This window comes from Zeugodacus cucurbitae, chromosome 5 (assembly GCF_028554725.1).
Source record: "Zeugodacus cucurbitae isolate PBARC_wt_2022May chromosome 5, idZeuCucr1.2, whole genome shotgun sequence".
Lineage (NCBI taxonomy): Eukaryota > Metazoa > Arthropoda > Insecta > Diptera > Tephritidae > Zeugodacus > Zeugodacus cucurbitae.
In genome coordinates, this window is record NC_071670.1 from 70633135 (window position 1) to 70902586 (window position 269452).

Below are 269452 nucleotides of genomic sequence, written 5' to 3' on the forward strand. Positions count from 1 at the left end.
AGTAATCGAGTTTTTATTTTATCATGTGACATATGGGTGGAGCTACAAACCATAGAACTATTAAAATATTACACTACAGCATAGTCATTCATTCAGTTTGAGAACATATTTGCGTCTTTAGATGTACTTAAGTTTTTGTTTTTGTTGAATTTTAGGGATAACAAAAATGTTTGTTGCACAAATTTTCAAAATCTTCTATTTCTTAATCCACTATAATGAGCCATATAACTGCCTCTCTTTTGTGAACTAATATGTTGGTAACTGAAATTATGAATTTATTTAATGAATTTAATGGCCAAGGAATCAAAAAAAATATTTGAATTTTTTACCCATTTCATAGATCATATTGACAAAATTAATATTTGACTTTGATAAAAATTTTTTTTAAACGAAAATTCCCGTTACAATACGTATATCGTATTCCATTCTTTATTATTATTATTCTGTGTAGGAAATCGCTTTTTCCTGTATCTCCGGAAATTGTATTTTCCATTAACCATAATTGGCACCTTTTAGCCAGTTGTATCCTTTGTGTGAACAAGGGTATGTCGACATTGTTGTGGAGGACATCATTATAAATGTTGCACCTGTGCTTTATTCAATTCAATTGTTACTTGAATATATAACATTTTTAGTTAAAAGGGCATTGTCAAGGTTGGAATATGACTATTGTGAATTACGGAGTTCATCGCTAAGGTGAGCGTAGCTTCTTCTAACAAAGAAACCAACAAATTAACGTTTAGTGGAATTTTCTTGATTATCAAACACCAATTTTTATATAATAAACCCTCATTAGCCGGTGACAGACATCAAATGCCAACATAAATTATAGAAAAGGTGTTCATTTAATTGTATATTTGGGTTAATGCACGTGTGTTATAAGGTTCCGCCTCTAATTTATGAAGAGCATATATCAACTTCATTTCAAACATGGCCTAATGTAAGGTAAATTTGTACCCCTAATACAACTTTTTTATTGATTCCATCCTCAGCTCACATAACCTCACACTAGCAATAACTACACAATAACATCAATATTGCTTCACTATTCTTCATTAGCATTTTAGTAATTGAATAGCTATGGAATTTTTTTATTAGAATTAATCCTATTGTCACTGAAATATTAAAAAAATATCCGCTTCAGGGGAATACAATATATTACATGTACACATAATAATTAATCAATAATGCGCTTGTACGTGAGTGTAGTGAGGGAATTCGTTCCTTTACTACGTATGTGTTGAATGCTCAGCTGTTGTACACGCATCGCCCATGTAAGTATTTTTCAATATACATTCATGTAAGTATTTAGAGTAGGAGCTCATATTTTATGCATTTAGAGGCTACAGCAATAAAGTGACAGGCAACACAGAAAGCGTTAAAGTGGGCGTGAAGGCGATTTTAGGGCGACCATTTGGACACGCTACGAAGTCTACGAAGAATGTGTAGGGAACATTTATGAACTGAATGAAAGTCAAGCAATGATTAATAGGTTCTAAAATTGTGAAGTTTTTGAACCGTTTATAAGTTTTGGAAATAATTGATTTTAAAATTATATATTTCTAATGTGAATCAAATACTACCGGAATGCCCATTTATCAAATTGTTAGTTAGCATCTCAGATTTTATTCTTACAGAAGGTTCCAAAATATTCCGGCCCCTTTTTCATTGATATTTTACATAATTAATTCCCTGTAACGGTTGTATTTCTTTATATGGAACTTTGGTTTGCCATTTCATAATGAACAGACTTACTCCAGAACAACGTTTGTTGCTGAAATACGGCCCCAATTGCTGCAAAAAGTGGAAGAAAATTTGGCCTCTCTGCTGAAATTTATTCGAACCAGCCACTGCAGTCACTTCGCCGAAATCATTTTAAAACATAACGGCAATTTATTTATTATCTATCTTATTTATTTTTGAAAACCACATGTCTAAAAAACACGATTTATTTCACTCACACCTTCATATATTCAACTGCAACAAAATTAATTTCCATTAGAACAACAGGCTGTTGTTTTTTAATACAGGAGTTCTGCTCTTACTCTCACAGGTAACAATACACGACGGAGATAGTCCCAGGGGTTTCCATGATGTTATAAGTGAGGTAAATTTACGCATACATACATACATACGCAATAAGAAATAAATTACATTCCCTCAAGATTCGTATTCTATGTATGTACATGTATGTACATGCATGTATATTATACATTGGATTCAAGATTTCGGCACTTCTACGACAGAAACAACTTTTGAAAACATCCTCTATTCTTTGAGCTTCTTTCGAGCTCTTAAAACCGCTTAAACTGTATATCTCATTGAGAGTTTTAAAGAGCTTAGCTCTGATTAGTTCGAAGAAGATTTTACTTTTCAATTGCCTACTTAATTCCAACTGCGAAAATGTTCTTTTGAAGAAAGCGAGCTTTTCGTAAGATAACACAAGGAATATTAAGCATAATTGCTATCGAGGGCGGTAAACCGATTATGGCAAACTTTCTACATTGCGATACAATTTTTGTAAAATTTCCTCTTCATTAGATTTACCAATCGACAAAACAGATAGAACTAGAAGGCAGCAGTTAGAACGACAGCACAGGTGCTAGTGAGCGCTGATTTCCAAATGTCCCGTATCAAACTCTAAACGGGATAGTAGTGCTCCTTCCAAGCCTAGCAAAGCTCTTCAGCCCATTAATTACCTGTGATTCCGCTGTGGCCAGGCACCCCAACTAGTATAATTGCGAAATAGCACGAAGCCACTAATGAGGACAGACAATCCTTTACTAGTCTCGAGAACACAGTCGGTGAGCTCAATTCAACTATCGCCGTTTTGATATAAGAGTGAATAAAAAACTCCTTCATCAGCCTTCCCCGCCAACATCGACCCATCCGTAAAGAAGCCTTTCCGCCAGCGACTCCAATCCATCCCTACTCTCTTTGAAGCCTCGGGATAAAGTCAAACCATGCGAACTAAATTAATCACTATTCATGAAGTACTTGCAATAAAAACAACATAATTTCCAGTTACATTTTCCTACATGGACAGTACCAAAACCCAAATGCAAAGTATCCCAACATTTCTGTGCATTTGCAGATACCATTTGCTGAAACCATTTACAGCGCAACATTACTCAGCAACATTTACCCATATACACCTTTAAACACAGATACACACACTCATACCCATACCTGCATACAGTTGTAAGTGCTCACACACACAGACATCCTCATTAGCAAGCAAAGCCGCTTGTTCTTACCGATGTTGTGTTTTGTTCGATGCGAACACGTTGTCACATCTCCAACACCGAACCAACCAACCAGGCGGGGGGCGATGACCAACACAACGACACAAACAACCTGTAAATTTCCAGTTTCGGTTGTGAGCCAACACACAAATACACACGCATGAGCGCCATCGAACGCGACGTCACACGCATGTGGCTGACCTGCGGCGCAGCGCTGGCGACAGCAGTGCGGCGAACAAAAATCGTTCCGTTGCTCAGTTGTGTTTTGTGCGGCGCGTGTGACGGTCTCCACGGTTCTCTTTGGCGCATCGACTCCACTCGAATTGACTCGAATTGACTTGGCTTGGCTTGACACGCCGATCTTGACACGCAAGCCAGAATGAAACGTGAATTGCTCGTAGACACAAATAAAAATGGAAAAAGATAAAGAAAAAAAACAAAATTTAAATAATTATTTATATACAATAGCAACAACAACAATAGAAGTAATGACAAATGAGTGGCTGAAATATAAGTTGAACTGCAGTGTTTAAGCTAAGTGATTGACGGCGGTGATTCTAGTAGAATTGTGTTTGGCCATCGATTTTTACTTTTTTTGATTTTTGTAAGCAACAATGTGGACCATGAAACTCGCCGGCTGCGCGGCTACGAGCATTTATAAACATACAAACGCGTTCTTGTTTTAGAGTGCAAATGTAAACAGTGTTTTTGGCGTGCAAAATTCGTGGCAAATGAATGCAGGTGTTGTTGTAATTGTTAAACTGTTAGATTTTGAAGTGAAAATAATTTACATAAAAACATACAAACAAGTATTTAAAAAGCAAAGGGTGAATATAGAAATTAGAAATAGTGAAATTACTGGTGAATTAAAATTAATTTAAGCGACCAAAAAATAATTTGGGTGAAAACAAAAAGTGAAAAACAACAACAAATACAACAAAACTAGCGTAAAATACCAACTTTAAACAGCAACAACAAGCATCAACTGTTTCGACTAAGTAAGTGAGTGCGAAGTATACTAGCGAGAGTGTGCATGTGTGTCTGTGTGTGTGAGTGACTAAATCTTTGTTGAAGCGTTTTTTTGTGTAGTCTTCAGATGCTGTCTGTCCGTCTGTCTGCTGTTGCCGCTGCGAATTCACTGAAAGAGTATGAGTATCTGTGAGATACATTTTCGCACACTTGCAGCGCAGCGCCGCAGCAGCGCCTAGGTAGCGCTAAATAAAATGAAAAAATCAACAAAAAGTATACAACAACAACAACAATAGCAGACAGTGAGCACATGCATTGCAGCAAGTTGTTGCCTTTTTATTTAACTGTCACCCGCTCTCTCTATCCTTCTCCGTGTTTGCGAATTTCGCTTTACTCTTTCCTTTGATTTTTCGCCTTTAAGCGCGGCTATAAAATGTAGCTGCACTTCTGTTTGCTTTCTGGTTTTACTTTGCCGTATGTTTGTTTACTTCTTTTTTAAGGGGTATTCCCCTGTGGCAGTCTTGAAGTTTAATGTATTTCGCAAGCACAAATGGATTTCTGTCATTTACTCTATAGCATGTCTATAGTGCATGTCTGTATGTATGTATCTCACTGTGTGCAGTTGCAGCGATTATAAAATTCACTTTTCCGCTTCTGCTGCTGCATTTAACTTCGAACTGTTTCTTTTTCGCCTTTTTGTTGCATTTTGTTTCACACAACTGTTTGTTTCTGTTGTTGTTGTTTTTGATTATCTCACATTGTTCGCTTGTCTGTCAGTCCAACTATCTGTAAATGTAGCGGTTTATTTGTTTGTTTCCCTCAGATTTTATCACTTTTCATGGTGCATTCTCTCAGTGTATCGCCTTTGTTGCAGCTTCTAATCGCCTGCTTATGGAAAAACACCGATGGTGGGGGGTGATTTGACACAAGACGCGCTACAGTATACTGATTTCCTATGTGTATTTAAACATTCATATCAGCATGAGAAGTGGAGTGTGCTTCGAAGTCTCACTTGAAAGTTAGAATGTGGCAAGACATCAGTGTTTTTGTAGAACTATAGCATTTCGCTCTGCTCAGTGCGAAGTTGCTGGAAATTTAAAAAACAATTTAAATGCTTTTTCATTTTATGGAATCACTTATAGTTGACGAACATTAGTCCAGTTTTAAAGGAAGTGATTTTCTACATTTTTCTTTCCTTTATTACAGAGTATGATGCAAGGGTCAATACTCTTTTGGATTATTTTATAGTTTTTAGAACACTGAATTGTACTCTGAATTTTTTAAATTTTTATTTATCATAAAATTTGTAAAGAAAGCTACGACAATTGAGTTTCGAAGATAAAAAATATCATAGTGTAATTGTGACAACCCAGTCATAAGTGATCATTGAGATGCCAGACCTCACAATAATACCTCTTCTTAAGAATGAAACAGAAAATCACAAGACATCTTATCTGTCCGAAATCCCGTTTAAAGTCAAAAACTCTTTATTTGGTGTCCAAGATAGTCATAGTAAGATTTACCAAATCTGAAGATATATCTTATAGGGAATCGTAATCCTTAATATTTTCTTCAAATGTTCAATTGAACTTTATGGATTTTGTTTGAAGTATATTTATTTCACTTGGTTCCTAAAATCATCAGAGACACCGTTTGAGTTAAGATTACCTATGTATATAGAATGTGTTGTTAGATCACAATCAGATTTTTGTTTGTTAACCACATAGTGTAACAAAATATGAGTTTAAAGTCTTTGAACTAAATTAATCAACCGCAGAAACCATTTGAATTTTTTTATGAGTCAAAGTGCAATTCAAACACTCACTGAATCTGCTGAATTTCTATTAAATTTAATTGTAGCTTCCCATCAGCTAATGTCTTCCAGCTGTACTAAGAAAGCTCCACTCAATACAATTCCATCCATTTCTTGGCGCTGTCTGCACATTGTTTTGGAAGAGTTAACATCTCCACTTCTACTCTGCTTTTGCGCGCTGAACGTCTATACCTTTTCACTCAATTTGGTGTTTCCTCGAGATGCTGCACGTGTTGCTTGCAGCCACTGCCATGGAGTGCTGTATACTATATTCATTTTATGTTTTGTTGCCGTTTTATGATGGCTTTATTGTTGTGATGTACTCAGCGCAGCTTTGTGGTTAGCCAGAGAGATTTTTCGTACAAATAATGTTTGTAAAAGTTTTGTCTTTCTTCTGTCGCCTTGGAATTTTATGTTTTCCTGGCTTGTGACACACAGTAAATACAAAAGCGCTTCTTTAAACTTAAAGCACAAGTATTATGGATATTAAATTGGGTTGATTTTTATAAATTTTGTATGAAGACACCGATTGATCATATAAATAGAGTCAAGTTAGACCAAAAATTGTTCAACATATGATTGATAAAACATAAGATAGATGTCGGGAAGAATTAATGTTACTATTGAATTTATTCTCTATTTTTGCAATAACAGTATTTTAATTCTATACCATATATAGGTTAACATCTAAGAAATTTATTTGATGTGCCGTTATCCCACTCTTCTCTCCAACAATTCAATTATAATTGTTGGTTTAGTTTTTATCAACCACCATATTTCCACCACTTGTAATATTGCCATCACATTAACTCCGCAGTCTACATTATTACATGAATAACAGTAACAATTGCGTGCTTTTATTCTAAGCTTAACTTTTACATACAATTACCCCCCCAACTCCCTCTTCCTCGTCGGTGCATTAAATATTAAAGAGCGAGTGCGCTATTACTCCCGCTTCAGCGTCAAGCGAAGTTATAATGTCAATTTGTAGGCCAATGAGAGTATATATATATGTAATTTGTATGTACCGTTGTCGCTTACATACATATATGTAAGTGTTTGTATGTATGTATTGTAAACACTATATAATGCAGGTACAACGCTTTTATTGTGGCCTTTATTGTGTATTTTACTGCAATTACATGACAACATTATGACTTCAACAACAAAAACAACAACAAAATACAGAAGCAACAAACAATGAAAAACGTAAACTGCGCTCAACTGAACAACAAAACAAAATGACAAAAAAGCAAAACAAATGAACTGCACACGAGTGTGGCGAATTGAAACAACGCGTTTTCTTACCATTTTCCCGCCACTTGTTGTGGCTCCAGCCAATATGTCACCACACATACACACACACACACATGTTTCGTATTGGTGTATGTACATTTGTGTGCGTGCATGAATGCAGTGCTGGCCGCGAGCTCCACAAAGCATTCCAACAATTTCATTAATTATGCATTTTATGCCATAACATTCGTTCAGCGATTGTATAACACTCGTACATGGCGATTTGTGTACAAACACGAACGAGTGGCTTTTTCGCTTTTCCACTGCAGCAGCGACACTGCAGCACTGCTTGTGTGAATTCCAGCGTCCGCCAACAACGGCCATATCAACTCTGTGTGTCAGTACGTATTTGCTGTTGTTGTTGCTGCAGCAATTTGGCTGCAAAAATTCTTTGAATGACGAATGACTGTAAAATGCAAACAAATGAATTAAATAGAAAAGAGAGGAAAGTTGAATTCTTGATTATTGCAAGAGTTATTAAGAATTAAATACAATACAAATATTAAATATTCACTTAAATATAAAAAAACAGTGTAACATGTTATTATTGAAAATCTTGTATTTAAATAATTTTATTATTATATTAAAAGTGTACATTTTCACAACATTAATTTTTTTAAATTAAAAATAACTAATTTATTTTTCATGCTTAAAATTGGTATTTCTTGAGATATTAAAATCTTATATTTTGTAAAGTCATTGTCTAAGTAACAAGATCCTCTTAGTAAATACATAACTTTCAAAATGCGCTAAACTGTTCTCAAGTAAGAAAATATGTAAGTAATTCCTCTCCGTATTCAGACTTAAGTCCAGATAATATTTGTTATCCACAACTTATAGTATAATAAAGCGGAATACATGACCATAACTCACATTGTGAAACACGCACCCTCTCCCACATGAATGCGATGCAACGCAGCAACGGCCTTTCTATGTCTTCCGGTCTTATTTAAAAGGCTTAAGGCTTTGCATGAGTGTACACTTATGAACCGGGAAACACTGTAGTGGTGGGTAAATAGCCCATTCACCGTCATGCGTGTGTGCCACCCAAAGTTAGTTGCCATTCTCAGCCATCGCGTGTTCGTTCACTGAGGGGTATATACACTTTCATACATATGCAATCGGAAAACATTCGGGTTATCCTAGAAAAAAAGGTATTCACTTCATTACTATAAAACCGTTATGCCCAAAACTTTAAGTAGTCCTAAGTTATGCTCTTAATACTTAATTAATTGAAGACAATTTCTGGGAATACGTACTTTCGGAAATTAAAAGTTGTCTCAAAAAGGATATGCGAGCTAACAATTTTCTCTCACAGACCAAAAAACGTTTTTCAACTCCATAAAAGTGAGCATTTGTCAAATTATTAACAACTTCATTTGGGTGGCAAGTAAACAGGACAGACAAACATTGAAAAGGCCGCTTTGGGGCGCTGTGTTCATCTTCGGCCTTCTTCTGCTGTATAATTCTCGATATAAATATTTGAGCAAAAGTGCTCGTGTTTTATTGTGCATCGTTGCTTTCAAACATTTACTTACATAAATTCCATCCCTGGTCTTAGGGAGGAACACGCATGCCACTCTATTAGTCTAAAAGGTATGGAAAACTTTTATATATATTATTTGCTGTTGTATGTGAGTGAGAAAAATTATAGACAAATTAGGAAAAAAAAGGCTCAAAGTCAGCTTGAGGTGTAACCAGCTTTTTTTTTTTTTGATTTTACACACTCCTCTGCCATTTACGTATCATTTCAACTGAATCATAATTATCAATTCTTATTTGGCAAAAGACATAATACCGAAAACTGACTCACAACACAATTATTCGAATTATTATTCTTCAATTACGACACAGAACACCACAAATGTTGCCAATAAAAAACATAAAAAGTGGAAATAAAATAAAAAAAACGCTGAATTGAGCTTGTGGATCATGCTTGTATGAGTGTGTATGTGAGAGTGTGTAAACCAAATGAAGCCATTTAGCGGCGCTGAAGCTCATTACCTCACACTCGACGTAGCTTATTTGGCGGGGAAGGTGTTAATTTTGGCAATACAACTCAACAGACTCATCAGAATTGCTCCGCACAAATTTCAATTTCAATTTCAATGCCTCGCTGTTGTTGTTATTGTCGCCGTATTTTCTATATTTTCATTGCAGCAAAATTATTTGAACTTTTATTGTTCAGCAATTTCGCTTTATGTACTAGTGCTGGCATATGCCGAAGACGCTTTGATGTCTGGCGCGATGAGCTTGAAAAGTCACATGCACACACATATACAAACAAATCGAATCAAATCGAATCGAATCGAATCGAAGAGACGCGAAAAATCTGAAATAAATTTTAAACCAACTTACGCTCAACTATTTTAATGCCTTTCCCCCATAAATGCTTTTGTAAATTGTTATTTTCCATAAAATTAAATTATTTATATTTTATTTTCGCTTTTTAAACGCAAATTAGCAATTTTTTTTTTTTTTGTGTTTGATTTTCTTTTGTACGCAAATCAAGCGTTTGTTTACGCTCGAGCGCCTTTTGATGTTGCCACTTAGAATGACATCATTTTCACCAATCATCCCACTGGCCACCCGGCAGAACATTCTAACTACGACCCGCTCGCCTTGTCTTCCCACCAGCTCCAACACATAGAAAATGCAATAAAAGTTTTTGAAAAAGTCTATTTTAGTTTACACTCTTTGAATGCCTCATAAATTATTGACACTAATTTGGAATTAATTTTCGCCGCTGATCGATGTGTTCAGCTGTCACTATTTCCTTTCATTTATCATATTTTATTCCACAATTTGTTTTTGAACGCAGTTCATCGACAGCTGACACCTTGATAAGGCCAATGCCATGTCTGACACATGAGTAATTATTATAGACATACATAAGTATGTTTGGCGGTGCAAGCGATCTCACTTAGACTGGGCACATAGTGGATGCCAGGGATTCGTTCAACAAGAAAACATTTAAAGAATATAAACATTCTTCGAATATTCTTTCTATTAGTTCATCAGCTTCCTTTTTCCTTTTTCAATTAACCGCAATAATTTGATTTTCGGTTATAATACATATTTGCGAATCCATAACTGATCGAGCTATTAGCTGTGAGGCAATTAGGCTTGACTTTAGCTGAAGCCACCGCCGACTTACTACAGATCAATATCTGTTTACATAGCACTTCGGAAGCCTTGTGAAGTTTTTATATTTTTTCAATATTTTCCTAAATCAGTAATTATTTTATGCTGTGTATGAGTGCTGATTGCATCATGAATTTCTTTAATTTTTTAAACTATATTCCATCCAAGTATGTAACTGAATACTTCATACTCCCCATATTTTATTAATGGACCACCGAAACTTTTAGTTGTATTTTGTTTGTATGTTTTTCTAACTCAACAGAAACGAAAAGGAAAACCAAAAACTTAGAAAAATACATATTTACATACTTTAATTGTGCAAAAGAACCGTAGAGCACCAAGAGCGCCACGCAGCTTCAGCACCTCTGAGTCAAGGTGACGTAATGCAAAGCCACGATCAGCTGTGAACACGCATGCCATGCATGCTTGTTGTTGTTGTTTGTATACTTTTGTATATTTATTTATTTTTGTTTTTTGTATAATATTATTGTGTGTGTGTGTGAGTCTGTGTTGCGGTTGCGGCTACTTTTCGCTATCCATTTCAATTTCGTTCTACTGAAATAGATACGCGGCACTTGGCCAACGCACGTAGCAACACATACACAAATATATAAACAAACGGCAAAGAACACATGTACATAAAAGAGTATAAAAAATACACAGAATATTGGCAAAATGAAGAAAAACGACGATTAAAAACAGTTAAAGCTGAAAAGCAGCGCAGAAGTCGCCGCTACAGATCGCGGCTTTAAGAGGCGTGCTGCCCCCTTTTGTTGCTGTTGTTGTTGTTCGTGGTTTTGAGACGGTCGGCGAGCGTAGCGACTACAAATGTTGGGCGGCATTCGCGTATACGCACACAAATATTCACACATACATGTTGAACTATGCTCCATAAATACATACAAACAAAACTAGAATCTCTTTGCTTTGAATGTTTGACCGAGTGGGTTTACAAGTGTGTGTCTGTGTGTAACTGGCTCCAATTCACTTTGCGTTATTTTTTACCGTTTTTTTATGTATTTTATTGTTTTATAACATTGATTTTTCTTCACTGGTTTTGGAATTTAAGACAGCTTTAATTGTTCTTTTTAAAATTGGCTTTCAATAAATATTATGCAGTCGCGCGTTTTCCTATGGCCTTTTTATATCTCCGCTTTTTGTTTAACTATTTTTATTTGTTTTCGTTTTTCTTTCATGCTTGAAGTTTATATTGTTGTTGTTATTTTTATTTTCATTTTTTTTTTTGCATTTAATTTCATTCGGCGCGTCGTCTTTGGCATAAATGATTACCAGCCGGCAGCTTTGCAATCAATCGAATTGATTTTAATTGTATATTGATACAACATGCAAACAATAACAACAACTATTAACAAAGAACCTCTCAAAAGGAGGCAAAAAAATGTTTTATTCAATTTTGACACATTTTTTTGATCGCCACTTCTATTGGCGCGCACATCGGCATTCTTTGTGCGCCTCACAAACCAGAAGTCAACCGGCAATTTGGTCAGCACTTCAATTGGCAGAGCATTCGATGCGCGCGCCCATATTTCGCCACTTAATTAAGGCAATTACGAGGCGGTCAGCTGCCGCACTGAAGGGGCGCTTGTTATTCATGTTTACATTCACTTAATCAACTTAATAATTGTAGAAATAAGTGGGTGTGTTTGTAGATATGTGCACACAAACATTTTAAAATCTTTCTCGTTTTGTCATACATATTTATTCGAAGGAACCTTTCTTATTTGAATCTGTTTAAATTGATGTTTTCTACCACAAAAGAGTATTCTCATGGCTTTAGTCTAATGAAAAGAAAACCTTTTAACTATTTTTAGCAACACAAATCCAAGCTATTAACACTCGAATAACCTTATTAAGCGTGTCGTTGCAGAGCACATCTAAAAAAACATCAAACAATTATGCGTGAAGAATTAGCAACAAATTAGCATTAAAATGTTGATACACATACACACGCATACACATATATTGCAGGTACATATTTATGTATGAAAGAAAGAGACACATATACATTAAACATTATGACGTCACACACACATATACGCATGTGTCACACTAAATGTTATGAAGCGCTGAAGCCAGTTGTCAAAGTCACTACCAACAAACAATAGCAACAATTAAAAGAAACAAGCGAACAAAAACAAATACAATACATTTCTGCCGACTGTGACAATGACATCTACGATGACAACTGCGTGTATTGATGGCACATAAACAATGGGACACGACAAGTAACTTTAAAGCGTTAAAGACGATAACGATAGTACATTGTTGGTATAAACATGAAATTAGATAAAATACATTTAAGGAAAAGTTCGCACCATGACCTTTGACCTTTGACATGCAGAACTCGTCTCTGTTTTGGTATTTAAACCATCTCAAAGTACATTAAATTTTCTATTGGGCCTGGGCAAACCTTTTGTTTGAACTACAGAAACATACTCATGGACAGAGAGAGTAAGATTCCAAAAGAAAATAATGATTATTATATCAAATTTTAATTATTTCAATCCAATAATTTTGAAGAAATGTAATTTCAAATTCTGTATCAGCAACAACAACAACTTAGTGAATTGATGTGTCTGTCTCTTTGTCGCGTTTCAATCGCAATTATATGGTCAATTTGTGGTTGGGGGTTCTACATGCCTTTCTTCAATTCACATAATTGTTGTTGTTGTTTTTTTTTCGTAGCACCAAAATAAATTAGACTATTTGACCAGACAAATTTGTATGTATGTGTATTTTTGAATATTTAAATGTTCAATGAATGTCATGCATAAGTAATTATCAGATTTTATAGCTATCAAAGTGATAATTTATAAATAAAAATGATTTATTAAGCTAATTAATTGTGAGAAATTTGATAAGAAAATATTTTCTCAGCTTTTATTATATATGAAATATTCAAAATTGAGGTTGTTAAAGCAGAATTATTTTTTTTTAAATATACTTTAAACTGAATTTAATTTAACGTAAAACGTGACTGAAATGGATTTGATAAAGGTTAACTAAGGTTTTAACGATTATTTTATATTTTGATTAACTTTATTCTAAGCTTAGCCTCCCCTAAGTACTAAGTAATATGGACATTCAAGGAAAAACAAACGTCTTGCAATGCTGATCTAAAATCCTATGCGGCTACCTTATTGAGTAAAAATTACAAAAATATAATATAGAATGATATAGAGACTGGCTACCCGATATACTTTAAAAATTATGTAATAATTTACAAGGTAGATTGGAGAAGTGGAGGAAATATAATAAAACCATCCTACAAAGAAAACCTAAAAGGTGGTTAACTGTTAACAATGAAACTAATTAAAAGAGATTTTGAACCGATTTGAATAAGATAGATAGATTTAGATAGCCGCGGTTCAAAATATTAAAATGACAAATAAATTATTTGTGAATAATCATGGTGATAAATAAATATTTATGTTTCCAATTATCTTCAATAGAAAATCACTTTTGTTTAACTTTTAAAATTCTTCCTTTAAATAGATTTCTGCAATAAAATTCTTAATAACTGCTGTCTGGCATATTTAAAAACTCACTGGAACAAAAAAATCGCTGTTAATTTTTGTTGTGACAGGAAACACATTTTCAAATTACTAAATTATATTTTGTATATTTTTCCGTTGCTTACAAATTATTTTATTTCAAAAATGTATTAGCACAAGAATACAGCTGCTTTCAGCATACGCTCGCAATTATTTACAGTTACAAATCATAAAAATACTTTCAGCTTTCAAAAAAGTAAATATTAAAGTTTACCCATTCAGTCGACCCTAATGGGTTTATGGCCCACTCTGCGGCAACAGGTGGCTGCTGGACGGCAAATAAGCGCATTTTCAATTATGCACAGGCGAGTGTATGGTGATATATGTATATGTATATATGTACGAGTACGTGTGCAATAAGCAAATAAACTGTAATTACTAGACAAATTGGTTAAGCTGTGTTTATTGCCAAGGTCAAGTCAATTAAAATTAAAGGGTGTTCAGCACTAAGTTATTGAGACCAGCCAGAAGCGCCGAGTATTTTTATTTTATATAATTCTTTTGTTAATATAAACATATGTTCTGAAATCATGTAAACTTAGTCTTACCGCATTCCCCAGCGAGATAATTCATTTTCTGGCATTCAATTCATCCCATCCTCATTGGTGATGTCTAAATTTTATTTATTTGTCTAGCGAAATTTCATTTCAATTAACCAAGATGTTCACCACGCAGCCACATTGGTATGGAATGCACTTGAACTTTAGCAATTTACAATTAATTGCAGTGTAAAAGCACTTAACTTCCGTAAATGTTGTTGGAAATTACGAGCTTAATGGATGCCGGGTGTGAAAATTTACATCAATTCGTATAGACACATTATCATATGTATATTTATGAGATTCCCATCAATTGCAGAGAGTGTGGTGTTGAAACGGACATTACTTTACAATTTATGTCTCTAACTTATTTCACACAAACCAAACGCAAATTGCGGCAGTTGGCAACACTCAACGGATAAAATTGTGAAATATTAATTTTATGATATTATAAAGTATTGAGATCGAAGCCTACTGGGAGGAGGAATGAGGAAGATCACATACATAACCTCAATAGTTGTTTAGGGTTCCAATGTTGTCTACTTTTGAGGCTCCAAAAGTATTCTATAGTTCTCGTCCCACTTCAAATGATTACATTTAAAATATTTTGTATTTCAAATATCTTGAATATTTGCACAATGTGTACTCGTATATGTACTGAGCATTGACGACAATTTACATAAGTGAATATTTATTTATTGAAAAGCATTTAACTCGGCTCGTTTGCTCGCTCCGTGCGTTCTAAATAAACAACAAAGGTGTAGGCAAAGGTTAAACGTATGGAAATGTTTGCACTTATTTACTTTCGAAACGCAGCCCATAGGTGATTCAGCGAAGCTATTAACCCAGCGGAGAAATCAATGCATCCCATATAGAACATTTATTAGTGGTTTCAGGAACGAAACTGGTTTTTATTTACGTTCTTTCATATATAGATCTGCTTCGGAAAAACGACAAAAATGTCAATAAATCGATTAAGAACGAGTAACTATGTAGTTCCTTAACACCGCACTCTCTTTTTGAGTGACTTGGTTTCCAGAGAAAATTAATATTTGATCCGGTATTGTTGACTTCAACGAAATTAGCCATTCTAACCTCAAAACGATCAAGAAGAAGTAGCCCAAAGCGTTGGAACACTCTAAACATTGATAAAAACAGGCACATTCCATGTTCATCTTCGGGATCCATTCTTCATACTGCAAATCATCCATAATTTATCATAATTATTTGTATCTTTGCTTACATCGATTTGATGATTGGTGATGGATTCGAGCCTGACTTCAGGGCTGCCGGCATTGCTTCCAGATTAGCAAAGGGGTACAAATCTGTTTAAGGGACTTAATTCTCTGAACCGAAAATAATTCAAATAGAATGTCTTGATGGTTATAAGTAGACTGTGCAAAGAGTTCTCAAGTGAATTCGTGTTTAAATATATTCGAATATTATTCAAGTGTGCAGATCGGTCCGATTGAGATTACAAGTGTAAATGAGTTTAATATGCCAAAAACACCATATGGAGCACCCTTTACTTGTTTCGTATAAGCATATAAAGTATAACATGCGTTTGCCATCGAAAACTAATGTTAGCATATTTTCATTGTAAATAAATTTTTTTTGTTTCCGAAATTGCACCATTTGTATTGTGAACACACAAGCACACATACACACACACGCATGGAACATATGCAAATTTGCTAACTTTTATTAGCGAAATTCACTTTCTCGTACACTTCTACACTCTCTCATGCGAATGTTTTTGTATTAAAATGTGATTTGAAATTTTGGTTTTGTTCAGCCGCCATGCGCCCTTGTTTCTCTTTGAAATTCAGCTCGCTAATCCGCCGCAACCCTTTGATTTATGCCCCAACAAACAGCTAACGGCACAATGCGTACGAAAATTTGGCGCCAAAAATGCGAAAATCAAGGGAACTATTGAGGCGCGGTTGGAACCTTGCTCTAGTTCGGCAGGAGAGAACAGAAACATAAATTTCTAAATTTGATGTTTCTGTTTTTGCAGTGTTTATTTCTGTAAAGTGCTCAAAACTGAAACTGAAAAACTTTCAAAGGCTGCGCGTAAATATTTGCATTTTCATTTGACTGATTGCGTTCAGCTCCGACAAAATTCGCCTCTAACCCTCTCGCACCCTCTCTGTGTAAATATGTGTGTACGAGTAGATCTATGTTTATTCCCTTTCCTTCAATGTTAGCTGGGTAATAATTTATAAGTACACATGTCATACACATGTTCATACAGATATATTCTGATCTTTCGTTGTTGTTATTGCAGTTGCTTAAAATTCCATTTTTCTTACTTGTTGTCTAGGAAATCCTAAAGACTGACAAAAAGTTTATTTTACGAGTGTTTACCGTTTCGCATATATGACTTGCTGCGCTACAGTTTTATGGACGCAGTTAATCTCTTAAGACGAATGTTTTGCGATAAATAAAGATAATTCGAGATCGTCAGAAAAAAGTTATGGTTTCTATATATTTTGCACTCAATCATTTTAGCCACCTGTTGTAACTCATACCTTTTTTGTGAAAGTTGTTTCAAAGTAGTTTATCCGAAGTAGAAATATTTATTGACAAAATGGCAGATGTGAACCGGTTGCTTTACTTAGCATATATTTTGGATCATTAAAACCAATTATTTGGAATTTATATCACACATTTATAATATTGGTGCGACTATAAGGAAAGTGGCTTTGGAGAGAATTTTTCTTATGGAGTGAACTGTGATTACTCGAGTAAGGTTAATTCTAAGAGAGAACTGAACTTTGCAAAACTTTAACCAGTAACATTTATTCTTTTTCCGCCTAAAGGTAGGCCGCAGTTTCTTATATCTTCAAATATATATCTGTCAATTGATCCAATATACTCCCGACAAACGTTGAAAGTATAATTTATCTTATTTAAAACTTCGAAAAATATTTACTACTTGAAAGAGAGTACAGCGGAACGATGACAATATGCTACTCGTATTATTGATCACGGTATCGATAGTATATTTTAAAGAGTTCGACTCACCTATTAATTACTGTAGTGCTTGTAACTGCTGCTGCAGTTTCATTCAATTTACTTTTACTTAATTACTCGTCATTCTCACACAATCACTGCATTCCACCATATTGCCATATTTGTCTGCGATTATTTAGTGAACACTCTGAGCTCGTAGAATTCATCAAAGTCAATGCGTTGCGCTCACATTTGCATAATAACGGAGACAAATGCACGAGTTTTAAATGAGCTGGGGACCAATAATGCATACAAAATATTGCGGCAATTGTTGTTGCTGGCGAGCATTAAATTGCTCACTAATCGCACGAAATTGCTCAATGGCTGCACAATTCCAGAGCATTCATAGTCGGCGGCCGTCAATTGTGGCTCTCAATAGTTGAGCTTAAAAAGTATAATAATTTTGTGAAAAAAAATGAATAATTTGAAAGTTGTATGGGATAATATTCATATTTTTTATGTAATCGAATGACTTTGTGATTTGGGGCCTATTCTAAATATAATTGATATAATTATAGTATAGCAGACAGTTGTTTAAATTTTTTTGTTTTTGATTTCATAAATGTCTATTTCATACATTTTTAGATAAATTCAAATGTCAATAAGCAGAAACAGGCTAAATTAGCGTGAGTAAATGTGGAAGTTTTCAATTAATTTTACCCAATTTTTTCGAGTATCGATGTTATATTTTATCCCAAGGTCATAGGCCAGGATACTAAAAGTAGAAATACCTAGTTTCGCTTAAGTCGACTTATGCTATTTTAATATATTGTCATTGATTAAATTTTTTCTTAAACAATTTTCATACCGTTACTGATTCTGGAAACAATTTTAATACTTGAAAGTGACGAAGAGAGCGATTATCTTTATTCTGTGACTGGACTGTGTCCTGGACATTTCCTCTCAGAAAGTAATTTGAAATCCGACAGCAGAGGATTCCTTTACTTCATATAATTTTCTACATGTACGTTCTAAGTTCTGAAACCATTTCCGAAAAAATGTATGTTCTTTCCGGTTACTTAAAATTGACTGACTCTCATGGGATCGTCTATGGACCTTAGTGTTGTCATCAAAGTACATTTGTTTGGGAATGGAGAATGGTTCACATTCGACGACTGTTCTAAGATAGGGTCGAAGCTCCAAAAGAAATACCTAATATTGGACACATCATCAAATAACTCACATATCTACCATTTTAACATCGAAACATCGTATGAATGCCGACCACAACGCCTTCCCCCGCCCTGAAACGCCCTCTGTATTAAGCTTATTATCACAACATTTGTCATTGTTGTTGGAATTTTCAGTAATTACAACTCAATAACAAGTGCATGGGAAAAAGTGAAAAAGGCGAACACACATACATACAAACACACGTGAATACTTATTTATTATTGGCGCTGCAGTTTCAAGCGCCGTTCAGCTGAGAGTGTTGCTTCGTGCTTTTTCAACCTTTTTAATATCATTTCGCAAATATTTGCTGTTGCTCAACGACAATTAATTGTTATTGTCTTAGACGCAAAATTACCGCGACAAATTACATATACATAAGTACAAATATACATATATATCTACTGATATACTCAGCCACGTGTGCAAGTGTGACTGCGTACGTGTTAATGTGCGATGTTTGTGAAAATATTGAAAATGGAATTAATTACGTGTATTTATTAATGCATTTTTATCAGTTAGCAATTGAGAACAACAATAAAAACACTACCACTTTGAACAACATACATACATACATCAGTATATAGTTAGATACTTTCATGTAGAATTGTATTTATGTATGTTTGTAAGGCTAATGTTGCACATTGAACGGGAAGAAGTCACTTCGATTCTTCTAAGAATAATAAAAATAATATCTTTTTCATTTACTACTCATTTCTCTTCCAGTAAAGTGTATTTATTCCCATATAATGACCAACGCAAAGACACCTTTTTAATGGTTTTTTTTTTTTTGATAATTTTGAAATATGTATATGTGCGTATGAATTGAATGTGAAAAATGTATTTTACAATATAATTTTTGTTTTTTCCCTTATATGGAATGGTTGCTTTGGAACCAGTTTCCGATCTCAGATACAGCAGGCTACCAGCTCATAAATTCTCTAATCGTCTGCTGCAGTTTTCTGTTTGCTTTAGAGATAATTTCTAGAAGAAAATAAGAATAATAGGATAGGATAGGATTTTAATTACATAATTTGATCACTGAAATGGATATTTTTCGAAATACATGCATCTGTTCCCTTGTCAAAGTTACAAAAATGCACGCATGCGCAAGAACACACGTTTTGATATGTTCGTTTTAAAGATGAAGTATTTTGTAAACGAGTACTGGAGCTATGTATCTGCAAATATGAATGGTTTTAACTTCACTTGAACTCAATTTCACTGATTTCTCTGGGTACTAATCAAAATAAAATCTTCGAAGTATTTAATTAAACTGACAACGTAAGTCTGAACAGACGCATTGTTCAATTTATCATATTGATTGCCTTAAAGGAAACCAAGAGAACATAACGAGAGAAAACAAAAAAAAATATTTTTTTTTTTTTTGGTATCACAAATACAGTTGCCATAAATATTATTGAATACAGACTGGGTGAAATGTATGGCGAAAGACGACACATGTATTCACCGTAAGTGGGATGCACATACCGTAAATCTTACAAAAACAACAGAAATAAAATGTCACTGCAACAAAAATATAACCGATCGATGGAAGCACATGTGGGTTAACTTTTCGCTTCAGAAAAAAGTATCTTTTTTCGTAGACATTTTTAGGATAGCCGGTTTTTGACGCGTCTTTTATCAGCTTTTGCTGAACAAAAAAGGCATATTTCTGAACTTTCAATGAACCTGAATTAATGTGTGCCCATTTCTTTAGCGCAACACAAAGGCACTTGCGACCAGCTGTTTGGCCAGCGCGACGCTTTTTTCTTCCGCATTATCACTTTTGGTTTTTTGAGGCTGACACCTTCGGTTGAGCTTCGTTGCAAATTGATGCTGAAATCTGTCACTAAAATTACTCTTTGACACTTTTGTTACACCTCTTTAGCATTCTGCGCTGCTTCTCCTTCTCCCTTTGTTATTCCTCTGCTGCTGCGCTCTGCCAGCGCTCGTGTTCCACTGCATGCGCACTCAACCTTTGGCTGCCAATTGCACACGAAAGTGATATTTAATCGAGAATCAAGCGGAGTTACTTCATCACTCACAGAGCATAACAACTGGCTTAACGCATCAGCTGTTGACGTCAGAACCCACATACCCACACACCGGTGGGGATCGCATAACCGGCTTTTGAGCTCTCACGGAGCCGTGCGTTTGTCATCGCTTCGTCGCCAACGCAATCGCCATAAAGCGAGCTGACGACGAGTTCGAGCGTTCCAATGCTTTTTGTCTCGACTTCGTTATTACTGTTGCGTTATGTCGTTAACATATGGTGTTGTATATGCACCTACATACGGACGTATATGATATGTAACTGTAGTTATTTATATATTCGCAGTGTGTTTGTTGGTGTCTCGCAATCGCCGGCTCAGTTTACATGAACTTGGCACTTTGATTGCTTCGCTTCATTTTTTGCTGTTTTTGCTTTAACCTTTATAAATGTTGTTGTTATTGTTGTCTTGAGCTTCTGTTTCACCGTTACATAGATATACATTGGCATTGCTCTCAGCTTGCAGTCGCAGCATCATTATGAATATTATAAGAAGATGATGAAGAACAAGAAGAGCGCAGCCAGCAGCTGTTTGGTCTGTTGGACTTCCTGCTGTCTTCTTTCATAAATTATTAATGTGTAAATATTCATAAAGTTGTTTACGTCAGTTATTTTTGTTTTCTGGACACTTTATAAAAAACAAAAAGTTGGTTTAAGAATATGTTCTCTGACAAATTTACTCAGTTCATATGATCCATTAGGAATCATCACGTTTACAAAACGAGTTTGATTTGTTATTTGTTGAGTTATACGTAAAGTAAAGGAGGTGTGGCATCGCTCCTCTAAAATTGGTCGAAATTGAATTATAAATTTTCTAGGCCCCTGATATCGAACATGAAGACCTCAGCGTCTTATCATCTAATAATATTATATATACGCTGACAAGACTAAGACGTTTCTACTCTACGATAAGCTCACAGAACAGGGGTAGATTTATAAATAAACTAGCTATCCTATCCTAGGGTAATATCCAAATTCAAATAAAATTTATTTGATTGGGACGATTGAGAGAGAATAATCAAAACTACAGTTTTAATTACTAAATACCTCAAATACTCACTTCAAAATTAAAAAATTAAAATTAATAAACGCAAAATCACTTCTCTCTGACTGCTATTTAACTTACGATTTCAATAAAATGTAATTCCAAAGCAATAATTAATTAAATTTAATAACGATGAATTACTCTTTTGAAAGAACATTGTAAAAAAGGCAGCCAAAAAGGCAATAAACCATATCAAATGTTAACACAGCAAATTAGCGAATGTAATCACACAAATTGCCATTGTTCTCTCTTGCTTTCTGTTTTTTTTTTTTTTTTTGGTTGTGGCATTTATTTAGACAGGCCTTCATTTCACTGAATTAACAAATGAAATTGGAGGTAAACGTGCAGCAGCAGGGGGCTGTCAAAACATTGGTGCATTCCAAACTGAATGGAATTTAAGAAATAAAAATTAAATATATGCAAAAAAGGTAAACTGAGTTCATTTAAGTATAAATAAAGAGGTCTTTTTAATGATTATTTTATATTCCGATTAACCGGCTGCTAAATTGAACTTAATAAGAAAGTCATCGTATCCTTTTGTCAGATCTAATGAAAGAGTCAAAAGCATATCCAGCAACTGGAGGGTTTATGTGTGATTTTAAGTTTAAATGGTGTGAAAGATTCTCACTCTAACACAGTAACTGCCTTCCCTAAATAAAAGCGTTGGCGGAACGTTTTTAACGCTCAGAGTTAACGTCGATGCGCCATCCCTAAATAAAAGCGGCAACTTGACGTCAAATATCAAAATGTTTACTTGAATTGTTGTTGTGAAATTTTATTGTACAGAGAAACTTCGTTTTTCGCAGCCAACTTTACTTCGGAACGCTCTGTCAAAATAGAAAATTTCAACCGCTCAGCGTCGCCGTCGCGTTATTTAGGTATGCCCCATACCAATTGTATGGGCATCAGAATTTTTTGACAGTCATTTGCCGCTGCCGCTTTTATTTAGGGAAAGCAGTAAAGGATTCATTGACGATGGAGAACTTTCGAGGGAAAAAGCTAGAGAACTTATAGAGAACCCAAAACATTGCGTAAGGTCTCCATTGAATAAGAAAATATATTTTTTTTTGGAAAATCCGCCATTAACTGTGGAATGCACCTTTGAAACATTTAATAAATATGTATATTTATCCATACTTCGATATATATGCAATGTCCATTTGTTGAACGCGTCGAGCTGCAATTTTTCGCTGTCGTTGACAAAATTCTATGTTTTTACATTGAGACACAGATATCGCCTTCTGCATTTGCGCTTTTTGTCTGACATTTTTTATTTATTTTTACCCATTTTTACTATTTTGTGTATTTTTATAGTGTTTGTTGTAGCATAGTTCATTTTACCAGCTTGTTTTACATGTTCGCTACATTTGTTAGTTTGTCCTTTGCAATTTTTTCAAGTACATGTGTACTGACGTGTCCACGTATGTTTGTGTGCGTATGAGTTGACAATTTATTTTATTTAATTTTTATTTTTGGAATTTTTTGCTGTGTCTGTAGCTCGGTGCTTGTGTTCACCGCTTGATTGGTGCAATGTTACAGACATTTGTTATTTGTCCCATCGGATTGCCTTTGTGCTGAACAAGGTTTAATCGCTTTTGTTCTTGTCTATTTGCTGACAAATTGTTTCATGTGCAGATTTTTTCGATTTCTTTTTTCGATTTTTTGGACAACGTGATGTGATACTCGGAGCATATTTACTGTAAATTAATTTGTATTTAAGTTTTGTGTTTTCCAGGCTTGAGAAGAAAATTCAGGTTCAAAATTTGAAAAAAAAAAAAATATAAATTTATAAAAAAAATAAAAATTTATATTTTTTTTTTTTAATTTTTTTATAAATTGAGTGACAAAAAAATTAAATATAATAGGGTTCGTAATTTTATGTTTATAAGTGATTCTTAATTTGAAGTAGCAGTTGTTCTAGCACTTCTGGAAGAGTACGCTATTCTTTTTGTTATAAAATTCAATTTCAAATACTGCTACTGAATGGTAGAAGTGCATGGAAATGTTCTTCATTATCATTATTCATAAATATTTTCACACAATCGCTTTCGACCACAAATTATTTGTAGGCCATTAAATAAACCAAATAATTATGAAAATTTCCATCGCTCAATTTGTCTGACATATTTTGCTTTTATCTTCAATTTACCACAGAAATTCCAGTGATGATTTTTGACAATTTTCACACTCGCATTTACAGGTTGTTCGCGTTGGCCGTTAATTAATTGCGCGACATGTAATGAGCTTAGCTGTCCAAAATGTATTAAATGCTTCAGTTTGCCCGAAATTTCATTTAAGCCTATTAAAATGTAAACTCAATTAAATTTTGGAAATTGTTAGTATGAGCTGAATGGCGGTATGAATACTTGCGGACTAATAGAGTTTGATTTTGGTGAGGAGTAATGAAATATTGTAGTGTCTTTTTTAATTTATTTGTAGAAATATTGCAAAATTACTTTATTTTTTATTTTCTTAGTATTATTGATGAACATTACATGGACTGAATTCTTATTACTTCGAAAATGAAGAGATCTCACTCAGATTAAGACCTGATATAAATCATCATAGATCTATTGATAAAAAAATCTGAAACGGAAAATTTATAAAAATACCTTAAAGTCCAAGGATTATACAGCTAATGACATCTATTGTATACTAACCCATCTAAAATGGCTTAACTAAAAACAGACTATCATGGGATATATTCTATATGAAATTAAGTGAAAAAAAATTTAAAAATTAAACTCAATTAAATCATTCGATATTTTATGGTACACATATGCCCGGTTTCACAGTCAATGCTTAGGTTGTGCTTAAGATAAAACAGAAATATTGCGTTTTACAGTTCATACTTAAGTTCTGCTTAAGTATTGAAAATGGGAGACTTAAGCAGTGCTTAAGTAACAGCTGATTTTTGTTTTGAATATTGACTTATTTGTCAAAAAAATAAAATAAAAATTATTTGCTGAAAAAATTTTTGGAATTTCTTGCATTCAATGACGGCTATATGCTTTCCTGCGAGTTGCAATAGGTGCCCCCACTCGCTTGCGGTGAAATTCGGTGTCCTTTTATTGTTTCCATCCATTTCCCAGATTCTAAATTTATTCGTCGCAAAGTTACTTTTCATCAACAATAATTTCAATTTGTCAGATGGTATTTGTAAACAAATCTTTATTTTTGTGCTGCCATATATCATAATAAAATTTTAAAGAAAATAAGCATTGACTGTGAAACGCAAATGACTACTCAGTCAACAACAATGCTTAGTTAAGATTTTTTTTGGGCACAACTTAAGTACGAACTGTGAAACCGGGCAATAGTATATGCATATGTATAATATATACTATACACAATTTAACAAACTTTTTGAAAGAAAAATATAACAAAATGTGCCTGTGAATAAGGTAAACATATGATATAATTGTGTTTTTATGCTGCCACGCGCTAAGCGTTTTTGCAAAAGATGAACTGCGTTTTAATGTTTTTCATTTATCTATACATCAGCATATGTATATATGTGGTTACATAAGTGAAAAATTGTTGTTCATAATATTTGACATTGCCAACATGGCGCCACTAAATTACAACTCCACGTCAATATTGCGCCGCAAACGAATTGTAACTGATTAAGCGCACGCAAGTATGCTTAGATGAATTCATATACATTGATATACATAAACATTTATGTTATATATAGTCACAGTTATGTACATACATATGTATATATTATTTGAGCAATTATTTGCTTGGTTTGAGATGAAGATGAGCTACAGAAGATACATAACTGTGTGTCTTAATTTACTATTACTACATCAAAGCTGCCAACACAATTATGCCTCGATAGGAGGGTGGCAATAGAGACAAAGGCCAAATTAAAATGGCGTTATAACTATAAGCATAACGAATATGACAACATCAGTTAGAAGTGAATTCTGGACCTACAATTTTTAGGCTAAATGAAAACAAAAAAATTTTTTATTTAAAAAATATTTTTCTACAAAAATTTTAAATTATTATTATTCTTTTCTTAATAAAATATTTTGATTTATTTTAATAATAATATTAACCGAATAAATCTTCATTATAATTTCAAATAAATATTATAAAAATATTTACTCTCAATTCAGGTATAAATAATCCCAAAGGAAGTAACAGCTTGCCAACATCTCCTCTTATTTTCATTTTTTTCTGCATAACTTTCTTGCGAAACTTGATTTGATCGAACGAAAAGTGTAAACAAAAGTAACTAACTTTTTATTTGGGAAAATTTATTTCTGTCCTCTTGTGTAAATAAACAAGCGAGTCTCCCGTTGGGCCGACACACACAAACTGCTAATTAAGCGTGACTTGCGAGTCACATGTGTCTTCTGACTGACTGATTGCCGCCTTTATTTGTGTTTCGCTTGTGGCTCATTTCTATATACATAAATTATTGTCCATATGTGCAAATTTTGTTGATCCCCCTTCCGCATTCGCGTTTATATTTGTTGGCAAACAAAAATATTATGATTTTGCGGCTTTGAATGAGTGGCAGCTTTGCAGTGTCAATATAATGAATTACGCTTAAATAAGCTGCTGGCACTTTCAGGCAAAAAAAGATCTGAAAAGTTTATTTTTATTTTTTTTTTGTTGTCTTTTCAGCATCAATAGTAGATTAGATAGATAGTGAGTCACCTTTTGTGTGTGGAAAAATATTTATTTTACTAAATGTTGTTAGATTTCTCATAAAACTCAATTAAGCCGTGTTTAACAGTTTGTTTTAACGCAAAAGCATAAATTCATCTAACAATTTTACTTAAGAAGCGATGAAAGTGTCTTTATTTCACATTTCACATTATATATTTATCTTAATCAAGAGTCACACTGTTTTAAAATTGCTAATAATTTTCTTTCTTCTTTCAGCAAACTGAAGTTGAGCTTTCAGCTGCTGTGAATTATCGGCATCAACAAAGCAACCACACCAAGTGTTAATCATGTTTACCGCATTCTGTGAAATATTCTACATAAAATCTCTATTGCAAAGAACTAAGCGCTACTAAAACCAAATTCAAACTGAAAAACGTAGCATTATTTATATGGGCTTTTAAAATTCAATGGAAATACAATTTGGAAAAAATAAATAAATAAAAAAATAAATAAACAAAAATAAAATATTCATGCAAATAGTTAATAAAATAAAGCCAATCTTGCGCATAAACTTAAAACTTACATTTGCGTGTGTGTGAGTGAGTCTTGGTGTTGGTGGCATAAAATTGATTATACGCCGTGTGCTCCATTGGGGCACACGCCAATCAACAATCAGCTGCCACAGCCACAGCACATAACGGACAAGTGTGATAACCTGAAGTGTCTACGCGTGGCGCGCTGAGATTTTCACACTTCAGGAAACTTACGATAAACACACGCGTACAAACACACGCGTGCGCGCTAATAAAGAGTTCCTCATACGCCGAGCTGGATGCGAAAGAATCGAAAAATGTCTGAGGTAAGTGCGAAGTCAGTCAGTCAGCTGCAAATAGTTTCACCTTGTTATTCTTGAGCGATTCAACTATTGCAATTGTGTGTGTATGTATGTTCAGCCATAATTTTAGAAACTTTGTTAGTCACTTTTTGTTAGTTGTCCACTAAACCACCGTCAAATGTCTCTTTCATAGTTTGGCATTTCACTTGTCATTGCCACACAGACACACACACACAGGCAAAGCCGTTCAAGTTCTTTAGAGTTATTGCTGATGTCGCTTTTTTGATGGCGTCTTTTATTCTCCGGCGTAAAAGAAACTGTGGAATATCATTTTTTTAGCGGCCGCTTGTTTGTGTTGTTATATTGGCGGCAGTGCAACTAAATGAAAGTGAGTGTGAGTCGTGAGTCCTGTTAGGTATATTTCAAGGCATATTTATGCAGGGTTGCCATGTTAAAAAAAATAAAATAGATTTTTTATAAAGTGTAATTTGTACATCAAGAGAATTTACTTCTCATTTCCCTACTTTATCAAGGATGGTAGCAATTGACGCTAAGAGTAATATATTCCGCATTGGATAACGAGACTGATATTGCTTCGATGATTAGGCTGGTGTTAAGTGGAACGTAATTGTCTATAACTTTGAGGGTATGGCACTCGAATATAATGTGATCCTTATTCACCACAAGACTCTTGCATTTCTAGTCTAGTCCTCTAAATTAACCACTTTATCACAATTGATTTTGTTCGTTAATCGATGAAAATTTAATGCTAAATTAGCATCCTCTCAATATACAATACTCCATTATCAGCTTTCTGCTTAATTACCTTCACAGGTTTTCAATTATGAATCGACAATGAAAAATTCGCGAAAAAGAGAGTAATAAACAAGTCAAATTAGGAAATAATGACCAACAACTAATTACCGCAATAACAAATATTAAAGTTCACAGAGGAAGAGGCAAAGTTTCGCTAGACAAACTTTAGTCCGGCACCAACAACACCAACAATTTGGCTTGAGTTGGGCAAATCAAGTGGACTTCTACACAGAATTACTGGGTGACGCAGGATGGCGGTGGTGTTGGACACGACTGTAAACATTAATTAAAAAGTAATTAAATAAAGTGGGGAGGTAGGAGGAAGTGGGCGGCTCAAATATTTGTTTCAGTCGTTGTGACATGCGCTGTAAATGAGTTAGTAATCAACCGTTAATTGCGTGTAACCACAACGAAAATTTGCATAAAATTAAGAAAGCGCAAACCAAACAACTTCAAAGAGTGACGGGCGAACAAATTTTTCACAAAATTTAAAGAATCTTTCAGTATTTTATAGTCAAATTTAAGACTCTTCTCAACCGGCGCAGCAAATAAACTGATTTTTCATTATAGCAGATCAAATTGAAAAGGTAAATATACAATAACAATTGATTCTCTCTTCGCTGGTTGTGTTGTGTTTAGCGCAGTTGGCGGCGCCGCGAAGTCAACGAACGACCTTACAAGTAAATTGTAAACACACGAAGCTGTGCAGCGTCAATCATTTCCGTTATTTTGATATATCGAAACAGTTAGTTTGCTTTAAGCGGTAATAGTTCATAGACATAATAGACGCTGTGAAGTGATTGCGGCGGAGAAAAGCGACGAGGCAGCGCTCGAGAGTTCAGTGACCGCCCCAGCTATATATTATATGTATGAATGTGTGAATGTGAGTCGCCTCTAATACGAACATCAACCTTTTCTTGCCGAAGTAAACAAGCATATTTTGCTGGCGGCCAAATTCATAGCTCATTTCCGTATAGAAATTACAATTTAATACCGATAGAGGGCAAGAAGGCAAATAAGCTCCTTTATCTCTGCTCCAATCTGTGGAATGGTTATCTATTCAAGAGTACTTTCGATGCCTAAATTTACTTCAAGCAGTCGTAGTAAAGCACATTCAAGGTGCTATTTATAGTTAGACTATTGCTTATTCAAATCACTATTAGACGAAATGTAAGTTTTCATAATATATTCTTGTAAACCATTTGAACTATGAAAATGTATGATAGATTACAATTTAAAATCATGTCTTTGATAATTTGTCTTATGATTATCCTAAACGTAGACAACATTTTCGCATGCTTTCAATTAAAGTAGTCTATTAGTAGAAGATTTAATTGAGAGTTATACGAACATACCAAATAGGACCAGAACCACAATTAAACAGGAAGAACAGATATGAGTAGCAGATATTAAGAAGATATTATTATCAAAATTCCTCTAATGCCAGTTATTTTTTCAGTATTCATATAACGGCGGGGTATATCCATTAGGTTTGGGTTTCATTTTCTACTTAAGGGCTATCTTCTCATATACGACAGTAAACCAAATCCGATAACCTTTCCTAATCATATTTTTAATACAAATGATAGGCTAAATAACAAAGAAAGACACCATAGCGCTTATTATAATACAGCCACTACTTGGCCGTCTCAGTTTACCAGCAAAGCAGCCCACAAAATGCTTTAAATTTCAGTTCAGTTTTTATACTGTAGACTGATTAATTATTCTGCCTAAGTAGCTCTTCCGAATACAAGTAACTTTATCACTTTATATCCATTTACATTTTTCGTCACGAGGCGTCTTATCCTATTTATAAACTCTCCGATTACACTTCCTTGTTAACTCAAATTTATTGAAATTCATATCATCAACTTCAAAGCCTCTCAGCCTCTCAACTACATGGCCGACCGTAAGCGTCAATGTTGACTTTATGGGGCCGCAGCAAACTCGCGTTTCCAGGGTATCAACAATGCCCTGTCTTTCTTTATGCTCAGTCGTTGCACTGCCCTCACCACATTTACACACAATTACACGCACATTCAGACACGTTTGAGGCCCCCAACTGCGCTTGTGGCATTTATATTTATTTCGTGGAATGAATGACTTCGTGAGTTTGACTTAAGAACGTGTGTATGTTTGTATGTGGGTCGGTGGCTTCAGCTGAAATATTCCACATTCTCTCTGTATTCCATTATGAGGGATAAATTCCATGACCTACTTTCTTACTAGAGGCGCATTATCATGATGTATTTACTCAGAGGAATATTCCACTTTTACTGCCGGTCTTTCTAACCTTTTAACTCACAGTTTGCTTTGTTTGACACACATCTGAGATGTGGCGGTTTGGCGATATTGGAAGCGTGCTTACAGATTCGCTTCCAATATCCATACTCACATGCACACTTGATATATTCAAGGTCATTTCGTCAGTGAATTGATTAATTGCCTGCTTTTGTAGATAAACCCGCATAAATAGACCGTATATTTGAAATCAATATTAGGAATATAGGTTAATCGTTCTATTTCATTTAGATATTCAATAAATACAAATTTATTTCCAATCAACTGCACAAATCCGTTTAACTGCTGTCATTGATTATTATCGTTCAAGCATTTGATATATTTGCTAAATTATTATTATTTGTATATAGAAGGGTCCCTTTTTTTGTTTTCAAATGTGAAAATATATGCAACCAATCGTAAGCCTGCCGATGCCTTAAGTAATTATTGCTATTTCCTTCATCTCCTCATTCGTAGTTATTTTTTTGAATCTCATTGACTTAATTCTCATTGAATTTGCAGCGCTCATGTGCGCGTTTAGTTCTGCTCACTTGAGGAAATTGCGTATTTAGGCGTTTGGCTCACCATCACTCATACGCACTGGAGCATCACATATGCAGTGTGTGTATGGATAAGTGTGTTATGAGCTGCGTAGCTTTTTATGGAATTTAATGATTTGTCTGAAATATTTAGAAATGAGAATTACTGCACAATGCGCACTGTAGGCGTATACTTCCGAAAATAATTTTTAAACATTTTTTTTTTATTTTAAGCTCTTTAAAACTGCTTCATTTTGTTGTACATTTGTTTAATAGGTTATATTGAATTAAAAAAATAGAACAGGTGGCAACCTTCCTACATTTTTTTTTCATATCAACCTGATGTTATGCCCATTATTTAAAAAATAATCAAAGTCCGTTTTCCAACGGCGGTGCACGTGACGTAATTTTGTTGCGTAACGCAATTTCGTTGCAGTGAAGCTATTGACTAGCTAAAACTAAAAACTCTATTTCAATAATTTGCAAAATACGCAACATAAACAATTTACCACACATATGCGAATATTACATGCTAATGAAGAACGAAAAAAATTAATCATTTCTCGAATGTAAAAATTAAGTGCAACCCCATAAGCTTTCTTACAAAGCCGTTACCATGCGTTATTTCCTAGGAAATAAATATGTCATTTGAATATTTCATAAGCCATTTTGCACGCAATAACAATGCGAATGAATGAAGCGAATATGGCAAAGGCAGAATTGGTGCAAACCGAAAGAAGTGGGCCAACATAAAAAGGGCGACACAAAATACTCATATATTAATCAACAACAACAAAGGTGGTTGCCATGTAAGCCAAAGCAAATGCCTTGTCTGCCGAGTAGCAGACGCCTGTTGCTTCTAACCCTTGAAGTCATACACACACAGACAGACAAACATCGCACTCTATTTCGAGTGGAGTACCGCAAGGATCAGTTTTAGGTCCCCTTCTATGGAACCTGATGTATGATGGAGTGCTAAAAATACAACAACCGAAATCAGTGAAATTAATCGCATATGCTGACGACCTTATAGTGGTAGCAGTGGCTAAGCACATAGATGACCTCCGCAGCAAATGCAATGAATGCGTAAATGGTCTGCGTCAATGGTTCTCTTCTATGAGTTTGAAATTGGCAGAGCACAAAACGGAGGTATTGCTCATAAGCACTAGAAAAATTGAAGAGAGAGTAACCATCACTATAGGGGACTGTGAGATTACTTCACAGCCACAGCTGACGTACCTAGGGGTGATATTGGACTCAAAACTCAAATTCAAAGAGCATTTAGCGTACACTTCAAGAAAAGCAAATAAGGTGCATAACGCCTTATCCAGAATGATGGCAAATAAAGGTTGTTTGCGTTCCAGCCGAAGATGTATAATTGCAAAAGCAATGAGCTCTGTAATCCTGTATGCGGCTCCAATATGGATCCAGGCGCTAGACATAAAAGCGTATGCCAAGTCGATAAACGCAGTGCACAGACTCTCAGCAATAAGAGTAACAAGTGCTTTCCGAACAATATCCAGCGAAGCAGCTGAAGTACTAGCTAGTATGCCGCCCATAGACATCCAGGGAAAAGAATTCGCGCGAATGCAAGAATTTCCAGCGCCCCACTCATATACAAGAAAGCTAGAAGAGAGAAACAGGAGCATCACAATGTGGCAGCAACGGTGGGAAACCTCAACCAAAGGACGGTGGACCCACAGACTAATACCCGACATCCATTCGTGGATAAATAGATTGCATGGGGACCTTGATTTCCACCTGACCCAAATATTAAGTGGTCACGGGTGCTTCAGAAGCTACCTGTACAAATTCCGTCATGACACTAGTCCGTATTGTCCGATGTGCACAGAGTCGTTAGAAGACTGTGAACATGTATTTTTTCATTGCCCTCGTTTTTTAAGTATACGGGATAAGCTGAGAATTACCTTAGGAGGTAGTTTACGGGTGGAAAATTTGACTGCACTTATGTGTCAGTCCTCCGATAAATGGCACGCTGTTAGCGAAGCAGCAGCTTTAATTATGACAGAACTGAGACATTTACAACAGGGTAGGCGTCAGTCCGTCCGTTTCTTAGAGGAGACTTAAAATGTCTAGGCACTCCCACGAAGTAATACTTAAACCGGTGGTTCCGTGGGAGTGTCCAGTGTTGGGAGTAGGTTAGGTTTAGCGGATTAAAGTTCCGCACTTCGGCTTTCGATGCTTCCTCCTACTATAAAAAAAAAAAAAAAAAAAAAAAGACAAACATCGCATATTCGAAATGCTGGTGCGCCTTTAACACGACTTTCTGTGTCAGCGAGTGCTCGGTTCGGTGCGGCACTTTAATATGCGCAAATTGACCTCAAAACCTGAAGGCCCGCTGTGCAAGAGAGAGAAGAACGCCAGTAGACCACACTGCAAAGCATATATAAACCCTTTTTACATGCATTTATAAAGAAATAAAATTCTACGCGATATTTGTATGTGTGTGACGCTGAATGTAAACAACAACTTATAGTTTTTTGTTAGTATTTGCTGTTGTATCCATGCATCCTTTATAATATTTCCCTTTTGATTCAGCGCCCCTTTGTCCTATTTCAGCATGCCATTGCGGGTCGACTGCCAATATCGACATATCGATTTTAATCAAATGTGCCGGGCATGACACACTGCTCGCATATAAATTTCATTTCAATTGTTGGCCTCTTGCATTTTTAATAAAAATGCGCTCGCACCGATAACCTGCACGATAATACGCAAATACATAATAACAGAGGTGTACATACTAGGGTGGGTGCGTTAATTTGGCGGTTTGGTGTTCCGTACTGGTATGGTAGATAATAATTATGTTTATTTCTGTTCAATGTTAAAAAAAAATATATAATAGAACCCTAAAACATATTAAATATTTTGAGGTTATGTCTATACATTTTTTGGTTTCCCATTTCATAAAAAATATGGACTTACTCCTGAAGAACGTTTACTGGCGACATGCGGCCCCAATTTTTGCAAAAAGTGGTGGAAAATTGGGTCTCTTGTCTGGAATTTATTTGAGCCAGCCCTTGTGTCCAGTGACCGCCGCACTTGTCCAAAATAATTTCTAAAACATAAAGGCAAATCCGTATCTTTATAATAAAACAAAATACATTGCCATAACGTTAAGTGATTTTTCCTAAAATGTCGTCAAAAAAACACCCTTTATGCATCAATTCATATATTGACCATATGTCGGTGTGTAGACGTATTTAATTCGCTTACGTTTTTATTGAAATTAATGTGGCGAACCACAGTTTACCTGTTCAATCATGTAAAGAGCGAAAGCAAACTCATGAATAAAATACTGACATTTCAACTAATGCGATTATTATTACAATATTTAGTGCCTGAAAATGCAATTGCGCACAACCACTGCGACGCCCATGAATAATAAATGCTCGGTTGCATTTGAGATGAGTTAGCAGATAAAATTAGTGCAAATGAATGTTGCAATTTCATTTTAAAATGTTTAATTATGGAAATTATAGCGTTCAGTTGCGCATAGATAAAAGCAAATAATGAGTTGCCTGAACTTGAGCGGGGATTATGGGGATCAATTTGTTGCGAAAAAGGCTGGCCTAATATTTTGGGAAACAGCGAAACAGTTTTTCTTAAAGAAAAGTAAAAGAGGATCATCATGCTTAGCTCAGTTTGTCTAATCATAATTTTCTTTATTTTTACTACTTTATTTCTAGCCAAAACAGAATTTAAATGAAATTACAATTTAATAAAAATTCAAAAATCATCGTGTTATGTTTACTGGTGCCTTTTTGACTTATTCTTCAGACGCTTCGCTTATATTTTTTATGGAAACTTTTCTTCCATATTCAAAGTGTTACATTTTTACATATATTGACAAAAGCTTCGTTTTAAATTTAGTCCGAACCAACTCACTGTGCACGGACAGCTCTAAGCATTAAAATTAACCTAATATTGCGTAATATAACAAAATAAATATATTTGTCCTTGGTTGCATATCATCTCACAGACAGTATGGGTTTCTCTAAGCCCATCACAGATTTTCATACTTATTCCAACATTTCGTCAGTGATTTAGAGAAAAGCGGATTTTGCTTCAGCGTCGCGAAAAAATCCACTTCACACCAATTTTCACTTTCACAGCTTTTCCACTCACCTATTTGCCGAATTACAAAGCGAAACAAGACTTACAGTGTTTCGAGTTTTCCCTTCTCTCCAAGCTGACGGCTGAAAATTGCGTTTAATGTTTTTCCAACAAAATTTGTAGCCATCGTCAGCGCAAACTCGTCTAAAGTAAATTCATGTAAAATGCCGATGGCGAGAACAACAAACACAAAGTGCACAAACGGGGACAATAAAAACCAACAACAACAACAAAGTTTACAAAGAATGGGGCAATAAAAATACATAAAATCACTGTCTAACTTTCGTTTCGGTGCTCCACTTTTATTCGCCGCCGGGTGGCAACGCAAACTGTACGGAATGGAGTAGAGCGCTTACTGAGGTGAAGCGCCCTTGTAAGTGTCAAATGTGTTGAAAAACTCTCGATATGCCGCAGCCATTGTTGTTTTTATTGTCGCCATTGTTGTTAGAATGTTTTGTTGTTTACTTAAAAAACACACGCACACACTGTAGCATACACACAGGCGCTCAAATGGTTTGTGTTATCAACGTTCATTGAATCATCGGGAATACAATTTATTTTGCGGTCTAAACCTATTATGGATATAGTAATTGAGGTAGTGCGCCTTAAAGTATGCAAATGTGCTGACAATTGCGTAAAGTGAAGATATCTTCCTGCCTTTAACACACTTATATACGCACATATATTACTGACTTTCACACTCTGATTTTAATTTTTTTGTTTTTCTGCAGCTCTCTTCTCTTCATTCGCCTTATAAATATTTAAATTTGTATGTCTGTTCGTATATACGATTGTAGATGTACGCATAAGTGAATAGTTTTGCATATTCAGTTTCATACACCCTCATTGAACCACATTGTTCGCCAAAGTGCAGCTGGTCGCCTTTAAAGCGCACAAGCAAGTAAATGCGTACATACAAATATGCATTGTAGTCGCCTCGAGCGTCTGTTTTTAATTGAAAAATATTTTTTATAAAAAGAAGAATTAATTTACTTACTTACTTCAGTTGCCACCACTATTATTTAACACAGTCCTGAACTGTTGTTGTAGTTGCAACACATAACATTTGGTCATAAAGTCTTATCTCCTGAACCAGCACTTTTGCTCGGTTAGCTTTCGAAATGTAACAAACGAGAAAACAATTTAACTTTCTGCCTTCACTTATGCCACTTATTACAATATCTGTCCATTTTATTCCCTAACAATTTCTTAAAATAACTCAGAATGTTTCTAAAATGTTTTTCATGTGAGTTTTGCATGTTGTGTTGGGTATTTGAATATAATAAAAACATTATGCGATTTAAATTTCTTTTGTGACAGTTAATTGAGTTTTGCTCAGAGTAAATGGAATGATATATGAGTATCCTAAAGTAATTAAAAGTTTTAAGAAACGCAGCCTTCGATATTAAAGTCAAAAAATATCCAAATTTACTGTTTTTGCAACCAATCCATCATATGTACGAGTTAGTAAAGCAAACGAATAAGAATCAGTTAAGTGAGCAAGAAGTAGTGAACCGATAGAGCAACTTTTTAGTAGTGATACAATTTTCTCAAAATAAAATATTCTCACCACGTTTTATTGAGATTCATATATGTTCAATATATGAGGCTTGAAGCAAGGTATGGTTCGATATAATCTTTGGCACCAAATTGCATTGTACTATGCGAAGCAGATCTTTACGAGTCAATTTCAATAAGCCTTCTCAAATATAGACCGATATACGAAGATGATTTCAATTCAGTATGTAGAACTCCATCGAGCCTTTTCATATCATATACCGTGTATTTGTTGAAGTTATACGCCTTTAATTTTTGAGTTATCCGAATTTTCCAAAGGAAAAAGGTTTCGAATAATACTGGTACAAATATAAATACATTCTGTAAACATTTTAAAAAGACATTTCTAAAGATATTGAACATAAAACAAGAGAAAATATCATGTTTTCGTTTTAACTTGAAACATTAAAATAAAATGGTAAATAAATATTCAATAGAATAGTAAATTAAATTGATAACAGAATTCCAATAGTGAAATTAATACTGTGCAACTTTCAACGGAATTTCTGAATACCTTTCTAAATTCAAACGAAAATTGCCACTCAAAGATCAAGCTCTCAGTAACACCCACTTTTGAATTTTCTCCAGTGTTGCCCTTGCATAATTCTCAATACTGGATGGCATTAAAAAAGCACAGACTTGGCGAAAAATTCCATTTAAAAAACGACACAGCTTGCTGTGCACTGTGTGAATTCGTATGAAATATTAAAAAAAAAGTAGTTTAAATTAAAAAAAAAATATATATTAAAAATTTATCACATGAGGAATGCGGGCATTCAAGCTTACTCGCCAAAGAATCTGTGTTGTTAACAGCTGTAAAAATACTTGGGTGGTAATGATGCCTCTCGGAGTGACTTTTTCAAAGTAATATCTTCAAAAGAAGACAATATTTTTAAATTTCTTTGCCATTTCATCAAATGAATCTGCAATTTCGACATATCAACATATAAAATCGAATTTTTCTTTAAGAATGCACAAAACGCATAGCTGCGATTTGCAAAAGACAGCCTTATACTACACAGGATATTTAATGCATATAATATTTCTCCACCGGATATATAATTCGATGCGCATTCAGTGAACTCGGTAAGCTTTTGATTACATTTATAAGTGGATATGACGAAATGAACGTCTGACTGATTCGTGCATCTGCAACAGCAGTTGACGCTGTCAACATGAATGGACTGCGTCAGCAACAGCAACAGCGTCAGCTTCTAGAGCAGCAGTGAGCTTATCTAGAACGTCAGCAGACGCTTGGCACATACACAACCAACGTCAACTGTCGCCCGTTTTCATATGCACATTTGTTGTTGTTGGAGTTAATGCATACGCATGCATTATCATTAACGTCAGCAACCGTATTTGAATGGCCGCGCATTTTCTTCTGCTTCTTGCAAGCCGACTACAGCGCACAATCTTAGTAAGCATCTTGGCTCTTCGCTGCGTTCTTTATATAGAACAGATTTACACACACACATACTAGGGTATGTATGAGTACAATGATAACTTGCGATGGTCATTGTCAGTGCCATTGTCAATCTTTTCAATACATATACATGTACATTAATACTTACATACACACATACATGCTTAAATGTTGCCCTGAGGATCCATGCTTTTGCTTTTGTGCAAACCTTAAATCCGACTGATCGCCTTATTTAACGAAATGCTCGCCTTCAACTCAATATTATGGCATGCTGTCTCGTCCTTTGCTCGAGTTGAACGTGATTTTTCAAAAGTGTTTGTGTGTTCACCAAGAGTGTGTTTGAATGTCTGTATGTATATGTAGGAGTATGCATATATGATTGTCAGTGCTCCATTTTGCTAATGTATTTCAATGAGCTCTAATGCCGCCATCGCTATCACCATCATTGTTGCTTCTGTTGTTGTTGGCGACACTCAAATTCAATGCGGCTGTTATTGACATTCGTTGCAGATTTTACTGCCAAAGCCACCATCAGCGCCACAGCTTTGTTCTGCTCTTTAAAGCTTAACTTTTTTTCTGTCAAGCGATTTGCATTTTATGGCGACGTCTGTCATTTGTTTCGCTTACAATTCGCTTTCACATTGATTTTATTGTTTGTGGTTTTTATTGTTGTTATTTTTGTGGTCATTAGCAGCAAAGCTGTCGGCAAAAGGCATTTAATGTGCTTAATTATTTGTTAATTTGTTCTTGTTTCATCTTTCTTTATTTTACAATTCAACTATGTTCAAATCAATTTTTAAAAAAATATTTGAATATTAAAAAATATAATATATTATGAAAATGCAAACAGATGGCAACTTCTGGTAATATATTTATTAAATTTTTTTTTTCTAATTTTTAAAGGTATTTACCAATTTACTTTATTAAGTCAATAATTTTATTTTATTTCAAACTTTAAACAGGTGGCAACACTCATAAAAATTATTTTCAACTGTACGCTGCTTTAGACCCCTTTCATTAGTGTAGTCAGTAGAACATTGTTTCTACATATTGTCAAAATAAGAGACTCAAGAAGTTCAGAGTAAATGAAGTTAGTAGTTCCTAACTTTATAAAAAAATATATATTTTAAATATGTATATATATATGTATATATTAAAATCAGAAATGTGGCAAACGAATTTGGGTTTAAGTTTATGATTAAATTATAGTATTTCATAAATATACAAAAACTACATGCCTTAAAATTCAAACAGGTGGCAACCTTCAAAATTGTTTTTGATTTTTTTTATTCAAATTAACTATTTTTTAAACAATTACCCTAAAGCATTTACTAACTGTCTGTTTTTTTCCTTCCAGGTATATTTAGTGTGTCAATCAATTGTAAATTCTTGGAAGGGTATGTTTCATATATCAGTATGCAAATCTTCATAAAAGCTTTAAATACTCTTATTGAGCATATACATAAACATTCTTTCATATATTTGAAGATATTTCCGTAAAACTTTCCTCCCGTTTTTTATCTAAATCTATCCCAGTTCTTACTCACAGAAATTTAACTACGTCAGTTAGCGATAATGGTTTAACAGCACATTAATCTACAAATATTTTGCTCAACTCAGAAGCAGAGAGAGCAAATATGTCAGCTTCGCAATCAAATTGTCAACACACTGCAGACACTATGGAGAATTCTACACACATACATATACATAACTAATTCTGGTCGGAATAAAATTGTATTATGATAAACAATAACAAATTAAATTGTGCTCAAACTAGTTGTCCAGCTTAAGTGACCAGATAATAGAGTGCAACTAAAGCTAACAACAACACACCAGCCACTTAAATACAGAATAGAACGCAATACTTGCTCCAGATTAAAGCAATTTCAAATTAAATTCTATCAAATCACTTCTAAATCCCACTTCGGTGCGAGACCACTTAATGTGTGAACTGAACACTTGCTTCGCATATGTACATACATACAAGTTGTGGTTTTAATGAAAACACTTCATTTCCCTCAACATTTCAAACACACACACACATGCAGTTGCTCACGATACTTATATATCGCCCATATATCAGTTGGATCCACTCGTCGTGTCAACACTTTGTAGAACAACAACACCAATAATAAGGATGAATTGCAAAAGTTCACACACTCTTTCTCTTCCTCTGGCACTGGAAGTGAGGAAAAAAAGGAAATCAAATAAATGAAGCAATTGAAGATCTAGCAAAAGTCAAGGAAGTGAAGCAGAATAGAACTAAATTAAGAGAAGTGTTTATGAGGAAATGAGCAAGAGTGTGAAGGACCTTCGCAGGACGAAGGCAGCCGTGATGATGAGTGCTGCTGGAAGTAAAGTCATCTACATTGAAGATTACCTCAATAGTAACAAACGCTGATGAACCCAACCAAAAGTCAACGAAAGTGACAAACTGACTTAAAATTACTTTAGGAGACACACAAGCACACTCACACGTGCCGAGGAATGCTTCGTATGTGTGTGTAACCGCAAGGAATGAGCAAGTGAAAGTAAATAAAACGCGCTGAGAAGAGACACTCTCACACAAGCCACAAGTGCGCAATTAAATTTTCAGCTTTCGCACGAGCCAATCAGGCACCAATGGAGCTTTCATACACCGGCTGCAGAGGAGTGAGATGGTTTGGGTAGAGTGTGTGTGGTTTTGGGAGAGTGGTGTGATTGCTGACAATTTGTATGTGTATTGCAATGGGAATTCGTGGCGAAGTTTGGCAGTTCGAAAGATGACAAGATTCTTATATTTTCTCATTTAGAGCTTACAAGTGTTAGTGTTTTGCCCGGAGACAAGTGTATTTTGTATCTGGTCAAAAGTGGTGTGTGAGGCGTTGTTCCCTCAGTCCCTTTAAGCAATTTAATTGTTTTCATAGAATTTTAAATTTATTTGCGCACAAATGAAAACTCAAAGGGCAAATGTACAGTTCTGTTGAAGCAAATGAAGATCAAGGGAAAGCAAACAATTTGGGTGATAATTGAATTGCTCTAGGGGAAGTGTACAGGAAATAGATGTGGCTTAGATAAGAAAAAGATAGAAATAAAATTTGGAAGCTTTTAAAAATAAGTTGAAAACAATCTTTGGAAATAAAAATTTTCAAAGCACAATTATTAAAAAAAAGTTGTGATAATACATATAAAAAAAAAATAATTTCTCTATCATATTATTTTATATTTATAATTCTCGTTTGTTTCAAATTATTACTGTCAATAGAAATTCATGTGTCTTATGCCACGACTAATGGCTTCTATATGAGGCATATACATAAATAGTTATGGACAAAGAGGCAAAAAAATAAAATTTGAAGCCATTATGGGTCTTCATAGAACAAACAGAGAAATTATAGAAGCACTAAGTTCAAATCAAAACTTTTTCACTTTGAGCAGCAAATACGTTTGAATAACTTTGTAGACCTGTCACAAGGGTGACTACAGACGCAAACAACAAACAAACTGAATGTGGCAGGTTCGCTGCGTGAATATACGCTCCATGAGAAAAAATAAGCTCCCAAATGGCTACTAAAGCATCCACAATCTAACAAAACCAAACCAAATAAAGGGTGTCATGCGTGATTTACATGCTTTAGGAACTCAAGACAGACACTCACCAATATATGCATGTTTCCTGCTGTTTCCTTTGGTTTACAATTCAAATATACTCGTATGCATAAGTATCCCAGGCGTTCAACTGCAATCAGGTGGTCACGTTGCTGATAACACAAATCACTTGTCTGCTCACAACTTCTCACTCATTTATCCATTCGTCCGTCCGTCGTTTTGTTTGTTTGTTTGCAGATTTGTTGGCAAAATACACACACGATATGTTTGCTGATCGCTTGTTGTTGTCGTACGTGCGTCTATCGCGATTCTCAAACATGTCACTTTATACTCACAAAAACAAAAGCAACTTATTATACGAGTATGCACTACAACAAATCACCATTTACCTTTCTCGGTTTTGCATGATAATTTCTGAGCGTTTGGCTTAAACGCGTTCACGACACACCCAAAAAGAATGGAGCCTTAGTCCATATTGAGTATCGAATAACTGTAAAAACACGAAAAACATTTAATAAATCTATTACATAACTGTAAACATTGGCGTGCTTATAGATTTAATTCGATAAAATTACAATAACAACTAATTGAAAAAAAATTGCAATAATTTATGAGTGGTTTGGACACACCTCTATTAGCAATTACTCTCGGGTTTTTGAGATTTATTAATTGAAGTAAGAATTATTTGGCATGTTATAGTTATTAGAAAAGCAGACGGCGATTAAGATGGCATTGTGCGACATGGTTAGGCATTTAGCGAAATCATTTGTTGTATCTAAATAAATACGCCTGAATAAGTATATTTAAATAAGGCTAACGGAATGTAGAAGGGAATCTCTCGAAATCAGTAGAACGGTCTAGTTGATTTGAAGTGCCTTATAAATTGGCTTCATGGAAATACATCGAACTTTGTAACGAAAAAAGATTCTAGAGGACCTATCCTCAATAGGTCAGCGGTCTCAAATAGGAGTTCATAACCTAAACAAATACTTAACAGTTTCATGTTTAAAATTGCTTCAAATACAAAGTAAAGTTGGACTTTGATTAGAGGTATTTGGTACTGCCATCGCCAGCTATACTATTTTTATACAAGTCCCCCAAAAGCAAGGCATAATGCCTTCAAAATGGTCGAACTTTTTGTTAGATATTTAAAAAAACCATAAAACATACACTCGTGGCAATTATTTTGATCAGAAATTATATGCAATCCAAGATTTCCAAAATTCAAAAATGTATATTCTCAAAGTGTTTAACTTGAAAATTCGCCCAGCGTTTTAGCATCATTCTCGACTATTAATATTAAAGCGACATTCTAAATAACGGGGTGGCGGCGGTGGTGTCAGTAGCAGTAGCAGTTGTTGAGCTGTTGAATGTCGACAGCAAAACCCACAAACAGAAGCAGCCGAACAAAACAAATCAAACAGAACACTCAACGGTGCTCCAAAGCTGTTGAGTTAACTAGAACAGACTGCCACTTATGGAATGCCGAATGGATTGTGTAATTAAAATTGTCATTATTACGAAATCGAAATGAGTGCAATTAACAAAATACGCGCATTTATAGACACACAAACACATACACACATACAGACGAACAGGCATGAGCGAGAATAACCGAATTGAATGATGTGACAATGGAATCATTGCATAAGCGGCGAGTATCTAATATTTGCTTAGCTAAAGGCGTGCATTCAGTGGCGGAATTTTATTGCAAATTTTGCGAATAATAAAAATATTTTCACGAGCTATTAGATATTAACTATTTGCGTAAACAAATTCATTGCTCTAAAGCTTTCAATACAACAAAAGAGTATGAGAAGTGGGGGCGGGACTGAAAGCTGAAGTGGCAGCACTTACTCGGTATTATTATGAAATATTGCCGTAATTGAAAAACTTTTGGATTTGTTGTTTTTGTTTTTTAATTAAATGATCGACAGTGTGAGTTATGACAGCGAGAAGTTTGCTCACGAAATGCACTTAAGTTTTGTCTTGCGCTCAATTTGATAAATTTCACTTTGGGCGAAACTTCTTTGTGCCTCTCTCGGGAATGAAGAGAGCTGCACGCGCATAAGTGCCGTTATGCATTTAAGCTCCCGTTGCAGCTCACTTATGCCAGTCATTTGACTAATTGCAGCTTCCAATCCATTTGCTGGCAACGGAAACGAGTTGGAAATGTCTTCTGTCACTCACTTTATTGTTGTCGCTTTTGTTGTTGCATGAAGTTTGTCTTCGTAGCCATTTGGCGAAGCATGTTTATCCCATCAATGTAGTCGGTAAGACTTTAATGATGCCATTCACAGTTGCCTCAAGTGCACAGAGAGTCAGTGTGTGTAAGAGCCAGTGTGAGCGTCGGAGTAGCCACACTGACAGCTGATAGACGGAAACTCAGTTATTGCATACTCGCATGTATTTGTGAAGTGATATTATAGCGTTATCGTGTTCGACAAACTTGTTCAATTATTGTCATAGAAGGGAACAATATTAATGAGAGGATTAATATATATTTGCATTGAAAAGCAAGGGTTAAGTTCGGCTAACCCAACATTTTATACTCCGGCAATTTATTTATGTAATTTTTTTAAGGTAACACACAATTCTGCATAAAATCTGTAGAATAAAGAATATCATTATATATATAAATAAAGTCCACCGGAAGTTTGAAATCCCTAATATTAGATATATGGGAGCTATTTGGCCCAGAGGCACTTTATTACAAGAAAAATATTATTTCTGGGTTTCTATAAAATATCTGAGAAGTTAATTGATATTTGAAAGTAAATTAGTCATAGGCACCGACTTTCTGACAAAATAAGGTACATTCTCAGTGAAATAAAGCTTTAAAAATACGTTGCCTACTTTTCGGCGCCAAAAGAGTTAAAAAAATAAAAAAATCTGAGAAGCCAATTTGGAATTGAAATCAGTAATATTGATGATTTTTAAGTTTTTAATGAAATATTCATACAAAAGTTATTTAAATATATTATTTCAGTCTTTCGGAGAGAAAATTAATTGACACCAATGTATATGTGTATGTTATTCAGTTTTGGCTTGTTGAATGCAATAAATTTATTATTTCGCTATGACAAATTGGGCGCAAATGAGACCCATATAACTGACAAATTGCTAAAAAAATCAGTATTAAACTGACTGAATCCAGAATGTTACAATTTACTGTTATTGAAAATTTTAAATCTATTTTCTACACTTCATATTCATCACTCAGCATTCACTAATTGCCACCGAAAACCGTCCTTTATTTATGTTATGCGGCAGTTTATGCATAATACACACATTAATTGGCAGCAATTTTCGCCATTTTGACAAGTCGCGTGAACTCACCAATTTGCCGCAGGCAAGTAACAGTATTTAACGGCACTCTCGTGACAGTTAGTGCCCGTTCAGCAACATATATTCCCATCGCACGGACATGCTTTGAGCTTGGGCTTGTGTCTTTGACCTCGTCCTTTCAGGGTCTTGGCGTTAGTTCTTTGTCAGCTAGTTATTGCTTGGCTTTGCTTTGTGCTTGTGTTGTGATTTTTGCGAGGAGAAAAAATGAAATAAAGCCAGTCGTCAGCACTTGCGCTTCATTCACATTCAAGGCAATGAACTCATATTTCTCGAGTGCAGAATCGTGGTTAAATAGTTTGCTTCCTCATTGCTTGGCTAACCTTTGACGACTTGGCAATTGTTCACGGATCACGCGATAGATATGTATGTGTGTTAGTTAGTGTGGAATGTGTTGACAACGATATTTCTATATATGTTGTGTATCGTGTGGTGTATATGAGCTTTTGGGGTTTCCTCAACTCTCTTGCTACCAACTGACCTTGTAGATTTCCCGTGAGCTCAATCCTAACTTCTCATTTGCTTTCTAATAGAAACTAACGGAATACTACATGGCGCCCTTCTTTGCCTACCTCCAGCACCTATTTCAACTCGCAATCTCTACAATCCGCGTCTCTCTCTCTTTTATGAATTTACATTTATTATTTTATTTATGAACAAATACTCGCCAACTAACTGCTTTCGCTGCTGCTTTCGTGCAAAATTTACATAACAGTTTTTATATCGCTCATGCTTCAGTTCCTAAACGCACGATTTTATGCAAATTTTGCGACAAATAAATGCAAAAAAGTGCGCGCTGATAGTTATCGCCTGAATAAATATAAAGAGAACTTAAGTTAAATAACCCGGAATATTCGAAAAAAGCTCACAATTATGCAATCCAAGGCACAAAGTATTATGTTAGAAGGGGATATTTGCACTGCAAATTTCGTTGGAATGAAATTCAAAGACAATCAAAGGTTCTTTCCAATGAGTGCATCAAAGAAGTATTTCTCTGAAGCAAACATTTATTCTCTGTCATTTATAAATACACTCTTATTAAATTTTTTCACTAAAAAATTTTAAAATTTGGAAATCTACATGTCCGATGCTCCACCCCACCACATATCAACAACGTCTATATAGAAATTGAATATCGATTGCGCTGCTGCATTGCAACTGCTAACCCAGCTAGCTACTTGGGATTGTCTTTGCCTTCGGTGCACTCATGGAGCTTCTGGCAAGCGCCAAAGCAGCACGCCAGTGGAGCCAAGTCGAAGGGTGCACACGGCGTATGAGTGACAATACTTAGAAAGCCTCTCCAAAGCCCATAGCTTAGCCTTTCTCTTCTAAGCTGTTGCTATACTGTAATGTATTGAAATCATTTATATACATTCTCACTGTTTAGCTGCTCTCTTTTGCTTTGCCAGTTTCTTCTTAATGTCAATGCCAAGGTTATTGGCGCTTGAGACTCTACATTGCTGCTAATTCCAAATGCTTTTATTTTGATGTTCTCATGTGTGTGCTGCTCCAGACTCAAAGGAGGCGCCGTTCGATTGTCAGCGAAATTCTCATATATATTTTGCACAAACACACACACGCAAATACACAGAAAGATATTCCAATCTTATTTCTAAATTCATTGTTAGCTGCAGAGCTGGAGTGTCACGAGGCATAGCTCCGCAAGTCTACGATATTTATGTAAAGTGTTTGAACAAGTACGAGATTTCGTTAGAAGTGAGAGATGTATTTTTCTTTAAAGAACAACCAAACTCACAAAGCTTCTTTAAGCAACCACTGAGCTACATCGAACCTCAATAAATATTAGAATTTAAATCATATTAACCGATTTCATAGTGTATATTTATACAGTGCTTGAAGAATCTCAAATTTTTCATAATTAACATCATTTGATTTGATTTAAATAGATTATTTGAACTATTTATGAAATAAAATATTAAAAGTGACATTTTCAGTTGAGAATAAGTTTGGAATGCAAACAGATCTCTACAAATATTTTGTTGGGTTAAGTTGACACAAATGTCCATGATCGATATGAAACGATTTAATCGACCAGTGCTTGACCCTAGAGACATCTATTGGAAAACGGCGGAAAGTTGTAGACCTAATAATATTGCCGAAAACTAAAATTAAAAATATTTCTGAAAATTTGTTCATAACCAAAAGAAAATCCTTCAACCATAAAGAAAGCTGTTTACACACATTATCTTATTAATTTGCAAAATAGTCTACAAAACACTGCTTAGTAGCTTATACTTAGGGTATATTCCACCTCAATGGTTTCTTGGAATAAAACCGACACACACATCCATGAGTTAATTACTTCGTGCACACATCAATGAAAACTACATAATTGAAACCACATTTTCAATTACTTTCGCATTAAAATTCAAGTATTTTCATTAAATAACCATAAGGGTAAAGCAATGCTGGCTGAGGTCGACTCACCTTGGCTCAGCAACCCAAAAGGCTCACACACACATACACATACAAAAAGAGGCGCTTGCAGAAGACTGCCTACTTAATTAAAAAGAAGCCAGTTCGGGCATTTAAACCGCCGAGCTGGACCACCACTCACCACCTCAGGTGAGTGTAAACAAACCAGAGACCAATAACTTTGTAAATACAGAACAAAAAAAACAAAGATGGAGGCAAAAAATGCCCAAAAATTTATACATTATATAGTCAGCTGCTGGCCATCGATCATATTAATCATATGACCTGGTGACCGCTTGCTACACTTTACGTGCCGGAACGTGTCGGCGCGCCATTCTACGTGCGATCACGTTTGCCACGTTAAGCACCAGCTCTGAGGCCAGCACCACATTACGAACGAATTAAAATTCTCATTTAAAAATATAATTTATTTTCGGTTGTTTATTTTCGTACTGGCGCCGAGGCATCGCACTGCTGTCAGAGTCGTTAGCTAGCATAGCGTCTAGCGCAGCTCCGTCCCGCATATGCATGTCCCCAGTGACAGCTGTCATGTTCGCGCACAGTTGCTGCTGCCGTTGATGCCTTTTTGATGTTGCGCCATCATCATTGGCAAAAAAATACGATTGTCATGCTGCCAGCAGCGCAGTGGGCTGGGCCGGGAAAAAATCACGAGCCATGTGTCCTTGCTGGCTTCAACGCCGGTTGTTTGGATATTGTTTTCGTTTATTTAGCGCTTAGTGTGTGCGCTCTTGTTGTTGTTGTGCTGTCATAACGGCATATGTCAATGTGTCACATGTGAGGTCAGTCGTCAAGCAAAATGGCGTTACTCAGCGTTAAAAGCGGCGCGCAAAAAAGTGGCAAACGAAGAGCAGTGAAAATCCCATGCGATAAGCTGTAATCGAATGTATGACAACAACAATAATATGTAAGGAAAAGGGTTCAAGGGCGGCGGCGGTCAAGCTCTCACTAAATGCACTTTAGTGTATAATTCGGAGAGAATGACGGTCATTCAGCATCATTGCAACTATTTTAAATGGTCCGTCAGAGACATGAGGAAAGTGATTTCATTAAGTCTTTATAAAAAGAGCCATAAAAGAGATTAAAAAGTTGTTGTGACTAAAAGTCGGCAGTTAAAAGCATTCTCTGGCAATTGATATGAATTAATTTAGAAATAAGTTTTAGTTTCAAACTCCGCTTAGTTTTTCAAATGATTTTATAATTAGTCCATGCAACTAAATGTTTTATTTTCTATAGATTAATTAATGAAAACAATAATAAAACACATGCTCGGATTAGAGTATTTCTTCTTCTTAGATGTATAAGTAAAAATTAGAAGTAATTCCCCTCCGTAATTGATATTTTTCCATAAGTTACTTCACAAATTTCGTGAATAATTTCGCCGCAAGTTAAAACTGGAAGTTTAAATTTAGCAGGAAATTTAATCTTAACAACCAACGTATGAAGATATAAATAAACGAGTATGTATGCATATAAGTAAGCCTACGTAACGCTGAAATATAAAATGCAACAATGCCAAAAGTCAAAAGTCAGTTTTAGCAAACAATTTAAAATAAGTTAAGTAAGCTTTAAATAAAATATCTGTTACACTTTGTTGCTTTTGTTGTATCGTGGTACACCATAAGTCACGTAAATAACATAACTGCTCTGCACTCATTTTCGGCGCAACAATTCAAAAATAAATTTACGGCATATTTCCAGGGAAAATATTTATTTATAGATTTTAACGAATTTATTTTCGAACAACAGAACACTGCACTCACTCTCTGTCTCTTTCACTCACCCGATCAACCCACATTGCCGGCGAAAGCCTTTGTTCCACGCGGATGATGAGCTTTTGTTGGGCGTTGAATTTGATGTAACCCCTACACATCAATTGGATGGCGAAATTTGCAAATTAATGCTGTTATAAGGTGAAGAGAAGGGGTTAGGTGAGCTTCAGAGGCTAAATATAATAGGATTTTTAATATTACTTCTAAATGAGTAGACAAAACTCAAGGAGTACTCTGAAGATGAACTGAAGGCTTTACATAATAGTTACGAATACTTTGAGTCAAAAATAATAACCACAAGAAGTATTTAAATTTGATATACATATTATATTAATTTTTGGTAATGAGTACTGAGTAGATACTGAACATTTAAAATCCATATAATCGGAGCACTTTTACACCTCTCTGCCAATATTAATCTACAGTGAGTACTTTATATTAAAAATAAGCATTTCGAATAGATATATGAATACTATAAATTGAGAACGAGTAGTTTAAATATTCACTTTATTTTAAGAAACTCTTAATGGAATTTGGGTACTTATTCAACAAAATTGCTTATTCGTAAGTGATTCGATATTAGAAAATATATATAAATGCTCACCATATCCATTTGATGAAATTATTTTTTTTCCAAAGGAATAAATATTATGAAGTCAAACTGAGTGTTATTCAGTTTTCGTTGCTCACAAATAAATTTTTTATTACTTTCCCTATATAGTACTAACTTCTAATTCCAAATCCTCTCCATGGAACAAAATATACGTATTTAGTTTGTTGTTTATTTTCCCTTCCTGAAGATTTGCTATGCAATGCCAACTAGATCCTCAGCGCTGTCAATCAATTGGGAAATTTGCATTCTTGTGGACTCTCCATTCATAAAATAATGAAATGTAAATATGTACATTATGCCCGGCAGCAAGCACTTATTCATAATGCTGTATATCTCCTAATGCTAAACACAAACACAGGCACACTCCCTCCTTGTGCCTTGTGCCGACACAAGTTACCAAACACATTTTCCAGTTTCCTTAGGACACTGCAAAAATTCCACACACTCACACATACTCATTCCGATTTCCTTTACAGTTACCAACAACGCATGCACAGTAATTGAAGAATGCATTTGTGGGTGGAATTAGATTGTCAATGCAAACATATAAATAGCGGACATGACATACATGAACTCATACTCATACATGGACATGATATCGACAGGCTGTATCTGGAAGACTACAAGGACTTACTTACATATAGGCGTACATATGCACGTAAGTGTATAACGGGTGTTTATCTGTCGCAAAATAATGGCTACTAATTCAGCTGCGAATGGCCTTCGTCAAGGCTTTAGGGTCGTCCGGCGCTGGTTGCCAACAGCGTTGCATTTGTACGACCATCTCTCTCTGTGTCTGTGTGTGTGTGCAGTGAATACAAATACATATTTATATATGCAAAAAGCATTTACTTGCGCATTTTACTAGGGTCTGCAATTCCACAACGTTAGGTGACACTGTCATTGGGGGACGCGTGCCGTATTAGGGGTGATGGGTTGGAGGAAGTGTGCAAATATTCATAATCCAGCGACGGCTTGCCTAGAAACGACCACGATTTGTAGGTTGCGCTTTTCCAGGAAGCCGACCCTCTAGCTCTTACTTGGAACTTTTTACTTGGCTGCACTCGCGCACACTTGCAAAGTACCGTTACTACTCAAACCACCTCTCTCCACAAAATGAGAATTTCTTATCTAGGCTTTTGTTTTCGTTAGCGCTCGCTCCCTCGCTTGCGTCCTATCTTTATCTGTTTGCTTATTCTTAGATTCTTATAATTGTTTTTGTTTTCTAAAATGGTTTTATTATTGTTGTTGTTGGTATTATTGTGTTTTTTATTAGATATTTCGCCTTAGTTTTGCCGCATCATCGTCAGCTGTTGCTCTCTTTTGGCCGGTTTTCACTTGAAATGTTGAATATGCAACACTAGGCGGGTTAGTGGCAGCACGTCGTGGTGGTGGCAGACAGTAATTTGTTGGCAGAAGCCACAGGAGAGCAGCGACGCGCTGCGGAGTTAATCTAGTTTTTCCATGCTCATATGGATGCGTGTTTCTCTGAGTGTTTATGTTTGGTTGTAATGCGTGTAATTCCGAATTATTGCCGCACCAGAAAGCACATCATCAAGTAAACAATGCCGCAGTATCTGTTTTTATTTGATTTCCGATAATTGCCGACACATTTAGCTCGCGCGTTCAATGGTTGCTTGCGCGTGGCAATTTCCATCTATTGGGTGTACTGCCATGTTTTCGGGGTTTCAAATAAATTTTGGAATTATTGTTTATTTTCAAATGCCAAATTTATTACCTCAATTGTGTTGCTGATACAATGTGGCTACATTTGTACGTGTGTTAACGATTTGGAAGAGCTTCTGCGAAAAGAAACAACAAACAAAAATACATACAAAAAATGTTTTGCTGAACATAACAAGAGAAGATTATGGTACAAGTGTGAATGAAAAAGGCCTTATAGAGCTCAACTCTCTTCTCAATGATTTTAGATGTGATATCACAATAATATTATCCACTCAAATTTAACATTAGAGTGTATAAGGCTAGAGATTAAAGTGGTATAAGCATTTGCTGCACCATATATATTAAAATATACAAGTCTCTTAACTTTATACCACTTTTTGTTTGTTCGATTCGATACTATTATCATCAGATTTGAAGGGAACCTCAAAAGCACATAGTATACCCGATTTCTAAAAACATTCTTCAATACATAATTTAAGTAAAAGTAACACGAACCACAATATTTATATTTAGATAAAGTAAGAATGTCATAAAAGACAGTTAAGCTCTCATAAATTAGATAAGCGAAAATATTTCATCAGATATTCGCAACGGAGATAAACCAAACATTCAGAAAATGTTGTTAGCAACATGTTGCGCAACATCAATATGTATACCAGTGTTTTAAGGAGCCATAAAACGAATGTTGCGAGGATTGAAAGTAAAAGTTCAGTTAAAGGAACTACGGAATAGTTAGTGGTAGCGAATTTCACTAACAAAAACAAATGCAAACACATAAATACGAGTGTGGTGTGTCCGCAGTCATTCTAATGTTTTTGTTTGGCTTTCGAGTTTTGATTAATGAGTGAAGTGTGATTAATGCGCAGTAACTGTATCACCGCTACATCAATTTTCAACGCAGTATGCACAGAAAGTGCAATAGATAAAGTGGAGACGAGGCATCTTGATGCTGAGTTGGTTTGAGGCAAATTGCAAAATGAGACTTTCAGTGGTGGTATGGTAAATTGGGACGCGATGCAAATTTAACAGTTAAATTCAAGGATGACTTCATAATTTTATGCAAATGTGGCAAATTGATAACTTTTTTCTTGTTTCTTGACATCGAGATAATAACCAGAAATGCCTTCCCACGTCACTGAAAGCAGGAATAAAATAGAATAACAAACACAATTAATAATTCACCGAAATTAAAAAAAATCTGAAAATACCTACAACCCTAATGTGCGTACTCACCTGCATTCATCGGAGCATTAGCTAATTTTTCATTGTAAAATCACACACATCAATTCCCACTGAGGTCGCTGCATACTAAAAGGCAAATTATTGACCACAACTCTGCTCTCCCTTCTCTTCTTGAAAGCGGGGCGTTGAAACACGTAGCACCTGTTGCCGGAAACCTCCACAAACTCACCACCCAATGACTTGCAACAGGCACCCACTTGCAATAGTAGGTGCCCAGTTGCAACATCCCACCGCCCACACGTGCATTTTAAAGTAGCAATTCTAGGCTGCTGTTGAATGCTAACAAGCGCGAATGTAAAACCGCTAATTGGTGTCATTTGAAGCGAATGCAACGCTGGCAGAACTGAGGCTCGGCACACACATATACAAACTGAGTCGAGAGAAGTATCAGTTAACACAAAAGAAGCGCGTACGTGCAGCAGCAGTTTGTGGCAGTGCAACAAGTTGCAAATTGACTTGATTAGATAGATCTCAATTTGTCTTGTGTTCCCTTCATTATTCTTCATTCTCTTGTTTTTTTAATCTCTGTTTGCGTTGCGATGGGATTTCATTTGCGAGCGCCACGATTTTTCACTCTCCCTTTTCTCTCCCTTGGGTGGCGCCTATTTAGGTGTGTACTGTCAGTGGGTGTTTGTAATTAGTTTTGCATGACATTCGAGTTGACAATTGAGGGAATAAAGTGTGCAAATTAGTCGAAGCTTCTTGTTTGACTTTGAAAACAATTTGCATTTTCAATGAAAAACTATAATTTGAGTCACGATTGAGCTTAGAAGAAGGTTTTAAATATTTCTTTAGTTTTTTTCATTTAATTTTACTTATAGTACATACACAACAACAGATAATTTTGATCCATACTAGACACATCATGTCTAACTTTATTAGACGTATGCCGTAAACCACGGCAGCAACCACATAAACAAATTTTGTTGTTATTGTATCATCAACATTACCATCACTCACTCCGGGGTGAGGGGCTTGCGCCATACATTTCTAAGAGCGTCTTGTTCCATGCGTGGCGGCAGAATCTGTTGGCCGTAATGGGCGTTCAAAACGCGAATGGCGCATTATGTTGGGCGCAATTACCGACAGATATAATAGACACAAATGCAAGTGTGTATATAATATTTACGGCTGTTTTAGACTTCATTAAAGCTGAGAACACCGTGTCTTGTCTTTTGTGTTGCGCGACGCAGGTTTTGATGGAGCGTCGCGCTGTTTGTATTCGGTTTATTGCGGTTTTACATTGACCCAGTTTGTTGGTTCGTGGCAGACGGTGGGTGGAACGACTGCTCTCTATATTTAGTTGGGAAATATTGCAATTTTATTGAATAGTACAAAGAGATAACCTTAAAGCGGAGGAGATTATTTACTCGGTTTTGTTTGGTTGACATATATGGTTAATATATATGTATAATCAAAGTTGTTGCGACATGTTATACAACAACAATAAATTTTTGTGAGATTATGAACTTTGTAATATGGAAGCATGATATTTTCTGAATATTTTAAAATAAATATTTATTCCCGATCACTAATCTTTGATTTATTTTCTTAAATTTTGTGCTTGGAAAGAAAATATTTAATAGGAATATGCCAAAATTGTGTGTGCTTTGAAAGTAAGATATTCGATTAATTTGTTTTTGTGGATAACATAATTGCTTCGAAATAATTCAAAATATTTATTTTAAACAGATTGCAACTTCTCTCAAAAATATTATGGACATACATTCCTTTTGAATTTATATAGTTGAATATCCATATTGGAATATTTTATTTGTTTACAAACAAAAATTGTACACAGGTGACAACAGGTTGTAATACTACTTGATTCTGATACCTTAATCCTTACAATTTAAGATTTCTTACTGAATAAGAATTCTTCAAAAAGGTGGCAACACTTCTTAAAAATATTACCAACTTAAGGTGTTGTAAAACGTCTAACAATATTCTTATGATTTCAAACATCTCATCAATAATACATTGAATTAAAACTCTTAAAATAGAGCAACTCTGCCGACTGCACTCTTGTCTGAAATGTAAATGTTATTAAGCTTCTTCAGTTTGTACGGATTCATTGCCGAAAAAAGTTTCACTTCAAATATCAGCAATTTTTATTAGAAAAAGCACAATACTAAAAAAAAATTACAACAAAAAATTTATGAAAAATATACCATTATGTACCACTATCAAATGCGGTTAGCCTAAGCTAAAAGCACTATGGACTTCCTCTGCTAATAGCTCATCCACATTTTCATGCTAAAATTTGCCATTTTTCATTTCTATTTCTTGCAACGCTGCAAGCGCTCTCACTTTCTTTTGCCCCTCAAACCACACTTGAGTGGCTGGCTGTTACTGTTAGTGACCTTTACCTCTATTGATGAGTGCAAAGCACGGCCACAACGCCACCAGCCAGTTTCGCAAGTTGCTCTTTAGCACGTGGCATACTTGAGCGCTTCCTTCCGTTCTTCCGGACTCTCTTTATTGCTGGAGTATAAAAACGTCTGCAAAAACGACAAGAAAAATGAACGGCAAACCATGTCGCGGTCCACTTCAGCAGAATTCACTTTCATTCGTGGCAGTTTAGCAAAGCCTCTAGTTTATATTTTTATGAATTTCTCTCTGCTCCTCACCTTCCTTCCTCACTTCCTTCGTGCTTTTTGTGGTGGCAGCAGCTTAATGGCTAAAAGCACATTGTAAACACTCACACTAATGAGTGGTTGCAGCAGTGCATATATCGTAGAATGCAGGTAAATGCATGCGATATTTTGAATTTATATACTTATACGCTTTCACCACTGTAATATCCTTTCAGGTCTTCGCCTCTTTCTCTGTCTTCGCCGCTGTCGTCGTCTTTTTAAGGACCTCTGCTTTTTAGCGCTTTAAACCTTTAAAGATTCTAACTTGTATTGTTTGCTGATGTTTCCGCTTCTCCTCGCACCCCTGGTCGGCCATCTTGCAACACCGTTTTGCCATTTTTAATGGCGGTAATTAATTTTCATTTACAACGCTGACTTGCATATTGTCCATTATTCCATCGTGGCATGTACTTTCCACACAAACACACATACATACATGGATTTGTTTATTAATGTGATTCTAAGCATTGTTCTTGTTGCTGTTGTGCTCGCATTCCTTTGTGTTTTGCGGCTGCAGTCGGAGTAAATTGTTTTGGATTAGAGCAGAAGAATTTAATTAAAGTTGCAATAGCACAATCACATATAATTATACCAATTCTATGCCGGCGTGTGTGTGTAGGTGCATTATTTATATCGCATGCGTTTGACGGACCTTTTTCTTATGTGAGGTAATGGTGACTTTGATGCTTGTTTTAATAATTTGTTGTATATTTCCATATATATTTAATATCGATACTTGATAACGAAACGAAATGAATTCGATTAAGTTTAGCAGCTTTTTAACTTTCTAAGAACCTATGTGATATGATTTTTTGACTTCAAGTTAAGAATTATGTACTCTTCTTCTTCGTTCCTTTCAATGACTTTCCTTCGGTATCACACATTAAATGAAATTTAAAAGGATTATTTAAATAGAAGAAATTCCTTAGCTTCAGTTACTCAAGAAAAAGTCAACATTTTGCAAGCTCTCAAATCTACTTCGAAGCGCTATTAGTGCAAGCATTTTCTTGCTTAATTTTTTTCTAACGGCTTAAGTTTACATATTCCCTTTCTTACATTGTTTTACAATAGAGTAGGAAAATTTTGCAATCTTCTTATGAAGAAATACACAAATATTAGCCAACTGCTCCAAAAATAAGTCTATTTTAGTCCATAGTTACATTTGTATACCGTTACTCAAGTGTATACTTTGCAGTTCTTCACATTACTTGCTTGTGTAACATTCAATAACTGTTTAAGCAACACCAGGCCATGAAATTGTGCCAGCAAGCCTTGTCCGCACTGATGTGGCCACACAGGCCCACACAATTAACCAGAAGGCAACTAGAGGTGGACGAGAAATATGAGCAGCCACACACTTACATACATACTCACCACATTTAGGAAGCCTTTGCATACCTGGTGCATTAGGCTTCGCTTATCCACCTCACTGCCTGACTCGCTGCCCGCACACCCAATTACCATGGCATTCAGCGAAAGCATGCGGCATATTCTGCAGAATCGCATTTCCAGCACGCTGCACAATTGAGTTTAATTAAAGTTTCGGTGCCAGCGAATTTCATTACAGAATGTTTTGTAATCAGCGGTTGCAGTGCTGCCACCGCCGCCGCCGTGCAGTGCAAGAACAATTTGAATTTTAACTACTTTCCACTTTTATGCATTTACAACTAAGGAGTGCTTGTAAATACGTGAATTATTTTCAATTTCATTGTTTACTAAGCCCACCCTCTCTCTCACTCATTCTCTTTTACACTTTGTCTCTTTGCAGTCACGTCGTCCTTCGGTCAGTTTCATCGCTATGCCTCCGGGCGTTCTAGTCAACGACAGCCGCAGCAATTCCACCGACGATATACAAATCGCATTAGCGCCACACATACAAACCTATCTAAGTCAAACGGGGCGACGGCATTCCTGCTGCAGCGTTATGGATCCAAAATTCGATTCACCCGTGCTGGAGGGCCAATTTCAGACGAGCGTATTCCCGCACGTACGCATGCGTTACAGGTGAGTCACTTCATGAGTACGTGGGTATATGAGTGAGTGTGCGAAATGTGATTGTGTTAGTGCCACACATTTGATTGTTTGTTGTAGTCAAAGTGATTATGCTTCAATAAATTAAATATGTGCATTCGTTTGGTAAGTGATTTTAGTCTTTGTAGCTGGGATAAAAGGAACAATGAATGTTAAATTCAGTTTTAATTATTTTTTGCACTTTTAAGCTTTTATATTTTTGGGCGTTAAAACAATTGCACTCCACGAAACACCATCCAGTATCTACTAGGTCACAGGTTCATATTGGCATAACAGACATAATGATATTTTCTACAAATGTACACTTATTAAACAAAACGTGGCAAACTGTGGTATTGCTTCATGTGATATGAAAGCAAACATTTATTAAATCACGCTCTTTGACTCAGAAAATGAAACTCTTTGCCAAGCAAATGATTCCAAGAAATAATCAAATAAATAGCTTACTCGTGCATAGTTGAAATGAGGTGTTTTCTGCATGTTGATTCATCACAATTATTTTATCAACATTAAACATTAGGATTTCCACTGAAAGTGAGATTGGTTTGCTATATCACCAATAAACATTAGTATATTCTGGTGTATGGCTTCTTTAGAATTATTGAATAAAAATATATATTTTAGTAATGAAAGGAACTGTAGCAAGTTCATTGCAAAAGTCATGATTTGACATGATCCACAGAATACATGCAATGCCAGAAAATGTGCGTGTATTGAAATATTCAACAACATGAAGTTTTGTAATCAAAAGTAATGAGAGAATGTGTATAATGCAGGTCAAAGCTCACACAACTTTAATTACTGTGCAACAGGGCGTATACGTGATATTAATGGCTAACAACAAGAATGTAGTATAAATGATGAAATATCGTGTTCTGTGTTTAGAACTGGAGCAGAGGGTCATAGCAGCAGTAGATAAATGCGCATATTTTGCATGGTTATATTAGATCGACGGATCGACTTCAATAACCTTTACTGAAATCAGAGATATTACTTCTATTGAGGTGCTTCAATGAACATCGGGCTGATATTTCAATATTGTTTACTTAAACAAAAAATATCAGGTTAATATAAATATACTCACATTATATATACATATGTTAACTGGAAATTATCTTAAACTTAACCCAATTTTTATAACTTTTAACCTTAAATTGCTACAGGCCATCTAAGCTTCTTTTCGTAGAATGGTTTTCCCACGTTTAATTTGCTTTTTCCATATATTAAGATTTAAAATAAAAATAACACGTTCTAGCTTTATTCGAATAACTTTTGAGTTTAACATCCTCCACATCCTACAAAAAAGCAAGTATTCATAGTTGAATAAGCACTGAGCCAGCATCACACAAGATAGAAAAACCATATACCCCATACCGAATGTACATTAATGTTTATTAAGTAATAATGAAGATGACTGACCCTTCTGGTTATCAACACAACGACAATGAGTCGCAAAACGAAATAGCGTAATGAAGCAAGCCAAGCGAGCGAGTGCGTTATCCTTTGCAGGTGAGTTCAGTAAACCTGCCAGTCAGTTAGCCAGGAGCAATGGCTCCAACATAAATTGCTTGTTGTTAATGTTAACAAACTTTAACTACAGCTAAGGTGAGCTGAAGTATGAATGTAGGCGCTAGTGGGAATACAATCTTTATGGGCAACACTGCGTATACGCAACATTGTTGAACAAATGTGGGATCACATACAATGAATGTGACTGCCGGTGTAAATTATGGTGTGTACTCAATTCACTTGATATATTTCCAACATGACACCGCTGTGTGTTTAATCACTTTTAAATTGACGCGTTAAAACTCCACGCCTATTAAACCCTCTGTCGCTCTCGCTGCTCAATCGAAGCCGCAAGTGTTGGAGTTTTAGGTTTGTAATAAACTTAATAAACTACTTTTGTCACGTCAACTTGGTCACTTTGGCAGCAGTTTGTTACGTTATTGTCAGCATCAATTGCTCCTGCCCCTAAAAGTGAGCTTAATCTTAACCCCGTTAAAATTGCAAATTAAACGTCAATTAACTGTCGTCCTTGATAAACTCGATGGCAGCGCTGACTGTTTGCTTGTGCTTATGTGAGCGTGTATGCGTGTTGATTAATGAATTGCGCTTTACAAAGTTTTTCCATTACGTTTTGTTGTTGTCTATTTACAAAGAAAGCGTTTAATATTTATTGCCCACCGGTGCCAGCAGCGCACAACTATTTGTATATGCGTGCTCAATGGAATAAATGCAAATTGCTTGCTCGTCTTTTTTAAATTCACCTCTGAAATATTGCGTGATCTTGCTTCATTAGTGCAAGCCAAAGTTCGTAATTATTGGGGACAAGTCAATTTCGGCCTCTCGAAAAATCAAAGATATAATTGTCTGGCATTCCAAAGGAGTGTGAAAGCTTCACGTGTTTAATTGATATGAAGGAAAGTGGAATAATTAATAATAAAGCTGTTTGTTAAGGATAATTATAGGAAATATATGATAAACGAATTGTAGGAATTGTAATCCAGGAATTATAACATATATGAAATAAAGAATATTAATTAATACTAAAATTTCATATTAAAGCAAATTCAAAATATAAATAATAAATTTAAAAAAATATATTAGGGTGGTACCAAATACCAAAGACATTTTTTACAAATTTTTTTCAGATATTTTCTGATACATATGTGATATACCACAATATTGCACTATTGATTTAAGGTATTGATGCCTAAAAATATCAAAAATAACCATTCAAGTGCGATTTAAGGGCCACCTTATATTTAAAATATAAAACGTTTTAGGTTGATAAGCTCCACGAAACCACTATAAGCCATATTTATCTAGCAATTATTATTTATAATTATTTTTGGCCGGAGAACCAATGTCATTCCCAAAAGAAATGTAGCCATCTATTTCAAAAGAAAGCAGCAATAAATCCTGCACATAATTAATCATTCAACAAATGAAGGTAAATTTGTCAATCCAGCTAGCACACGTGTCATGCCGCTACGTGCACTTGTTTGTTTATAAATAGTACATTACTCGGCATGCGGTCCAATCACAGCTGACACAGCGTTAACACATTATACTATACAAATTCAACAACCAAGGAAAACTTTGCGGTCCTAAACCCCACCCTAACATGAGTGAAAGCAAATTATACGAGATAAATCTGGCTCTGGTCGCTGGACAGTAAATAAAATTGGGCGCTCAACATGACAACTAAATCCGCGTTTCAACTTTTTCTTTAATATGTAATTTGGTGGGTCGCCCTCGCATGTGAATTGCTTTCATTGCTGACGCTTCCGGTGCGGCTAATGCCAGCTGATTTGTTCAGGTTTTTGTCATCGGCAGTATGTTTTCTCTGATATTTCTGGGTCCATTTGTATTCGGTTTGGCGTAGGTCGCACAACATGACAGCCATCACCGCATGAACTTCCGTCCTCCCCTCCAATCGGATTAGGCTGCTCTGAACTCGTGTGTATATAATTATTTGGCTGGGTGTATGTGGGTGTAGATTAGTAGGCCCGATACTAATGTAGCGCTATTTTTAGTAGCGATAATCGATGGTAAAGGCAATTAGTAGAGTGGAAGTGTGAGTGCAGGAAATGGTGTGCCAAGGCTAATTGAGGCGGACGTTGAAGGCCAGGACATTAAGGAGTTGGATATTATGTTAATCAAGCTTAAGACTTTGGGATTATTGTTGCAGAACTACGAGGAATTAATGGTTACTTCATGCAGATTGTTGTAATTATTTTTCCTTGCAGTGAATGTCGCTGAGCTCATGTCTGGGTTTGCTCTAGGTAATTAATTTAATTGTTTTCGATAATGAGGAAATGATCTGTGGGTCAAGGTTCCCAAATATACTTACTTTATGTGCAATTTAATTATTTGAAATTATTTCAGCAGCTCGTCGCCCTTACGATTTTATTATTGGCATACATAGCTGCTCAAAATAATATATATTTGAAGAACAAATTGTTTTAGATGAAAACTAGTTTCATAGATAATGGAAATTCCTAATTATGTTTCGTTGAATCGATTGATAATTAAAAAGATATGGCAATTTCATATACTGAAATCAAAAATTGTAGCATTCTTCTTTTCTTAAAACATGTCTATGGATATCAAGTTCTTCATCAGCTTCTTTCTATAAAACTTTTTTCATTTAATAGCTGGACCGATCTAAAATTCCATTTTTTCTAAATATTTATTTGGTGGTGAATTTTCGAAATGTACCTAAAGTGGACGGATGAACGCGAATCTCGGAGCTGTTCTTTAATCTAAAAGTCACTCCACATCACTTTATATCCTTAAGGTTCGCCACGTTTTTTCACTAGGTGCCTCATAAGCTTTTCGTTCCAAGTCAATACTTAACTAAAGCCAGACATAATTGGAAGTCCATTCACAACGACGACGGCAACAGAGAGAATCATTACAGCATTTATTTGAACCACGAGCACTTCAGTTTGTGTACGTGTCTCGCGTGTCCTCCGGCCGCACCGTTGGGGCCTTAGTTTCACGCTTCGCATCCGCATTAAATTCACTTTAATTATGTGACACGAAATTGTCATTAAGTCTGGAATAAATGCGATGCCAAATTGACACAAACACCTTAATTGACTCTGATGTCCTCTCATAACAAATACACAGCAGATATACTATGCTCTGTTCTCAGCCCACATAGATACAACTTCTCTTCCTTTTCGGGGCGGAGGGTTAGTTTGTCAGTCGTCTGTCGCATTTGCAAAATAATTCGACTTTGTGATATTGTCGGCATTTGGAATTGTCAGTTGGACGATTGAAGCGGCACATTTATAATATCTCTGTGGGTAGGGACACACATACAACTGTATTTTATGGACGTAGACTATGCAGATAGTGGCTCTCAACGGCAAACAAGAATGCTCGCAATGCAATATACAATTATGAGGCTTAATTACTCGTAAATATGTATGAGCTCACATTCATGATGGCAAATTGAGAAGCTTACGCTTAAATTGTTAAAGGTTTAAGCGATGTTATGAGCTCATTATTTCATAAACTCTCAGTACATAACCTAAGAAATTATGATTTTATGAACGATTTATAAGTTTCATATTCTAAAGAACTCGTTCTCTCTATCTCTTTTCAGAATTGCGGTCTCCTACATTTTGATTTACTCACTCTCATTGTTCCTGTATTTCTTGACCAATGGCGGCTCGGAGCTTTATTGGCGCCCTATTTCGGGGGCCTTCTCTATGCTCTCACTCATCACGGCCACCCCTTTGGGGTTCACGCACGGGGACATGTACCGCGCATATCGATCGATATTGACATCCGTCTATTCGCATTACCGATGCAACTCTGGCTGAGCGCCTTCATAGCAGTCGCCCATTCAGTGTTCTTTGAAGTCGCCTAGCACAACCGACGCATCTGAACAACGATAACAGCGACTGTGGCTGTTGTGAGACAAACATTGGAGGAAGTCGTCTGTTCATATTGATCCTGGTTGGTAGCTCCACCGTAAGATAATATGCAGACACAGCCACCAATACCTGGAGCCATGATGGTGTCCGGCATCATATCAAATATCACCCGTCCGTGGTGTAAACTCTGTCCTACATACTCAGTGATTTACTCAGGAGATTTAGAGCAGCAAGTCAGCTGAACCGTCAAATCGACGTCGGCGCCCTGGACCACCACTGCTACGTTCGGGTAAAATGGACGACAATCGCCGTCTTCGACGCAAGTCTGACGCGGATGTTATCGACAATGAGTCCTTTCAATATACAGAGCTTGGTCGCGATATAGCAGACAGTTTCTTAGCGCGCCAAGAGCAGACGAACAGCCAACCGAGCTCACGTGGACTACACATCTTCGTCGACGACGACCAGTAAGACAAATGGATACACGTTCCCGTTTATCGTCCAAAACGAAAATCGTTTGCCGCGATGTGGTGATGACTTGAGACGGTTTATACTGCATTGATGAACAATTATATGTACCTAACTATATTAACTTTATATTATAAACATATAGCCTTGCATATGGGCAAGCCGCACATTTTGTATGTTGTACAATAAATAAAGGTCTTGATATAAAAATAAATGTAAGCATGTATATGTATTGGAAAACAACAAGAAGTCGTTAGAGTCTCCATATTATTAGTCCCTTGACGGTTTATCCGTTGTACACTGCACGCCTATATATGCAACACCCTAGAAGGCTTTCCGATAGAATTTAGTCTAAGGGGTCTAACACATCGCGGATGTCAGGTTTGGGTCCCCTTGCTATTACATATTTCGCTGGAGATTCTACGCCATGTATGTACAAATAGTTCATCTATGGCAACATTGAATATTGAATGTTTCTGCAGCAAAAAATACTGGTACAACTTTTCACAACTCCCAACATGCGCTCTCTTTGTGTTGTCTAAAACTTAAATTTCCCCCTCAATGTTGTGTTTTGTTCGCCAGTCAACATGTTGCGATCGCCAACGAACCATTGGAGCACAGTCAGCGCCAGCGACGCGGTTGAATGGAGCCCCACCTTGGGTCTGTGGATCTCGCATTTGAAGTTGACGAGTGCGTGAGTGTCACACACGCTTGCAGTCGAAGTCGCGGTTGCTTCGGTTGCTTCGGATGATTCTGTTTTATTTAGTTTGTAGCGAAAAAGAATTCAGTAGAAATTGCTGTGGTGCTTGTGATTACTGTAAATATAGTAAGTGGGTAATGCTACTAGCATTTGCAAATAATTAAATACCTATGTAGCAATTTAATAAAATAAAATTGAATTAAATTTTAACAAAAAACTAAATCTTTTTAAAAATTAACAAAAAACAACAACAAATTTAAAGGAAAGAGATAAATAAATTTTAATTTTAATTAAATCAACGACAATGAATTATTATTTATTAAATTCACTGCAATCGCTACTACAGTGGAAATGCCATTGCTGTTGTTGCATTTTATTATCTCATTTATAGTCGGTTTTTGTTGAGTTTTAAACCCATACACACATATAAATGCAAGTACAGACATACACACAGTTATGCAGCCGTTGCTACTGTGGCTAGCAGCGAAGAGCACAAAAACTGCAGCGTAGTTTGTTGCCAACTGCATCGTGGGGAATTCATTTAATTTTATCTTTTTATTTTTATTTTTGTTTTTTGTTGTTGTTCGTGTTGTGGTGTATATTTGTTTGGTGAATGCATTGTGCTGCGGCGCACACCCTCACCGATGAATGGGCAAGCAACAGCTGTGGAGCTCGCCTGTAGTTGTTTATGCAAGTGGATTATGTTGTAACTTCTGTCTCATATTTTGCATTCGCCGGATAGTTCTCCACTCTCTGGGTAGCATTATTGTAGATATGTATGTATGTGTAGTTGGATAAGTGTATATGTATTTCCTTTTATTTGATTTTGTTTTGATTTTTACTTATTTAAGACTCTTTATGTGGCACGTGTTACTGCTGTTGTTGCTGCTCCATTTATCGTTCAATGTCAATGGAAAAAATAAAAATAACAACTGTATTGATTTCAGCGCCATTCTGCCACATTCATTTAGATTCCTTTGTGTCTTTGTAGAGTTGTTGGTGTTTTGGGGTAGTTCGAGATATTGTTCACTGGTGATTTTTAAAAAATAAAACAGTTACACTAAAAAAATTTGTGGTTTTTATAAATTTTTATACTTTTTTCTTGTTTTTAAAATGATTGCTTTTGAAACTCATTTGATCCATAATACTGGCTCCTGATCTTAATTAGCATCGTGAGAGACCTGACATTGGTGATAACTTTACAACACCATACTCTGAAAGCTGAAAATTAATTCTGGCAAAAATGGTTTCAGAATGAAACTGTCAACGGATTAGAAACAATCTTGAAATTTATTATTGAAAACGAAGATCTATGAGAAACTCCATTGAGAACCTTTAACTCCATTGAGAACCTTATACGAGAATATTTATGCCACACAAATCCTTCAGAACAGATTCAAATATGTGGCTTAAAGCAACAATTGAAAATTATTTCTTTTGATCTTCAAATCACACAGACTTTTCCACATAATTCATGGAAAATGAGCTACACAGAAATTAAGTCAAACAATTCTTAGCTAACGACTGAGAGGTGAACATTTAAGCAAATTGCCTTTTGTGAAGACAAAAACATTCATTAAAGCTGTATTTGTGTTTCTTTCAATTATTACCAACATAATATTTTCCTTTTGTAACCACGAACACCAACTATTTACTGCCACTGGCCCTAGGCATTTTCCACTGTCGTACTTCAAAAGCGTTGCTTCATAGAAAATAATTGCGTGCATATAACAGAACACGAATATGGCTCAGTACGATTAATGCTACCCTCATAGTGCAGCGAAGAATTTATCGTCTTATTTTTACATTCGAAGTATTTTAGTTTATACTTTACTTTAGCTTAATATTTTACAAACTGATATAACTCGTCGTCAATCTACTCAATGTAGTACTGTGTACCCACCCTGATTTCTCATCAACAATTTATTTCTCGAATAAAAGTTACTGATGTCACGGTATTTTACCCAAGTCGATCTTAGTTATCTTAAAACTGTTATCGATAATATTTGAAAGATACTCAGCGGTTGCCTGCAAAAAATAAACACGAACCTCTTCACATTTCGGATATATCTGTTTTAGCATGTTCAGCGGATAGGATAGGAATAAATATATTCCTATATCCTATCATGAGTAAATTTATGACCTCGAAATTTATTTAAAAAACTAAGAAGAATAATAGTTTTCTTATAACTTCACTACGACTGCTCTCTAACTTTATCTCTTGTGGCATTATAGATTTTTCGAGCGTTGACCTTTAACACATATTGCATGCTCCCACTTCCTTATTTTAACAGTTAAATATTTTATTTTTGTTTTTGTTATGTGTTGATGGTTACATGCAATTGTGGCACAGCAGGAGTCGACTGAGTAAACACTGGTGGCGAAGTTGTTGTGCTGGGAAGGAGAACACTATTTGTAGTGTAGCTAGCTTGTGTATTTACTTTCTGTTCGCAGTCACTTCAGGGATTATTACACAACTGTATATGGAACTCGAAGTAATATATAACTGTGAAATGCGTCTCAACTATAAAAACACATTTGCATAACTGTAATTGTGCAGATTTCACGCAACTGAAAGTTGCTTTAGAGTTATGCGATTTGTTTTGGTTACGTGACGAAGTGAGTTTAGTTAACAGACTGCCTTCTTCTTTTAAAACACCCTTAAAGGAGAAACTTTCAGAGGGTATTTTTCGTTAGGTTAATGTCAAATCTACACGATTTGAATGGTAATTCTTTCTTTCAGACAACGCTTACCTGTTTCCCAAATATTCCAGTAACATGCTTATAAATAATTATTTGCCTTAATTTACTAAAGTAACTTAAGTTGACTTATGCTATTACTGTAGCGGTACTGACGATTCGAGACTATAATCAATCGCTTCAAATAGCCATAAAATAAATATAAAGAGTGAACTGTGCGGCTGAGGCAAAAGGCGCAAATTATCTAACGCTTTTAATAAGTACAGTTAGAAATAGAAGTCAATAAAGAACTCTGAAATTTAATATCCGGAATTCTTGTATTTGTAAGTTTTCACTACGTTTGACTTGTTTCCTTGCGAACTTGTCGCTATCAAATGTCGAAGAGCATAGAAAATAAGCCGTGTCAGAAGTTATTGGCCTGAAGATAGGAAAAACATTTAAAATTTCCAACTAGTTTACCACACACTAATACACACACGTGCAGAGAGTTGCTATGCTTGTTATTACAGTTAACAATTGCCCAGTGATTCTACAAGAAGAAGGTCATAAAAATAACAGTTAAAATTGTGAACGTTTAAGTAAGAAGAACAACCGTCGAGAATAGGATAAAATGCCTGCGATTATTCTTTATGATAAACGTAGAATACTCGTATGTAATGATGACAAAAAATCAAAATTAAGGTAAGTAATTAGAAAACTTAATTTTCAACTGAAATTTTTCTTTTATTATTTTTGACGTCAAATTTTTATTTTTCCCCTCGTCACTTAATTTAATGATAATTACGCCTTCGTATTTGTAACTAAAGCCATCGTCGGTTGTCGTCAATTGTCCCACTCCTAGGAAATGGCTTGGTCACAGCTTGCTTGGTCACCCTTTGAGTCATACTCATCTTGATTGTCATTACGCCTTAGTGTAATCATTGTCTGCGAAATATATTTCATTTTTGTTCGTTTTTGTTATTGTTTGTGGGCGTTGTGGGCAAACAGCTTTCATAATAGCCATTGACATTGGACGCAACATATGTGACGCAGATACAGTTACACTCACACATACATAAGTTGTAAGCCATAAACTTTAGTGGCAGGCGAAGTACGCTTTAAGCAAGTGAGCCCATTTCTATAGATGTGTGTGTATGTATATGTGAGGCAGTGATTGCTTAAACGTGGTAATATTAACGCCTACTCATGCAATTATATCGAAAGATATGTGTTTCTTTAACGCCATAAAAATATGTCACGCTTGAGGAATTATGTATATATAGTACAATACGTAACGGTTTCTATTGTCGCCAAGTTTTTACGAATTCTTCGCTTTTGTATAAAATTTCATATTTTACAATTCTATTCTCTTCTGCTGTTGACTTGACACTTGACTATGCGCCCACCCATATTAATTTCACACACCAAAAGGAGAACAAAGAAAAACTCCTTTGATAAATAAAGACTCATTTGCATTCGGAGAATTAAGTGTCAGTTTACCAATCTCTGCGAATATGTGACGCATTTGGAGTGCATAATATGCTAAATAATTGCTATATCTCTTGCAATTAACGGACGATTTAATGAGACAACTAACTTGAGATACGAGTAGATTTATTACGTAGCAGCTCCTCGAGTGGTCGTTGGATGAACTACCGCCTCCAATGAATGTAAATTCTAATTCTAATATATAATTCTAAAATTCGTCTACTTTTTACGAGAGGGCGCTACTATTTAGAATTCATATGTTCTATAGTTAGACCTAACCTTCAAAAATTTCTTTAGAAAGCCTCTGCTGCTTAAAGCAAGCCTACTAACTATATTAGTATAATAAATACTACAGTAAATTGTGTGTTTATCTTTACTTACTTGTGTTTATGTTTCCAAATCGTGTTGATAACTAGTACGTGTCATAAAGATTTCGATTTATATATAGAACCTTATTTAACGTCTCCCATTGTTTCACACCTTTCGTTCATAATTGAGTAGGTAGTTAAACAACTTAATTTTAAACTGTTCTACATAAGCTATTTTACACCAGGGAACAATGAAAACATTAAGTGAGAAACACATTGGATAGAGTCTACATTCAATATAAAAAATTATTTAAGAATATTCTACGATGAAATATACATTTTGAATGCATTACTGCCAATCTGTAAATCTATTGTGTGAATTTCTCTTATTATAGTCGAAATCGACTGACAGCCACACCTATCTACCATATAACGGTATTTTTAAGTTGTCATGTCAATACATTTATGTTGAATATGGTGATTCATTGTTGAGATCTCTTAATATAATTTGAAATTTGAAAATATTTTCGATATAGAGCATCAACCTAAACGTGTATCCTTTTAAGCGACCAAGTGGTTAACAATACCAATTAGAAACTATAAATATCGTTTGCGCCCGCAGTTGGGCTGCCTTACTTGTGTGCGTTTATTACCTGACGCACACGTGAGTAGGTGCAAAGGCAATATTTATTTATAAATGGCTATTCGCCTGCTGTTAACACAACTTAATCTACTGTGCATATAAAACATTTCACGCCTGATGTTTGTCTGTCTGTACAAGTATGTTTGTATGTTTTAAGTTCACACACACATGCAATTATGCAAATATACGGTGAAGGTGCCGCTGAAGGTTAAGAAAAAATTTTTGTAGCACTCTGACAGTCAGCGCCAAGATGCAGCCACAAATGCGCCAGATATACATATGTATGTATGTCGAAATAGGGATATGTATATGTACATATAGCATTTAGCTTTGCAAACAAATAAACATTGTACAGTTATAAATTTGTATTCATGCGATAAGTTGTTGCTCTTGAACCCGGAAACTCTACAAGTTTCCTTTCCTTCGTCTGCAATGAGATGCAAACGCAATTGCCCTTGCAAAAGTAACTCCGAAGGGCATCAGCGCAATAAATATTTACATATTTGCAATTCGAATTTGCTCTAAATTAAATTAAATGCCTTGCAGAAAATATTGCTCATTCATTTGCATAGGAAATTTATATTCAAATGTGAATACATCCACTCCGCCTTGTGAGGACGAAGTACAAAGCGGCACTCTTCTTACTTCATAAGTGTGTATATGTTGGAAGAGAATATCAAAATATTATTTTTTTTTTTCAAATATCGTTTCTTTTGCCCAAGAATAGTTATAGTTACCTATACACACATACTAATTACCTAAGACTTTAAGGTTACATAATGGGATTTTATAATTATATCACCATTACACAATACTTAATCTGCTTATTTAAGAATTTACGTTTAATTTTCTAATCGCGAAAGGTCACCGCAGCTCGATTGCATTCAGATCTATGTCTAGTGACGTAATTGTAATATAAATTTAACTTCAAAGAACAACTTCAAAGAAGAACAAAAGACATGTCATACTATCGAACTTCCATTTGTAATCTGAGAAATTATTAGCAATACAACTCAGCTGGTTTCTTCTAACTAGCAACCAATTTTTACTAGCAATTAAACTTGAAAGAGACTATTTGCTAGCACAACTGTTTTCTTACAAAACTTGAATATTTTACAACAAATTTCGCAACTAATTTTCATTAAACAGGCTGTATGAGTAACTTAATTTTTCACAATTAATGCACACTTAATTAGTAAAATATTAAGGAGTTAATAGACCGAAAAATGTTTGAAAAAATTTTCGAAAACATATTTTGTAATAATACCACTCGATCTTCAAACCATTGAATAACTATGCAGCTTTGGTTTTTCGATAAATGGCATTTCTGATCGAAAAAGAAGAAGGTCGAAGTTCAATTTTCCCAAACACTTACAGAAACATTTCCTAAATAGCTATATATATGACACATGGTTTTTAATATTTTGTTCGGTTTTGTTTATTATTACTTTGAATACCTTCCATTATAATTTTTACTATTTTGGTTTCTTCGTTTCAAAATGTCCAATTTAACACTTCAGAAACCACTTATAAATTGTAAATACATAGATGTAAGCAGATATGGACAGAATTGTGGATGATTTGGAATATTGCCATCGGCGAAGAAACCCAATTTCAAGGAAGGTATCCAAAACACAAACGAATTTAAAACTAAGAGATATTAAACCACACTCTGACTTTAAAATAAAATTTCAATCACTAAATTATTACAATATCGATTATCTAGACTCTTTATTCAATTGTGTTAAGCGATTAAAATCAACAGACTAATATTTATTGTTTCCGCTTTGAAAGTCTTGGTAATATCAGATATTTACAATTTAAGAATTAATTCCAGTTTTTTTTTTTAATAAATAAGAACAATTTGTCTAAACGAAACTGGCTTAATTCTAAGTTTCCCACTTCTATGACCTCGAAAAAGGCAAATCGACAAGCCGAAGCAACATTTTTAGTAGAAGTGAATGGAATTGTGCGCAACAACAATGGTTTCAAATGAAAAGCGATTCAAATGGCTGTCTAATTATTTAGCTTACTTTGAAATGGTTAGATTTTTTGTTTAATGATACGTATGTATGTGTAAAAAACTCAGAACGTAAATGTGTAATTAGAAACGAAATCATAATTTAATTAATTTTCAATGAAACAAATTAAAAAAATACCAATACATAATATTAAAAATGAGTACACTAACTGATGATGAAAACGTCGGTTAACAGAGAAGAATGGACGAGAAACAAAACACGACTTCTAAGTGAGAATAAATGTTAGTATATAGAAAAGTTTTTAATACGGTTGTTCCATTTAATTTTATTTGGTCCCTTAGTTTACTCAATGTGCAGATGGTGGCAGATCAATTTACTAATTGACTAAATTAAACAGCACTCTGAAAAGCCCATTAAATTTCATAATTCATTACTCATATTATTCATCAATAGAAAATTCATTTGTATTTACATTTTGTTGAAAACGCACTAACCGACTCAAGATGACTTGCATGAAATGTCTCAAAGTGTGAAATTTCAATTAGAATTGGCTTCGCTTAGTAATTACTTAGACATTCAATGAAATGGGTGGATTTGTGCTGTGTTGTTGTTGCCGTTCAATTAGTTATTATTCACATGTCTGTGTGTGTGCGTGTGTGTTTGTCAGTATGCTCATTGATTAGCTTTGCATGAAATTACACATTAAAAGCGAGTTTACCTAATTAGAGCCCCCATAGCGCAGATATCCAGTATGTAAATGGTGTGCAGGTTGAAACAGTTTCAATTTACATTTGAAACACAATGCTAGAGCGCAGTTAAGACAATGCTAAAACAGTTTTTTTATTTGGAAAACTGCACTTGTGCTATTTAGATAGCACTAACATATTTTAAAATATAAAACTTATAGATGAGTTTGGAATATTCACCATAAATACGATTTAGTTTTAGAACATCATTATTCCATTAAACTAATTAAGTTTATTATTTATGAATCAAATTGAAGATAATTTCGAGCACCTGCAGTGCTAATTTGTTATAAATACAGTTACTTCCTCTGTTATCTCTTACCCTATACATACATCGAATGGCGCACGCGTTACTTCAGTCGATCAAAGAATAGCAAAAGAAGGGGCCCCTCGAAAAGATCAGCAGCAATCAGCTCGCGGCGAACAGAGAAGTGTTTTACTATATACACACATACAACCATACATACATAGTTACATAAGTAGACATTTACTTGCATGACGATAATTCCCCGCATTTGTGTGATAAAAAGGCAGCAAGCAGGAAGTTATGCAGACACCGGAGTAGTGCAACGAAACCGAGGAGAAGAAACGATGCTGGTTACATTATTAATGATGATGCAATTGTTGGATAATTTGTTGTAAAATGCTGTTGTTGTAACTGCTGGACATAATGGGGCATAAATGGGAAGAGAATAAGTGATGAATGTAGATTATTAAAGTGTCAAGTTCATGTAAACTGATCTGGTGGCAAGAAATTGTGCAGCGCACATACACACATCCATAATTATAAAAGCACGCATGTGTAAGATGGGAAGTAACTCTAAGACCATGCGAGATAGTGACAGAACCTGGATGTTGCAGAAACATAATTATGTAAAATCAACTGCATAGCACCAATCATATTGAATATCTCTACTTTATCAAAGGAAGAATAAAATAATCACATATCATGCTCATATAAAGGGTCACCACCCTCCTTTGTCTCTTTGAACACATCTAGAAAAACACCCAGAATTTGGGTTTGGAATGTAAGGGAAACATACTTGGTTGTGCTATGTGCAAACATTTGTTACGATTTAAAATCAACGAAGTTCATCTCGAAAAAGTTGCTTTTTTAACTTTAGAAATCTATGAATTTCACTTATGAAACTATGAAATTATTGTAGGTAATCACTTAATAACTTATAGAATTGTTGGCAACACGGAATTTATCTTTAACTTGTGGTGTAGTGTGTTTATTGATGATTAATTCGTGAAATATTAAAACAAATTTTATGTAAATCATCCCCCTCCTATAAAATGGAGAAACTTTATGTATGCCTCCCACATGCACACATACATATGTACATGGTAAATCCGCACACTCACACCTCACTGTTGTACCGTAGCATTGCAAAATCAGCGCTGAATTCACTCGAAACTTTACTTAATCTCTACTAAGACTCTTTCCACTAAACTAAATCTCCACTCGATGCTTGAAAGCACACACATTTCCAGCGCATGAAAACTTTTAGTTTAAATCTCTGGCGCGTTTCACTCTCGACTGCCTCTGAATGCCAATGCATAATTGAAGCAAGAGCAAAAAACTAATAAAAAACAAAAAATGCATCAAATGAAAGGTTAGCAAGCGGGTTGCAGCCGCAGAAAAAAAGCGACTAAAAGCAGCTCCCAACAAATAAACGCTTAAAACAACAACAAAACCATAAGTGGTACGGAATATATGTGGGAATGTGTTTGTTAATATGAAAATGCTATTTTACCTCGCAACACTGTAGCCATAAGGAAGCAACAAGCATGTAAGAAAGCAAGCAGGCGGCAACATAATAAAATTTAACATGAACACACATAACATGAAACTTAATGGCATTAAAGTTAAAAGCAAAAACTTCACGCACAGCCACACCTACAACCACACACTGCGGCCGCTTTGACACAATGAGTGACTGCTGCGGGCGATGTGACGTACATTTCATCAAAATGTGTGTGTTTGTGTATGTGTGAAGGAAGTTACGAAGCGCAGAATGATGTTGTAAAGTGGGAGTGACGAATGTAAAGTGACGTGAACCGGAAGCGTAAGTGTTTGTGGAAGTGCCGGCGCAAGTCGTGGTTGTCCACTGATGAGTTGCGTTTTAGCAACATTTAAATAATAAAAGTACACAACAGTAGCAATTAGCTTTTTTTGTTGTATAAAATTAATTTTTTTTATCTCTAGCAAGAAACTACAGAGAAATATATGATGAAATATATACTTATTTCTTAGCTGTTATTGCTTGACAACTTCAGCAGGGTGATAATTGCCAATCGGTGGAATTGGACCAATGCCACATCCACAAAACAGTTTTGAACTTTTTAAACTGTTAATCTTTGAATCTAAGAGGGTCACAAGGAAGAAAATAAAATGCGGTTGAAATTTTTCGATAAACTTATATAGAAACTGGCAATTGCTGCTCTTAGTTTAAAAAGAGCTAAAACCCTAAAATAACAGCTCCAAAGACCAGTCTAGGTAATGTAGAAGCAGTGGAATGGAAGGCATGATCTGAGGATTACGAAACGTTTGAGCTTTATATCTGCGAATAGTCATCAATCAGCTAATGGAGTTCAAAACCTAATGCTAAAGAAACACAAAATCTTTGTTAATGGGCTCATTAGGGCTACTGATTTCATTCAAATCAACAAAAAACCATTGAAAAACAGATTTGTAAAGCTTTAAAATGCGAAATATTCTCAATTAAAAACATTTTTTTATTTGTTTAATCGGATTTATTTTTTGTACATATTGAAATATAATATGTAAATCTTAACTCTCATTAGACATGATTCAATTATCTCACGGTTTTAATTTTATAATCAATTCATCGGATTGCTGCATAACTCAGTAATTTAAAATCACACATGCACACAACAATAACAACAACAACAACAACAACAACTGTCGGTGGACATGAATTGGCCTGCCAGCTAAGTGCACACGGTGAGTGGCAAAGATTGCCAATTGTTGTCAGACGCATCCGCTGTCTGTCCATCAAACGGCGCAGCAGCGAAATTAATTGGGATTAATTAAAATAAAGCCGAGTATATTATTGGTTGGCATATAATTTAATCGCTTCTGTGAGGCATCCAATCGGTGTATGAGAGGAGAGAAGGGTGAGAGTGGGATCAAAAACCTTCTCATTCACACAGTGGCTGTATGTTCACGTGTGTGAGGTGTGTAAGGCCGCATTTTGAACACTATTCGTTTATGACTTTCTTTTTAAAGGCGAAAATCGATTTTTTGTTTGCTCTCAACGCTCGGCTTCATTCATTAGCGTGATTTCATGATTTCCGCAGACACAATCAATGTGATTTGCGCGCGTGGAATGCAATCGTGTGGATTAAGTGATAATAAACCGACGCGTTGGCTTTGGCGCAGGCGTTGAGCCGAATTACCGTAAATGCATTTAAATCAAATTATTGTATCTGGGCGAAAACATAGTTTGCGTTGGAGCTGTCACAAACACACACATCACAAATGATTCAATAATGTGGAAAAGCAAATATTAATTGAAAATGCGTATAAAATGTCTCGGAGAGTGTGCTATTAATTACATAAAGCTGATTTTAAACTGTGGCACTCGCACGTTCGTGCTACGTGATTCGCACGTATCGCCTGAATTGACATGAATTACAGTAATTTTGTATTATAAAGAAGATTAATATTGTGGCTAGCGATAAACATATCCACTCAATTACCTCTATATTCGACAAATAAACATCAAGAATAACGAAAATTATTACTTTTAGTTTAATGTACGAACTTGGAGTAATTCATTTTTCCGAAACCCTAAATTGATCTGACGTGGTTATTAGTTTGACTCTCGCACGCCCCCTACCTTGACGTCACGTGAGCTCCAATATGACTTCCCCAAACTCCACACAATTAAAATAAATATGTTCTCCCTACTGATGACTACCAGTCTCCTCACTTGACTAGTCAAAATATAAACAAAACTCGGGTGAGGTTAATGAACTATGATAGGGCTCAATGATCTTTGTCAATGTAGGTGACAAAGGCAGATGTTTTTTCCCCGATTCCGATCAGATATCGCACTTTATGCAGAAGTATTTACAACCCCAATTTTACTCATATTAAATATTCAAAAATCATTAACCCAACTCTACTCTCAAATTCTGAATTCTTATGGCATTGCTGCTCTTTTGAGGTTTACTCTTATTTGAATATGGAGAAGTACTTAATACAAGTGTAATAAGTCACAATAAAAACATTCCTATTGCAAGACAAATTATTTAACGAAGGCTGCAACCGTGCTTGTCCCTCCCATATTTATATTATACATATATACGCGCTGCATGCATCTACCTCGACATTTTAATGATGACACGCGCTTTATGTTTTTGACATATTACCTCACGAAATGAGCTCATCGAGCTTATTTATACCCATATACCAACAAACATATTTACGGTGTTATGTATGCTGTTATAATTATAGCATCGCTTTGTAGCACAGCTTGACAATGAATGCGCGTGCAAGCGAATTGGCTGCATTTGAAAGCATCGAGCTCAGTCTGACAGTTACGCAGTTGAATTGCCACACACGTACTCTACTCCTACCCACAGAAGAAAATACGTGGAAATGTTATTGCATGTGTCTGTGCGTTGGTTTGTCTTGCGGTTGCTCTCTTGTTCTTCTTGGTTTTATGCACAAGCTAACAGATCACACACACATACACGCCACAATTTCGCGCCATGAACACAATTTGTAGACAAAGCAGTTAATAAAACTCGAAGCATGTCACCGCGTTGAGGTCGAAATTGGCATTGAAGCTGACTGTTGCGGTGGACCACAATGTGCAGTTATCGGTATGTGTGAATAAGATTCACAAATGGTCCATATGGAGGTTGTGATTGCACATTTCAACCTGAAAATTTTGACCGTCGATATTCTGAGTCCATGTTGAACCGGCAGTGTAGAAGAGAAACAGAGAACGCAGTTTATATAATATAAGAAGTCAATTAATGCAACTCAAGCAGAGAATTGAAAAGTATGCAATGTGAGTGAATGCGGGTGATAAGCGTTGAAATGCAAATTTCCACAATTCACGCACACTCACATTCAAACAAAGCCAAATGCTTGCATTTAATGCCTCTCATAGACACCTACACGGGCAATCAACAGCAGTCAAGTATTCCAACTTTTGCGAAGAATAATCTGCTGTTAAGGCTCTTAATTTGAACTTTTCTTCTGCAGCATAAGAAATTAATCGGTTTACTGCCTGAGAGTGTATGTATGTAGGTGTGTGGTTTGCTCTGCAAATTGAAGTGCGAAAATCTCGACGACCCATACGGAGCTGTTAGCGAATTCATTACAAAGCTGTTTGCGTTTCAATGCGCTCTGCGGTTTGCCGGCTGTGGGTGCGTGTTCATTTGTGAAGTCTTCTGCACAACAACAAATACAATTTGTTTATTACGCAATTCTCACGCAATACAAAGTACGGTGAAATGCGAGAGAGTGAGGATCTCCGAGAAATGCTGCCGCATACAATTGACGCGGTTATTGAAATTCCTTATTTGAGCTCAGACAACAGACAAAACTCTGCCAGTCTCTTGGGTTTTCAAATATGCTATTATGTGTTGCGCTTGCTTCAGCCGTGTGGTGAGACGTTGTGGAATTTCAATATTATTTATACATATATATTTTGGTGACATTTATTGTTCCGATGAAGAAAAAAAAAACACAACAACCACAACTGCTATGATACCACTTTTGCTTGTTCTCAATATATATTATATTTTTCTCTTATACCTTATAAATGCCACTTGATTTAGTTGTAGCTCCAATGAGAAAGAATATGCGGAGATGGAAAACATAAAGGATAACTATCTGTTTTGTTGTTGCGTTCCACGCACTGTAACTGTTTAATAGACGTTAAGTTCAATACCTTCTAACCTATGCACTTAATATTTAGAAAAGTTTGATAAATTGATTAATTATAATAGATAGACAAATTAATGCAGTAGTAATCTGTTTCGCACTTCTCACTTGCCGTTATATTCAGAATATTCATTAACTGAGCTGTCATAATGTAACAGAGTTCACTTGCCGAGGCGCGTTAAGTAGAAAAGCGTAAATTAACAAGAAGCAAACAAGTGTGTGGAGTTGGACAAATGACTCTGCTGCCTGCTCTGCCAAAAGCTAAGCGTAAACAAAAGTAAATAGTTCAACGGCCTTGACTCCTAAAGAACAACAACAACAGTAACATATGTCAACCCGCATGGTAATAAATATGCTCAACCAAAAATCGAACAAAGGCGAAGAACTGAGCCGCATGAAAAGTGGCTTGTGACCACGTACGAGTATTCGTTGGCATTCTCACTTTCTGATGCCCCGGGTGTAGTCAGTCGGAATGTATTACACACTGGTTTGATGACCTAGAGGTCATATGGGGAACATTTGTTGTTGTTGTTGTTAAGAAGATGAGCACACTTAGACATAAATAGAAGCACATATGTGTGAAATGCTGAATTATCGAAATTTGGGCCCACACTGTCAATACTATAGTTCTACAATGCAAAATGAAATAAAATACATGAAAAATAATGTTTTTATTGTAACAATTCAATTCAACTAAGGCAAAAATTCTAGAATTGCAGATGCTTTATTTGACTCATAATGCTTTCAATGCTACGCTTTATTACAGCTATAAATTTTCAAGAACGCAAAACACTGTAAATCCCTTAAAGATATGTCTCTGCCATTCACACACACACCAACTTAAAAGATGCTGTTGTTGTTATTGTTCTTTATTATTTTATTATTAAAAGTCAGCTTTAATTTAGTGGCTGTGAGTACTTTGCATTCTTACAACAACAACGCTCTCTACACATTCTCACACACACACCGAGTTTCTTACTTACCACCAATGGCAAGGTCAAGGACATTGGCTTAACTAGCAGTGAAATGATAAACTCTTTGAAGATAAGTGCAATAAAGCGATAAAATCTTTGTCTTATTTGCACTGGGGATTTGGTTTTTGGTTATTTGCTTGGTGCATATTTTTCGAGGCTACCGATAAACAAGATAACACAATGAGGTGATAATTATCAGGAGTTTATTTTGGCAAAAATTGAGTTTTTTGTTTTCAAATGACCTTCCGAGTGTTTATCCCTTTACTGTTTTTGTTGTTATATAAAGTTAGTTAATTATGTAATACACGGACTATTATAAAATTAAAATTTCCACTGAAACTACGAAAATTTTGCTTATAAAATCACATAGCTCATGGTGAATGTCAAAGTTCATATAAATAAATATTATTTCTTACGATTAAATATCACTTTGCTATATTAAAAATTAGTTAATTAACTTATAGTAAAGGTCCATCATGTCATATTTTAAATCACCTAAAAAGTTTCTTGCCTTCTTAAATATGTCTTTATAATATATATATTTATTTATATATGTATATAAATTAATGCAATAAAGTTAGGTAAGGCAACGTGACGCTTAACCAAATTTTATTGTTGTTGTTTTTTGTTAAATTTGTGCTTAAATTCAACCGCATTATCAGGTATTTACTATGCTAATTCATGGAAATTTCAGGGTTAAATAGGGCAATGCGCCACAGCAGAGTACTCATACGCCATGACACACTTAGTGTAAGCTTAGATAATTTGCTGGTATTAAGTGAGTTGTTTATTCATATTCTATTTTTTTTTTTAGTAATTTTATACTCATGAGTCGGATAAAATTCAACGGCATAGCGGAATATTACATTTCTGGTTTTATTACATTATTAATATTAATTAATCACTTGCATTTACAGCAAATTTTCAATTCACTTAAATATGCAAATTTGTTATTATTTATGCAAAGTTGGCATCATTTTCTTTTTTATGGCCATGCTTTCATTTAATCGTTGTCGTTTTGATTAAATCCTTTGTTTAGAAATAATTTAAAAATTTGTAGCAATTGCAACCAATTAGAATAATCGAAACTATTAAATGTAAATATTTATGTATTATTACTGTTTAAATTAAATATGTTTAATGATATCATCTTTTGGTACTTCTAGCATCACATCGTTTACAAGGACGTCGCTTTAAACTGAAGCTCCACTAAAAAATATTTAAGTATAAAATCTCATAACTTCTTATCCCGCATGGCAAACTCCGGCAAATTGTCTTTCGCAGGCCAACCAACTGTCAGCGGCAGCGTGATTATACTCGGATAATACGTCAGCGCCATTAGGCTTAGCAAATGATCGCATCATCAAGACTCGCCACTGCGTCAATGCTAACAACGTCAGCTTTATCGTTTATGTCACTGTCAGCGTCGGTTAAATATTAAATTCTTTGAGTGAATTAAAAAGCAAACAAAAATAAAATAAAAATAGAAAAGAACACACATAAACACTCTTTGCTTTTCACTTTATAGCGCTCGAGCACTTTCGCTCCTCTTTCGCTTCGGAAATTGTTGACCTACACTTCAGCGTAATGTCTTTGTATTTGCAGTGCAAAGCATTACCGTTATACTTGACGTCTGGCAGTTAAATCCACCTCACTTCGAAGCGCATGGGTGGCAGAAACGTTTCAAATCTCCGCTTTCAAAGCTTTAATGTCATTGATACAAATGCCTAGTGACCTTTCCATTTTCTTCTCCAATTAAATTTATCCTGATTTTGCTTTCAGTAATTGTTCTGCTCGTTTCGGATATAGCTGAAGTAACAGAAAGATCATTTCTATTATTTCGTTTATTTAAGTTTTAAGCTGATACTATTGATTTAAAAATTGCAGAAATTTAACTTCATGGGTATTTCAATAGTGTGATGATGTACAAAACGACGACTTTCCCAGAGCAATTATATTATATTTATTTCCAATAAATCGCCTTCACTTAATTTTGCCCAATGACTTTCGGACCATAAGTTCTCGGATGTTATTTGTTTGCTGCCAAAAATATTTGTCTATTTATTGCCAAATATCTGCATTCATGTGAAATGCCTTTTATGCGGAGCAGACAGGCGACGGGACGCCTACGCAAGCACCAACACTCACTCACATACATATTAAATCTATTGTGGGCACAAGTTGGTGATCAAATATGGCGTTGGATAAATGACAACGCAAGAATGCCAAGTAGGCTAAGCACACACATACATGGACATATGTGGTAGGAAGTAGCAAAGTAGTTAGGGAAAATACTTAAATTTTCTAACTGAAACTGTTTTATTTGGAACTGATCAGAGAGTAGTCGGATATCTCTGATCTAATAATTATCACCCCGTAGTACAGCAGTACAAGGAAAATAGTAGTCGCTTTTGTGGACTCGTTGGGCATATGTTTCATTCTCTCCTGTGTTGATTTCTCTCCTGGAATACTCTAGAAGATTATACTCACACACATCCTCTAAAGCCACTTGTGCATAAACACAAAACCACACGAAATTCCAGAAAATAAATTCAATGACACATACACATACACTTGGTACACGTACACTTTATGTGCGGTTATTTACATACGTAAATACAAATATGATTACAAAGTGAATCTCACAAGCGCAAATCTATTTATTCTTAGATATATGTATGTGTTCATATAAGAAGACAACAACACCTACAAAGTCAGCGTTGGACGGCCATTGACCACTTGGACAGTTCGATGAAATCCGAGTCACTGACGTAGAAATAATTTCGCTTAGCGAGTTTGGCCATGGAATTATTGCGACATACACTTTCGTTGTTCAATTGCACATCGGGGTAGGGGGTCGTAAAGCAATTTAGGGACTATTGCAGGGACATTGAATAGAATTGTAATAAATAGGACAATTTTGTAAATTAGCAAACAGAATTGGAAATGCATGAGGGCTTTTAAGCTTGTGTTATTCGTGGATAAGCTTAGGGTGGAAGGAGAATTAGGCAAATTTGGTTGGAAAACAAGCTATATACAAGAAACTCGCTGTCTCTTTTTCATTCTTGTGATTTTGTTAAATACAACAAATATACTTGCTTGTTAACTGCTCTTTATGATCTCTTCGGGTTATCAAAAATTATATTTCCAATGTTGACATTCAATAATAAGAAGAAATGCTCATAGCTTTAGAAATCGCGAATTCATGGCGCAAGGCTGTCGATGGAGAACAAATGCTAAAGGGCAGGCAAAATGCGGCACTTAACATAATGCGGGCTAAACATGGGTAGAACATGTATGCTACAGTGCTTACGTATTTTCCAAAATAAACCAAATTTACATACAACAACAACACCACACAAAAGTAGCTACGTATGTGTGCGTTCTTTTCTAGATGACAAGCACTTAGTCGCATGTGACATCGTTTCGGCTGTGATATGCTAAACTCTGTAAATTGCAGGTAAACAACCGCATTACCCTCTATTGGGAGGAGGTGGTAGGGGGTTTGTCATCCCAGTCAAAGTCAGTAAGTAGTTCAAATTTTGGCAATGACTGGCAAATGACACTTTTGCGTCGCGCTTTGTCATTGTTCACTTTGGCGAAGCTACTAAGCTGGTTAAAAGCTGTATTTATGAGCACGCAAGAAGTATGCGTGATTCGCAAGTTCACGCATTCTCGTTTAACATCGTTTGGGTTGAGCAATGTGTGTGCCCTCTATAAAGGCTTTGCAAATGAATTAGTAGCAATATAAAATCATTTTGACATGCAGACAAATGTGTTCATTTGTCATAACCTGTTGAGTGGGGGAAAATCCTAATTGCGCATTGTTAAGAAGCGATTACTGAAAAGCTTAACTAAGAGATGTTCACAGAATAATTATGTAAGTAAGGTTTGTTTACATTTTGGTCGGCGGTAATGACCTCTTGTCGGGGTTTTTTTAAGATTTTGGCTGATGTCAATAACTTTTGGCTAGGGTTTTTTATATTTGTTTGAGGGAATTATTTGATACCTTGATACATTTCCTCAAACACTCTTTTAGCTCTACTAGAACAAAAAGTCTCGTTCAATACTTCTGTAACATTTATATTTTGCTTTTCTAATATTAATTTTTATATTATATATATTTTTCTTTTTTTACAATGTGATATAATAGCTAACGAAATATTCACGTACTGCATTTGTTTACAAATTTTTGTTCATAGATTATCCTCCAAGAAGAAACTGCGTACTTACTCATATCAAATGTCTTGTCTCGCCAGCAAACAGATTAAGTGATTAATAACAAACAATCGCGACACTCTGATTTGATAAGCGTCACATTTTCGTTTGTGATGATTGATGAATGATTACAGGCGCGTCTTGTAAACAATCTACAAATATATATTTTAAAATTTGTAATAATGATATTTAACATAATCACACAATGGCTTCATAGCTCATAGCCTCGTAGTATACGAGGAACTAGTTACTTTGGATACAGTGTGGATACTAGTGTTTGAGTGAATCTACGGTGACCCGGTTTATGCTCACAACTGATATTCATTCCAACTTGTTATATAATCAAATGAGAAGAAATAAGGTGATTGCTTTAATCCAGGAAAGAGGCAGCGACAGTGATAAAAAGAACCGCTAAATGTACACTAAACGTTCTTATTTCTTATTTGCAACATTGGCGGTACTTTATTGGCACTAATTGAATTGAGATGAGTAAAAAATGTATTTCACTCGTATTAATATAAGTCTGTATGTCACGAGTATTAAATGTTCAACTGAATTACTTTTATTGTGCGACTATCAAATTGTTTATTGTGTTGTTTATCATTTCGATTGCATTATTTATCCCCCAAGCGCATAAGTACTCATCGGTAGATTAAGCGGTTGAGTGTGCGGATGCAATGAATGAATGAGCTTTTACGACCGATATAAAAAGGCACATAAACACCTTTGCGAATTTGAAAATTTCAATTGGAGATTTGTGAAGTGATTAATCCGCACATCTTCGAAATCAATAAATCTGTCGAAAGCTCAGAGCTTTTATCAAACAAAGTGCTAAATGCAGCACTTAGTGCGAACACAAAAGAAACTAACTTTTTCTAAGCTAATTGCAATTTTCATTTATTATCGGAAAAGTTCCGACCGCTGTTGGGACACGTTGTCACTTGTGCGCCGATCGAAGCTTCGTCTCTCTCTGCTATTTTACGAACATGTTTATCTCATAAGTGCAGTTGTTAAAACTTTAATGACGCCATTCAAGTTGGTTGAGTTATGCGGGAGCGTCGGGGTAAAAGTGGAGTTTACTGATAATGATTGAAAAAAACAGTAAAATATTTGTTTTTATTTTTACTCTATAAATTAATCTCCAGATAATATGATGCTCTCATGTTTTATTATAACGCGGAGAGAGATAGCTCTCGAAAGAAACACGCATGTGGAGTATTGAATACAATCATTAATTTCGTTCACCCCATTTTATCAATTTTCTTTCCAAAAGCAACATAACCTCAAACAACACAGGACGAATATGGAAATCGGAATTTTTAGAATCTCATATTCTTCTATGGAATTAGAATAAAATCGCAGATAATATAGTAATTAAAATAATCAGATTATTTTTAATAGTATTGGTCTGAATCAGCATAACTTTATGATATCATGGTCAAATAAACCTATTTTCTGTTAATTTTCCAAATGGAAATCTTTGGGAGCCAAATTTGTCTAAAATCCACACATAATTGACATTTTTGAATAAATAAAATCGATTTGACTTTGTTGGTATTAAAAACTAATAACGGTGCAATAGACCAATAAATAATTATAGCAAAGGTATACTGTTCATATCGATAATAGAAATATTTTTTTTATTTTCTACTTTTCACATGTTCCACTACAGTTAAACTGACATAATTTTGGTAAAGCAATTTTGATATTTACAATTTGTCTTACTTTAAATAATGAAACTGCTCACGACAGTGTGAACTCACCGTAAGTACATTTGCGCTCGTATGTCCGCATGTCGCGTGCAATGCACCAGTGATGACACCACAAGGACGACTACAATAAAATGTCATACAGCAGAGAAAACTCATTTGATCAAATGTAAAAGTTTTTAGCAGATAAATTGCAAAAGTTTCAATGAGCAAAATATGTAACTCGGTCGATTGAAATGAACTGTGTTACAGCGAAATGAGGGGAGTGAATAGCAAAAGGCTGATTTATTGATCTCTGTTTGATCCTGTTTAGAGCATACAAGTGCACATGACCACAGGTCATAGGTTAGCTTAAAGGCAAAGTCTGAAAATATAACGGTGATATATTTTTAACTCGAGAATTTTTCATTTTATTATGCTTGACTTGATCATAACTTAGCTCTAAGTTTTACAAAGCAATACACGGCGAATTGATAATTATTGAAAATTTGACTTTTCAGCTCAATAAATTTGAGCTTAAGTTATCTTCTATTTCTTTATTTCAGTTGGAATATTAAATAATTTGCAGTTCAAGTAAGAAAGTTATTGAACTGTTTCGCTCTGAGATGATTTATTAGTGAGTAAATAATAACAATTTATAGACCAGCTAAGTGATAACGGGTTATTATCTGAGAGAAGAAGGATCTGAGTGGTCATTTTCAAACACATTTGTGTGCATTTCTTTCAAAATAATTGAACTAATAAATTCACCCTCATCTATAACAATATTAAAGACCCAGGGTGTACACCCTTCACTTTCCACATTTCGCTTTTGTTTTCATTTCATAAATGACAATGGCGTCGTTAAATCACTTAACGTAACGCAAGCTTGTAATCGGTTTCCTTATATCAATTAGGTTTTTTGGACAAAACACTTAACCCAACTACATGCTGAAAGGGGCAAAAGAGAATAAAGAAAAGCGCAAAATTCAATTACAATTTCATACATCATGCGTCGGTCGTTTCCTCATGCATCTAAGCGTGTGTGTCTGTCGCCATCAGGGCTCCAACATTCAACACTATATTCTCAGTATTTTTTCTTCCCTTTCTGCGTTTCCATGCGTGTACTTTTTATCCAAAAAAATAAGCATTTACTCACTTTAGTGACGAGGAAAATTAAAAAATTGTGTGTTTAACAAAGCAAAAAGAACAACAAAATCAACAATAAAGAGCACTAGAAGATTTCAGGTGAGTAAAATGTTGCATTAAAAGAGGGTGTGAGTATTGAGTCAAAATAAAGCGACCGCAAAATGTGAAAGTCACCAAAACGAGCAGAATGACCGAACGCAAAAAATAGGGCAAAAACACTTTAAAATAATCTGATTATGTAGACTAACTTTGTTTAAAGAGGGATATGGATTCGTGTGTTTCATAACACATGATTTAAAATAATAAAAAGTATGTGAATAAAAAATCCACATCATAAAAATGCAATAGTAAAATTTTTAAAGTAAAAAGAAAATGGCGACATGTTTAAAACTCACTTCCATAACCAAAAGCCAATTTTGTATCTGGGCTTACTTGTGTCTAACTTCAAGCCTAACTTCACTTCACTCATCTTAACATAACTACACTTAGCTTAAGTTATCCCAGCACCTGAAGACTAGACCTTACCTATCTCCAACATCTTAACTAACTTCACTTAATTTTACTTAACTTGACTTATGTAAAACAAATCAAGGCTTTATCACCAACTTAACCTAACTTAACTTATCTCAAACCTAAATTGAATTGTTATCAGATCGTGACTACAAAAGTATAGCACACCACCACCATCCCAGTAGTGGACTTTATCCCTACAATTTCAATTGTCCAAAGAAACCTGGTGGAGTAATATGCATCATTAAACAGACAACACTATAAAATGCTTGTTGAAGTCATTGCTTTCGTTAGACGTCTGCAATTTTTCATTAAAATGAATGCCTTGAGCATGACAATTAAAAACTAAAACAACTCCAACAACCAGACGACGCAGCATGAGGATGAAAGAAAATAAAGAAAATCAGCGACATATAAAAATTCAACGAGTCATTGCACACAATGTTTCTGAGAGGCGAGTTGGAGAGACACTGCGATGCGCGCCAAGTGCACACATTAATCATACGACTCGGTGACCCAAAGCGAACTAAAGCAGTCAGCGCTGGTATTCGCAGCATTCTGCTGATTTTGAAAATGCGTATGGCTCTTTACTCCCAAAAACGTGAAAGTCTTATAAAGTGGTCAGAGATTTTAAAAGTAATCCATTTAATATATTAGAAACTGTGAAGGTTTGTCCCACGTGAGCATAGCTTCGGCTTTGGCATCCACATTTTCTTTGATATACTATTTTCATTCTGGTTTGAAGCGCTTTCTTTTGTCAAAATGTCCTCGAAGATGCGCGTTATATAAATAAATTGAACGAGTCTACTCATTTCAGGTTGTCTTGCGAAAATTGATGAGTCGCCGTCGCTTCAGCGAATATAAATAAAGCTCTATTTTAACGCCTGCTCACAAAGCTATTAGTGTAAAACTGAGTTTTAGTACATTATCGTTAAAGCAAGTATCTAATATAGCCGTCAAACCTATATATAAAGGAAAGGTAGATATAGCAATACATATTTGTTCATCCTTTTGTCTGTCTTTCATGTCTGGCGAGGTCGCAATAAGAGGCGTCTTAGCGCTATTGAATGCTACAAGTAAATAAAGAGGTTCGTTCTTTCTTTATTTATTTTTGGTTATTGACTACCAAAATATCAAAAATCAATTCAATTCCTTTAAAAACAAATGGATACAAAGAATATCTCGATAATAGATATTTATTAAATAGTCAATAACTGATTTTTCACCAATGGAACCTTATTCACCTTGAAAAAAGTCTGTTGTAACTACTTTTCTATTTTCTCACTTAAATTAGTATTTCATATTAATCTGATATATTCCACATATGTTTAATTCATGACTTTAGCAAACCTCTATCAAGTCTCTAATTAATGCTTGCGAGTGTTTGCACAAACATTTCCCACACACCAAAAATGCCAACTTCATTTCAATTGCATTTTTCAACTCACAACTCACTTTGATTTCCAATTTTTTTCATTAAATTGTGATTGCATTCTCAATGGTTAGAGTCTATAAAAGCGCAAATGTATCACCATTCACAAAAACAGAAACACTGCAACATTTGTCACCACTTGCGGCGGCCGAAATGCATTTATTATTAATACTTTGCCACGCACAGTTTCATTTTGAAAGAAATTAAATTGAAATTAATTAAATATGCTCTTAATAACCATAAAAAGCTGGGCGTTCAGTTAAATTGAGTAATGAAATGTTTATTTATGGAAGCGCTACCCACTAGTTTCGACTTTAGAACTTGCTGTAAATTATTTGAGTCGCGTACATATGGCAACCTGGACAATATTAATAGGCATACGTAATATCTATGGGTATACTGTTGTTGTTGTTATGTGGTATAAATTTCGGCTTACAAATAACTCACGTTGTTAAAAATTCAAAGAACTTTTGTAGAAAATTGATCTTTATTAAATAAGACATATATTGCGAAGTAAAAATATTGAATTGAATCACTTTAAGTATATAACTTGAATATAATTTTATTAACTGGATGTATTACCACAAATAGGGAAATGCGGGGGTTTGAGTTCAGTTGGGGTTTTATGAAATTTCTTAGTATATTGTGTTTATTTAGCCATTAAAAAAATTCTTCTTGAAGAGGAAAACGTAAGTGTAATTGTCATCGAGGTCACCATCTATCGAATGTCGAAGAAACATCGATCCACTGATAACCAGCAGAGATCACTTGTATTACACAAATACTAATACCCATAGGCTGCTTAGTTCAAATTGTGGGTATTAGCGAAAAGAAAAATACCACAATCTAGATTTTTCAAAAAAAATTATTAAATAGGCAAAATCTTTCAAAATGTTTAATTATAAAAAATAATTATTTTAAGCAGCGAAAGCAAACATAAATTTCAATAATTATCTATCCATTGTCTCTTTGCACTCATATACATAAATACGGCCTGTATTCTCCACAGACACGGCACAGGCAAAGTGAAGTTACATGGAAAGCAATTAAATGCCACACGCGCTGCAACAAATTGTGGCATGAATACTTACTTTAATAGCGCAGCATTTTTTACGCTTGATTTTTATGAACATAATTTGCGGTTGATTTGTTGAATCGGCGACGGCGAACCGCAGCAACATTTGCAGCACACAACAACCACAAGAAGAGACACACAAACTAGGCTAAATGAGCAGCGAAGTAGAGAAGCCACGAAGGGCGACGGTAAAGACATTGAGCCACCACAACAACACAACAGAAATGTGAAAAAAAGCCACAAATATTTTCTAATTTTGGTTTCAGTGTGTGTGTGTATGCGCGTGTACATGACAGGGCCATGACGCGCCATTTGAGTTCAATGCACACATAAACGGACAAATGGCGGTGCTGGCGCTGCCGGCGCTACTGCAAAATGTAATTGTTGTACTTCGTGTTGAGTTGCGATTTAAGGGGTGTATGTACAGGGAGCTTGTGAGGTGGTGATTGTCTTCAGGTACTTTGCGGTGCACAAAACGCGCTTCACTCACCAGCAGCTGCAGCTGTCGAAGTGTCATTGCCGGCATCACTTTCTCTGTTGCCCATATCGATTGCCAGCTGACCTGTCATAGAGCCAGCCATAGCCGCACAATCAAGCTGCCGTTGTCGGCATTCAGGCTTCGAACGGTTGGTTTGTTGACTGGCTGATTGGTTTTGTGTTTTTCCTGTTTATTTTCGGCTCATTTCAGTTTCGCATTGACCCAGTTTAGGGCGATTCCTGTCAAATGCTCAGCAATAGCAACAACAACAGCAGCAACAACCTATATTTGTGAATTCACGTGCTGGTTTGTGGGTGCAGGTGCAGGCATGTGTTGGTGCAGGCATGGTTGGAAGCATGCGCTTGAATAATAATTAGTGCGATTTACAGAGAGAAAAGTGAATTTAGAAATATTAATGTGAGGTCGCTCATACGCTATGGCCTACTGACATGGAGTGGTTAATATTGGATATGTAATTATTAGTAGCTTATATAATAATATTTTCTTAATGCTTTTGATTTTTTAAAGGATTACTAAAAAGAGGTTGCAATAGTAAATTAATTGAACAATTTTAATTTGTATTAAATATTTTAAGAACTTCAAGAAAATATTGTAAAAAATTTTAAGGAGAAGCCTGTACCTCTTATCAATCTCTATTTTAAGTATACTTTCATTTTATAGTTTTGAAGTTTAAATTTTAAAAATTATTGAAAATTTTGTTTAATAAATATATTTAAACTAAAAAAGCTTACAACATTTCAAACTCATCAATATCTAACCTTCTAGGCAATTTATCACAATCATTTACACTTTCCCCACAAATTTCATTTTCAAATAAATGCAATTACCACAAGTGACGTGAAAACAAGCGATGAACAAGATTCGGGAGCCCGCAGCTATTAAAGTGTCCTGTCTGCGGCGGCGTCAGTTCCTGGCAACTGAAAGTTCACGGTGTTAATGCGAGCTCCTTTACGCGAGCTTATACAATGGTTTGAATTTAAGTTTCTTGCAGACTTTACACTTGCGAATGGCTTAACATATTTCTTCAAAAGCGGTGAAGATTATTATTTGCTGTTATTATTCATAGTTCCCACAGTTTCATAAGGACTGTCAATAATCTTAGATTATTTGATAGAATGGTCACGGGGTTGAAAATTTTTAGTAAAGAAAAACTCGTTTATGTGCTTTATGTTAATCATGTCAGCATAAAATCTACCGTTTTGCTTATTTTTCCTTGTGTGGTTCATTCATTAAACATTGCGTATACATACGCACCGTTGTCTTCTAATGAAATGCTATAACTTCTAGTATAAAAAATTGTTTAAAAAGTTCATACCGCTATCTAATTTCTATTGCAAAGAAATCTACATTTTATTTTGTGAAGAAGAATGTATCCGTAGCACCGCTAATAATTTGCACAAAGGTAAACATCAACATATAATCCACACTTTAGTAGAGCTAGCGAGTAATTAAAGAACGATTCATACACCCAAACACGTATACACGTATCCGCGCTGAGCAAAGCGCTTCAACAGTGCCATCGTTGTTATGGTAGAGTTGCTACGTTACCAAAAAAAACTTAATTATGCAACTTTTTCCTTGTGTGGTTCATTCATTAAACATTGCGTATACATACGCACCGTTGTCTTCTAATGAAATGCTATAACTTCTAGTATAAAAAATTGTTTAAAAAGTTCATACCGCTATCTAATTTCTATTGCAAAGAAATCTACATTTTATTTTGTGAAGAAGAATGTATCCGTAGCACCGCTAATAATTTGCACAAAGGTAAACATCAACATATAATCCACACTTTAGTAGAGCTAGCGAGTAATTAAAGAGCGATTCATACACCCAAACACGTATACACGTATCCGCGCTGAGCAAAGCGCTTCAACAGTGCCATCGTTGTTATGGTAGAGTTGCTACGTTACCAAAAAAAACTTAATTATGCAACTTACTCTGTCTAACTGTTTATTTTAGCAAATTTTAGAGTGGGAGGAGCTCTCAACCGATGTAAGCATTCCCTTTAATGCCTGCGCTAAGCCAACATGTATACAGTTATGCTCTCTTTGTACACCGCACGGAAAAGGCTGTTGCATGAAGTGGTTGCCGCGAAGTGGAAATTAGAAATTATAGCCGCGGTAATGTCATAAATTTACGCTCATTAACTGTGGAAATTAAACTCTACACCATGCCTCCACGTCAAAGCCACTCACTGCAGCCCAGTTATCTGTTGGGCGCGTGAATCTAACTACAACTACAACAAAACAAGTTGTAGTATATTAAGCACAATTACAACTATAACAACTATGTAAAGTGATAACATTAAGCCAAACATGGCGGCGGAGCGGGCCGCGGAACAGAGTAGTGAAGTGTCCAACGCCCGTCAGACTGTGCGTTTGTTGATGCTATTAAAATTGTAATTATAATTACACTGATTTTCGACAGCTGATGAAAAAGGCTTAGTACTGTCTTCGCGTTTTGCGCAATCACCACGCTTAGGCAAATAAATGGTGAAATGCATGTACTTCTGTATACTTTGTGGGTGTGTATGTGTGTGTGCATCAGCCAGGTGTAAAATATCGGCCAATGATATTAGCAATAAGCTTTTGTTAATTAATTTCTCATCATTATTAGAATTTCGACTTAATGAAAGATTTGTTTCGAAGTAATCCATTTAGCTTCAACTATTTCCGTTTCTTTGAGTAAAGTTTTAGATTTTCACTAGTAGGAAGGAGTAATCGAGTTTTAATTTTATCATCTAACATGTGGGTGGAGCTATAAACCACAGAACTATTAAAATATTACACTATAGTATAGCTCCGTTCGTTCATTCAGTTTGAGAACATATTTGCGATGTATTAGATGTACTTAAGTTGTTTTTTGGTGAGTTTTCCCGTTATTTTTCGAACACACCTCGTACAAATGTCGTATATATTACACTTTCTTGTGTAATTTCCTTTCTTTATTATTATTATTCTGTGTACGAGCTTTTCCTGTATCTCAGGAAATTGTATTTTCCATTGAACATAATTGGCACTTTTTACACCCGGTTATCTCCTTTGTATGGACAAGGATGTGTCGGCATTGTTGGAAGGACATCATTATAAATGTTGCACCTGTGCTTTCTTCAATTCAATTGTTACCTGAATATATAACACTTTTAGTTAAACTGGCATTGCCAAGGTTGGAATATGACTATTGTGAGCTACGGAGTTCATCGCTAAAGTGAGCGTAGCTTCTTCTAACAAAGGAACCAATAAGTTAATGTTTAATGGAAGATTTTTTGATTATCAAACACCAATTTTTATATAATAAACCCACATTAGCCGGTGACAGACCTCAAATGCGAACATAAATTATATAAAAGGTGTTCATTTAATTGTATATTTTGGTTAATGCACGTGTGTTATAAGGTTCCGCCTCTAATTTATGTAGAGCATATATCAACTTCATTTCACACTGCATATTGAAGCCTTTTGAAATACCCTTTTATGTAAGGTAAATTTGTCGTTCTAATGCCACTTTTTTATTGATTCCATCCTCAGCTCACATAACCTTACATTAGCAATAACTACACAATAACATCAATATTGCTTCACTATTCTTCATTAGCATTTTAGTAATTGAATAGCTATGGAATTTTTATATTAGAATTAATCCTATTGTCACTGAAATATTAAAAAATATCCGCTTCAGGGGAATACAATATATTACATGTACACATAATAATTAATCAATAATGTGCTTGTACGTGAGTGTAGTGAGGGAATTCGTTCCTTTACTACATATGTGTTGAATGCTCAGCTGTTGTACACGCATCGCCCATGTAAGTATTTTTAAATATACATTCATGTAAGTATTTAGAGTAGGAGCTCATATTTTATGCATTTAGAGGCTACAGCAATAAAGTGACAGGCAACACAGAAAGCTGTTACAGTGGGCGTGAAGGTAATTTTAGGGCGACCACCATTTGAACACGCTACGAAGTCTACGAAGAATGTGTAGGGCACATTTACGAACTGAATGAGAGTCAAGCAATGATTAATAGGTTCCAAAATTGTGAAGTTTTTGAACCGTTTATAAGTTTTGGAAATAATTGATTTTAAAATTATATATTTCTAATGTGAATCAAATACTACCGGAATGCCCATTTATCAAATTGTTAGTTAGCATCTCAGATTTTTTTCTTACAGAAGGTTCCAAAATATTCCTGCCCCTTTTTCATTGATATTTTACATAATTAATTCCCTGTAACGGTTGTATTTCTTTATATGGAACTTTGGTTTGCCATTTCATAATGAACAGACTTACTCCAGAACAACTTTTGTTGCTGAAATACGGCCCCAATTGCTGCAAAAAGTGGAAGAAAATTTGGCCTCTCTGCTGAAATTTATTCGAACCAGCCACTGCAGTCACTTCGCCGAAATCATTTTAAAACATAACGGCAATTTATTTATTATCTATCTTATTTATTTTTGAAAACCACATGTCTAAAAAACACGATTTATTTCACTCACACCTTCATATATTCAACTGCAACAAAATTAATTTCCATTAGAACAACAGGCTGTTGTTTTTTAATACAGGAGTTCTGCTCTTACTCTCACAGGTAACAATACACGACGGAGATAGTCCCAGGGGTTTCCATGATGTTATAAGTGAGGTAAATTTACGCATACATACATACATACGCAATAAGAAATAAATTACATTCCCTCAAGATTCGTATTCTATGTATGTACATGTATGTACATGCATGTATATTATACATTGGATTCAAGATTTCGGCACTTCTACGACAGAAACAACTTTTGAAAACATCCTCTATTCTTTGAGCTTCTTTCGAGCTCTTAAAACCGCTTAAACTGTATATCTCATTGAGAGTTTTAAAGAGCTTAGCTCTGATTAGTTCGAAGAAGATTTTACTTTTCAATTGCCTACTTAATTCCAACTGCGAAAATGTTCTTTTGAAGAAAGCGAGCTTTTCGTAAGATAACACAAGGAATATTAAGCATAATTGCTATCGAGGGCGGTAAACCGATTATGGCAAACTTTCTACATTGCGATACAATTTTTGTAGTACGATATCTACTTTGCTTCAAAATTTCCTCTTCATTAGATTTACCAATCGACAAAACAGATAGAACTAGAAGGCAGCAGTTAGAACGACAGCACAGGTGCTAGTGAGCGCTGATTTCCAAATGTCCCGTATCAAACTCTAAAGGGGATAGTAGTGCTCCTTCCAAGCCTAGCAAAGCTCTTCAGCCCATTAATTACCTGTGATTCCGCTGTGGCCAGGCACCCCAACTAGTATAATTGCGAAATAGCACGAAGCCACTAATGATTACAGACAATCCTTTACTAGTCTCGAGAACACAGTCGGTGAGCTCAATTCAACTATCGCCGTTTTGATATAAGAGTGAATAAAAAACTCCTTCATCAACCTTCCCCTCCAACATCGACCCATCCGTAAAGAAGCCTTTCCGCCAGCGACTCCAATCCATCCCTACTCCCTTTGAAGCCTCGGGATAAAGTCAAACCATGCGAACTAAATTAATCACTATTCATGAAGTACTTGCAATAAAAACAACATAATTTCCAGTTACATTTTCCTACATGGACAGTAGCAAAACCCAAATGCAAAGTATCCCAACATTTCTGTGCATTTGCAGATACCATTTGCTGAAACCATTTACAGCGCAACATTACTCAGCAACATTTACCCATATACACCTTTAAACACAGATACACACACTCATACCCATACCTGCATACAGTTGTAAGTGCTCACACACACATACATCCTCATTAGCAAGCAAAGCCGCTTGTTCTTACCGATGTTGTGTTTTGTTCGATGCGAACACGTTGTCACATCTCCAACACCGAACCAACCAACCAGGCGGGGGGCGATGACCAACACAACGACACAAACAACCTGTAAATTTCCAGTTTCGGTTGTGAGCCAACACACAAATACACACGCATGAGCGCCATCGAACGCGACGTCACACGCATGTGGCTGACCTGCAGCGCAGCGCTGGCGATAGCAGTGCGGCGAACGAAAATTGTTCCGTTGCTCAGTTGTGTTTTGTGCGGCGCGTGTGACGGTCTCCACGGTTCTCTTTGGCGCATCGACTCCACTCGAATTGACTCGATTTGACTTGCCATGGCTTGACTCGCCGTTATTGACACGCAAGCCAGAATGAAACGTGAATTGCTCGTAAACACAAATAAAAATGGAATAAGATAAAGAAAATAAGCAAATAAAATTTAAATAATTATTTATATACAATAGCAACAACAACTATAGTGGTAATGACGAATAGGTGTTTGAGAAAAAGTTGAACTGCAGTGTTTGAGCTAAGTGATTGACGGCGGTGATTCTAGTAGAATAGTGTTTAGCCATCGATTTTTACTTTTTTTGATTTTTGTGAGCAACAATGTGGACCATGAAACTCGCCGGCCTCGCGGCTACGAGTATTTATAAACATACAAACACGCTCTTGTTTTAGAGTGCAAATGTCAACAATATTTTTGGCGTGCAAAATTCGTGGCAATCATGCAGGTGTTGTTGTAATTGGTAAACTGTTAGATTTTGAAGTGAAAATAATTTACATACACACATACAAAAGTGTTAAAAAGCATAGGGTGAATATAGAAATTAGAAATAGTGAAATTACTGGTGAATTAAAATTAATTCAAGCGACCAAAAAATGATTTGTGTGTGAAAACAAAAAGTGAAAAAAAAAAAACAAAACAAATTCACAAAAAACTAGCGTAAAATACCAACTTTAAGCAGCAACAACAAGCATCAACTGTTTCGACTAAGTAAGTGAGTGCGATGTATACTAGCGAGAGTGTGCGTGTGTGTTTGTGTGTGTAAGTGACTAAATCTTTGTTTAAGCGTTTTTTTGTGTAGTTTCTGATGCTGTCTGTCTGTCTGTCTGCTGCTGCTGTGAGTTCACTGAAAGAGTATGAGTATCTGTGAGATACATTTTCGCACACTTGCAGCGCAGCGCCGCAGCAGCGCCTAGGTAGCGCTATATAAAATGAAAAAAATCAACAAAAAGTATACAACAACAACAACAATAGCAAACAGTGAGCACATGCATTGCAGCAAGTTTGTTGCCTTTTTATTTAACTGTCGCTCTCTCTCTCCTTCTCCGTATTTGCGATTTTCGCTTTACTCTTTCCTTTGATTTTTCGCCTTTAAGCGCGGCTATAAAATGTAGCTGCACTTCTGCTTGCTTTCTGGTTTTAGTATCACTATGTTTGTTTACTTCTTTTTTTAAGGGGTATTCCCCTGTGGCAGTCTTAAGGTTCAATGCATTTCGCAAGTACAAATGGATTTCTGTCATTTAGTCTATAGCATGTCTATAGTGCATGTCTGTATGTATGTATCTCACTGTGTGCAGTTGCAGCGATTATAAAATTCACTTTTCCGCTTCTGCTGCTGCATTTAACTTCGAACTGTTTCTTTTTCGCCTTTTTGTTACATTTTGTTTCACACAACTGTTTGTTTCTGTTGTTGTTGTTTTTGATTATCTCACATTTTTCGCTTGTCTGTCAGTCCAACTATCTGTAAATGAGCGTTTTATTTGTTTATTTCCCACTGACTTTATCACTTTTCATGGTGCATTCTCTCAGTGTATCGCCTTTGTTGCAGTTTCTAATCGCATGCTTATGGAAAAACACCGATGGTGGGGGGTGGTTTGACAGCAGACGCGCTACAGTATACTGATTTCCTATGTGTATTTAAACATCCATATCAGCATGAGAACTGCAGTGTGCTTCGAAGTCTCACTTGAAAGTTAGAATGTGGCGAGATGTGGTGTTAACAGAGAACTTAGGATGTTCTTATGTTCTAAGTTCTCTGGTGTTAATACTATTTTGGGGTGTGGTCAATACTATTTTGGATTATTTTATAGTTTTTAGGACACTGAATTGTACTCTAAATATTTAAGTTTTTATTTTATTCATAAAATTTGTAAAGAAAGCTACGACAATTGAATTTCTCAGAAAAAAATATCCTAGTGTAATTATGACAACCTAGTCACAAGTGATCATTGAGATGCCAGACCTTACAATAATACCCCTTCTTAAGAATGAAACAGAAAATCACAAGACATCTTATCTGTCTGAAATCTATTTTAAAGTCAAAAACTCTTTATTTGGTTTCCAAGATAGTCACAGTAAGATTTATCAAATCTGAAGATATATCTTATCGGGAATCGTATTCTTTAATATTTCCTTCATGTGTTCCATTGAACTTTATGGATTTTATTTTAAGTATTTTTATTCTACGTGGTTCATACCATCTTCAGAGACGCCGATTGAGTTAAGATTACCTATGTATATAGAATGTGTTGTTAGATCACAATCAGATTTTTGTTTTTTAACCACCTGGCGCAACAAAATATGAGTTTAAAGTCTTTGAACTAAATTAATCAACCGCAGAAACCATTTGAATTGTTTTATGAGTCAAAATGCAATTGAAACACTCACTGAATCTGCTGAATTCCCATTAAATTTAATTGAGGCTTACAATCAGCTAATGTCTTCTAGCTATAATAAGTAAGCTCCACTCAACACAATCCCATCCATTTCTTGGCGCTATCTGCACATAGTTTTGGAAGAGTTAACATCTCCACACTTCTATTCTTCTTTTCGCGCTGAATTTCTACACTTTTTCACTTAATTTGGTGTTGCCTCGAGATGCTGCAAGTGTTGCAAGCAACCACCGCCATAGAGTGCTGTATACTATATGAATTTTATGTTTTGTTGCCGTTTTATGATGGCTTTACTGTTGTGATGAGCTCAGCTAAGCTTTGTGGTTAGCCAGAGAGATTTTTCGTACAAATAATATTTGAAAAAGTTTTGTCTTTCTTCTGTCGCCTTGGAATTTTATGTTTTCCTGGCTTGTGATACACAGTAAATACAAAAGCGCTTCTTTAAACTTAAAGCACAAGAATCATGGATATTAAATTGGGTTGATTTTTATACATTTTGTATGAAGACACCGATTGATCGTATAAATAGAGTCAAGTTAGACCAAAAATTCTTCAATCCACGGTTGATAAAACATAAGATAGATGTCGGGAAGAATTAATGTTACTATTGAATTTATTCTCTATTTTTTCAATAACAGTATTTTAATTCTCTACAATATATAGGTTAACATCTAAGAAATTTATTTGATGTGCCGTTATCCCACTCTACTCTCCAACAATTCAATTATAATTGTTTGTTTAGTTCATATCCCCAACATATTTCCACCACCAGTAATATTGCCATCACATTAACTTCTCCGTCTACATTATTACATGAATAACAGTAGCAATTGCGTGCTTTTATTCAAAGCTTAACTTTTACATACAATTACCCCCCCAACTCCCCCTTCCTTGTAGGTGCATTAAATATTAATGAGCGAGCGCGTTGTTACTCCCGCTTCAGCGGCAAGCGAAGTTGTAATGTCAATTTGTAGGCCAATGAGAGTATATATATGTAATTTGTATGTACCGTTGTTTATACGTATATAACTGTATTTGTGTTTGTATGTATATATTGTAAACGCTATATAATGCAGGTACAACGCTTTTATTGTGGCCTTTATTGTGTATTTTACTGCAATTACATGGCAACATTATGACTTTAACAACAACAACAAAATACAGAAACAACAAACAATTAAAAACGCAAACTGCGCTCAACTGAACAACAAAACAAAATAAAATGACAAAAAAGACAAAAAGCAAATTAAACTGCACACGAGTGTGGCGAATTGAAACAACGCGTTTTCTTACCATTTCCCCGCCACTTATTGTAGTTCCAGCCAATATGTGACCACACATACACACACACACATATGTTTCGTATTGGTGTATGTACATTTGCGTGCGTGCATGAATGCAGTGCTGGCCGCGAGCTCCACAAAGCATTCCAACAATTTCATTAATTATGCATTTTATGCCATAACATTCGTTCAGCGATTGTATAACACTCGTACATGGCGATTTGTGTACAAACACGAACGAGTGGCTTTTTCGCTTTTCCACTGCAGCAGCGGCAGCAGCACTGCTTGTGTGAATTCCAGCGTCCGCCACCAACGGCCATATCAACTCTGTGTGTCTGTATGTATTTGCTGTTGTTGTTGCTGCAGCAATTTGGCTGCAAAAATTCTTTGAATGACGAATGCTTGTAAAATGCAAACAAATGAATTAAATAGAAAAGAGAGAAAGTTGAATTCTTGATTATTGCAAGAGTTATTAAGAATGAAATACAAATATTCACTTCAATATGCAACAAACAAAAGCGGTTTAACCCAAAAACAGAGCGTTATGTTATTATTGGAAATATTTTATTTAAATAATTTTATTATTATATTAAAAGTGTAAATTTTCACATTAATTTTTTTTAATTAAAAATAATTAATTTATTTTCCATGATTAAAATGAGTTTTTCTTGAGATTAATATCTTTTATATCTCAATGTCATTGTCTAAGTAACAACATCCTCAAAGTAACTACATAACTTTCAAACTTTTAAAATGCAAATATACATTGTGAAACACGCACCCTCTCCAACGGCCCTTTGGAAGTCTTCCGATCCTATTTAAAAGGCTTTAGTTTCGCCGACGATTGTTCATAAGTACATTAAGTTCAGTTGTAAGCATGCAACTAAGTTTATAAGCACAGCATGCCTTGAAGTTGTTGGTCGCAGCCTGCTTTACATTTAGGCTTTGCGGATAGCTCTTGAAAATGTACATTTCTTTTAATAAAATGTTGCTTCTTCACTAGTTCGTCGCTTGCTGTGCATGTGTGTACACTTATGAACCGGGAAACACTGCTGTGGAGGGTAAAAACCCCCACTTCCCATGCACCGTTTGCCTTCTCAGCCATCGCGTGTTCTTTCACTTAGGGGTATACAGTAAACTTTCATACATAATCAATCGGAAAACATTCGGGTTATCCTAGAAAAAAGGTATTCACTTCATTACTCTAAAACCATTTTGCCCAAAACTTTAAGTAGTTCTCAGTTATGCTCTTAATATTTAATTAATTGAAGACAATTTCCTTGAATGCGAGCTTACGGAAATTAAAAGTTGTTTCAATCACAGACCAACAACATTTTTCAACTCCATAAAAGTGAGCATTTGTCAAATTATTAACAACTTCATTCGCCGCGTCTTTCCACCTCCTTTCTCCGCTGTATCACACATCAACTGTAATCCCTTCCATGTACAACTACATTTGGGTGGCAAGTAAATAGGACAAACAAACATTGAAAAGGCCGCTTTGGTGAGCTGTGTTCTTCTTCGGCCTTCTTCTGCTGTATACACGTCTCTACATAAATATTGACGCAAAAGTGCTCGTGTTTTATTGTGCATCGTTGATTTCAAACATTTACTTACATAAATTCCATCTCTGGCCTTATGTAGGAACACGCATGCCACTCTATTAGTCTAAAAGGTATGGAAAACTTTTATATATATTATTTACTGTTGTATGTGAGTGAGAAAAATTATAGACAAATTAGAAAAGAGACTCGAATTCAGCTTGAGATGCAACCAGCTTCTTTTGATTTTACACACTCCTCTGCCATTTACGGATTATTTCAACTGAATCATAATTCTCGATTCTTATTTGGCAAAAAACATAATACCGAAAACTGACTCACAACACAATTATTCGAATTATTATTCTCCAATTACGACACAGAACACCACAAATGTTGCCAATAAAAAAACATAAAAAGTGGAAATAAAATAAGAAACGCTGAATTGAACTCGTGTATGCTTGACTTTCGTGGATTATGCTTGTAAGAGTGTGCATGTGTGTGTAAGCCAAATGAAGCCGATTAGTGGCGCTGAAGCTCATTACCTCACACTCGACGAACCTTATTTGGCGGGGAAGGTGTTAATTTTGGCAATTCAACTCAACAGACTCATCAGAATTACACCGCACAAATTTCAATTTCAATGCCTCGTTGCCTGTTGTTGTTATTGACGCCGTATTTTTTTATACCGTATTTTCTTTATTTTCGTTTCCAGCAAAATTATTTGGACTTTTATTGTTCAGCAATTTCGACTTTATGTGCTAGTGCTGGCATATGCCGTAGACGCTTTGATGTCTGGCGCGTTGAGCTTGAAAAGTCACATGCACACACCTAAACAAACAATTCGAATCGAATCGAACCGAAGAGACGCGAAATCTGAAATAAATTTTAAACCAACTTACGCTCAACTATTTTAATGCCTTTCCCCCATAAATGCTTTTGTAAATTGTTATTTTCCATAAAATTAAATTATTTATATTTTATTTTCGCTTTTTAAACGCACATTTGCAATTTAATTTTTTTTTGTTTTTGATTTTCTTTTGTAAGCAAATCGCTGTTTGATTACGCTCGAGCGGTTTTTGATGTTGCCACATAGAATGACATCATTTTCACCAACCAACCCACTTGCCGATCACCCGGCAGAACATTCTAATGGCGACCCGCTCGCCTTGTCTTCCCACCAGCTCCAACACATAGAAAATGAAAAAATAAAAGTTTGTGAAAAATTTTATTTTGGTTTACAGTCTTTTAATGCCTCATTAATTATTGACACTAATTTGGAATTAATTTTCGCCGCTGATCGATGTGTTCAGCTGTCAATATTTCCTTTCATTTATCATATTTTATTCCACAATTTGTTTTTGAACGCAGTTCATCGAAAAACAGCTGACACCTTGATAAGGCCAATGTCATGTCTGACACATGAGTAATTATTATAGACTATGTATGCGAAGCAGTATGTGTTTGGCGGTGCAAGCGATCTCACTTAGACTAGGCACATAGTGGATGCCAGTGATTCGTTCGACAAGAAAACATTTAAGGAATATAAAGATTATTCGAATATTCTTTCTATTAGTTCATCAGATTCCTCTCTCCATTTTCATTTAACAACAATAATTTGAGTTTCGGTTCTAATACATATTTGCGAATCCATAACTGATCTACCTATTAGCTGTGAGGCAATTAGGCTTGACTTTAGCTGAAGCCACCGCCGACTTACTACAGATCAATATCTGTTTACATTGTACTTCGGAAGCCTTGTGAAGTTTTTATATTTTATCAATATTTTCCTAAATCAGCCATTATTTTTATGCTGGGTATGAGTGCTGATTGCATCATGCATTTTACTTCATTTTGAAAACTATATTCCATCCAAGTATGTAACTGAATACTTCATACTCCTCATATTTTTATTAATGGACCACCGAAACTTTTATTTATATTTTGTTTGTATGTTTTTCTAACTCAAACAGAAACGAAAAGGAAAACCAAAAACTTAGAAAAATACATATTTACATACTTTACTTGTGCAAAAGAACCGAAGAGCACCAAGAGCCCCACGCCGCTTCAGCACCTCTGAGTCAAGGTGACGTAATACAAAGCCACGATCAGCTGTGAAAGTTCTTGTCATGGGCGCTTGTTGTTGTTGTTATACTTTTGTATCTTTATTCATTTTTGTTTTTGTATATATTATGTTTGTGTGTGAGTCTGTGTTGCGGTTGCGGCTACTTTTCGCTATTCATTTCAATTTCGTTCTACTGAAATAGATACGCGGCACTTGGCCAACGCACGCAGCAACACATACATACATACATAAATAAACGGCGAAGAACACATGTCTACATAAAAGAGTATAAAAAATACACAGAAATATTGGCAAAATGAAGAAAAACGACGATTAAAAAGAGTTAAAGCTAAAAAGCAGCGCAGAAGTCGCCGCTACAGATCGCTGCTTTAAAAGGCGTGCTGTCCCCTTTTGTTGTTGTTGTTGTTGTTCGTGGTTTTGCGACGGCCGGTGAGCGTAGCGACTACAAATGTTGGGCGGCATTCGCGTATACGCACACAATTATTCACACATACATATTGAACTATGCTCCATAAATACATACAAACAAAACTAGAATCTCTTTGCTTTGAATGTTTGGCCGAATGGGTTTACAAGTGTGTGTCTGTGTGTAACTGGCTCCAATTCACTTTGCGTTATTTTCTACCGTTTTTTTTATATTTTTTATTGCTTTTATAACATTGATTTTTCTTCGCTGGTTTTGGAATTTAAGACAGCTTTAATTGTTCTTTTTCAAATTGGCTTTCAATAAATATTATGCAGTCGGGCGTTTCTATGGCTTTTTTATATCTCAGGTTTTTGTTTAACTATTTTTATTTGTTTTCGTTTTTCTTTCATGCTTTAAGTTTATATTGTTGTTGTTATTTTTATTTTCATTTTTTTTTTGCATTTCATTTCATTCGGCGCGTCGTCTTCGGCATAAATGATTACCAGCCGGCAGCTTTGCAATCAATCGAATTGATTTTAATTGTATATTGATACAACATGCAAACAATAACAACAACTATTAACAAAGAACCTCTCAAAAGGAGGCAAAAAAATGTTTTATTCAATTTTGACACATTTGTGTTATCGCCACTTCTATTGGCGCGCACATCGGCATTCCTTACGCGCCTCACAAACCAGAAGTCAACCGGCAATTTGGTCAGCACTTCAATTGGCAGAGCATTCGATGCGCGCGCCCATATTTCGCCACTTAATTAAGGCAATTACGATGCGGTCAGCTGCCGCACTGAAGGGGCGCTTGTTATTCATGTTTACATTCACTTAATCAACTTAATAATTGTAGAAATAAGTGGGTGTGTTTGTAGATATGTGCACACAAACATTTTAAAATCTTTCTCGTTTTGTCATACATATTTATTCGAAGGAACCTTTCTTATTTGAATCTGTTTAAATTGATGTTTTCTACCACAAAAGAGTATTCTCACATTTTGTGGCCTTAGTCCAATGAGAAGAAAACCTTCTAACTATTTTTAGCAACACAAATCCAAGCCATTAACACTCGAATTACCATATAAAGCGTGTCGTTGCTTAGCAAATCTAAAAAAAATCAAACAATTATGCGTGAAGAATTAGCAACAAATTAGCATTAAAATGTTGATACACATACACACGCATACACATATATTGCAGGTACATACCTACATATGTATGAAAGAAAGAGACACATATACATTAAACATTATGTGTACGATAAATGTCAATGACAGTTATGAAGCGTCGAAGCCAGTTGTCAAAGTCACTACCAACAAGCAATAGCAACAACATCATTAAATTACGAAAATTGTTGTGAGAATGAATGATTGGACAAATGTGGCATATCTGACTCGCTTGCTTGTTCGACACTTGATACAATTAAAAGAAACAAGCGAACAACAACAAAAACAATACATTGCTGCCGACTGTGACAATGACATCTACGATGACAGCTGCGGGTATTAATGGCACATAAACAATGAGACACGACAAGTAACCTTAAAGCGACAACGATAACAAACACATTTCTGGCATAAACGTCACTATATACTTAGATATTTAAGAAAAAAGTTTACACCGTGACCTTTGACCGAATGTACTATACGCTCTTCTTAGTATTTTAGCAAGCCTAAAGCACATTAATGATATACATATTTATATAAAAATATCTCTTAAAGATTTAGGGAAATCTTCTGCTTGATATCTGCTTCTGCATCGATAGAGAGAATTACTAGATTACTGTGCCCACAATTCTTGTCATCTTCTACTCTTTGAAAGTCGTTCTATTACCATCTTAACTTTTCCATACTCTTCTTATTTCTTTAATAAGTTAAATATTATATCATTCCAGTTCCTTCCCAGTACAGAATAAATTTTGCCCCGTCTCCTTAGAGATCTACCTCCGAGATGAGTAATGTTTAATAATATGTAATTATTAACTGAAAATAATATCAGTAAAATTTTTATTTAGAACAATCGTAATTCCAAATTCTGTATCAACAACAATAACACACAGGATTGTTGTGTCTTTCTGCATTTATCTTTGTCACATTTCAATCGCAATATTTGGACATTTTGTGGTATGGGTTTTTACGCGCATTTCAATTCAATTAATTGTTGTTGTTGTTTTTTGAAGTACCAAAATAAATTAGACTATTTGACTGGGCATATATCTATGTATGTGTATTTTTGAATATTTAAATGTTCAATGAATGTCATGCATAAGTAATTATCAGATTTTATAGCTATAAATTATCACTATATTTATTAATAAAAATGATTTATTAAGCAAATTAATTGTGAGAAATTTAAAATGGAAATGTTTTCTGAGCTTTTATTATATATGAACTGTTCAAAATTAAGGATTTTAAAACAGAATTATTTTTCTTAAAAATAAACTTTAAACTGGATTTAATTTTACATAAAACGTGAATGGAATTTTGATTTTGATAAAGGTTAACTAAGGTTTTAACGATTATTTTATATTTTGATTAACTTTATTCTAAGCTTATCCTCCCCTAAGTACTAAGTAATATGGACATTCAAGGAAAAACAAACGTCTTGCAATGCTGATCTAAAATCCTATGCGGCTACTTTATTGAGTAAAAATGACAAAAATATAATATAGGATGATATAGAGACTGTAAGCAACTACCTTGCCTTATGGCTATGATTGCCTTAATGGCTACCCGATAGGTCTTTTGCACATGATAAAATTATGCAATCATTCACAGATAGATTCGAGAAGTGAAGGAAATATAATAAAGCCATCCTACGAAGAAAAGAAAGCTTTTGATTCAAAATATTATTTTAGAAAGGTTGTCAACTGTTAAGTCTTTAACTGTTATTTCACATAGTCAAGACTATTAGTAGATATTTCTGTTCCTAATTACCTTCAATAGAAAATTACTTTTGTTTAACTTTTAAAATTCTTCCTTTAAATTGATTTCTGCAATAAAATTCTTAATAACTGCTGTCCGGCATATTTAAAAACTAAGTGGTACAAAAAAAAACACTATTAATTTTTGTTGTGACAGGAAGCACATTTTGAAAATACTAATTCATATTTTGTATATTTTTCCGTTGCTGAAAAATTATTTTATTTCAAAAATATATTAGAGTAAAATGTAGCCGTCTTCAGCATATGACCGCTTGTTTACAGTTACAAATCATAAATATACTTTCAGCTTTCAAAAAAAGTAAATATTAAAGTTTACCCATTCAGTCGACGTAATGGGTTTATGGCCCACTCTGCGGCTACAGGTGGCTGCTGGAAGGCAAATATGCGCATTTTCAATTTTGCACAGGCGAGTGTATGGTGATATATGTATATGTGTATATGTACGAGTATGTGTGCACTAAGCAAATAAACTGTAATTACTAGACAAATTGGTTAAGCTGTTTTTATTGCCAAGGTCAAGTCAATTAAAATTAAAGGGTGTTCAGCATTAAGTTAATGAGACCAGCCAGAAACGCTGAGTATTTTTATTTTATATAATTCTTTTGTTAATATAAACATATGTTCTGAAATCATGTAAACCTAGTCTCACCGCACTCCCCAGCGAGATTATTCATTCTCTGGCATTCAATTCATCTCATTCTCATTGGTAATGTCTAAATTTTATTTATTGGTCTAGCGAAATTTCATTTCAATTAACCAAGATGTTCATCACACACCCATATTTGTATGGAATGCACTTGAACTTTAGCAATTTACAATTAATTGCAGTGAAAAAGCACTTAACTTCCGTAAATGTTGTTGGAAATTACGAGCTAAATGGATGCCGGGTGTGAAAATTTACATCAATTCGTATAGACACATTATCATATGTATATTTATGAGATTCCCATCAATTGCAGCGATTGTGGTGTTGAAACGGACATTACTTTACAATTTATGTCTCTAACTTATTTCACACATACCCAACGCAAATTGCGGCAGTTGGCAACACTCAACGGATAAAATTGTGAAATATTAATTTTATGATATTATAAAGTATTGAGATCGAAGCCTACTGGGAGGAAGAATGAGGACGATCACATACATAGCCTCAAAAGTTGTTTAAAATTCCAATATTGTCTACTTTTGAGGCTCCAAAAGTATTCTATAGTTCTCGCCACACTTCAAACGATTACATTTAAAATATTTTGTATTTCAAATATCTTGAATATTTCGTATATGTACTGAGCATTAACGACAATTTACATAAGTGAATATTTATTTATTGAAAAGCATTTAACTCGGCTCGTTTGCTCGCTCCGTGCGTTCTAAATAAACAACAAAGGTGTAGGCAAAGGTTAAACATATGGAAATATTTGCACTTATTTACTTTCGAAAGCAGCCCATAGGTGATTCAGCGAAGCTAGTAGCCCAGCGGAGAAATCAATTCATCCGATATAGAACATTTATTAGTTGTTTCAGGAACGAAACTAGTTTCTATTTACATTCTTTCGTATATAGATCTGCTTCGGAAAAACGACAAAAATGTCAATAAATCGATTAAGAACGAGTAAATATGTAGTTAATTAACACCGAACACCGCACTCTCCTCCTTGAGTGCCTTGTTTTCCAGAGAAAATGAATATTTGATCAGATTTTATTGTGACTTCAACCAAATTAGCCATTCTAACCTCAAAACGATCAAGAAGAAGTAGCTCAAAGCGTTGGAACACTCTAAACATTGATAAAAACAGGCACATTCCATGTTCATCTTCGGGATCCATTCTTCATACTGCAAATCATCCATAATTTAACAAAATAATTTGTATCTTTGCTTATTTCGATTTGATGATTGGTGATGGATTCGAGCCTGACTTCAGAGCTACCGGCATTGCTTCCAGATTAGCAAAGGGGTACAAATCTATTTTATTCATATTGAAAGCATAACGAAATAAGTTTCAAACATTTGCTTGTTAAAATAAAACTCACAATTTATCTATTGGTTGACACACAAATATACAATTAAACAGGGTGACTCATAACCTCATTAAAAAAAAAAAAGAAAAATTAAACACTAATTTTCTTCGTTATATTTATTGATGTATTAGATGTATCCAGTCAATTCGTGAGTAAATATATTCGAATATTATTCAAGTGTGAAGATCAGTCAGATTGAGATTGCAAGTGTATATGAGTTTAATATGCCAAAAAGACAGCACATGGACCGCCCTTCACTTGTTTCGCCAAAATGTATAGCATGCGTTTGCCGTCGAAAACTAATGTTAGAATATTTTCATTGAAAATAAATTTTGTTTGTTTTCGAAATTGCACCACTTGTATTGTTAACACACAAGCACGCACACACACACACGCATGGAACATATGCAAATTTGCTAACTTTTATTAGCGAAATTCACTTTCTCGTACACTTCTACACTCTCTCATGCGAATGTTTTTGTATTAAAATGTGAATTGAGTTTTTGGTTTTGTTTAGCCGCCACGCGCACTTGTTTCACTTTGAAATTCAGCTCGCTAATCCGCCGCAACCCTTTGATTTATGCCCCAACAAACAGTTAACGGCACAATGCGTACGAAAATTTGGCGCCAAAAATTGCAAAAATCAAGTGAACTATTGAGGCGCGGCTGGAAGCTTGCTCTAGTTCGCTTTGAAAAGCTGCGCGTAAATATTTGCATTTTCATTTGACTGATTGCGTTCAGCTCCGACGAAATTCGCCTCTAACCCTCTCGCACCCTCTCTGTGTATATAATGTATGTGTGTACGATTAGATCTATGTTTACTCGCTTTCCTTCAATGTTAGCTGGGTAATAATTTTTAAGTACACATGTCATACACATGTTCATACAGATATATTCTGATCATTTGTTGTTGTTATTGCAGTCTTTTGAAATGCCATTTTTCTTACATGTTGTCTAGGCAAACCTAAATACTGACAAAAAGTTGAATTTACAAGTGTTTACCGTTTCGCATATATGACTTGCTGCGCTACAGTTTTATGGACGCATTTAATCTCTTAATATGAATGTTTTGTGATAAATAAAGATAATTTTACATCGTCAGAATGAAGCTATTGTGAGAACGTTTTTCAGTCAAGAATTTTAGCCACCTGTTGTAACTCATACCTTTGTAGTTATAAATTTCCCTTTTTTGTGAAAGTTGTTTCAAAGTAATTTATCCGAAGTAGAAACATTTATTGACAAAATGCCAGATGTGAACCGGTTGCTTTACTTAGCATATATTTTGGCTTACTAAAACCAATTCTTTCGAATTTTTATCACCAATTTATAATATTGGTCCGACTATAAGGAAAGTGGCTTTGGAGAGAATTTTTCGTATGGAGTGAACAGTGATTACTCGAGTAATATTTATTCTAAGAGAGAACCGAACTTTGCAAAAAAAAACATTTATTCTTTTTCCGCCTAAAGGTAGGCAATAGTTTCTTATATCTTCTAATAATTGTTCTAATTTGCCGCAGAGCAATCCCTATGAGTAGAAAGTGGTTGATGGAAAAAGTGTGCTTAGATCAAGTTAGACCACTAACAGAGCTCTTTCCTACTTTGCTTAAGATCGCATATATCTGTTATCGATCCAATGGATTATATCGTTAAAAAACAAAAAAAAAAAACTGTGAAACAATAATTTATCTTATTTAAAACTTCTGAAAATATTTACTGGTTGAAAGAGAGTATAGTGGAACGATGGCAATATGCTACTCGGACTATTGACAATCACACTACTAGTATAGATGTTTTTTTCAATCACGGCATCCATAGTATATTCTAAACAGTTCGATTCACCTATTATTCTAATTACTGTAGTGCTTGCAACCGCTGCTGCAGTTTCATTCAATTTACTTTTACTTAATTACTCGTCATTCTCACACAATCACTGCATTCCACCATATTGCCATATTTGACTGCGATTATTTAGTGAACACTCTGAGCTCGTAGAATTCATCAAAGTCAATGCGTTGCGCTCGTATTTGCATAATAACGGAGACAAATGCACGAGTTTTAATTGAGCTGGGGACTAATGTATGCAAACTATTGCGGCAATTGTTGCTGGCGAGCATTAAATTGCTCACTAATCGCACGAAATTACTCAATGGCTGCACAATTCCAGAGCATTCATAGTCGGCGGCCGTCAATTGTGGCTGTCATTAGTTGAGCTTAAAAAGTATGATACTTTTATGAAAAATGAATAATTTGAAAGTTGTATGGGATAATATTCATATTTTTTATGTAATCGAATGACTTTGTGATTTGTGGGCTATTCTAAATATAATTGACAAAATTGTAGTATAGCTGACAGTTGTTTAAATTTTTTTGTTTTTGATTTATTAAATGTCTATTTGACACATTTTTAGATAAATTCAAATGTCAATAAGCAGAAACAGGCTAAATTGGCGTGGGTAAATGTGGAAGTTTTCAATTAATTTTACCCATTTTTTTCGAGTATCGATGTTATATTTTATCCCAAGGTCATAGGCCAGGATACTAAAAGTAGAAATACCTAGTTTCGCTTAAGTCGACTTATGCTATTTTAATATATTGTCATTGATTAAATTTTTTCTTAAACAATTTTCATACCGTTACTGATTCTGGAAACAATTTCAATACTTGAAAGTGACGAAGAGAGCGATTATCTTTATTCTGTGACTGGACTGTGTCCTGGACATTTCCTCTCAGAAAGTAATTTGATATCCGACAGCAGATTTGTATAATTTTCTACATGTACGTTCTAAGTTCTGAAACCATTTCTGAAAAAATGTATGTTCTTTCCGGTTACTTAAAATTGACTGACTCTCATGGGATCGTCTATGGACCTTAGTGTTGTCATCAAAGTACATTTGTTTGGGAATGGAGAATGGTTCACATTCGACGACTGTTCTAAGATAGGGACGAAGCTCCAAAAGAAATACCTAATATTGGACACATCATCAAATAACTCACATATCTACCATTTTAACATCGAAACATCGTATGAATGCCGACCACAACGCCTTCCTCCCCCTCGAAACGCCCTCTGCATTAAGCTTATTATCACATACATTTATCATTGTTGTTGGAATTTTCAGTAATTACAACTCAATAAAAAGCGCATGGGAAAAAGTGAAAAAGGCGAACACACATACATACAAACACACGTGAACACTTATTTATTATTGGCGCTGCAGTTTCGAGCGCCGTTCAGCTGAGAGCGTTGCTTCGTGCTTTTTCACGCCTTTTGTTTTCATTTGCCACATTCGCTGCTGCTCAACGACAATTAATTGTTATTGTTTCAGACGCAAAATTACCGCGACACATTACATATACATAAGTACATATATATCTTCCTGTAAAGTGTATTTATTCCCATATAATGACCAACGAAAAGACACCTTTTTAAGGGTTTTTTTTCTTTTTTGATAATTTTGAGATATGTATATGTGCGTATGAATTGAATGTGAAAAATGTATTTTACAATAGAATTTTTGTTCTATTCCCTTGTATGGAATGGTTGCTTTGGAAACAGTTTCCGATCTCAGATACAGCAGGCTACCAGCTCATAAATTCTCTAATCGTCTGCTGCAGTTTTCTGTTTGCTTTAGAGATAATTTCTAGAATAAGAATAATAGGATAGGATAGGATTTTAATTACATAATTCGGTCACTGAAATGGATATTTTTAGAAATACATGCATCTGTTCCCTTGTCAAAGTTACAAAAATGCACGCATGCGCAAGAACACACGTTTTGATATGTTCGTTTTAAAGATGAAGTATTTTGTAAACGAGTTCAGGAGCTATGTATCTGCAAAGATGAGTGGTTTTGAATTCACTTATCACATATTGAACACAATTTCGCTGATTTCTCTGGGTACTAATCGAAATAAAATGCTTCGAAGTATTTAATTAAACTGACAACGTAAGTCTGAACAGACGCATTGTTCAATTTATCATATTGATTGCCTTAAAGGAGACCAAGAGAACATAACGAGAGCAAACTAAAAAAAATATATTTTTACACACATTTATTCACCGTAAGTGGGATGCACATACCGTAAACCTTACAAAAACAACAGAAATAAAATGTCACTGCAACAAAAATATAACCGATCGATGGAAGCACATGTGGGTTAACTTTTCGCTTCAGAAAAAAGTAGCTTTTTTCGTAGACATTTTTAGGACAGCCGGTTTTGACGCGTCTTTTATCAGCTTTTGCTGAACAAAAAAGACATATTTCTGAACTTTCAATGAACCTGAATTAATGTGTGCCCATTTCTTTAGCGCAACACAAAGGCACTTGCGACCAACTGTTTGGTCAGCGCAACGGTTTTTTCTTCCGCATTATCACTTTTGGTTTTTTGAGGCTGACACCTTCGGTTGAGCTTCGTTACAAATTGATGCTGAAATCTGTCACTAAAATTACTCTTTGACACTTTTGTTACACCTCTTTAGCATTCTGCGCTGCTTCTCCTTCTCCCTTTGTTATTCCTCTGCTGCTGCGCTCTGCCAGCGCTCGTGTTCCACTGCATGCGCACCCAACCTTTGGCTGCCAATTGCACACAAAAGTGATATTTAATCGAGAATCAAGCGGAGTTACTTCATCACTCACGGAGCATAACAACTGGCTTAACGCATCAGCTGTTGACGTCAGAACCCACATACCCACACTCCGATGGGGATCACATAACCGGCTTTTGAGCGCTCACCATGCCGTGCGTTTGTCATCGCTTCATCGCCAACGCAATCGCCGTAAAGCGAGCTGAAGACGAGTTTGAGCGTTTCAATGCTTTTTGTCTCGACTTTGTTATTACTGTTGCGTTATGTCGTTAACATATGTTGTTGTGTATGCACCTACATACGGACGTATATGATATGTAACTGTAGTTATTTATATATTCGCAGTGTGTTTGTTGGTGTCTCGCAATCGCCGGCTCAGTTTACATGAACTTGGCACTTTGATTGCTTCGCTTGATTTTTTGCTGTTTTTGCTTTAACCTTTATAAATGTTGTTGTTGTTGTTGTGGTTGTTATTGTTGTCTTGAGCTTCTGTTTCACCGTTGCATAGCTATGCAATGGCTTTGCTCTCAGCTTGCAGTGGCAGCATCATTATGAATATTGTTATAAGAAGATGATGAAGAACAAGAAGAGCGCAGCCAGCAGCTGTTTGGTCTGTTGGACTTCCTGCTGTCTTCTTTCATAAATTATTAATGTGTAAATATTCATAAAGTTGTTTACGTCAGTTATTTTTTTTTCTGGATAGTTTATAATAAACAAAAAATGTATTTATGAATATGTTCTCTGACAAATTTACTCAGTTCATATGATATCCATTGGAATCTGTACATTTACAAAACGAGTTTGATTTGTTATTTGTTGAGTTATAAGTAAAGTAAAAGAGGTGTGGTATCGTTCATCCAAACATTTTCGAAATCGGACTATAACTTTTCAAGGCTTCAGATATCGAAATCGAGGACCTTGTCTTTTATCATAATCTTCTATGGGATATGATCTGATCTAAATCTCTTCGATAAGCTCACAGAGCACGGATAGCTTTATAACTAAAATGACAATCTGACCCTGGGATAATGACACAATTCAAAAAAAATTAATTTGATTGAGATGATTGAGAATTAAGAAGATAATTCCAAACCTTTAATTAATTAAGTTTAATAGCGACGAATCACTTTTTTCAGAAAAATATAAGCAAAAAAATTATGAAAAATGGCAGTCATCGGCCAATAAACCATATCAAATATGAAGACAGCTAATTATCGAATGCAATCACACAAATTGCCATTGTTCTATCCTGGTTTTTTATTTTTTTTTTTTTTTTTGGTTTGGCATTTATTTAGACAGGCATTCATTTCACAAAATTCACAAATGAAATTGGAGGCAAACGTGCATCAGCAGGGGGCTGTCAAAACAAGACGAAAAAATTAAGTATCCATGTGCAGCGTTTTATGTTCGTTTGTGCTTAGAGTAAAAAGCAAAGCGTAAAATCAAAAATTTAAGAAAAGTTTATTTATTTTGAAAACTTGAGAGGTGCATTACAAACATAATGGAATTTTGATAAATGAAAATTAAGTATTGGCAAGAAAGGTTAACTGAGTTCATTTCATTGTAAATAAAGAGGCCTATTTAATGAGAATTTTATATTTTTATTAACCGGCTCCTAAATACATATACTTAACAAGAAAGTCACGGTTTCTAAAAGACTAGGTTTCTAGCACATATCTAATTAAAGAGTCAAAAGCATATCTATGTAACAGCAACTGGCGGGTTTATGTATGATTTGAAGTTTAGATAGAACTTCCAAGGGTAAAAGCTAGAGAGCTCGTAGAGAACCCAAACCTTTGCGATGAGTTATCCTTCAAATGAAACAAATAAATATTTTTTTTTGGAAAATCCGCCATTAACTGTGGAATGCACCTTTGAAACATTTAATAAATATATTTATCCATACTTCGATATATATGCAATGTCCATTTGTTTCACGCGTCGAACTGCAATTTTTCGCTGTCGTTGACAAAATTCTATGTTTTTACATTGAGACACAGATATCGCCTTCTGCATTTGCGCTTTTTGTCTGACATTTTTTGTTTACTTTTTACCCATTTTTACTTTTTTGTGTATTTTTATAGTGTTTGTTGTAGCAAAGTTCATTTTACCAGCTTGTTTTACATGTTCGCTACATTTGTTAGTTTGTTGTTTGCAATTTTTTTTTTCAAGTACAAGTGTACTGGCGTGTCCATGTGTGTATAAGTTCACAATTTATTATTATTTATTATTTTTGGTATTTTTGCTGTGTCTGCAGCTCGCCGCTTGTGTTCACCGCTTGATTGGTGGAATGTTACAGACATTTGTTATTTGTCCCATCGGATTGCCTTTTCTGTGCTGAACAAGGTTTAATCGCTTTTGTTCTTGTCTATTTGCTGACAAATTGTTTCATGTGCAGACTTTTTCGATTTCTTTTTTCGAATTTTGGACAACGTGATGTGATACTCGGAGCATATTTACTGTAAATTAATTTGTATTTAAGTTTTGTGTTTTCCAGGCTTGAGAAGATTCATAATTTTAGGTTCATAATTTGAAAAAAAAAAATTCATATTTTTTTTCAATTTTTTTATAAATTGGGTGACAAAAAAATTAAATTTAATAGGGTTCGTAATTTTATGTTTATAAGTGATTCTTAATTTGAAGCAGCAGTTGTTCTGGCACTTCTGGAAGAGTACGCTATTCTTTTTGTTATAAAATTCAATTTCAAATACTGCTACTGAATGGTAGAAGTGCATGGAAATGTTCTTCATTATCATTATTCATAAATATTTTCACACAATCGCTTTCGATCACAAATTATTTGTAGGCCATTAAATAAAAAAAAAATATTAAAATTTCCATCGCTCAATTTGTCTGACATATTTTGCTTTTATCTTCAATTTACCACAGAAATTCCAGTGATGATTTTTGACAATTTTCACACTCGCATTTACAGGTTGTTCGCGTTGGCCGTTAATTAATTGCGCGACATGTAATGAGCTTAGCTGTCCAAAATTTATTAAATGCTTCAGTTTGCCCGCAATTTCATTTAAGCCTATTAATATGTTAATTCAATTAAATTTTGGAAATTATTAGTATGAACTGAATGGCGGTATGAATACTTGCGAACTAATAGAGTTTGACTTTGATGAGGGGAATGAAATATTGTTGTGTCTTTTTTAATTTGTTTGTAGAAATATTGCAAAATTACTTTATTTTTTATTTAATATATACTATTTATGAACATTACTTGGACTGAATTCTTATTACTTAGAAAATAAAGAGATCTCACTCAGATTAAGACCTGATATAAATGATTATAGATCTATGGATGAAAAAATCTGAAACAGAAAATTTATAAAAATATCTTAAAGTCCATGGATTATACAGCTAATGACATCTATTGTATACTAACCCACCTAAAATGGCTTAACTAAAAACAGACTATCATGCGATATATTCTATATGAAATTGAGCGAAAAAAATTTAAAAATTAAACTCAATTAAATCATTCGATATTTTATGGTATACACAGTACATATATACTTGTATATACACAATTTAAATTAACTTATTAAATGAAAATACAACAAAAAGTGCCTGCGAGGTAAACATAACGACATAATTGTGTTTTTATGTTGCCACGCGCTAAGCGTTTTTGCAAAAGATGAACTACGTTTTAATGTTTTTCATTTATCTATACATCAGCATATGTATATATGTGGTTACATAAGTGAGAAATTGTTGTTTATAATATTTGACATTGCCAACATGGCGCCACTAAATTACAACTCCACGTCAATATTGCGCCGCAAACGAATTGAATCTGATTAAGCGCACGCAAGTATGCTTTGATGAATTCATATACATTGATATACATAAACATTTATGTTATATATAGTCACAGTTATGTTCATAATTATATATTATTTGAGCAATTATTTGCTGGTGTTGAGATGAAGATGAGCTACAGCAACATGACTGTTTACCTTCATTTAATATTACTACACCATAGCTATCAACACAATTATGTCTCGATAGGAGGGTGGCAATAGAGACACAGGCCACATTAAAATGGCGTTCTGACTATAAGCATAATAAATATGGAACATCAATCAGTTAGAAGTGAATTCTGGACCTACAATTTCTAGGCTAAAATTATTATTCTTTTTTTACTAAAATATTTCAATTTATTTTAATAATATATTAACCGAATAAATCTTCATTATAATTTCAAATAAATAAAAAAATATTTACTCTCAAATCAGGTATAAATAATTCCAAAGGAAGTAACAGCTTGCCAACATCCCCTCTTTTTTATTTTTTTATTTTGGGCATAACTTTCTTAGCAAACTTCATTTGATCGAACGAAAAATATAAACAAAAGTTATTAACTTTTTATTTGGGGAAATTTATTTCTGTCCTCTTGTGTAAATAAACAAGCGAGTCTCCCGTTGGGCCGACACACACAAACTACTAATTAAGCGTGACTTGCGAGTCACATGTGTCTTCTGACTGATTGCCGCCTTTATTTGTGTTTCGCTTGTGGCTCATTTCTATATATAAAACATTGTCCATATGTGCAAAATTTTATTGATCCCCCTTCCGCATTGCCGCCCGCTGCAATTGTGTCGCGGAATATTTTCGCGTTTATATTTGATGGCAAACAAAAATATTATGATTTTGCGGCTTAAAATGAGTGGCAGCTTTGCAGTGTCAATAAATTAAATTGCTTATATAAGCTGCTGGCACTTTGATGCAAAAAAAAGATCTGAAAAGTTTATATTTTGTTGTCTTTTCAGCATCAATAGTAGATTAGATAGATAGTGAGTCATCTTTTGTGTGTGGAAAAATATTTATTTTACTAAATGTTGCTAAATCCAAAAGCTTACATCCATTTAACAATTTTACTTATGAAGTGATGAAAGTGTCTTTATTTCACATGTTTATATTTCATTATCTTAATCAAGTGTCACACTATTTTAAAATTGCTAATCTTTCTTCTTTCAGCAAACTGAAGCTGAGCTTTCAGCTGCTGTGACTTATCGGCATCAACAAAGCAACCAGACCAAGTGTTAATCATGTTTACCACATTCTGTGAAATATTCAACATAAAATCTTTATTGCAACGAACTAAGCGCTACTAAAACCAAATTCAAACTGAAAAGCTTAACATTATTTATATGGGCTTTTAAAATTCAATGGAAATACAATTTGGAAAAATTAAAATAAGTTAATAAAAATAAATAAACAAAAATAAAATATTCATGCAAACAGTTAATAAAATAAAGCCAATCTTGCGCATAAACTTAAAACTTACATTTACGTGTGTGTGAGTGAGCATTGGTGCTGGTGTCATAAAATTGATTATACGCCGTGTGCTCCATTGGGGCACACGCCAATCAACAATCAGCTGAGCCACAGCACATAACGGACAAGAGCGATAACCTGAAGTGGCAACGCGTGGCGCGCTGAGATTTTCACACTTCAAGAAACTTACGATAAACACACGCGTGCGCGCTAATAAAGAGTTCCTCATACGACCTAGCTGGATGCGAAAGAATCTAAAAATGTCTGAGGTAAGTGTGAAGTCAGTCAGTCAGCAGCAAATAGTTTCACTTTGTTATTCTTTCGTGTGTATGTATGTATGCGAATACTTTCAGCGCGTGCTGTTTACTAACTGTTCAGCTATAATTTTATAAAAGTTTGTTGTTGCTTTTGGTTGGTTTAGTGGGCAACCACTTGCCGTAACTGTCAAATGTCTCTTTCATAGTTTGGCTTTTCATTTGTCACTGCTTCCACAAACATAGACATACAGGCACGCAGCTGCCTTATCACCGCATAGCCGTTCAAGTTTTTCAGAGTTATTACTGCTGTCGCTTTTTTTATGGCGCCTTTTATTCTTCGGCGTTAAAGAAACTTTGAAATGTCATTTTTTCTAGCGGCCGCTTGTTTGTGTTGTTATATTGGCTGCCAAATAGAAGTTGCAATTTGTGTGAATGTGCCTAAGTTTTGGTGGACTTCAAGCATTTTGCGTAGGAATGCGCTACATTAACTAGGGTTGTTTCTTTTTACCACAACCCCTCAGTAATGAAGAAAAATCATCGCAAATTTTTTTATTTTATTTTTTGCATAAAAAACTTGGAAAAAAATCTTTCAACATATTTAAGAGAAAATATATAATTATATTAAATAACTCCAATAAATTAATAATAATAAAGTAGATTAGATGTTTTTCGGATTATTAATGTTGCTCCCTTTTTAGTAAATAAATAGTTATAGAGCTACTCAATTTAAAAACTTTTCGTATTAGGTTTATTTCTAGGCATATTTATATAGGGTTGCGTTGAAAAAATAAAATAGATTTTTATAAAGTATAGTATAGTATCAAGAGAATTTACTTCTCATTTTCCTACTTTATCAAGGATAGTAGCAATTGATGTTAAGAGTAATATATTCCGCATTGGATAACGAGACTGATATTGCCATCGATGATTAGGCTGGTGTTAAGATGAACGAAATTGTCTATAACTTTGAGGTTATGGCATTCGAATATAATGTGATCCTTATTCACCACAAGACTCTTGCATTTCTAGTCTAGTCCTCTAAATTAACCACTTTATCACAATTGATTTTGTTCGTTAATCGATGAAAATTTAATGCTAAATTAGCAGCCTCTCAATATACAATACTCCATTATCAGCTTTCTGCTTAATTACCTTCACAGGTTTTCAATTATGAATCGACAATGAAAAATTCGCAAAACTTTGTCGCGAAAAAGAGAGTAATAAACAAGTCAAATTAGGAAATAATGACCAACAAATAATTACCGCAATAACAAATATTAAAGTGCACAGAGGAAGAGGGAAAGATTCGCTAGAGAAACTTTAGACCGGCACCAACAACACCAACAATTTGGCTGTGAGATGCGCTACTCAAGTGGACTTCCACACAGGATTACAGGGTGACGCTGGACGGTGGCGCTGTTGGACACGACTGTAAACATTAATTAAAAAGTAATTAAGTAGAGTGAAGGGGAAGTAGGCGGCTCAAATATTTATTTATGTCGTTGTGACGTGCGCAGTAAATGAGCAAGTAATCAACCGTTGATTGCGTGTAACCGCAACGAAAATTAGCATAAAATTAAGAGAGCGCAAACACAAACAACTTCAAAGAGTGACGAGCGAACAAATGTTTCACAAAATTTGCAGAATCTTTCAGTATTTTATAGTCAAATTTAAGACTCTTCTCAACCGGCGCAGCAAATAAATTGATTTTTCATTATAGCAGATCAAATGGAAAAGGTAAATATACAATAACAATTGATTCTCTCTTCGCTTGTTGTGTTGTGTTTAGCGCAGTTGGCGGCGCCGCGAAGTCAACGAACGACCTTACAAGTAAATTGTAAACACACGAAGCTGTGCAGCGCCAATCATTTCCGTTATTTTGCAAATTATATAGAAACAGTTAGTTTGCTTTAAGCGGTAATAGTTCATAGATATTATAGACACTGTGAAGTGATTGCGGCGGAGGAAAGCGACGAGGCAGCGCACAATAGATAGTTCAGTGACCGCCCCAGCTATATATTATATGTATGAATGAATGAATGTGAGTCGCCTCTAATACAAACAGCAACCTTTTCTCGTCGAAGTAAACAGACAATCTTTGCTGGCGGCCAAATTCATAGCTCATTTCTGTATAGAAATTACAATTTAATAGCGGTAGAGGGCAATAAGGCAAATAAGCTCTTTTATCTCAGCTCTAAACTATGGAATGGTTATCTATTCAAGAGTACTTTCGATGCCTAAATTTACTTAAAGCAGTTGTAGTAAAGCACATTCAAGGTGCTATTAATAGTTAGATTATTTAAATATAAGTGACAGGCTAAATAACAAAGCATGACACCATAGCGTTATTACAATGCAGCTACTGCTCGTCTCAGTTACCATCAAAGCAGCCCACAAAATGCTTTAAATTTCAGAGTATTTTTTATACTCTGTAATGATTAATTATTCTGCCTAAGTAGCTCTTCCGAATACAAGTAACTTTATCACTGCATATCCTCTTATATTTTTCGTGACGAGGCGTCTTATCCTATTTATAAACTCTCCGATTACACTTCCTTGTTAAGGCAAATTTATTGGAATTCATATCATCAACTTCTAAGCCTCTCAACTACAGAGCCGACCGCAAGCGTCAATGTTAACTTTATGTGGCCGCAGTATACTCGCGTTTCCAGTGTTTCAACAACGCCCTGTCTTTCTTGATGCTTGTCGTTGCACTGCCCTCACCACATTTACACAGACTTACACGCACATTCAGATACGTTTGAAGCGCCCCCAACCGCACTTGTGGCATTTATATTTATTTCGTAGAATGAATGACTTCGTGAGTTTGATCCATTATGAGGGATAAATTCCGTGACCTACTTTCTTACTACTTTCAATTTGTATTTACTTAAAGGCATACTTAACTTTTATTTCCGGTCTTTCTAACCTTTTAACTCACAGTTTGCTTTGTTTGACACACATTTGAGCTGTGATTTTGGCGATTTTGGAAGCGAGCATACAGATTCGCTTCGAATATCCATACTCGCATGCACACTTGATATATTCAAGGTCATCTCGTTGTCAGTGAATTTATTAATCGCCTGCCTTTTGTCATTAAACCCGCATTAAAGAACGTAGATTTGAAAAGAAAATTGGGAATATAGGCTAATCGTTCCATTTCATTCAGATATTCAATAAACACAAATTTATTTCTAATCAACTGCACAAATCCCTGAAAGCGTTTAACTGCAGTAATTGATTATTATCCTTCAAGCATTTAATATTTGCCTGCTTTATATTATTTTGTAAGTAGAAGCGTTCCAGTCTTTGTTTGGAAATGTGAAAATGTATGCAACCAATCGTAAGCCTGCCGATGCCTTAAGTAATTATTGCTGTTTCCTTCGTCTCCTCATTCGTAGTTATTTTTTTGAATCTCATTGACTGAATTCTCATTGAATTTGCAGCGCTCATGTGCGCCTTTAGTTCTGCTCGCTTGAAGAAAATGTGTATTTAGGCGTTTGGCTCACCATCACTCATACGCACTAGTGCTTCCATATGCAGTGTGTGTATGCATAAGTGTGTTATGAGCTGCGTAGCTTTAAATGGAATTTAATTATGTCTCTGAATTATTTAGAAATGAAAATTACTGCACAATGCGCACGACGGCGTATACTTCTTAAAATCATTTTTAAACAGGTGGCAACTCTCCTTTAAAATATATTTTTACATTTTTCAGTTTTATTTTAAGCTCTTTAAAATTACTTTATTTTATAGTGTACATTTGTTTACTAGGTTTTATTCAATTAAACAAAATAAAACAGGTGGCAACCTACCCTATTTTTTTCAAATCAACTTCATATCTTTTATGGTCAATATTTAAAAATAATAATCAAAGTCCTTTTTCTAACGGCGGTGCACGTGACGTAATTTTGTTGCGTAACACAATTTCGTTGCAGTGAAACTATTGACTAGCGTGCTTGAAATACTCAATTTCAATAAGTTGCAAACGACGCATTGGAATTTTGAGCTCACATTCTTACGTTTCTAAGAAAATATCCGTTGCACGCGACGTGACTTCCTTTCTCCGTTTTGGAATTTCAAATCATAAACAATACATGCTAATGAAGAACGAATAAAATTAATCATTTCTCGCATGTAAAAATTCAGTGCAACCCCATAAGCTTTCTTATAGAGCCTCCGTTATTTCCTAGCGAATAAATATGTCATTTGAATATTTCATAAGCCACTTTGCACGCAAGAACAATGCGAATGAATGAAGCGAATATGGCAAAGGCGGAATTGGTGCAAACCGAAAGATGTGGGCCAACATAAAAAGGGCGACACAAAATACTCTTTTATTAATCAACAACAACAAAGGTGGTTGCCATGTAAGCCAAAGCAAATGCCTTGTCTGCCGAGCAGCAGACGCCTGTTGCTTCTAACCCAAACACATTTGAACTCACACACACATAAACAGACAGACAAACATCGCGTATTCGAAATGCTCGAGCGCCTTTAACACGACGTTTTGTGTCAGCGAGAGCTCGGTTCGGTGGGGCACTTTAATATGCGCAAATTGTCCAGCGCCCCTTTGTCCTATTTCAGCATGCCATTGCGGGTCGACTGCCGACATCGACATATCGATTTTATTCAAATATGCAGGCATGACACACTGCTCGCATATAAATTCCATTTCAATTGTTGGCCTCTTGCATTTTTAATAAAAATGTGGTCGCACCCATAACCTGCACGATAATACACAAATATATAATAACAGAGGTGTACATACTAGGGTGGGTGCGTTTGTTGGGCCTTGGTGTTTCGTACTGGTATAGTAGATAATAATTATGTTTATTTTTGTTTAGTTTAATGTTAAAAATATATATACTATAACCCTAAAACGATAACGGGTATTTTTTAGACGTATGCCAACATCTTTTTTGGTGTTGGTCTTCTTGGCAGCTGTTACTTGATTTATGCTCATTTTAGTTTGCCATTTTATAATGAACAGACTTATTCCGGAACAATATTTATTGCTATCAAACGGTCCCAATTGCTGCAAAGAATATAGAAGAAGAATAGATCGAATATTGGGTCTCTTGGCGGGAATTTATTTGAGCCAGCACTTGTGTCCAGCGACCGCCGCATTTGCCCGTAATAATTACTAAAACATAAAGGCAAACCCGTATCTTTATAATAAAGCAGAATTCTTTTCTATTATAACATTAAGTTACATGTGTTTGATTTCTTCTAAAATTTCTTCCAAAAAAACACCCTGTATTCTTCAATTCATATATTGAACATATGTCTGTATGTAGGCGTATTTCATTCGCTTACATTTTTATTGAAACTAATGTGGCGAACCACAGTTTACCTGTTCAATCATGTAAAGAGCGAAAGCAAACTCATGAATAAAATACAGACATTTCAACTAATGCGATTATTATTACAATATTTAGTGCCTGAAAATGCAATTGCGCACAACCACTGCGCCGCCCATGAATAATAAATGCTCGGTTGCATTTGAGATGAGTTAACAGATAAAATTAGTGCAAATTAATGTTGCAATTTCATTTTAAAATGTTTAATTATGTAAATTATAGCGTTCAGTTGCGCATAGATAAAAGCAAATAAAGAGAGTTGCCTGAACTTGAGTGGGGATTATGGCGATCAATTTGTTGCGAAAAAGACTGGCCTAATCTTTTGTGAAACAGCGAAATAGTTTTTCATAAAAGAAAAGTAAAAGAGGATTATCATGCTTAGCTCAATTTGTCTAATCATAATTTTCTTTATTTTTATTACTTTATTTCTAGCCAAAACAGAATTTAAATGAAACTAAAAATTAATAAAAATGTAATATATTTCCAGTTTTGTTTACTAGTATCTACCTCTATTACAATTTTTATGGAAACTTTATGGGAATTATTACTATTATAGTTTTCACAAAATATTTGATTTCATTCAATTTTAGTCCGAACCGACCCTCTGGGCAAAGACAACAGCAGCATTAAAATGAGCCAATTCTCACTTAACTCCACGAAATTAATTTATTTGTCCTTTGGTTTCATATCATCTCACAGACTATATGGGTTTTCTATATTTATTCAAGCATTTAGTCGGCGATTTGAAGAAAAGCGGATTTTGCTTTCAGAGCCGTTGACGAGCGCGAAAAAATCCACTTCACACCAATTATCACTTTCACAGCTTCTCTACTCACCTATTTGCCGAATTACAAAGCGAAACAAGACTTTCAGTGTTTCGTGTTTTCCCTGCCCTCCAAGCTGACGGCTGAAAATTGCGTTTAATGTTTTCCAAAGTAATTTGTAGCCATCGCCAGCGCAAACTCGTCCAAAGTAAATGCATGTAAAATGCCGATGGCGAGAATAACAAACACAAAGTGCACAAACGGGGACAATAAAAACCAACAACAACAACAAAGTTTACAAAGAATGGAGCAATAAAAATACATAAAATCGCTGTCTAACTTTCGTTTCGGTGCTCCACTTTTATTCGCCGCCGGGTGGCAACGCAAACTGTACGGAATGGAGTAGAGCGCTTACTGAGGTGAAGCGCCCTTGTAAGTGTCAAATGTGTTGAAAAACTCTCGATATGCCGCAGCCATTGTTGTTTTTATTGTCGCCATTGTTGTTAGAATGTTTTGTTGTTTACTTAAAAAACACACTCACACACTGTAGCATACACACAGGCGCTCAAATGGTTTGTGTTATCAACGTTCATTGAATCATCGGGAATACAATTTATTTTGTGCTCTAAATCTATTATGGGTGCAGTAATTGAGGTAGTGCGCCTTAAAGTATGCAAATGTGCCGACATTTGCGTGAAGTGAAGATATCTCCCTGCCTTTAACCCTTACTAATATACATATGTGCGTATAATATGTATATTAGTTACTTTCACACTTTCACTTAAATTTTTTTGTTTTTGTGTAGCTCTCTTCTTTTCATGTTTGAAGATGTGCGCATAAGTGAATAGTTTTGCATATTTAGTTGCATGCAAACCCATTGACCCGCATGACCGCCAAGTGCAGCTGGTCGCCTCTTAAACGCACGAGCAAGTAAAAGCGTGCATATAAATTTCATTTCCGTCGCCTCGGGCGTATGTTTTTAATTGAGAAATGTTTTTTTATAAAAAGAAGAATTAAATAACTTACTTACTTCAGTTGCCACCACTATTATTTAACACAGTCCTGAACTGTTGTTGTAGTTGCAACACATAACATTTGGTCATAAAGTCTTATCCCCTGAACCAGCAGTTTTGCTCGGTTAGCTTTCGAAATGTAACAAACGAGAAAACAATTTAACTTTCTGCCTTCACTCATGCCATTTATTACAATATCTGTCCATTTTATTCCTTAATAATTTCTTAAAATAACTCAGAATGTTTCTAAAATGTTTTTCATGTGAGTTTTGCATGTTGTGTTGGGTGTTTGAATATTATAACATTATGCGATTTAAATTTCTTTTTTGACAGTTAATTGAGTTTTGCTCAGAGTAAATGGAATGACATATGAGTATCCTAAAGTAATTAAAAGTTTTAAGAAACGCAGCCTTCGATATTAAAGTCAAAAAATATCCAAATTTACTGTTTTTGCAACCAATCCATCATATGTACGAGTTAGTAAAGCAAACGAATAAGAATCAGTTAAGTTAGCAAGAAGTAGTGAATCGATAGAGCAACTTTTTAGTAGTGATACAATTTTCTCAAAAGAACCACATTTTATTGAGATTCATAGCTATAAGTGTCCGATATTTACCGATATATATCAAGATATCGAGGAACGTAATAACTATTGTTATTTCGTGTCTAAGATAACCATATCGATGAATAAAGTTATTTTTGCTGGGATACCTTTCACTTATATGTTAGTCCTGGAATCATATAAAGGCTTGCTTCAAGCCTCATATATGTATATTCAATATTTGATACTTGAAGCAAGGTATGGTTCGATGTAATCTTCGGCACCAAATTGCATTGTACTATGCAAAGCAGATCTTTACGAGTCAATTTCAATAAGCCTTCTCAAATATAGACCGATATACGAAGATGATTTCAATTTAGTATGTAGAACTCCATCGAGCCTTTTCATATCATATACCGTGTATTTGTTGAAGTTATACGCCTTTAATTTTTGAGTTATCCGAATTTTCCAAAGGAAAAAGGTTTCGAATAATACTGGTACAAATAAATACATTCTGTAAACATTTTAAAAAGACATTTCTTGTAAAGATGTGGACGAACATAAAACAAGAGAAAATATCATGTTTTCGTTTTAACTTGAAACATTAAAATAAAATGGTAAATAAATATTCAATATTAAATTAAATTCCAATAGTCAAATTAATAGTGTGAAACTTTCAACGGAATTTCTGAATATCTCTCTGAATTCAAACGAAAATTACCACTGAAAGATCAAGCTCTCAGTAACGCCCACTTTTGAATTTTCTCCAGTATTGCCCTTGCATAATTCTCAGTATTGGATGGCATTAAAAAAGCACAGACTTGGCGAAAAATTCCATTTAAAAAGCGATACATACTTGTAGCAGCTTGCTGTGCACTGCACCGAAAACGAGGCAAACAGAAATGAATCGAAATGGGAATTTATGAATTCTGTCATTTTGTTGCATTATACAATTTAAGTTGAAAACAATGGGGTATACTGCTGCGAAAGTGGCAAAACTGCATGTAGGAAGTACATAACAGCAGCAGCAGCGACAGCTACAGCATATTGTCTTTATCCATACTAAATGTCAATAACAATAGCGGCGCTGAACGGTTTCATATACTCTTATGGGGACCCATGTAAGTGGCAGTTGTGTCACTGAAATTCGTAATATCCTTTAAGTGTCATATTTGTCAATTTCTACAAGTAGAATAAGGGAAATGTGTTTGACATAAATGTGATAATGGACATGAACACCCATTCGTATACAAATGATATTTGCAATATGAAAAAGTTACGTATACGCCATGGCGTGGCTATATGGCTGTATGAGGAAAGTGTCTGGATTTCCTAAATTCATGAGAATTTTAAATATCAAATGATGTGTGTAGTTGTATGCAATATTAAAAAAAAAGTAGTTTGACTTTGATAAAAACATTATAAAAATTTATCACATGAGGAATGCGCGCATATCATGAAGGATATCAGCCTTACTCGCCAAAGAAACTATATGCAAATCTGTTTTGTTGACAGCTGTAAAAATACCTGGATGGTAAATGATGCCTCTCGGAGTGACTTTTCATATCTTCAAAAGAAGACAATATTTTTAAATTTCTTTGTCATTTCAACAAATGAATCTGCAATTTCGACATATCAACATATAAAATCGACTTTTTCTTTAAGAATGCACAAAATGCATAGCTGCGACTTGCAAAATACAGCCATATACTACACAGGATATTTAATACATATAATATTACACCAGTGAATATATAATTCGATGCGCATTCAGTGAATTTGGCAAGCTTTTGATTACATTTTTAAGTGGATATGATGAAATGAACGTCTGACTGATTCGTGCATCTGCAGCAGCAGTTGTCGCTGTCAACATGAATGGCCTGCGTCAGCAACAGTCACAGCAGCAACACAAGCTTCGGCATCAGCAGTGAGCTTATCTAGAACGTCTGCAGACGCCTGGCATATACATAACCAACGTCAACTGTCGCCCGTTTGCATATGCACATTTGTTGTTGTTGGAGTTAATGCATACGCATGCATTATCATTAACGTCAGCAACAGTATTTGAATGGCAGCGCACTTCCTTCTGCTTCTTACAACCCGACTGCAGCGCACAATCTTAGCATACATCTTGGCGCTTCGCTGCCTTCTTTATATAGAACAGATTTACACACACACACACACACACAAGGGTATAACTTGCGATGGTCATTGTCAGTGCCATTGTCAATATTTTCAATACATATATATGTACATTTATACACACCTACACACATACATGCTTAAATGTTGCCACCGCAAGTCCTTGTTGCTAATTTTGTACAAACCTTAAAACCAACTACTCGTCTGATTTACCGCAATGCTCGCCTTCAACTCAACATTATGGCATGCTGTCTCGTCCTTTGCTCGAGTTGAACGTGATTTTTCAAAAGTGTTTGTGTGTTCACCAAGAGTATGTTTGAATGTCAGTATGTATATGTATGAGTATGTATGATTGTCGGCGTTCCATTTTGCTAATGTATTTCAATGAGCTCTAATGCCGTCATCTCCATCGCCATCATTGTTACTTCTGTTGTTGTTGGCGACACTCAAATTCAACGCGGCTGTTATTGACATTCGTTGCAGATTTTACGGCCAAAGCCACCATCAGTGTCACAGCTTTGCTCTGCTCTTTAAAGCTTAACTTTTTTTCTGTCAAGTGATTTGCATTTTATGGCGACGTCTGTCATTTGTTTCGCATACAATTCGCTTTCACGTTCGTTTCACATTGGTTTTATTGTTTGTGGTTTTTATTGTTGTTATTTTTGTGGTCATTAGCAGCAAAGCTGTCGGCAATAGGCATTTAATGTGCTTAATTATTTGTTAATTTGTTCTTGTTTCATCTTTCTTTTCCAATTCAACTTTGTTTAATAAAACAAAAAAAAATCAACTTTTTAAGAAATATTTGAATATTAATGAATATAATATATTATGAAAATGCAAACAGATGGTAACTTCTGGTAATATATTTATTACATTTATTTATTTTTTCTAATTTTTAAGGGTATTTACCAATTTACTGTATTAAGTCAATAATTTTAGTTTATTTCAAACTTTTAACAGGTGGCAACACTCAAAAAAAATATTTTCAACGGTACGCTGCTTTAGACCCCATTCATTAGTGTAGAAGTACATTGGTTCTAAATATTGTCAAAATGTTAGACTCAAGAAGTTCAAAGTAAATGAAGTTAGTAGTTCCTAATTTTATAAAAAAATATATATTAAAATCAGAATTGTGCCAAACAAATTTGGGTTTAAGTTTATGAGTAAATTATAGTATTTCATACGTTTACAAAAACTATATGGCTTAAAACTCAAAAAGGTGACAACCTTCAAAATTGTTTTTGTTTATTTTTTATTCAAATGAACTAATTTTAAAACAATTACCCTAAAGCATTTACTAAATATCTGTTTTTTTCTTTTCAGGTATGTTCAGTGTGTCAATAAATTGTCAATCAATTGTAAATTCTAGGAAGGGTATGTTTCATATATCATTATGCAAACCTTCATAAAAGCTTTAAATACTATTATTATACATATATATAAACATTCTTTCATATATTAGAAGAAATTTCCGTAAAACTTTCCTCCCGTTTTTATCTAAATCTCTCCCAGTTCTTACTCACAGAAATTTAACTACGTCAGTTAGCGGTAATGGTTTAACAGCACATTAATCTGCAAATATTTGACTCAACTCAGAAGCAGTGAGAGCAAATATGTCAGCTTCGCAATCAAATTGTCAACACACTGCAGACACTATGGAGAATTCTACACACATACATATACACAGCTAAAGTGAAATATTTAAGATTTGATTTGATGTCTGGTCGGAATAAAATTGCATTATGATAAACAATAACAAATTAAATTGTGCTCAAACTAGTTGTCCAGCTTAAGTGACCAGATAATAGAGTGCAACTAAAGCTAACAACAACACACCAGCCACTTAAATACAGAATAGAACGCAAAACTAGCTTCAGATTAAAGCGATTTCAAATTAAATTCTATCAAACCACTTTGAAATCCCACTACGGTGCGAGACCACTTAATGTGTGAACTGAACTCATGCACTTGCTTCACATACATATGTAGAAACACACACATACATATATACATACATGCATACAAGTTGTGGTTTTAATGAAAACACTTCATTTCCCTCAATATTTCAAACACACACACACATGCAGTTGCTCACGATACTTATATATCGCCCATATATCAGTTGGATCCACTCGTCGTGTCAACACTTTGTAGCAACAACAACACCAATAATAAGGATGAATTGAAAAAGTTCACACACTCTTTCTCTTCCTCTGGCACTGGAAGTGAGGAAAAATAGGAAATCAAATAAATAAAGCAATTGAAGATCTAGCAAAAGTCAAGGAAGTGAAGCAGAATAGAACCAAATTAAGAAAAGTGTTTATGAGGAAATGAGCAAGGACGAAGGCTGCTGTGATGATGAGTGCTGCTGGAAGTAAAGTCATCAACAGTGAAGATTAACTCAAGTCATCGAAAGGGACAAACTGACTTAATATTTCTTTAGGAGACACACAAGCATACTCACACGTGCCGAGGAATGCTTCGTGTGTGTGTGAAACCGCAAGGAATGAGCAAGTGAAAGTAAATGCAACGCGTTGAGAAGAGACACATTCACACAAGCCACAAGTGCGCAATTAAATTTTCAGCTTTCGCACGAGCCAATCAGGCACCAATGGAGCTTTCTTACACCGGCTGCAGAGGAGTGAGAGGAGACGGTTTGGGTAGAGTGTGTGTGGTTTTGGGAGAGTGGTGTGATTGCTGACAATTTGTATGTGTATTGCAATGGGAATTCGTGGCGAAGTTTGGCAGTTCGAAAGATGACAAGATTCTTATCTTTTCTCATTAATACAGCTTACAAGTGTTAGTGTTTTGCCCGGAGACAAGTGTATTTTGTATCTGGTCAAAAGTGGTGTCTGAGGCGTTGTTTTCTCAGTCCCTTTAAGCAATTTAATTATTTTCATCGAATTTAAAAATTTATTTGCGCACAAGTGAAAGCTCAAAGGGCAAATGTACAGTTCTGTTGAAGCCAATGAAGATCAAGGGAAAGCAAACAATTTGGGTGATAATTGAATTGCTCTAGGGGAAGTGTACAGGAAATATATGTGGCTTAGATAAGAAATAGATAGAAATAAAATTTGGAAGCTTTTAAAAATAAGTTGAAAACAATCTTTGAAAATAAAAATTTTCAAAGCACAATTATTAAAAAAAAGTTGTGATAATACATATAAAAAAAAAATAATTTCTCTATCATATTATATTTATATGTTATCCAAGTAAAAGTGAAAGTATTGACAACTTGTGTATTTAATTCTCGTTTGTTTCAAATTATTACTGTCAATAGAAATTCATGTGTCTTATGCCACGACTAATGGCTTCTATATGAGGCATATACATAAATAGTTATGGACAAAGAGGCAAAAAAATAAAATTTGAAGCCATTATGGGTCTTCAAAGCACAAGCAGAGAAATTATAGAAGCACAAAGTTCAAATCAAAACTTTTTCACTTTGAGCAGCAAATACGTTTGAATGACTTTGTAGACCTGTCACAAGGGTGACTACAGACGCAAACAACAAACAAACTGAATGTGGCAGGTTCGCTGTGTAAATGTGTGCTCCATGAGAAAAATAAGCTCCCAAATGGCTACTAAAGCATCCACAATCTAACAAAACCAAACCAAATAAAGGGTGTCATGCGTGATGTACATGCTTTAGGAACTCAAGACAGACACTCACAAACATATGCATGTTTCCTGCTTTTTCCTTTTCTTTACAATCCAAATAAGCTCGCATGCATACATATCCCAGGCGTTCAACTGCAATCAGGTGCTCACGTTGCTGATAACATAAATCACTTGTCTGCTCACAACTTCTCACTCATTTATCCATTCGTCCGTCAGTCGTTCTGTTTGTTTGCAGATTTGTTGGCAAAACACACACACGATATGTTTGCCGATCGCTTGTTGCTGTCGTACGTGCGTCTATCGCGATTCTCTACACTCACAAAAACTAAAGAAACTTATTATACGAGTATGCACTACAACAAATCACCATTTACCTTTCTCGGTTTTGTAAAGTAATTTCTGAGCGTTTGGCTCAAACGCGTTCACGACGCGCCCAAAAACAAGGGAGTCTTAGTCCATATTGAGTATCCAATAACTGTAAAAACACGAAAAACGTTTAATTAATCAATTACATAACTGTAAACATTGGCGTGATTATAGATTTCATTCGATAAAATTACAATAACAACAAATTGAAAAAAATTTGCAATGATTTATGAGTGGTTTGGACACACCTTTTTCGTGATTTATTAATTGAAGTAAGAATTATTTGGCATGTTATAGTTATTAGAAGAGCAGACGGCGATTAATATGGCATTGTGCGACATGGTTAGGTATTTAGCGAAATCATTTGTTGTATCTAAATAAATACGCCTGAATAAGTATCTTTAACCCTTTCGACCCCGACGTTGCCTATGAGCAATTTCACCAGTTTGATGACTTAAAGCAAAAGCTGTGTTCAATGTTTTAACTTGATTTAAGTGGCTACTTATAGATTAATATATTAAAAATGAAAATCAAAACAGTTAACAACATTCTTTACCGTTATTCTTATAGTTTTTTTAGCATAGTGCATTAAAGTCGTTGATAATTTGTGAACGAAAATTTGCAAACGTTTGTTAAAATCGATCCAATTATTATAATAATTTAATTCAATGAAAAAATGAGTATGCATTTTTATTCGAAATGTATTATAGCATTTTTTCATGAATTCAAAATCTTCGCTTTATGACTTTTGTATACCATCATGCCCCAATGTTACTCACAAGCAACCTCCTGTAGCGCCCATAATAAAAATTTTGTTTGTAATCCCTTTTTGGCATTCTTTTATGGTCCCAATGGAGAAAAATTTATTTGGAATTTTAAAACCACAGGAAAAAAGTCGGGGTCGAAAGGGTTAAATAAGGCTAACGGAATGTAGAAGGGAATCTGTCGAAATCAGTAGAACAGTCTAATTGATTTAAAGTACCTTATAAATTGGCTTCATGGAAATACATCGAACTTTGTAACGAAAAAAGATTCTAGAGGACCTATCCTCAATCGGTCAGCGGTCTCAAATTGAAGTTCCTATACAAATACTTAATAGTTTCAAGTTTAAAATTGCACCAAATACAAAGTAAAGTTGGACTTTGATTAGAGGTATTTCGTACTGCCATCGCCAGCTATACTATTTTTATACAAGTCCCCCAAAAGCAAGGCATAATGCCTTCAAAATGGTCGAACTTTTTGTTAGATATTTAAAAAAACCATAAAACATACACTCGTGGCAAATATTTTCATCAGAAATTATATGCAATCCAAGATTTCCAAAATTCAAAAATGCATTTTCTCAACGTGTTTAACTTGAAAATTCGCCCAGCTTTTTGGCATCATTCTCGACTATTAATAGTAAGTGACATTCTAAATAAACGATGGCGGCGGTGGTGTTAGTGGCAGTCGCAGCTGTTGAATGTCAAAAGCCAAACTCTCAAACAGAAGCAGCCGAACAAAACAAATCAAACAGAACACTCAACGGTGCTACAAAGCTGTTGAGTTAACTAGAACAGACTGCCACTTATGGAATGCCGAATGGATTGTGTAATGAATTGTGCCGTTATTACGAAATCGAAATGAGTGCAATTAACAAAATACGCGCATTTATAGACACACAAACACATACACACATACAGAGGCACAGGCATGAGCGAGAATAACCGAATTGAATGATGTGACAATGGAATCATTGCATAAGCGGCGAATATTCAATAGTTGCTTAGCTAAAGGCGTGCATTCAGTGGCGAAATTTTATTGCAAATTTTGCTAATAATACGAATATTTTCACGAGCTATTAGCTATTAACTATTTGCGTAAACAAATTCATTGCTTTAAAGCTTTCAATGCAACAAAAGAGTATGAAAAGTGGGGGCGAGACTGAAAGCTGAAGTGGCAGCACTTAATCGGTATTATTATGAAATATTGCCGTAATTGAAAAACTTTTGGTTTTGTTGTTTTTGTTTTTTAATTAAATGATCGACAGTGTGAGTTATGACAGCGAGAAGTTTGCTCACGAAATGCACTTAAGTTTTGCCTTGCGCTCAATTCGATAAATTTCACTTTGGGCGAAACTTCTTTCTCTCTCGGGAATGAAGAGAATTGCACTCGCATAAGTCCCGTTATGCATTTAAGCTCCCGTTGCAGCTCACTTTTGCCAGTCATTTGACTAATTGCAGCTTCCAATCCATTTGCTGGCAACAGAAACGAGTTGAAAGTGTCTGTCACTCATTTTATTGTTGTTGCTTTTGTTATTGTTAATGCATGAAGTTTGTCTTCGTAGCCATTTGTCGAAACATATTTATCCCATCAATGTAGTCGGTAAGACTTTAATGATGCCATTCACAGCTGCATCAAGTGCAGAGAGAGTCAGTGTGTGTAAGAGCCTGTGTGAGTGTCGGAGTAGCCACAGTGACAGCTGATAGACGGGAACTCAGTTATTGCATACTCGGGTGTATGTATTTGTGAAGTGATATTATGGCGTTATCGTGTTCGACAAACTTATTCAATTATTATCATAGAAGGGAACAATATTAATGAGAGGATTAATATATATTTGCATTGAAAAAGAAGGGTTAAGTTCGGCTAACCGAACATTTTATACTCCGGCAATTTATTTATGTAATTTTTTTAAGATAACACACAATTCTGCATAAAATCTGTAGAATAAAGAATATCATTATATATATAAATAAAGTCCACCGGAAGTTTGAAATCCCTAATATTAGATATATGGCAGCTATTTGGCCCAGAGGCACTTTATTACAAGAAAAATATCTCTGGGTTTCTATAAAATATCTGAAAACTTTAATGATATTTGAGAGTAAAATTAGTCATAGGCACCGACGTCCTGATATTTGGTATTTGGGACCTTCAAAAGTTATCCATATGTTATCTATGAGTTTTTAAGCATTTCCTAATCTGTCTAAAATTTAAAAATATCACGCAATAACTTCTTCGCAAACTTCACATGAAATATGGTACATTCTCTGTGCAATAAAGCCTTGAGAAAAATACGTTGCCTACATTTCGACGCCAAAAGAGTTTCAGCTTTTAATGAAATATTCATTCAAAAATTATATAAAGATATTATTTCAGTCTTTATGCGGGAAAATTAATTAGCTCAAATGTATGTATGTATGTATGTAACTTATTTTTGGCGTGTTTAATGCAATGAATTTATTATTTCGCTATGACAAATTGGGCACCAATTAAACTCATATAACTGACAAATTGTTAAAAAATCAGTATTAAACTGACTGAATCCAGAATGTTACAATTTACTGTTATTGAAAATTTTAAATCTATTTTCCACATTTCATATTCATCAGCAGCATTCACTAATTGCCGCTGAAAACTGTCCGTTATTTAATTTATGCGGCAGTCGATGCATAATACACACATTAATTGGCAGCAATTTTCGCCATTTTGACAAGTCGCGTGAACTCACCTATTAGCCGGCGGCAAGTAACAGCATTTAACGGCGCTCTCGTGACAGTTAGCGCCCGCTCAGCAACAGACAGTGTGACGTGCCCGGCGACAGCGCACATACTCCTGCCGCACGGCCATGTCTCTCCACTTGGAGCTTGTGTCTTTGACCTCGTCCTTTTCAGGGTCTCGGCGTTAGTTCTTTGTCAGCTAGTTATTGCTTGGCTTTGCTTTGTGCTTGTGTTGTGATTTTTGCGAGGAGAAAAAATGTAATAAAGCCACTCGTCAGCACTTGCGCTTCATTCACATTCAAGGCAATGAACTCATATTTCTCGAGTGCAGAATCGTGGTTAAATAGTGTGTTTTCACTGCTTCCTCATTGCTTGGCTAACCTTTGACGACTTAGCAATTGTTCACGGATCACGCGATAGATATGTATGTGTGTTAGTTAGTGTGGAATGTGTTGCCCTGCCAGCCAAAGGTGGTGAAAAAGCTGGTTAAACCGAAGTTTTTTAAACCCACAAAAGTGGTAAAAAAGTGGTGAGTTTGCCATAGGCCAGCTTAGCTGCTTGTGAGTTTTTTAACCACTATTCCCCTCACACGTACGAATACAAAAACAAAACAACCCAAACGTGTACGTTGGTGTTAGTAATTGAAGAAACATGAGGGGAAAGTGGTTAGGCCTGGCTGGCAGGGTGACAACGAAATTACTATAAATGTATATGTATATGTATATGAGCTTTTGGGGTTTCCTCAACTCTGTTGCTACCAACTGACCTTGTAGATTTCTCAATCCTAACTTCTCATTTGCTTTCTAATAGAAACTAACGGAATACTACATGGCGCCCTTCTTTGCCAACCTCCAGCACCTAGTCCACGACGCAATCTCTCTCTTTTATTAATTTACATTTATTATTTCATTTTTGAAGAAATCCTCGGCAACTAACTGCTTTCGCTGCTGCTTTCGTGCAAAATTTACATAACAGTTTTTATATCGCTCACGCTTCAGTTCTGAAACGCACGATTTTATGCAAATTTTGCGACAAATCCATGCAAAAGAGTGCGCGTTGATAGTTATCGCCTGAATAAATATGAAGAGAACTTAAGTTAAATAACTTGGAATATTCGAAAAAAGCGCACAATTATGCAATCCAAAGCACAAAGTATTATGTTAGAAGGGGATATTTGCACTGCAAATTTCGTTGGAATGAAATTCAAAGTCAATCAAAGGTTCTTGCCAGAAAAAGTGTGCTTCAAAGCGGTATTTATTTGAAGGAAACATTTATTCTCTGTCATTTATAAATACACTTTTATTAAATTTTTGCACTAAAAAATTTTAAACCTTGGAAATCTTCATGTCCGTACATATGCTCCATACCACCGCACATCAACTATCTCTACATACAAATTGAATATCGATTGCGCTGCTGCATTGCAACTACTAACCCAGCTAGCTACTTGGCATTGACATTGTCTTTGCCTTCGGTGCACTCATGGAGCTTCTGGCAAGCGCCAAAGCAGCACGCCAGTGGAGCCAAGTCGAAGGGTGCACACGGCGTATGAGTGACAATACTTAGAAAGCCTCTCCAAAGCCCATAGCTTAGCCTTTCTCTTCTAAGCTGTTGCTATACTGTAATGTATTGAAATCATTTATATACATTCTCACTGTTTAGCTGCTCTCTTTTGCTTTGCCAGTTTCTTCTTAATGTCACTGCCAAGGTTATTGGCGCTTGAGCCTCTACATTGCTGCTAATTCCAAACGCTTTTATTTGAATGTTCTCATGTGTGTGCTGCTCCAGACTCAAAGGAGGCGCCGTTCGATTGTCAGCGAAATTCTCATATATATTTTGCACAAACACACACACGCAAATACACAGAAAGGCATTCCAATCTTATTTCTAAATTCATTGTTATCTGCAGAGCTGGAGTGTCATGAGGCATAGCTTTACAAGTCTACGATATTTATGTAAAGTGTTTGAACAAGTACGAGATTTCGTTAGAAGTGAGAGATGTATTTTTCTTTAAAGAATAACCAAACTCTCAAAGCTTCTTTAAACATCAACTGAGCTACAATGGGCTTCAATAAATATTAGAATTTAAACCATATTATACCGATATCTTATCACAGTTCTTGAAGAATCTCAAATTTTGACTTGATTTAAATAAGATTATTGGAAGTAGTTATGGAATAAAAAATTATTGGCGAATCTTACAATGAAAAACAGCTTTCAAAATTTCTTTATAACCTTCAACCATGAATAGAGCTTTTTACACACATTATCTTATTAATTTGCAAAATAGTCCACAAAACACTGCTTAGCAGCTTATACTTAGGGTATATTCCACCTCAATGGTTTCTTGGAATAAACCCGACACACACATCCATGGAATTAATTACTTCGAGCACACATCAATGAAAACTACATAATTGAAACCACATTTTTAATTACTTTCGCATTAAAATTCAAGTATTCTCATTAAATAACCATAAGGGTAAAGCAATGCTGTCTGAGGTCGACTCACCTTGGCTCAGCAACCCAAAAGGCTCACACACACATACACATGCAAAAAGAGGCGCTTGCAGAAGACTGCCTACTTAATTAAAAAGAAGCCAGTTCGGGCATTTAAACCGCCGAGCTGGACCACCACTCATCACCTCAGGTGAGTGTAAACAAAGCAGAGACCAAAAGCCAAGGGACGGCGACGGAAGCCATTGTGGCTGCACGCAGGCCGAAAGCCAACAAGCCAGCAGGCGGTCTACTTAAAATGTGTGCCCGGCCAAAGACACAAAGACAACAAACACGCTTTGCACGAAATTAACAGACACACCGTCGCACCACCGCCTTTAAAGCGCTTCTCGAGGTGGCGGATGGTGACCTGTCGTTAGTGGATGGCTGAGTGCAAATACCTGCAGCATCATCTCGCGTGCGTTGACCAGCGCTTGGAATTTCATTAAAATTAAGTGTGTAAAACAAGCAGAAATTAAAAGGCATAAGGTTGTAAATACAAAACAAAAACAACAAAGATGGAGGCAAAAAATGTTGTAGTCAGCTGCTGGCCATCGAGCACATTAACCATACGACCTGGTGACCGCTTACTACACTTTACGTGACTCCGGAACGTGTCGGCGCGCCATTCTACGTGCGATCACGTTTGCCACGTTAAGCACCAGCTCTGAGGCCAGCACCACATTACTAACGAATTAAAATTCTCATTTAAAAATATAATTTATTTTCGGTTTGTTTATTTTCGTACTGGCGCCGAGGCATCGCACTGCTGTCAGAGTCATTAGCTAGCATAGCCTCTAGCGCAGCTCCGTCCCGCACATGCATGTCCCCAGTGACAGCTGTCATGTTGGCGCACAATTGCTGCTGCTGTTGATGCCTTTTTGATGTTGCGCCATCATCATCGGCATAAAAAGACGATTGTCATGCTGCCAGCTGCGCAGTGGGCGGAGGCGAAAAAAATTACGAACCAAGTGTCCTTGCTGGCTTCAACGCCGGTTGTTTGGATATTGTTTTCGTTTATTTAACGCTTAGTGTGTGCGCTCTTGTTGTTGTTGTGCTGTCATAACGGCATGTGTCAATGTGACACATGTGAGGTCAGTCGTCAAGCAAAATGGTAGTTAAAATCCCATGCCATCAACAGTAATCGAATGTAAACAACAATATGTAAGGAAAAGGGTACAAAGGCGACGGCGGTCAAGCTCTCACAAAAACAACTTTAGTTTCTAATTCGGAGAGAATGACGGTCATTCAGCATCATTGCAACTATTTTAAATGGTCCGTCAGAGACATGAGGAAAGTGATTTCATTAAGTGTTTCTAAAAAGTGCCGTAAAAGACATTAAAAAGTTTTTGGGACTAAAAGTCGGCAGTTAAAAGCATTCTCTGAAAATTGGCTTTAATTAATTTTAGTTTCAAACTCCGCTTAGTTTTTCAAATGATTTTATAATTTGTCCATGCAACTAAATGATTTATTTTCTATAGATTAATTAATGAAAACAATAATAAAAGCAACACATGCTCGGATTAGAGTATTTCTTCTTCTTAGATGTATAAGTAAAAATTAGAAGTAATTCCCCTCCGTAATTGATATTTTTCCATAAGTTACTTCACAAATTTCGTGAATAATTTCGCCGCAAGTTAAAACTGGAAGTTTAAATTTAGCAGGAAATTTAACCTTAACAACCAACGTATGAAGATATAAATAAACGAGTATGTATGCATATAAGTAAGCCTACGTAACGCCGAAATATAAAATGCAACAATGCCAAAAGCCAAAAGTCAGTTTTAGCAAACAATTTAAAATAAGTTATTTGCAGCTTTAAATAAAATATCTGTTACACTTTGTTGCTTTTGTTGTATCGTGGTACACCATAAGTCACGTAAATAACATAACTGCTCTGCTCTCATTTTCGGCGCAACAATTCAAAAATAAATTTACGGCATATTTCCAGGGAAAATACTTATTTATAGATTTTAACGAATTTATTTTCGAACAACAGAACACCGCACTCACCCGCGCTGTCTCTTTCACTCAACCCACAGTGCCGACGAAAGTCTTTGTTCTGTCAGCCCACAAACCTTTGTTCCACGCGATGATGAGCTTTCGTTGGGCGTTGAATTTGGTGAAACCCCCAAACATTGCCTGTTCATTGCAAATTCGTCAATGCTGTTTTAAGGTGAAGCAATCAGAAAGAGAGATAAAGAGTGCTTACTACAAAGGCTTATGATAATGAATGGAAGCTTTAAAGTTAATAAGAGGAGAGTTATAAAGCCAAAATATTGACAATTTCATTAATTTTCTCGAGGTTTGGTTGAGATAATTATTGTATAGCTCTAAAAAAGCACTCTTTAATATTACGAAAATATCTTGCATCATTTTGAAGTATTTTGAGTGCTTTGCCACTTACGAACGTCGTCATTTTTCAGAAGGCAAATATCAATGAATTTAATTCCCATATTTCAGGTTATAACGTAATATACTCCAAAACCATTTTCATTACATTTGATTGTCAATGTATTTTTACTTACTTGCCTGCCTGTTTTTAATCTACTACGATTTCAATTTCCTCTTATTTCCGTTCTTTCTCATTAATTCATGAAGCAATAAGTGAAAACAAAAGCGTTCGGGCGATAAGCGCAACGGTAACGGCAAAGTCCAAGCGTCCACCACAAAGCTAAAAAATGTCTCACCGCAAGAAAACTTGAAACAAAAACACCAAACTTTTTACAAAAAGCCGCGAGACGGCCCATTTGAAGAGAATTAAATTATAATTAACAGCCAACTTCACTTAACAAGTTATCGCGCCCACAAATCGCTGAGTTATCCGGTTGCGCCGCTCTCATTCTCTCTTCCATCAATCTTTGGTGTCACACACTGGGCACTGAGCAAATCACTGCACTTTTGTGCGCTTATCAGCGTCTCCTTATCAAGTGCCAACCTTTGTTTGAAATATTGAGTGTTCTTCCCACTCTCTCTCTCTCTCTTTTCGCACTCAAATTGATTTCAGTGTGGATCAGTGTGATTTTTTTTTCGTTAATTTAAAATTTGCTCTCACTTTTGGTGTTGTTGTTTTGTTTCTTTCTTTGTGTTCTGTGTCTTTAAGACATTTGCTGCTTTTCGGCGCTCGCCGCTGCAGTTGTTTTGAGTGCTTCACTATCTTATCACAAGTGTTGTGGGATTTAATAAATCTTATTGTGACTCGGAATTTTGTGGCATTAAATTGTGTCTTGATTTTCTTGACATTTATTTACACACACTTGACTTTTACAACATTTGATAGAATATTTTTAGACGACTTTATTGTCTTTGTTTTCACTCAAAGGAATAATATTTTCAGCTCTTTCTTGTTTTAATTTAATTTTAAAATGAGTTGTTATAATCAAAATCAAAAATTTGTTATAATCAAAATCAAAAATCGAAGTGCTTTAACGGATTTTAGAAGCGAGACTCGAATACTATAACTTAACCTTGAGGCTTGACCCTACCCTACCCTACTAGTGTCAAAGTAGGAAATTTAAAGAACCTTCTACTGATCGCATTTTATGGACTTTTAGATCTTCCTCTTATTTATTTTTTATGTTGAAGACATGTATGCCATAAATGAGTAATTAATAATATATATGAAATTTTATAATATATATAATATATTTAGTTTAATCAGAAAAAACGGTCGCTAATTGTGGGAAACCCATGGATGACTCATACAGACTACTTTAAGCAAAATAAAGAAATTATTGAAGTCGAATAGAATGCATTGCTCACGACCTGTAGAATCATGTTGTTTATCAGTTGTGAAATGTTTATGTTGTCATAATAATAGAGTGGAGAAACTTGCAAAAATAGCAATAAGTAATAATTGAAATATTAAATAGTAAAAATCCATGATTACTAATATATTATTATATAATAGACTTTTGAGAATGTATTTGTTTACCTCTCAAGAAATGAGTAGACACTTCTCAGTCTCAACTATGAGTGTGCGAAAAAGTTTTTCTTCTAGAAATTAAATTTCATCAAAATAGAGGGCTCATTTTCCATAAATAAATCTTAATTATTAGAAGAAAATCTAACTATTGAATTAAGGCGAGGCATATTATCCACAAAGAGCATTACTTTTATATATTTTTCTTTACGGAAAACTAAAGGATTCTCCTTAAGAGGGCGGAATGCGGCAAGACTTTGTTAACATTTTTGAAACACAATATCGTTAGACGTACTTTTTGACTTGACCTTATCTTTAGAGTAGAGCGCTTTATAGTCAGTGTCACTTATGGGAATAAGTACATAAAATATTCATGGAGAACTCTGAAGACGACCTGAAGACTTTTTAGAACAATTATAAATACTTTACATAAAAAAAATAATATTTAAAAGTATTCAAACTTTATATAAACTCATATTAATATTAGATAGTGAGTACTGAGTATTTAAAATCCATATAATCGAAGCACTTTTAGGTCACTATGCACAGTATAAATAAACAGTGAGTACTCTAAGGATTTTGAATAGATAAATGAATAATAAAAAGTGAAAATGAGTCCTTTAATTATTTACTTTATGTCATGAAGAGCTCTTAATCGAGATTAAGTATTTTATTCATCATAATTGATTATGAATAACTGTTACGACACTAAACTATTTCTATAAATGTCTACTATTCCTTCTGATAAAATTAAATGTTCCAATTGATTGAGTATTATGAGTCAAACTGAGTAATCATGACACACTAATTTATTTTTTTGGAGGAGGGTTGATAGTAATACCAAATCTCCGCCATGGAAGAAACTGTAATTATTCTTGTTATTTATTTTCCCTTCCTGAAGATTTGCTATGCAATGCCAACTAAATCCCCAGCGCTGTCAATCAATTGGGAAATTTGCATTCTTGTGGACTCTCCATTCATAAAATAATTAAATGTAAATATGTACATTATGGCCGGCAGCAAGCACTTATTCATAATGCTGTCTATCTCCTATTGCTAAACACAAACACAGGCACACTCCCTCATTATATTATATACTATTTCACTTAATATGTGCCGACTCAAGTTACCAAAGAAATTTTCCAGTTTCCTTAGGACACTGCAATAATTCCACGCACACACACATACTCATTCCGATTTCCTTTACAGTTAGCAACAACGCGTGCACAGTAATTGAAGAATGCATTTGTTGGTGGAATTAGATTGTCAATGCAAATATATAAATAGCGGACATGACATGAATTCATACTCATACAAATGCACTCATACATGGATATGATATTGACAGGCTGTAGTCATCCCACTAGAAGACTACAAGGACTTACATATATGCCTACATATGTATGCACGTAAGTGTATAACGGGTGTTTATCTGTCGCAAAATAATGGCTACTAATTCAGCTGCGGATAGCCTTCGTCAAGGCTTTAGGGTCGTCCGGCGCTGGTTGCCAACAGCGTTGCATTTGTACGACCATCTCTCTCTGTGTCTATGTGTGTGTGTGTGCAGTAAATACAAATACATATTTATATATGCAAAAAGCATTTATTTGCGCATTTTACTGGGGTCTGCAAATCCACAACGTTAGGTGACACTGTCATTGGGGGACGCGTGCCGTATTAGGGGTGATGGGTTGGAGGAAGTGTGCAAATATTCATAATCCAGCGACGGTTTGCCTAGAAACGACCATAATTTGAAGGTTGCGCTTTTCCAGGAAGCCGACCCTCTAGCTCTTACTTGGAAATGTTTACTTGGCTGCATTCGCGCACACTTGCAAAGTACCGTTACTACTCAAACCACCTCTCTCCACAAAATGAGAATTTCTTATCTAGGCTTTTGTTTTCATTAGAGCACTCGCTCCCTCGCTCGCGTCTTATCTTTATCTGTTTGCTTATGCTTAGTTTCTTATAATTGTTTTTGTTTTCTATTATGTTTTCATTATTGTTGTTGTTGGTGTAATTGTGTTTTTTATTAAACGTTTCGCTTTAGTTTTTGCCGCATCATCGTCAGCTGTTGCTCACTTGTTGCCGGTTTCCACTTGAATTGTTGTTATTAATAATTTTGTTGTTATATTGTTTTTTTTCATTGTTGTTGTTGTGTTGTTATTACTCGCTCATTTAATCATTTAATTGTAGCTACAGCGATCATTAGTCGAGCGCTGAGCGCATGAGGCAATAAGTAGACAAATTGAAGTAAGCAAATACTAAGACACAATAACAACAACAGCAACAAAAACAACAATAATACATTCAAATATAAAGTGTTTTTGTACCCGTTCATTATGTGCGTTGAAATGTGAAATGTGGAGGTTATCAATGCGGTGTTTTATAATGCTTAGGGTTGCCACACAAAAATTAAAAAGAGTTCAGACTTTTTAATAATCCCTTAGTAAATAACGGTTAATAGAAAAAGAACATTTCGATTTTTTTTACATTAGTAAGAACCTTAAAAATATAAAACTTAAAAAATTTAATGTTGTAATCATGTAATCATCATCTTTACATCGAGAGAGGTAATCCCTTTTATGATTCCTCTTGCATAATCTCATTTACTAATCATTACAATACTGTATATAGAGGGTTTCCACATTAACGAAATAGAAGATATTCAAAACAAGAAGAAGAAGAAGAAAAGTCCAACAACAAGCTAAGTACGGTCATCAAAATTTCCCGTAAACTTAGACTATAAGAACATCTGGTCCTAAACAACCTGGACTCCCCATTCGAAAAAAGATGCTGAAAGCTCAAAGAAATAAAAAAACATAAAATTCAAGGAAGATAAAGTCCAGAAAGATCTTAAAGCTCTAGGCTTAACGGAATCATTCCCCACAAATAAATTTTAAACGTTACGTTTCATATTACCCGCGAAAAGGGTGCAACTAGTAGCAGAGTGGGCTAAATGCATTCGAACACCTTGTGTCCACCGTATCTTACACCACCTCGCTAGTTTGTTGTTGTTGTCATTTATCACATACATATTTTCTTCACATTTATTAGCTCATTTACTCTCCTTATTAGGCGCCTATTTGAGACAGAAACACGGCGCACACACCCATCGTCACACATGTAGCGGGGCATATGAAATGTCGTCAGAACGCTCTCGGCCGGCCAGCCAGAGCGTCAGCGTAATGGCATGAGAAAATTCGCAACGAACAAATTCAAATCAGTTTTGTCGCGTTAACTCGGCCGTTTGGTTGGCTGAACTGGTTGGACGGACGCCGGGCGCTACTCGTTACTTACTTACTTACTAACTATTTCCCACTTAACAACCACAACTTTAGAAAACGACGACGGCAGCAAAGTGAAGTGCGACGAGCGCCGATCTGTAATCACTCATAGGCAAAATAACAAATTCAATATTACAATAACAACAAATAAATAAATATAAAGTGACAAAGTGAGCGATCGGTTGCTGTGAAGTGTTGAAGAATTGAACAGCGTGTGATAAGCGCAAAATCGCGATATCTCGCTAGCGCTGCGAGCGGAGGCTGCGGAATGTGCAAAAAGTTTGTGTAAATATTATTTCCTTAATTGATTTGCCGATCGGAAAAAGTGAAAAAACGAGCGCGTGTGCAGAAGTGTGCAGCAAGGCAAGTGAGAAGAAGAAGCCCACGCGTGCCATTGACCGCTAAATATTGAGAAGAAAAGCTCTTGAGCTGCTTCCGAACTGCGTATGCGTAACTATTCTAGTGCCAGTGACTGTGTGTTTGTGTGAATAGAAGTTGAAAAAATGCCGTCCATTAATTTGTTGCAGACACGCGCCATTATGTGCTGGTAGGTTACGTCTTGTCTAATTTTCTTCTAATTTATCAAATTTTCATACGAAAGAAACTGCAGAGAAACATATTTACAACATTAAGGTTTACTCGTGGCTTATTTGACGCAGCTTCTTCTTCTATCAATCGACGCGCTTCCCACCATGTGTGTGTGTGTGTGGCAGAGAGCTTTACAAGCAATCCCTGCCAGCCAAAGGTGGTGAAAAAGCTGGTTAAACCGAAGTTTTTTAAACCCAAAAAAGTGGTAAAAAAGTGGTGAGTTTGCCATAGGCCAGCATAGCTGCTTGTGAGTTTTTTAACCACTATTCCCCTCACACGTACGAATACAAAAACAAAATAACCCAAACGTGTGCGTTGGTGTTAGTAATTGAAGAAACATGAGGGGAAAGTGGTTAGGCCTGGCTGGTAGGGATGCTTATTAATATGCCACGCTATGCGGATTAGTGCCAACGCGTCGTAGTAGTGGCAGACAGCAATATGTTGGCAGAAGCCACAGGAGAGCAGCGACGCGCCGCAGCGTAAATCTAGTTTTTCCATGCTCATATGTATGCGTGTTTCTCTGAGTGTTTATGTTTGGTTGTAATGCGTGTAATTCCGAATTATTGCCGCACCAGAAAGCACATCATCAAGTAAACAATGCCGCAGCATCTGTTTTTATTTGATTTCCGATAATTGCCGACACATTTAGCTCGCGCGTTCACTGGTTGCTTGCGCTTGGCAAGTGGCTTATATTGTGTGTACTGCCATGTTTTCGGGGTTTCAAATAAATTTTGGAATTATTGTTTATTTTCAAATGCCAAATTTATTACCTCAATTGTGTTGCTGACACAATGTGGCTACATTTGTTTGTGTAGAATCCAAGAAGGATTTTGTATAGAGGTTAGCAGCTGAAGCGCTATATGGTAAATCAGTCTTGCCGATTTTAAAAAGCTGCTGCGAAAAGAAAATTTACAACAACAAATAAAAAGTACATACAAAAAACTTTTTGCTGAACATAACTATAGAAGTTTATGATAAAAGTGTGAATGAAAGTGGCATAATAGAGCTCAACTCGCCTCTCAATGATTTGAGATGTGAAATCATAATAATAACAATAACAATAATATTATCCACTCATATTTAACTCTAGAGAGTAAAAGGGTACAGATTGAAGTGGTATAACCATTTGCTGCACTTAATATATTAAATTATGCCAGTCTGTTAACTTTATATCACTTTTTGTTTATTCGATTCGCCACTATTATATATTTTTAACTCGCTAAAGAATATTTTTTTAAGTAAAAATACTTAACTAATAATAGGATAGCTGCATTATCGAAAATCTTACGTGCTTTCCCATAGCTATTATTGGCTGATTAATTCTTAAGTGCATCAGCATATGTAAAGCTCTAGAGTCAATCTTCCGCCGTTGGTGCAACATTTTCCATCACACACATACATATATGTTATTTTCTAGAGCAGCGGTATTGCTTTTGAAGTACATACATACATACTATATAGTATATTTGTATCAAGTTGTTTTTCTATACAAAGCTTACGCATTCACCGCATAAGAGGCATTAACAACAACAACAACAACAATAAATCCATAGCAACAACATCTATATGTAAAATAATAAACAATATTTGGAGCAGAGGAAATAGCAAAGAAAACAGCTGATATCAGCACAACAACAACAAGAAGGGCACCATAATAGAAGCTCACTGTATGTACCTACATACATACATACATACTTAGTGGATTATTGTTATATATGTATGTTGTATTTATGTATGTAAACAAAGTGGTTTGTTTTCCAAAAGCTTTTGGATTTAAAAACGCACAAATATTTATTAAATCAAAATTTAATTAGACAAAGGCGAACAAAATGAATATCAAAAATAGAATATGTCTGTATGTATGTGCGTGTGAGTGTGCGGCAAAGGTGTGTGAGTTCAGCATAAAGCATTCATTTAATATAAACATTAAAAAAGTAACGATTTAATAAACTGGCAAATTAATTGCGAGCTCCTTTCATATTTAGACCGTTTAATTGCCAATTATATAAATTCACTGTGTGTTCTCGCTTTCTTACGTAAGTAAGCGCATGCTATTGTTGTTGTTGTTGCCACTGTGTAAATATGTATTTTTTATTATTATTTTTTTCAAAATTCACCTTTGTTTTGATTTAAGCGATTATCGCAAAAGCACGCCCATTTTCGCTCAATCATAATGCTCTTACAAACAGACAAGTACAAAAGCGTATGCTTCTATGTCTGTATGTCTGTCTGTCTGTTTGTGCATTTCTAATTGTTGACCTTGGGTTTACGGGTGTGATTAAATTCATAAAAATAAACGTACGTGTTTATGGAAAATTTTAATGAAAGATTGTGATTTCGCGAATTTCGCCAGCAATTCTATTTGTTTATATACAGATGTATATGTATAATATTTAATGTTCCAGTGAGCTATTAAACAAAAGTGACAGATAAGGGTTGTAGTGTTGACTTTTCTTAAAGATTAATATCAGCAAGCTTTACTATATTTAGCTTAGGCTCTATTTATTGCAAAATTAAAGCTTCATATTTGAGAAAGAAAACTTGAATTTTCAGCAATTCAATTCTTAGACAACAGACCTTACCTCAAATATTAAGGGAGGGAGAGGAGTCTAACTCTTCAAGCATTAAAATAGTTCAGCCAAAGAAACAGCTAAGCTAGACGATAGTTATATAGTGGAATAACAACTTAGCGCAGGAAAGAGCTCTAGTATCTAATACCTACACAATCTGAGCTTAATCGCAGTTTCCCAAGAGTATATCTTTAACGGTCATGCCGAGGCTATAAGTGTACGAGCAAATTTCTAATACGGAAAAGCTATTCAGAAACCTCAATATTTCACTGTAAAACAGCTCCGTATGTTGCATTAATCAACAAATATTTCTTCACAACTCAGCTGATATCATGTTTCGTACTGACTTTAATCTACACTAGTATATTTACTCAACAATTTCTGTTTGTGTGATAGTCAGCTTTGCTCAGAGCGGAGGTGGGAGGGCAAAATCACATCAATTTCTTTCTGACAGTAAACGAAAAGAATTACTTACTTAGACATGTCATGTGAAAAGGCTCTTCTAGACACACACACACACACTCTTTCAACTAAATGTGAGTCTATATACATATTTGGCGATATCTCTCAGACAAGTTAAATAACCAAAACACGATAACATAATATTTATATTTAGATTAAGTAAGAATGTCATAAAAGACAGTTAAGCTCTCACAAATTAGATAAGCGAAAATATTTCTTTAGATATTCGCAACGGAGATAAACGAAATATACAGGAATGTTGATAGCAACATGTTGAGCAACATCGGCAATGTTTACAGCGTACAAGCAACTATGAAACGAATGTTGCGAGGCTTGAAAGTAAAAGTGTAGTTAGAAAAACTACTAGATAGTTAGTGGTAGCGAATTTCACTAACAAAAACAAATGCAAACACATAAATACAAGTGTGTGTGTATGTGTGTCCGCAGTCATTCTAATGCTTTTGTTTTGCTTTCGAGTTTTGATTAATGAGTGAAGTGTGATTAATGCGCAGTAACTGTATCACTGCCACATCAATTTGCAACGCAGTATGCATAGAAAGCAATAGATGAAGTGAAGACAAGGCAGCTAGCAGCCTGCTGGATGCTGCGTTGGTTTGAGGCAAATTGCAAAATGAGACATTCAGTGGTTAAATGTTGCTGTAGAGAGGATGGTGTGGTATTTCGAGACGAGAGAATGCAAATTTTACATCCCATAGGGTTGTATGGAAATCAATTCGCTGCATTGATGACTTCATAAATGAATGCCAAAAGTGCTTTGCTTCATAATTGGCACATATGACGACTTGACTTGTCTTGAAATCCTTTTAGTTTCAATATATCAATTAAATCATTTATATTATACAGAAGTCCTGATGCATTATTAACATAATAAAAGAATAAATTTTGAAAATTATTCACTCAAAAATTATATGAAAAGAACTGGGAAAATACCTACAACCCTAATGTGCGTACTCACCTGCATTCATCGGAGCATTTGTTAATTTTTCATTGTAAAATCACACACATCAATTCCCACTGAGGTCGCTGCATACTAAAAGACAAATTATTGACCACAACTCTGCTCTCCCTTCTCTTCTTGAAAACGGAGCGTTGAAACACGTAGCGAAGTAGCAATTCTGGGCCGCTGTTGCATGCTAACAAGCGCGAATGTAAAACCGCTAATTGGTGTCATTTGAAGCGAATGCAACGCTGAGGCTGGGCACACACATATACGAACTGAATGGAGAGAAGTATCAGTTAACACAAAAGAAGCGCGTGCGTGCAGCAGCAGTTTGTGGCAGTGCAACAAGTTGCAAATTGACTTGATTAGATAGATCTCAATTTGTCTTGTGTTCCCTTCATTATTCTTCATTCTCATGTTTTTTTAATCTCTGTTTGCGTTGCGATGTGATTTGATTTGCGAGCGCCACGATTTTTCACTCTCCCTCCTCTCTCCCTTAGGTGGCGCCTATGTGTGAGGCTGTTGGAATTGTTATTTGTTTTGAGCGCTGTCAGTGGGTGCTTGTAATTAGTTTTGCATGACATTCGAGTTGACAATTGAGGGAATAAAGTGTGCAAATTAGTGGAAGCTTCTTGTTTGACTTTGAAAGCGATTGAGTTTATTAGCGTGTTTTAAATATTTGTTTGGCTTCTTTCATTTAATTTTATTTATAGTATATAGTATAAGACGACCATAAGATAATATAAAATATTCGAAAGTCTTCATTTTGACTTGGTTTTTCAAATTAGTAAATTCTTCTGCTGATAAAGACAATAATTTCGGTACATCTCAGACACATCATGTCCGAACATCCTTACTTTATTACTTTGCTAAATCGTAAATATTCCTGTTGTGTCATTATCTTCTTTGTTGTGGTCCATATTCACACTTGAAATTTGCAATTTCACAGACCAAATCAACTGTAAACCACGGCAGCCACAACATAAACAAATTTTGTTGTTGTTGTTGTATCATCAACATTACCATCACCCCCTCCGGGGTGCGGGGGCCGTGCGCCAAATATTTCTAAGAGCGTCTTGTTGCATGCGTGCCGGCAGAATCTGATGGCCGTAATGGGCGTTCAAAACGCGAATGGCGCATTATGTTGGGCTCAATTACCGACAGTTATAATAGACACAAATGCAAGTGTGTATATAATATTTACGGCTGTTTTAGACTTCATTAAAGCTGAGAACACCGTGTCTTGTCTTTTGTGTTGCGCGACGCAGGTTTTGATGGAGTGCCGCGCTGTTTGTATTCGGTTCACTGCGGTTTTACATTGACCCAGTTTGTTGGTTCGTGAAAGACGATGGGTGGAACGACTGCTCTCTATATTTAGTTGGGAAATGTTAATATTTTATTGAATAGTACAAAGAGATAACCTTAAAGCGGAGAAGATTATTTACTCGGTTTTGTTTCGTTGACGGAAGTATAACGGAATTTTACAATGGGCGACGCTGTTGTGAAAAGTTGTACAACAAAACAACAAACATGTTTGCAAATTTATGAAGTTTGTAATAGGCAAGAGTGAATTTTACTTAAACATTTGTGTTATTTATATATAGATTAATCTTCGATTTATTTTGAAAAAGAAATCTGTATTTGAAATATTCTAACATTTAATTTTTGTGCATCGAAGATATGTTTTTCGGATTAATTTCTTTTTCGAACTATATAATTTTTCGAAAACATGTAACATTTTTATTGAAAATATGTGGAAACTCTTTTAAAAGGTATTTTGAACATAAATTTCTTTAAAATCAATATAGTTCCATATCCATATTAAAATTATTTCATACAGTTCATCAAGTTTTTATAATAAATCTCAAAAAAGTGGCAACTCTTTCTTTATTCCCAACATAAAATCTTGTAAAACGGCTTTAGTTTGATAACTACGTGCACATATGTATTCTTAAAATTTCAATTAGTTCATCCATTGCATTGAATTTATATTCTAAAAAAGGTGGCAACTCTACTCAGATTATCTTTGACATACAATTCTTTAAAATTCATGTAGTTCCATACCCATATTGAAATATTTTAATATTTTTAATATTAAAATATTAAATAAATATTAAAAAGGTGGTAACTCTACGTTAATATAAATAATGTAGCTGAAAGCTGAAGCTTCCCTTTAAAAGCAATCTCTTTAATTATAAAATTCAACCAATAATAAAAACAGTAAAAAAAATTGTGTGAAAATCATGCCGCTATGTACCACTACCAAATGCGGTAAGCCGCAGCTAAAAGCACTGTTGACTTCATCTGCTAACAGCTTATCCATAGTTTCATGCTAAAATCTGGAATTTTTCATTTCTATTTCTTGCAACGCTGCAAGCGCTCTCGCTTTCTTTTGCCCCCTCAAACCACACTTGAGTGGCTGGCTGTTACTGTTAGTGACCTTTACCGCTATTGATGAGTGCCAAAGCACGACCACAGCGCCACCAGCTAGTTTCGCAAGTTGCTCTTTAGCACGTGGCATACTTGAGCGCTTCCTTCCGTTCTTCCGGACTCTCTTTATTGCTGGCGTATGAAAACGTCTGCAAAAACAACAAGAAAAAGTGAACGACAAACCATGAGGCGGTCCACTTCAGCAGAATTCACTTTCATTCGTGGCAGTTTAGCAAAGCCTCTATTTTATATTTTTATGAATTTCTCTCTTCTTCCGCACTTCTCATTTCCTTCGTGCTTTTTGTGGTGGCATCAGCTTAATGGTTGAAAGCACATTGTAAACACTCACACTAATGAGTGGTTGCAGCAGTGCATATATCGTAGAATGCAGGTAAATGCAAACGATTTTTTTGAGTTTGCAGGTCTTTTACACTTTCACCAGTGAAAAGCATCTGGCTTTCAGCGTCTTCGCCACTTTCTCTGTTTTCGTCGCAACCGTCGACTTTTTTAGGACCTCCGCTTTAAGCCTTTCGAGACTCTCTAACCTTTATTGTTTTCTTGTTTTCCCTTGCAGCGCCCTTTTTTGCATTTTTAATGGCGGTAATTAATTTTCATTTACAACGCTGACTTGCATATTGTCCATTATTCCATCGTGGCATGTACTTTCCACACAAACACACACACATACATGGATTTGTTTATTAATGTGATTCTAAGCATTGTTCTTGTTGTTGTTGTGCTCGCATTCCTTTGCGTTTTGCGGCTGCAGTCAGAGTAAATTGTTTTGGATTAGAGCAGAAGAATTTAATTAAAATGGCAGTAACACAATCACATATAATTCTATTCCTTGCCTGCGTGTGTGTGTGTGGATTATTTATGTCGCCTGCGTATAACTGACCTTTTCTTGAGAGAAGCAGAGACGACTTTGATGCTTGGAAATACAGCACCAAGTGTGTGTTTGATAAATATCGATATACTTTGCTATCTGTGTTACAGGTTAAATATCGATACTTGATTTCGAAATTCGATACAGAATACCCAGATCTTGGAATCATATATAAAATTCCCAAGCCCATAAAAATAAAAGCGAATTCTCTAAAAATTCGAAAAAATCGAAAAATCCTTTTGGGATCCTAAAATCGATAATTCCTTTACTTTGTATTGATAATTTCTCGTTTACAAGTTTCCATTTTTACTTATAATCTAAGTGAAAAAAAATATTCGATTAAAACTTACCGAAATTATTATTTTTTATATAATTTATAAAAAAAAAATTAATACAATTTGAAGAACACTCTGAAAGTATTTTTACGGTAGAATCCACGTTAGATGACGAACATTTTTGATTGGTTTCAGGTCAAGAAAACTATGTCTTCTTCTTAGTTGCTTTGGCTTCTTGAGCAGCATAGGGTCATCTTATATGTGGAGCAATGCTATAGAAATTTCTATATTCGATATCGAAAAAATCTTAAAATTTAAATTTAAAGAAATTTATATTCTTAAAGAATCCTAAAAATAAAGAGAAACTATTTCTTTCTGTATCACACATGAAATGCAATTTAAAAAGATTCTTTATAAGAACATTTCTCAAGAAATCCAATTAGAAAAAACTCCTTAACTTCAGTTTCTCAAGAAAAGCCCAAAGTTCTCGAATCTTCTTCGATAAGCCACTGGCGCAATAATTTTTTTGCTTGATTGCTTTCACATATAACGATTGAAATACACTTATTTCCTTCACTTGGTTCACAATGGAGTATGAAAATTTAGCAATTTTCTTATGGAGAAATGGACAAATATTAGCAAACTGCTCCAACAATTAAATAATTTTAGCTCTCGGTTGCATTTGAATACCGTTACTCAAGTGTCTTCTTTGCAGTACTTCAAATTAATTGCTTGTGTAACATTCAATAACTATTTAAGCAATCCTTGGCCATCATCTGTGTGGCTACACGCAGACCAACACCATTAACCAGAAGGCAAACAGAGGTGGGCGAGCATAGGTGCGCTCAATACATACAATCATACTTAGAAATATGAGCATGCACATACATACACATTTAGGAACTTCTTGCCTACCTGCCGATCAACTTGACAGCCCGCCAGCCCAATTGCCATGGCATTCAGTGGAAGCATGCGGCATATTCTGCAGAATCGCATTTCCAGCACGCTGCACAATTGAGTTTAATTAAAGTTTCGGTGCCAGCGAATTTCATTATACAATGTTTTGTAATCAGCGGTTGCAGTGCTGCCACCGCCGCCGCCGCACCGCAGTGCAATAACAATTTAAATTTTAACTACTTTCCACTTTAACGCATTTACAACTAAGGAGAGCTTGTAAATACCTGAATTATTTTCCATTTTATTGTTTACTAAGCCCACACTCACTCTTACTCACTCATTCTCTTTTACTCTTTGTCTCTTTACAGTCACGTCGTCCTTCGGTCAGTTTCACCGCCATGCCTCCGGGCGTTCTAGTCAACGACAGCCGCAGCAATTCCACCGACGATATACAAATCGCATTAGCGCCACACATACAAACCTATCTAAGTCAAACGGGGCGACGGCATTCCTGCTGCAGCGTTATGTTGCCGGTGGCATTCGAGCGCGCCTCGTCCAAGTCCTGGATGGATCCGAAATTCGATTCACCCGTGCTGGAGGGCCAATTTCAGACCAGCGTATTCCCGCACGTACGCATGCGTTATAGGTGAGTCACTTCATGAGTATGTGGGTATATGAGTGAGTGTGTGTTCGAATGATAAGAGATTTTATTTGTGTGATTTCAGTTGGCTTTGTAGCTCCGATGAAAGTGACAATGAAAGTTGAGTTCAGTTTTACCGAGCGAGCAACACATGGCCCAATTTATTAGCGAAATAACTGTGACAGAACTTTATATTACAATGAATCTACCTCATGACACCACACCTAATGGCTTTTTGGTAATAAATAGCTTACAAATGAAAGAATAAATGTAGTAAGGTAGATCACAGGATAATATAGGCATTACAGACTTAATTATGATCTATAGAAATGTCTACTTAGTAAAGAAAGTGTGACAAAGTTGCTGTACGGCTTCTCATTGCGATGCGAAGGCTTACATTCATATAATCTCATTAACTCAGAAAATTAAACCCTTTGCAATGCAAATGATTTCAAGAAACAAGCTAATAAATATCATACGTAGTTGAAGTTAGCTGTTTTCTGCGCATTGATGCATCACAATTATTTTAGGAGACTTCCACTGAAAGTGAAATTGGTTTGATATATCAGCCAAAGGATACCTGCAATATCAGAAAATATATATTCCAATACACCAACAACTCCAACAACATACATTTTTCGTAATCAAAAGTGCCGAGAAACTGTGTTTAGTTCAGGGCGGAGCTCACATAACTTTAATTGCAACATTTCTCACGTTCAACGCACAAGTGCGCCAGGGCGTATACGTGATTTTAATGGTACAACAAGAAAGAAGTATTAATGGACACATCAGCACTAGATAAATGTGGATATGGTGTATGATTATATTACGTAGACGTCAAGAAGATTTACTGATATGGAAGAACGTATATATATTGAGTTATTTCCGCTAATATCGGAATCTTATTTGCAATACAAAACCACAAATTATCCTAAAAAAAATCACAAAATAACTTCAGCATGCAGTCACGAGAAAAAAACCCTCTTGTTATCCCACACTGAAGATTCATCCATATTTATGAAGCAATAATGAAGATTACTGACCTTTCTGGTGACCAACACAACGACAATGAGTCGTAAAGCGAGCGAGTGCATTATCCCTACATATGGGTTCAGTAAGCCAGCCAGTTAGCCAGAAGCAATGGCTCCAACAAATGTTGTTTCGTACATAAATTTCTTGTTGTTAATGTTAACAGACTTTAACTGCAGCTAAGGTGAGCTGAAATATGTATGTGTGCACCAGTGAGGGTTGTAACCTTTATGGGCACCGCTGCGTATACGCAACATTGTTGAACAGTGGGATCACATGCATGTGTCTATATATTATCCTGACACATGACACCATTGTGTGTTTAATCACTTTTAAATTGACGCGTTAAAATTTTACGCCAATTAAACCCTCTCTTTCGTCTCGCTGCTCTCGTCAGTATTGGAGGTATCAGTTTTGTAATAAACTAACTAAACTACTTTTGCCATGTCAACTTGGTCACTTTTGCCGCAGTTTGTTATGTTATTGTCAGCATCAAATGCCGCAGCCCCTAAAAGTGTGCTTTAATTAATGTTAACCCAGTTAAAGTGGCAATTTAAACGTCAATTAACTGTCGTCCTTGATATACTCAATGAAAGCGCTGACTCTTCGCCACTGCTTATGTGAGCGGGTATGCGTGTTGATTAATAAATTGCGCTTTACAAAGTTTTTCCATTTCGATTTGTTGTTGTCTATTTACAAAGAAAGCGTTTAATATATATTGCTCACCTGTGCCAGCAGCGCACAACTATTTGTATTTGTATATGCCTGCTCAATGGTGTAATTGTGTGTGTTTACTTGCTCGTCTTTTTTAGTTTCACCTGTGAAATATAGCGTGACGTTGCTTCATTAGTGCGAGCTAAAGTTCATAATCATTGGGGACAAGTCAATTTCGCCCTGTCGACAAATCAAAGACATAATTGTCTGGCATTCCAGAAGAGTGTGAAAACTTTGTGGGTTTAATAGATATGAAAGAAAATGGAATATATTAATAAAGCAGAATATTTCGAAAAATAAAAATTAAAATAGGTAATATAGAAATTTGGAAAAATTTTATATCAGGACAGTACCAAAATCCAGGATTAAAGATGTATATACAATAATTAAGCTTCATATTAAAAAAAAATATAAATATAAATTATAGAAATATTAAACAAATATATATAATAGGGTTAAAGGAAAATTGTTTAGATATATTTTCTACAACTTTTTTCAAGTAATTTATAATTTATATGTGATACGCCAGAATATTGCACGATCGATTTTCGGTATTGATAACTAAAAGTATTTTTTACGAATTCTGAACTTTGAGCCTTATCCAACCCACACGGTTCTAATAGGAAAGTGTTTTATATATATGTAACATACAACCATAGTTACCAATTATGAGAATAAGATTGTAAAAAGTCATCCAAGTGATATTTAAGAACCACCCTCATATTAAGATATGCATTTAGATAACATATATTACGATAAGCTCAATGAAACCATTGGCTTACAATTTATCCAGCAATTATTATTTATAATCGGTTTCTGCAGGAGAACCAACGTCCTTCCCAAAATGAATGTAGATATCTACTTCTACAGAAAATACTAATAAATCGTGAACACACTTAATCGTTCAGCAAATGGTGGTGAGGTGAAAAACTGAGTTAACTGTAGATATGCCAGCAATCCAGCGCGCACAGTTGGCACACGTGTCGTGCCTCTACGTGCAGTTATTTGCTTATAAATAGTATTTTCCGCGACGTGCGGTCCAATCACAACTGACACATACTACAATCATTCAACAAACAATGCAAAGTAAACTTTTCGGTCCTAAACCCCACCCTAACACGAGCGAAAGGAAATTTTACGAGATAAATCTGGACAGCCAATAAAATTGGGCGCCCTGCTTGACAACTAAATCCGCGTTTCAACTTTTTCTTGAATATGTAATTTGGTGAGTCGTTCGCCGCACGCACGCCCTCGCATTCGAATTTCTTTCATTGCTGACGCTTCCGGTGCGGCTAATGCCAGCTTATTTTGATTTTGGTCAACAGTATACTTTCACTCATTATATCTGGGTACATTCGTCATTTTGCTTTGGTGTAGGTCGCGCAACATGTCAGCCTTAACCGCATGGACTCTCGTTTTTCTCTGTAATTGAATTAGGCACTACACTCGTGTATATATAATTATGTCCGTGTGTGGGTGTAGATAAGAAGGCCCGATACTGCAAATGTAACGCTATTTTTAGCAGCGATAATCGATGGTGAAGGCAATTAGTAAAGTGGAAGTGGGCGTCCAGGAAATGGTGTGTCAAGGCTAATTGAGGCGGGCGTTGAAGGCCAGGACATTGTGGAGTTGGCGCTTATGTTAATCAAGCTTAAGACTTCTGAAATTACTGTAGCACAAATACTAATTTACAAATATTTACTTTACTTATTTTTCCTTTGCTTTAGTTAATTGATTTAATTGTTTTCGATAATGTGGAAATTGGCTGTGAGTCAAGGTTTCAAATAAACTTACTTTATCGAAATGTTACCATTACCATAACACTCTTATATATAACAAATCGCTAAATTGTTTAAAAATTTCAATAAGTCCTACTTAAAATGCTTAAAACAAAAGTTTTCGCCTTGAAATCCGCATCTTCTTTCCTTAAAACTTGTCTATGAATATCAAGCTCTTCATCAGTTTATTCACAGCGAACGTTTTCGTTTACCGATCCGCACTTATGAATTGTGCTCTTCGTGACAAATCCAGAAAGAGCAAAAATTTCATTAAATTGTATGAGACCTAATCGGTCAAAATCAATATTTTGGTGGAGAAGTTCAAAATGTATCTTCGAGACCAAAACCAATTTATATGGAACTTTCGAGAGACCATTACAAGCATTTCTATTCCTATTTCATACATGTCTAACAAAAGTAAAGCTCCTCGAGTGGTTTCACAAAGTACATAATAATAGTGTGATTCCCTCTTTCTGAGGATCGGTCATCGAACCTAACCCAACATCACCAAGTACGAGTTATGATTACAAATAATCTCATATAACTTTTGTCAGCTAACATTTACGGGTTTAATCTGGCGCTCATTGAAAGTCAATTCACAACGACGACGGCAACAGAGACCATTATCACAGCATTTATTTGCGCTTCCATGAGCAGACCTGCTAGTGTATGTGTCTCTCGTGTCCTCCTGCGCAGCATTGGCGCATTCTCTTCATGACTCGCATCCGCATTGAATTAACTTTAATTATGTGACACGAAATTGTCATTAAGTTCGGAATAAATGCGATGCCAAATTGACACAAACATTCACACACCTCAATTGACTCTCATGTCCTCTCATAACAAATATACAGTAGTTACTCTCAGCCCAAAAGAAGGTGACGTATTTTCCTTTTTGTGGGGGAGTGTCAGTCGTCTGTCGCATTTGCAAAATAACTCGACTTTGTGACATTGCCGGCAATTGGAATTGTCAGTTGGACGATTGAAGCGGCACATTTATATCTTTGTGGGTAGGAACACACATACAACTAGTACTTTATGGACGCAGACTATGCAGATAGGGGCCTCATTCATGATGGCAAATTGAGGAGCTTACATTCAAATTGTCAAAGGTTTAAGCGATGTTATGAGCTTATTACTTAATAATCCCACAGTACATAATTGGTAGAATTAAGAATTTAAGAGCTATGTATAAGTTAATTATATATATTTACTAAAGAACCCCTCTTTCTCTCTCTCTCTCTCTCTATTTGCAGATTTGCGCTCTCCTATATTTTGATCTGCTCACTCTCGTGGTTCCTGTACTTTCTGATCGATGGCGGCTCGGAGCATTATTGGCGCCCGATTTCGAGCGCATTCTCAATGCTCTCACTCATCACGATCACCGCCTTGTGCTTCACGCACTGGGACATGTATCGCGCCTATCGGAGATTGACCTCCGCTCTCACAGCCATTGTGCTGTGCGCTTTCTCACTGGCCTTTCTCATTTGCACTGGGCGCGCCTTCAGTCCGCTCGGTCACTTCTCCATATGCGTCTCGATCGTGTTGCTCATATACACCGCACTACCGATGCAACTCTGGCTGAGCGCCTTCATCGCAGTCGTCTACTCTGTGCTCTTTGAAGTCGCCTCACACAAGGTGGGCAGTAGCGCCACACATGGCACCGCAACCGAGTGTAATAATAAAATTATGTTGATGCGCATTCTACTGCACATCTGTGTCCACCTGGTGGGTGTACATGTGTTGGTGATGAATGTGGTGCGCATGCGCGGCATGTTCATGAAGATTGGACAGAATTTGTTGGTACGTCGCCAACTGGAGATGGAGAAGCAACTCAAGGAGAAAATGATACATTCGGTGATGCCACCTAAAGTAGCCGACATGCTGCTGAACGAGGGTGGCGCCAGCGGTATTGATACCAAAGATGGTGTAGTCGATCCAGACTCTCACTATGTGCGACCACGTACTTCCAACGACCTCAAGTCACTGTTTCGTCCATTCCACATGCATAGCATGGACAATGTGAGCATATTGTTTGCGGACATAGTGGGTTTCACGAAAATGTCCTCCACCAAGACGGCCGAGCAACTGGTGGAGATACTCAATGACCTGTTCGAGCGTTTTGACGATCTCTGCACGCTGAATGGCTGCGAGAAAATCTCCACCTTGGGTGACTGTTATTATTGTGTGTCGGGTTGTCCGGAACCACGTGCTGATCATGCAATCTGCTGTGTCGAGATGGGTTTGGGCATGATCGATGCGATGCGTTGTTTCGATGCCCAACGACATGAGGGTGTTAAAATGCGCGTTGGTGTCCACACCGGTACCGTATTGTGCGGTATTGTGGGCACACGGCGCGTAAAGTTCGATGTTTGGAGCAATGATGTGACCTTAGCGAACAAGTAAGCAGTTGCAAGAAGTTCAGTCCGTTTAAATATTAATTGAACCAAATTTTATTCGCAGAATGGAGTCTTCAGGCAAACCCGAGCAAGTACACATCTCAGAGGAAACATCCAACTTTCTAGGGGACTCATATTTACTTGAGGAGGGCGAAGAAGTTTTCGGTAAATACTAGTCGATTATTTGAAAACTTTCAGCAATTTAATCTTCACTGTTTCCTCAGGTCATCGCACTTATTTTGTAGTCGGTCGACGAAAAGATGTATCGCGCGCCAACAGTCTCAGCCCGAGCATACCCGCCAACTACGACGGCAGCCACTTGCAGCTGCCAGGCATACCTGGACAACCAACGCCACTCTCGCAGAGCGCCACAAACATTTCGGTTATACATCCAAATGTACCACCCGCCTCGCCTGTTGGACAACTTTCTTCCTCACTCAACCCCTCACCAGTGCTTTCGATGCGACCGCGTCTCACTTCGCTCAGCATGAAACTGCGCAAGAAGTCCCAAAGCCGTGAGCGTGACATCGAACGAGGTATTGTGCATCCAGATGGTATGGTTGCGGCACCAGTTGTCGTGGTGCGTGAAAGACCAAAGATTATTATAACCACAAAGAGTCTACCCGGCAGTTTGGATTCTGCTGATGAGCCCGACAAAGTGGAAGACGGCTGTTGTAATGGCCTTAACGGCACCAATAGTCACGCTCAGAAGACTCAGAATACAGAAGAAAGTGGGCGTACAAAAATAAAATTGAAGGTGTGTAAAGTACCACGATTTTTTAAGAAAATTGAAGACATCGTCAAGCATACAGACAAATCATCAAGCACTGATGCGTCTAATAATGTACCCAACTCTAAAGTCACGGTAGTAAATACTGACGAAACCGTCGCATTTATTGAACCAAATGGTTATCATCAACTTCCAGTAGTAATTGAATCATCCAAGCTACCAACTGCAGGACATACACTTGAAATACCGCCCCAGAAGCCAGTACTACACCATGCCGCCACCTCAACCGGCATCTCGCACAACTACGTGCGTTCGCCTGACGGTAGTTGTTGCTCTCCTGGTCAATACTCCATGTTCGATGACATCATCGACATTCGGTCTTATATTAGTCAGTCGCGCAGCGATATCTCACCCTTCGGTCGTTCGGGCAGTTACCGTTCGCAATGTGGTCGCAGCGGAAAATCTGAAACTTCGCCCTTGCCACGTCCACGTGCTTCCACGCTCACTTCCGGAACGGCTGACAAGAGTAGTGATGCACCCGCCGCACAACCACTAATTGCCAGTGGTGTATCGTTCCCTTATGCACCTACCACGACAGCCAATCATCATCCTGCAAATTCACGCAATTCGAGTATTTGGCCGGATGGCCTCAGTATATGCCCATCGGCTACTTCACGCAAGGATTCCGGCATCAAAAGTAACTCGCGCCGCTCCTCCATACAACAACAAATTTATGCACTCAACCAATCCGCTATTAGTCAGCATCGCGTCTCTGGTTACTTTACCAGTTCGACATCAAGCATTTCGAACATAGGCGACGTCACAACCTTGCCACACGTGCCACTTCCACCAATACCACAGCCGTTACCGCAAGTAGCAGATCCACTGGCAGCCTGTCTACAGCAGTTGCGCAAACAGTCCGATCTTCAGTTGATACGCTGCGTGCGCGACAACGCCAAGTCTCAACGTAGCTACTTGGTTAAGCCGCCGCTCAAACGTTTCAGCTTGTACTTTAAGTCAAAGCAGATGGAACGAGATTTCCGCTCTAAAGCACATCGATTTGGCAACGAAAACGAAACCGAAGGTCCACCCACACTGGCAACACCCCGCTATAACACATACATCGACATTTTTGTCGGCATTGCAGTGTATCTGTGCATTTCGATCTCGCTCTTCCTTATGACACCCAACACCGTTACGCCCAGCTTTCGTCTGTGGGTCTCGCTCTTCACAGTCTTCACCGCCATCCAGATATTTGCATTGTTCCTCTTTACGCGACAAATGTGCCGGCGGCACAACACACAGGCGCGTACGAAAGTCAACGACACGGAATCATGTGCCGACCGCATATTCGAAGCTATTTCCAGTTGGTACCCCTGGCATATATGTCTGGCCATATTGATGGCAATGCCGGTAATACTGATCATTGCCAACTTCCTTCTGCTCGATCTCAATCTGCTCGAGGCGTTCGAGTACCACTATGGCTTCCTAATATTCGTTTGTATCGTGCATTTCTGCAACTTCACACAACTGAACTGTTGGATGCGCAACACTTTGGCGCTCATGGCTGCCATGTGCTTCGTTGGCATCGCCGTGAGTCAACTGACAGTTTATTCGAATCGTACGGACGCAGCAGAGGCGGCGGCTATCGCACAAAATGCTACGCGCTTGCCATATCCCGGTACTGAAGGTGGAAATTACCTCATCGAAGAGATCAAATGGTTTCAGGACTATCACGTAGAAATTTATTTGGACCTGCTGCTCATACTGGTACTGGTTGGGTTTTTAAATCGCGAGTTCGAGATCGGCTACAGGCTAACCTTCTACGGCAATGCCGTGGCCAATCAGGACAAGATACGAGTACAGAATATGAAAAATCAAGCGGACATGTTGTTGCACAACATCATACCCAAACATGTTGCCGAACATCTGAAGAATACCGCAAAATACTCAGAAAACCATCTTAATGTGGCGATTATCTTCGCTTCCATAGTGAACTTCAATGAAATGTACGACGAAAGTTATCTCGGCGGCAAGGAATACCTGCGTGTGCTGAACGAGTTGATTGGCGACTTCGATGAGTTACTCTCGCGACCCGAATTCCGCTGTGTGGAGAAGATCAAGACAATCGGTTCGACGTTCATGGCAGCTAGCGGCCTCGATCCCTCTCACCGCGGTGACAAGAACGAGCACATACACGCTTTAATGGAATTCGCCATAGCGATGCAAGAAGTCGTGGACGCTTTCAACAAAGACTTGCTTGAATTCAACTTGATTCTACGCATCGGCATGAACATCGGTGATGTGACAGCTGGGGTCATCGGCACGAGCAAACTTCATTACGATATCTGGGGCGACGCCGTCAATGTGGCATCACGTATGGACTCCACGGGTGTGCCGAATCGCATACAGATTGGCAAGGACTGTCTGCCGTTCCTGGAAGACAAGTACGAATTTGAGCCACGCGGCAGCGTGTATGTCAAAGGCAAAGACCACATGGAGGTATACTTATATACGATACGTAAAGGCGAGTGGGAGGAAGGCAAAGCGGAGAAGGAGGTCATGGAAAAGGTGGAGAAACCGGTAGCACCCGAAGAGACGGTTGCGGAACCAAACGGTCTGCTGAAGGCAGAAAACGGTGCGGTGGTCGAGCAAGCCGAGAGTGTGCGCTCAACGAACAAGGAAGGAACTTAAAAAACCTAAACAACGCAGTAATCTGTGAATGGTAAAAAATTTAATATATTGTTGGAAATCAAGTGCTGTGATGACGAATGACTATCGGGCGTTGCAAAGCGCCATAGTCAGGGGGAACGCGTAGAGGCTTAGAGTATTAGTTTGGATTAACTGGCGGTACACGAAAGCCATCTAACGGAGAAATAAAAATTATATTGTGAACTAAATTTCGTTTATGCTGAAGTAATGCGTGTGACTGTTAAAGATGGCCGTCGCACATGGGTCTGAGGCCTTACGAAACGAAACGGGTATAATGAATGGAAAGGTTTCAAAAATTGCATTTAAAGCTGGAGTTTAAACAGACAAAACTATAAAACATGTTACTTGGAAATTCGATTAGGCAACTAAATTGTGATATTGCAGATAATGTTGGGTGTAGACTAAACGGTAAATGTTGCATTGGCGGTAGAAGAAGGTAGTGGCATGAGTGCAAATATATTTAGCGTAAATTGTTCTATAAAACTGGCACTTAAGTAGAAAGTAGTTTTTGTTTTTGTTGGAGAATGTGGGAAGTTGTTGAGAGATGTTATGTAGAAAAGTTGGATTCATGGAACCTGTGTCAGAAATTGTATTGTATACAAACTTACATAACCTATAAATTGTTACCATACGAAATTTATGCATACCTACATACATATATCAATGTGGCTTTCAATGTCTTAGCGATACATTTAATACAAACAAAATATGAGCAAATGAAAAAATTGGTAGATTGAGACAAGGGATTTTAAATGAGAACAAAAGTTTTAAATATTATATAACGTAAAAAAGTTAAGGAAGCATCTTAGACAGCGAGAACTTGTTTACGGTGTGAGAAAAAAAAATAAAAATAAAAAAAATATTTTAATTTTTTGTATGAAAAATAATTTTTAATTTTTCAAAATTTTTTAAGAGAAAAAATTGTAAATATTTTATTTTAGTTTCTGTTTTTTATTTTTAATTGTTATTATTTTTATAATTATTATATTTTTTTCGTAATCTGTACTTTTTACTTGTCCACATTATTTGTTATTATTCGCAATTACTTTTAATTTTTTTTACTGCTTTACTTTCCAGCTTCTTTATACTATAATGTTTAATGTCTTCTAAACAAAATTTGATACCAATTTTACATTAAAGTTAAGAAAAAATCTACCAAATTTAAAAAAAAAAATATTCATCGCATTTCTAGAGAGGCAAACAAACTTATTTTCTATGATGCATTAAAATATTGAAAAAGAGAAACTCTTCCAACAAAGCACCCCTACTAGCCAATCTAAAGCACACACATACTGATAAGCGCAAGCTCTGCAGAAAGCTTTCAGAAAAAAATCTTATATTTTACTCAAAGCCAAAAAGAATTTTTTATATTTGTACGATCAGCGAAAGAAATCATTTTTGTATATTTCCTCACTATAATTTAAGTCTTGTAAATTTTTTATAAAAATAATAGTATTTTACAATTGTAAAACAAAATTAAAATAAAAAAAAATAATAATGTATGAAAAAAGTAGCAGAAAAACGAAACACATAATTTTATAACAGTAATAACAAACTAAGAGAGCAACTTAAAGCAGCTGAGCGAAAGATTTAAAGAGAGGGAGAGAGCAGCGAACTCGCACAAGCCGAAAAAAAATGAAAATTTATTTTCAAATTTTATGATTTTTTTATATAAATATTTACGAAGAAGAAGAAGAGTAAGCAGCACATATAAATGTTAGCGACATATTTTAACTAGATTTTATGTGGAGCATTCTAAAAAGTTAACTATTTCTTAGCGCAATGAAAACTTAGCATATTCATTATATTATATACCACATATATTACATACTATTAACTATATATATTTACACATACACATATATACATCTATATGTATACATAGTTGCTGTTAGTTTCATGTATATACAAATACTATATATTTACTACAAACACACTCAGAAGAATTATATATTTAAGATTGTTGAACGCGGAATGTTGAATTTGATGCATTGAGAGGTTTATAAGCAGAGCGTATACATTAAATGTTAATCCCCCATTAGTATTCGGATTGTTTATGGCATATTACACTATGAAATTATATTATTAACAAATGAAACTACATAAATTCAATTAATTAAAGCACAAAGCAAAAATGTTGAAGACAAATTCTTGTTGTATTAAACAAATGCATACAATCCTTTGTAAATTATATGGATATGTTTGAAATGTATATCTTGTCATATTATATAGTAGCCGTAATTTAGTAGCCCTTGCGATTGCCCAAAATAAAACTGTTTTCCATATTGAATAATGAATTTAAGCTTCTAACAAAGTAGTGAAATAATAACTGTTTTCATATATGTAAATGTATATATGTAAGTCTTCTTAATTGCTGAGTTATTTTTTACAAAATTGTTTTATTTTTTTTTTTTTGTTTTTTAGTTTCATGTATGTACCTCCTATTTACATATAAACATATGTATGTATTTAAATTAATTTAAGCAAAATTTTAGCGAAAAAAATAATAAATGATTTAACGAAGTTTATAACAAACACACACACACACGAAATATGAATGAGAAATACATAGAACAACTGAGATTTTGTGTCTAAATGTGAAGCAAACATGTTTTATTCGATTAAGAGTACTAAAGTATCCCATGGACATGAGTAAGTTAAACCGATTTTATAAATTTTAGTTTTTCTATATCTTTGCGTTTATGGTAAAGGTAAAAACGTCGCGTCAGAGAGACTTTAAATTAAGGGGTTATATACAGTTAGACGGCCGAAAAAAAGTGAATTTTCCAGAATTTTTTCTGAGAAAACTTTTTAATTTATTGATCCAAAAATTTATACACATATTATGGTATCTTTTAACTGTATTTTAAGACTTAAGACTCTCCAGGAGTTCCTCTCAAAAAAGACGTTTTGCGGTGACCACTATATCTCGGAACTTTATCATCCGAAATTAAAAAACCAAACAGATTTCGTTAAAATAATGTTAAATCTAGCAATTAATCGAAGGAATAAGCAAAATAAAATTGTTTGACAAAATGGCGGTTTCTAAAAAAAAAACAAAAAAAATCGATTCTACACTGAAATTTCGGCCTTAAATTGTTTATAAAAAAAAATATATTTATAGGAGAGAAAAAATCTTCGATTAATTACTAAAAAATATATTTAAGAAGGTCGTGTTAAAATTTGAGACTAATCGGTCTAGCCGTTTTCGAGTAATGTTGGTCACCGACTTTGAAAACACCATTTTGAGAAAAGGGCGCTGCCGCTCGGACCTTGTACTTCCAAGCACTCTGAAACGCCTTTTCAAATTTGCTTGTAACTTTGAAAATATTCACCGGAACGATATGAAATTTTCTGTGTGTATTCTTAAATATATGTACATTAAGAAAATGAAAAAAAAATCGATTTTTTGAAAATTCTACTTCGCCTAAAGTTTTATGCGCAAAACTTGTACAGCTCGATAAATTATAAATCATCTCACCCCGTTATCTATTAGAATCTTATACTTAGGAAATGCTTAATTAAACAATACTGTTATTGTGATATAAACACTAACTAGACTAACTACTATATAGTTGAAGATGCGGGGACGAAGAGAAAGTGCTCCGCTCGCCTCCGGAATTCGATGGCTTTCTATCACGCTCGTGTAAACTGCGGCTGATTTCTTGGGAATGCGCTCTTTGTTGGCACTTGTCATATTTACATAATAGAGACCAAACTTCTCACTGCAGCGAAATGTAATTCAAATAATTAAAAGGTCCAATTAAAAGGTCTTTAATTAAAAACAAAAACGTACGTGTATCCCATATTCCATTCGAAATTGTCTATTACACTCCAGTGAGTATAGTGTGTGATATTACATCCATCATTTATTGCGTTAAGAACGGCTTGCAAATGGGCCTGTAAAATTCGTTACCATCATAATTAATAATTAGTTTCTGTGGATAAAGTTAGGAATTATATTTGCAGTACCCTAAGATAGTCGATACGTTGAGGGTCATCTAATTGTCCACCGTCGCTCCAACCGTTCTCCGTGATTAATACTTCAACGTTGTTGTAGTTGTCACGAATCCATCTAAGATCAAAGAGAGAGAGAGAGAGAGAGAGAGTCTTATAAAACATAGCTTTCTGCACTGAAATAAAACCGAATACACACTTTAAAAGATCTTCAAGCCCTTGCGGTACGCAGTATAGCCATTCCGATTTGGCACGCCTCCATTTATCATCTACTGACTCCTTTAATTTCGAATCGTATTCTCTAGATGGCACCTCACCTCCGGGGGGTGTAGACATTTCAACAAGATTGGAGGTGTAATAATTAACTGCTAGAAAATCACCAGATCCCTTGATAATTTCTGACCAGGTGCTGTTTATGACAGGCAAACGTGACTCTGCTAACCCCTCAATTTTACTATTTTCCGCGATGTCTTGTATCATGACAGATGGATAATTTCCTGTACTACTATAAATTGGATGAGCCAGCCAACCGAGCTATAAACAATGAAATTTTTTAATGCTAAACTATAAAAAAATCGTGATTTTTAGTGAAATATTTACCTCATACTGCATTGCGCGGTCCACGAGCTCATCAGAGGATTGACCATCTTTGCTATAGAAAAATCCGGTATTAATGGTAATACCTACTTTCCCCTTTTGAGAACTATAAAATTTCTCTTTATAGGAACGATAAGCCCGTGCATGTGATCGCAATAAATTATCCATGCAAATATAGTCCCCAACACCAGGACTGTGCACTAGTGGAGGGTAAGTAGCTTCGGCATATCCCTTACCACAAAATACATAGGGCTCGTTAAATGTGATCCACCATTTGACACGATCACCAAAAGTTTCATACAAGAAAGAAGCGTACGTCTCGAAATAATCGATAACTGAGCTATTCGTGAAGCCGCCGAACTCATTAAACGATTCGGGCATATCGTAATGAAACATTGTCACCATAGGCTTGATACTGTTCTGCAGGAGCTTATCGATTACCATGTTATAGTAATCGATTCCTCTTTGATTCTTCACAGAGGTATCTCCGTTGGGGAGCACCCTGGACCATGAAATAGAAAAACGATAGAAGTTTACCTTAAGCTCTTTCAATGCTGCCAAGTCTTGATCGAAACGATGGTAAGATTCTGGGGCATCATCTCCTGACGAATTATCACGAATTCTTTCGGGGTGTTCGTGAGTGTAAGTATCCCAAACGGAAGGCGATTTGCCATCCTCGTTCCAGCCACCTTCGATTTGATAAGCCGCGGTTGACACGCCGAACGAAAAATCTTTCGGAAACTCAATATTTTCACCTTTATGAGCCAATTCACACTGCTTTGCGCTATTCTCACTATCGAAATCTGCAAATGATCCACAGAAGAAACATGCCCTGAAACAGATATAAGAACAATATTGAGTTAGTTAATATACCGATGGGCAGATTATGGTATCCCTATTTTAATCGTTTCACTCACCAGAGGAAAGCAAAGATTTGTGCCTTCATTGTGTGAACTCCTTATCTACCACAACTAGAAAGCGAATAACTGCGGTATTCCAGTAGAGCTGGTTTGCCTTTAACAAATATGCCGAAGGGAGGCCAGCGCTGGTCTTTATATACAATTTTGTACTGGCTTTTTCATAACAATTATAAGATAATTATTTAATTATCACGTCAGAAATTCGGTATTTATTATCGGAACCATATGAAAGCTGTCTTGGATTTGCGAGATATACCCACTTAATCAGAAGTACTTTCATCTCTCCTTGTGGTAAGGTAATTTCATATTGTTTACTATCAATGCTGTCAAATAACTGATTGAAATGCATTGCAGATATAACCACTTATGTACGTCTTTGTAGTATTTATCAGATAAATGAGTTTGTGGAATGTTTATCGCCCTCAGTTTGCATTAGCAATCTCTATCTTACGAACAATTTTATTTTTTTGTTACTAGCGTTTCATGTTCCCATTATTACATCGCTCATCTAAAACTTCCCCAGACCTTCAAATATAATAGGTAATAATGATTCCGATGGATTTTATACCATTCATATGTATCAGTAAATATGTGAACTTTAATTAAGTGAACGTATAATCTTGGATTTTGTGTAGCTTGATCCAGTTATTACAAGAGGATTTTTTCCTTTTACCCTAGACGTATTTGTCTAAGAAGATTTCTTGAGTGTGTTCAAATGTTAATTTCATATCACCATTCCTCATTTGTTTGTTTATACTACTGACAGATTCTGATTCTGCTCGATAGTAAAATTATGAATTTTGTATTATGCCCAGGTCGAAAAGGTCGATTTATCGAAGGAAATGTATGAAATTTTAATTATATTGCCAATTCAAGAGTTCGGGTTATTGAGAATTTCGAATTATAGAAGTTCAAAGTTTCCTAAATTAGCTTTTATTCGATACCAATATTCCAAAATTGAAGTTATCTTTTTTTGAATATAATTTTCCAAACAAGTGGGAACCTCACTCAACATATGCAATTATTTCTTATAACTGTTTTATTTATGTTCACTTATATTAAGTTAGGTTAGCTTAGGTTAATGGGCTGATCCAATGGATCTCACTTGGACAGCTAGTCCGCGATCTCCTTAATATAGATTCCACAATCTCGACGTTGATAAAACACTTTGAGGCGGTTCATCTCTAAATGAGCCAGTTCATTTGATATGTCGAAGCTGTCGAGCTGTTTCAGTCTTAGTTTTGAAAAAGCTAGACAGTGAAGGGAAAAGTGTCTAGCTGTTTCAATATCATTTTCTTCCATGCAACATCGGCAACTTGCATACTGAAGAAGGTTACATGCGAGTCCATTGGACAGTATCCAGTAAGAACCCCTACCATTGCGGTGAGTTGAACTTTATTGAAAGCAAGCAGTAGATCGTAGGAAAGCCAATAGGATCTCGCAGTCACGCAGCTGCTGGTCCTCAACCACCACCTACCGTGCACTTGCGAGTTCTACCGATCCAGTGCCAGAACGCAGGAGAACAATGCAACTTATTTATGTAATTTAATTCTGATATGTAATTATTTTGTAAATTAATGATCATTTAGAGCTCTAGTCTCATATATTCATTAGATTTTGAAAATGTTGCCTACATTTCGGAGCGAAGTTAAACCAGTTCGACACTTAATTAATTGAAAGCTGAAAGAATTGTAAGAATTCTCCATTATGAAATATCGAATGTCGGTAGTCACGAGTTTCTTTCCTAACCAAATTGTTGACGAATGAACCAAAAAATGTTTGACGATAATGGTATATATTTCCATGGGTAGTTTTGACAAGAGCCAATATTAAGTTGACTAGTCGGAAAGAACGTTGAGAGACTAATATCGGCGCTTAAAACTGGGGGAGCCAAGTAACTTAACTGTTCCTCAAAGACGGATTGATTTTATGAAAATCTTTTTACTGTTATAAAAACCTCGATATTTCCCTTTTGCTACTTATACTCTTTTTTTCTTCAATGTGAAATAGTTTTTCCAGATTATTACCAGTAAGAAGACACTATATATATTTATGTGCATTATTTATTATACATATTTATTTACATTCATTTAGAACTAAAACAAATTCCAGAAAATTCGACATTACAAATATATGTATGTATATATATTAATGTTTATTAAATTAAAAATAAAACAGGACGTGTACGAGTCACAATAGAGATACAGCCAACACTTTAACGCAAAACAAAAACTATTGTAGGTACACTTACTAAATCTAAAAACAGGATTTCTTTTCCATGCAAAAGTGCTAAAGTAGTATGTAGAAGTAAATTTAAATAGAGTACGAGTAAAATAAAGGTAACTACAGCTGGCGTTCTTACAATAATCAAGAATCGTTTAGAATATCCTTCAATATTGAGCTGGAATTGCGTGACGGCGCAAAGTCATTCAGCAACAGCGGCTGAATAGGAATAGGCGCCGCCGGTGAGTTAGCAGTTGCGGCGACTGCGCCACTGTTGCTGGATGTGGATGTGCGACGTGCGGGTTGGCTAGCTGAGCCTGCTGCTGGCGGACTACTTTGTTGAGTGATGTTCAACAAGTTGGGCATGTTGGCATCTTCCGACTTAGGCTGTGACTCCTGTTCGAGAAACTGTACGAAAGCCTGCACTAAATTGTCCTTGGAATGTACACCTGCAAGCGGGGAGTAGAAATTATTAGTTTTAATGCTAAGCTTTTAGAAGCTGTGTATGTTACCTTGTGCGCCAGCGCCAGCGCCCAATATGGCGCCGAACCAACTCGACTGCTGTTTGTTGAGGCCTACTTTGTCCGATTCGCTTTGCGAAAAGTCCAGCACTGATGAAATCATGCGCAGCACTTGATTCTTATCATTCGGATTGCTGCTCACCACATAGCCGATCAGCAAGCTCTTGATGAGACTCTTCTCGATTTTGTCCGACTGACTAGATTCGTTGAGCTTCAGCTTCGCCGTGAGTTGCTCATTCTGCTGTTTCAGTGTGTCAACTAAGGATAATATATTTGTATGTTAGCGAGTGTTGTTAATGCAGTCAAAGAAGGGGATAATAAAATTAAAATTAAATTAAAATAAAATACATTTTTCATATTAAGAAAATATGAATAATCATTATTATTTATATAAATTATTTAGTGAGTTAATATTGCAAGCACTTCTCTTTGCAGGCATTCATCGTACATTTAGTTGGTTTTTTTGTTTTTGTTTAATTTATCCAGCGTTGTTATTGTGTGCATGCAGTAATGGGCGTGGCATCCGGGACAGTATGACATAAGTACTGGTAGATTTAACAAGCGATAGCACACCAGTACCTGATGTAATACTCAACCAGACGAACGCAGTTAGAGGAGCCACCGAGTGGCGGCGCATTCAGCATTCGTTGTGAGAGGAACGGGAGGTTTCTTATGTACTCAAAGGAGGTATTTTCGCGTAGATTTCAATTGTGTGAGAATTATGTTAGGAATTTTAGAAATTTTTTTTTATTTTTTTGATTCAATTTTTTTTTTTTACAATTTGAAAAGTGTGTTGGCACAGTGGTCGCAAAAAGTGTATGCATGGTAGGAAACGCAGGCAATGTATGCAAGATAATTATGATAGTACCAAATCAAATTAAATTAAAGAAAAAAATGTCAACTAAAATCAATTCAAATCAAATGCTTATAGGTGTGTATATATAAAAAATAATCATCAACAACAACAACAAGTAGTACAAAAACAAAATGTAGAAACGGCTGCAACCTCGGTCAATCTCCATATGCAACGTGAGTACAGCATATCGAATTCGCTCACAGTTACAAATTGAGATTAACCAATTTTGCAACGGACACTAGGGACGCAAAAAAAGTAGATAAATCGAGTAAAACTAAATGATAAACTCAAATGTAGAAAAAATAAAAAATAATTTACATATTTACATAAATTAAACTAAATTAAGTACAATTAAGGGCAAAACAAGTTAATAAGAGAGCAGTAAATTGAAAAAAGCGACAGGTAAATTCGAAAGAAATTTTTTTTAGATCTTATAAAACTATTTAAAAATTTACACAATTCCCTAAAAAAATGCAAAAAATACTTTTTAACTAAAAAAAGTATATAAAAATATTAATTATACGTAAAATTAAAAAAAAAATATTACTGAAATTTTGACGATGAACTATAGTAATGAATACTAATAGCATTTCGAGAAATTTAAAATAATTTGAATATAAAACTAAGAAAATAAATTTTAATTATTTTAACTATTATTAAAAAATAACTAAACTGGAAGACAACTATTTTGCTGACTTCAACTAAAACATTAAAACTACTCAATATAGTCGAGTAAAAGCAATAAACTAAACAAAAATATTATAACTTTTCTAAAAACAAGAAAGCAAAATGCCTGCACAATAAGACTAAATTGGCACTTACTTAAATATTTGTAATTATAACTAGGCTTGGGTGTAATAAAAAAGTTAGTATGTATGTATGTATATATGAGAGTATGTGTGCATAACGGAAGATAAAATGGGTGAATAATAAAAAAATAACTGTAGCAAAGAATAAAGTCGCCAAATCAAGTAAATCACAAATTTCCATGCCGTAAAACCGAAAATACTTAAAGTGCAGGTCAAAGGTCACTTAACATTAATACGCGCCAACGATGTGTATCGGTGAGGTAGTGATTGCTGACATTGCAGCCAACATAATTAGGGTGATCGATTATGGATTGCGTGGATAGCAATGTGACAGTGAGTAATGAGAGTGATTTTATAATATTTTCTTTTAACGTTTTTTATTATTATCATTAAAACGAGCGAGTTTATGAATTTGGTAGCTATTATGGTGCTGTTGTTGGTGGTGGTGTGAGTGATGCGCATGATAATAACATATTATTTGTGATTTTTTTTTTCTTTTTAAAATAGATTTTTTAGGATTTTGTTTTTGCATTGCGATGACTACATAGAATTCGTAAAAGTGTATACCAACTGAAATTCCGAGTGTTTGTGAATTGATAAAATCCCAGAATTACCAGCTGATATTTACCTTTAAGAATCAATCAGCGTGGCTTAAGGGAAATTTTAACTTTTGCAACAATTTCTTATTATTATTATTAACATATTTTTTATATTTTTATTGTTTACTTTTTTTCCGCAATATGTTTTTCGTTTAGTAATGGTTACTCGTTTCGTTAATATGCCAAATGCCAGTTTGCGTGCTGTTATTGAAGATTTCCCTTATGGCTGACGTGGTACATGGTGGTTGGGTGCTTTTGTGGTTAGTAACAACAAATTCCAGTTCAATTTTTTGCAATTAATATAGTATATACCTAATACATATATATTGTGTTAGTGTACAATAAACAGTTCACCGTTTTTCGGTTATTTTCCACCGGTTTATTTACAATTTATTTATATATGGGTTAGTATAATATTCACCTTCTTCGCGCAGCACGGCGATTGTGCGTTGACACGCCTCCAACTGGTCGGTGAGCCGTGCCGCGGCGCACAGACCCTGCTTGGCCTCGCTCAGCTGCTGCTGAAGAGCGCCAATCTCCGCCTGCAATTGCGCCTGCTTCTGTTGCTCCAGCTGCAGCTCCTTGCGTATACTGTGCGTGGCGGCTTTGATGTCGTTCTGCTTATCTGTTGGGACAGAAGTGCACAAAGTTATAGCAATTGAGGAAACAATATATCTACTATTTACTGTTATATATTTTAACGGCAGCACTTTGCCAACTCACCATTTTGGAACTGCTCGAGCGCGCACTGGAGATTGCACAACGCCGCCTGATTCTTCGATTCTCGGTCTTCGGCCGAGCTCAGCTTGTTCACTAACTCGTCGCGCTGTTGCAGCAGAATGGCGTACTGCGCCTGTAACGTCTCAGCATGCTGATTGGCGCGTATACTGTGGAAAATTGAAGAATGCCACTTAGTAAATTTCGATTTTCTTCGAAAATTATGATGGCCGTAGTTGCATAAATGTGATTTGTTTTATTGCCAACACGAAACTAATGAATTGTCTTGGAGCGTATCGGTGCTGGTTTGGCGTACAGCCGACCGATCTCCGCGTGCTTGAAACGCGCCTGCCGACCCACGCGAATGTTCTAATTTTGTTGTGGCATTGCAAATGCGCATTGGTTGCAGTTGTAATAATGGCTACAGAAGCCGAAGCCGAAGCAGCAGCAGCAGCGCCAAACGACACTGGTGACACCGATCGCACTGAAATATCACCTGCCCTACACCGCCGCGCTGCCGATCGCAACTAATTTCGAACGCTTTGTGACACGTTATCGCTTCTTGGCAAAGCAATTGCCATGAGTCGTGACGAAGCTTAACGAAAGGCTTAAAAGCGATAACAGTAACAATTACGGGCGCTGCGTTAATGTTGCTGCCGCCTCGATCGTCTCGTCCACCTCAATCGCCTCAACCGCCTTGTTGCCGTGCGCGCCGTTGCAATAATGGCGGTGTAGAGTGAAAAGCGTAAACCGAAGAAAAACAAACAGAAAGCACGGCAAAGGCAGGTACGATGACGAAACGTCGGTAATTTCATGCTACGCCAATGTATACATACTGTACCATTTGCCTGAGTGTGTATGCATTTGGCTTGCTGGCTTTGTTTCGGTCTTGGCGCTGTACGCCTTGCCACCCCCGGCGCGTGCGGACGCTTGGAGTTGAAAACATATTGTTTGCCCGATAATTAGGTGATAATTTTTACTATACTTTCAAGGCGTTTTCTATTTTTAATGCTTACTGTACCCGCAAAGCTCGACGCCCGACGCGCAACGAGGCAGGTGGAACGAAATAATACTCGCTCGTATCTCTGTTTGTATAAAGCCGTGTGTGTGCATGTGTGGACTAACACTTGTGTACACAAAACCAAGTACGGCGATATCAACACGGCTATAGCTGAGTAGAACTAATAAATTTCATAAAAGCACGTTTCTCCATTTCAATTGCAATTTAATTGTTTCGAAATATTCTAATTGTTTCCATGCATCTATTTTCTGTGCCGCTTTTGTTCTCGGTAAAAAGTATTCTAAAATTCATTTTCTGCGCTAATTGTTAAAAATAATATTCGTCTAGTGTCTACTTCTTACCAGCTTATCGCTTAACTCTAGGCGCCATTACCTTAACCTAAACTGGTAGAGCTTCTTCTAACTCGGCGTTAACTTTCAAACCTACTTGAATATGGCACCAAGTGCCGAGCTAACCGAAGTCAACTCCTCTACTTTCTTTACCTTGCCGATGTGTAGGCTGTGCTTGACTTCGCGACATCATCCTGCAGCGCAACCATCTTGGCTTTGGTCTCCTCCAGCTCCCGCTGCATTTCGACCGTTTCCTGTGTGTGCAAGTCCTCGATCTCCAGCAAATGCTCGCGCAGTCGCTCCAAATCCTTGCGAATAGCTGCATTCTGTTCTTCCACCTCCGCCTTCTCCTGCTGCACCAGCCGCTGATTGGTCTGCTCTGACAGCAAATTGGTCGTTAATATGTCGGACTTCTCTTTGAGGAATTTTATTTGATCCTGCTGCTTTTCCAAGTCTTTGCGCAGTTCGCTTAGCGTACTCTCATGTGTGACGCATTTATCGCAAGGCGTCGATTGTGCGTTTTGTTGTTGCTGCTGCTGTTGTTGTAGAAGTGACTGTAGGCGTTGTATTTCGGTGTAGTATTGCATGTTCTCAGCATGTTTCTGCTGCAGCGCCTTAATCATTTCATTCTTCTCGTAGTTCAATGTTTCGACGGATTTCTGCAGATCAGCGGTGGCCAGTAGCTCGGCTTCCAGTTGCGCAATGCGTGTGATTGCGGAGGCATCGTTGCTGGTGGATGTGACGGCTGATTCTTGCAGCGACTTCAACTCATCGCTGTGAGCTTCACACTTCTTCTTTAGCTCTTCGAATTCGTTAAGCAAAATTTCTTTTTCTAACTTCAGTTGCGATAACTGTTCGATATTAATTTTCTGTTGGCTTAACTTTTCGTTCAGTTCGTTCTTCTCTCTTGCGCTCTCCACCAGAAGTCTACGCGTAGCCTCCAAATCGCTCTCCTTTACCGACACTAACTCTTCGAGTTCGTGCAACTTACCATCGCAGACATCCAAATTGTTCTGCGCTTCCAGTAATTCTTGCTTCCGACTTTCTAGCACTATGTCTTTCGCCGCTAGTTCTTGCTTGAACTGTTGATTAAGCGCCGAGAGGTCATCGAGTTTCTTCTGCAATTCACCGCTACGATCCTCTTTCAGGGTTTCGTCCAAACGCTTTATTAGCATATCTTTTTCCAAGAGCCCCTTTTCCGCCTCCTCTCGTTTTAATATCGCTTCCTGCAATGCTGCTTTCTGTGTCTGCATGGCTGCTACCAAATCCGCGTGATCTTTACTGAGACGCGCTAATTGACTCTCCAGGTTTTGGCATTTCTCCTCGGCGCTCTTGAGTACGAGCACATCGCTGTCAGTTTGCTTGGAGTCCAATGATTTCTGTTCGTTCAGCTCGAAAAGCATATTTCCCTTTTCTATCTCCAAGGTTTCAAGCTGTATTTTTAATTCTTTCTCAGCACTGCGCAATTCTTCGCACTGTTGTTGGGTGGCGCGGAATTGCTCCGTCAGTGTTTGTTTCTCTCGTTCGAGCTCTTCGTTCTTCTCTTTCAGTTCGACGTATTCGTTCTCTAATGACTCGTTCATTTTAAAAGCCTCTTCTAACTCGGCTTCTAAATGTATAACGCTCTCCTCATTGTGCTCCTGTATTGTCTCGAGCTTATTTCGTTTATAATTCTCCAGTTCGTTCAACAGTATCTCGTTGTTCTTCATTAGCTCGTCACATTGTAGTATGTATTGTGAGATATCTGCTTCCAGCGTCTTTTTCTCATGGTCCCAAACCATTTTACTATCCTGCAAATCGAGCAGTTCCTCCGACAAACGAGATATATTGCGTTCCATTTCGTTGACTGTTCTGGTAACACGCTCTTGCACTGCCCGACAGGCCTCCTCCATTTCACTGGTGAGTTTTGACTTAATGTGTGAGCTCAGCAACTCCTTTATTTTATCCACGGTCAAGGGCTCATCGTCATCCGCATCCAGATCTGTGATTTCTTGTTTCTCTTCTGCAATGGCTTCCCGGAATTTTGAATGTGCTATTGACTCAATTTCGGTGCGCAAGCTTTCGTTTTCCTCATTCAATGACTTGATGCGTTCAGCCAGTTCCGCGCTGTAATTCTGCGACTCGGTTTCAGCTTCAGCATTTAGTCGTAATTGTTGGTTTTCCACCATGAGATTTTGGACTTTACCTTCTAACTCTGTGATACGCTCCTGTGTAGCACGCACTGCCTGTAACTCTATCTGAAGATTCTCTTTCTCACTCTCTGAAAACAGCAGTCTCTTCTCAAGCTCTAGAACTTTTTGCAAACCTTCCTTCATATTTAAAATCTCGGTCTCGATTTTGCCCTTCTCCTCAGCCAAGGTCTTCAATTGCTGTTGTGCGATCACAGCTTCTGCCGCTTTTTCCTTCAAGGACTCCAACTTTTCCTGTTGTTCTTCGAGTTCTTCTTTAGCGATCTGCAGAGCTGTTTCGGTTTCTTCACAGCGCATTTGCAGCTCTTGCACGTTCTCACGTAACACCGTCACAGACAGCTGTTTCTCCATCTCACTGTCCTGCAGTTTCAGTGCTAAGCTGCCGTTCTCCAATGTCAATTCCGAAACGCGATTTTCTAATTGCACAATCTTGTCCTTCAGCTCCTCTTTTGTGGGCGGCGTGGCGGGACCAGATGAGTTGGCATCTCCTTCACGCACCACAATGAATTCATCTTCACTATGTTTACCCGTTGAACTGGTCGAAGACTCGGATGTTTTCTTCTCTTTCATTTGTTTTGCGTCCTCCAGCTCCTTCGTGAGCTGTTCCACACGCTCTTGCAGCTCTGTTAATTCCTCTGCGGACTTATCTGCTAAGCGCCCGGCTGCCTTAACCTTTTCAATTAACTCTACATTGTCTTGCGACTTCTTCTCGAGCAGCGCTTGCAAATCAGCCATGTCTTCAATAGACTTCTTTACCTCCTTTTCATAGTTGGTAACCTGCATCTGCAAGTGTTGCTTCTCGGACTCAAAAGCTTGCTGTTGTTTCACCAAAGTATCCAACTGTTTCTGCAAACGCGCCATCTCGAGTTCGCTGTTAATGAATTTATCCGCATGCTCCTTTTTCAAAGCCTCATAGCTATTGGTAACGCCGCTGAGTTTCTCCTGAAGTTCGGTTTTCAGCTCAAGCACATTCTGCATTGCCAGATTATGTTGACTGTCCAACTCTTCCAGCGCCGCACTCAGTTGTTTATTCTCCTCCTCCAATTGCTTGTTGCGCTTCTGTAGCGTCGCGGTCTGTTCACCGGTAGCACGTTTTCTAGAGAAAGTCTGCGCACTACGCCCCAACGGTACCTCCTCCAAGGTGATATTGACCATTTCATTGCCATTGCCACTACTCGAGGATTCGGAGGAGTGATCATTGTCGGATTTGACATTATCTGGTTCCCAGCACCAGCTATCTTCGAGCGGAGGCGATACATTCTGATCCTTTGTGGGCTGAAATGAGCAGTAGGGAAAGGAATATCGATTAGAAGGGAACTCTGAATGTTAGGAAGTCTGGTAAACTACATATAAAAAATTTAAACAGTCAGTTAGTCATGCAACACTAACCGTCTCAACTAATGGTTAAGTGGGAGTCACACTATAGAACCCATTGAATGATATTAATTGCTCGAGATGCAAAGACGCAAGATTCACAAGCTCTTTCAGTCTTTTCAATCGGAGTAATCCGGAATTAAACGGATTCTAGATCGAACTCTATTCTCACCTACAATACTCTCAAGCATTCTACGTGCAACTATTCTGACCAAGTCTTCCATTGCTGCTATCGTAAGGCCGTGCGACACTCTGCACTCTAAACACTTGCCATTGCAGCATCGTCCAGCCCCCCTTCTTTAACTTTATTGCGATCCAAAGTGCATAGGTAAATACTTGGAGACGCGTAGGTACGCATTTCGCGTGCGAGTTCGTCAAGCTATTGTGTCAAGCGCTTGCGTCCGCTGTCGAGTGTGCGTGCAACTCAGTGCCCAGTCGTTCCGCTATTTTCGAAGTCATTCAAGCGACAAGAAATGCAAAGGCATTGACGACAATCGGCCAGCAGCGACAGCGAAAATAAAACTGGTGGCCACACAGCAACGACAGCAGCAACTACAATGACAGCGGTCAACAAGTCGCACAGTAGCATGGACGCCGCAGCGACATTGCAATTTGGTTCGTCATACACCATTGTGCGGAATAATTTCACTTCTCTATTACCAACCAGGCAATATGGACCTAAGTAGCAACCCAATACAGCAAAATAGTTGCGAGAGAAGCTTGAGATGCTGTTGGTTGTTGCAAGCGATCAGTCTTCAAGCACCTCATGAGCACCAGCCGCATGGCTCACTGGGTTGCGTCGACCACAATGTAGCGTTTATGGCCACGCCGACGTGCTGCAGCAGCTTTCGGCCGCTTTATGATCGTGTGACTGCTTTGTGCTCGTTGAACGTCGTTGGCTTTGGGGCAGTTAAAGAAGATGAATTTGCTGAAGGCATTTGGAGAGCTTAGCGAAAATTAAGTGAACCGCAGATGAACCTGCCCGAGCCAACAAATAGATGAAGTCACACAACACAACACAACAAAGCGAGATCAACAACAACAAAGTACTGGGCTAGTACAACTCAGTCAATTATGAGTCCAAGTTATGTTTACTCTTTACTATGCCAGCACACATACCACACAGAGGCGGCACACAAATTGCGCAATGCACATGGGTAAATACGCGCATGCGTGCTGCACTTTTGCACACGCTGCAACTGGGTCAACTCTAATTGCATGCGCAGCAAAGCAATTGAAATGGTCACCGTTGTTGCAACACACGCTCTCAGCGCTTCAAGCCCGGCCCAGTCAAGGCCCTTTACGAGTATGTTAGCTACGAATGTTGCTATTGTTGTTGTGCAGTTAAAATTAAGTTATTTTAACATAATTTTTATTATCTGCAACTCAGCACACGCTAACGCGGCTAAGTAAAACCTAAGCATGAAAAATAAAATAGAAATGAAAGAATTGTGTTTTCAGCTGAAAAAGGCCGTTGAACAAACAAACGGCAAAGAAGTGGTGCCCAAAACAATGAAACTCAAATATTAGCTTCCTTCGACAAACAAAATTTCATTTGACTAAGCGAAATACAACAACAAAAGCATCAGCACTTTTGTATAAATGCCAGTTTGTGGCACTGGAAGCTGTGTACTTGTCATGTTCGCTAGTTAAGTCAGTCAGCAAATAGTTGCTTAATTACGAAGCTGAAAATATTTTCTGGGAACACCCAAAACTGACAAAGCAAATTTGTATACCAACTTCCTAAAACCAAATTCAGCGCTTATTTAGTGCTTTTTGGCAGATTATGACTTATCTAAATCTCTAAATTGAATTTTTCTTTCTTACAAAATCTAAAAAATCAATAGAAAAGAAGCCTCTTTTGGTTTACAAGTTTAGCTTATTGATTCTGTGGCATCTAATTATATTAGAAAACTAAAAAAATTAAAAAAATCCCAAAAAACTTTGCCTACATTCAGGAGTATTATTTATTTTAGCTAAGACTCAGACCTCTTACTGCTTTGATAGAACATTGCAAAGTCTTTCTAGCTCTATATGTTATACTAGTGTTAATATTTATGAATAGAAAAAAGTAAAAAAATAACGGGAATTGTAAAATTTGAAATTTCACGGGTTCGGAGAATCAAATTGTCAAGTACGATCAAACTTTCAGCGGCATTCATTTCTCATTTTGTCTGAAGCTAAGGTTAGACGTGTTTTTATGAGTTGACCTCACACTTCGTTGCTTGTTCGCAAATGCTTGACCAAAAATAATACTGTAACGTGTGATTTGCTCCAATTTCCAAAAAAAAAAAGAGTTACGACGATTGGAAGAAGCAGGCAGCGCATAGTGGATGAATCTTTTTAAAATTTTCAAAAAAACGAGAATTCCCGTTAATTTTTGAACACACCGCGTATATTAAACAACGCAATATGCATTCAAAGCGCACGAAGCAACCTTGATAGAAATATATAACGGCATTTTATCTACTTAACTGCGGATGGGTGGAGAGTAGTGCAGTCATTCACTGATTCATATTATATAAATCCATATATAAATAAATTTATGACTCTAGTCTTTTTTGCTTTCGCTTTACATGCTTTACATATATACATTTACTCATATAGTATATGTTATATACTAATTTACATATACATATATTAGATATTTATTGGAGCGCTCCTGATAATTTGCGATTGGTGTGAGAAATGCTTTAGAACAAAAGCCAGATAAATTGACACCCACAAAAATGCAAAAACACAAACAAAATTGGTTCATTACACCACTCAACACAAGTCTAGTACATATGTATTCGATGAATTTGCCATTAAAGACAATTGCAAATGTGTGTGTGTTCTAATACATAGTCTCCATACACTTTAGCAGTAGAACAGCAGAGTTGTGTCGTTCTTACTTTGTGGCTTTGTGTGCACGTTCGCCATTTTTTGTGCAATTACGCGTAGAATTTCACCACCTTTTCGCGAGCGCACTAATTTCAATTAGCACTTTGTCATTCTTTTTTCTTTCTTTTTGCATTTGTTTGCCTTTTGCTTTTCGTTGATCTCGTCGAATAAAAAACAAGCGCTTATGTGCATTTTTCATTGCGTTTATCGCACAGCAATGAATACATGAAATACAACTCTGAATATACAATGATATATAGACTGGCAGATAGATGAACTCATTTCTAAACTTGAAACAGAACATGACGACTTTTTTTTTAATTTTTTTTCGAAACTGTTGTTCATAGGTTCTTAATGTGTATAACACTTATGTATACATAGATATATATAAATTCACCGCAGTTACCGCAAGTATTTCATTATATTTCTAACACAAATCTTCGACTTTATTGCTAATGATGTAGCATAGCTCGAGAGGTGGCTGGCTAGACACACATAAATACATCGATATTTACAGATTATGACTTATATACTTTAAATTATGAAAAGAAATATCTATTTTGATTGTCATTTAAAATTCTAACTCAGTCCAGAACTCTTTATTTTATTTTTTAGCGCTTTTGATCGAAAATCGAAGATCAACTGCTAAGCCGTTTCCATAATAGTCGGATTTTCATAGACGGAACGGATTCTGATTTTTATCCGACCAAGAACTATCAATTACTTAAAATTATGTGGGGAGTATTTTCCGTAGTTACAACTACAAAAACAGTTTTTAATGTCGAATACTCGGATAGTTTGTTGAACAACAAATTTTGAATCGAAGTGTTTTTGATATCAAACTTAAGAGTGAGATTAGTGAAGATATTTTCGATTCTTCACGCTACTCAATTAAGCAATATTATCTCAATTAAGAAAAATTATATATGTACATACGTAAATATAAACCAAAATTTCCGTTATCGAAACTTCGAGATAAAACCTTTTTTGTTTCATATTTTCGAAATCAAATTTAATAAAGTGGCACTAAAATGCCACAGTGGTTTAAATGGGGGAAAACATAAACCACAAAGCAGCTGCACAAATTGTTTGTTAATAAAAAATACAACAAATACAACAAATACAAACATGTTTCTAAGGCATTCACTATTTGCTTGCGTGTTTATTTAATTTGCTCGAAAACACTTGCTGCAAAAGCAAATAAATGTCAGTTGGTTTCTTTAACAATAATGTGGTCATTTTAATTAATATTTTTATGTTCGAGATATGCCTCGCGCTCGCGAATGCCAGTTATTTAAAGTGAAATACGAGATGCTCGAGAACGGTGCGTGTGGCAATCGTAAAATATTGAATTCGACTGGAGTAACTTAGTAACTAAATGCTAAATTATTGTAGAAACAAATTAAATAAATATTTCTAAACTTCATAAGTCTCTTTTGGAAAAATTATGTATGTGTCCTTGCTAAAATGTGAGAGATTTGTTAATGTGCCTAAATGTAGGCAATAATCAAATTAGAAATCAATACTTTCGATTGCATCAGACATATGATTTTCTTCTTTTTTTTTGATAGAATGCGTTTGTAAATTAAAAGGAAATCGCTCTCTCTTTCTCTAAAAAAAAAAAATTTTATTATTTTGAAATATTTTCTACGTTCATCTCATTGTAAATTATACTCCCTCAAGCCAATTACCAAATTTCGCATGTTTATGTGAATATGTAAACAAATAAGACTACGAAACGCTAAAAACTCTGGCGCCAAACTATGTATCGTGGTGTCTTCAGTGCGTTCAAGCGTGCTTTACTTAAGCGCCTATACCTGGTGGTTTGTCACATATTTAACGAAGTAATCAAGTGCGTTGTTGTAACGAATTTTAATTGAAAATAAACAAATCGAATGCATTGGGTGAAAATATTATTACTAAAAAATATACAACATTTGAAAGATAAAAATTATTTATGCTCAGTTATAGATAAATATAAACTAATCCAAATCAAAACAAAAAATGCAAATTTTTCAAATTTTTTTTTTAATTTGAATTTTTGAATATTTAAAAAAAAATCCAAATTTTTCAAAATTTTTTTTTGTTTTTAATTTGAATTTTTGAATATTAAAAAAAATTCAAAATTTTTCAAATTTTTTAGTAGATTTTGTGTAGTGGCCAAAAATTTTCAATTTTTTTTTTAATTGGACTTAAAAAAACCAACATTTACAAATAAATATTTTATAAATAATATTATTAAAATAGGGAACTACTTTAAAAAATTTTGTTCTCAAGTGTTCTCAAAAATTGTTTTATAAGTAATATTAGTTTTTAGTAGCCATAAACATTAATTATAATACATAAATTATGTTTTGTTAATTATGTATGCACACTTGTCTGTGTTTCCACCCACAAGCTGCTCGAGAGCTACTCCAACGAGAATTTGTGGTTTTGTGATTGCTCATTGCGAGACACATTTTTTGCCGACAAATTTCAATTATATGTACTCGGTCATAGCGCGCTGCCTGATTGGCGCACAATGCAAATGCAAATACATAAAAAAAACTCACTCAAAACTATCACATACATACAGACATTTCTATTGGCACTTTTGTGAAAAATGGTTCGCGTGCAAGTTTTACAGCCCAATAAAAACGGTATATTATTAGTGGAGCACATTATTAGCGGGCACACATATGCAGTGCATGTTTGCATATTTCTACCTATGAATATATAAACTCAATTATATACGTATAGATATACAAATGCTTTAGTTCATAAATTATCTACATTGAAAATTTGCAAATGTCACGTTCAAATATTAAAAGCGTAAGTTCAGGAAAATTTCGTTGAATCCAAGTTCAGGTATATCTATTTCACGATTTTTTAAATTTAAAAAATTAGGATAAATTTTTTTGCAAATGCGCCTAAATGTAGGCAACAATTAGTATTTCTTATTTTGATAAGAATAGCTTTTAAGAAAAACTTTTAAGATTTTTTTAGAAAAGCTTGAAATTTCAATCTTAATAATTTGAACTGATTTTAAACTACCAGGTTCCGTTAGAAAAATTATGAGTTTCAAAATTCACTCAATTTTTCAATGAATGCTATGTTTAAAAGTTGCAATTATTTTATGATTATTGATTTATATCGAAGACTGATATTCATCTCTATGTAGCACATTATGGCCACTACACAAAATCTCAAAGTTCCACAAGTTCCATCACAACTAATACAACAAATCATAAATCGCACAATTCTAGTTGTCGAACTTTGCTTAGTTCAGAGGCATGCTGCAATAAAAACAGAAATTTTCTAACACAACTTGGCTCGAAGGCAATTACATAATTAAATTGTCAGATTCTAAAGAGGAAGTTCCACAACCTTAATGTCAGAAGTAGATAAGAGTGCGCCACAAAACGGCCGTGACAGCTTGAACAAATGGCGCTTGCAAAACGTTGACTGCAGTTTGGGTGCCACTGACAGCTATTAAAAATACATATTATTCACTTCAATAATATTCTCAAATTAAAAAATATTTAACAAAAAACCGCATTCAATATCGAAATTAATTGTGCACCTGCCACGGCGGCGGACACTTTGTCCAAGTCAAGCTAGCGGACACGTTCAAGCAATTTGTTGCGGTAGACAAGCGGAGTTGACGGCTCTTTCGGCTGCGTTTCATTAAAAAAAATACGAAAATTAATAATAAATATATGCAGAACTACATGGCAAACAATTGTAGTTACAATAAATACAGACAACAACAACAACCAAGACGGAAGATATGCTTGAACGGACTCACTCGTTGATAAGCTTATCAGCGCAAGCGATCGCAATTAAAGAAACACTGCGATCGCTGGTCAGCGGAGAATAATGACAAATGTTGCAATTGCAGATGCCGTCGACACTTGTGGGTGTGTTAGTTGTTGCATGGTTTGACTTGGGCCGTAGCGCAGCGAAGGTGCGGCGGCGCTGTATTGGCAGATAGATAAGGCGAAAGGTAAAGGCGGCATTTATAAAGCTTGTTTGTAAAAACAGCAATAATAACAGCAATGAAGATTCTTAAATATCAGATAAGTTTGAGCAAAGTAATCGATAAATGAAAGCACAGTTTTTATAAAACAAATGCCAAGTAAACGAACAAATTTGGAAATACATTTTGGAAGAGCACTTGGGTGGTAAATATTAACCCAGAAATACATTTGCATATTTAATTGTATAATATATTATTATAACTCGTAAACCTTTTTCAAAACCATTTTCGGTTGACACGTTTACCATGATAAGTATAAATTATCTATCATTTTATTAAGCAACAAGTGCCTAATTGTAGGCAATGAATTTATGTGGTGCATTAATCAGATTAGATGCCTACATTTAGGTGCGAATTTTATTGGTACTTTCAATACAGCACAATTTTACGTAAAAAAAACAAATTATATAATGGTTGAGGAAAAACTTCGATATCGGACACTAATATATAACTAATATATACAAAAATAATTCCTAAATAAATATTTAACTGTAAGTTCACTTTACTTTCGAACACACAGCGAATTTAAATGGAAATCGTATATAATTCATTATCAAATTATCTGCAAGTGAATGACACTTGATTGTTCTGCTCCCCCAAAAGCCCATTGAATGGCGTCGCTTTAATAACAATTTTAGAGCAATTTCTAGGAATCCACGCTATCAGCAAGTGGTGTAAAGTGCCATTAGCCGAACGCAGAGTTGTTGTCACACCTGCGTTGATTGAACAACGGTGGGAATTGTACGCCTTGTATATTTTAAATAGATAACCATGAGCATTGATACATATGTACAGCCGCGATGTTGAAGTGCTACAAGTGTTTTTGAAGTTTATATGCACATATGGGTGTATAATTAGCCAAACCCCGCCGCTGCTATAATGCTGCATTCAACGCCCTAAACTGAGCAACCATTTGATTAGACTACAACATATATTTACAATAAGCACACGCATTTTAACGGTGTTTGTTAGCATGAATCAGTCTGAATGTTATCTCCAAAATGGCCGACATCGAGCGCGCCAAACCATACCGTAATCACTTGACTCATACCACACATTTCCACTGGATGCGAGTGTGTATGAATAACACGGCACCGCACGGCAAAACAGCCTATGAGTAAATATTTAATTAAGAAAAATGTGGTGTTGCATACCTGGAAAAGCACACATGCGATCATACCCCTGGAATACATGCATACATATGTATGGGTCTATGTACTCGCGAGTGTGTGTTTAAATGCATAAAGTCGCGCCATTTCAACGACGAAAATATCCAATCTATAAAAGTACGAGCTTATCTTATCACAAAAGCAACAGGCAACGCAATCTTATCTATCTATGTACTCTCCCGAAAAATAGGGTCGGGAAAATAAACAGAATAAAAAAGCATTGAATAAAAATATGTTTGCAGAGTTTGGAGTGTAATGGCGGGCAGCTAAAAAAAAGTGTGGATTTTCGAACGCTCTAGTACAGTACCCACATAAGCATTTAAGGCCATATATAATGCTGGGAAACATTGCTCAGCTTACGAAGCTACTTGGTAGATATGGAACACAGCCACAGTTGATAACTCAAAAATCAGTTTTTATAAAAACAAATTTCCACTGAAATTTTCCTCATGCTACTTAGAGAAACTGGTGACTTTTTTATAGTTAGAGACTCTCGAACACTTTTTTAAGAGCTTAGCTTTGGAACACAATCTATAGGTTTTTAACTCCGAAACTGAACCAGTTATAACCTTATATAATTATTGCAACTAAATTGAAAATAGAAAGCATAGAACTAACATAAATATGGCATTACACTGAGATGAAATTTTCAAAACAATCGATTGAGCCTTTCTCAAATTTTGCCTGCAAAGTATGTTTTTTGTATAGATTGGCGACAAATCGGGATATTTCTCGAATGCGAACAAAAAACAAAAAAAAAATAAATATATGTTTATCAAAAGACAGATACAGATAAGAGTACATTAACGATAAGCGGTGACATAAAATTTTATTAGCAATATTAAATATTTTCGACTATATTACAACAAACTAAAACAAAAAAACAAAGAAAGCTGCAATTTCAGCAAAATTACAACAAAAAGAGTAAATACAAAAACAGTAAAAGCTTCGAGCTATCTGTTTTGCGAGCAGATTTATGAAATGCATGTTATATACAAATACAACAGCAAACAAGTTGATTACCATTTAGTACAATAAGGGGTAATTATTGTATATGAGTGTACAGGGTGTGTCATATTTTATGAATATATATTTGCTTACCAAAAAAACTGAAGAAAAAAAATGAGAGATTAAAACCTGATAATCGTATACCATATTCTGACCACAAGATTTAGGCTGTTGAGTAGATTATCTCACTTATCTACTGGATTTAGCAAAAATAAACAAACAAATTAAGCAAATAAAAGTAAAATAAGTTAAAATATTGCAGACAGTTTGAAAAAAAAAAAACAAAATAATAATGTGGAGTTAGGTTGCGGAAGCCGAGTTGTGGCGAGAAAAAATGCCACAGCTTCAGTCGGCTAAAGAAACAGCCACGCATTAGAGTCAAAAAAGTTTTTTTTTTTAAACTCCAACGGCCGTGAGCACAGTCTGTGAATAGATTTAATAATTTTAAATTGGTGGGAGCATGAAATTAGTGATCGCGTTTTGATATCAAACGATTAGATATTGTAAAAAAAACTAAAGAGCTTCGCACTATAAAACCCTTTTCACACAATGAGTCACATCATGAATATCACCTTCTATCGATTGTTTCAGTAAATATAAAATAATACGTCACTCTTTGTGGTACCCGCAAAGTGTTTTCCGAGATCTCGTATGTGTTTTCTTTTCCCGGAATATGGCAATGTTTCTTAAGAATTCGACCAGTTGAGGTAGACATCGATCTAGATATTGATCGACTATTTTCAGTGTAAAGCGTCAATTTTACCGTACATTATTTAGATGTGAAGTGATTCATGGTAAGAATGGGAGTTTCCAAACAAGTTTAACCCACCCAAACGGTGTTCAAAATTACACAATGTTTACATAGCCACATAGAAGATGACACACCCTGTATATATGTTCATATATATTCCGTACGCGTCACATTGCGCTAAATCTATTATAATAATCGCACAAGCACACACACACAAACATATTTCCAAAGCATATTATAAAAAATTATTTATTTATTTTTCTATAAATGCCCTTATGTGCATATTATTAAGTCTAAACTAATACTAATGAAGTGATTTATTTCCGTGGAAGTGCAGCGAGCGGCGGGTTTTTTTTCACAGAAACGCGAAATAAATCAATTTCGTTGTAATAAAAATTACATAAATTTTTACCGCCGCCCATTTTGTTGGCTAGTCGACTGCCATTTCAGCAGTGGAGCGATGCCCCTGTTGCCAAGTGCACTAGTGTACACCCCCCATCGCCGCCCACACTTTGGTACGTGCTTACGTCGAGTATGCGGATCCCACTAATTTTGTTTCTAATTATTTTTGCTGTTCACATATTTCTCCAAACTCCCGACCTATGTATTGCACACTCGTACAGGGTGTTGATGTATGCGACAGCGGGTGTGTGTGCGGCCAAATCTTCTAATTAGGCGTAAAGACATGCAAGTCAGCGCAATTTGCGCACCTGCTCAACTGGCATTTACATAATCATACAAACTCACATACACACATACAGACAAATGAAGCTCAGAAAAGCGGCGTGAAAAATCGCTAGTTGCTAACTAGCTAATTGCTAACTTAGTTGCCAGCAAACGAGAAAACATTTATAATATAACAATTAATTTCATAAATTATAAAAATTTTATTTTATTAAGATAAATTATTAAGATCTATTGCCAGTTTGTTAGATTTATTTTGTAGAACAAAAGCGTTGCTCAGAAACGAGTTTGCGTTGAGCGTTTCTTGGCGCTGCTCGAAAGGAACCTGGCGAGTTTGCAAATCTTGCCAAGAGTCACCGAATGCACTCAAGTGTATGAAGCAAGCGTGCGTGTGTTTGTTTGTGTCTATTTTGAAGAACAAAAATTTGTTGTAAACAGATAAAAATACAAGCTGTATCGTAACATTGTAAAAAATTGATGAATATTACGATCAAACTCGACTGACCTCATCAAGGTCAATATGAATTTAATTTAAAAGGCGAACAATTGAAAAAAATATTTATATATTATCTGAAGCACTGAAGGTTAGAAAAATATTTCACAATAATTAGGTAGCGCAACACAAGTTAAATTTTAAAATAAATTAAATAAATTGGTTCACACAATTCTGTCAAAATCGCCCTCACCCCTTTTAGATAAGATCTTAATAAAATTGTTAAAAAAATAACAGTATTTGTAACCTTCAGTTATGTTATTCACTAAGCTTCACTAAGCTTAAAAAATTCAAATAATTATAACTCTGACACAAAAAATCAAATAATAAAAATTTTTCAATTGCAACCCTGGTAACAAAGTATTATGGATATGATAAAAGAAAGCCTCAACCTTCTAGGAAAACAATATGAGCGTATCAAAACTGTTTTTCCAGTTTTAAACAGATCCTTATTGTAGTATAAATGTCCTATAAAAAATATCGGTGTTCACACAACTGCTTAATTTAGTCAATTAACACATAATTAAGACAATTTACTAATTGACTAAATTAAGGGACTATTTAAACGGCATTTTGTACAAGTATTTTGAATATTATAACCTAGGTTAATGAAGACAATTTGCTAATTGACTAAATTAAGGGATTTTTTAAACGGCATTTTGTACAAGTATTTTGTAGAATACAAACAAGATAAAACTCAAAAATGTTATGTAGTCAAATTCGAACAACAAAAAGAATACATTTCTGACAACAGAACCAAATTAGTAAAATAACCAAAATGTTATGTGTATAACTATCAAACAGAGTTCAAAAACTGAATATCGGATCCTGGCAAAATGTAGTCTTCTCAGTATTAAACAATTTTTCGAAAGCAACTGTAAACTAATACTAGATTTGCAGGTTAAGGTTAGGATACTTAAAATGGAAACCCGATAAAATCTTTAGCAAAGATTTAGTGACTAATTTATTTATTTTTATTTCTATAGCACTCTTCTGAGAACTGTATTTTTTATTAAAGTCAATTTCAATTAAACTATAATATTTTTTTTCTATTTCTATTATCTAAGGATTAGTATTACGAAGACTTGAGTAACAATATTTGTGACGCTAGAATATTTTCTACTGAAAAATAATTAAAGTTATATTAGCCACTCACATATGATAAATTAAATAATTAAACGTCATTTGAAGCGCATAATATCGACTATTACTCCGCACTCCTCTCAAACGCCTTAGCTTAAAGTAACTTTCTCTAATAAATATTTATAAGTAAATACGAACTCGTCGCTCCAAACGGGCGAACTGGTTGGATGAGCCTTTTTTTGCGAAGAATGAGAATTAATTTATAAGAATTAGCAATTACAAACACACACACGAAGCACTGACAACAACACACACACAAATAAGAGCTTAGATGACAGTTAATGCGCCATCAGATGCAGTAGCCGTTTAATAAATAATAAAAAAAAAACAAATCTGAAATGAAATTAAAAGTGTCGGATCAGAGAGCAAAAGCGCAGCTTCAAACTTTGCTTCTTTGGCGGATTAAAAGCTTTTGCTTTTGTTTTATTTTTAATTTTTCAGTGCGTGGAGTCGCTGAGTTTTGCATTTGACTCGGCTGCTGCTGTGAACTGTCAACTGTTTGCGCTCTAATGTCTTTACGTAACGGTAAAAGTTCACCTAACGGTTTATGTAATTGTTAAAGCTTGTAAATATACATATGAGGATGTGTGAGTGTGTAATAAAATAAGTTAGAGTAATTAAGTGTTGGAAATAAAAATAGAAAAAAGTAAGCACCTTCAATTGCGGCTGTTACCCGTTGAACCCTGATGACGTCGCGCCGGCGCAGGGGCACCAGATCTGCAGTTCGGTCAGCGCGTTTTGCGGTCCAATGTGCACGAGTTCTTTGTTTTCATTTTGCATTTTCACTTTGGATTATTTTCGTTTAATTTCGCGTACTTTCAGCAAAAATGCAAAACCGTCCATTCAGCAGTAGCCGAAAGTTGCGCGACGTTTCAGTTTCGGCGACACAAATTTAGACGACCGCAAGCAAGCGCTGTGTGTTTGTTGGATACGCCTCCTTTGGAATGTTACAGAAAAAAACTGTAAAGTTCTCTTTTTGCTTTGTAATTATAAACTTTATTTCGCGCGTTTTAATTTTCTTTTTTTCGGTTCAACTTTATATTATTTATTTGTAAACTCGACTTTATTATTATCGGGGGAAGAAAAAAAGCGAAGCGCGCGTTGTACTTTGCAATGCGATCAGCGATCGCGACGGACGACCGTGCCAAGCCGACAAGCGCCAAGTCAGTTCGCCTCACTGCACTTTGCAGTTGACTAAAACGCGCGACTCTAACGCCGCTCAAATACTGCACACTCGGTTTGGATAAAAAAATAATGTTAGAGTTAGACTTAGTGTTTTAAGTGCAAACCACACAAGATCGAGTCGGCAAGTGAGCCGTGCGATCGGCACCGCAACTGATCAACGAATGGCAGGGGAGTTACGCCGTGTCACATTGTGAACCCAACACGCCGCCAGCCACCAACCGCCACCGTCGCAGCGATATCTAACATTGCGGCAGCGACAACTACATACGACACATGGTATGGTGGTGGTGGTGACCAGCACGAGAACGTCATAATAACGTTTAAAACGTCGTCGTCAACTGCGTTCGCATTGGTACACGAATACAACTGCAGTTGGTTCTGTGCTGTTTTTATCGTCTTTTTTTGTATTTGCTGTTGTATTTATTATTGTTGTCAATAGAACTGTTGCTACGAATGCATAAACGTTAGCAGCGCAGCAGCAAAGAGCAGAGTGCGAGTCAGTTTACCACGTTCTCAAGAACCTGGTACCCTTTAGAAGTGATTATATTGAAGAGTGTAATTACCCCGAGAAAAGATATATATGGAATTTTAAATCTTTTGGCATCTTATAGATAGGATCAGATTTGCTTTACAATATAACATTAGGACCCACAGTCAATTTTTGTATTTCTGGTCTCCAAGAGCAAACACATTGAAGTAAGTTGGAGAGGGAGATAAGTTACAAAAGTATCTCACAAAATTGAGGAATCGATGAGTAAGTTCTTTTCTTGGAAACACTCCGACCACAGGTAATGTCTGGTACTAAAGCTTTTGTTGCTGAATTTATCGCAAGCCGAATGAGGTGGTAATTGGCTTAGTCATAGTTTCAACTATCATTGGAGGCAAAACTAAGGGAGGAGTCGTATATAAGAGAGTTCTGGCAGAGAGAAACAATGGCGAAACATTGAAACACCCGAGTTGAAGTTCCGCCGGCGCTGCAAGGTGTTTTGGAATGAGTCACCTCTTCCCTTCACTCAGGGTACTGTCACAAAATGGAGTACGCGTAATCTGCTTTTTCTTGTACTACTTAAGATACTTAATAGCAGAATAATAGAGGCTCAAACCGCCTGAGTTCGGTGCAGAGAGCCTGGCTAAAGTTGGAAAACACATAAGCTTCTCTCTGGAATCATCCAGATACCAAATACCTGAATAATAGAGGCTCCGACGCATTGAGAGAAGCTTAGACGTTCCAGAGAGCCTGGCTAAAGTGGAAAGATATATGAACCATGACTTTTAGCAACAAGTGGCAACGCTGCCAAAGCATTCCATTTCACATTTCTATACAGACTACTCCGACTTGTGGTCATACATAACGTACATCATAAACATAACGACAAGAGTTCTGAGTTCTAAAACGCTTCCACAAATACCCACTTTATTTACACGCTGTTGAATGCAACACAAATTGCAACAACAACAAAACTACAAAGGTACACATTTAGAAAAAAAGGGTAACTTCTATTTAGTTTGGCATTTATAACGTTTTTAAATAATTTTGTACTTTTACCAGAAAAGCAAGACTACAAAGCGAAACGCTGACTCTCCGCTCACACACACACAGCGACGATGTGTTTATTCTCTCGCATTTTGTTTGCCTACTCCGCTCATTTGTTTACATACACTATTCCGGCCGACGACGCTTGGGTCCGCTTGTTCGCTTCTGATAACTGTTGGCCCAGCGCTAGATATGCCTGGCAGCTCGAAGCAGCCTCAGGTGCACGTAGCGGCGATCGCGACGGTAGCGCAACGGCCAGCACAAAGAGCGCCTTATTAGCACGAACACACACACACAGACACAGCCACTGGCAGTCAAACACACGCACTTTCACGATTGCAACGCTGTTGGAAACGCATGCGGACCGCGCAACACCTCGACGTCCTATTGGTATAGGATTGCGTGAGTGCGTACGTGTGTGTGTGCGTGTGTGTGTGTGTGCGCTTGTTTGTTTATGTCTACATGTGTTATATTTCCTTAGCGGCATAAACGGGCATATCAGCATGCGGTACAAATTTTTTTTTTATTTTTTACTTTTTAAAACGCTTTCTCGTTATCAGCGAAACTATGATTGTCGCTCTGAAGCCAACGCCATAAATCAAAATCACCAAAAACTCATGCGAACGCGACGCTTTCTTCCTTTTGTTTTTTTCTGTATTTTTTTGCGATTTAACTGTGTGTATGTGTGGGTTCTTTAGAAGCAGATAACAGAACAGCGATCGCCTGGCGTTGCTTAGTATTAAATGTTCGCAAAACCAAAGTGTCAAATGCTAAGTGAGTCTTCTATAGTAGGAGAGCTCATGGCCGGCTTAACCAACCGAGTTAACAATACAAAGAATTTCTGAATAATTTTGATAAGAAATATACTCTCGGATTCGTGTAAACACAGGGAACTAACCTCAAAAGCTTTGTTTTACTATAAACTTCCGTTAATTCATTGGTATTTCCAATTTTTTTTGGATAAGCTTGATAACGGAGCGACTACGACTGCTGATTTTGAATTGTATCCAATAACAGCAAAAACAAATTTAAGCTTTCCATAGCCATAAAGTGCCTAGTAATGAGATCGAGACTAATAATAGAACTAAATAAGTAAGAAAGAGCACAAATCGAGTGTAACCGAATATTTAATACTCTCACAATCTATTTATTTAATTTTATTCAGATAACACGCAATGCGATCCAAATATTCCACATAAAGTCCACTAGAATAACAAAATTATGATATACTGTATATGGGGATTGGGGTAATCCCTGGATCATGTTCAACAATTTTTGCCACCAAGCTACATTATAGCCAATATTTTAAGTACACTTAATTTTGATTAAACATGGCACATATTAACCGATATAAAGTCCACAGGATATTTTGAAAAACCGTATATCAGATATATGAGGGCTAGAGGAAGTATTGACCTCGTTTTGCCTATTTTTGGATCCTTTCAATTTATTTAGTATATTTGAGTGTTTTATTGATATTTTCTGTAACATATTAGCCACAAGTTTTGAGGTCTTCATGTTCGATATCTGGGGTCTTGAAAAGTTATAAAACGATTTCGCCGACGGGCTATGCCCCACAAAAAATATAGGACTTATACATTGTTTAGTTTCGATATCTTCATTGGTACTTGATTTATATATTGCAATGTGAACGAATCAGATGGAATTCAAAATTGTTTTATAATAAGTAGGCGTGGTTGTTAACCGATTTCATCCATTTAGATGTCAAGAAAATGTTATGAACCGCATTTCGTTGAAATTGATCGAGTAGTTCCTCAGACATACGAATAGACGTGGGCGTGGTACCGCATTAGAAACTGGGTTCAATTACATTTACCATTAATCATGATCTAATTAGTTTGAGGGAATACTATTATATAGACTGAAATTAAATCGAACTATGTCTAAGGTGTAGCCGATAGCTAGCAAACTCATGCAGGTAGAACAAAATAATATCAGATATAATACGGATTATGTAATTGAATATATCCACATCAAAAGAAAAACCCTTTTTAAGGTTCCACAATTTTTTTCTTTGACCTCATAAAATTCATAAATTTCGGCAGTTGAACGACCAGTATTTGGAAAAACTATATCAGGTTTTTGAACTGTTCAAAAATGAATTCGGGTCTTCAAAAAAAAGAAATGTTCACACCAACTGATCTACTAGTTTGCTGTGAGACACCAATTCATCATTCATCGATTGATTGATGTTAATCAAACATTTGTATATACAGATATATTTACATACATATACACAAATTTTTAATGCATTCTGCATTTTATGCTGAAGACTCTTCTGACTTAAAAAAAAAACAAAAATGAAACCAAAAAGTACCTTTTTAAAAAGTGAAGATATGGATATTAGGCAGTCATGAGAAAATAATCTGCACCAAATACATAAATAACTGCAGACACAACGACAGACAACAATTGTTCAAATAAACGAAGACTTGATTAGGTCACCAAATATTTACATTAAACGGAGACGGAGCAGGAAGCCAGCGTTGGAGTCGAACAGTCCGCTGCACTCGCCGCCGGTACGACGCTGAGTGAAAGAAGTGTATGACGGGATCAGTTATACTAGAATTGTAGATGAGTGTTTGCACAGTTATAACAATGTATTTATGTCAAATAACAGTTGACACGGCAATACATATGTATGGAGATCGCTACAAACGCTCGTGCATTAAGCCAGATACCTACATACATATGTATGCTAACGAACTGCAATGATGATAAATATTTAATTTCTTCAGCTTGATAGTTTGGACATTTATCTCTTCTGTTTTTCTGGTATTTGCACACGTTCGATCAACGCGCAGGCACGATAGGTGTGTGTGAGTTCACATATGCCCTGCAGAGATCAACTGAATATCGCAACGATATTTCATAACTAGTCACGAACTAGGTGTCAATTGTACCTTAACTAGTTACAAAGAGAACATTTGATCTAAAGAAATCATTCTAGCAAGTATCCAGTTCTAAACTAGTATGAATGCTGTTCAAAACTCGACCATCTGTCAGAAAAAGTTCTCTCATTTTGATCGTGGATTTTAACGAAATAGTGTCGGGTTTTATTGGCAAAAGGCTTTGAGGAAATCTAATAAGTCGAAGTTTGCTCGGCATTGATCTTATTTCCAAAGAAAACTTAAAAGGAGGAAAGCTCAGGGGAAACGGAACCAAAGTTAATCGTTAGATCTCTACAAAGATCCACTAAAATCCAAATTATTGAGATTAAAAAAATCAAACACAAAGATAGAAATTAAAGACCAAAGTTAAACATAACTCGGTGACCGTCGATTGTTGAGTCGTCAGTTGAGTCGATATATGTTTATACTCTTATGTATACTTCCACCTATGTACTATATGAAATGGACTCCGGTTGCACGACAAACTGGAGTATATACCATACTGATATATACAAATGGTGGTAACTATGTAATTGTGTATGCCTCGTTGGATGGTACTCAAGTAGACAATATGAGGAAGTAAACAGAAACCGATATATGGACGCCAAACTCACACAGACGAACACAGACACCTTCGTAATGTGTAAAGTTTTGAACGTCACGATGCTGCAACAAAATCATTTAACACTTTGTCGCTAAAAAGTTGAAAGACTGAATGAGTAGGAATGAGAATTAACAAAAAAAAAAAAAAAACACAACAACAACATAAAGAAATGTTTAAGAAAACAACAAAACAAAACAAGTAAAAATATTTCGAAATGTTGAAACGCTACGGAAATTTGCATGAAATGAAGCGTCAAGCTCGTCACCGAAGTGGAGCATTCAGTCGCCAACGGCAGGCTGTCCAGCGGCCTCACGAGGTATTCGATACGGAATTTAGAAATTATTCCAGAGTTTAATAAAACTTACGGAGCACATGGTGGTCCAAGCAGACGATGTGTGAAAATGCTCGTAGTAGCTAAGCAAATATTTGAAGACGAGAACTTTTGTGTATGTGTGTATATGTATGTATTGCGTCAAAGAAGTGTATGGCTGTGTAATGGTCTCTGAACTAACACGTATGCCTTATAAATAGGTAGAAGATTGTTGAAATACCCTGTATCCAATTTAGGCAGTTAATCTCACTAACATTTCTTAAAAAGGGTTAACACAAATTTAACTATCTTTGACCCTACAAACAATGGAATGTCCACTTTGTTATGGGAGAAAAATTACACAAAATAAGCGGATTTTGCTTGATCTATTATTGAAGAGATTCAATTTTTAACATCCAACCCACAAATGCACACTTCACGTTTTCAATCCACAACAATTTTTGAAAACAATTCTATCCTAGCGCCACCTGGCGGAATAATTGTTTGTGGGGTTTCTTTAGTTTAGTTTAGGAGTATATTAATATTTAATATTTGGTAATGGAGCTTGAAAATATATCGCAGCGATAGTTTCACAATTTACTAGGAGTCGCTTTAAAGGGAACAGAAGATTTGAAGAGGCTGAGGCTAATAGTAACATTCAAAAAAATAATAAATAATAAGTAAAATATCAGAACTGCCGAGGGAAAATTAGTATTTTATTAACAAGAGTAGACAGGACCGAAGTTTTCTGAAATACTAAAGATTAAGAGGACATTTTTTGTAGCTTTTACATCTATTCACATATTATATACAATATATCTATATATGTATACGAAGACGTCATGGAAAAAGTCAACAAATATAGAAAAGGGAAGTGAAATCTACTTTGCTGTTTGAAATTAAATATATATAAATTTATTCGTACGTGTTCGACGCTTAGTCAGCGAATGATGAACGAATGCATTTCATACCGCAAATTCTTGGCACTGAAAAAACTAAGAAGTTATATATTTATGACAGGTACACAGGTGTACTATATAGCAGCAACTCATCATTGGCTGAAATACTAGAAGTAGGGGAAGGTGCAAATTCCCAGCAAAACACGAGCACTCGCAAACGAAACGAAACGCCAAATGCAGTGCTGTTTTTGTTTTTGTTAACCTAAAATTATTTAGTGACTTTGAAATCTCTTCCTACTGTGTTGTTGTAGTGCACAATTAAGTGTTTGTGTATGAGTGGAGAAATATCACATTTGCCAAGTCATCAATTGCAAAAATGATTTTTATTTTTTGGTTTTTATTGGAGTTAGCGAGTGTAATAGCGAAATAACTGTCAATCGTTAGGAACAAAAAATTAAAAAAAAAAAAGAAAAATTAAAAAACTAGACTCGAATGACGCTTGCTGATGTGAGTGCTCATGTATGGAGTTATTAAGGTGGATTTGAGAAACCCAATAAACAGCTGGCTGGATGATTCAAATTTCGGAATGTCGAATTTCGTGCTTGTTGAAAGCTTTATATGGAGAATGGGAGACGCTTTAAAGGTGAAATAAGGAAATTCTCTTACCTTCACGAAGGAGGTCTGAAAGAAAGATCTTGTGTGTATCACTCACTTATCAGCACGTGGTTAATCCATAGCAGAGTCGTACCTAAAGCACGATCAAAACGGACTAAGACTTTCAATGAAAGCTCTTGCTTCAAAGCGAAAGCTCTGTATGAAAAGCTTTAAGCTGAATATAGAAATTCGTAAGTTCATTTATCCCAATGTTGAAATAAACAGAAAAACGAGCAAGTGAGCCGAATAAATACTCGTGTCTGTTGTACTCATTACATTTCACACCTACACCATACATCCGGCCAAATGTGGAGCAAACATTATGTGGGTTCGCCGCTTTTGCCAAACAATTTGGTGTAATACTGGCATCTTCAAAAACGAATATATATGTATTTAAGTGACAAATAACCAAACTAATACAAAAATACAAGAAAAAGAAAGCCACACTTCCTTCGCCGGAAGCAGCAAATGTCAATAGACTGAAATAAATAATTTAGAGAACAAGACACCTCTTGTTTAAAAATAAATGCACTTGCGTTGTGGCAGTATGAGGCACTGTAGAACACATACACAAACATTGAATCTAGTATATAATATATACATATGTACGTAGATACTCCAAATATTCCGAACATTTAAAGTGAGTTGTCAGGCGTTTCATTATTTTCGGTTGTTGTTATTATTGCTGTTATAACCTTATTTAAATACAAATAATTTTTCGACACAATCCACAGTTTATTACAAACAATTTCATTATCCACACACACACACACGAAGAGAGGCGCAGCGAAGATACCAGACGCGAACCTGTTCGTCTTTTAATTTAATTGCGGCCATTGCTCGAGAAAGCTTACGCTTGTATTGCTGTCAGCGGGATTGTCAATAAAGACAACGCGGCTAAAGCTGCTTGCATTCTTTTTTCACGCTCCCTCGTTTTTATTGTTATTGTGGCATACAGGTTCGAGTACTTTTTATGTAGAGACCAAATTTTTTTTATTTTTATATTTTTTCCAGTGTTTGCATTTCGGCGAGGACAATTTATTTACACAGACTTTTCATTAAGAATAAAATAATACGAGGTAATTCTTATTATATACTTTTAAGAGTTTACATTTTCGATTTTACTGCGTGCTCTTGAGACTCAAAAAGTAACTTTTATGCAGGTGTCCTAGCTAGTCCCTACAGTAAAGTGCGACTTGTCTAAGGAAAGATCTACTAAATATAAGCTGACTCCGAGCGCTTGGCGTGGAAATTTCGTTGTGACAAGTAAAAGTTTTTACTGTCTGTGCCCATGGGATGTTTTTCCAGACTGTTTCAAACGGAAGTCTTTGTCATTAGTAAGTGCGCAAAGGTCAACAACGACAGGAGCTATAATGGAGAACGTATTGTCATAATCAGTGACAGTGGCATACCCCGAATCCAAATCGGGACTGGGTTGGAAACAGGGTTGGAAACAAAAAGTTGGTTAACAATATAACTGCGGCTTGGATCGCTGAGCACAAAGACATACAAAGAAACGAACTCGCTGAGGAACGGAAAGGAAACATGTCCCCAGGGATTACATATAGAAAGAGGAATGGGCGAGTAGGAATCGCTACGGACTGCAGAGACTTCGGCACTGAAAAATGTTTCTTGGGTGCTACATTAAAAAAGGGTTTAAGCTACTCATTACGCTTCCAAGAATCAAAATAAGACATATAGTGGCGCTGTATTCTTACCACTGCTGACTTATGTGTCATCTGAACAAAATAGGGATCTGCTCGGCCTAGAAGCTGAGACACCTGAGCTTCTACTACTCAACTGTCCTGCGATTGCGAGTAAAATCAGTCATGATATGAGGACTTGATGGGGTTAAATGAGATTCTGTGGTAAGAGGTGAGGGCACAATAGACCATAAGTCGCAGTGCTGTTCTCTAATCTTAATCTAATCACATTTAAATAAGAGTTTGAAAAAGTGGAAGTAGAGAGGAAATACAGAGTTGCTTTGTGCAAAAATTTCAAATCGAGCGACGATGGTACTCAGGGAATATTTAACTTATTCACCTGAAATTTCAACTCTCTCTTGAAAATGACATTTTCCAAGCTTATTCCAAAAATAAATTGTTTATCACGCTTTTTGAAGGCTCGAGACTGGCGTAAACCCATAAGTAAGACAATTATGGAGGGACTGGAGAGCCAATATGTCGCAGCCGAGACTTGTTAGATTGCAAAGTTGCAAGAATGCGCGTTTCATTTGCGATTTTCGCGTAATGCGCTGTTGAAGGTCACGTGGAATGTGTGTCAGCGGCACAAAAAAAACTGGCGCTGAGAACGCAAATGGCCAGCAAATTGGCGTGAAGTACGGCTAAAGCAAAATGCCAAGCAATAACACGCTGGCACACACAGCACCACTCGAGCCACTCGCGCTGAGCTGAGCTGAGCGATTGCCCCAACTGATACAACCGTGCGCTGTGAAGCACCCGCATATCTACGAGGCGGAAATGCAGCGGTGCTGGCGACAACAACAACATACAAACACACACACATGAGGCCAGAAGCGCTCGAATGGCATGCGGTGTGCGCATGCGACTTTGAACGTGCTGGAAATGCGATTTGAAACATTTTCATATTTTTTTTTTTTGAAATTTTCTGATTTTTTTTTTTTGTAATTTTTGCACTTGCACTTTTGCCTTTTTTCCTCGACGCTTTTATTCTTGCTGTTTTTGTTGTTGCTTTTGCCTTTGCAAAATTGTTTATTGTTTCGTTTTAATTTCGATTTCCACAATTGTGAAAAATGTGATTTTGCCATTTTGCCATTGCAATGCAATTGTGACGGTAATTTGACAATTATAACAACAACAACAGCAACAACAACTATAACTAAAGCGAAACTTTAGTAAACAGCTGCTGCTGCCTTCAACTATTTTATTGTACACACACGCTTTACTTGTTGTTGCTGTACTTACGACTGTTGTTGTTGTTTCTAAATTATTTATTTTCCTTTTCTGTTGTTGTTGTTGTTGTCTAGAAACTTGTAAAAATATAATTATGGGTGTACGACAAAAATTGCAATGCATTATTGCATGCAAAAATTTCGCAAAAACAACAAAAACCCAAGCACAACAACAACAACACTATATACTATATAGAAATATATGTAGTCAAATCTGCTAAAATGATTGTCCACTAATTTTCATGTTGCCATTTAAACTGCTGCAGCGCCATTGTCAATGGGAGTGATTATGAGAGCGGGGAGTGGGGGGAGGCGTGGTTGTGTTGTATGAGGCGGCGTAATGCAGTTGACAAATTTTTCTATCAAATTTTACTTGCAATTGTTTGGGAATAAGTGATTTTGAGTTGGAGTTGATTACATGAAACAGGCACAAGGTTGCTCAGCGCGGCTGCGTGTTTCATTGCGTGACAGCGAAAAATTCACGTAGTATTCGGTAATAGAGGTATATAGTAACAAAAATTTTACAAATATTATGAGTAGTTAATGGTTGATTGCTGCTTCGAAATGATTTTTAGGGAGTTTTTCGAGCAAAGGATCAAAGCGAAAAAAATTAGTTTTGAGAATAAAACTAAAAAGAAAAGAAAAAAAAACCGTCGTTTTAATCGCTGATCCAAGTAGAGGTACTTTTTTCAAAAGCCAAACATTTTTAGCGACGGTTATCGCACCATAATAACTGACTATTTGATGCTCGTAATCTCGGCGACATTTGGTTTCAACAAGATGGCGCCACTTTCACCACATCACATCAATCAATGGATTTATTGAGAGAACACTTCGGTGAGCAGATAGTTTCACGTTTTGGCCGGTCGATTGGCCTCCAAGTTCGTGGATATCACACAGTTGGACTTTTTCCTGATGGGATATGTAAAGTCTAAAGTCAATGCGGACAATGCCGCTTCGATTCAGGCCGTGGGTGTAAAAAATCACGCGTGTCACTCGCAAGTTACCAGTCGAAATAATTGAATGAGACATTTGATAGAGATAATCTTTAAAAACTAAATGCCAAGGAATGTTCTTTCGCATGATAATAAACATGTCCCATTAAATGTAAATTTACTGTGTTTTTTCCGTAAAAAAAAGTAGGGAACCTCGTAATAGATTACCCTTTAAATAACGGTACATCTAAAAACCACTAAAAAGCAGAGTAATAGTTTTTCGACTAGACAAGATTTTATATGAAAATGAAACAGAAATTTTCACGCCCATTTTTTATAATCAGATATGGGCGTGTCCACCCAACCTCAACTTCTTATATATAACGACAATTAGGGTAGATTTTTTCAAATTCCCCGCTGAAAATGGAGTACCAGAACTGCTTCCTGCCATTGGCCTGCGTCTGTGACGCGCATGTAGTCTCCGCCAAAGTTGGAAAGTAGGTTAATTAACCGAAATTACTTCGTGCGAGCGATCGTCGTGTGCTTTTTTTGTCAAATTTAATTGCGTTTAATTGCAGGTGTCTCGATATTTAGATGATGACCAACACCAATAACCAACCATTTATTTAATGGTGCGTTCACACTGTCAAGCGAAGCGTTTGCGCTTCACGCGTGCGCTGGACCACGAGCAAACGTTCTATGTACAGAGGCATGCGTGTGTGTGTGCTTTGATTAGAGCGTAATCTGATTGCATTCTCAATTAAACACAAATGATCGATTGCAGCGCTGCTTTGCGCTGCGAAAATGAATGAAACGTTTTCAGCGCTGCGAAGCTCACTGGAGCTGCCTAAATTATGATTGCGCTTCACCGCTGTCACGCCGCTCCACACTGCTCCACGCTTCGATATTCAGCTAATAACGCTTTTAAAGCACATTTTTTTACTTTTCAGTGTGCTCTTTTTGTAGACATTAGTGGCGTTGTTGTTGTTGTTTTTTCGTGTGTGTGTTTGTGTTGGCTTTTGTGTGACTTTGTCACTAATTTCGAATGCTAACTGAAAATCGAAATTTGTTCGACAGCGCCATCGCCATCATGGCGTGCTTCCGGCATTTGTGTATCGATCACGTTTAATCTCTGCCACATTGTTGTTGTGCTCACTGGCGGTGATCCACAGCTCAGTTGTTGTTGTTTCGCGTTGGCAGCGCGACTTTGGCCGCAATTGTCACTTTGTGTCGCCGCGCGCGCACAGCTAACCCCTAATTAGTTCACGGTTACATGCACTATGGATACGTGGACAACAGCAGCGGCCCCCCTCAACCTGCTCCACACTTTCAAAGCCCTCACCGTCTATTATGGCCGTGTGTAGTTGGTTCATTGATTCTAATGCCAATGCATTTATTTGTAAGCTTGTTTGTTGTTGTTGTCCACTTGCCAATGCTTGATTTTGTAGTTACTGCCACAGCGTTGCATGCTCAACTGATCATCACCGGGCTATTATCAACGCCAAGATCGCATAGCCAACATGGACACACACAAACACTCAAGCACATCGCTACTTAAGCTTTGAAACGCACAAAAGTCTATCTATGTATGTGTTGGCCAACTTATTGACTCTCACTAGGTAAATAGTTTACTAATTCAATTATAGCTAATCTACTAAATGCTAGGTTATGTTAAAACCCCTGCACTTAAACACAAATTTCGTAAGTATGTTGAAGTTGGAGGAATTTGTTCTCTCTATTTGAGGTTTTAGGAGACTTCTTTAATCACCTCTTGACATAAAATGGAGATCGCAAAAGCTTTTAAATTTTTTTTTCGAATAGAATCTCTAACTAATGTGTCGCCTCAACTGATTTCTCGTCTGTGACTTCCGACTTCTCAACTTCCCGCTAGTCGGAAAATTAATCGGAAAGTTTAAAGCTTCTCGAATATATATCTACTAATTTTTCCTTAAAGAGTTAATGCTAACAGCTTTATGTTTTCCTTTATCAGGTGTTCTCACCCATCACTTCACTTGAGTGTTATGCTTTTACACTCTGCTTAGACTTTGCTAAATTGAACGCAATTAGCTCATCAAACGTCAAGCAACTGTCAAATTTCGTCAAATATAAGAAATAATCTAAAATATTCCACAATATTAAATATGAAATTTTCGATTTTGTCAGCACGTGACAGCTGTCAGTTGGATATATATAAAAGATAATATGGAGCAAATAAACATAACTGTACATATTAAAATTGACAATACATTTTTTTAAGGAAGCTTATGTTGCTAATTTCACAACTTTGTCAAATTTATTTCGCTGAGTAGTATAAAATTTTAGACAATTCCGAAAGAAAGAGGAAACGTCTAAAATGTATACGCTTCTTTGAGTACAGGGAGCTTTGTAAAGCTTTACGCTACAAATCAAGATCGGCAGTAAGACTATACATTCAATTATGCAAATCATTATAGAATTAGAATGAGAACGAATCACAGCAGACGTGGGAAAAAACAGCTAAAAAGAAATTGTTTAATTGATTCTATTTCAATACTTTTTATGAGGTTGAGTACAAAACAAATTATTTTTCTCTCTCTCTCTCTCGATATCTGAGAGACATTACATACTTTCGAAATCAAAAACTCTTTGGGTTTTGATAAAAATTATATTTAAATTTCTATTCTGAATATGAAAAGCTTAAACTACTTCACAATCTTAGAAGCCAATTATACAATTGAGTAAAACTTAATGATAATTCAAGACAACAGAACCACTCTAGACATATAGTTAGTACATCATTTTCTGATATATGTACATATATTTTTCCCATGACAACATTTTAAATAAGTTTGATGAAGAAACAATTTTACGATGAATTTTAATAAGAAAAAATATTTTATTCGGAAACGGCTGCTTTCAGGATGAAAGCATATCAAATGGTAGCACTAGTGTTTTTGTAGTGTATACAAAGTGGGTTCAAAAATTTCGGGAATTTTCGTTTTTTCTTTTTTATAATTAATTTCCATTCATATGTCTAACATTTTTGTATTTAAATAAGATATGATATTACAAATTTTAATTTTTCATTTATTTTGTATTTATTATTACTATTATTATTTTTTTAATAAAATATTAATTTTTGACATTTTTATTTTTTAATATTATATTTATTTATTTATTTATTTATTTATTTTTTATTTTATTTTATTTTTCTCTTTTTAATTTTTTTCTCTGAACTTAAGTTAAAATTTTCCAATTATTTTATATTTTCAAGGAAATTAATGATTTTTAAGTAAAAAAAAATTTTTTTTGAAAGAAACTTACCCCTCAGCCGTAGTGCGGCAGTGCAGAAAGCAACAATGAGATTACAACATGAATTTAGTAAAAACAAATTGTATGCGGTTCGAAGCGTTACACAAGATGCTTATGCGCGATTACAAAAGCGAAATGCAATAAAAATTCACGACATTTAAAATGCAAATCGCGTACTCTTAAGGCCGACGAAAATGCCCGTTTTTTATTTACATTTTTTTTTTATTTTTCATTTAGAGTGAACAAAATAAAACGGGGAAAAACAATGAAAAGCAACGATAACTGTTAAGTTGTCGGCGGCGACGAATGCAACCGTGAAGAAAATTTGCACTTTATGCGGGTGCACGGCTGGTTTCGCCTCGCTTTTCGCAGCGCCTAGCCGAGGCGAGGTGTTGAATATTGCTTGCTTTCTAATTGAGTGTCGATTGCAGCAGCGGCAGCAGCAGCAGCGTGGCAACAGGCGACTGGTGAATTAATTACTGTAATGAAGGGAAATCCAGCAGGTGGTTTACCTTTTATACCCACGCGGCGCGTCCTCAGCGCGTCCCCGATAATCTAGTATATAGTTCAAGTCTAAATATATAGACCAACTAGTATATAGAGGAGACAGATACATAAGGTACGTATCTAGACAACTCCCGACTGCACGTTCCCCACACGCGCATCTAAGTGGCCAACAGCCAAAGGGTGGCTGGCAGACATATGCACAACAATATGAACTGTCCAATTCAATGTGGGTTCACAAATACATTATCGCCTATGATACGGATCTGCCGTGGAGCGGAGCGGCAGCTGCGCGGGTGGATGTGTTTCGCATACCCAACTAAGCAAGATAAGCAGCCCCAGTGATAGTGGCGCACTTTTAGGCGCACACACCACTTTTGTTTAGGGGTTGAACGAAACGCTGTCCCGTTATCAGTTTGACTGCGCAGCGATAGCAGAGAGATAGGCAGCTGCGATCGATACTCGTCGTTCCATTTTGTGGTGGCGAATGTTTCACGAAAGGTGCCATCGATGAGCAAATCAATTTTAATGATGACAATCGAATTGTGGCAAAATCATAAAAAATTCAGTTTTATGCCTGAGAATTGTAGTTGTTCTGTAAACATATGGGCGAAGTTGTCATAAAATGGCGTCTATCTCTTTTGGCTTTGTGATAAAAGAAGAAAGCTACTGGAAATTTTTGAAATTTGCGGTTCATTGATAGACTTTCTGGCATATATGCGAGTAATTTCGAAGACTTCTACGAATACAGATAATGCAAATATCAGCAATTCAGGCAAAAATTAAAACATATCGTTCCCACGACAGTCGGTTCTACGTAACCGGGACGGACCCGGATTTTTATTCAGCTAAGGACTGTGCAATCGGCACTATTCATTAAATTTATTTGGGGAATCAACAACAAGAACAAAAAACAAGTAAGGAAGGGCTAAGTTCGGGTGTAACCGAACATTTTATACTCTCGCAATTTATTTATTTAACTTTATTTATATTATATAATACACAATTTGACCCACATATGCGTCATATATATTGTATAAAGTTCATTGAAAGTTGGAAACCTTAACATTAGGTTAGAAGCACCGAGGTAATGGTGTTCGATTAATGGGACCTTAAAAACCTATGGTCCGATTTCGGCGATTTTTAGAATGGGGCTGCCACACTATAAACATAGTATTTGTGCAAAGTTCTGCACCGATATCTTCACTAGTGCTTACTTTATATATTGTAAAGTAAACGATTCAGATCGTTTTCAAAGTTCTGGTATATAGGAAGTAGGCGTGGTTGTGAAACGATTTGGCCTGTTTTTTGTTAATGAGTTAACCCACTTTTAGTAATTTTCAACCTAACTTTTGTATGGGAGGTGGGCGTGGTTATGATCCGATTTCTTTCATTTTTGGACTGTATTAGGAAGTGGCTAAAAAAAAGACTGCAGAAAGTTTGGTTTATATAGCTCTATTGATTTGCGAGATATATACAAAAAAACTATTTGGGGGCGGGGCCACGCCCACTCCCCCAAAAAAATTACATCCAAATATGCCCCTTCATAGTGCGATCCTTCATACCAAATTTTATTTCCATAGCTTTATTTATGGCTTAGTTATGGCACTTTATGTGTTTTCGGTTTTCGCCATTTTGTGGGCGTGGCAGTGGTCCGATTTTGCTCATTTTCGAAAGCAACCTGCCTATGGTGCCAAGAAATAAGTGTGCCAAGTTTCATCAAGATATCTTAATTTTTACTCAAGTTACAGCTTGCACAGACGGACGGACGGACAGACAGACATTCGGATTTTAACTCCACTCTTCACCCTGATCACTTTGGTATATATAACCCTATATCTAACTCGTTTAGTTTTGGGTGTTACAAACAACCGTTATGTGGACAAAACTATAATACTCTCTTTAGCAACATTTGTTGCGAGAGTATAAAAACAAATTAATTTACTTCCAGACAGGGACTATTGAAAATTCAAATTGAAATATTTTTAACAATTACAACAAAAACAATAATCGCAATTTCGAATAAGAACCAAAATATTTAGAATATATTCTATATATTATATAACAATTGAAGAACTCTTAGTTATTTAGAGAGTCAAGTTAGAAAAAGCCTAAAAAGATTTATTTACGAGATAGCACCTTTCTGTCTCTCAGATTAAAAACCTGGTGCTTATGTCTGGATTTAGATCAAAATATAGAAAACTGGTATATTGAGTTTGACTTTTACTTTCATATATGTATGTTCCATAGAAAACCTCGAATACATAGACTTAAGCGTTGTAGAGATTAAGCTCGTGTAGTCGAAGGCACAATTTTGTGGTCTTCTTGGTATGAAATTCTTCTTTAAAACTATAAAGGATTGTAGAATTAGTACAGTTATGCAAATACAAAAACCGTTACAATATAATTTAAGGATAGATTTTATAGACTAATTTTGCTTTATCTAAGCATAGAGAGATATTGATTAAAAAATGTCAATACTTTGTATATTTATTACAATTACGGGCACATATCAACTATATTATATGATATATATAAATATTACTATATTTGTACATATTTACAATTTTATTCATAGGGACTAATTGCATATACACCACTTATGTATAGAACTAAGCTTTATTTAACGGAACAACTTATGTGAAGGTGTGTGTATGTGATTATGCTATATACAATATAACTAAGCATTTTTTATAAATATTCATATGTATGTATGTATGTATATTGTAGTATGTGAACGCATTTAATGCTTATCAGCAGCAAAAAGCACATACGGCAAAAAGATAAAATTTTGTATTATTTTATAAGCAACTCGAACACGTTGCCCGTGCAAATGCCACACGCATAATACTCATTTATTTACATACATACATATTTGTGCATATGAGACATAAAGTTGGATTTTATGCCAGGTAGATACTACCTGATGCCACAAACTTGAATCAGGATGTGCTGTACCCCAAAAAGATATCGCTTCGTGTTAATTCACTTTATTTTATATTGATTTAAGGTGTGCGATGAGCAGAGTTGGACCTACTCGAAATATCATATCTACCGTAAGTAATTGTAAGCAATTGCCGCTACTACGACGACGCCCTTTGGTTTATCTCTCATTTTGTCGTTATAAGCGTCACAGTGTGGTTGTTTGCATACGTTTTTTAAGTCATATCACTATTCAAATATTAACTTAGGGATATAGCAGGAAAGCACACTCACTCATATGTTACATACAAATGCTTGTTTATATGTATTTATATTTGTGTGAAACCACGATAGATTTGCGCCAGCTCTTGCCGCTCCCCCAAGTAATATTGGCGTAAAATGAAATGGTATATTCACAATTCGGATTTCTTAAAGTATGCATTAGAGTTTTCGAGTGCTAACGCCTGGTTAAACCTTCATTACAACTTTATTTTGACTTACCGATTTCGAAGTACTCGAAGATCCACCTCCGCTATCGGCGATTTTCGTTTGCAGCTCATTAATTTGTTTGCGCAACAAGGTAATCTGTAATTTAGTTATTTGGAGTTTAGTTCATATGTGAGTATGCAGACAATAATTTTATGAAAAATTTATAATATTTTAAGGTACAGTAGACAATATTAATTTAAATATAATTATAACTACTTCCGAGATATAGAATCTGCGTACTATAAATTAGAAAACAAAAAAAGCCAAAGCACGAGATTAAATAAACCAAAATTCAATTGCAATTGTTTTAAACATTTTGCGCAATAAATTAGAACCATAAGCAGAAACAGTAAGTCTTGTATGTTCGCGTAGACACCAAACTAATGAAAGCCATAAATATACTCTCCAAATGTGTCACCAAAAGTTCGAGATGAATGTTGCAGAACGACTACAATAAGAGTTAATGTATTATTCCAGATTCTATAGTTTTGAAGTCGAAATTTCGTAATGCACCACATGACAAATCATATTACATTCGGAATACATAAACAAGTTTTAATTTTGATCCACTGCAATGCACTGCACCTTTGTTCACTGCTCCCCTCTACTTACTTCGATATCCTTCTCGTTGCATAATTTGTTCAATTCCTCATTTGCATTTTGCGTGTCTGCCAGCAACTCAACTGCGGTGCGTGTTTCAATTTCTGGACCACGATATTCTTCATCCCCTGGACCTGCTGTCTCAGCAAGTACCTCCTGCGCCAGTGTCGTTAGTTGGCCTTTCAATGTACTCAGACTGCTGTTGAGCCAAGACATCTTTTCAATTGCACTTAAGATGCTATAATTATTTTAATATTAATCTTCCTTTGTTTACACGATCGAATTTAGTCTATTTTAATTAGTTAATTTATTTATTTGCGTTTCTACGTTGACAACTTGGCAAAAATCACTTTTTCGTGTATTTTGTTTTTGTTGTTGCATTCTAGCTGTCAACAATCAGCTGTTGGTAAACGTTGGAAAAACCCTGTTCGATTTGTCACAATATTGTCTACACTGTAAAAAACTGTTGGTGGAAATGTAATAAGAGTCTTTGCGGGTACAGCGGATCACCCATTTTAAGAGTATTTTCGATATGCGAGTTATCGTATCCCTCCAACTGTCTCTCCAAACGAAATTTTTGGACAATTAATACTTATATGCAACATTCTGCTATTCCATAATGAAAATTCAGACTTAAAATAGTTTTTCACGGTATATTTATTTATTCATGTTTATTTAACATACCAATTCAGTTATTATACATAGTTCAGAAACGAATATTATCAACATCTGCTGCGAATTACTTATTATACACGGAAATTGAACAATTTGAGATAGTTGGCCACAGCTTCGAACGACACGCCGCTTGTACATGCTATTCAAAACGGTCGAGCCTGTGAGCTGAAACCTAAACCGACTCCCCGCATCGTATGAGTAGCCTGGCGTGCGACCTCATACTGCTGCTCCATGTTCGAGAACATTACCTCCCGGGTTTTGACATCTGGCGCCACCGACGGAACAGCCTTCTGCTCAACCACTTCTCCTTCACTCTTCGGGGGAGCGCTGCCTTTGATACCCATCAAACGCATAAACTTGGATGCCACTTTGCCATCAGTATCTTGGGAGAATTGTGCATTGCCCCATTTTGCCGCGGTGTCCTCCACTTTCTTCGCTCCCCAAATCAGTTTGCGCTTTTGAACCTGCTCGGCATATTTGTTTGGATTTATAACATTCGGATTGTAGTAACTAGGTAGTTGGATGACCGCTGGTTCGCCGCCATTCTTTGACGAGGTTGAGGGAACTGGTGCCACGGCAATTACGTTTGGTTGCTTCGGAGCAGTTTCATTTAAGGGGAGCGACAACAATGCTTCTGTACGTGCGTTGGCTTGCAGAGACTTAGCTTCTTTTTCTTGTGATGTACGACTAACTGGATGTATTTTACGCTCCATTTCTTGAGCTGACACACGTGCTTTTTCCAAAGGAAATCCTTCGCGTTCACGGGAATCGGAACGTGTCGGTGTAACGGAACGTGAACGAGATCGACTACGATGACGGGGATGCGACTTTTCATCGTGCGTAGAACGCTTATTATGGTAATGACGTTGCGCTGCTGCAGGTGAAGGAGAACGAGAATTGCTGCGACGGCGATGACGACTAGTAGAATGCTCCGTATGCCGTTGATCAACGGAACGGTTGTGATGTTGTTGACGAAAAGAAGGACCCGCATTTGTAGTGGTGGAATCATTTCGAGAGCGTTCATCACGCCCATTGCCACCAAAACGATTATTTTTGTATGACGACGAAGCGGACCTGTAGCGATCATCATCCCGAGGAGGTCGACGATTATCATAGCTGTCACGTTCTCGCTTATGATCAGTCTGGTAATCCCGTGCACGTGTGCGATCATTCTGGAATTTTTAAATTATTATTACCAAATAATTTGTCAAATTGTGGATGCATTACCTTATAGTCATAACGACTGTGATCTTTAGAATGACGCGCATCTCTCGGTTCTCGCTCTTCTCTATGGTCACGTACATTGTCGCGACTCTCTCGCCTATTATCGCGGTTGTCCCGTTTGTTGTCTCGACTGTAGTATGTTGATGAGGTTGGTCTCTTGCCACTACCAAAGGAAGAAGTCTGCCTTTGTGTGTCCTGGAATTGAAAATTATGTACGAACAAACTGTCAGGTTATTATTTGGGCTTCACTCGTTTCTAATAAAAGTCTACAAAAGGTTATGCTAATATAAATCTAAACCTAAATATATATACGCTTGATTTCTGTTACGTTTTACCCATGCCCACCGAAATGTATTATGTTGATATTTTGTTTTTGTAATTTTTTGTTTTGAATGTTTACACTAGTTAATTAAATTTCCTGCAACAAAAAGTAAATTACTGATTCTTTTTTTGTTAATTTGCATATATACTCACGTTCGTTTACAGCTCAACTCCTACACAGTAAAGTTAAGTATGTAATGGGAACACACATAGAAAAAGCTCCTTCGCATTTTTTTCGCTTTCCTATAAAAAATGTTAGGGTCTTTTTCTTTCTGGCGAAAAATTTTTAAGTTACACTTTCTATGCGTGCGCTCCTTTCAGGTCGTCGGACATAATTTTGCTTTTGACGCACGACCAAACCAGGGCTGCGGCTGGCTTGATTTTTAGTTATGTATGTAGGTGTGCGTACGTAGAGATGCAGATTGTAACTTTTCGACTTTTTATATATAACAACAATAACAAAAGTGGATAGTTTGTTAATTAAGTGATTTTAATATAAAATTATAGCTATGTATTTACAAAAAATAATAATAGGAATGCCTATACAACAAGCGAGATCAGATAACAACAAGCGGAGCGCGGAAACTATATTTTTTTTCACATTATATTGACATTTTGATTTTACTTGACTTCAACAACCAACCCAACAATTTGACGAGTACTTTTCATTGAACCTCATACTAACCGTAATATGTATGTAGATGAATATATAATTTTAAGCTGTAATTCATAAAATCACTGCTTAAATTAGGGTTTATCGATTTTAAATTTTGGCGAGGCACAACAATGTACATATGTCAATAAAAAGGTTTATAAGCGTAAAAAATTATAAATTATTAATTTGGGTTCAATATTGCAGATAAGGAATTTAGAAAATAATACTAATATAAATTTAAAATAAGTTCCCTGCAATAATTTTAGTAAATGTATGTAATATCGAAAAACAATATTATAGACTATATAAATATTCCTTTCGACGTACGGATATATACATACGTACACGCCACACTAATAATTAAGAATCTATTATATATAAAATAGTACAAAATATTTAGAGATACATAAAAGCATCACGAAATAGAGTAATTTTCTTTTATTATTTCATTAAAATATATATGTTTACCTCATCTCTATAACTGTTATTGCGTGCGGCTGGTGAACCACGTTTACCTCCTCCACGACTTCCATCGCCAATCATTGTGGCTTCAATGTCATAGGAACGCCTTGATCTGCCAGGACTACGACCACCGCTTCCGCGTTCTGCCTAAAGGAATTTGGCAACTAGTCATAAACAGCAAACTATGTTATTTTCTTTAAACTTAAAATATTGCTAGTTAACAGTAGTATATTGAAAAAAATCTTATTTTATCTAGTGTGGAAAGGACGTATACACACATAGATCAACACATTTTTCACCGTCGCCATTTTTCCCATACGAACTTTTTTAATTTTACTTCTCAAAAATGTATTATTTGCATAAACAATTATATACTTACAGTTATATGATCCATTGTCTCCTCCTGTTCGTCTTCGCTACTGTAATTAACAAGTCCTTCCATGAATATTAATAAATAATTGCAATAATAAAAATGTTGCAATTATTTCTACCCTATAAAATTGATGAACGAAGCCTTTGACAATTCGACATTAATCGATAATTTGGCACTGTTCGTATTAGACACACGAATGTACAGCATTGCCACGCAATTATATTTAATAAATGTATGGGAGGATTTTGGCTTTTCGTATTCTACAAAAAAATTAGCTTTCCAACCGATTTTGAGTTTAAACAATTATTTTTTTTATTATTGTGCAATCCTGTATAAAAAAATTATTGTTTCTGCTTATGACGTCCTGTTCTATCGACCATAAAACAATTTTATTGATTTTGATACCAGGAAGCTAGGTGAAAAAATACGGTAGCCCAATTTATATGATAGTAAACATATATTCCGCGCGCAGTTTGCGAAAATTTCTTTGGTCATTTCGTCTGTGTTAAAATTCCTTTTTGTGAGCTCAGAACGCTTATTTGATATGGTTTGTGCTTTTTAGGGACTAACTTAAAACATTAGAAATGTCGAACGATCCTGATTTTTTAATGGCACTGGAAATGCAAAAGCGTTGGAACGCCGAATCAAGCACGGATTTGAATAGCAGCGATGGCAGCGTATGTTTTGGCTGTGTTATTGTGCTACGAATTTAAATATATCTCGAATTTCAGGAACCGGAGATTGTCAACTACAGTATGCCTCCTCCTTCGAAGGAACCCTTACGTATAAAGCGTAGCAATCCGTCGTCAAACCAAGATGAAGACTACTTAAATCGCACGCAAAATCTGGTGCATCCCCAGTGGGAAACGCTGGACCCCACACCAGATATATTTGCATTGTTTGCCGCCTTTGATGGTAAATTTTTTCAAAGTCGCTTGAAGTGTGTGACTTTGGAATGGAGTAAGCGTATGTATAGCTGTGCTGGCATATGCTACTCGCGACGCAATCGTTTCGGTATGGATATCACCATTCGTTTGAGCGAACCTCTGCTTAAGTTAAGACCACGCAAAGACTTGGTTGAGACTATGCTGGTTTGTACTGCTTAAAACTATAATTAGTGCAATAAGTAAAACTTTGAAGTTCTCTTCCAGCACGAAATGATACACGCCTACTGTTTCGTTTTAAATATACGTGAGGGAAACGGCGGTCACGGTCCCAATTTTAAAAAGATTATGTATGCGATCAATAAAGTTGCTGGCACCAACATAACAGTGAGTATTCATAAACAACTAGAGTCCATATATAATTTAAATATTTTAGGTTTATCATACATTCCATGATGAAGTAGATGCTTATAAGCAGCACTGGTGGCGTTGCAATGGGAGTTGCCAAAATCGCGCACCATTTTTCGGTTATGTCAAACGTACGTCTAATCGCGCTCCTGGTGCCAATGATCAGTGGTGGGCAGCACATCAGGAATCTTGTGGTGGCACTTTTATGAAAATTAAAGGCCCAGAAAAACCAAAGAAGCAGAAAGCCTCAAAGGAACCAAAGCAACAACAAGGCAAAGATTTACGTACATTCTTCCCTTCGGCGAACAAGCAGATAAGCTCTACACCGAAACTGTCGGATGCTAATAATGTAAAAAGCTTCAATGGTGGCACTTCCGGCTTTGGTGGAATTAAAGGTGCGTGTTCGAATTATTCGCTCCCTATTTGCGCCTGCAAAGCTTTCATTATTTTTTTTGTAGGCCCTATCAAAACAAACGGTGGCGGTACACTCCTACTGAATCCTAAGACAAAAGCACCAGTTGCGAAACCAATTGAACGTCAAACGTCTATAGCCTCAGCATTTCCACCGTCCTCCTACCCAGGTCTATCAAGTGATCCATTTAATACAAAAATAATTTCTGGTGCTAACAAAACGCCAACTCGACCTGCGCCGGCGGGGGGTAACTTAAAGAATGTGATAGGTTTTGCGAATCTAAATAGTAGTCCTGGCGACACTGGTGGTGCAGCTGGTCGCGTAAATACGAATAATAATGCAAATGCTGCTTTCAGTGGCAGTGGTTGCCAAGTGGGGGCCACAAGTCGTTCGAGTGTAAGCTCCATAAATAGTCCTGGTAGGGAGGTGGATCGAAAGCATCTACGAGAGTTATGGTTAAAGCGTTTCGATAAAAATAAAACGAGTAGTGGGTCAGATACCAAAATAGAAAATAAGAAAAAATCACGTTTCCTTGAAAGCGATGCAGCGGCGCCAACAGGTGAGGGAATTCTACAATTATTGCTGACAGTTTATTTTATGGAATTCATTTCATTATTTAAGGTGATGGCAAACGTAGACGACTATCGAGTGATATTTCGCAACCAAGTGACGGATTAAAGAAAACAAAAACTGAAGATTGGCTTGTCTTAGACGATGATATAATGTTAAGAGACCCGCCTACAGAGACCATTGCGATACTCTCGGACGATGAAAGTGGCTCAGATGATAACGAGAACGGTTTTGGTGTTGAAACGTCGAAGCGGTCCACTCCACTAACTGCTGATGAACGCCATAAGGTTATCAAAGAAGAAATTCTTGAAGACACTGATGATTTATTGGATGAGGATATCATTCTCATTGATGATGAGTATGATGATAATGCACAGGATGACAATAATGAAATGGCTAATATATCAGCTGCTGCGGAATTGGCAGACACTTCTGTGATAGATGAGTTCTTTGGCGACGATACAATGCTGAAGGATTTCAATAGAGAAAATGATGTCAAACCTTCTGGCTCGTATCACTTCCCCAACCCTAACGATGACATCATTACCTGCCCTATTTGTCAAGGCAAAATGAAACGGTGTTTATTCGCTGACCACATGGACGGTTGCACTGGTATCGCCGTTAAAATTGTTGCACCTAAACATTTATTGAAAAAATTGTCAACCACATCGCGGCCATTAAATCCGACGCGCACATCGCGCCCCTCGCGTAAAGATATCCTGCGGAATGCTGGCTATTCTGAACAAGATTTAATCAACCTTACTTCGACAAGTGATGATGAATTCAACAGTAGCAGCAGTACTATAAACCTAAGTTCACCGATCAGGCCTGACGCCAATTCCACAAACAGCGGCAGTACCCTAGAGGACAAGGACACACGGTTATATCGCCAAAGAAATATTCTAAAAAGTACAATTCAGTGTCCCAATTGCGGGCAAGAGGTTGAACAAACCACGATCAATGATCACCTTGATGATTGCCTCTCTCCGTAGTTTAGTTAAATTTTATGTATTTATTATTTTTTTTTACAAAATTTACAAAGTGATTTCGTTACTTGGTATGCTAAAGTTATTCTTGATTACATAGATGGCAACATCAAAGCTTCTAGGCCTTGCTTTTCACATAATAAATTATACTTGTTCACATAATTTTTCCGAAGTATTTCACATTGTAAGCGTTTTTATATTTTTCCGCTAGTGCCGGCCATTGAACCACTAATAAGTCAAGCATAGGGCGCATCAGTTTTCCGCTAAGTGAAAGTGTACGTACTCTGCACCAACTCTCCACAAATACGATTCTAGTTGTGTTTGGCAAGCGTCCAATACGTCTACATATAGAAGTTGCTAAACAAAAGGGTACACAAGTTCCAGGACCGTTGCAAAGCAATAACTTGGGTTGATCACGCCACACAAGCCAGCAGCTCCACAATAATGCCCAAAGTGTTGTAAACACACTACTAAAGTAGCTCTGCCCCACCTTGCGACTACGTGGTACATAAATAAACGATGTATCATCTAGTGCAACGCCAACCTTTTGCATGGCACTGGTTATTCTGCTCCGTGAAGTGATGTCGTCGTTGGCTATAATATAGCGGAGTGGGTTGTAAATCTCCTTGCCTCTAGAGGAACTCAGTAGCGCCATATTTATGGTGCACATCTCGGCGGTGTGTCCTCCAGAGCCCAGTACAATATAAACCGGATATTTGGTGTCATTTTGTACTTTTGTTGTAGTCATTTCCATAAATTGTTTTTATTTAATATGCGACCGGTGTAAACAATGAACCAGCTGTGTGTGTGATGACCAACCAACCTTTACCATTGTGAATGGTCATGATTCGCTGTGAATTGTTAGATGCAAATTAAAACGTTAACAATTGTGCTCAAGTTCTTATAAATATTTATTTACAAATATGACGACGCTTTTGTATGCCGAACCGGAACTGATAATTGCTTTGAATACAAAAGTAATTTTCGTAAATCCCAATGATTTTCAAATTTTTAAAGAAATAGAAATACCAAAAGATTTGTCTGAAGTCGGTCTGAAAGCTCCAAAAACTAATTCTGAAGGGGATGGCGAGGGTGACAGTGAACAAGCTAAAGTGACGAAGAAACTAAAAGAAGTGAAAACTGAATTGCCAAGCATTCTGCATGTGGAACTTTCTCCAGATCGTAGTCTATGTGCTGTAACGACTGCCGGCCAAAAGGCTGTCTTGCTCTACCAATGTCGCCCTGAACACGCTAAACTTGTCTCGGCCAGGTCACTGGCACGTGCTTCAAGTGCACTTACGTTTAGCAAAGACTCCAAAGTGCTTTTGGTAACAGATAAGTCAGGAGATTGTTATAAATATGATTGTGTGAATTTCGAAGAGGAACCGCAACTCTTACTTGGCCACCTGAGCATAGTCTACGATGTATTATGGACCCCGAATTCGAAATATATTATCACATGTGATAGAGATGACAAAATACGCATAACCAATTATCCTGCAACGCATGATATACACGGCTACTGTCTCGGGCATAAGGAGTTCGTTTCTGGTTTAGCATTTTTGAGTGACGACACTATTGTGTCTGTATCTGGTGATAAGACATTACGTATATGGAACTTCATAAGTGGCCGAGAAATATCCAAATTTGAACTACCAGCACCTGCTTTAAAACTATGCTTAAGGTCGAAGGGTGAGAATAAATTTGAAGCCGCTGTGTTGTTATATCAGCCGGGCGAAAGTGTTGGCATTTACGAAATTAGTAATAGTGGTGAGGACCAATGGCTGATAACGGAGCGCACGAAGCTTGATTTCCCAGAAGTGATCATAAGCAACATATGTTTCGTAAATGAGAAGTTTTATGCTGCTGGCATTGTTGACGAACGTTTCAGTTTGAAAGTATCGCAGCTGACGGACAGTCAGCCATCTATACCAACCGAATGGATTAATATGATTGAGAAGCAATTCAGATCCGAAGTGTGGAAGCCCGAAGATGTGTCGGCATGGTTCAAAAAGCGATATGACAATGTGAGCGACTACTTAGAACGCAAGAAACGTCGAATTGAGGAAAAGCAAAAGTAATATTTCAGTTCTAAGGAAATATATTCCATGTTAAATACAGTAAATAAAGTGAACTTTTTAAATCGAGTAATTTGTAGAAAATTTTATTTTTCTCATATATCTATACAGTTTATACCGGCTTGTAATCCAATTTGCTCTCTAATTTTTTGTTGTCAGCTACCTTACGTACGGCCTTCATAAAGTCCTCCTGTATAACGTATTCGCGATCAGCTCTAGAAAGTTGAAAATGGTGTGAGTAAAATCGTTAAATATTAATTGTTCATTACTTACCTAATAGCGAAGAGACCAGCTTCTGTACACACATTTCTTAAATCAGCGCCATTAAAATTGTCTGATAACTTGACAATAGCTTCATAGTCGATCTCACCGTGCTTTGCAATTTTCGCAGCGTGAATTTTAAGAATTTCCATGCTATAAGTAAATATGTCAGTGTTTGAAATTAATGACTTATACAAAGGGCTTACCGCGCTTGCTCATTAGGTAGAGGTATTTCAATTTTACGATCTAAACGACCAGGACGCAAAAGTGCAGGATCAAGGGTATCCGGACGATTGGTAGCCATTATCATCTTTACTTGACCTAGGGAATCGAAGCCGTCCATTTGATTCAGCAGTTCCATAAGCGTACGCTGAATTTCACGATCGGCTGATGTGCCCTCGGAAAATCGACGTCCACCAATGGCATCGATTTCATCCATAAATATAATACATGGTTGATGATCGCGGGCATAGTTGAACATCTCACGAATGAGACGTGCACTCTCACCAATATATTTATCCACAATAGCAGAGGAGACAACTTTCAAAAAGTTGGCATCCAATTGCGATGCAACTGCTCTGGCCAGTAAAGTTTTTCCGGTACCAGGTGGTCCGTACAACAGACAACCTTTTGGTGGTGTGATACCGACACGTAAGAACAGTTCTGGATTTAACAGTGGCAGTTCAATAACTTCGCGCAGTTCGCGGATTTGCTCAGAAAGTCCTCCAATTGCAGAATACTTCACCTCGCCTGGATCCTCATGAGACATATTGTAAACCAGAGGGTCAACTTCACGCGGTAGATAACGCATTATTGTTAAAGTTGTCATATCCAGCGCGACACGAGTGCCGGATTTCAACTTGGTTTTATCCAATTGACGGCGACAACCTACCACATAACGTGGTCCATTTGTAGCTTTGACAATAACTACAAAAAATACAGAAATTATTTAGTCTTAATTCACCATTCGTATGTACTTACATTTATCTTCTGTCAATTGTTTAAGAACTTCACCGACAATTTGCCCAACACTCTGCAATGCTTTAAGATCGTTTTCAGATTTGTCATATTGCTTGGTGAGCTCTTTTATTTCCTCACGCTCTAAAGATAAGCATAAACAGTGTTTTAAAATTGGAATAATTAGATGTTGGATATATACATACTCTCTTTAAGACGCGACTCAACTTCCTTATGCTCCAGCAGTTTTTTTCTATACTCCACAAGTGCTTTCTCACGAACGCCTTCTGCTGGCACGGCTCCAGTAGTCATTTTGATGGAATATATATAACTTTATTTATTATTTAACTTATTTAATTTTACTGCTTTCAGTTGAGTGAATCTGCAAATTTTTCGTGATTGCTTGTTCTTCTCCAAAATAAGACTTTTGTCGTTTCATTTCTGCCGTCATTCACGATTGTGAATTAGGAGGTGTGCAGAAAGCAGTCAACGGCATTGCTAGCTCAAATCGAAATGAGACAAAATGCTGGAAGGAAAATATTTGATAACAATTAAAAAACTTAGAATAATAATGTTCAAAAAAATATTGAAACCTTTTTGTTTGCCTTGAGATTATGTAGTATTAAAAATAATTTTTTTAAATTTTTATATTCAAATATAATTAAAGTGCACTGAATATAATTACAAAAAAATATGCGTTAGACATATCTGCTCTTGCGTAGTTATGCAATATTTGACAGTTCTAAAAAATACAACCGGATTCCAATTGGGAACCTGTTGGGCCGAAGGTCATTATATTTTCATATAGGTGGCATACAAGTTCTGGATATTGTGTGTTTATAGAATTATTATTATTTCACCGAAATGTCCGCTTTCCTGCAAGCTGCTCGTTCGCTTTGCGCCCAATCGCGTAAATTCAGTTCCAAAATACATGATGTGGTCATTGTTTCCGCTGCTCGTACACCAATTGGTAGCTTTCAAAGTCAATTGGCTCCATTGTCGGCGACCCAACTAGGAGCTGTAGCAGTTGAGGCTGCCGTACAGCGCGCTGGCATCAGCAAGGATCAGGTAGATGAAGTTATTATGGGTAATGTCGTCTCTGCCGGTTTGGGCCAAGCACCAGCACGCCAGGCAGCGATTTTCGCCGGCTTACCTAAGAACGTGTGTTGCACAACAGTGAACAAAGTGTGCTCTTCTGGCATGAAAGCGGTCATGCTGGGTGCACAGTCGCTGATGCTCGGTCAAGCAGAAATTGTAGTTGCCGGAGGCATGGAATCCATGTCAAATGTGCCATATTACATGAAACGCGGTGCCACACCATACGGTGGCATTCAACTCATCGATGGTATTGTCTTTGATGGTCTCACGGATGTCTACAATAAATTTCATATGGGCAACTGCGCTGAAAATACAGCGAAGAAAATGGGTATAAGCCGCCAAGAACAGGATGAGTTCGCTATACAATCCTATAAGCGCTCTGCGAAATCATGGAGCGAAAAAGCTTTTGACGCAGAAATCGCACCCGTGAAAATACAGTTGAAACGAAAACCGGAAGTGGTTATCACCGAAGACGAGGAATTCAAACGTGTCAATTTCGACAAATTCGGCCAACTGTCGACCGTATTCCAGAAGGAGAATGGTACTGTGACAGCCGGCAATGCTTCCACGCTAAATGACGGCGGTGCTGCCACAGTGCTAATGACTGCTGAAGCCGCCGAACGTTTGAAACTGAAACCAATTGCACGTATTGTCGCCTTCCAAGACGCCGAAACAGATCCAATTGATTTTCCCATTGCTCCCGCTTTTGCTGTGCCTAAACTCTTGCAGCGTGCTGGCGTAAACAAGCAAGATGTAGCAATGTGGGAAATCAACGAAGCCTTCTCGCTGGTAGTTTTGGCCAATATAAAGAAACTCGACATCGATCCAGCCAAAGTGAATATACATGGTGGTGCTGTGTCTATTGGCCATCCAATCGGTATGTCCGGTGCCCGTTTAGTGACGCACTTGTCGCATGCGCTGAAACCTGGTGAGTTCGGATGCGCTTCAATCTGCAACGGTGGCGGCGGTGCCTCCTCGATTCTTGTGCAAAAGCTATAAGAACAAAAGGTCTGATGTTAATAATACTATAACAGGAAAACCAGAAGTGCATTTATTTTTATAATGTTTTGATTACAAATCGATTTAAGCTAAAAGCTATTTACATTAAAGTGTTTGTTAAATTTATTTTTTTATAATGTTGCAACAACAAAAAGTCAATTATTGAGTAATAAACAAATTTGCAAAGCAATAACGGCGGTTTCTTTATGATTGTTTGGTTGTGCTTATAAATGCTAAATATTACAAATAGTATAATGGGGACTGGAGTCCATTATTTTGGTTCTCAGCTTCGGTTCTAAATGATTAATGACTCCAGCTGGACTTACATTTCAAAGTTCATTAGTGGCCATTCCTGCGACAATTAAGGCTTTCAATTTAATGGCACACTAATGGTAGGCAAATCGTTCAATTAAGTCTCACTGAGTTCTGGCTATGAAATAGGCTCGGTAAATGAAATTCCCTGTTTAATTGTAATGGAAATGTTGTCAATGATAGTGCGTATTATTATTTCCGCCGGGCTGTTGCCACTTTGCTGTGTGGAAGCTGAAATACTGACCACTGACATGCAGTTATCGCATATGTCCAGCGCAATTCTGCATTACCACGCGAATTTTTTCAGCAAACGTGCCAAAGGGTTTTCACTCTCAATGCTTACAAGAGATGACGATGCTGTTGATTATTTCACCGACTTGTTGACGTCGGTATTACCGAACGCACAGGAAGTGAAGGTGGAGATTAATGTGGCTGAGGGTATGCCGAAACCGAAGAAATACGATTTGTACAACATGCTAATGATCGACTCGTATGAAGCGCTGGTGTAAGTAAAGATACCGCATAATAAACCCTCAAAATGTTATTACCGTTATTAAAATACATTTGCAGTGACATGGATCCAGGGTTTCATGCCCAGCAAAACGATTTCAGCGAGTTCTATTTGATCGCTATGCCTCCTGTTACGAATCATTTGCTCTTGATGTCAGAATTAAAAGCGATTTTCGATTATTGCTGGCGTCACTATATTTTAAATGTAGATGTACTCGTGGAAGTTAACGGTACCGGTGTAGAGCTTTATACCTACTTTCCGTTTTCGCCTCAGCGGTGCAAAAGCACCGTACCGATTCAATTAAATCGTGGCAAATCCATCACAGAGCTAAGTGCTACAGCCCTATTCCCCGACAAGGTAAGAAACTTTCACGGTTGCACCATAACGGCAGTGCTGTGGGATGTGCCGCCTTATATATCGCTGCCTAAGCGGGAGCAGGGTGAGCTACAGTTTGGCGGTTTGGAAGGAGAACTTCTGAACCTTTTGATTGCTGAGTTAAATATTGATTTGAATTATACGACACCGCCTCGTAACGAGAAACGCGGTTTGATCTTACCCAACGGAAAGTTGACTGGGGCGATTAAAATGGTGAGACATTTTGTAATCATTAACAGTTACTAAATTATAATGATATGACACTTCAACTAATATATACTAAAACATTGCGGTTCTCTTTGTATATTGCAGTTGGCTGAAAAATCGGGCGATCTCAGTTTGGGTTGCTTTCGCCGTACACAGGAGAGGGCAACCGTGCTCACCTCATCGATTAGCTTTTATCAGACCACACAGGTGTTCGCTGTGTTGGAGAGACAAGAACCTTGGTCCACATACGAAATCTTAACGTATCCCTTCAATATACATGTCTGGAGTTCGCTACTCTTCTTCTATCTGGTGCCAATATTTATAGCGTTTATATTGCATCGCTTAAGCGTACGCCTCTTACATTTCATCTTTGGAATTCTGCATGTCAGAGAAATGTTCTTCATGTGGACGGGCATACTCTTATCTCAAATAGCAATACCCGAACCTTCGGCGAATTTCGCACGCTACATATTTGTCATGTGGCTGTTATTAACCTTTGTTTTGCGCTCCTCCTACCAAGCGCTGCTCTACGACTTCTTCAGCACACAAAAAGTGATCGCGGCACCTGCGACTTTGGACCAATTGATTCAACGTGAATACAAATTGGTTGTGACAGAATCCACCGCCGATTCGATGTCTGGGATAAAGGCTCTGCGAAATCGAGAGATTGAAGTACTGGCGTTGAATATGACCGACATTGGAATATATATTGAACTGGAGGGTAATCCAGAGAAAAACTTTGTAGCATCCACTCCAAGTGACTTCCTCAAATATTATATGATCAGTGAACAGAAATATAGCAAATTCACTATTTTGAAGGAGGATGTCTTCCTACATCATATTTCCGTATACTTTACGAAGCACTCCTACTTGAAGCTGCCGGTCAATAGAATTCTACGGAATCTACGTGCTGGCGGCATAATCGAGCACTGGTCGCTTGTTAGGGAACTACATGCGAATAAAAATGGGTTGGACAAGCAAGCTTTGACGCTAACGCAGCTCTACGGAATCTTTGTGATCCAATGTTTGATGTGGGTTGCTGCATTGCTGGTATTCTTGGTCGAGTATGTGCGGGGTTATGCCTAGTAGATAAAATGGAAAACCTTTTAAAGGTTGTATGAGTATATGTAAAGGAAATAATGTCTCAAATAAATCATGTTGTTGTTATGGTTTCCTTCGACGACAAACTGTTGGATACTTATGGTAAATCTCTGGTCTCTGTGCCTTAACTTCGGGGAAATTGTTAGATTTTATGAGACGATTCTTCTGTAGAAAAATTTTTGCGAAGAATTTAGTTGGGGAATATCTGGCTAGATTGTTAGATGTATCACTTCTGATTAATATTAGTTCGGTCTCCCGAGTGTGAAGTAGCGTTCTTAAGCTCCGTATTTCGGGATCACTATTACTGCGGTTTCTAAATTCTTAGTTTTTTAATCACATTCTAGATCAATTTAACTCTCTAGTAGTGATTCATTCGTGGACTCCCTCTACCACAACAATAAAACATCAATATCACTTAAAATTCGTTGTAGTCCTCACTTTCTTCCAGTAGTCTGTAAATTACTGATACAGCGATTTAATTCTATTTTTATGGCAATTCAGTGAAATTAAGTTATTAATTCCATTAGCAAAATTATAGGAAGATACGCGAGTATATTATTAAAGCATGTGGTATTTTATATAAAAGCGGATTTCCGGGGCAAATGGGTTGCACATAGTCCTGTTCATTTCTCAGTTGTGGTCATGTCAAGTGAAGTTCATCGAGAGTATCTCCAAAGAGTTTTATATGTCGCTGTGTTGCTAACGCTCCTCCACGTCGGTAATACCATGTTTGTGCAGAGAAAAGGTCTGGAAGACGGTCCTGACTACGCAGAGATCGCTGGTCATCTCTCAGCCGCAATTGTGGAGATAGTGCAGAGCAGCTTCATCGGGCACCGGAAAGTGAACACGTACAATCTCTTCTCCTACGTACAGCGTCCGGAAAGACGCTTTCTTTTTGGTGACATTATCGAAAATGTGCTGCGATCATCGGGAAATGGCAACACTGTGCGCATTGGTTTGGGCGAGCCGGTGCCGGGTGATCATGAGCGTCACTACAATGTACTGCTGGTAGATTCTGCGGCCTCTCTGAAGTTTGTGTGGTCAGAGTTGCATAAGGTTTTGTTGTAGACACGCTTTGTTTTCTTTCTACTCCCTCAATGTAGTTCCCTCTATGCGGAGTTCGCCAGGTATCATCTCTACACGAACGGCTACTTCGTTATCGTCTTGCACACCTATGACTCGGCGCATTACTACGATGTGCTTTTCGAAATATTCGAGCTCAATTGGTTCCTGGGCATAATCGATGCCAATGTCTTGGTGTATGCATTGTTCAACTTGTCGCTGCTCTACAACATTCACCCCTTCAATCAGTTCCATTGCAAGGGGTTGGCGCCCACCATAAGCAATCGGTTTACGAATTTGCGGTGGTGGCACACCAACTTCTATCCCGACAAGCTGGCGGACTTGCATGGCTGTGCGCTGATTTGCGCCACTTGGGCGGAGATGCCGTACCGCAGTGTGAATGAACAGAGCGGCGAATTGTTGGGCATTGAAGGAAAGCTGTTGGAGTATTTGGCCGTGACAATGAATTTCACTTTGAAATTTCGTCTGCTTGACGCCTACGAGAACTCGCATATACTGGATAGGAGAGGTGTGGTTTTTAAAGAGGTGAGCGCACTATATACGTAATAACTTGCTTATTGATCTCCTAACCAGTTTACTCATCCCGAACAAGCTTATTGCGAACGGTACGGATTTTGTAGTTGGAGGTTTTCCATATAAGACGCCCGTCAAAGAGGACGTTTTCACGCCTACCTTTCCTTATTTCCTAAGCAGTTTCAACTTTATTGTCAACTCCAACCTGGAACCGTACTCACCGTTTACGAAGTTATTTCTGCCCTTCAATAGCCACATTTGGAGTCTACTACTGTTCATCTACCTCGGCGTATTTGCACTTCGACTGATTGTCTCTTTGATGGGCGTAAGACCAAGTAACTTCATATTTGGCGCCACGAATCATATGCCGGGTCTAAATATGCTTAACGTTTGCTTGGGCGGTGCGTTGCCTTCAAATCAACTGCCGCAGCGCAATTTCGCACGTTACTTTCTAATGCTTTGGCTAATAATGACGATGTTGCTGCGCAGCTCTTATCAGGCTTTCTTGTACAACCTGATTAAGTCCAATATTGGACGCCCGCCGCCGAAAACGATTGCGGAGTTGTTGCGTCAAGACTATCAACTGCTCATGACCGCTGATGTTTTGGCCACTGTCTACGACCTACCAGTGATTTCTGCGAACGCGCAAATCTTGAATATATCACGTTTCGAGAGTTTCGAATTGGTACGTCGCCCAGATCGGCGTATCGCCATATTGACGCCATACGAATTTGTTGGCTACTTCAAGCGTTACAATGCCTCCTTCACCAAGGGCGTTCATGTGGTTGAAGAACGTGTGTTTACACAACAGCTAAGTTTCTACATGGCGAGCAACTCCATGCTCTTGCAACGCTTCAATCGCATCATTTTGCGTTACATCACTGTGGGTTTGTGGGAGAAATGGGTAAGAGAACTGCTGGATATGAGTCCCCGATCGGACGGTGGATTCGAGGAGCCCATAGCGCAGGTCACTATGCAACAAATGTATGGCGCTTGGTATGTTTGGTTTATCGGAAATGTGTTGAGTACTGTGGTTTTAATCATTGAAAGGCTTTGGAGGTGGGAGTAAGGTATTCGAGTTTGTAATTGAATGAGAGAATTTCGAATAAAATTTTGTTGACAATTCAAAATGGTGTATATTCTGATATTTGGCTCACAATTTTAAGTGGTTGATTCAAGTATTATCTTTCCCTACCTTATGATACATATCACTTATTCTTCTTTATCGGCGCAGACACCGCTTACGCAGATATCACCGATTTAACAACGGCACGCCATTCATTCTTCCTTATCGCTGTTTGGCGCCAATTGGTCAAGTGCAGCCAAGCCCTTCTCCTCTTCCTCGGCTTCCACCAATGCCATCTCATCGGATGTTGACATCGTCCACGCTTCAGCACCACCAAGGCTGTTGTCTCCTTTTCATTGGGGAGGTTTTTTATGTGGTGGGTCCCAAACCCTACTCACAACCGTAATCATCACCTTCTCACTTTAGCTCGCTTCAAACGGATGTCTGTTGGCTACCCGGAGGATACTTGGTCTAAGACCGGAAGTCGTGAGCTGCTTGAGTCACATGTAAAGGAATCGCTCCTGGCCTCACTACCAGACAACTAATAAATCCGTGTAGTAAGCTCAATATGATCCTCTCCGGCTGAATTTACAAAAATGGCAAACAAAAACTGTTATCGATTACCTTAATACGATCCTGTTAAAGGTTCGTCGAGGTACGACGTGAAAAATAGACGACCAACGTCCGAAAATCGAACGGAACCCCGGAAAATCTATTTTATCATCCATGAGATGATTCATGGAAAATACGCGGATCAAAAGATACAGTAAGTAAGTTGATCTTCTATCTCGTGGTCCATTAATGGGTTGCAACTTTTTGTCAACTTCAAATTGCAATTCTCACCACACCTTCCACCTCTCATTTCAATTAACTCGTAACGACTCTTCAGATTTTTATGCAAGCGATTTTTATTCAGATGCACACAATTCGTGTTAACAAAGCTAGGAACAATTGGTTACATCTCTAAGTAATATCATCTTGTCTTTTGCAAATAATCCATTAGTAACCCTCAACTATATACTCACCTAATAATTCAAGAAATCCAACACCATTTTAGTCAAGGGCGATCGGACTGCCCAAAGCTCTAAAAGGAAAATTAAAATGCACAGCAACATTAGAGCTCCATACAGGCTGAATATGCCCAGCAGCAGAAACAGTGACAACTTCACCGGTTCCTGTGATTCACCGATCTGGTTGACCAAGCGGTAGCTCCGCTCAAATTTATCGATTATTCCCACATCGATACAATAGAGAATGATAGTGTTGAACGGCCAAACCAGAAAGGAATGTTTGGGCATGTACATCGTGAGCGGCGTCATTATCAACTTTTGCGGGAGTATTGCCACCCTTTCGTCCTCCGTGTCCTGCTGATAGTTGAAGTAAAGCAAGGCCGGCTCGATTATGGTCAGCGCCTCCTTGGAACCATGAGCGATCCGTTTCAAAATCATCGGCATTGTGTTTTTAGCGCCATCGATATAACCAATGGACGCATCGCCGAGCACAGAACTTAGTAACTCCGTCAATACTGGTGCCGTGTTAACGGTATAGTTGTGCTCGACTATCTCATCAAATGATTTTAACGGTGTGAGTGCGCGTCCATCCTGCAACATTATAAAAAGCTGACCGGAATACGCGGAACGTAGCACCAATGTGCACAGCAACCACAAGCCCAGGAGGTAACGCGAAAAGTTGCGATATGGTAATCTACTGTGTATAACATTGCCGTATAGCGAGGCCCACAGATTGCTAAACGGAATGCGGTTACTGCTGCCAAAGACAAATGAAACAAGCTGACTGCTGCCTAGAAATTTGAGTGCGTATATGATAAGCACGGCCAGCACAATATTAGAGGCAATCAGCGACCAAATGATGAATCGAAAAGGTCTCAAAAGGCGCTGCAGCGGAGAGAGCGGACGTCCATGTGGTATAGCGACCATTAAGGGAAAGCTCATGTACGAAAATGTGGCATCCATGACTTGAGCGCGCTTTTTCTCATACATTGTATAGATGATCGTAATATTTGCATTGCCTTCGGCTATCTACGGTAAGTGTGGGGAGTTTAAAATTAATTTGTTAAGAAAAGCAAGTAATACGTGTTGACTTCTACACACCATTTTCGTGACTCCAGTCAGCGTGCCATTTGCAAAAATTGCGCCACGATCCCGCGGTTGTGGATCCACAACTCTTATGGTGAAATTCATGATTTTTGCCAAAATCGTGATCAACAGACCCTCGATACCTTCGATCGATTTGATGCGACCGCTTTCCCGATCTTGATCCAAAATTATAAATGGTGGTTCGTGCCAGGTCACTATAGACAACTCACAGCCGTGCAAATTGCGCAATTTGTAGGGAAAAAACATTTCTTGACCTTTGGTTCTGAACCTTGGCCGGTTGTTGCGAAACGATAGCAGTAGTTTGGGTTTGGCCGAATGACAAGTAGTGGGCGTAAATGGGAAATAGGTGTAGGCAACGGCGGTCGTGTCCATTAGCAGAAAAACGTTTACGTGGAGAACGAAGAGTCCGAACAAGCGCGTAAATATACTTTTGACAGTCTTTAAGCGTTCTACTTCGCTGCCGGTGTAGACGAGTATGAACCATCCGCTGCGCTTGTATGTGCTTTTCGGCTCTTCCAAATCCATTACTAAAGCCCTGACGATACAATAAAAGTATATTTATGTTAAGCATAAAGGGTCGCGGGGAATGTCAACTTACTCGAAGGACTGCCAGCTGTCGACGAACCAAACTCCAGCGACTGCTAAACCGCCCCACCCTACGGCAGAGGTACTATTGTCGAACCGCGTTTCCTGCTCTACAATGTAGAGGCGATAGTGCCGACCCTGTAAATGCACCAGCAAAGCCTCGATCAGCTCCGCTTGATAAGCATAATTCTGAGGCTTGTTCGCATACTTTGCTATAACCAAGGGTGTAGAAGTAAATTTGCCATAAGCATTGAGAATGGCCCAAGCGAGGGCCATTACCAGCGTGTGATTTCCGGTCTTCTCGAAACCACCTTTTCCAAGGCCACCCAAAATTATATCCATGTCGATTTGCGCGACGCAATCTGGCTTTCACCAGTCCCATATGCGAACTATTTCACCAACGATTCGGTGTGCGGCAATAGGCCGTAAAACATCGTCATTACGCCTTTAACGTTGCATGTCTGACGCATCCGTTGCCGCTTTGCACACGAAATGCTCTTAACCCGTTAACCTAATTGGTTGCACGCCGAGGATGTTCCATTTCCATTAGCGGTCATCATTTTGTGGCGACACGCCGATTCTTTAAACACACCCCCACGCTTGTTGACGCTGCTGTTGCATGAGTATGATATGCGGCGATCCATTAAGATCTCGAGATAGTAAATTTGGCGCGAAATAACATAGATGGGTCTATAATTTTAGATAGCGATCGGTGAGGTATTTATATCGTTTACTTCCTTAATGGCGTGAACTTGTTTACAATTTGCAAATTTGCTTTACAAATTGGGTATGCAATGCAGAGAAGGTCAAAGTTCAAGTTAAGAGTTTGTCGGTTGGGAAGAAGGGGGGGTATGTGTATTAAAAATCTGGAAGAAACTTGCCCTTGAGCTAAACACAATTTGTCCATACTTTATTAGAGTTCATGTCATTGGATCTATGAATCCGATTTCTGGTTAAAAAAAGGTTCCAACTCTACCCTGATACCACACGGTTTGTAAGGTGGTTTTCTCCTTCCAATTAAACGAACTTCGTGTATAGTTTATATTACGTTTTAATTATTAATTTAATTTAATTTAACACTTAGTCCTTCCCCATCTGTGCCACAGTAATTCCACCAGAAATACCAGCGACGCCAAGCCCACCAACGTCAGGTACATAATAAATAATCCCCCGAGGTCGTCCATATCAAGCGCATCGTTGTCCTCGGCCGCGACAAGATCGTAGTAACTCAGGTCTAGATACTTTTCCGCCCAGTAATCGACCAGACCTTGGCTGCGCAGTTGCATGAGCAAGAAATTGAACCGTTCCGTCAAGTAGCTATGCTTCGGGAAGTATATGGTAATGTGTTGAGCAAAGAGTCTATCGGGCAGCACATAGAAAACACCGCGTCTGTGCTTGGACATCACGTAGTAGGTGAGATAGTCTCTCGGCGAAACGCCAGCCAACCTTCCACCCATTTGCTCCACCATTTCGTACGACTTCCATTCGTACGTGCTGTTATTTAATATTATTGGTATGCGACCCTTCGCCAACAGAGGCAGCGAACCCACCGTATTCAGTGTAGACGCGGTCATTACGAGCGAGTAGCCGTCTTTCATGAGTTCGAAGATATTTTGCGGTGGCGTGCGATATAGATCGGTTTGTAGTAGTTGATAGAGAAAGCTCTGGTAGGCATTACGCATCACATAACCGTATGTAACCCACATAACCAAGACGAAACGTGCGAAGTTTGTATGTGGCACGCGTTGTATGGGAATACCGAGAAAGAGGCTGTATACGCTGATTAGAGGAGAACGCGGACGCGGATAGCCAATCATAATGTGGGCAAGCGGTGAATCCTTACTGCGTTGGTATATAAAATAGGCTAGTAGGAGGACTAATTGGAAACTAAATACGAGCCCAAACCAGGTCTCAGCGTCGAAGGGGAACGTAAATATTTCCAAGGAAGAGTAGAATTGAGTAGTCAGGACGACGCCAAATATTTGCCACGTTTGGTAGTACGGCAGTGCACCAGTGAGCAGCGCGCAACGTTCCACTGTGTAACGAAAGCAACCCAAACTCAAATCCGCCAAATGATCATGCAGCTGAGTAGGGAAGAGAAGGAGAGAGAGAAAGTATGTAAGATAAGATGGATGGATGGATGGATTGATTGAAGTTCGTGCATTACATAAAATTTATATTACCATTTTCATGGCGCCCGTTAAGGTACCATTCTCTAAGCGTCGACCGCGTTGCTCATCGTTCGGTGGCTCCACCAGCTCCATAGTGAAGTTGAGCTTCTTCGCTAATACGATGAGCATTTCGCCTTCGAACGAACCTAACTGCGCATAGCTACTCCTGTTCGGGTAGTAACTTAAATATGGCGGCGCATCCCAGACAGCCACTGTGAGCGAGCAATTTTGCATATTTGTGAGCTTATTGGGAAAGATATTTGTCGCCAAGGACTTCACCCATGTGCCATTGTAGACATTAATGACACGTACATTATTTGCCTTACATGAATTGTTATCCAGGAAAGGAAAATATGTGTAGACCTCGACATAGTCGGGTTTACTTTCATACAAGACACTCACGTTGATGAGATAGTTGCTAAAGAAGTAATTCAAAATGGTGGCAATGAGCAGATTCGGCGCTCGTGATTTGTCTGGATCTATAAGCAGTATCAAGTAGTGCTCGGAAAAATCGAATTCCTTCGTGAACTTCGCTGGATCCAGCTCGCTGTGTAGAATGAGTGCGGAGTTTTATTAGTGTTAAATAAATCTTAGTCCACTCGCATACTCACACTAACGCCTGCGGTCCATCAATCAGCAGCAGATTGTACTTTCTGGCGGAAGTTTGTAGGCGTGGCCCATCAATATTTTCGATATGCAGTTTGATGTTAAACATAAATGGCGTCGCACAAGTCAGCAGATCCTGCATCAGACGCCACGACTGCTTGTGCTTTGCATGTAGGGACACCATCATATCGCTGGAGTTTGGCACAAAGAATCTGTCGATAATAGAGCCCAGCGCATGTCCCAAATTGTAACGGATCGTTGAGTTGCAGATGGTGCCCGGCGTCGCTATGCCGTTCACCGCATCGGACTGAATTATGTATTTTAGCACGAAAATCAACACGAAATGTCCATGCATGGCAACCGAAATTGGCGCGAATTGGTTCAGTAAATACGTGGTGGTGGTGCTACGATGCGACTTTGAAGACTACCGTTACGCAAATGAGTGGAAATATGCACGGCATGCCGGCAATCGCATCAAAAGTTTGCTAGAACCTTAATGCTTGCGGTTCTAATGGCTGGGCGTAGCTTTCAACAAAGCCGTTAAATTTAAATGAGTACTCTTTCATATTACAGTTAGGCATGAACAATAAATCATAGAAGCGCCAAGAGAGGCGCAGAGTGCTTGTGTGAGACGAGTCTTGTTGATTTGAATATTCGAACCCTTTGCTGTAAACTTTATTACTGGCTTAATGTTGTAATGTAAAATGATGATGGGACCTAAAGAGATGATTGTATCAGCGTATGGGCTGTAAATGTAATTAAAAAGAATACATATAGTATATATTAATGAGTGTGTCTCGATTATTACATCATGCAACGATGCTATTAGATACGCAGTAGTTCCTATTATATATGTGCGAATTTGGAGTTCCCGGATCTATGGAAACTCTATGTGGTGCTAGAGTCTTCATAGCGGCACGGTCGGATTATTTCTTGATAAATATCTTTCGTTCGATTCCAAAAAGGGTCACTTGTCTAGAAAAGGGAAGACCAGCGGCTAAATTGGTGAATCCCAGAGTCTTCAAAGAGGCGCGGTCGAGGTGAGATTTGAACAAATTACTTTAACTGGAAGACAATGAAACTTAGAACGGTGATGATCACTGAGATAACCTTTTCAGTACAGTATCCCATATTAGAGTACAATGACCCACATTCTGTTGTAGTTTAAACCTTGCTTACCCTCTTTAGATAAACTCTCTAAGGTATGTACGTGGAACCCAAACTTCTCTGTATATATACTAGACATTATCAGTTCCAAATTGGAAGCTCATTTCAACTCGACAGAACTAGCCAACTTATCGAGATCAATTCCTGCAACAATCACAACGGTATTCTGCAATCAGCGTTTTTATGCGGATTCCCTCATTTTCCAATTGTAGATTTTTGCAAAACCCTACGGCCACACTTGACGGCATGCCGCATAAGGCCGATGCATTCTGATATGTCTGCCGGCGGCACGCGTGTTGCACATGATGCACGACACGGCGGCATGCTTGTCAACGTAGGAAATGAAGACCGCACAACGCCAACTACCGCCCGCCAACCATCAAGGACCGAGCAGCTAGCCGCCCGTCAGCAACGCATTTACATATAACGAACCCTTGGTTGATTGCCACGTGCGTGTGTGTGTGTATGATATTTGTGTACATGTGTTGCCACATGCTGTTGCACATGCAACTGACAATGATTGTGTGATTGTCCTCCGTTGTTCCACGCGCTCATACGTAATCATGAATGTGTGTGTGAGCACCTGTGACATACGCATGCCTGTTGCCTGTATGTTTGTTTGTATGTGGATTGCGCTCGTATATTTTCTTTGCTGTCAGCAGTGCGCATTGTACATGCAATGATTTAATTTCGCCCGTAATTGTGCTGTGGCAGGCAACAACCAAATAACCGCACACACACACACACGCAGTCGCTTGCTGGCAGCACAACATGTTGCTGCGGTAATTTCCAGTATTTCTTCGGATTTGATGCGTGTGACGCCTATCCACATCCACATCCAACACACATACATACGCTTGCCTCTTCTTTTTCTTCCACTTTCTCTTCAGCTATGTACTTTCCGTATTTTGCGGTCTTCGGAGCATGTCTCCCGGTTGTTTTGCTTCTTTCTGCTGATTTTAATTCAATTATTATTCAAATCATATAATTTCATTTCGCTACTGCTTTGTGTCGGCAGCAACAAATGAAAACATATTTCACGCTGCGCTAATAAAGCGTTGACACAATGAAGACAGAATTAGCACAGCCAGCTTGATGCGTGTCGCAAATTGAATTTCGTGATTATTTGCCAACAATTTATTCCATATTTTATAACGATATGAAAATACACAAGCATTACTCATGTTTCCACACCGTTGATGACACTACATGGCTCTGCTTGAGCGCATATTAATGAATGAGGCAAATAAGTTCGAAATAAGTAAGGAAGGCTGAGCTCGATTGCGAGCGGATTCCCTAAGGTGGCAAAGAGATATTAAGAAGTTCCAAATATCTGGAAATCAATTTAAACAGATTTCATCAAGCTTTGATAGCGAAGACCATTATCTCTCTCTATTTCCATCATCTTCATCTTTATCTCCATATCTTTATCTTTATCTTTATCGTCGTCTTCATCTTTAACCTTTTCTTTATTTCTGTCTGTATCTGTATCTATATATGCTTCTGTATCTCCATCTCCATCTCCATCTTCATCATTTATCATATCTTTTCATCTTTATCTTCATCTTTTTATTTAACTTATCCTTTTATCTTTATCTTTATCTTTATCTTCGATTTTATCATTTCGATTTGATTCAATTTCATCCAAATTTAGTGCGTAACCCGTCGGTTTCGTTAATATTTTCCACAGAGCTATTAAAATCAGTAAGAAATACACCGCTGTGAAAAATAATCACTTTTGCTACTTCTCTTCATTTCTTCCCTCGCGGCGAAATGCGTTTTCGTTGTGCTTTAATTACCATTCATTATACGTTGTCGCCTGCCATTCACTCTACGCTTTTCATTATCACCGCGTCTTCCTTGCTGTACGCCATTCACCTGCCTGGAGGTCATTTATGACATCCATAACCCAGGTTCTATCGAATGCTTTACATATATATCAGTATATAAACGCCCGAGGTGGCGAGTCGGCATATATATATGCATATAAGTGTAAATTCGCGGAAGTTCGATCTCAATATCATAATTGTGTTCATCTTTGTGGTTCCACGTTCCACCTGTCGTTCCTGACGTTCGCCTCGTTCGTTCAGCCGCCATTTTTACTTCGCTTTTTTTTTTGTTGTTTAATAGACTTTCATCACTCATCTGTATGCCGACGGCAGTGGTGTTCGACACAATACGGGTTATTAATGTCGCTCATTGACACTTCCGGCCTTGGTTGGTTGGTGGCATCGTTGCTGCTTGCCACTTTCCCAGTTGTCATCTGGGGGTTTCTACTTCCGTGGTGGGACCACTTTTTGGAGCCGTATGCGAGCTGACAGATATCACATTATTTTGATGGGTGACATATGTATGTCAAATCAATGGTACTACAGAATGTACCGTTATTTTGAGATCAAGAGTGTGTTCAGAAATCAAGCAGGTATCATATAAGAGTCCACATTTGGTTGGTTCCACTATGTTCTCAGCAAAAGGTCGAGTGTTAAACTTTATGTTTATTCTTAAACCGCTGACGCAATTAAAAATAGCAAATATTGTTAAATTGGTTCGATTCAATGGATTTGTAGCGGTAAAATGTTCGACATAAATTCACAGTTGTGTGTATGTCCTCGCTTAGGTTATCTGTTGCAAGTTAGAGAGGTTTAGGGTTATATATAATTGTCATGCTCAGCTTTCGCCTAAAAAAAAAAAACTACAACAACAGCAATATCAAAGTCTTTCCAGTTCTAACAGTTGACAAGATTCATTAAAATGCTGCCAACAGTGCCCAGAAGCAATGACATGACAGCCAAAAAAGTGGACACAGGCAGTTGAAGAGAAGCAGGAGCAGAGCAAAATGCAAAACTCTCCGAGCATAAGGTGCTACATGGAAATCATCCAATCAAATTTAACCAAAACGTCAGCAGTTATTAACTCACACCAGCGAGCGAGAAGGAGTGGGCCTGCCAACTGCTCAAGGCGCGTGAGAATGTGTGGGCATTTGTGGGTGTTGCATTGCCTCATATGTGCAACTGAGCGTTGGTGTTGTTCAAACACTGAAAATATCTTCATTTAGTTAAGAACTGCAGTCGAGTGGAATTCTTCGGCGTACCGTTATGTGCTGGCAGCAAGGCAAAGTGAAGCAAAAGCCTTCAAGAACTAAATAACTAACTGGTTGACATAGTGACTGCTTGCATACAATACCTACATACATGCGAAGAAACATACTCGTTACTGTTCATGGCCAGCGTTCAGTGTGGACTGACTACTACAGGGCTATTATACAGCCATTTGTAGTTTGGTCGACCGGTCAACCAGAATTTAAGGACTTTTTGTGGAACAAGCATTATTGCTTCTATAAATAGACGACAACAATGCAACAACACGATATGAACTGTATTATTTTGGGCATACACATATCAACAGAGAATGGTGTTGCTGAGTCTATAGAAGTACAAGCAGGAGTGAGCGGGAAGAATTGAAAAGGCAAGACAATGAAGCATGAAGAGTCTAAGTTGCAATTGTTGTTGTTGTTTCGTTGTAGTTGTGGAAGTGAAAACAGTTGCTGACTTGCTGTTTGATTGCATGCAACCGAAGGTATGAATAAAGTTGCAAGTGGCACTAGAACTGCAAGAACTTGCATTTGTAGGTGTGTACTCATATGTGGTTGTGTAAAAGTTCGTCGCAGTTGTGTAGAATTAGTAGGAAAGTCGAGTGACGCCTGTCGCTTGCCTGTATTATTTAAGTGTTGGTGTTGCAGAGAAATAAGGCTGTGCTGCCAGGCAATGTTTGCTGCTGCTCAACACATGTACTCTAATGTACAATAAATGAAGACATGACTCTATTCTTTATATGACCCTGTAAGTAATAGTACTCAATAGATATGTTAAGGTGAACATTTTTACGATTAGGGTGAAATTAAGTTTTGTAAATTAACTTAATCAATCTTTTTATCTCTATCTCTATCTCTATCTCTATCTCTATCTCTATCTCTATCTCTATCTCTATCTCTATCTCTATCTCTATCTCTATCTCTATCTCTATCTCTATCTCTATCTCTATCTCTATCTCTATCTCTATCTCTATCTCTATCTCTATCTCTATCTCTATCTCTATCTCTATCTCTATCTCTATCTCTATCTCTATCTCTATCTCTATCTCTATCTCTATCTCTATCTCTATCTCTATCTCTATCTCTATCTCTATCTCTATCTCTATCTCTATCTCTATCTCTATCTCTATCTCTACCTCTATCTCTATCTCTATCTCTATCTCTATCTCTATCTCTATCTCTATCTCTATCTCTATCTCTATCTCTATCTCTATCTCTATCTCTATCTCTATCTCTATCTCTATCTCTATCTCTATCTCTATCTCTATCTCTATCTCTATCTCTATCTCTATCTCTATCTCTATCTCTATCTCTATCTCTATCTCTATCTCTATCTCTATCTCTATCTCTATCTCTATCTCTATCTCTATCTCTATCTCTATCTCTATCTCTATCTCTATCTCTATCTCTATCTCTATCTCTATCTCTATCTCTATCTCTATCTCTATCTCTATCTCTATCTCTATCTCTATCTCTATCTCTATCTCTATCTCTATCTCTATCTCTATCTCTATCTCTATCTCTATCTCTATCTCTATCTCTATCTCTATCTCTATCTCTATCTCCATCTCTGTCTCTGTCTCTATCCCTGTATTTATCATTATTTTTACATCTATCTCTGTTTTTATCTTTATCTTTATTTTAAAATTTATTTTTATCTTTATTTTGTAACCACCCAAAACTAAAACTTGTCGAGCAAGACTCTTTCTGGTAATTTCCAGTAACAAATGCACTACATATGTTCTTTATATGTTTTGCAACAACAACAATAACAAGCTTGCATTTGATATTTGAATTTAAGTTTCATTAATCTAAAGTCAGACAAACATATGTATATATCTACTCGTACATTTAGGTCTAACGTGATTCTAGTCAACTTCATGGTTTTTGCAAGCAAGCAAGCTGTTCACACGAGCAATTAGTAAAAATGACACTCTTACATAATGAAAAACTACTCAAATGCATACCCCTACATACATACGGAAAGACATATTCATATATATTGGCCAGTGTGTACGCAATAAAAGCAAAAACTATTTGCTCTGGCTCTGTCAGGCCACAATGCTATGGTCACAGTAATTATACGTGCACTTCCTTCGCATAGACTTCTATATGTATTTGCATGCGTGTTTGTTTGTTAGGGAGCTACAAGTTAGAAGTAAATCAATTATGCAGGTGTTTCTACTTAAATGACAGTTAGAGCGCCTATTTGCAAATACAACAAGAGTGTACAGCGGTGTGTGGCAAGCAAGTAAATATATTTAAAAATTTTTAGGGATGGACAGTGAACGAAGAGTTTTGTCATTTATTTTTCTGAATTGAAAAAAATAAGTTCATTTTTAATTTAATAAATATTTTACAAAATAGGTTAATCAAATTAAAAGAGACCTAATTTTTCAAGAATACACCTCTCTTATTTCACAATTTAATTTCCAAAAACATTTAATGAGTTGAAAAACTAGAAATCACAACTTCATATTTCTAAATAATCATATCAAAACAACTTTTAACTGCTCGACACAACTATATTTAAAGAGACAACGCCATACTGGCTAACCATGGCGTATACGTAACATTTTAAACTTTTACTGCATTCAGCCAGCAACATTCGAGCCGTCGTTCCCGAATCAATAATCGTTGACAGCAGCATGATGATGTGACTGAAAACTGTGCCAGACTATCAGCAGCACGAGCGTTAACTCTGGCATTGCTGTTGCGCCAACAGCAACTATCAGTGCTCATGTACTACTTAAGTAGTTATTGTTGTTGTAACTAATGCGGCTGTCCATTGACCACTCATTTCGCAACATGAAATTTCAATTAGGCTTTCAAACAGTCCGTGGGTTTTTTCCAGGTTACAGCATTCGATTTGTCTGCGGCGAATATGCCAACGTTGCTGTTGTTGTTGTTGCTATTTAAAGTTGCTTCGAAACATTAGCGCCGTTGGTTGGTGAACGGATTGTGGAATCCAGGTTGTGGCAGCGCCAACGATCGCAGTGGATTTTCGTTGTCCAGGCACTCACTGTGCCGCCTCGTCTCGTCTGTTCGCCGCTTCTCTCGCTTTCGAGTGGCAAAACCCAGTGGCTTTTATTTAATTTCTCCCCTCATTGTTGATGCTGTTTTCGGTGATTTTTACTTGCTTGCCATTTTCGTTGTTGCGTTCACTTTTGTCGTTGTTATTGCTGTTGTTGTTGTTGTTGTTGCTGCATTGTTATTGCTGCAGCATTCGGTGTTGATGTTCGCAATGATTGCATTACATTCATTGCCTCTTAATCCGAGCAACAAAAATGGCAACGGCAAAGGCAACAGATGACACCAACCGTTTTCCGCACAACAACACACACTGGCTGCCATGTACACACACGTCAGTGCATTTCCCCGTGGGTCCGCAAGCGTGTGTAGATTTATGGCCAACGAATTGTAAATGTTGAAATGCTGCAACCCAGTCGTCAGCATTGGTAATTACTGTTGCCACATTTGCCAGCTTGTGGCACTTGGCTTGGCATTGTTGCAGTCGCCGGCTTCATGCCTGGCGCATGCAGCTTTTGATTTGAATATTTGCGTTACTTTCCCCGCGCCTAATGCGATTTTAGGCGCCGCAGCGAGCACAGAGTGAAAGCGAGCGACGCGCTTAAAACGACAACAATGCAATTACAGTTACACAGCCACACACACACAAGCAGACGCAGCAACGTGGTGGTGAGGCAAGTGTCGCCCGCAGTGGTCTCATCCTCGAACTAATCGCTGAACGGAACGAATGAAAATGAGTGAATTGCAGCGCCGCTGCCGAGCCATAAAGCGGTCGGTCGATCCTGACTTCCTGTCCACCAGCCGCTATCGGCTGCATGCGGCCGTCCATTGTTTGCTGGCCAAATATTTACAATGTTATTGTTGCAACAATATACCCAATATATACAGTTGTTGTTGTTGTATTTTCATTTCATTTTCGACGCTTCGTGTGTTTGCCCAACTTGAGTGCGCTGCTCGGATGTCCCAGCCACGCGCCCCTGAACACCCCAGCAGCCGCTCGGACCAGACACTGCTATTCAGTCCGGGCTACTTCACCTCTGCTTCATGTAAGCATGTAAATATGTAGTGCGTGTGTGTGTGGCTGTTATTGGGTGTGTGCGCAACCGTAATGTGATGCGATCATTTACACGTCGTTGAAGCGGCCGACCAGTGATTTTGCGAAAATTGCACAACAATACTGCAATTTTCCACACTCTGTTGTTGTTGTTGTTATTGTTGTTGTTCTATGTTGAATACATTACTGCTTACTTAAGCTCGCTGTTGTCTTTTGCTTTACTTTTCAATTTTCTCCCGAGTTTTCACATTGCGTTAATGAATTGTTGTTGTTTATTATTTAACAGCAAATGATATTCGATGCTCACTCCTTTGAGCCAACAATGCAGCAGTCTTCATGTTTATAAAAATAATATTAAAAAAAAAATTGGTTCACAACATGTGTGCACGGATTGAGAAGACATGCAAGTCGTTTTAAAGCTTATAAAATCAGTCGGAAACTGAAAGTTTTCTGCATAAGAAAAACACCTGAAATGTTCATAATGAATATAACAGTTCTGGTATGCTTTGGTGTATATATAAACAGAGTGGATTTGACGAGTATAAGGTCATACTGACAGACTGCAGGCAGACCGTGGATCTCACATAAATAAATTCAAATAATCAGGAACTTAAATCAGTTAAACTCATTGACTTCAGTTGACTAAGGAAATGTAATCAGGTCAGGCATTAACTACTAACTTAAAGAATAATCTCTTTATTATTTAATCTTTAATATTATTCACTTTGATCACAAATATTTAATAATCATTAATCCTTAATTGCTATTCTTAAATGTTCTTTATTCTTTAATCTTTAATCTTTAATCTTTCATCTTTAATCTTTCATCTTTAATCTTTATTCTTTAATCTTTAATCTTTAATCTTTAATCTTTAATCTTTAATCTTTAATCTTTAATCTTTAATCTTTAATCTTTCATCTTTCATCTTTAATCTTTAATCTTTAATCTTTAATCTTTAATCTTTAATCTTTAATCTTTAATCTTTAATCTTTAATCTTTAATCTTTAATCTTTAATCTTTAATCTTTAATCTTTAATCTTTAATCTTTAATCTTTAATCTTTAATCTTTAATCTTTAATCTTTAATCTTTAATCTTTAATCTTTAATCTTTAATCTTTCATCTTTAATCTTTAATCTTTAATCTTTAATCTTTAATCTTTAATCTTTAATCTTTAATCTTTAATCTTTAATCTTTAATCTTTAATCTTTAATCTTTAATCTTTAATCTTTAATCTTTAATCTTTAATCTTTAATCTTTAATCTTTAATCTTTAATCTTTAATCTTTAATCTTTAATCTTTAATCTTTAATCTTTAATCTTTAATCTTTAATCTTTAATCTTTAATCTTTAATCTTTAATCTTTAATCTTTAATCTTTAATCTTTAATCTTTAATCTTTAATCTTTAATCTTTAATCTTTAATCTTTAATCTTTAATCTTTAATCTTTAATCTTTAATCTTTAATCTTTAATCTTTAATCTTTAATCTTTAATCTTTAATCTTTAATCTTTAATCTTTAATCTTTAATCTTTAATCTTTAATCTTTCATCTTTAATCTTTAATCTTTAATCTTTAATCTTTAATCTTTAATCTTTAATCTTTAATCTTTAATCTTTAATCTTTAATCTTTAATCTTTAATCTTTAATCTTTAATCTTTAATCTTTAATCTTTAATCTTTAATCTTTAATCTTTAATCTTTAATCTTTAATCATTAATTTGTAATCTTGTTTTTCTTTACCTTCTGTCATTTATTGAAACAATTATCATTTGAAATTTTAAATGAATTGAAAACGCTTCATTGCCTACTCACTTGCAGCGCAAAGCAATGAACTTGCAACAAGTGCAACTAAGCAGAATTTCTGAATATAGATGATGTTGTTATTGTTGTACCAAATGCAGATGCCACACAGACGGTAATGCAACCGCTTTAAATGCCCTCAAATTATATACATTTTAGGCAAATTATTACCGTTATTAGCATATTTAAGCTCATTGAAGTGTGAAAATAGCAAGAGAAACGAGAAGAAGATGCCACAAGCATAGTGATTGCATACGACGAGAGCGAGAGCAGAGAGGGTAGCGGAGGAGTGAAATGTGTATTTAACTGAGTTAAGTAAGTAGATAAGTAGACAAACATAAGCATTTAAGCAATCGTATACATATTAGTACGTAAAGCAGATGTGTATGTGTGTGGCCGCCTTAAGATTCTCTCACGTTCATATACTCATTTACGTGTGTGTGTGTGTGCTGGCGAGGAGTCAATTTGTGTGAGGTTAGCAGCTGCTTGTCTGTGTGAGTGTATGTGAGTGTGAATTAACAAGCGTATTAATAAATCGTGCCATGAATTATGACTAACTCACTGACATGAGCACACAGCTGTCACCGCAGAGCGCGCGGGAAACAAGGCTCAACTGCTTAGTTGACTCTTTGACAACTAAGTAGGTGCGTGTCATGCCTAGTTATGCATGCGTAAGATTCCGGAAATGTGTCAATTTGTACATAATTTGCTGTTTATGATTCGCCGCTGTCAAGTGCAGCCGCCGAGCGGTGTCGTGTCGCTTGGCGGGAGGTGCAATGAGGTAGTGAGGTGCCACATTGACAGGCAAGCAATGCACCGCCCAGCTGCCACAGCGCCAGTCATGCACGCAGCGTGACAATTGCAAGATGTTGTGCACCAGCACACACACACCGACTCACGCACACAATGAATTATTGAACGCACACACGCAACTGTTGACTGCACGCACCTTAAATCCCGCGAATTTTTAGTGTTTTTCGCGTGAGTTTTAGTACAAAGCTTGCCTCCAGCTTCCCTGCCTCCGTCACACCGCCAGCAGCGACTCATTAAGCTGCTAATAAACTTTCGCATGCCATGGCATGCAATATCGCTTCACGCACCTCGCCAAGTGGCGCTTGTGGCACCCTGAATTGCTCGCGTTTGCATTTCCGTGCTGCAAGCGCTTCCGCTTTGCGACACTTTGTTTGCATTTGCATTTGCCATTAGAATTTTCGCGAAATTTTCACTTCGAAATATTTATGTATTTGCTTATCACACCGCGTAAACACTAAGTGAGCGTGTGAGACACAATCGCCACAAATATACATTTTAACATTGACATTTGAATTTATTTGACTTTGCCACCCTGTGGATAAATGGGTGAAAGGGTGTGAGCAAGCAGGCGCTAATTTCACACAGAGTTAAATATACAGGGTGAGCCTTAAATTATACGGTTATGAAACAATATGTCAATTTCTAACTTTTTGGAGTCATTTTTTTAAGCTTTTCATCATGGCCCATGAATATTGATGAACTCGTTTAAAAACCACGCCTTCTTCCCAACTAACATAATTTTGAATTCACTCTGATTTGTTAACTATTCAATCAATAAATATATGAATATATCGGAAGAAAACTTGACACAAATACTATCTAAAATTTTCTGGATGATTTCTCGGATAATAAGTTTTCAAGGCCCCAGGTACCGAACAAGAATAGTGTCCAATATTTTACGGAAAATATGGGTAAACCTCACAAGTGTTTCAAAAAAATTCAGAGGAGACCAAAAAAATGGCAAAATCGGATCAATACTTCCTTCAGATATATGGAGGATCTGATAAATAGTGGAATTTATAACGGTTAATATGTGAGACTATCTTGGATATAGTATCTTGTAGGTTAGTGGCGAAAATTGATAAAGCCGATCCAGAAATGATCCCAGCCCTTAATACTATATATAATAATTATCGTTATTTTAGTGGATTTTATGCCGAATATAAGGGTAAAATTGTGTTTTATTTAAATAAATTGCGAGAGTACAAAATGTTCGGTTATACCCGAACTTCATAGTCATATCTCCTTCCTTGAAGTAATTTGTGTTGTGTTGATGATTATTTTCGCATATTCATTTATGGCCTAATATTATATGATTAATATTTGGACTACTATTATGATTTCGAAAATGTAAGTATTTTGCGAATGAAACTTCGAATTGATTTTATGCTTCTTCACGTGGTACTTAATTATGTAATTTAATTGCAAATTATTCTAATTGCATTTGCTTGTTTAAGTAATTTTTTTTGTAATATTTTTACATCGCGTTTCATCTGCTGAGGCACTTTCACTATACCAACCGAAGCAAAAGTTACACCGAACGTACCCATGTTCAAGCAAGTGTTACAGGTTCCTCGATTCAAACATTTTATATCTTATAAAACCGTAATTTCGAAATTTTAATTACCGCACTAAAATTACACCAATAAAATTTACGCGCCACTTCGAACTGTTGGGAATACAAAGCGTCTGCCTTCATTAAGCGACACTTTTCCAATTATATTTCATTACTTTAATTCACTTAATTTCCGCCTCGACTTTATGGCCCAACTCCTTACGGTGCTTTAGTGTGTTTAATTGCCTAATGTGCATAAATATTTATTGTAATCGTAATCAATAAAGAAAGTGAGAAATAACATCATACATAGTGAATATGTTAATTTTTATTTGTAGGTATGCGCGCACAAATATACCCGGTAGGAAGTGTGGGTACTAAGTACCTCGAAGACACACCAGCCTATTTATACTGCTAACTAGCGGAGCCTCTTTGATATTGAACTATTAAACTCTGTGTGGGTGTGTAGAGATCTAGTTAAATTTCCTAGAGTATTTCTTATAATTTTGTAAATCTTTTAGTGGTTCCAGTGTCTCCTTATGTATAAAACATCAGATATAGCTTGTAATCAATAGATTTAGAAAGTTTAGTGAATCCTCAGAGCCACACGTATTAACTGTTAACAGTTCTCTGCTGGGTCTTTATCTATAGTATTGTTAGGGAGATATGTACATACGAGGTGTGTTCAAAAAATAACGGGAATTTTCGTGTTTTGGAAGAAAAACTTATTCATTCGTCTATATTAATGTTGTCGCCTTATAAATAGACCCCCTCCACATTAAGCACTTATGCCAGCGCTTCCTCCAATAGTCGGAACACTTCTCAAACAGGATTTTTGGTATAGTTGTTGGCTCTTTCTCTTTGTTTTTGAAAATAGACGCAAGTCACACGGAGCCATGTCTGGTGGGGAATATGAAGGCTGGGGCATCTTTACAGTACTGTTTTTGGCCATGAATTTACGAAAAAGCAACGAAGTGCGAGGTTTTAACACACGAAAATATCCAATCACGTCTAACCTTAGCGGCTGATATAGACAAAGTAAGCAATGAATACAGCTTAACATTTGATTATAAAAAATTGTGAATTTGGACTCTCCAATTCCCGTTATTTTTTGAACACACCCCGTTAATACATACATATGTACATATGTTTATATGTCAACAAAGTTAGCGAAATTGAACCAAATATTTATAATAGGTTAATAAGTAATGGAATTACTAAAGAAGTTGTTGCTTAAATTACCCCAATAGAATTGAAATAATATTAATTAATGGTTAGAGTCTAAATCAAAGTACAGGGTGACCACAAAGCCTGGCGACATTCAAACGACAACTAAATACTGAAGAAATATACAGTCAAACTTTATATTTACGATTATAGTGTTTTATTTTATTTTATTTTTCTTCGATTTTTTTGACACTGTTGGAGGCTGAAGTGGAGTTTATTTAATAAATAATTGCATACTTCTACAAATTCTCTATTTATTCATGATCGATAAATGCACGAACTTGCAAATTTTTCTTATTTTTACTTTCTTTCGTGTTTTTTGATATTTATCAGTTTGTATTTGTGCAGCAAATTATAATTAAGCACCGTATAACTGTTTACACATTCATCAGCAAATTTCACTTAAACACAACAACAACATAGTAAATATTTGCAAAACACTTTGTTCGCCCACTTAAACCCGAAGTAGCAACGTCTCGCCTGCCCCCCCACCCCACCCCTCTCTCGATTGACTCTCACTTACACAACAGCTTACATACATACTCGTAAATATGTATGTGTATTTGTCTATATGTCAGCAATGAAGTTGTCTTCTTCATCCTTTGCTGCTGTTGCTGCAGTCATTACTGTAAATGTGTCCGCTTATCGTTGCTGCCACCGCCGCCGTCGTCGTTGCTGCTGCTGTTTATCGCATTCCCAGCGACGTTTTCCTAAGTGATTATGGGTTTATTGAACAGCATTGGCAACATTTGTATTCAGTAATCGATGTAAATGACGCTTAGCCAGCCAAGCGGTGGGCGGATAACGATAAGTGGCACTGATGAGTTGCAATGAAGATAGAAGTGGCGCGCAACAGTGTTACTCTCGGTTATGGCGATACATTTCTACATTCGCTCGTTTATGTGCTTTGCCGGTTTAGATAGTCTTAAAAACTATACATAGTTGGTGCAGTTATGTGAAGATTACCGAGGGAGTTACTTCACTTGAAATTTTTGGCTGTTATGAAGTTTTGCTTGAAATTTTCAGTAAAATGAAATTGAAGGGTCTTACATCAATAATGACCTCGATAGGCACACCTTCTGCAAACCCAAGGAAGTGACTGGAATCAACATTGACCGACTTAAGAACTTTGTAATAGAGTCCGAGCGCTTCGCCGAATTATGAGGGTGGTGGCGGTCCGTTAGGAGTATTTAGGTTCGAAAAAGTACGGTCGAAGCTATCAAAGTGAGACTCTCTGCAGTCGTAAAGAAACGAGCTGTTTTGGCAGGGTCAGATAATAAGAAGAGGGCTGTTGGATAAGTCGGGTTCGTTGGGCGTGCAATGAGTTCCCGCGTGACACTAACGAGATCGTTAGATAGTATGGATAAGTAGGAGTCTAATCTGCTACAATATCCAGCACGAAGTTGCGCGAGGGTTCCTCTGGTTTCGCAAGGCAACACGAGTTAGTCTTATGCATGGGTAGTAATATCTCCACAGTGCATGACGTTTAGGGCATGTCGGAAGTTGTCTGGGTCCGAAGTCTGTTCGGCGTATTGTTCGATGTCGTCGTCGGCAGTTCTGCTGCAAACAGATGACAGAAGGGATAACTTCGACGAAAGCTCAAGAATAACAAATATATTTTATATAAGAAAACAAACATTTCTGGAGAGTTAAGAGCGATTTTGAAATAAATTTACATTATTATATATATACATCAGTATATCTGAGACAGCAAGCGACCAACTTCGTTTACTCCATTACAACTGAGCGTCATTATTCTCTTTCGTTCCATTAGTTTTCAATGAGTTTTCAATTGGGTGCATCACAGCGGAGGAGGAGTCGAGTGCCAGTGCAGAAGGACCAGCGCATAATTTCACAGCCTTCGCTTGCACATAAACTTCCGCTGCAAACATGAAAACTATATTTGAAGACATGAGATCATGAAATAGTGGAAATTGTGTAGCACCAATAACAAAAAAAAAAAGACGCGACAATATTGCCGAATTTCGGCTACGAATCGAATGGAGATCTGCTCGGCGCGCAACTGCTTAAATATTTCATGAAGACTTCTTATATACGTATGAGTGTAGATAATAAAAATTGCTGCCTCTATAGCGACGGCGGCGACTCAATAAAAATACAACGCATTTGTTGTCAATGCTGCTCGAGCAGTTTTTGTTGTTGTACAAGTGCTCATTATTCATAATCCTCGTGCAAAGTGTGCGAGCTGGAGTGGAAATAGATGAAACGCAATGGATAAAAGAAACGGATGAACCGCATCGATGGCACTGTGGAAGCTGCAAATAAAAAGTCATATCTCAAGATGCCGAAAAGAGGGGAAGGCTTCAAGTGCGCAGCAGCGTGGAGTTGAACGCATTCGCCGACACTTGGCTTGCTGCTTGCTGAGCTGCTACAAGTGCAAAGGCATAAAAAGGAGCTGTTCGCCGCTTTGACTCATTCACTTCAAGTCTTGAGGCGGTGACTTCTTAAGCTGCACTTCTCGGCATGCACATTGCATGTGAACGAGTACGAGTATGCTTGTATGTATGTACGCTTGTAATTTTCTATGCTTACTTAAGCTTTTTGAAGATTTATGCAAATCGATTACTTCTTGTTGCTGCAACATCGATACTTGAAATTATATTTAAGGACACTAGTCCATGCCATTGACTTGCTCTGCTCTTGCCTCGACTGCCAACGTCTTCCGACGGCTTGTGTCGTCTTGGGTGCTAGCGCAAAGCACAAATTGTGGGGCTGCACTGTGTAGAGTGTGCGCCATTGTTATTGTTGTTGCACACATTTCCTCTACTTGCACAGTTGTTGTTGTTGCATTTATTGCATATACATAGTTGTTGTTGTCGCTGCCGGGTGTGAAGTGCATATATTGGAAATTAATTACATTGAAAATTTATGTAAAATGGCTGACACAGAATACCGAAGCTGATAAACTGCTCTGGCATCACTTAAAATGTACATATTTAATGGTAATTTCGTATTATCGGCCAATTGAAATTTTAGTGAGTAATTTCGCAACAATTTGGTGAGCGTGTATTGGAATTGCTGAAATTAGGTGAAATTTAAGACTTCATTGGAATTTAATTTTTAATAGGCATGCAATGTGGGATAATTGATCTAAGTACTTATGATGGCATGAAGATGAGGAATGTTTCTTTCGAACGGAAAATTCAGCTTCACTTCGAACGAGCTGTAAGGTATTTAAATCGTTAGAGTAATTATTACACTCGTACAATGCCCAACTAATTTCTTCCGGGAGATTGAGTCATATCATGAAGTTAGCCTACAAAATCGAAATATTTGGATTCGAAGTTCGATATATACTTTTTTAAATTATTATTTTTTATACCATTTTTGTGTTTTTTATTTAAATTAAATGAAACGCATATAAATTAATATTATGGCCAAGAATTTAGCTTTAACGCAAGTAAAAACAAGTAAGGAAAGGCTAAGTTCGGGTGCAACCGAACATTTTATACTCTCGCAATTTATTGTTCTATTTTTATTAAGATAACACACAATTTGACCCATATATTCGGCATAAAGTCCAATATTTGTGCAAAGTTTTATTTCGCTATCTTCATTTGTTCCTTATGCATATAGTAGTAGTGGTAGTGAATCGATTTCATCCATTTTCCACACGTGTCATCAGGCTGTCAAGAAAATATTATATATCGAATTTCATTGAAATCTGTCGAGTAGTTCCTGAGATATGGTTTTTGACCCATAAGTGGGCGATGACACGCCCATTTTCCATTTTGTAAAAAAATGCGAGTGTAGCTTCCTTCTTCTATTTCTCCTGTAAAATTTAATGTTTCTGACGTTTTTCGTTAGTGAGTTTACTCACTTTTAGTAATTTTCGATCTAACCTTCGTATGGGAGGTAGGCGTGGTTATTATCCGATTTCTTTCATTTTTGGACTATATAAAAAACGACACCTGAAAATTTCGTTAATATAGCTTTAGTAGTTTACGAGATATGTACAAAAAACTTAGTTAAGGCGGGGCCACGCCCACTTTCCCAAAAAAATTACATCCAAATATGCCCCTTCCTAGAACAATCCTTTGTACCAAATTTTATCTTCATAGCTTTTTTATGGCTTAGTTATAGCTCTTTATGTGTTTTCGGTTATCGCCATTTTGTGTGCGTGGCAGTAGTCCGATTCCACCCATCTTCGAACTTAACCTTCTTATGGTGCCAAGGAACACGTGTTCCAAGTTTCATTAAGTTATCTCAATTTTTACTCAAGTTATAGCTTGCACGGACGGACAGACGGACGGACAGACAGACAGACATCCGGATTTGAACTTTACTCGTCACCCTGATAACTTTGGTATATGTGACTCTAAATCTAACTCGTTTAGTTTTATGACTTACAAACAACCGTTATGTGAACAAAACTATAATACTCTCTTAGCAACTTTTGTTGCGAGAGTATACAAAAAATTCACCCGTTATGCGTATATGAATTTACGAATTTGAGATACATATATAGTATTGGGTTCTGTAATACATTAATTCCATGGATCTTTGCTAATTTTGTTTCTATATGAAGAATATATTTTAATTTCTAAATACAGAAGTTATAAAACTTAAAAAAAAATATTCTTAGAGCTTTAGCTGCACAGACTGTTCTAGATGAACTCTACGCTCGTTGAAGGAATAGAGGAATACATTTCAGCTGTATTAAATTATAACTGGAACATACAAAATTTAGTGATATCACTGGTATGTTTTAACTCGATCGCAAATATCGCAATCAAATTTAATAGAGTAAAAAAAGAAATTGTTTCCACACTCAAGCAAAAAGTACAAAATATTTAGTTCCTTTAGCAACTAATTGTCTTGAACTAAATAATTTTCTCAAAAATTACTCACTTTGCATGCTTAAATTGAAACTTTCACACAATCTAAAGAACAATTTAAATGCAATTAACTTAATTAAGAAAGAAAAAAAAATAATAAAAACCAAATATATGAAAAACTATATATATGTACACATAACAAAATAATTAAGTAAATAGAAAAAATAAATTAAATTAAATTGTAAATGCCAGAAATATGTTGTTTGTATTGAAAATTTAAAAGTGTAAAGCATATGTGCCATGTGCCTTCTAAGCAACGAAAAAATTGCTAAATTAAATTCAATTATTTTAAATTTTTCAATGAACCCAGAACAAATGTGTGTGAATACAATAACTGTCAATTTAAACGTAACAATTAGTCAGCGAAAAACAAGGGACAAAACATAAATTAACAGCAATATACATATAAGCATGCGTATATATGTTTGCATAAAACTTTAAATGGATATTCCAAAACGAAACCCTTGTGGCCCTAATCAAAGAAGAATAATAATGTAAAAATTAATAAGCACTGTAGGAGCCAGTTTTAAGGCAAATAAGCAAGAGTTACACTGCGTTAAACTGCGAAAACTTGGGAACTGAAATTATCATTGAAGAACATTTAAAAATTAAAGGAAATGTTCAAATTAATATTAATCATAGATCCCACACTAAATATATTCAAATAAAAATATATTAGAATCTTATTTCAACTTTATCTCCAAACATTTTTGAACAAAAATATAAGAAGTTAAAAACTACATTCCAAAAAATAGCCTGCGCATTCACTAACAATTAATTTAAAAGAAAAAAATAGTGTGCTCACTCACTTGTACTCCTGTCTACAACAATCACTTGCACTGTCCAACAGGGCGTATACGCAACATGCTTTGCAGCCACAAACTTTATTAGGATAATTAAATCATCTCTTCCACAGCAACCGCTTAATTACACACACATACATATACATATACACACGTGCGTATGTACATATGTAATGCTGTCCAGTATTGTCTGTATTAAAATTGATTTATGGTTTTTGCACCGGATTTTATTAATTTACTGCCTTTTTTTGTATAATAAATAGTAATTTAATTTAAGTAATTGTCCTTTTTGCTGGTTTGTTTGTCCTTTTTTCATTTGTGATGTTTCTTACCGCTAATAATAATTATCATTTTACTATATGTGGAAAAAAGTTGCAGCAACAATTAGCACATTTTGGTTGATTAAAAAGGATTTAAATAACCAAATGATTTGCTATATTTCATATAAAAAATAATATGAAGTATTATTAAAGAATTGTATGCAATTTCACACTTAATGATATTAATAATATTAATTATTACATAAATCTTGTTATAGCTACTATCATAAGGATCTAGTATATCTTATAATATCTAACATGAGATCCATGAGATTCCAAGTACATGAAATGCATCATTTCATTGAGCCATTTGAGCACTACAATTTCGAAAAATAAATGGTATGGCTTAGGCCAAGCGAAATCCACATCAAAGAGGCCGCAATGGCACCAATAGAAAACAGTACAGTACCGTTACGCTACCCTTCTTTGCACTGCGCTAACATTCGCCAGCTCCAGGGCTGAGTTGATTTGCAAATCCGACATGGAAATAATAATCAAGAGTCGGCAAATAAAGGCTACTGCTGCTGCAGTCACGCTGCCACAACGCAATGCAATTGTCCAAAACATACAAACATCAGTGCCACAACCTTGTGCTGTGTGTGGCATGGCGCCCTCCTGCATGCGAGTTGGTAAGCATGGTCAAATGCCGACTGCCTGCTGCCGGCTGCCGCCAAATCCGAAATGCATTATGTCAAATTCAATGACATCTTTGGCCCATGGATGAGCTGGAGCCGATTATATGCATACACACACACACATACGCACACCCAAATGTGGCGTGGCAATGCCAAATGCATTTCTTTGCACATATACACGAACCGTTATATTCGCTGTGTGGCAATGATTGCTAGTAACGGCGCATTGCAAATCGAGTCCGATTCCTGATTTGACTTTCATAGTTGCGTCTACCCTAGTCAAGTAGCATTGGCTATGCGTGCAACATTGCTGCAACGCAACTGGGGGGAGTGTGTGTGTGTACCGAGTTCCTGACTTTTTTTGTTGCCAAAGACGGACATCAAATCCATTCGTGCAATATTTTGATTGAAGGTGGAGCGGCACACGTACAATAATGAAGCAATGAAAGCAATCAATATACCGTTATGTGCTACAGCACATATCAACTGCTCGGGCAGATAAGATATTTAGAGACGTCGAAGGGGGTCGGCTGCAGATGAGGTGTCATGATCTGAATAAAAGAGCTGCCGCTACTGCTGACTGCTGTTCGCATTAATGTGGAACGTGTTGAAAATCACGAATGTGCAATGAACATGCAAAATGTAATAGAAAATATAATCCAACCGCAGACGGCAGCTCAGCATTGTGTGTTGCGCAACAGGCTTTCTGACATTCGCATTGATTGGTTGCATTGGAAACGTGTGAAAATTGCACAAGCAACAGAAGTTGGCAGGACGTCGAAGGGGTGGTAATTGTGAAATGTGCAATGAGATTGGTTGAGCCGAAGTCTTTTTCATTAATTTTGGCTTTGCATACATGTGTCTCGCAGAGCTTTGTGCGTCTTCAACATGATATTGAAATAGTTCGTTTATTCAATACTAGCCGATCGCTCCGGTTTCCCACGGGTTTAAACCAACATTTCAAATGTTATACATTTTTACACACGCTCCCATACATATGTATGTACTTTCCGTTTCTTGCGTGGGTTCATTTAAAAACGTAAAATGAAGAAAATTCGAACTTGATATTATATTTTATTTGCAATGAGCTAAATCTTGATTACGACCTCTAGTCTTTGGTGTCCGATGAAGATAGCGGAATAAAACTTCACACCAATATCGATAACGATTACAGGAAACGGAAGTCTTATAACGGAAACGGATATGATACAAGCCGAAGTCTTCTATGAACAGGAAACATTTATGTTAAGCCCTGAAGCTGACGAAGCTTCCGTCACTAAGCACTTTCTGGAGAAGGGACGTTTCCTGTCCAATTTCGCTCTATATCGAACATCAGTTCCTGGTAAAATATTTCCGGTTGCTTCATTTCCGGTTTCGGCACATCATTCCCATATCTGGATCCATCGGTATCCCATATCTTTTTTCAGTTTCCTGATGCCCCACTCCCAGTTCCAGTGACCAATATTTAGACACCCTATTTCTGGTTCCGGCAATATCGTTATCCCTATCCGGTTCCGGATGCCTCATTTCCAGTTCCGACAACATCATATCCGGTTTCCCCATGAGGTCAATGACCCCACCCTGAACATTTGTTAACAGCTCATGGAAATCTCACAGATCACGTGATGCCAATTCAAGGTCACGTGATATTTTTGTTTACAGGTCATTGGCCCCTCCCAGAGGTCAATGACCCCACCCTGATCACGTGATGTCAATTCAAGGTCACGTGATATATTTGTTTACATATCTGAATCAAGTCAATGACCCCACCCTTATCACGTGATGTTATTACAAGATCACGTGATATAGGTCATTGACCCTTCACAGATCACGTGATGAAAATTCAAAGTCACGTGATATTTTTGTTTACAGGTCATTGACCCCTCCCAAATCACATGATGTCAATTCAAGGTCACGTGATATTTATATTTACATTTTTGAGTGAGGTCAATGACCCCGCCTTGATCACGTGATGTAATTACAAGATCACGTGATATTTTTGTTTACAGGTCGTCGACCCCGCCCAGATCACGTGATGTTATTACAAGATCACGTGATATTTTTGTTTACATTTATGAGTGTAGTCTTTGGTGTCCGATGTCTTTCTCTCGGACTATGAAGTGAGCTTGTATATTTCTAAAATTTTGACGGTTTTCAGTTCCAGGTTAAGATTCTCCATCACGGAGTCTTTTTCATACCCTCACCTGGGATCTATTTCCAGAAAGCTTAGATTCTAGCAATAAATATAGCCTATGTTACTCGAGGTGAATGTAGCTTTCAAATGTTGAAAGAATTTTTGAAATCGACACAGTAGTTTTTAAGTTTATTCAATACAAACATACATACAAATCTTACCTCTTTATAATAGTTGTATAGATTGAACTACCTTTTCGCCTGCCTGCTGTGGTGCTGCTTTTATATCAATGCGCCTAAATGTAGACTTCTATTTACCGTCGAGTCTTTTATTAACATAATAAGAACAGTGTCAGCACCTCAGCATAGTAAATAGTTTACGGTGCTTTCGATATGGTTGGGAAACTTAAAATTATTTCAAACATCTCCTAAAAGTAGGCAAATAATTCTGAATTAATAATACCTGGCCTTTTCTTTTTAATTTTTGAATGTTTTCGACATCAATGCGCCAAAACGTTGGCTTCAATTTTTAGTCGATCGTTATACTGACAAAATAAGGACCTCCAACACCTAGGCACATCGAAATGTTTGTGGTACTTACGGTATTGTATCGCAAAGCCTAAAGGTAGGCAAATAATAATAGATTAATCAGATATCGTTCGTGCTGTTTGTCCTTTTCAATACAAATTTGCAATGCAGAGAGAACATTAAACTTAAATCAGAAACAAATTTCATCATATCTAGATGGGTTATCACCCATCCACAGTTTAAATATTGTTACCAATCTAGCCAAAGGTTCAATGAACCTATTGGAGTGGATAATAATCTCAACCGTAGCACTTCTACTGCAGCCAAATATAAAGGGGTTTCTTACTGTTTGTTCTCAGCCGCACGTAAAGTCTCTATTTCAATGACGAGACGCCACAATTTTGACTTCCGCCTGCGAGGTATTCCGACTTTGTGATATGGCTCAAGTGTCTGTAGGTAAAGAAAGACGAAAAGTTCAAAACGAAAATAGTAATGGTTAACAAAATACATAAATAGATTATTGAAAGAAACGAAATTATTAGATTTAACTTGTAACTGTATAGCACTTGAGTTGCATTGCATGCTTTAAGGCGGACAGCCATGGCAATGCGCGATTATACTTAATAATACGAAGTACAATACGGAAATACACACATACAAACATTGTTGTGCACCGTAAAATAAAAAAAAATAAAATCAACAACAACTACAACACTTCGCCTTTGTTATGCCACGTTGTATAAGACGCGCATAGCATGCTTACAGGCGTTTTTAAAATTTATTTACTAAACGCCCTTTGAATGCGGCATACGTAGAACGCTTATCCTGTTCTTTTTCGTGTATTATTTTGCACATTTGATGCTTTAAATGCGCTTGTAAGTACCGTTGCTGCAGTTGCACTCGTTCCTCCAGCTATTACCGTTGTTTTAACTACCGTCCATAAATCGTTTTCTCGCTGTAATTTTTGCTCATTCAACATCTGCCTTCCATCCACCGGTCATTCGTTTCACTTTAACTGACTTTGAAGTGGGCGGGTGAGGTGGTAGAAAGACTGAAGATACAGAGGAGGAGGCAGTTCGTGGGTGGAGTTCTTGTTAAGTGGGTTTGTCTCGCGCGTATTTGTTGCCGATTCAATAAACGTATTTATTAGCTCGGCACGTTGTGTTAGCAACAATATTTGTGTTGTTATTGTTTTCCTCAGCAGATTTCTCGGTTCTCCTTTTTTACTATCGTCGTTATATATTGCAGGCAGAGTGTCTAGCAGTACGTCTTGCATTCCTTTGTATGGCAGAGATATATGTACATAAGCTTTGTTGTTAGACGCGCTCAGTAAGAAATGGGAGACACTATTTTAGAAGTATTTTCTGGTCTTTTAAAAGGCTTAGACTATCGACGATCTTAAGATATGCTGAGATTCCAAGCTTCATTAATATTTCTTCATTTTCGCGTTTCGATATCGGACTATAACTTTTCAGGGCCAAAATATCAAACATGAGTAAATTTCTTAACTATTGGACAGAAATTCTGTGGGATCTTCTTCTAATAATGTGTGTCAAGTTGCGTCATAACTTCCCTTAGCTAACATATATCAAATTTTAGGGTTTTCAAACATCCGATGGACTTTGTACTGTATATATCGGTTAATATGTGAGATAGCAAAATTAAGTGGGCCTATAGTCTTGAATATAGAGTAGCTTAGTGAAATCGGTTCAGGAATAACCCCAGCCCTCATCTATATCAAATGTATTTCGATATTCTACTTGTGGTCCTTTCTTGTATTTCATTTACCAAAAAGATATTTCCGACGGGGTCTTACTACTGCTCTTCACAATCAAATATTTATGTAAATACTTGGAAAATTTAACAGTGCATACTTTTGGGAGCCGTACATGTGTTGGGTAAACACAAGTTATGTAACTTTAAAGTGAGGAAAATTGAAAACTGAAAATAACTCCTCACATGAATGGGTATATTAAACTTAACGCAAGCATAGAGATATTACTAGTTAGCTTTAGTGCTTAAAGCGTAAGCTCTCGGGCGCCTGAAAGCCAACTAAGCATGCTTTGCAAATAGGAAATCCCCCCACACACATCCACTCAGGGAGAGTGAAACATTTACCTAGCCTGACCTACGCAGACCTCAGGCCATAAATTCTTTCCACACCATATTAACATTTCTTTGTCATGCCCGATTCCGCTTTCAGCAGCCCGCGCGCGGTTTCGGTTTCAGTAGCACGCCGCTTTTGTCTGTGTTAAAATAACATTTTCAGCAAGCGAGTGTGTCTCACGCGTTCCGGCAGAAAGGCGTCTAAAAAGTGGCAGCCGCTTTGTAGTGGACGCAGTGGAGATAACAAAAATTCGACGCCGACGCACATTCAAACGAAAAACATAAAGCATATTTTTGGGCGTGCGGTCTTGTGCGCCTCATCTCGCCTTCCTTGCAAAGCCACTTGCTGCAGCTGCCACTCGGCGTTGGCGCTACAATTGTTATGGCATTATTATGAGTTTGTTGTTTTGCCATGGTTTTTTGTTGTTGGTATTAACAATTTGGCGCCATTAGTTGATGTCTTAAAAAATTCAGAAATGATAATAAAATATTCATGGTAATCTGGGATCATGCTGGAAATCTTCTGCTGTCCATAATACAAAGAGGGGAACCGAGGGTTGCGGAAAATAAGCGAGTTTAAGCTGCGTTTTGTTGTTGTCGTGGCTGACCTATGGCGTGCGAAGTCAACAGCAGCAGAAAAAATTTGAAAAAAAAGAAACGGCGTACAAATTGACTGTGTCTTTGTGTAAGTGAGGGGTGTGTACAAAATATTTGAGAAGATGGATATCACTGCGTTCGTCAGTCAGCGCCTCTAGCGGCTGCGGGCTATACTCGTTTTTATTTTCTTCCCTCACCCACTTGCCTTTGGCACGTTGTGTTGGCGCTCGCCTGCTGCTGACAGCCGTAACGGAAATAAAAACCGGAAGTGTGAGTCACTGTGCAGGTGTTGAGGCGGGGGCTGACAAAGGTGTGTGCAAATGCTAAATAAATTCACAAAGCGTCGAAATTACACACACCTTCACTGAATTGCCTCTGTCCGCTGTCGTCACGAACGCTTTTTATGGGTGTTGCAATCAGTGGCAGTTCAGGCTAGTCGGTTCTTGCAACCAATATAGATGTCTCGAAGGCAATCGACTGCTTATTATTGCATGTGGAAATATTGCTTCATTCGGCAGACATTGCAGATTAGGTTGTTATGACTTGCAGCTTTAAGGAATTTGAATTTATTTTTTTTTAAGACGAAAACTTCTGATTTCATCCCTTGAAAGTGTCCGTTATGCAATATATTAAAGTTTTTATCGTTTCCGCATTGATTATTTTTATGGAACCAAGCGCTTTTCTGTCGAATATTCAGCACACACCACGCCTCCTAATGATTGGCTTTTAGATGCTCCTACTATAATGCCTTAAAAAATTATTTCAAAATACTCGCTTCCTTCTTGAATACTATTTTTCAGGACAATTAACATAAAAACAAGTACGGGAGGGATAAGTTCGGGTGTATTTTTGTAATTTTATCAAGACACAGTTTGACCCATATATTCGGCGCAAAGTCTACTAGAATAACGAAAATCATTATATATAATACATATATAGTATGGAAGCTAGAATAATTCCTGAACCGATTCCACTAATTTTTGCCACCAAGGTACACTATGTCCAAAACTAGACGCTAACTTAATTTCTTAAAAATTTTCTTATATTAATCGATATATACGGTATATGGGAGCTCGGGAGTTATAATCCGATTTTAGACATTTTGGCACGGCGACATATTATTAAAAGAAAAATTATTCCGTCTGAATTACTTTAAAATTACAAAGAGATTTACCTATATTTTCCCGAAAAAGTTATACTGTGGCATTAAGGGCTTAATGATCCATATCTGGGGCCTAGAAGAGATATAGTCCAATTTCGACAATTTTAAGGAGATGGCAACACTTTCCAATTAATCCACTAGAAACTTATCTGCAACGACAACCATTAATCTGTCAATCTGCGAGCGTTTGGTGACAAAAACCACATTTTCCACCGTTAGCTGTAATTTCCTTCTGAAGTGAATGCCAATTAATTTTGCGACTCAAATGGCTTTCACCGTGAATATATCACCGTTTTTTGCGATTTTAATTATTTACCTATTTATTAACGCCATATTTTAATGCCTGCTTTTCGTGCATAATTTGAGTGTTGAGAGAGACAACAGTATCAAATAATGAGCGAAAAATTTGCCATTTGCAAACAATGTGCACAAAGCCGCGTTAATGCCGGGTGTACAGTTACGAAAAAGCCGCATAAATTTAAAAAAAAAAAAATATTGGAAATTAATTAACAACACTTTGCGCGCGTTGCAACGCAAAGGATGAATTTCGAGCACGCGGCGCTTTGTGAATTCGAGAAGCGAACGTTTTTTACAAATACACACACACACACACACACATGACTTTTAAATGTTGTGCTGTGCTACCTCATTAAAGCTTCATAACGCTGTGCGTAATACAATAAATATTTCGCTGCCGATTATTTTATGCGCGATTCGCGCGGATTAACGCCTTCACTTCACGTACATTTTAATTAGTCGCGAATGCGGACAGCGGCTGGTGACTGGTGACTGGTGGCGCTGTAGGCTTGCATCGCGCGACATAAAGCGTATGACATGCGTGTGGCATGCAACACATGTGGCATGCAACAGCAGTATCATGTTGCAGCCGCATGTAGTGCCTGCAGTGGAATTCCTCTTCAGCTCACATTGGTAGCGCGTGGCGGCTCGCTTTTGGCGTGCTTTCAATATGCAGCAGCGATGGTGTGCCGCCAGTTTCACGCGGCACTGACCAAAGGCGTTGTTTTTGAGTGAGGCCACACACACACATATCGACAAATGAGTTGTATTTGGGGAACATTTTATTCTCATGTACATATTATTGCGGTTTTGTGGCCAAATAATGCAACGCAAAACAAACGAAATGTCACACATACTCGTACGTGTACATAAATGCGCTCAATTTGAAAGCAATTACATAATTTAATAGACATGACACCCCCGCTCTGTCACCGGCAGCCAAATGTTTTCCAAAAATATATTCGCCGAAATGTAACATTCCAATTATAACCACGGGAACGCAATGCATTTAGGCGTGAGCGCGTCTGCACGCACGCACACATACGCACAACAACAACAACAACAACAGGCGCTCATGTTCATTAGTTGCGGCTGTCTGGTCGTTTGGGCTCATCCGTTGGCTTGACATTCTGCTGTTGAAACGCAAATTGTTGCATACTTTTGTGCGTTTGAACTGACATAAACAATTTCCGTAGCATAATTTCAGGTGTTTAGCGTATAAACAGTTATGTGTGCACTTACTTTGTGTTGTCATTTGTTTTATTGAACTCTGGCGCCTGGCCGAAGAGGCAGTGATGTGCGCATATGGAAGAGGCTTTAAGTACAGTATAAATTGAACGCGACTTTAGGTATAGGTATAGTATTCTGTATGATGAGATGACTGAATAATTTTTGAAGAGTCGGCTTTGACCCGTCCTCCATAATATGATAATTGACTATATTGGGTAATAATCATTGGCTTTTCTTTGATCTTTTTGCACATCTTTAAATGTAGCGATATTACAGTTCAACCGCATTTTCTTTCAAAAAATCCCTTTAAATTCTGTCAGCTTGTCCTAAGACTTTAGCTGGTTATAATATTTCAAAGGTGATACTGAAAATCTGATATGTTACTTAAGTTACTCAAAACAAGGTTTTTCACAAAGAATCCGACTTCATCCTTAACATTTTGGCTTATTATGATTGATACTCACTTTTTCTTCATTTAATGCAAAGAATTGACACTTCGTGGTATGAGTTTTATACAACGATACGGTTTTCGATAGAATATGAAATAGGTTCGCTAGCTAACTTTAGCCTATTTAACTTCAATATATTATTTTAATCCTAATTGCTGCATAAAACTTGTACCACTGTAGGTGTCGAGCTATCACAAACGAGTTCTTTTTTTAATTCACTAAATTTCAGGCCACAATTCAAGCGGAAGTTGTCACCAGTGGCGATGACACCGTAAGCGCATTGTTGTTTTGCGTCGCTGCACAGCTATTTACGGTGATTAAACGCAATGTTTTGCATAATTAGTTATTTTTAGCGACACTGAGCTGGGACTTAAACTATGGAAATAACAAATACAAACGCAATCGTTTCTATTTGTGTTTTGACACTTTGTAAGTTCAACCCAAAAATACAGTGTGGATTGCAATAAACAATAAACATGTCGAACAGTTTGAAAAAAAAAATCATTCACTCCACCCTATTATTAATCCGAGTTTTCAGACAAGTGCGTGCCTGGGCACTCAAGTATCCTCACACACTTCAACTTCATCCCGAGGTCATTGGATCACCTCCATGCCGCCGAGCTCAGCCCTGGCAACAATTTCTCTGCTCTTATTCCCTCAAGGGACGTATGGGCGGGAAGGAGTCGTTGGAGGCGAGGTGCGGTGAGCTTCTTCACGGATGGGACGAAGTTGGCGAGGGAGTTTACTGTCGGGAGCTTCGCATCAATCTTAGTTTCAGGCTCCTCGATTACTGCAGCGTTTTTCAAGTGGAAGTGGCTGCTATTAAAGCAGCGAAGGATATATTGCTTCGAAGCGCAAGAACCTTTAATGAGGTGGCGATCCACTCGGATAGTAGAGCGGCGATACTAGCCCTGAGTTTATTGACCATGCGCTCAGGGTTGGTTAAGGAATACCTATCCTCACTGTCGGTGGCATCGTTATACTTTTCAATTAGATTAGTTTGGGTTCCTGGCCACTGCGGAATCGAGGGGAATTATAAGGCTGATGAGCTTGCAAGGTTAGGAATGACGGACCCACTATTAGAAGCATGGAATCATGTAGGAGCACCATTGTCCAACTGCGGTCTGCTATTGGACAGATGGTATTCGGCTGAGCTGGGTAGGAGCTGGTCAGTTACCAACACATGCTTAGTCGCAATATCCTTCTGGCCAAAGGTAAACCGCGGTAGGTCTACTGAACTTTTCGTGGTTCATTGCCCCATTGGTATCCACGCTGTAAGGTTCAAAATCTTACCGGATGCTAGCTGTAGAAGCTGCATGGAGGAGCATGAGGTGGAGTCGTCTCATCACTTTCTTCTGGAATGTCCCGCCTTTGCGAGATCAAGAAAGAATTTTCTGGGATCTCACTTTTTAGAACAGGCTCGCGAAAAAGCGAATATAGAAGTTTAAAGATTCTACAGATTTGTAGTAGGTTCAGGGCGCTTTGTCGACTCCTAATTGTTAATCTAGGGGGGAACCAGGCTTCACAAAGGATTATATTTTAAAGTCCACGTGTGTTTTCCCTTTGGTAAACAGCTTTACGACCTAACCTAACCCTATTATTATGAGTGAAGGTACGGAAAGTATATTCAGAATGCTTCGAAATCAATTTCAAGAATATCGATTTCTATGGTATAAAGTTGCGTTCTTTAGTTATGATTGATTCCACAGCATATTAGTCAATACGGCATAGTTCATCAAAATGCAAAAAAATATATTATCCTCTGTAGTAGAGAGCATACAATAAAGATCTCTTATCACTGTAGTAGTATTTCCATAACATTTTAAGTAGCACATATATCCCTTGTAAAGATACGTTTATAAAGAACACACAATTCATCAGATTCATAAATAAATATTTATCTCACTACGAAAAAGAGCGCACTCCAATTGCCAAATGAAAATATGCGAAGATAACAGCTCATAAACGATTGAGCGCCTCTATATGCGCACTTTAGAAAATAACAGTAAACACAATTAAACTAAATAGTAAACTACAGCACCTCCCTCCTCGCCCATTTGGCGCTGCGTTGGCAATTTTAATTTATAATTAGTTTTTGAGCAAATAACCGCAAAGAGATTTTTCACGCCAATTTTAATTTGTGCAATTGAAAATCATCAGAAATTACCTAATGTTATGCCGCTGTTTATCGGCGGCGAGGGGGTGGGTGCTGCTGAAACGCATCACATTACATAACGGTCAATGGCTGTCTGCTGCAAGCGCCTGTGGTTTGAGTGGCTGCGTAGCCGACAAAGTGCGTTCGCCTGTCTATGAGGTACTGTGAACAGTGTGTGGGGTCGCGCAGGAAATGAAAATGGCGCTGAAATGAGGAGGCTGAGTGGGGCGCTTACAATTTACTAACGGAAATTACAATTGCATATTTTAACGATTTTAGGCCAAATATTCGGTGGGTGTGGCGAATGTTTGTTGATTTTCAATGATTGCCAGCGAGTGGCGTAGGGGAGACGTGAGAGGGGGACATGAATGGTTGGTTGGTTTAAGGGAAGCGCAGCGTGGCGTTTGTGGCATGAGTCTGGCGGATATGTTGATTAATTAATGGCACTGCATAGTGTATTTGTATTTTAAATGCATTTCATGATTATATTTCGCAAAGTGTTTTTGAACCCTCCAATGCTTTCAATTGGTAAATTGACTAAAAGTTAAATATGGGAGTAATGTTTGTGTAATCAGTTTGAAATACTATATATTACCCTTCGATTGGTTTTTGCGCGAATTTCCAAGTAATGTTTGTTCTATAAAAATATTTTCAATAAATGTGTGTAATAACAAGAGTGATGTGGGAAAATGTTTAGTTAGAAAGTAAAGTACCGTATTGATAGTTATTCATATGCAACTGGAATATTAGCTTACATAACCTAGATAAGTGAATACACATCATTAAAACCGCTGAGAGTGGCAGGCAGAAGGAGATCATAAAGGAACGGTTGTAGTCAGTTTTATTATTCCTTAGTACGCTATGTGCCATTTATACCAATGGAGCGATACTTGCTGACCGTTTAGTTCTGTCTAAATAGATTGAGATAATGACATCATCATCACAGTCCCATTATCTCATTCCAAACCAATGCCGTATAGAAAGTAACATCGCCACAACGATAGAGGTTCGTCTTAGAGGGAATATAATCGGGCATACTGAGCGAGAGCTGACCTACGATACCACTCTGATCAAGTAGTTTCAGGCTTCTACCAGCCAGTTTTTGAGCCCATCTGTAGCGAGATCAAAGCATTCAAAGCATCCAAAGTCATGAGAAACATGAAATTAATAAAACACTCTCCAACAATTTCATATAATTTTAGTTTTTTTATTTTTTATTCTTTTCTCGATTCTCGTTTTTTGCTATTTTGCAGTTGTCTGTTTGTTGTTGTTGCAGTATTTTACCGCTATTACTTTGGCTATAAACCCATCAATTCATTGCATATATAACTCTTTACATTCAAGGTTCCTTCCTTATTTCATAAATATTTAACTTTTAGTTTTCATTTGCTTTAATTTTTGTTTTTTTTTTTGTGGTAAATATCAACTTATTAATTAATTAATTTACTTATACGCCATAACTAAGACAATAATTTCAACTTTTGCACATAAATCAATTATGCATTGCACATTTTTACAAGTGTCTAATAATTCATTACAAATATACGCACCTCCAATTATAATAATTATTAATCATATTTGCCTCGCAATTATATATTTCATTACATAGTTTTTTTTACAGTAATCAATACATATTACACATTTATGAGTTATTTGTATGCGAAATTAACCAACAAACACTTAAATAAAGACTTCTTTTCCTCGCTTTGATTTTTGATTTATATTATATTAAATTTGCTCAACTGAATTGCACACATTTACTAACAGTTTGTAGACTTCGCTTTAAACTCTAAGGTTTTTAGTGACTAACGTACTTTTTAGCTATCTGCTAGGCGTTTCAACTCAAAACAATTTTTGACGGCCTAATTTACTTACTGGGATTAATCTCTAATGGTTAGCGCCTACTGAGAGCAACTCTCTCTTCCTCTCTTTTTGAATACTTGTCTAATTTAGTTTTTATTTTACAGATTCTATGTTAACATATATATTTACCGTTTTAACACGCGCTACGCTCAAAGCACAAAACGACATCTTTTCAAGTATGATATTTTTTGAGGTTATGTGGGGATTCAGTTAGCCCCGATTAATTTAGTACAGATATAGTTGACGGTTTGCTAATTGTTTAAATTAAAGACTGTCTCGAATTCTCATTAGGTTCTTATATTCGCAAAAGAGACATTTATTACTTTAAAGCTTAATAATTTTTTTAATTTTCTGGAATATGAACAGAGAGAAGTATTTTTGAGAATTAAACAATTAACTCTGAAATGGTTTATGGACATTTATAACGCTATTCATAATCTGTTGACTTAGAATGAATAGCCGAATATTATTAAAAATTATAGAAGATTGACTGAGGATTCAGTATACAGTCGTGAGCTGTCAGAGCAATCAAAAAGTCGTTCCAAAATTGCTCCAAAACATTGGTTGTATTTCAATAAACAATAGGAAAGTAGGATTTAAGGAATTTTTTGGTATGCTCTGCGTTTGTGACTATAATAAACTTGAGATTGTTGCTCAACGTGAATTTTAACCATAAAATAATTAAATATGTTTTACTTAATGTAATAGTAAGTATAATTTAGAAAATCTTATGCATTTTGAGTAATAATATCCAATCAGAAGACTCAGAGAATCACAGTTACCTAGAATCATCAGATTCAATTAATCAAGCCAATTAAAAGTGGGTCCCGAACTCGAATAAAGAGTATCTCAACATTTTACACCATTTTGTATGAACTTGAGTATTGAATATTCCAAGGTTTTATGTTGGGTTATTAATTTTCTAGGCAAACATGCACCAAGGCCTGCATTCAATTCTATCTCACAACTCATTTTGGTATATGCAGTTGACCTCAGCGCCCCTTAGCACCCCACAAAATAGGAAAGTACATCCATGACTATTTGAATGTTATCTTCAAGCGGCCAGTTGAGAATTCTCTTATTTGTATATATTTTAAATGGAGAAATAATATCGTTTTTGAAATGCATGTAACATTACTCAAAAATCAGTTGAATTACGACTTTTAAATGAATGCATTACTTTTTAATTACCTCGCATTACATTTGTGTGTGGGTAAAATAATGCAGAT

At 36.5% G+C, this 269452-nt stretch overlaps 13 protein-coding genes and 1 long non-coding RNA gene across 24 annotated transcripts; 7 read left to right on the forward strand and 7 right to left on the reverse strand.

Moving 5' to 3' along the window:
• The first annotated feature begins 3503 nt into the window (after nt 1-3503).
• On the forward strand, nt 3504-166696 carry LOC105219296 (adenylate cyclase type 9). Of its 6 annotated transcripts, none has more exons than XM_054231221.1 (6): nt 3504-4243; nt 26767-27349; nt 57185-57420; nt 159725-160870; nt 160932-161032; nt 161092-166696. In XM_054231221.1, exons 2-6 carry the CDS (start codon nt 27323-27325, stop codon nt 164289-164291), a joined length of 4710 nt encoding a protein of 1569 aa, XP_054087196.1. In that variant the 5' UTR covers nt 3504-4243; nt 26767-27322; the 3' UTR covers nt 164292-166696. The 6 variants fall into 6 exon arrangements, with proteins under 6 accessions (XP_054087196.1, XP_054087195.1, XP_054087198.1 ...); XM_054231220.1 differs by lacking the exon at nt 57185-57420 and adding an exon at nt 154676-154953; XM_054231223.1 differs by lacking the exon at nt 26767-27349.
• Nucleotides 165316-169911, reverse strand: LOC105219299 (myrosinase 1-like). Its single transcript, XM_011195343.3, has 6 exons — nt 169781-169911; nt 168867-169695; nt 168466-168800; nt 168282-168384; nt 168106-168209; nt 165316-168034 (listed from the first exon to the last, which is right to left on the reverse strand). Exons 1-6 carry the CDS (start codon nt 169807-169809, stop codon nt 167827-167829), a joined length of 1608 nt encoding a protein of 535 aa, XP_011193645.1. The 5' UTR covers nt 169810-169911; the 3' UTR covers nt 165316-167826.
• A 1917-nt stretch (nt 169912-171828) lies between these two features.
• Nucleotides 171829-212712, reverse strand: LOC105219298 (thyroid receptor-interacting protein 11). Of its 2 annotated transcripts, XM_011195341.3 has the most exons (7): nt 212354-212712; nt 211754-211837; nt 177012-180322; nt 175515-175678; nt 175213-175416; nt 172519-172785; nt 171829-172455 (listed from the first exon to the last, which is right to left on the reverse strand). In XM_011195341.3, exons 1-7 carry the CDS (start codon nt 212555-212557, stop codon nt 172151-172153), a joined length of 4539 nt encoding a protein of 1512 aa, XP_011193643.1. In that variant the 5' UTR covers nt 212558-212712; the 3' UTR covers nt 171829-172150. The 2 variants fall into 2 exon arrangements, with proteins under 2 accessions (XP_011193643.1, XP_054087200.1); XM_054231225.1 differs by lacking the exons at nt 211754-211837; nt 212354-212712 and adding an exon at nt 193225-193930.
• LOC128922002 (uncharacterized) lies at nt 200354-204721 on the forward strand. The gene is made up of 3 exons (XR_008471278.1): nt 200354-201626; nt 201683-201747; nt 201832-204721. It is a non-coding gene; the product is annotated as an uncharacterized LOC128922002 (long non-coding RNA).
• A 268-nt stretch (nt 212713-212980) lies between the features above and the next one.
• On the reverse strand, nt 212981-216218 carry LOC105219297 (arginine/serine-rich coiled-coil protein 2). 2 transcript variants are annotated; one of them, XM_011195338.3, is made up of 4 exons: nt 216058-216218; nt 215685-215825; nt 214244-214435; nt 212981-214188 (listed from the first exon to the last, which is right to left on the reverse strand). In XM_011195338.3, the coding sequence occupies exons 1-4, from the start codon at nt 216118-216120 to the stop codon at nt 213160-213162; spliced, it is 1425 nt and encodes a 474-aa protein (XP_011193640.1). In that variant the 5' UTR covers nt 216121-216218; the 3' UTR covers nt 212981-213159. The 2 variants fall into 2 exon arrangements, with proteins under 2 accessions (XP_011193640.1, XP_011193641.1); XM_011195339.3 differs by having other exon boundaries at nt 215685-215842; nt 216058-216215.
• Nucleotides 216219-216357: 139 nt separating this feature from the next.
• On the forward strand, nt 216358-219473 carry LOC105219301 (DNA-dependent metalloprotease SPRTN). Of its 4 annotated transcripts, none has more exons than XM_054231227.1 (7): nt 216358-216480; nt 216614-216728; nt 216783-217142; nt 217203-217322; nt 217372-217738; nt 217802-218314; nt 218377-219473. In XM_054231227.1, exons 2-7 carry the CDS (start codon nt 216636-216638, stop codon nt 219315-219317), a joined length of 2394 nt encoding a protein of 797 aa, XP_054087202.1. In that variant the 5' UTR covers nt 216358-216480; nt 216614-216635; the 3' UTR covers nt 219318-219473. The 4 variants fall into 4 exon arrangements, with proteins under 4 accessions (XP_054087202.1, XP_054087201.1, XP_011193647.1 ...); XM_054231226.1 differs by having other exon boundaries at nt 216396-216549; XM_011195345.3 differs by lacking the exon at nt 216358-216480 and having other exon boundaries at nt 216490-216728.
• On the reverse strand, nt 219236-220065 carry LOC105219300 (UDP-N-acetylglucosamine transferase subunit ALG14 homolog). The gene has a single exon (XM_011195344.3). The coding sequence runs from the start codon at nt 220063-220065 to the stop codon at nt 219466-219468; it is 600 nt and encodes a 199-aa protein (XP_011193646.1). The 3' UTR covers nt 219236-219465.
• Nucleotides 220066-220161: 96 nt separating this feature from the next.
• Nucleotides 220162-221458, forward strand: LOC105219303 (tRNA (guanine-N(7)-)-methyltransferase non-catalytic subunit wuho). Its single transcript, XM_011195347.3, has one exon. The coding sequence runs from the start codon at nt 220235-220237 to the stop codon at nt 221390-221392; it is 1158 nt and encodes a 385-aa protein (XP_011193649.1). The 5' UTR covers nt 220162-220234; the 3' UTR covers nt 221393-221458.
• LOC105219302 (26S proteasome regulatory subunit 10B) lies at nt 221455-223050 on the reverse strand. Its single transcript, XM_011195346.3, has 5 exons — nt 222814-223050; nt 222632-222751; nt 221857-222577; nt 221663-221803; nt 221455-221604 (listed from the first exon to the last, which is right to left on the reverse strand). Exons 1-5 carry the CDS (start codon nt 222917-222919, stop codon nt 221502-221504), a joined length of 1191 nt encoding a protein of 396 aa, XP_011193648.1. The 5' UTR covers nt 222920-223050; the 3' UTR covers nt 221455-221501.
• Nucleotides 223051-223331: 281 nt separating this feature from the next.
• On the forward strand, nt 223332-224897 carry LOC105219306 (acetyl-CoA acetyltransferase, mitochondrial). Its single transcript, XM_029044941.2, has one exon. It carries the CDS (start codon nt 223472-223474, stop codon nt 224702-224704), a length of 1233 nt encoding a protein of 410 aa, XP_028900774.1. The 5' UTR covers nt 223332-223471; the 3' UTR covers nt 224705-224897.
• A 138-nt stretch (nt 224898-225035) lies between these two features.
• LOC105219304 (uncharacterized) lies at nt 225036-227632 on the forward strand. The gene is made up of 3 exons (XM_011195348.3): nt 225036-225521; nt 225587-226115; nt 226215-227632. The coding sequence occupies exons 1-3, from the start codon at nt 225178-225180 to the stop codon at nt 227193-227195; spliced, it is 1854 nt and encodes a 617-aa protein (XP_011193650.1). The 5' UTR covers nt 225036-225177; the 3' UTR covers nt 227196-227632.
• Nucleotides 227633-227651: 19 nt separating this feature from the next.
• LOC105219308 (uncharacterized) lies at nt 227652-230495 on the forward strand. Its single transcript, XM_011195351.3, has 3 exons — nt 227652-228241; nt 228314-228818; nt 228886-230495. The coding sequence occupies exons 1-3, from the start codon at nt 227853-227855 to the stop codon at nt 229873-229875; spliced, it is 1884 nt and encodes a 627-aa protein (XP_011193653.2). The 5' UTR covers nt 227652-227852; the 3' UTR covers nt 229876-230495.
• Nucleotides 230496-230568: 73 nt separating this feature from the next.
• LOC105219309 (glutamate receptor ionotropic, delta-1) lies at nt 230569-232918 on the reverse strand. Its single transcript, XM_029044938.2, has 3 exons — nt 232588-232918; nt 231984-232524; nt 230569-231911 (listed from the first exon to the last, which is right to left on the reverse strand). The coding sequence occupies exons 1-3, from the start codon at nt 232914-232916 to the stop codon at nt 230898-230900; spliced, it is 1884 nt and encodes a 627-aa protein (XP_028900771.1). The 5' UTR covers nt 232917-232918; the 3' UTR covers nt 230569-230897.
• A 606-nt stretch (nt 232919-233524) lies between these two features.
• LOC105219310 (uncharacterized) lies at nt 233525-237942 on the reverse strand. Its single transcript, XM_029044942.2, has 3 exons — nt 235357-237942; nt 234758-235292; nt 233525-234658 (listed from the first exon to the last, which is right to left on the reverse strand). The coding sequence occupies exons 1-3, from the start codon at nt 235704-235706 to the stop codon at nt 233648-233650; spliced, it is 1896 nt and encodes a 631-aa protein (XP_028900775.1). The 5' UTR covers nt 235707-237942; the 3' UTR covers nt 233525-233647.
• Between the last annotated feature and the right edge of the window lie 31510 nt (nt 237943-269452).

Excerpts from the sequence above, each read along its gene's own strand:
- LOC105219296 (XM_054231220.1), top strand. The coding sequence starts at position 27,323 with ATGCGAAAGAATCGAAAAATGTCTGAG. Across the intron at positions 27,350-154,675 it reads AGAATCGAAAAATGTCTGAG|TCACGTCGTCCTTCGGTCAG; the intron begins GTAAGTGCGAAG and ends GTCTCTTTACAG. Across the intron at positions 154,954-159,724 it reads CACGTACGCATGCGTTATAG|ATTTGCGCTCTCCTATATTT; the intron begins GTGAGTCACTTC and ends CTCTATTTGCAG.
- LOC105219299 (XM_011195343.3), bottom strand. The coding sequence starts at position 169,809 with ATGAAGGCACAAATCTTTGCTTTCCTCTG. Across the intron at positions 169,696-169,780 it reads CAAATCTTTGCTTTCCTCTG|GGCATGTTTCTTCTGTGGAT; the intron begins GTGAGTGAAACG and ends TATCTGTTTCAG. Across the intron at positions 168,801-168,866 it reads ACCGCGCAATGCAGTATGAG|CTCGGTTGGCTGGCTCATCC; the intron begins GTAAATATTTCA and ends CATTGTTTATAG.
- LOC105219298 (XM_011195341.3), bottom strand. The coding sequence starts at position 212,557 with ATGTCTTGGCTCAACAGCAGTCTGAGTACATTGAAAGGCCAACTAACG. Across the intron at positions 175,679-177,011 it reads ACAGCCTACACATCGGCAAG|TATACGCGCCAATCAGCATG; the intron begins GTAAAGAAAGTA and ends AATTTTCCACAG. Across the intron at positions 172,456-172,518 it reads CGCTGGCGCTGGCGCACAAG|GTGTACATTCCAAGGACAAT; the intron begins GTAACATACACA and ends CCCCGCTTGCAG.
- LOC105219297 (XM_011195338.3), bottom strand. The coding sequence starts at position 216,120 with ATGGAAGGACTTGTTAATTACAGTAGCGAAGACGAACAGGAGGAGACA. Across the intron at positions 215,826-216,057 it reads AGACAATGGATCATATAACT|GCAGAACGCGGAAGCGGTGG; the intron begins GTAAGTATATAA and ends AAATTCCTTTAG. Across the intron at positions 214,189-214,243 it reads ACAGTCGTTATGACTATAAG|AATGATCGCACACGTGCACG; the intron begins GTAATGCATCCA and ends TAAAAATTCCAG.
- LOC105219301 (XM_054231227.1), top strand. The coding sequence starts at position 216,636 with ATGTCGAACGATCCTGATTTTTTAATGGCACTGGAAATGCAAAAGCGT. Across the intron at positions 217,323-217,371 it reads TTGCTGGCACCAACATAACA|GTTTATCATACATTCCATGA; the intron begins GTGAGTATTCAT and ends TAAATATTTTAG. Across the intron at positions 217,739-217,801 it reads CGGCTTTGGTGGAATTAAAG|GCCCTATCAAAACAAACGGT; the intron begins GTGCGTGTTCGA and ends TTTTTTTTGTAG.
- LOC105219300 (XM_011195344.3), bottom strand. The coding sequence starts at position 220,065 with ATGGAAATGACTACAACAAAAGTACAAAATGACACCAAATATCCGGTT.
- LOC105219303 (XM_011195347.3), top strand. The coding sequence starts at position 220,235 with ATGACGACGCTTTTGTATGCCGAACCGGAACTGATAATTGCTTTGAAT.
- LOC105219302 (XM_011195346.3), bottom strand. The coding sequence starts at position 222,919 with ATGACTACTGGAGCCGTGCCAGCAGAAGGCGTTCGTGAGAAAGCACTT. Across the intron at positions 222,752-222,813 it reads TGAGTCGCGTCTTAAAGAGA|AGCGTGAGGAAATAAAAGAG; the intron begins GTATGTATATAT and ends GCTTATCTTTAG. Across the intron at positions 221,605-221,662 it reads GCTGGTCTCTTCGCTATTAG|AGCTGATCGCGAATACGTTA; the intron begins GTAAGTAATGAA and ends TCAACTTTCTAG.
- LOC105219306 (XM_029044941.2), top strand. The coding sequence starts at position 223,472 with ATGTCCGCTTTCCTGCAAGCTGCTCGTTCGCTTTGCGCCCAATCGCGT.
- LOC105219304 (XM_011195348.3), top strand. The coding sequence starts at position 225,178 with ATGGAAATGTTGTCAATGATAGTGCGTATTATTATTTCCGCCGGGCTG. Across the intron at positions 225,522-225,586 it reads GACTCGTATGAAGCGCTGGT|TGACATGGATCCAGGGTTTC; the intron begins GTAAGTAAAGAT and ends ATACATTTGCAG. Across the intron at positions 226,116-226,214 it reads TGACTGGGGCGATTAAAATG|TTGGCTGAAAAATCGGGCGA; the intron begins GTGAGACATTTT and ends TGTATATTGCAG.
- LOC105219308 (XM_011195351.3), top strand. The coding sequence starts at position 227,853 with ATGTCAAGTGAAGTTCATCGAGAGTATCTCCAAAGAGTTTTATATGTC. Across the intron at positions 228,242-228,313 it reads GATTCTGCGGCCTCTCTGAA|TTCCCTCTATGCGGAGTTCG; the intron begins GTTTGTGTGGTC and ends CCCTCAATGTAG. Across the intron at positions 228,819-228,885 it reads GAGGTGTGGTTTTTAAAGAG|CTTATTGCGAACGGTACGGA; the intron begins GTGAGCGCACTA and ends ATCCCGAACAAG.
- LOC105219309 (XM_029044938.2), bottom strand. The coding sequence starts at position 232,916 with ATGGATATAATTTTGGGTGGCCTTGGAAAAGGTGGTTTCGAGAAGACC. Across the intron at positions 232,525-232,587 it reads GACAGCTGGCAGTCCTTCGA|GGCTTTAGTAATGGATTTGG; the intron begins GTAAGTTGACAT and ends TTGTATCGTCAG. Across the intron at positions 231,912-231,983 it reads TGACTGGAGTCACGAAAATG|ATAGCCGAAGGCAATGCAAA; the intron begins GTGTGTAGAAGT and ends CACTTACCGTAG.
- LOC105219310 (XM_029044942.2), bottom strand. The coding sequence starts at position 235,706 with ATGCATGGACATTTCGTGTTGATTTTCGTGCTAAAATACATAATTCAG. Across the intron at positions 235,293-235,356 it reads GATGGACCGCAGGCGTTAGT|CGAGCTGGATCCAGCGAAGT; the intron begins GTGAGTATGCGA and ends CATTCTACACAG. Across the intron at positions 234,659-234,757 it reads TAACGGGCGCCATGAAAATG|CTGCATGATCATTTGGCGGA; the intron begins GTAATATAAATT and ends TTCCCTACTCAG.